The sequence below is a fragment of the Heloderma suspectum genome, chromosome 2 (genome assembly GCF_057233095.1).
Source record: "Heloderma suspectum isolate Gila_16-S chromosome 2, 16-S_ref, whole genome shotgun sequence".
Classification (NCBI taxonomy): Eukaryota; Metazoa; Chordata; class Lepidosauria; order Squamata; family Helodermatidae; genus Heloderma; species Heloderma suspectum.
The window spans coordinates 236,616,149-236,904,506 of NC_139459.1; positions in this window are offsets into that span (position 1 = coordinate 236,616,149).

Genomic DNA, 288,358 nt, shown 5'->3' on the forward strand with positions numbered 1-288,358 from the left:
TATCACTCTGGTTGGCTTCTGTAGGTGGAATGAGAAGGGGAAACCATTTTATACTTTGCCTCAGGCAGGAAAATGCCTTGGGCCAGCCTTGACTGCTCCCAATAATGTCTGTAATGTCTGCCCACATGCGAGGGGCAGATTGCATAGTTTTTTCCCCTCTTTTGCCCACAGTGGGCTGCATTGTTAGTATGGCAGAGAATCATACGGCAGTATCTTAATGTTGCCACAAGGGTAGCTGTGTTCTTATATGTTCTTATACAAATTTCTGGAGCATACATGCTACCTCCAGTATCAGAGGCAGTGCGCCTATTTATAGGGAGACTGGAGGAATCTGCTGTGGACTCCAGTGAGTCCCAAGAATCCAGCCTGTGGAGTCTGCAGCAGACCGGCTGGCCCCACTCACATGCACATCCTCCGGATTTCACACAGGCGTCTTTCCAGCTTTAAACAAGGCCAAATACGCCTATCTTGGGAAAATTGCCGCCATAATTACAGCATTTGCAACTGTAAAGCACTTAGTTCTACGCAAGTTGCGTCTGTAAAGCATTTGCAGCCTCAATTGATGTAGAAGTAAGTGCTTTATGGCTGCAATTTACACTGAAGTAAGCACTTTATGGCCTTATGGCTGCAAAATCCAGGGGGACACACCAGGGCGCTGGGGAAATCTGGTAAGTCTCAAGTGGCCTGGATTTCCCTGCAGCGGACCACCGCTCCCAGGGCCAGGCATTGAGGGGGGTGCCTATCCTTACCAGTTGCTGGGGAACTCAAGGGGGAGGGCGCTATTGCACCCATGTCCTACTTTCGAGTTTCCCATAGACAGCTGTTTGGCCACTGTGTGAACAGAATGCTAGATTAGATGGACCCTCAGGGTAAGATCCAACATAAGTCCTACTTAGAGTAGACCCACTGAAATGAATGGGACTTATGTTAGTCATGTCTGATCCAGCACGGCTCTTATGTTCTTAGTGTTAATGACCTTGTCCTAGTGTAAATCAATGCTAGTGCAACATCATTAGTGCTTGCTAGGCAAAGGGGAAAAGCAGTGATATGCTACTAAAATTCAGCAGCAAACCTCACCACCAAAATATCATGGCAAATCACTGCTTTTTCCCTTTGCCTGGCAAGCACTAATGATGTTGCACTAGTGTTGGTTTACACTAGCACAACATCACTCACACGAGTGCTATGGCAGAACTGGATACTTCCCATATGGTCTGTGCTAGCCAGATAGTGGAAATTGCAGAGATGACCGAGAGTGGCTTAGAAGAAACACAACAGCACAATCAGTACTGATTCAATATATACATGCACATTTGATGTGATGATGACAGGTGCTATTGGATAGTGTCCATGCTGTGTTAATATACTGATTTCCCTTATAATGCCCAGAGCATTTTGGAAACATTTTGTACAACATTAAGCATCACACTTAATTGTTAGTACTGCCTTTAAAACAAGAAAAAGGGAGAGTATCCTTTAGGAGTGACTGTAATTCAACCAGCAGATCTTTACATGATCTGGTTTCGTCAATTTCACACCTTCTTTAAAATCTATGGGTCTAGCAAGAGTGGTTGTACTTAGACATCAGGAGAACAGAAACAGAACAAATGGGTTCTACTCAGCTTTCAAGCTGCTAATACTGGGTCAGAGCTAGATGGTAGTGCTAATGAGGAAGTGACACTTGCTTCTTCAGGGAAACAATCATATGTACACAGCATGTGTATCATATCTGAAAATATCCCTGGTATCTCATTATAATAAAGGACACTTTCTACTGCATCACTCTGCACTGTTGTGGGTAGTTGCAGAAGGTTTCACTTTTACATCTTGCCAAATGTTTTACTTTCCTTAATGAAAGGGAATTACCAAACCAAAGTCTTCACAAGGAAATCTGCCTGCTTTGTGGCTCTCTCTAATTGGCAAGTTCCTCATTCAGTCATCAGGCTTCTGGCAAACTAGGACAAAACATTTATATCAAACATTGTCAAAACTCGTATGTGCAATACTAAACAAAGACTTTAAGCTTGTGCTCTTGTTAACATGGCTACATTTCCAGTATACAAATCAAAGTTGTATCTTCTCTGGCAGATTCCTAAACAGGGTGCTGGCGCATGATAACTTTACAAAACTGATTGTGGTTACAGCTTCAGTGTAATAGGGTTACTCTGGTATTATTAAACTAATAGACCCCTTCAGTGCATAAATGCAATATGCATTCTTGCAGGACTACAACTCCTGTATTCCACTATTGCTTGTTACATATTTGACATTAATGGTTAATACTTAGGTCTCAGTGTAGCAATTTGCATTACCTACCCTTTCCCCCTCCCCCCAAAAGCAAACAAACCTCAGCCTCCTGTCTTGTTCATTAATGTTTTTCTTTAGGATAAAAGCCAAAGACTTAATTGTCAGTTTCCAGTACATGCTCAATTAAATAACAAATGCAAATTGTTTTCTTAAATGTAAACAAAGGGCTTATTTGACCCATATTATTACACTATTTGTTAAACTAGCTTTGATGTTGTATGGTTGTTTGCTTTCCAGGAGGTTCTAGCAGTTCTCTCCTCTGGCAAATCAGTTAATCAGATCTTATTAAGAGATGATTTTTGCTCTTGTGCCCGGCATAATTTTGTACTGTTTGACATTAATTTTTGACCTCTCGGAGTCTCACAATCCCATTCAGCTAGTCTTGAGCTAGTAACATGGAGATTGTTTGTTGGATCTGCTTCTCCATTGACTTTACCTTGGCAGCAACTCCTTCCTGATTGCCTGATGGAATTTTTAGAATTCTCTCTCTGTCCCATGCGCGTGCCATGCACCCCCCCCCCCCCGGTGTCTATTTTCATTTATTCTTGATTTGATGACCTCTGCTGGCTTCTCCTCAGTATTGCACTACTTATTATGCAGTTCCTTGAATCTGACTTCACAAACACTAGCACATGCATGCTCATTCTCATTCCATGATCTTACTATGATGGATTCCTCCAGTGGGAGGCCAGTTCTTTCTATATATCATAAACAATTTGCCCAATTGCAGGACTTTATGCTCACTCAGTCAATGTGTCCGTTAAAATTCTATGTGGCTAATTTATGAAGAACAAATGTTCTAATAAACGTTTCTGGCTATATAGTATTTTTTAGGTAGCTTGGTGAGAAGGCTATTATTTGTATTTGAAATTTTTAGTGTTTTCTTAATGTTGTTTTGTTATGTTTAATGTTAAGCTAATACAAGAAGACTGCATTGGGTTAGCTGTTGGGATATTCATGTTGTAAAGAAACAATATCAAGCCTACTTTACTATGCCAAATCCATTTGTTTTCTATAGGCTTGCAATTTGCTACTCTGTAACACATTAATGAGCATTTCCACTTCAGCTATTTATGTGTGTTGAATGCAAAACAAATAGCATGTCCTAGTAAAGCACACCGACAACGACACTTTGTAGGGCTATGTTGTTTGTATGTTGACTGTTTTCACTACCTTTTCCAGATGTGCAACTAGGTATAATATAAGTAACTCTTGTGCAATGTGCACAGTTTTAAAGATATAAATATGATTAGGGATTTGCATCTTTTATTTGTTTAAAGATAACTGAATTCTTATCTTACTACCTGTTAATGAAGACCCTAGTATGAGGGATTCTGATATAATGTAGGACAGTCCAACCAATTGGCCATGATCCAATAAGGAAGTTCTTGTGTAAAAAGGAGTTTCCCCTTTACCTTTCTATGGAAAGGGAAAGAGCCATGTATAATTAGATGTGTGCACCAACCATAAGATTTGACTTGGATTCCAATTTTGTGCTTCGTAAAATGGCCCGATTCTGTTCTGACCAATTCAGAGGTTGTCTATTTCAACTCGGGTACTGAACTCGAGTCAAGAGTTGGCAATCTGAGGTTTCATGCCACCCATTGACTACCCTTGTAAATCTAAAAATTGCTAAAACTTTTTTTTCTTCATCAGATGTGGATGAAATGTACAGGCATCATAGCCCTTTAGGAGGGAATTATGTCTGCCAAATGTCAGAAAAACAGGTGCAGTGGATTTTGTGCTACAGAGCGTTATATTTTGATTTTTAAAAGGAAACTGCTGACACCATTTTTATTTCTTGGCAGAATGTGATGAAATTTGCAGGGAAGGTAAGTGCCAAGTTTCAGATTTTTTTCTTTTGCAAGAGCAACACTTACAGTCAGGGCCAGAAATATTGGAACAAAGATAACTGTTTTGGCAGTTGGCCTCTGTACACCACCACATTGAAGTTGAAAGGAAACACACCCAGATGGGTGCAAAATCAGAACTTTCAGCTGTAATACAAGGGGTTTGACAAAAGTGGGGCACTAACCATTCAGGAAGTGCAGCCAGTGGCATACCCACACACCCATTGTTGGTGGCTCATAAGTAATGGAACAAACCAACATCATTTCAAACTTAAGGATCACCTTTAATACCTGGATGAAAATCATTTGCAGTTTGCAGTCAATGACTGCCTGAAGTCTGGAACCCATGGACATGACCAAATGCTGAGTTCCCTCCCTCGAGATGCTTTGCCAGGCCTTTACTGCAGCTGCCTTCAGCTGCTGCTTGTTTGTGGGTCTTTCTGCCTTCAGTCTTGTCTTCAGTAAGTGAAAAGCATGCTCTATTGGGTTGAGAGCACGTGACTGACTTGGCCATTGAAGAACATCCCACTTCTTTGCCTGGAGAAACTCTTGGGTAGCTTTTGCTGTATGTTTCGGGTCATTATCCATCTGCAATACAAAGTGGCGTCCTATCAGTTTGGCAGCATTTGGCTGAATCTGAGCAGAAAGTATAGCCCTATACACTTCAGAATTTATCCTGCTGCTTTGATCAGCGGTCAGGTCATCAATAAACACCAGTGACCCAGTTCCATTGGCAGCCATACATGCCCATGCTATAACACTGCCTCCACCATGTTTGACAGATGATGTGGTATGCTTTGGATCATGAGCTGTTCCTTTCCTTCTCCATACTTTTCTCTTCCCATCATTCTGGTACAAATTCATCTTGGTTTCATCAGTCCAAAGAATCTTATTCCAGAACTGGGCAGGCTTTTTTAGGTGTTTGCTGGCAAAGGCTAATCTGGCCTTGTCTGTTCTTGACTGTTACCAGTGGTTTGCACCTTGTTGTGAAGCCTCTGTATTTACATTCATAAAGCCGTCTCTTGACTGTAGATGTTGACAATGACATGCCTACCTCCTCAAGAGCATTCTTGACCTGGCTAGATGTTGTGAAAGGGTTCCTCTTCACCATGAGCAGAATTCTGTGGTCATCCACTTTAGTTGTCTTCCGTGGTCTTCCAGGCCTTTTGCTGTTGCTGAGCTTGCCAGTTAATTCCTTCTTTTTCAGGATGTTCCAAACTGTTGTATTGGTCACTCCCACTGTTTTTGCTATCTCTCTGATGGGTTTATTTTGTTTCCTCAGCCTAATGATGGCCTCCTTCACTCGCATGGACACCTCTTTGGGCCTCATGTTGGGAGTTCCAGTGAACAGCTACCAAATGCAAATGTAACACTCAGAACCCCCTCCAGGCGTTTTATCTGCTTGATTGGTCATGAGGTACCCAGGAAACAGGCTTCACCTGGCCATGCAGCTGCTTGCCAGCCATTCATTCCATTATTTATGAGCCACCAGCAATGGGTGTGTGTATATGCCACTGGCTGTACTTCCTGAATGGTTAGTGCCCCACTTTTGTCAAATCCCTTGAATTATAGCTGTAATTCAAAGTCCTGTCCTGACTTTGCTCCCATCTGGGTGTGTTTCCTTTCAACTTCAATGTGGTGGTGTGCAGAGGCCAACTGCCAAAACAGTTATCCTTGTTCCAATAATTCTGGACCTGACTGTACATTTTGGGGGCATCCAAAAAAGGATGTGCTTATCCCCCTTTGTTCCTTGTGGGCCATTCTTTTAAAAATGATAGACATCATAAAGGTATCTCCAGGCCATAAATCTCAAAAGTTTCAGAAGGACAGGTGTAGAGACTAGGAAGTTATGATGACTGAAAGCCAGTTTAGGACTGTTTTTCATGGTGAAGTCTGGTGGCATTGGAAAAATAGTCATCTCATGGTCCCATCCTTGCCTTCCCCCAAAGCAATAATTGGAGAGCTCCTGGTAAAACATGCCTTATCATTAGAAGGTAGACCTGTCAGTCATGCAGTCCCGGTCCTTCCCTCCCTCTCTCCCCTTTAAGAAATGAAAGCAAAAGATGCTATTTTTGGAGACACATTGCCTGCCTTTCTGAAGCAAATAGTGAATGAAGCTCATTGAGGGTCCAGCTTTGGTTCTGGTCATATCATAGGGAAGCCCACTTCTCCTAGGGAAACATCAGAAACAGTCCAAATGGGCTCAATTTTGCTTGTGTTTTGCCCTTCATCTTAATCTGATGCACATTCCGGGTAATTACATATATACATCTGTCTTAACGAGTACTGGAATTCTTGATCAGGACCCAAAGAAGTCCGTGTTCAGGTGTGAAGAGCTTTTTCTCTGGGTGCATGGTTGGTTAGTGATTTTCCATTCTAGCGGTAGTTTCCTGTACCTAGAGATTCCTGTGAAACCTGTACTTCTGGGGGTCAGATATAATTTTAGGGGGAAAGTTCATAATACTCACCTCAGTAAAGAAGGAAACATGACAAGCCCAACAGAGACCCCAACCCCCCTTTCTCCCATCAAGCCACCCCTCCCTTCCTTCCCTTTAACCACATTTACCTGGCTAGTGGAGCCAGGAGCAGCAAGCAGCTGTAAGGAGAGGGAAAGGGAGAGGTCTGTTCCTCCCTCCCCTCTCTTGCACCTGGATCACTGCTATATGCTCAAGTACTGAAGATGTGTGGGGGCATCAGAGCCAGTTAATAGCAGTCTGAAAAGATCTCTCCTATCTACAGGGAGCCTTCTCACCACAGGTTTCTCTGAGCCCTTCATGTGAGGGCATTTTCTCAGGAAGGAATATTAACAGCTGTAGCTGTGGACTCCATTATGAGTCAGGCCTTTATTTGGAGGGGTGTCACCCCAGTTCATAATGAGGGATGGTCTTCTAAATTGTGGAGTTTGTATTCCACCACCACCCCTTCTGAAATTCACCACCATCACTGATTAGTTCCTTCAACTGTGAAGAACGTTGAAGTAGGGATGGTGGAGAATTCCGTCACGGATTCCAATGAGGCCAGATTCTAAAGAATCCGCCCCCCTGGAGTCCATGATGGAATGGAAGACTTACCCCCACCTCCACGCAGAATCCTCTTCGGATGGATCCTCCGGCTCTGGATTGCCAGCAATATGGCCACCATGCCATATCGCAGGCTGAAGGGGACTGAATGTGGATGCAAATGGCACCCGGGATGCCATTTGCATCCATAAAGGCCTTAGTTTCAGGTAAATGCAGCCGTAAATGGTTGCATTTACCTTAAACTAAGGCCTTTACATCTGCAAATGGTGCCCGGGACACCATTTGCATCCGTGCTTTTCATTAACGCGATAGGCTACGCAAATGGCATCCATGCTTTTCATTAATGTGATAGGCGTCCATGCTTTTCATTAACGCAATAGGCATCCGTGCTTTTCATTAACGCTGTAGGCTACACAAATATTTACAGCTGCATTTACCTTAAACTGAGGCCTTTACGACCGCAAATGGCATCCTGGACACCACTTGCGGCTGCAGTCAGTAGTCCCCTTCAGCCAGTAGTCCCCTTCAGCGACCCTTCAGTGTGGCAGCTCCCTTTCTTTGAAACTCCCTGCCCCTGGAAGTCAGGCAGGCACCAATTGTTGCTTCCAGCACCTCCTGAAAACTGTTCTGTTGCAGCAGGAAGCATTCCTTAAATGACCAGCCAGTTTTTATTGGCATTCTGTTTTTAATAATTTCAATATGGTGTTTTAATCTTTTATCTTTTTTACTATTGTACCTCTTATGTTCACTGCTCTGGAATCTGTTTTAGATGGGGAGCAGTATACAAATGTTGTAAATATATAATATAATATAATATAATATAATATAATTCAGTAATGGATGAGCTGTGAGCAATAACACACACTCACGTGCGCATGTGTACACACACACACGCACACCCCAATCACTTTCTCTCTGTGTAGACCACTGCCTCTCTCTCATGTGCTTTCTCTACATATACATATATAAGCTATAGGCTGCCACTGTGCCAGGATGACATCCATCTGACTTTGGCATCACACACCACAGTTTAATGCACTTGAGAATTGACAGCAAAACTAGTCAAGTTACCTTTTAAAGACTCTGGGTCAGGGCACAACTTGTTTCTCTCTTTGCCTGACTTGGAACTGTGGAATGTTATACTGAAGTCTCTCATGTACACACATCTGCTGTATGTCTATTAACATATGGTGTTTCACTAATTAATTGCTAGCTATCAGCCAGCTCCCTACTGTTCACATCAAATGGGAAATGTTTTGGAGGGTACTCATGGTAATGAGCATTGCGTAATTTACGTAAGATATGTTTTCAGCAATGGACTTTCTGCAGGCACGTGCCTCTGGTTTATGAAAGGGTTTGGCGTGTCCTGGACATCTTATCTCCATTTGTTTCTTACAACCTCTTTGAAGCATCTGGCCAAAACTAGTTCTGGAAAGATTCATGCACACAAAACACAGCCGGGATCCTCATGCATTCAAGTTATGTCTAGCTTTATTTTAGAGATTCTTCCCTTTGTCCAAGAACAAAAAAATGTATTGGGCATCTGTTTGACCCGAAATAGATAACATCAGCCTAGCATAAAGCAGGGAAGCTTTACCTACCACATTATACCCATGCAAGGAAAAGCTTTGCAAATTTTATTTCTGCATCTTAGGAATGGTGACAAAGAAGCAGAGCCAGAAAAAGAGACAGTCCCCTCAGCAACACAAAAGCAACTCAGAGAGGATCTGCAACTGTGTGGGAAGGGATATTTGGCAGCATGCATTAGCTCCAGTCATGCCTCCTTCACCACCATGGGGAGCCATTGGCCAGGAAAGATGGGGACTCTTCTCGTCTTCTCCACTCAGATGCAATGCCCCACTTGAAATAAGCCCTAATTTTCAGCACTGTATGGGCTGCTTCTCCCCCATGCGTACATATGTGAGGAGGAGTTGCTAATGACTGGTTTCCTCTCATTTTGTTTAATTTTTTCTTTCTACTTCTAAAAAGAAAATTAAACAGAGTGGGGAATAAGAATTACAAGTTGAATTTCATGTTAGTCCTACTTAGAATAGACCCACCAAAATGAATGGAACCATTTAGACTAGTACTGGATACCAAGCCCATATATCAACACACCCATGGAAAAAGAAACTGACATGGGGCAATTCACAGAGAGGCTGTTCAAGGGTAAATTGCTCATTAATCCCCAAGCTGGGTTTAAAACAGGAATTAGTAGGAATACTGTCAGAACCTGCAATTTGAAGTTGACAGGGGCCTTTGCAGAATGGAACTTCCTTGTGAATAGACATTACAGGAGGATCTTGTCCATGGGGAAGGGCATGGTTAGTTCATAATGTACCGTATTAAATGCTATGTGAGTTGTTGTTGTTGTTGTTGTTGTTGTTCAGTCGTTCAGTCGTGTCCGACTCTTCGTGACCCCATGGACCATAGAACGCCAGGCCTTCCTGTCCTGCGCTCTCTCCCGGAGCGTGCTCAAGTTCATATTCATTGCATCCGTGATGCTATCTAGCCATCTCATCCTCTGCCGTCCCCTTCTCCTTTTGCCTTCAGTCTTTCCCAGCATCAGGGTCTTTTCCAGGGAGTTTTCTCTTCGCATTAGGTGGCCAAAATATTGAAGCTTCAGCTTCATTATCTGTCCTTCCAATGAGCACTCAGGGTTGATTTCCTTTAGGATGGACTGATTTGACCTCCTTGCAGTCCAGGGGACTCGTAAGAGTCTTCTCCAGCACCACAGTTCGAAAGCATCAATTCTTCGGCACTCAGCCTTCCTTATAGTCCAGCTCTCACAGCCATACATTACTACTGGGAAAACCATAGCTTTGATTAGACGGACCTTTGTCGGCAAGCTGATGTCTCTGCTTCTTACTATGCTGTCTAGGTTGGCCATAGCTTTCCTCCCAAGGAGCAAGCGTCTTTTAATTTCATGGCTACAGTCACCGTCTGCGGTGATCTTGGAGCCCAAGAAAGTAAAATCTGTCACTGCTTCCATTTCTTCCCCTTCTATATGCCAGGAAGTGATGGGGCCAGATGCCATGATCTTAGTTTTGTTAATGTTGAGTTTCAAACCAGCTTTTGCACTCTCCTCTTTCACCCTCAACAAGAGGCTCTTGAGATCCTCTTCGCTTTCTGCCATTAGGGTGGTATCGTCTGCATATCGGAGGTTGTGGATAATTCTCCCAGCAATCTTAATTCCGACCTCTGATTCATCCAACCCGGCATTTCTCATGATGCACTCTGCATATAAGTTAAATAAGCAGGGTGACAATATGCAGCCTTGTCGTACTCCTTTCCCAATTTTGAACCACTCGGTTGTTCCATGTCTGGTTCTGACTGTTGCTTCTTGACCCTCGTACAGGTTTCTCAGGAGACAGGTAAGGTGGTCTGGTACTCCCATCACTTTCAGAATTTGCCACAGTTTGTTGTGATCCACACAATCAAAGGCTTTAGCGTAGTCAATGAAGCAGAAATAGACGTTTTTCTGGAATTCTCTTGCTTTCTCCATGATGCAGCGAATGTTGGCGATTTGATCTCTAGTTCCTCTGCCTCTTCGAAACCCAGCTTGTACTTCCAGTAGTTCTCGGTTCACATACTGCTGAACCCTAGCTTGCAGGATTTTGAGCATCACCTTGCTGGCATGTGAAATGAGCGCAATGGTGCGGTAGTTTGAACACTCTTTGGCGTTGCCCTTCTTTGGAATTGGAATGTAAACTGACCTTTTCCAGTCTTGTGGCCACTGTTGAGTGTTCCAGATTTGTTAGCATATTGAATGCAGCACTTTAACAGCATCATCTTTTAGGATTTTAAATAGCTCAGCTGGAATACTGTCATCTCCGCTAGCTTTGTTGTTACTAATGCTTCCTAAGGCCCACTTGACTTCACTCTCTAGGATGTCCAGCTCAAGTTCAGTGACCACACTATCATGGCTATCAGGGACATTCAGATCTTTCCTGTATAGTTCTTCTGTGTATTCTTGCCACCTCTTCTTAATCTCATCTGCTTCTGTTAGGTCCCTGCCTTCTTTGTCCTTTATCATGCCCGTCTTTGCACAAAACATTCCCTTGAGATCTCCAATTTTCTTGAAGAGATCTCTAGTCTTTCCCATTCTGTTGTTTTCCTCGATTTCTTTGCATTGTTCATTTAAGAAGGCCTTCTTGTCTCTCCTTGCTATTCTCTGGAACTCTGCATTCAGTTGGGTATATCTTCCCCTTTCTCCCTTGCTTTTCGCTTCCCTTCTTTCATGAGCTACTTGTAAAGCCTCATCAGACAGCCACTTGGCTTTCTTGCATTTCTTTTTCTTTGGGATGGATTGAGTTGCTGCCTCCTGAACAATGTTACAGACCTCCGTCCATAGTTCCTCAGGCACTCTGTCTATCAGGTCTAATCCCTGAAATCTATTCCTCACCTCCACTGTATATTCATCAGGGATATGATTGAGGTCATACCTGAACGGTTTAGTGGTTTTCCCGACGTTCTTCAATTTAAGCCGAAATTTTGCAAGAAGCAGCTCATGATCTGAGCCACAGTCAGCTCCAGGTCTTGTTTTTACTGACTGTATGGAGCTTCTCCATCTTTGGCTGCAAAGGACATAATCAATCTGATTTCGATATTGACCATCTGGTGACGTCCATGTGTAGAGTCGCCTCTTGTGCTGTTGGAAAAGAGTGTTTGCTATGATCAGCATGTTCTCTTGGCAAAACTCTATTAGCTTTTGTCCTGCTTCATATTGTACACCAAGGCCATGCCTGCCTGTTATCCCAGTGATTTCTTGACTTCCTACTTTAGCATTCCAATCCCCTATGATGAAGAGGACATCTTTTTTTGGTGTTAGTTCTAGAAGGTGTTGTAGGTCTTCATAGAACCGATCAACCTCAGCTTCTTCGGCCTCAGTGGTTGGGGCATAGACTTGAATTACTGTGATGTTGAATGGTTGGCCTTGGATTCGTACTGAGATCATTCTATCATTTTTAAGATTGTACCCCAGTACTGCTTTTCCCACCCTTTTGTTGACTATGAGTGCTACTCCATTTCTTCTAAGGGATTCTTGCCCACAATAGTAGATATGATGGTCACCTGAATTAAATTCGCCCATGCCTGTCCATTTTAGTTCGCTGATTCCCAAGATGTCGATGTTCAATCTTGCCATCTCATGTTTGACCACCTCCAGCTTACCTTGATTCATTGATCTGACATTCCAGGTTCCTAAACAATATTGTTCTTTACAGCATCGGATTTTCTTTTCACCACCAGACACATCCACAGCTGAGTGTCCTTTCGGGTTTGGCCCAGCCGCTTCACTCTTTCTGGCGCTACTTGGAAATACCCTCTGCTCTTCCCCAGTAGTATATTGGACACCTTCCGACCTGAGGGGCTCATCTTCCGGCGTCATATCTTTTAGCCTTGTGATACGTTCCATGGGGTTTTCTTGGCAAGAATACTGGAGTGGGTTGCCATTTCCTTCTCCAGTGGACCACATTTTGTCAGAACTCTCTGCCATGACCTGTCCATCTTGGGTGGCCCTGCATGGCATAGCTTATGGCTTCACTGAGTTATGCAAGCCCCTTCGCCACAACAAGGCAGTGATCCATGAAGGGGCTATGTGAGATCTCCTTTTTAATCCATGAGGGAGAGAGCCTTTCTGCAGTGGCCCCATGTTTGTGGAATGTATTAGCAGCTGGGGTCCATCAGGCCCCATCATTACAGGCCTTTCAAAAAAAAACCTTAAAGACCCATTTGTTTTTGATTTCTTTCTCATGTTTTACATGCTGATTATTTCTAGCTAAAATTATTTTGGGTTGGATTGAGATTTAAGAAGGATCAAGTATGCTGGCAGAAGACTTCCCTGCCCCCTCCTTCCCTAGTTGCCTCTCCAGCCCTCTTAAAATGCTACACAGAGAGTCGGGAGACCCTGTGTTGTGCATGTGTGCATGGGGGGGAGCGGGGATCCCCCAAAACAAAGTGGAGAGACCTTCCATGAGTAGACCCCTTCCTCTTATGGAAGACACCTTCCTCTCGTGAAGGGCAGATTCTAGATCCAAACCTTGGAATGCATTGTTATCTGTCATCTTATCTGGAAACTTCCTTGAAGGTTTTTTGTTTTACCCTTAAAGGTGGACTAAAATTCTTTAAATAAAATAAAAATAATCCTGCATCGAGTTAGGAGATGGGAGGCACTGATATTTGAGAATATCTGTGAAATGTTAGAAGGAATATTTGGAGCCACCAGAACCTTGAGAGTGGCACCTACAGTATATGCTGCAGTCATGTCGGCAACAACACCTCCTTGGATGCCAATAACACTGGCTGAAAATATATGGACTGGAAAGACAGAGATAACATAGAGAAGTCTAGCTGGAGACCCAAGTGGCAGAGTTGGCCAAATGTTGTGTCTAGAGCGTAGTTTGATAAGATTCCATTCCCATTGTAGATAGGCACCCTGATGCCCTCCAGATGTTTTGGATTACACATCCCATAATCCCTGACTATTGACCATGCTGCCTGGGGGTGATGGGAGGCTGTAGTCCCAAACACCTGGATAGCAACTAAGCAAGAAAGGAACTGCTGCCTTAGAAATGAAACATACTCTGAGCACCAATTACCCATTTTGCATATGTAGCTAAATCCCAGCCCCTTTTGGTCTGAAGCATAAGATCTAGTTAATGGAACCATTAACATGGCTTTAACTGCATGGGTGAGAGGAACAGCCCCTTTGTAAATTGCCATTGCATTAGCCATGAGACTTCTCCTGCTAGATAACAAGATACCTTGTGCATGTGTGTGCATTTATTTAATGAACTGACCCTGAAAACAAAAGAAATTCCTTTAAAATTGAAATGTAGTAAATGAGTTTGATTAGAAAACCTCAGCAGTCTCATTACAACTTTAACATTTCATTGTTGTCATTTAAATTAAATAAATTCCTTAGAATCTAAGCAAAAGAGCACTAACCTAAGAAAGAAAGGCACAAGGAATAGTCACCTTGAGAAAGACTCTGAAAATTGAACAGAGGTGCTGCTTTGACTGGAAAGAAGGTAAATGCACTTTTATTTTTTTGCTCGAAATGAAATGCCACATTCTGTTTCAATGGAGCTGCTTTACTGATAAGGTTAAAGAAACTGCAGTGCAGAGGTACAGAGTAACAGAGCACAGTACTGTGTTGGGGGACTTACATTCTTGTTTTCTGGAGCAGGAAAAGCAGGCTTGTACCCAATCCAATCCAGTCTCTGCAATGAGCCCTAATGGTGGCATAAATGAGCTTTAAAACATTGGGACATGTAAAACACCTTAATGTTCTGGGTTTTAGTATATGTTTTGAAATGTGATCCGAATTAATGCAGTTATTAAAATATTTAACCTGGAGGAGGACAAGACCAAGGACCGGTTAAGTGATAGCACCCTGGCCACTGTGGTTGCCACCAAAACCGCAATTCCCCAATCCAAATCATCCACCCTTGAAGTTGCTATTAGCTGTGTGGGAGAGGGTCATGGGCAAAATTTATACCCATATATTTACCCTCTGTGGCTAATAACAGCTGGAGTGGGGGCAATTTGTATTGGTATAAGAAAAACGGCTTGCACAAGATTTGGAGAGGCAAATGTAACAAGGGATACTTGTGTACTAGGGAAATACCAGTTGGGCAATACCTTTACTAGGAGCAACCAAAATTCCACAAAGTCATGTAAATTTTTGAGTTCCCCAGAACTCTTCACCCATCAGGCAAAAGATCCAAGGATAGGGGAAGAAACTTAGTCCAAAAATTGTCCAAATGTTATGGCCATGACATGACATGATGTTATGGCAGTTCAGGTAGACCCAGTCTCAAAATGGAGTTTTGCAGTCTGAAAGAATGTGGCAGTGGCTGATTTCCATTTCTGAAAATACAAAGATTGGCTGTTTTCAGAAATGGAGATCAGGCAGCTGTTGCTACTGCTACTGCTTCCCAAAATGCATTGCTAGGTGTAAGCTGATACCTGCAACACCTAGCACTAGTTAGTTCATTCAGACTGCAAATCTCCATTTTGAGACTGGGTCTATCTAAACTGCAGACCTCATGGCCATAACATTAATTTTTTTGGACTTCGTTTCCTCCCCTATCCCCTGCTTTTTGCCTGATGAAGAGTTCTGGGGAACATGAAAGCTTGTATGATTCTGTGGAATTTTGGTTGGTTCTAATAAAGGTCTTGCCCAACTGTGGATTTTGGATGTATTTTTCATGGGCCAAAACAGCGAGTTTTGCGAGGGGAGTGGGGGATACTAGGAGAGGGTCAGCCAAGTTTATACTTGACCTAAGCATGGCTGGCTGGGGAATGCTGGGAAGTGTAGGACTTCTTTCTGTCTAAATATGCATAGGATTGTGCCCTTAATCCCCTTCTTTATTGTTTCAAGAATCTACACCCTATGATTAAACACTTATAAACTACAAAAGCACTTCTCCCTGAGGACAGCTTTAAGAGTTAATCAAGCCTCATAAGATTAGCTCCCAGCACATCAGAGCCGTAACTGTGAATGTTATGTGAATACCCAGAAACAGGCTCTGGGAATATCAATAATGATTTTCTTGAAGTATAATTAGAAAACAACAGGTATCCATCCAATGACAGCTAAAAATCACAATGCAGATTAAAGTCACAGATTGAGACATTGTAACCAGCTGGACAGTCATTGACAGAGACACAGGCATGTCAAATTCTGATCTCTTGAGGCCATTCTCTCAGATCTGACACGTTTCAGTCAGTCCTGTCTCCCTTGCCAAGCAATAAATAATAAGGCTCAGGACAAGCATACTGTTTGCTCCCCCATGACCTTCTCCAGACCCAATCCCTAAGATTATCTTCCGAGATAATGTTCTGAGGAAAGGTGTGAATGGCATGCAATTCCATTCCATCCTTCTTTATCATCATTCATCATCCCCTATCACATGGGAAGGTAACAATGTCATTACCCTCTCAAACAACTATCATCCTCTTATGTGCTGTGTGTGGGGATGCCTTTGAAGATGGTTTAGAAACTTCAGGTAGTGAAAATGTGGTGGCTAGAGTGATGACAGGGACCAGAAGGTCCAAGCATATAACACTGATTCTGGCTCACTTGCACCAAGCCGATTAAAGATGCTGATTTTGACTTATAATGTCATAAGACTCAGGACTGCAATGCCACTCCCAGCATCAGGGGCATTTGTAATAGATGCCCACCTGGGCATGGGCCCCAGATCTTTTTTGAGCTGTGCCCCAGATCTTTTGAGCTGTCCTAATTGCTTTTTTTTTTTTTACATTTTCCCATTGACTTGCATTGGAAAACAGAAATGGCCATTACTTTTTGTGTTTGTAGGATAAATTCATGCAATTTGGAGACCTTGTAGCCTCTATGGAGCTGATTGAACCTGCCATATTTCGGGTTGTTTAGTCAAGGGGCTTTTGTGCTAGTCACAGGTAAAATTTGCTATTTTCAAGAAAATGGACAAAGTAAAAAGCTATATTTTTTTTGTGCTTCCACATATGTGCATGGAATTTGTGGACCTGGAAGCTCCTATGGAGCTGACTGAACCTGCCAAATTTCAGGCAGTTAGGTCCAGTGGCTTTTGTGCTAGCCACTAGGGTTATCAGAGAAATCCGTTGCAGGTTCAAATGAGGCCGGATTCTTTGGAATCCGGCCTCAGGAATCTGTAGCAGATCGGGACCACTTATCTCTGCTCCAGGAGGACTGGAGGCTGAATGGCACTCAGCTGCTTCTTGCTAGCCAGAGCCGTTCACCTCCTTCCTGTCCCTGCCGATCTCCATGTCTTTTCTTAAAAAAAAAAAAAAAAGGCGATTGGCAGGATGTGCCCATAGACTTATACCAAAATAGAGCCGTGACTCTTGCATATAATGGCTCCATTTAGCTTAAACTAAGACCTTTACGGCCGCAGATGGCGTAGTGGATGCCATTTGCGTCCGCAGTCAATCCGCCCAGCCAGCGATACAGCAATAGCGGCCGTATTGCTGGCACTTTGGAGCCGGCTGGCAGGGAGGATCCGGCTGGCAAGGATTCCTCCAGGATGTGGAGGTAAGTCCTTCAATCCTCCACGGACTCCGGAGGCCGAATTCTTTTAAATCTGGCCTCACTGGGGTCCATGGAGGATTTCTCCTAGGGATGTCGGAGAAATCCTCCACGGACCCCCGGAAGTCCGTTGAGGATCGGATCTCCTATCTCCGCCTCCCCTGTGAAGTCCTTGCTGGCAGATCCTACCTGCTGCTGTCTCCAAAGCCCCAGCGATATGGCCGCCATTGCCATATCGCTGGCTGGACTGATGAACTGGGGACGCAAATGGCATCCAGCATAGTGGATGCCATTTACGTCCCTGCTCTTTGACGTGATAGGCTACATAAACCTTTACATAGCTTATCGCGTGAAGGAACAGGGATGCAAATGGAGTATTTGTGTCCCTGTTCCTTCATGCAATAGGCTACGTAAAGGTTTATGTAGTCTATCAGGTCAAAGAGCAGGGGCGCAAACGGCGTCTGCTATGCCAGATGCCATTTGCGTCCCCAGTTCATCAGTCCAGCCAGTGATATGGCAATGGAGGCCGTATCGCTGGGGCTTTGGAGCTGGCTGGTGGCTCCATGGAATTGCCGTGGAGTGGAGCCAGCTGATGAGGATTCCCCCCCCCCCCGCGGACCACCCTGCCGGAACGGCAGGTAAGTAATTCGTACATCCCTAATTTCTCCCCCATCCCTACATACCCTCAGGAAAGCATGCACAGGATTCCAGCACAAGTTACTTTTGCAGGGAGGTTTGCACCCTGATATTCTGCATGTTTACTCAGAAATAAGTCCTGAGTTGTGAGCATGGTACTGCTGGCTTAATATAGTGCCTACCCAATTCCGTCTAATGAATTGACTATCCTATCAGCTCAGTCCTATGCATGTTTTGTCATGTGGGTTCCCCCCCCCCCTTAATTTTGCATGAACTGTAGCTTCAGTGGTGTGGGAAAGGAACTTAGTCCTGAGTTGTTAGCATGGTACTGCTGGCTTAATATAGTGCCTACCCAATTCCGTCTAATGAATTGACTACAATTTCAGCTCAGTCCTATGTATGTTTTGTTTTGTCATGTGTGGGGTTTTTTTTCTTCTTAATTTTGCATGAACTGTAGTTTCAGTGGTGTGGGAAAGGCACTTAGTACATGCTCAGAGTTTCACCATAACTTAACCCTAGTTTTGAAAATAGACTCTTGGCTGAATTCTGGTGAAATCTTGGCACAAATGAAGTTATGGGGAGGAAGATACAATGAGAGCTTGTGCATAATGAGGAGGTAGAGGAGAGCTGCACAAAACAATACATCTCTTTTTATGAAAAGTTGCTGGAGGATGGTAGAATGAGGAGGGATGGTTGCATGGAGGGGAATAGAATTGGTATGGGGAGAATGTAAGTGCTCAATGGTGAAAGAAAAGCATTCTGCATATGCTCAGAGGCACTCTCTATTTAAGAACATAAGAGAAGCTGTGCTGCATCAGAACAAGGTCCATCTAGTCCGGCATTCTGTTCACACAGTGGCCAACCAGATACCCATGGGAAACCCACAAGCAGGACATGAGTGCAATAGCACCTTCCCACCCATGTTCCCCAGCTGCTAATGTTGGTGAAATGTAAACATATTATAGTAATTCTGAATGTCCATGGGTGTATATCCTTCAGGAACTTTGCAGGTTTCTTGCCTGGGGGACACCTCTAATGACCTCTGCATTTTCATACAGACTTATCCAAAAACTATTGGGGAAGGGGGAAAGGGAAGGGAAAGCAAATCACTCCCTCCTCCAAATTGGAGAACTCCCCTTCCACATGAACTGCTGCACCTATCCTTCTGAAAATTACTTAGGATAGTTTCTTACTTAGGGACAACTCTAGACTGTCTGTAATTAGGGATCGTGGAGAATTCCACCATGGACTCCAATGAGGCCGGATTCTAAAGAATCCCTGGAATCTGTGGCAGAATGGAACACTCCCCTCTGCCATCCCATGAAATTCTCCCCGGATGGACCCTACCTGCCACCGGCCGGTCAGGTCCATCTGCTGCCCCAGTCTGTGGCTGCAAATGGCGTCCAGAGTAGAAGACGCCATTTGTGTCCCTGCTTTAGCTGTGATACGCTTCGTATTTTTTAGGCTATGTAAATATTTTTTCCGTTACACTGCACACCATTTGCGGATGCAGACCTGCAGTGGACAGAAGTCCAGCTGTGGATGGGCCTGGCTGGCAGCTCTTAGGACTTGCTGCAGAGCGGAGCTGGCCAGGGAGGATTCCGGGGGGAGGGAGGGATTGCCTCCCCCCCACTGCGGACGCCCCGAACTGGAATGGTGAGTGGGGTTCGTACACCCCTATCTGTAATTTTCAGAACAATGATCCACAAGGAACATAGGGAGATAAGTATGTCCTCTTTTGGAGACCTCAAAATGCCAAGGCCATCCTTGCACAAAACCCCTTGTGGCGATCATTCTGAAATTTGGAGACATGATCTCCTCTGATGGGGCAATGAATCCTGAAAATGTTATCGAATTCTTCCAAGTAATAAAATGATATTGGCAGTTTCCTTTAAAAGAAAATCAAAATACAACTTATTTTTCTGACATCGGGCAGGTATAACCCCCTTCTAGGGGGCTACTATGCTTGAAATTATCATCCAGTCTCTGAGCAGGAGAAAAAAGTTGTATTTTTTCTCCCTCAATTTCCTGCAGTAGTCAGCAGGAAGCATAAAGACTCATTTTTCCAACCCTTGGCACAGGTTTGGTGCTGAGCCGAAGTGGTCTTACTATAAATTGGCCAGACCGGAGCAGAAGCAGGATGTTTTCCAAAACGCTGAATTGGGGTCTGAGTTGAAGTGAGGTGGGGAGTCAGTGCACATTTCTTATGTATGTATGTAATCAACCCTGAGTGCTCATTGGAAGGACAGATAATGAAGCTGAAGCTCCAATATTTTGGCCACCTAATGCGAAGAGAAAACTCCCTGGAAAAGACCCTGATGCTGGGAAAGACTGAAGGCAAAAGGAGAAGGGGACGGCAGAGGATGAGATGGCTAGATAGCATCACGGATGCAATGAATATGAACTTGAGCACGCTCCGGGAGAGAGCGCAGGACAGGAAGGCCTGGCGTGCTATGGTCCATGGGGTCACGAAGAGTCGGACACGACTGAACGACTGAACAACAACAACAATCTATACACACATGCAAGCACACTACATGCACACACCACACACACATGCGTGCACACACACATATATATGAAGTGTGCTTAGACTTGTGTGTGTGTATATGTTTGTGTATTTGTGTGTGTGTGTGTGTGTGTGTATGTGTGTGTGTGTGTGTCTATATATATATATATATATATGCACATTTGTGTTATGGGCCTGTGCCCTGGATCTTTTAAGAACCTAGCAATGCTTCTCCCTGGCATTAACCTACCTGTATGCTATAATCAACATCTGAGGCCCTCCTCAGAGAGCCTCCTCCATGGGAGGTTGGGATGATGGCAACAAGGGACTTTCAGTGGACTGTGGAATGCTCTTCCCAGTGAGGCCCACCTGGCAGCAACATTGTCATTTTTTCGATGCCAGGTCAAGAGATGTTGATGATGATGATGATAATGTGATCTCACAGTGACCCGGTTGACATGGAACAGAATGAGGCTGAATCCTGTGAAAGTAGAATGGAATGTACCACTTCAGGTTTGTGTGGAGGGAAAGCCATCTTCAATACTCCCTATGTAAAATAATAATAATAATAATAATAATAATAATAATAATAATAATAATAATAATAATATAAATCTCCCTGCACTTAACAAAATAAATAAACAAGCATGCCAGGGGGTTCTAGGCCCAGCCTGCTCCCTGCTATGCTTGTTTTTCTACTTGCAGGGAGGTTATTTGGCTCACATGAGAGACCATTAAAAATGGGAAACCCTGCCCCCTCCACACCTTTAGTTGGAAGTTGTAGAATCTATTCAGCACCTCAGAATTCTATAAGGATGGGTGGAATGCTTACCTGCTGTTCCGGGGCGGGGGGTCCACGGTGGGGGAGGTGATCCATTCCTCGCCCCCCGGAATCCTCTTCGGCCGGCTCCAAAGTGCCAGCGATATGGCCTCTATGCCATATCGCTGGCTGAAGGGGACTACTGCCTGCAGATGCAAATGGTGTCCGGGATACCATTTGCGGCCGTGAAGGCCTTAGTTTAAGGTAAATGCAGCCATTTACAGCTGCATTTACCTTAAACTAAGGCCTTTACGGCTGCAAATGGCATCCTGGACATCATTTGTGTCCTCAGTCAATCTGCCCAGCCACCGATATGGCAATGGCGGCCGTATCGCTGGTGCTTCGGAGCCGGCCAGTGGGGAGGATCCGGTCGGCGAGGATTCCTCCTGGAGGTGCAGGTAGGAGATCCGATCCTCTGCAGGCTTCGGGGGACTGGATTCAATAGAATCCAGCCTCATTGGGGTCTGTGGAGGATTTCTCCAACATCCCTAGAATTCTACCACTTGAATTCCATTGCACCTCATTCTGCTGCACATGCAGACCAGTGTTGTCCTAACATTTCCAAAGAGGAGTGGGATGTGACTAGGGGGATGTAATCCACACTATTCTTATGATGTAAGAGCCAATCCTTAGTAATTAAGGACTGGCTCTTACATTAGTATATGACATTATATCCTGTAATATAGCAATACTGATGTTACATCCATTGCTTTGGTACATCCTTGTTTTAGAGCTCATTCATTCACTAGACGCCATTCTTAGTAAATCTACCTCCAGACTAATTCTATAAATCCTCCACTGAAACAGAGCAGTAATTTCAGAATTACGTCCTCTGTTATATTCCTAGAATTGTGACGAACAATATAGGCAGTGGCTTGACTCCTTTCTTGTAAACATGGTTGAATTCAATGATGAAGATATATTCAGATCTTTTATCTATATGGTGACTTTCTGTATTTTATCTTCCTCTCCCTCTCTCCCATTATTTCTCTCTTTCTTCCTTTTATCTCATAAAATTATCCATCCCCCTTCATCTTCCCAAATATGCTTAGCTGTATTTCGCCTCACTCTTTCAAAGAAAGGGAAAGCCACTGTGATCTCACAAAAAATATGCCAAAGAAAGAATAGAAACTCCAAAGCCTTCAGTTCCTTTCTTTAACACCATAAGGTCCAATCTCAGGCAGTGAATTTCAGAATTTGACAAAATATGCCAATCCTGGGCTGAACCTTGTTGGCTGCTATATCTGGTGGTAGCAGGAGTACAAATTCCCAAGACCTCTTGCTTTAGAATAGACTTTCCTAACTTTGTACCCCACAGATGTTTTGGACCCAAACTCCCATCAGCTCCAACCAGCAATTCTGGGAGTTTTAGTCCAAAACATTTGGAGGCACCAGTTGGGAATGGCTGCTCTAGCATGGTGTCATCTTCTCACAATCATGCCCCCAGGTGATAGATATCAGCAAGCTCCAAAAACTTGAATGGATGCATTAGTTACCAATTATCTATGAAGGGATGATGTTATGGGGACATAACTGAATTCAACAAAATCTTACTTTGCCTCTGAATTAGCTGGATATGAGCCTTCAGACACACCAATATCCAGAAATCTGGGTGGGAGATATTTGTAGCAAATATTATATCAGACAATAAGAACATAAGAAGAGCCATGATGGATCAGACCAAGGGTCCATCTAGTCCAGCATTCTGTTCACACAGTGGCCAACCAGCTGTCGACCAGGAAACCACAAGCAGGACAAGACTGCAACAGTACCTTCCCACCCATGTTCCCCAGCACCTGGTGTAGATAGGCTCACTGCCTCTGGTACTGGAGGCAGCATATAGCCATCAGGACTATAGTAGTCACATAGTAGCCACTGATAGCCTTCTCCTCCTCAGAACTAGTATAGTAAAATTAGGGAAAAGCAAACCAAAAAAGGTACATATGTTATAATGTTATATAACATAATGTTATAAATTAGTGGCCAAGTGGGTAGCATCACAGTTTTGGATGTCAAGATGTTTACCAATTTCACAGAGCAGTGAATTGAAGACTTTTTAGTATGATCTACTAAACAATAAATTGGCTGGGATAACTTGATATAAGATGTGAACCTAAAAAGAAAAAAGAGCAAAATCATGACACAGATTTGGTGGGAGTTTAGGAGTATTTTTTTTTTAAGGGGGTGTTATTAGAACTGAAGTATAATATAGAGAAAAGGTGGGGTAGGTGCAAATAGATGTTTACAGTGCTAGTTGCATTACTGAATAAAACCTAAAGCTGTGTTAAAGAAAGAATACAGAATTACTAATAAGTACATTCAGAAGTGACAAGCACTTTTATCACTAGGAGCTGGAAAAGTATAAACATGCGATCTGTTTATGACAGGTAATGTTGATGTGCAAAATGATTGCTTTGCATTCTGGAAAAGTTAATGCCATGTGGTTATTTGTGAAAAGATGAGAGCTTTTTATTGGGAAAGAAAAAATGTGTTCAACAGCATTTTTGCCAAATATTGTTGATGTTGTTATTTAAATGATAGGTCTAATGTAATGAAGAACAAAAGTTGTAAAATAGAATTAGGAGGAAAGAAGCGGGCAACCCCCCCCCCAAAAAAAAAACAGAAAAGGGGGGATCAGAAAGAGAAGAAACCCCATTTTTGTTTTGTATAATGGCCAAGAAATATGATGATAAATTTATCTTCTTTCATTTTTGTTACATAAATTGTGATATTCTGCATTTTATAATGACTGTACTTGAATGATTTTTTTTTTAAGAAATGCCTATAATAGGAGGGGTATGGGTGTATGTATACTTTAAAATGTAATAAATTGTGAACAATGAAGAATAGACAAAGCAACCAAAACAGAATCTAATTTTGATAGCATCACTGATTGAGGTGAGTTTAAATCTTAATCATATCTTAATACTTTTGTACATACATACATCTGAAAATGTCATATGCTTGAGGGGAAAAATGCAAACACATATTTCAGAATACAAACTATTCATAACTTGCTTTTCCAAGGATAGTGACTTCATTTAGGAAGGATCATAAGCAGAGGAGTGGAATTTGTCTTTGATGAAGTCTATTTAAAAGTAGGTCACTTTTCAACAATCCAGAGTTGATGTTCCTAGTTGTCCTGCTTTCTGGAGTTTTAAAAAGCTGCTTTCTGTCTCAGTAAGTATAAATTAAGGAAGACGCACTGGCAGGAGGTGAGAGATTAGTCATGCTTCTTTATTTAGTGTGAAATGCCAATAAAAATGCACATTTCCAATCAGAGCAAAATTGAACTTTGGTTAGCTATGTTGCTAGACTGACTAGCTTATGCCACAGTGACCTCTGTCTGTCCTTCGCAGATGCTGAATTGTTTATGGCCAATTGATTCAGAAACAAGGAGGGCAATAGCCTTTTACCAGACTGTTCCAAGCAGTTATCTTCACTGTGTTCAGTGACATTTAGTCTTGGATTTTGTCTATAAAAGCTGGTATGATAGTGACTAGGTGGAAGTGTTGCTGTCTTAAATGATGTTTTGTTTTTCTTATTTGAATGAGCTGTGTAATTGGCGGGGGGGAGGAAGATGCGTTGAAGTGAAGTCTTTTGGAGGCCACACTCAAAGAAGACTTGATCCATATAGCCACCATGTATGTAGTATGTACATGGTGGCTACACGGTGGTGAAATAATAAGGCAATTACTCTGACTGCAAAGGCTAAGTACAGTCTTGTCTAACTGTAATTCATCTGAAGGAAAGATAGCTGTTGAGGCTACAGTATAATATGGGAGATACGTAAAGTGACCTTACATCCATGGGCCTCACCTGATTTCTTAGTTCTTCATCACCCAGGGCTGGATCTAGACATCTGCCCCCAGAAGGGGCAGGTGGAAACTTTCATCACCCCACCAACCCCCAGAGCTCCCTGAAAATATACCTCAAAGGATCAGGGGACCCAGGGGAGTGAGGTGGGAGGGGGAGATCACACAAAATCGGACAGAGGCACTTTGTGCTTCACTCACAGAAGGTGCCTCCCCCCAGTTTTCTGCAATTTCCCCCTTCCTGCCCCCCCAACATCACAGCCCTGTCCAATTTGCAGGGCCCCCAACCCTTGAGGGAGCATTTGGGGGGAGGTGGAGAGTTCTGGGGGCTGGCAGGGAGAGAAGAGGGTAGGAAAGTCAGTTTCGACCTGCCCCCTTCTGTGTGCGGATATCTGGATACAACCCTCAGTGTTGAATTTAATTAAGTAATTAATTTTAAATGATTTTAGGCTGCCTTTCAGAACACCCTCAAGACAGTGTACAAGATAAAATAGGGGTGTACGAAACCCCGCTTACCTGGCTCCGCCGGGTTCCGCTGGGGGGGGGAGGCGTTCCGTCCCTCACCCCGGAATCCTCGCCGGGGGGGAGGCGCTCTGCGCCTCTCCCCGGAATCCTGGCCGGCTGGCTCTGCTCCGTGGGGATTCTGCGGAGCTGCCGGCTGGCTCCGCCCGGAGCTGGACATCCGGCCGCTGGCTAGCAGGGATGCAAATGGCGTTAGCTGTAGCTGCCGTCATTTGTGTCCCTGAATTCAGCCGTGATAGCCTATGTAAAGACTTACATAGCCTATCATGTCTGGGTAAAAAAAAAAAGCGTACGCAAATGGCGGCAGCTACGGCCGCCGCCACTTGCGTTCCTTATTTTTGGCCGTCTTAGTCTATGTAAATATTTACGTAGACTAAGACGGTGAAAATAAGGGGGAACGCAAATAGTGTCCGCTACGCTATTTGCGTTCCCCCTTATTTTCGCCGTCTTAGTCTACGTAAATATTTACGTAGACTAAGATGGCCAAAAATAAGGAATGCAAATGGCGGTGGCCGTAGCTGCCACCATTTGTGTATGCTTTTTTTTTTTTAACCCAGATGTGATAGGCTACGTAAGTCTTTATGTAGCCTATCATGAATGGGGGGGGGGGAAAGACTGCAAATGGTGGTGGCAGCAGCCAGTCGGAAGACCAGCCACCACTGCCGCAGCCACCGCTGGAGCCGCCGTCGTCCGGAACATCCGCCCCAGGTAAGTCTCATCCCGGGGGGGGGGTATCCGCGGGGGGATGGGGGGGTGGCAGGCCATTCTGCCATGGAGTTCGGGGGGCCGAATGCACTGGCATTTGGCCTCACTGAGATCCGTGGTGGAATTCTCTGACATCCCTAAGATAAAAACAGTGCAAAACAATACAATCAGCTCAAATGCTTACCAGAGAATATCAAAGAAACTCAAAAGGTGTTTTTATTTTTTGAGCCAGTCCAAGGGCTCAGAAAAAAGGCCCCTGCCCATTTGCACCAGCCTTCACTGTTCCCCAAAGGATTTTTCAGAATCCCTCAGAATCCTCCAAGGGACACTTTCCCCAGCCCTTTCCCTTCACGTACCTGGCAAGTAAGGGCTTGCAGCATCCCTCTGGAGAACTACTTATCCCATAGTTCCCTGGACTTCCTGCCATGCTACTACCCATTGTGTCAGGGAAATGGAAAGGGAGGAAAGACAGGGATATGCTTTCTCCTCTCTTAACTCCATGTGTCTACTGATGCTCCCACTGCTAATTGCCAGCTGAGGGGGGTGGGGGTGGGACAAGGAAGGCTGGTGGTGATGGGGGGGAAGCTGAGAATTTTTCTCAGACTCAGATAGGGATTTCAGCCAAAGAAAAGTCCCAGGGCTTTAAAAACTCACTTCTCATATGATCCTTACTTGTGGGCAGAGAAATTTGGGAGACAATATCACCGAATTTCTTCATGAGGAGGGCTCCCCATTGGCAGGGCTTGTAGCACAGCTTCTTTCTTTTTCTTCCTAATGGTTTTGGGGGGTTTTGTGCTGCAACAGCATCAACTGTCTTGGCAGGCTGGCCCCGTTTTCATCCACTGCAATGCAGGTGGGGGCAGTGTTGTGTGTAGCTCCAGGGATGAGGTGGAGTTAGTGCTCTGCCACAATCTGTCCTCCAATGCCCTGAAAGTTTTCTCCCCCCATGAAAGAGGCTTCCATGCTTCTGCCTCATTCAGGATGTTTTTTAATTTGTTTTTTTAGTGCTTTTGAGCTTACCTAATCACAGCTAGCCTCCCAGTCTGCCTGCACATCCTGATCTGAAAAAGTCCTATGGGGGAAATTACCTCATGGTGCCTTAAACTGGGCTTTAATTGAAGTGTAGGTTCAACGCTATTTGCATTGCCCTTATTTTCGCCGTAGTCTACGTAAAGATTTACGTAGACTACAGCGACCAAATAAGGAACGCGAATGGCGGCTCCCTATGGGGGCCGCCATTTGCGTACGCGCTTTTTTTTTTTAAGTCACCCGTGATAGGCTACGTGACGATTTACATAGCCTATCACGGCTGACTTTGCAGATCTAGCCATGATAGGCTACGTTAATCGTCACGTAGCCTATCACGGGGGCGTTGTTTTTTTAAAAAAAACTTTTAATTTCGCGGCCGGGCGAGGCGAGGCGCCTCCCCCCCAGCCTGAATTTCGGCCGGGCGAGGCGGGAAGCCTCCCCTCCCCGGCCTGAACTTCGCGGGGGGAGCAGCGAAGCGCCTCCCCCCCACCGCGAAAAGCTGCGAGACCAGGTAAGTGACTTTCGTGCACCCCTAAAAGGTCTTCTGAAGCCTGATTTTAATTCAGCTCTGCATTAAGGGCCCATAAAAAACATATCACACCAATAGTCCTGAGTTTCATGCAATCGTCTCACCAGTTATATCACTGTTATTATACTTGTGGATTTGTTTTCTCTTCGCTCTGTGTGTAATGCTTGATATTTGTTTGTGTTGAAATGCATTTTATTGTTCTCAGCTGTCCAATTCAATTAAAAATTAAAATCTTTGCTCTGTTTCAATAGAAAATGTAGGGGTGGCAGCGGTTGTTCTTGATGTTGCTTTTCTTTACCAGTTCAAAGTTTCGGTTTTTTCTTTCTATGAAATGTCACAATATTTGGATGTCAAATTACAACTTGGAACAGAATCTAATTACTGCATGTCAACATTTCTTCCAGAACTAGCATTTTATTTTCCATAGACTTCTACCCACCCATTTTAAGATGTTTGGTATAGTATTCTAAAGACAACAGGAAGTTTACAGTTCTCACTTAACTGGAAGACCAATTCATAATCTCCCTCTCATAAGCAATGCCCATATTTCAATTTAACTTCCTTCTTTTTCTGTGCTACACCCACTGCAAACAGCCACAATGGTGGCTTTAGTTATCTACTTTCATGAAAATATGTAGATTTGGAATCCTCTAGAGCTGAGGGGTTATGGAAGGCATATTTTTCTCAGTGTCTTCTCTGTCACTTTCCACTTATTACCCCAATGGTGCTACTAGAGAGCTCTTTCCTATCATACCAAGAAGCTACCTATTTTTTTTAAAAAAAACATTTGAACTAATAACACTGGTGGAACTAATAACACTTACATTATGGATATGAGGAAGAAGGCTGATGGCTCTCCTCTGAGGAGGAGAAATACTCGACTTCAGGCCCTCCATATAACTTGCTCAAACAGCTTTTGACAATGCTTCCATAAAAATTTGTACCAAGCTTGTTTTTCTTCCATTTCATGCTCCTTCATAGAAAATGGCCAGCTGCTGCACTTTCTCTAAAACTTTCCTAAGCGCAAACACAAGTCAAGGTCAGCCAGACAAAGTCAGTTGTCTGAAGCAATGTGATAAAAGAAAGCATGGATGTTCTTGGTGACAGGCTGTCAGATTTTATGTAGATATATGTTCTTGGAATCTAGTAGATTTACAACTGTCAAGTGAAAGAATATACACACAGAGATCACTGATGAAAACAGGATCTGGATTTAGAGGCTAACATGTGCTGTGGTTGCTAGGCAAGTACATGTCTTTGATAACTGCTTAATATTTTTCTCTGGGTTAGCATCATAGAAGACAGCTTATGCCAAAATGTTTTCTTGCTCAAAATAGTAACCTTGCAATTTCTGAAAGCCTTCTTCATAAGGTACAAATATGTCTATCTACATGAGACCTGGACAGCTCATGATCCAAACCAAAGGCTGCCTTCCTACCATGTATAATGGCCTATTACCAGCAGGTCATCATGTCTTCCAGAGACCAGAAACAAGCTATCAATAATCTAGTAGGCTACAACAGGTCTACTAGAATCCAATAGACTACAATATATGCTGATGGGTTGTGTTGATCTTTGTGAGTGGGTCACAAATGGTGAAGGCCTGATTTACCCATTAAAGCAGCACTGCACCATTCCTTATGATGGAATTTACAGTTTGTTAGGCCTGGATGTGGGAAGCTTCAATTCAATTTAAAAATCCTAGTTTATAAAGTTGCATTAGTTATGCAACTATGAACCCCATTCATTCGTCACTCCTTTTTCCTCCCCCTGCATTCTAGCCCAGTGACCTTACCGCCCTCTCAAGGTCACCCCACAGATCTCTTCGCCAGCTCCCAGACACACCACAGTCCTCCCTACCAGCTATCAGGGTGACCCTCTCCAACCATCTCCCAACCCATCCAGGTTACTCCATGGTCCTCTCTGCCCTGGCATTGTCCTGGAGCCCTTCCCCAAGCTTACCAGGCAGACTGACAGCAGTAAGGGCCCTTCCCCCCCTCTCATTTTTAGTGGGTGGCATGGTGTGGTGCAAAGACAAGAACCTGGCTTTCAGACTTTGCCATTTTCAGTCCCTCAGGAAAGGAAAGGTAGGTGGAGGGCAGCCACAATCCAGGTAGGGCTGTGCAACACTTTGGTGCCGAATCTGAATACAGAAGCAAATCACGCTGCTTTGGGGGTGCGTCACTGAGATCCGAACCAGATCAACCAGCACCAAGGGAGTCCAAAGCGAGATGGGTCACTGCCGAAGTGCCTCGGCCTGGCTCGGAGATTCGTTGTTATTCTGAAGCCTCCTGAAGCCCAGACAGCCTGTCACTAAATGTATCAACTTGCAAAAAGATCAGGGAGGGGGCAAGGAGTAGGGGTGAGTAGGGGAGAGGAGGAGGAGGAGGAGGCAAGGAGGGGAAATGGTGAGCTTTAGCAAATGGCAACTGTAGTTGCCATATTAGGGCTGAATTTAACAGTCTCCAACCAGTGACAGTGGTAGAGGATGGGGGGAATACTGTATATATTGGGGATCAGCCTGCATTTGTTTCACTGTGTGAGAGAGAGCTGGTTAGAGTTGGTTAGTTGGCTAGATGTGTGTGTGTGTGTGTGTGTGTGTGTTGTACTGAAGCTCTGTTGTTCTTCTTTCCTACCCAGCCCTTCTCAATTCAACTATTCCCTTTCTTTCTTTTTCAGATTTGTATTTAAAAAAACCAAAACATTTAAGAAGTACTTTAGTTTCCTCCTTTCCTTTCCTTGTTCTTTGGCTCCCCCCACCTTCTCAATTCCTGTATTCCTTCCCTTCCCATTTCTGAACTCTATATCTTTTTAGGGATGGTGGAGAATTCCGCCATGGATTTCAGTGAGCCCCTGAAATCCGTGGCGGAACGGCCTGCCCCCTGCCCCCCCGCGGATTCCCCCCCGGACAAAGCTTACCTGGGGCAGATGTTCTGGACAGCGGCGGCTCCAGCGGCGGCTTCGGCGATAGCAGCTGGTCTTTTGACCAGCTGCCACGGCCGCCATTTGCATTCTGGTCTTTGCCGTGATAGGCTATGTAAGTATTTACATAGCCTATTATGGCAAGCCAAGAAAAAACAACAACAACGGTGTATGCAAATGGCAGCGGCTACGGCGGCCGCCATTTGCGTTCCCTATTTTTCGCCATTTTATCCTACATAAATATTTATGTAGGCTTTTACGGCGAAAAAAAAGGGAACAACAAATAGCGTAGTGGGCACTATTTGCGTTCTTTTTTTTTGCCGTTTTATCCTACATAAATATTTACGTAGGCTTTTACAGCGAAAAAAAAAGAAACGCAAATAGGGCCCACTATGCTATTTGTGGTTCCCTTTTTTTTCCGCTGTAATTGCCTACGTAAATATTTACGTAGGATAAAATGGCGAAAAATAGGGAATGCAAATGGTGGCCGCCGTAGCTGCCGCCATTTGCGTACGCCTTTTGGGGGGGGCATGTCGTGATAGGCTACATAAATACTTACGTAGCCTATCACAGCAGCCTGGAAGGACGCAAATGGTGGCCGCTACGGCGGCTGCCATTTGTATCTGCAGCAGCCTGTCCGCGGCTGGAGGTCCGGCTGCGGATGGCCCTGGCTGACTGCTCTGCGGAGCCGCCGTGGAGCAGAGCCAGCCGGGCAGGATTCCAGGGAGGAGGACTGGATTGCCTCCCCCGCTTGTCGAGGATTCCGGGGGGAGGGGCGGAGCACCTCCCCCCCACCCAGCGGATGCCCCTACCGGAACCAGATAAGGGATTTGTACATCCCTATATCTTTTACACACACACACACACACACACACATTTCTTTGGTTGTAGGTAGTTCTGTATTTGCTTTTCTTTAGCTTTTGTGTGCGTGCGTGTGCACACACACGCTTGTGTTGTGGTCAAGCAAACAGTGCATGGCAAAGCACTACATACAAGTCCACATTTTAAAATACAGTGGGCAAAGTAGTACACACACTAACATATATTATTTAAATGTAATACTACACTGTGTGGCAAAGCAAGCCCAATATGAGGCATCCAAGCAGTTTGGGCAGGGGCAGAGGTGGGAGAGGTGCTGGTAGGACTCTTCTGTGCAACCAGTGAAAAGTTATAGATCTTTGCTTTGAGAGTTTTTGTTGAAAAAATCAAAGTTTACCTGCACCTATCACAAAAACGACTGGTCCAAATTGCCTGAAATTTGGCAGGTCGAATCCAAATTTCATGCATTTATCATGAACTGAAAATGTTATGGCTGTTTCTGTTTTCCAATCCAAGTCAATGGGAAAATGTCAGATCTGAATAGTTTGGATAACTGAATGTCGCTTTTGATCTGAATCTGAAGTGAAGTGGATTGGGTCTAAACTGGTCCAAAGTGAAGCGAGGCTGGTTCCGAAGGTCTGAATTGGCATCCGAAGCAAAGCAGGGGTTCCAGCACAGCCCTACTTTATTGTGCAGCCAGGCAAGAAAAAGATAATAATAAGAATACCTATTTATTTGTCCTCAGTTGTAGGTGGTTCTTTTAATGCTGTGGGTGGGGGTCTCTATTGCAGCCACGGGCACTTCATTGTGAACTGAGGCATCACTAGATCTCTTAATATTTTCATGCAAGCCAAAAGCACAAGAGCTTAGAGCATTATTATTTATGGAATGACACAAAGGACACTGTTAACTAAGACGGTATGACAATGAAATCATCAACAGATATTAGATGAATATTTGCCATCCTTATGAAGAGTCTTATATAGAGATGAGTGAGGTTCCCAAAGCTGTCATCAGAAGAACTCAGGAAATTTTTCTGTGCCAGTCAGAGGGCTTGTTCCTATCCCCATATGAGGTAATGCAACCATCAGTTCCTGTGAAGAATGAAGATGGGGAGAAGATGGTGCAGGGGCCAAATTGGAGGTTGGGGGCCAAAGAAGGCCCCTGTGAGGGTCCTCCTAGGGGTGATGGTGGCTCCCATTCTTCAATTTGGCAGCCCAGGTTCTTTTTCCTGCCCCATTAGAACTACTGGCTCCTATAGGGTGCCTGGAAAGAAGATGTTGTAGGGCCCAGATTAGAAGGTTGGAATGAAAGACCACCCTGCTGTGGATGACCAATAGGGGATGGCATTTGATCCCACTTTCCGATTTCACACCTGCAAGCTTATTTTTCCTGCTGCAGGTTATTTTTCCTGCTGCAGATTTCCTGGTGGGGGTAGGGAAAAGATCCTGCAGGTGCAAAACTGGAGAGTAGATAGCTCACTCTCTGATTTTCCTAGTGGAGCAAGAACATAGAAGATGCTTCGTTAATGACTGAAAACCCTCCAGTTCTACCCTCCAGTTTTACCCCTGCAACTTTTGAAATAGGCCCTATATAATGTAATGGAGCAACTTAGCTCTATTGTATTGCATAGGGTCTGTTTTAAGAGGCCTGTACAGACTTTGGCAGCCAAAGCAATCTGGCTTTCACTACCAAAGTTCCTGTGATCCCTGACTGACAAAGGCTTTGCTCAGGCCATGCAAGCTATGTGTCAGTCAGGGAAGCCAGCAATCTCTGTCCTGTTCAGAGATTTCCATCTGGGAAGAATCTGGAGGTTTAAAAGCTGGCCTTTCCTCTGAGGAAGGCTTTGTTGAGCCCCACTGAAGTTCTTTTCCAAGCCTGGCTTGGGAGAACTTCACTGGCAAAGCTTGAATAAAGTGTGACTGCAGTGAGAGACCCTCCAGCCTTCATAGGTGGAAACAGAAGCCCTCCTGTAAGTATGTAGTGGGTGTGACTCAGTAGCCCAAGGGGAAAAGGGCAACAATTTGGATACTCTGTGCACATCAGTAGGGCTTTATTCTGGTACATTTCTGTAGCCTTTTTCTTTCTAAAATGCGCACTGTTTTACAACTTTGGCATCTGGGCACCATTCCCAGACTGGAGGAAGGTTTTACAAAGGAACTTATAAACAAGATGGTAACTTGTATCATCCAAAGCAAATACATGGTTGATCAGATCTCCAGAAACACACACACACATTATAATGGTAGCAAGACAAGAAAGGGGAAAGCTGCTCAGGGGAGGCAAGAACACTGAAAAGGGAAATCATCCATTTCATTTTTTAAATTTTTTTTGGTTAAAGGAATTAGAACAAGGGCAGTGTAGGGATGGGCGGAAGGCTTACCTCTGGGTCTGGGGGGGGGTCTGCAGGGGGGGTGATCCATCCCTCCCCCCCAGAACCCTATCCAGCAGGCTACACTGCAATTCCGTGGAGCTGCCGGCTGGCTCCGGAGCGCCAGCGATACAGCCGCCATTGATTGCCATATTGCTGGCTCAGCCTTGCTGGGTGGATTGACTCCAGATGCAAATGGCATCCACTGCACCATTTGTGGCTGTGAAGGTCTTAGTTTAAGGTAAATGCAGCTGAAAATGGCTGCATTTGAGTCCGCAGTCAATCCGCCCACCCAGCAATACGGCAATGGCGGCCGTATTGCTGGTGCTCCGGAGACAAACATGCTTTAATCAATGAGGGAAATGTGTACATTTTAAAAATGTGCACATTTGAGGCATACATTTGGAAAGATATGCATGAAAATATGCATGAATTTTCATGCAAAAAAGGGGGAAAACGTCCCTTTTTGATTCGCCGTTTTAGCCTATGTAAATATTTACGTAGGCTAAAACGGTGAATCAAAAAGGGACGCAAATAGCGCCCACTACACTATTTGCAGTCCTCTTTATTTTCGCTGTCATAGTCTACGTAAATATTTACGTAGACTAAGACGGCCAAAAATAAGGAACGCAAATGGCAGCGGCCATAGCCGCCGCCATTTGCTTACGTGTTTTTTTGTTGTTTCTTTTACCCAGAGCCCTCTGTGGCCGGAAATCCGGCTGCGCTCTGGCCTGGGCCTGGCCGGCTGCTCCGCGGAGCTGCCGTGGAACACAGCCAGCCATGGAGGATTCCGGTGGGGAGGAATGGATCGCCTCCCCCCTCATCCCCCCCATCAACATAATCCGCGGAAAGGTAAGTGACTTTCGTACATCCCTAGAGGTAATGGGGGACCAGAGATGTTTACATGCATCCCCCAAGTCCTCAGATGTTCTAATAGTGTTGGCCTTGACCAGTTGACAAATGATTCAATAGGACACAATTTTAGAAGGGCTTTTTGATCTTGGCAGCCAACAAAAGTGAGCAATTCAATAGTTAAACATCAATTGCCTGCTGGATAAGATGAAAGCATCTGAAATCTCCTGGTTGCTGTCTCTCCCTCCTCTCTGCCTGCCCTAATCAAGGAAGAGTCTGTGGCAAGATAAGGAAGTTCTCCAATCTCTGGCTCAGTCTGAACACTGGTTCAGATCCCCACTCAGCAGTCACTCTGCTCTGCATAGCAACTCTGCTCAGCAGTCACTCAAGCTAAGGCCACAAACACAGAGGATCTGTGATCAGATCTCAGACTTATTCAATTTAAAGTAGCCAAAAGAAATTCTGATTTTCACTAGAGTAGTATCTCTGGAGAGAGGTTATTTTATCCCTTTCTCCTTGTCCCATTTTCCCAATCTGAGTTGCCTACCAGGAAGCTGCCATTAGCCTAGCTGGGGAAAAAAACACAGGTACATCATAGGTATCTACCTGAACAGGACCGATAGCAGTTTGCAGGATGATTATTAGTAGAATGATGGACAGAAGTGTTAAATACCCTCTATTCCAGCATCACTGACCCAATCAAAATCCCCACACACACATACACATTGGCCCCATCTACATGAGCCTTTTACTCCAGGGTGGCTGAGAGTCGAGGTCCCTCGGGACAGATGACGCAGTTGCCACTTCGCAGCCATCCACTGTTTTCTCCTGGAAAATGCAGATTTCCACTGAGGCATTTTGCTGCAATGTTTTTCTTTTGCTGTGGGTTTCCCCGTGGTTGCAAGCCATCTGTCCCTTCCCCAAACCGACTTCGCATTTTGCGGTAGGCGTGCGTAGTGCTCTGTGACGCCCTTTTACTCCCCCCATCCCTTTGCAGCTGTGCAGTTACAGAGGCACAGAAGGGCATTTTCATTTATTTAATCACATTTTCGCACAGTTTTGAAGCTTCCTATCTTCACAATGGTAGCTTTTGGACTCAGTGCCCAAGGGCTGGGGCAGGGGGAGTCTTGGGGGAGGACCAACTTCACTCCAGTCACAATTTCAGAACGATGGGTAGGCACATACCGCTCATGCGAACCATTGCGAGAGTCTCAGGCTGGGGAACTGACGAACAGATGGCATGGAAGTGAAGGAGCACAGAACACCCATCTGTTTGTCAGAGAGCTTCGGCTATTGGGCGGTATAGAAATGAAATGAAATGAAATGAAATGAAATGAAAAAATAAATAAATAAATAAATAAATAAATAAAATTTTACCTAATGAGGGATGGGAAGACACAACAGAACCCCTATGATACAAAACTGCCACTGAAGTGTTGCACCCCCACGCTCATGGGACTGCACAGCTGTGCATTAAAGTATAATGGCAAAAAAAGAGAGAAAAGGGCACGGCAGAGTCTGTTAGGGAAGCCCACAGTAAATCGCAAGTGTATCCCAGCAGAAGCAAATTCGAAGCTGAAAAGCTGTGCAGCTGCGATGGGGTGAAGGGTGAAAGCAGTGCCATGTAGATGGGGCCTCTGTCACACGGAGCTGCTTTTACATATTTAACAAAGTTGGGAAAACCAGTCAAGGATTTCCTGGGTTACATCTGTTTTGTCCCTCATGTTGAGATAAGCCCTCAGAAGGGGATCGTGTTTGTTGTGTAAGTAATGGAAGGATGGGAGGAGGAATCTCTCACTGTTGTTGTCCCATGCCAATGATATTAACACACATGCAATATCTCCCTCTCATTTTCTTTCAATCTGAACAGCTTCAGAACTAAAGGGAAATGTTGAGAAATATACAGTCTGTCTCAAAGTGAAGGCCAAACTGGATGAGACTCTGGGGGTCTAATCACAGAGAGAGGGTGGTTATTTATCATTTATTAAAATATTTTTGACGTTTTAACAAGAAAAGTCCGCCAACGCACGCGCACACACACACACATCCCAGTTACAGAGCTGATGATACAAGAGATAAAGCAATGCCACCCTCACCCCACCACCTTTCAGGTGACTGACATATGTGAAGTTCTGTGCTTTCTATATTCAAGCATACATGTTTCACTTTTACATTATTATCTATTTTTTTTTAAAAAAAGGAAAATGGGGAAAGGGGGAAAAAAAAACACCCTACACAGGTCATTCTTTCAAAGGGAAGAAAAGATAAGGAAATAAAGAAACCCAGGAGCATGGCACTGATGGTACACAGGTGTTTTTGACAGTTTTAAAGACTACTTTCTGAGCCAAACTAAAGCAGAAGTTGGAAATCCATGATCAGATTCCCAAATTCTCATCAAGTTTGGGGCCGGCCTTCACTTTGAACAAAATGGCGGTTTGTTTTTGTTTTTTCTTTTCTTTTTGTGCTGTGATTAACCCAGGATGTAGAGGAGAAAACTCATGGCTGTTCTGGCTATAGTGGGAAAGCTGGATCATTTCCACCAGCCACCAATCCTGGCATATCTCCCTGCTGTATGGTAATATTATAACATTTCCCAGCCTTCTGATACCCAAAGCACTGAGCCTCCTCTGTGGCCAGGTAATTCTGCCATGGTGTTTGCAGTGAAAGAGGTCAAGTGATCCAATTGCACCCAATTTAGGAGCCTGGGGAAATGACCTTCCCCTAACAGAGGCTTATTGAATGAAGTCAAGGTTGGAGCTCTGTGAATCGGGCAGCGTTGCAGTGGTTCACCTCCTACGGAGAGACCATCCCTCAGTGGCAGAGCACATGGCTTGCATGTTGAGAGTCCTGTAGGTTCACATCCCGGCATTCACAAATGGAGAGATGGAAGAGAAATGTGATACATAAGTAAACAATACAAATTAAACACCCTTCCGGTTCCATATAGCCCACCAATTGTAGACATTGGGCGGTATTCAGTACTAAAATAAATTACATTGTGCTAGCATAAGGGATCTCTAGCTCAATGCCATCAGCAGCGGCTGGCATGATGGGATTCCCCAGAAAACCCGTCATGCCAGCTCATGCTATTGGCATTCCACTAGAGGACCTTGATGCTGGCGCAACATAATTTCTGAGCCGAGATAAAACCAGAAGTTGAAAATCCATGATCAAATTTCCAAAGTCTCATCTAATTTGGCCTTCACTTCGAACAAAACTAGGGATGTACGAAAGTCACTTACCTTTTCGATGGGGTGATCCGTGGGGGGGGGGGAGGCGCTCCGCACCTCCCCCCAAAATCCTAATCTGGCCGGCTCCGCTTTGCGGAGATTCCGCGGAGCCACCAGCTGGGGCCGCCTGCAGCCGGCCGCTGGGCAGCCTGCAGGTAAACAAACAAACAAAAAAACTGCGTACGCAAATGGCGGCGGCTATGGCAGCTGCCATTTGCATTCCCTTTTTTTCGCCATTTTAGCCTACGTAAAATATTTACGTAAGCTATTATGGGGGGGAGGAACGCAAATAGCGCCCACTATGCTATTTGCATTCCCCTTTTTTTCGCCATTAATAGCTTATGTGAATATTTATGTAGGCTAAAACAGCAGAAAAAAGGGAACACAAATGGCGGCCGCCGTAACCGCCGCCATTTGCGTATGCTGTTGTTGTTTTTTTTAGCTTGCCGTGATAGGCTACGTAAATACTTATGTAGCCTATCACGGCAAAGAGCAGGACGCAAATGGTAGCTACAGCAGCCGGTCGAAAGACCAGCCACTGCCGCCGGAGCCCCAGGTAAGTTTCGTTCCGGGGCTATTCTGCGAGGTGGCAGGGGATGGGGGGCTGTTCTGCCACGAGTTTTGGGGGACTGAGTGCCAGTGCATTCAGCCTCACTGAAATCCATGGCGGAATTCTCTGCCATCCCTAAACAAAACTGAGATTTTCCTTTGTCTGTTGTGATTAACCCAGAATAAAAAGGTTGTTCCACTTATAGTGGGTCAGCTCAGCTGGAGCATTCGCAACAGCCACCAATCCTATCTTAAGACTCGCATATCTCCCTGCCATATACCAGCATTTCACAACATTCTGATACCCAAAGCTCACATATTAGCCTGAATTAAAATTGGAGGCATATTTCATTCTTATGTCTCAAAAGATGTACATTGAGAGTGCATCATTATGGTTACCCAGCTTGAGAGAAGCCCTACCCCACTATGCTTCTGTATGAATTACTGATCTGGGTGTGCCTCCTGACTGGAAAGAGGCTACCCAAGAGCTTTAATATGCTCAGAGACACAATAGGCAGCCTCCTCTGTGGCCAGGTATTTCTTCATGGTGTTTGCAATGAAAGTGATCCAATTGCACCGATCGTAGAGGCTTGGGGAAATGACCTGCCCCTAACAGAGGCTTATTGAATGGAAGGCAAGGTTGGTAGTCTGTGAATCAGGCAGAGTTGAAGTTGCCAAGCTCCCAAGGAGGGACCATAACTCAGTGGCAGAGCGCATGACTTACACAAAGAAGGTCCCAAGTTCAGTCCCTGGCATCGGCCGTTTTTTTAAAAGAAGAATCAGGTAACAGGTCATGGGAAAGACCTTTACCTGAGATTGTGTTACCAGCCGGAGTAGACTGTATTGGGTACAGGGACAAACAGTCTGGCTGGTAGAAGGCAGCTTCCTATGTTTCTCCATGGATGAGTGGTTTAGGCTCATGGGAGTTTTAATTTAATTAATGTAGTTCTGTTCTCTCACATCACCCTAGTGTACCCTCATACACAGTGCAGGAATTATTACTGCATTGAAATGACACAGCAGTGGCAGTGTAAGAGCCCTGATGTTGAACAGCACATAGTAAACACCCTGCATCATAGGCAGTAAGGACTGGATAATAAATCTGCAAATCACTAGCCTGAAAAACAATGCCAGAAGAATTTGGAGGTATCTCTGGTAATCCTATGAGAACGGTCATGCTAAAATAAGAAAGAGGAGACACACAGAGAGAGAGAGAGAGAGAGAGAGGTGAATTGCATGGGGAAAATTGGCATGAAAATTGCATGAGTCTAACATGCTTATGAAAATAAATAAATGCACCAGGCTGGCATCCCTCTATGACAATTTGTTCACAAAGGGTTTGCTAAACAAAAACAGGATGAATACATCTTGGAGGCTTCAAACCTTGATGGATACCTGAAGGGAGCACTCTCTTTGTACACTTCATCAGGAAATGTATATCTTGTCATGCTAATGCAAGTATAATCTGTTTGAACTGAACTGCATTTGAATTGTGCACAGTCAACAGAACTTTTGAATATTTTAACTCAAATGCAGCAATGGGTTAGTTTACAGCTTCTCTCCCCATCGCTACTGTAGCAATTCCTAGTCCTTCTTTGAATTTAAATATTGCCAGAGGAAACTTCAAACTAGAATTGAAATATGCCATTGCCTGGGGGCGGGGGGGAACAGTTTAAGCTTTTGCAAGCACTTTATGGCTATTCTTAGAAGTACTTCCAGTAATACAAGCAGAAATCGTTGTTCTCCGGGGCAGGGTGTTGTGTTTGAAGTTGACCCATAATAGTTTCCCCCCCCTCACTTCAGCACAAATATACACATCTGCTATGGTAGAAATGGCAACATCTATGGACAGACTTATCTAATGAAGTGAACCAGAATCAACTTTCAATAGAAATCAGCATTATTTTCATCCCACTTTCCCCATCTAGCCTTTGTAGGGAAGAATTGGATTGTGAATCTTTTGGGGAACAAATTCTTCCCCAAAAATCTTTCGGGGAAAAGATTCTTCTTTTCTTTTTATCATTCATATATTCATGGCCTGCATTCTGTCCATCTGTCACCTACGGCCCTCAGAAGCCATGCACTGTAATGCTATGGCCCCCCAGCTAGGGATGGTGCGGGTGCCCGATTCCGTCCAGTAATCTGGCAGAACTCCCCTGCCTGCACCCCGAGCCCCTCTTGCTGAGTCCCTCCCCCAGCTCGCCCCTTGCCCATGCTTGTTGAGTGGCCCACACTCACCCCGGTAGCCTTGTCGAGCTCCGTAGTCCCCATTTTTTGAAAAATAAAATGGCAACCACAAAAATGTGTTTAGTTATGTATGCAGAAATGAGCATTTTTGCAAATGCGCCTATTTGTGTCTGTGCAAAAATGCACATTTTAAGCAAAAACACACATTTTCACACATGTACAAATATGCACATTTTTGTGATCGCCATTATATATTTTTTAAAACGGCAACTCCAGAGCTTGATGAAGCCACCGGGGTGAGTGCAGACTGCTCACCGAGCATGGGAGGGGCTCAAGAACTGTCTGGAGACTGGCGAGCAAGGGCAGGGGCTGGGTGAGCGCTTAGAGAACCTGGACAGGGGTGGGTTCACACATCCCTACTTCCACCACATCCCAAGTAGGAAAGGATGTGTGATGAGGAGGAGACCAAAGGATGCACCACAAGCAAACACGCAGGGGCAAATGTATGTCAAAAGAGCAAAACACAAAGGAAAATGCCTTAGAAAAGAGGTAGGTATACAGCACTCGTGACATGTGCCGAAATTTGAAAATACATATTGGTCTGATCATTGGTCAAAACACATTTCTTTGTAATGCTCACCTTCGTAGTAAGCCTGAATCTATGTATTACGAATTCACTCTTATGTTCAGAATTGATTGCGAGCTTTGGAGCATGCACGGTATGCATCTAAACAACACCTCTTCTGTGCATGCACTGAGCTGGTCTCTTGAATGATCTAGTGTGTCCACCACTGCTTTTCTTGTCATCACTCCTGCCACAGCTCTCACTTTGGGAGGAGGAGGAGGAGGAGGAGGAGCGTCCATCTCTTTCCTCCATGTACCAGCAATCAGCAAGTAAACATCACATGACATCATCACGCAGGCAGACCAGGTGAAAACAACTAATCAGGAAGGGAGCACATGGCATGGCGACAAATGGTGTCATGCTGTACTATATGATTCCAAACTACAGCTCCCAAGATTCACTTTGATATTATGCACGTGCAAAAACTTAAATACACAAAACAAGTTCTTGTATTGACGGAGAACTCATGTGGATGAATTCATTACTTTCCGAGTAAATAATGACTTCACTCAGGGTCACTCAGGGCCATCATTATACAGCACACACCCCAACTTCCTTTGACAGCCAGCACTCCTACTTTCCCCTTGTTGAAAGGGTCCAAATGATCCTTGGCTTGAATACTGACTAGAATAAGGGAAGATGTATCCACTTTAACTTTCCAGGCAAAACAAATGTGGATGCCTGAATTATTAGTTAAATCATGGTTGGAATCAATAACAGACAACTAATTTCCAGAAGGGTAGCCATGTTATTCTATTTCAGCAAAAACAAACGAGTCCTGTGGTACCTTAAATACCAACACATTTATTCTGTACCTGTCCCACATCCCAAAGCCCTGAGTGGCAAGAATCCCCCATCACTTCAAAGGTGCTTCAGAATGCTCACTGATGTTCTTACTTGTCTGCCTTACTTTCCTGCTCAGCCCTGCAATTATGACAGCATAACTTGTCTAAATAACGGCTAAATTCCTCAGGCTCTATGTGTTATCCCTGTTAGGTGGACGGTGTAGAGTGGGCACAAACCCCCCTATCATCCTTTGCCAATCTGGAGACAAGCAAAACATTTCAACTAATCTCATCAGCAACCAGCTAATCCTAACTCTAACCCAAAGGTTGGTGGGATACAGAAACCAAGCAAAAGAGGACTAGCTGTGAGCAGAGCAGACTTCAATGTCCTGCCTAACCTGCACCCACAGCCAAAGTCAGGAAGAAATCTTATACATGTGCCTCATTCCAATCCAAAATTGTCTCATCTTAAACCCATTTGGGTTAGGCAGAGGAGTAGGTGCAGGATAAGCAAGGGCAGAATTTGAAGTAGGGCTTAATTCTAGAGATGTGCCCAAATGACCGCTTGAAATTCTCCACCTTACTCATGGGCAGAGAAATTTGGGAGACAATTTCGCCAAATTTCTCCAGGGGGAGAGAAGAAATTCTCCACAGTTTCTCCCAGGTAGGGCGCCCATTGGCAGGGCTTGTAGCACAGCTTCTTTCTTTTTCTTCCTAATGGTTTTTTTTTGGGGGGGGGTTGTGCTGCAACAGCATAAATTGTCTTGGCAGGCTGGCCCCGTTTTCATCCACTGCAATGCAGGTGGGGGCAGTGTTGTGTGTAGCTCCAGGGATGAGGTGGAGTTAGTGCTCTGCCAAAATCTGTCCTCCAATTCCCTGAAAGTTTTCTCCCCCCATGAAAGAGGCTTCCATGCTTCTGCTTCATTCAGGATTTTTATAATTTGTTTTTGTAGTGTTTTTGAGCTTACCTAATCACAGCTAGCCTCCCAGGCTGCCTGCACATCTTGATCTGAAAAAGCCCCATGGAGGAATTACCACATGGTGCCTTAAACTGGGCTTTAATTGAAGTGTAGGAAGCTGAGGAGGCTACAGGCGGCCAGAGAGATGATTGCACAATGAAAAACAGGACACTGGTGCTCACTCCTCAGCCACCTCCTAAATTAGGCAAGCCCAAGATACTCAAACCCAACCCATGAGAATTTCTTAGGGATGTACAAAACACTTACCTGGCTCCATGCTGGGGCATGCATGGGGGGGGAGGTGCTCCGTCCCTCCCCCCAAAATCCTCCCCGGCTGGCTCTGCTCTGCTGCGGCTCCGTGGAGCCGCTGGCCAGGGCTGGCTGCAGCCGGAATAGCGGCCACCATTTGCATCCTTGCCGGCAGCTGTGATAGGCTATGTAAGTATTTATGTAGCCTATCACAGCAAAGAGCAGGGATGCAAATGGCAGATGCTACGCCATTTGTGCCCCTGCTCTTTCCATGATAGGCTACATAAGTATTTATGTAGCCTATCACAGTAAAGGCAGCCACGCAAATGGTGGCCGCTACGCCATTTGCGTGGCTACCTTTACCGTGATAGGCTACGTAAATACTTACGTAGCCTATCATGGCTGCCTGCAAGGATGCAAATGGCGGCCACTACGACAGCTGCCATTTGCAGCCGCAGCAGCCCGGTAGTGGCCAGTCAGGAGACCAGCTGGAGCTGCTGCCGCTGCTGCCACCGGAGCCGCCACAGCATCCGCCCCAGGTAGGCTCCATCCCAGGGGGATTCCACGGGGTGGCCGGGGGCAGGAGGCCGTTCCGCCACAGATTCCGGGGGGCTGGATTCTAAAGAATCTGGCCTAACTGAAGTCCGTGGAGGAATTTTCTGACATCCCTAGAATTTCTCCAAAATTTTGTCACCATTGAATTTCTTTTCAAAAGCAGTTTCTCTTCTATCAAAAAGAATGAGAATGGCTGAAAAAATGTGGGAGAAATTTTCAGCACAGCACTATTTAATTCCAGAGCCTGTTTCAGTGCCAGTCCTGGCAGGACTACACTGAGCATGTACAGAGTGTCCTCATGCACCATTACATGAAAAGAGCCCACATACATCAGGGATTAAGAGTGTGGCTCACACTTCAGAGCTCTGCCACCTCTTATTTTAGAAATTAAGCACCTGGTTGAACTATCAAGGTTGTCAGGATTGATGTGCTAAAAGGGGTGCTAAAAAGCTGTGTTCTCAGTGGTATATGCAAACAGGCTCTAAGTAGTAAATGCCATTTGATACAGCATCAACTTTTTGAATTTTGTGGGGAGAGATACAGATACAAATGAAGTTATAGCTGTCTTCAAGATTGCGTTTAATCTCTGCAACCTCTCACCAGAACTCATTGTTGGTTTACAAATCATTAACGGCTTAGTTATTCAGCCTATGCTGACATATATAAACTATTGGTTTTGCAATGCCAATATGCTTGTAGGATGTAATTTTCAGTTTAGTGTACAGGTTTGGACAGTGCAACATGTGAAGCCTCATTTCTCTGCATACAAAGAACTCTCCCCTATCTCCCTACTCTGAAAAAGCTTCTCTCTGACCCCTCTCTTCAGCAGGAATTACTCAAACTCAGAGCCATCAAAGAAAGTTCAGCTCTTGAGGTTCAGCATACAAATCATGGGGATTTCCCAATAGTTTCCATGGTTAAAACTGCAGCTGCTCATCAATGGTTGGAAGTATTTCTTAATTGGTTTCTTTCTTCTCCTGTCTATTATGTTTCTCCTGACTGATATGATATTCATATTTGTGGTGCTACTAGAGAATGGCTTGCTAACATTGCTTGGATGGATGAAGCAGAAGACATGAAGATTCCATGATCTAGAGTTGGGGTGGGCAGGCTTCTGCCTTGGAGGGTCTACTTGGTTACTTACAAGAACCCTGAGATCCACCAACTGGAGCCAGGTGCAAAGGACATACACTTAGAATTGAAGTATTTTTCTGAACCCAAATAAATGGGCTATTTATGCCTGTAATCTTGTGTATATGGGTGATTCACAACACCATTTTGCATATAGCTCTGTAGCCCTTCATGCTATACCAAAATATAAACCAAAACATGCCACAAAATATAATGTGGACATATTCACTATTACCATGTTTTTTCATAAAATGGTGATCATGACGCCAGAGGACGGAGCCTGGGTGAGTGCGGGCGGCTCGGCAAGCACAGAGTGGGGGTCGAGTGGGGGCAGGCCTTGGCAAGAATGGCTCAGGTGGTGTGTGCAGGCAGGGGAAACCCGCCAGAATCCTGGACCGAACTGGGCTCCCATGCCATCCCTACTTGGTTCACTGTGTTTTGAATTAAAGGTGCTAGCTTGGTCCAGCTTTACCAGACAGACAGACAGCAGCTTTATTCTGGCAGAATAAAGCTGGAGTCACATTGGACAACAGTTCCACTACTATACCTTTTTGCTAAATCCCCCATTTCTGGGTCCTTGAATGACTCATCCTATGCTCTGAACAGGGAGAAGTAGTATGCAGACATTTTTATATACATGTGTTCTGAGCAACCATGGTAACAGTGACCTTGCTTTTATCCTTAGTGGAAACAAACACTTGAAGTTATTTTCATGATGCAGTTTGGTTTTATAATCACTCATTAGAACTTAGTTTCAGCAATTCACCCACTTTTCTTAGTGTTAAATGGCAGGTCTTAGGTGCATAGGAAGATATGGGAAAACAGAAAAAAGTAATGTCATATGAAAATAATAATCTCTAGAATGTAGATGACTTATTCCTCTTCCCCATAGCAGAAACAGCAAACAGGATTGTGCATACAACTGGTCAAAACAAATGAAATGAAAACAGTCTAATGCAGTACACAGCTTCTGATTTCCCTAAGAATAATGAATATAGAATATTACTCTTAATGTTGGCATTATGCTTTTGGTTAACTTATTTTTTAAAGTATCCTGCACAGACTTAGAATATGCCATTCAGCCTTTCAAGTTGTGCAACACTATTTTTTAAAAACACTATTCTTTATAGCAGGCACTACCATTGCCAAAGGAGCAATGACAAATGACATATTTTTAAGATCAATTACTTTATATGGGGCCAATAGTTGTTTTGCCATCAAAATATAAATCAAACTCATGGTGAGTAATACAGCTGTGATGCTCTTCTAGATAGTGCCATGATCTGTAACAAATTGGTATCATCGGCTCTAATTGAAAGAGACCAGTAAAAATATTTGACAGATGATAACTGGGACTGTGGTCATAAAACATGAGACATCCCTGGCATTTCATGAGCCAGGTGCTCCACAGGCATCCGGGGGGGGGGGGGTGTTAGTCCTTCTGTTCCCCTTTTTGTGGTAGACTTTTGTCTAGATTGCACAGACAAGGTGATAGAAAGCAGCTCATGGGTTATACTTTCATTTCTTTCTTTATTAGAAGCATTTTAACCCGCCCTTCATGCTTTACCAAAATATAAACTAAAACATGCCACAAAATATAATAAAAACATAAAACAATAAAAACAGTAAGAACAGATCAGAGGTGATGGCCTAGATGCTTTTTATCCTTCTCCAAATGGTATGTTACCATTTCATTCAGTTCAATTTTTGATAAGAATTTTCCAAAATCCCGCATTTCTTCATAAAGAACTTGAGAATTAAAACATGTGTAGGAAAGTGAAAATGACAGATTCATCCATTCCTACATTTAGCAGCTGCATATTCATGATTATTATCTTGGTAATTATTCTGGTAATAACAATAATATTGCATGTCCATGATAGGGTTGTGGCTTACCTGTTCCTTCAATGTGGTATTTGCTTCGTGTGACTGTGTGTGTGTGTGTGTGTGTGTTGTATGGATACGTGTGTAGAGAGGAGTCAATCATGAGAAGTTCTCCACTGCCTCCACCAGATTATATGTCACTGCAATATGAGTGTCATCCTGGTTGATGGGTTGGTTGCCTCTCTGCCCAACCACTGCCTTCAAAGCTCTGACTGTACCACAACCACAACCCCAGCAGCAATGTGCTGCTCTCAGAGAGGGGCCTGGGTTGCTGGGCAGAGTTCCACCACTGCTGGTAGTGCTGGGAATGCTGCTGCTCTGTGAAGTAGCAGGCCTCTCTTCTTCCTCCCCTCTTGGCACCTGCCTCGTTGCCTGGGTCTTCCTTTCTTTCTCCACCAACATGGTCTCCCATGTCATGCTGGTGTTGGTGCAGCAAAGGCTGTCCTGGACCCTAGGGTTGCATGTGATGTCCAACATGTATGCCCTTTCCTGGCAGAATGGTTCCACCCATGCTGTTATGCCATTCCTCAGTCATTGGGATACTTCCAGAACCTTGGGAAGCTTTTAGGAACTCACCCATCTGTCTTCCCAGATGCTTGACCACATGGATCACCTGACTGAGGAGGGCAGTGCTGGAGATGAGGGTTTGGGTGGCCTCCAGGAAAGGTGTCAGGACCACCACCAGCACCATATTGCTGCCTGACCAGTGGGATTTGCACACTGAAATCCCCGAGCCAGTCACATGGATGGCTCTCTCTAGCTCTTCCAGGCACTCCAGCATCAGGTATATGGAGTTCCATTTTGTCCCTGCATCCTATGCTGTAAGATGCCCAACTATTCCTGATTGTCTCCCAGCAGCCTACTGCCCTTGATGCTATGGTGGAAGTAGCCTGCAAACTTCGGCCAGGTGTCCGTCGTAAACTAGGGATGTACGAAAGTGACTTACCTGTTCATGGATTATGTTTATGGTGGGGGGGGAGGAGTTCCGTCCTTCCCCCCGGAATCCTCACCGGGGGGGAGGCACTCCGTTCCTCCCCCCGGAATCCTCGAATGGCCGGCTGTGCTTCGCGGCAGCTCCGCGGAGCAACCGGCCAGGCCCAGCCAGGCCAGAGCCATCCGCAGCCGGATTTCTGGCCGCAGAGGGCTCTGGGTAAAAAACAACAACAACAACCGTGTACGCAAATGGCAGCAGTTATGGCCGCCGCCATTTGCGTTCCTTCTTTTTGGCCGTCTTAATCTACGTAAATATTTATGTAGACTATGACGGCAAAAATAAAGGGGAACGCAAATAGCATAGCGGGCGCTATTTGCGTCCCTTTTTCATTCACCGTTTTAGCCTACGTAAATATTTACGTAGGCTAAAACGGCGAATCAAAAGGGGACGCAAATAGAGCCCACTACGCTATTTGCGTTCCCCTTTATTTTCGCTGTCATAGTCTACATAAATGTTTATGTAGATTAAGATGGTAAAAAGAAGGAACGCAAATGGCGGCAGCCGTAGCCGCCGCCATTTGCGTACGCAGTTTTTTTTTTTAAACCCACCCAACCATGATAGGCTACTTAAAGATTTACATAGCCTATCACGTCGTTTTTTTAAAAAACCTAGCCATGATAGTCTACATAAATCTTTACATAGCCTATCACGTCTTTTTTTTTTTTTTTACACAAGCCTGGAAATGGTGATGGTGGCAGCCGGTCGGAAGACCAGCCACCGCAGCCGCCGCCAGAGCCGCCGCCACCCGGAAGATCCGCCACAGGTAAGTCTTGTCCCGGGGGGGATCCGCGGGGTGGCGGGGGGGTGGCAGTCCATTCTGCCACGGAGTTCGGGGGGCTGAATGCACTGGCATTCGGCCTCACCGAGATCCGTGGCGGAATTCTCTGACATCCCTATTGTAAACCCACAATGGGTTCTGATGCAAATGCTTCCTTCCCCACTGAACACAACTGTAGAACTTTACATAAAGTTTGACTCTGCTTTGAAATCTGCATTTCTTAATGTCGTACCTAAACCAATTCTGAACACTCTTTGATGTTCACAGGTACTCCTGTGATAATACAAAATACATACCCTCCTGGTAAGGATGTTGCTTATTTCACTTAGCCACCTCTTTCCCCTCTCCCTCTCCCTCTCCCTCTCACACACACAGCCTGCCTGCCCAGTGCCAGGCTGAAGAATCTTGGTTTGGTAGGTGTCACACTGTGCCAACCCATTGGCCTATGCCATAATTGCATCTGTCACTCATTCCACCTCAGACTGACTGCCTCCACCAGCACCTGCCACTTCTTACTGCCCAGCCCACTTAGCTGCTTCCTCAGTGCAGCAACCCAAAGTACCTCTTTGCTCCCAGGTCCAATTCAAGGTGCTGGTAGTTACTTTTAAAGCCCTAATGGCTTGGGACCCAAATACCCAAGGGAGTTCCTCTTCCCATATCAACTGCCCTGTGCATGAAGGCATTGCTCCAGATACCTCCTTTTCAGAGATATGCTATACAAAGGAGGAGGCCTAGGCAGTGGCATCCTGGTTGTGCCTTCCCCAAAGAGGCCCCACCTGGTGCCTATATTACAATCTTTTTGGTGCCCAGCAAAAACGGTTTTATTTACTCAGGTATTTTGAACTGTTGTGAATGTCAGGGCTTTTTAAAAAGGATTTTATCTGTGTTTTATTGTTATTAATTATGTTGTGACTGAGGAACATGAGAAGATCCCTGCTGGATCAGACCAAGTGTCCATCTAGTCCACCATTCTGTTCACATAGTGGCCAATCAGCTGTTGACTGCGAACCCACAAGCAGGACATGAGCACAACAGCACCCTCCCACCCATGTTCCACAGCAACTGGTGTACATAGGCTCACTGCCTCTGGTATTGGAGGTAGCACATCGCCATTCAGGACTAGTAGCCATCGACAGCCTTCTCCTCCAGGAATTTGTCTAACCCCCTTTTAAAGCCATTCAAATTGGTGGCCAGCCCATCACTACATCCTGTGGTAGCGAATTCCATAGTTTAAGTAACATAAATGGTTGTATACTACCCTGAAATTCTAATAGAGGGAAGAGGGACCTCTTCCACCCCAAGGGTAGGATTCCATTCTGGAGAAGCTCTCAGTGAGTGTGTTCCTGTGGAGGGTAGAGTTGAAGGTGAAAGGGATGGTGCCAGCAATACAAACCGTACCAGCCTGTTCTAGCTTAAAGCTGTTGCTGCCAGTAACTATGCCTTAGGAGAGGCATTTCCACCTTTTAGAATGGGGAAAACACTGTGCAAAAGCCTGGAAACCACCAAACACTTAGTGGTTGGGGGGAATGGGGTGGGGCCAGGGGAAGGGAAGTGACCATTTGGGGAATCCCAGGCAGACCAGGTTTGTCCTTCATGCCTAAGTTTCCCTACCCCTAATACAATGACTGGTGATAGATAGAGGTTTTAAATAAAGAAATACAGAAATAAATTCTCTTCATAGATATTACTACACTTCCACTCTACCTTGTTGAACTTTTGATGTATAAACCCCCCGGTAAACTTCATAGAATGTGATGTATCACTCACTCCTCTTACAACTCATTATTTATATTTTGAATTCAATGAGATAATGGGATGGATTTGCTCCTTTTATAACATGGCAATTAATATTCCAGGTCAACATTCCTGATGAAGATTTATTCATCTTCCTCACTAACTTTAATAAACCCTGTAAATGAATCCACGAGTTTGAAGTGCCTGTTGCCTCACTTTCACACCTCACTAGGCAGTAGGCACATTTTCATTTGGCACTGCTGTTTGTATTTTCTGATGTGCCAGAAAATCCACAGTGTGATCTTCATGCTGAGCAGGGCTCTAAGTGATGTTTCCATGGATTAACTGGATGGTTTCCTTTTGGTCTCTATTAGAAATTAAAGAATACTATGTATTCACATTTGCATGCATTTGTGGCAATGCTGGGTGTATTTGCAATGCATTTACAATTGCCTAAAGTTGGTTTTTCTGTTTCAGAGAGGGGAAAGAATGGAACCCAGATGGACTGCACAAAAAATGTTCCAGAAAAGGGGTGCATAATCATGCATTGTCTACTACTGCACTTTCAGATCTCATCAGGAACAAATGGGCCCCATCGACACGGAGATGCTTTCTGAGGTGATTCCATTTAAAACTGGATTCTCATTAGTTTTGATTTGCTCCACCCCTGGCACACATACTGCCAGCTAATGCAGCGTATGCCTGGGAAAAAACCACTGTTGCCAGGCTAACATCAGGAGAAACTGCATTGTTTCTTTCCTTCCCTCCAGCCTTCCAAGGTTGACCCAGCCTATACCAAGCCCCAAAGCACCATGGCACACCTTAGAAATGGCAGTCATCCACAATCAACATAACATGCAGCTTCTGGTTGCCACTACTGGCCACCACCACCCAGCCTAGGGCTCTCCGAGGGACCAGCCCCACACTGGGAAGCAGCTGCCAGCCCTGGCATCATCTAGCCAAAACTCTTGAGGCAGTGTGTGTGTGTGTGTGTGTGTGTGAGTGAGTGAGAGAGAGAGAGAGAGAGAGAGAGAGAGAGAGAAAGAGAGAGAATTAGGAGACAGCAGGAAAAGGCAAAGAGATCTTCCTCCCCCTTTCTCAACTGCTGCCCCACCAATTGCAAAATAGCTGAGATCAGCACAGAGAAGCCATATTAAAACTCAGAAGAACAGCATCTCTGTTGTTCCTTCCCACCCTGCCCTCAGCACCCAAACTCCATGGCAAGAGGCACAAAATATACCTCTCTGTGTCAGGAACAGAGATAAGTGGCTGATGGGGGTGCTTCCTTCTTTTTTAAAGTCATTAAACTTAGGCGCAGGTCCACAGCAGCAGAGAAGTGGAAATTTAAAACAAAAGGCAAAGCAATTCCCAATCCCCCCACCCCTTTCTCCCCTCTCGTGCTGAGTAAGTGCAATTGAAGTCCATGTGATTTACTTTTGAGTAGACATGTTTATCCAGGCTGTTTTCAGCTAGTTGTTCTTTGAGGCCATTAATCTTATGTGAATAGGTGTACCTCTGCAGAAGGGGCGATTTAAAAAAAAGTAAAGAAAAGCCAGCAGTGTGCTGACTTTCTCAAAAGTAAGGCTCATTTGGGCAAAAGCAAAACACCATCAGTGGAGGGTGAAGCCAACTCCTCTCCTAGGGTCCACCCTTTTCTGATGCAACTTTCCCTTCCTCCTCACAGTGCTACTCCCCCCAGCCACGGAAGCCAGTATCGCAAGGTGAGGTTACATAGACTCCCAAACTGCGCTGAAGCCGGAGTAACAGGAAATCTGTTACAAAATGACTTTGCAGAAATGAGAAATGTGGTTTTTATAGCATGGGATTGATGCAGATTGGGGTTATGTCATGTGTCGCACTGGTATGTGAGGCATAGTAGCAGCACCAGAGTAAATCTCTCGTGTAGCTCCACCCATGGAATCACTCTAGAGTGGTCCCTGACTACCTATACGTTCCTTCTGTTACATTACTCACATGATTAACGGTTTCAAAGGCGAAATAAAAAATGATACAGGACTGGTAGGGTGCAAATTGGAATCACACACAAAGGCCATAAGCCACAGTATCTGCATCATATCCTGACCAAAGTCTAGAGTGTAGTGGCCTGTAAAGCTAATGGGTATCCAGGTGAGTCTAGAGTTAGAAAGGAGATACTAGCTCTAGCATCTTTTCCAAGAAAGGAAAAGCTGGAAAGAGGGCAGTAACAGGCTGGAGAATGTATAGGCGACTTAAAGTTTACGAACAGGGGCTAAACAATCACAGATGTTAGGCAGCTTGGCAGCCTGCCTCTTCTGAATGATACACAAATAACCCTAATAAAGAGAAGATTAAGGGGAAACATGATAGCAGTCTTCAAATACCTGAAAGGCTGTCATGGAGAAAATGGAGCAGACCTTACTCCCGAGGGCAGGACTAGAACCAATAGGTGGAAATTGCAGGGAAGCAGATTTTGACTTAACATTAGGAGACATTTCCTAACAGTGAGAGCTGTTCAGCAATCAGCAGTGGAAGAGATTGCCTCGGGAGGTGGTGGGTTCTCCTTTGCAGGAGGTATTTAAGCAGAGGCTGGATGGCCACCTGTCAGGGATGCTGTAGTTGCACTCTGCAGTCCAGAGCCTGCATTGAGCAGCAAGTTGGACTAGATGATGATGATGATTTATATTTCTATACCACACCATAGCCGATGCTCTCTGAGATGATCTCAGAGGCATCTTCCAAGTCTATGAGTCTATGTTTATAGCAAGGAAATGACCCAATTCCTCCTGACCTGCCTTCAGCAGGCACTGTGTGGCCTGCCACTGTTTTATTGCCTCTCTTAAAGAAAAAAGGAAAAAAAAAAATCATGCCAATTTTTGGATGCCATCAAAAAATTGTGTGTGGGGGAGAGGGCAGGCGGGGAGCAGACTATGTTATGGTCACTTTTCTCTATCAGGTTGACCCTGTTGATGTTATAAGATAATGTTGTTGTAGTCAGTGCTATTTAAGACAGTTTTTCACGCATGTTTAGCATTTAAAGGGCCTTCCAAACAGACTGGTTTTCTCCTTACACTCAGAAAGAACATTCTTCTTCTAATCATGCTCTGTATGTTCAAAATATTTAGATGATTTCTTACCCAGCAGTTTTCTGCTGGTTTTGTGCTCACATCTGTGAAACAATAACAGCGATTTGGAGAAAAAAGCAACATATTTTTATCATGAATGGGAGTCCTCGACAGGTAACTGCACAATTTCCAGACATTAATGTATTGTTGCTTTGCATCGGGTCCATCACTTATTTGCATAATTTAAGACCCTGATCAAATATTGTCGATAGTCTCTAAAAACAAATAGTTATTGTATTATTTATTTATTCATTAATTTCATTTCTGTACTGCCCAGTAGCTGAGGCTCTCTGGGAGGTTCACAACTCACCAAAAAATATGAACCACAACATTATAAACACTACACAACATCACATAATACAACATTACAATAACACATAGTCTAAAAAAAATTAACATAACAATTTTTTAAAAAAATAGCTTAAAGTATAACCATTTGAAACTTCAAGGCATTTTCTCCTACTTATTCATGGCCAAGCTTTCTCATGAACCTTTGCAAACCATGTACATAGTTTCAAGAAAGAAAAAAGTTGTTATTGTAGGAAACTAAGATTATGTTGTAAAGAAAATAAGTATAGTTAACTTGCTATCTCATAAAGCCTGTGCAACTTTGTTTCAGAAAGCCTGTGCAACTTACATGACATATTCTATAAACAGGAAAACAGTTCAATTTAATATGTTGTGTTAAGGACTTTCCACATTCACGCAAGCTTCAAAATGCTGGGAAATCACACCTGTTAAGGACCATGCCCTTTTCAGATGCATTACTTAGGCAATCTGCATATGGTATGGAATCCTGCTGAGGCTAGTTCCAGCTTCACCACTATCTTGGAGTTGGATGGCTGTCAGTGGCAGAATGGTGGACCTAAATCCCAGATTTGTCTGTTCACTGGAATAGACACATGCAGTCTATTCAACTGAAGCTATCATGCAACTGAAGCTAGCATTCCATGTTACAAGTACCCATCTGTGACCCCCTTCTCCAGAAGCTGAACTGTCTTTCTGATATGGAAGCCAATGCTAGGGTTGTTGATGACCTTCTCACCTGCCCCATCATACTAGTGCATTGTCAGGAATGAATCTGAGCATGTGGAGATGTCTAGCAGCTCAGATTCAGAATGGGGACAGACAGAACAGGGGGAGGCTCCCTCCCTACTGAGCTCAGATATGGCAAGGCCTTCTTCCCAAGACCTTGACACATTGATGGCTCAGCCTGAACGCCTCCCTTTCCTCCTCCATGAGAACCCAGGTTTTAGGGGAGGAGGAGAGTGAGAGGTGTGATTTGAGGGATGCTAGGGTCTGTCGCAGAGTGAAGTGGGAAAAGTTGGAGGCGGAGCTCAGATGCTCCACCAGGTTAGCTATGCATGAAAGCCTACATAGGAAGAAGCCACCTTAAGAGACGGGCATCCCTCCTAAGCTAATCTGGCCGAGAAGTTCTTGCTGAGACTGCTGGCAACTTCTCTAACTTCCACTTCAGCTCCTCTATTGATATTCCTACATGTGTGGATTAGCTGTTTTCATTACAGTCTGAAAGTTTCCTCAAATTTGCATTTGTAAGGAAGCTAGTTGTTAACTAATAAAGTAGTGAGCCTGAAGCCTGGTATCCTGGAGTGTGTTGATTGTGAAGGGAGAGGACGAAGATCGAAGGATCATGATATGCATAACCAAAAGGCTAAGCTAGCATTCCCCTCCCTCCCTCTCTATCTTATGCATCTTGAAAACTTTTTTAAAAATTTGTGATATTTATATACCACTGAGCACGAGTGCGCGCGCGCGCGCACACACACACACACACACACACACACACACAACATCCCTAAGTGGTTTGAGCCATATGAGGTAATTCTCCATGTGTGGTCACTAATCCAATTTTCTGCCTGGGACACAGTGCTAGACCCATCTGAGAAAAGCAGTAGGAGCCAGCATTCCCGGTACTGCTACCATCCCTAGGTGAAGCCTTCTTTGTGCAGTGCTGTCTTTTGCTATCTGGGGTGCTGATGATCACTTTGCTATATGGGAGGTGGCTTCCTGAGTGAAGTATCATTTCCTGTTTACCTTCTCAGCAAGGTTCCTACTAATTGCCTGTTTGTGCTGATCCCCTTTCTGAAACACTTCTCCAAACTTAAGAATGTCAAAAGCAAAAACAAAACAAAACCCCCCACCCCGTTTCCTTGGTAACTGTATCAATTTTGCTGCACTGGCAACACCTTCCAGTTGCCTAACTAGCTTCAGTGCTACAGTTTTCCCAACTCTATCAACATAGAGGGGTTTAAAATGGCTTAAAATAGTAGGCTAGTCAGAAAATATTGCAGCAGTGTCTAAAACACTGCTGTGATATAAGTGTGCATGTGTGTGTGTGTGTCTGTCTGTCACTCAGCCCTCCTATGGACACATTCCGAAGGGGGTTAATCCCCCCGCCCCCAAACATTTATAAATAGACCAATGCAGCAAGTACCATCATCATCTAGCAGGTGCACTGTAATTTGGAGAAAGTTTAAAAATCATCAAGAAGCATTTGAAAAGTGCTGCTATGTAAATTACCATTCAGGAGCCATTTTAAATGTATAGTGCATGCATGCACATTATACTGGAAACGTGAGAGGCAAAGGGTGAGAGATGACAGCAGAGTGATACATGTGAAGTCAGAGGAGTGGGAGATATTGAACAAGACAGGGGTGGGAAGATAGGGGGGATGTGTACAGAGACAGGAAGTTGCTTTCATTTAATGGTCCCCTCCCCAAGACCTGAACCTTCCTTAACAGGTAAACCCAAATTAACTCACTCCCTGCACAGCCTTAATAGCCCCACCTTGTGTGCAAGGAGAGTTGGGGTCATCCTTGGAACATGGGAGCCATGTCTACTCATCTAATAATTCTCTTCTCAAGCAGAAAGCTGAAGGCCAGCTGGGAAGCTTTCAGTTGCTCAGATGGGATATACAGTTAATACTGTGCAGGACCCTGCCCACCAATTTCACAACACCTACCCACCACCCCTTCCACAAACCAGGTGGCTGTTTTTCTGCCTCTTTCGGGAGGGAGAATTTCGGAGATATTATCAGGTTGGTACGTTTATCGTAATAATTTACTCCACAAGATGCCCAGCTGGTGTTCTTCCTGGAATGCCCATGGAAGGATGTTGCATCATGATGTCCTCCCATGTGGCCCACGGGCATTCCAGGAAGTGTGTTGGCCAGAGGGGCTGCTGGCTGCAGACCACTGGCAAATTTTTAAATGATTTTTTTTTTTTGGCGGGGGGAACCCTTGTGCCACTCTCTGGTGCCCTGCAGTTAGGTTCCCTGGCCAGTGCACTTCCCAGAATGCCCATGGGACACATGGGAGGACACCATGGTGTAATGTCCTTTAACGGGTATCCCTTCTCTCCCTCCCACCACCAGTTTTGGGGCAATGCCTTATTTTAGTTTTGCTTACTCCCACATTTGATTATTCTATTAATCTCAAGTTCTTTCTGTCCTATTTAGGAAGAACTTTGCAACCCACAAAGTTATCAGACAATGAACCAAATGAAATTCTCACCCATCTGCACTGGCCAAATTCAAGAGGTGCAAATATTCCCAGTATGGAAAGGACCATGTTGTACCTGCCTACCATGTATCTGTTAAAGATGAGGAGCTGTCAGAAAAAAAAGAGGCACCACAAACATGGCTGAATAGAAAGGGATTCAAACCCAGACTTTTAAGAGCTAAGCACTCAATGCACTGGGCCGGGGTGGATCTATCAGTTTTACTTTCTCCCACATTTGAATTCTTGTTAAAGCTCAAGTTCTTTCTATCCAGTTTATGGAGAAATGTGTGAATTTTGGTAAGTTCTTACCATCAAATGAACCAAACCATTTTTTTTACCTATCCCTAACTACATGGCACTTGTGGTTCCACTTAATATCTTTGTCTCACTGCCTAGTGAAGGCAACAGGGAAAAGGTGAGAAAAACTGGAAACTTGTCCATTCCTAAGCAATTATAACTTTGCTGTTTGGCACTTAGGCTGCAATCCTATGCACACCTAGTTGGAAGCAAGCCCCATTAAAGTTGGCAAGACTTAGAAGTAAGTGTACAGGATTGCACTGCTAATGTACAGGAACCCAATCTGGCAATGCTGTATTTGCCAAAATAACAACAACAACAACAACAACAACAACAACCTTTAGTGAATATGTCAAACTGTGTAAATATAAGCAAAAAAAAAGTATATAGATATACAGATTTGAGTCCATTTTCATTTCACAAGGCAACTAAGTCCTTGTTGAAAGGATTGCTGACTTTCACCCCTTGGGAAAGGGAGGTGTTCAGTTAACATCCCCAGTTTTGTAAATGGGCATTACTCTGACACCTTCCTACCATGGATCAACAAATCTATCAATTAATTCTAGCATGGCAGCATTCCAACTGGGTAAGCGCAAAGGGAATTTTACTGGGAGTTAAGGGTAAATTAAGTTATAATTGGCTCTAATTAGTGTTGCCATAAGCTTCCCTTGGTGAAAACAAAATGGCTAGAGACAACTTGCAGTGAAAGCTGATTTAAGAAGTAAGAAGAAAGAGGAACATGCCCACAGCAACACACAGTTCTACCAGCTTTCATCAGAAATATGATTAACACAAAAAACATATGGCAAAAATACCAGCTTGATGTCATGTATTCTTTGGAAATCAATTGGAACTTGAATTCAAAATGGATTCTTTGAGTCTAACTTTTTGCCATTTTCTAAAATTGTTCCAGCATCTAAAATATGGAACATAAACAGCAAAGCTGAATCTGCACAGGAGCCCAAACTGCTGGCTAGGTGAAGTGCAATGAAGCATATAGCTATCTGGCTGCAATGTAACCCATTTCCCCAATGTTGTGCCAATTCAAGTGAATGGGTAGAATAGATTTGTAGGTGTCTGAAAGTGTCTGTCTGTGGAAAGAAGGGTATATGTATGAGCAGGGATGCTGGAGAAATTTGAGATCGACTAAAATCCGACCTGTGGAATCTGCTGCGGAGTGATGCCCTCAGGCTGTGCAGAGTCTGTGGACTTTCGGATAATTTTTTTTTTTTTTACTTTCCTGAAATTTATGCATATAAATTCATAGGAAAATATGTACATTTCTGCTGAGGAAACATTAAATGGAATGGAGGACAATACACTAAATCTTATGTACTAAGGGAAATTATACTTACCTTATAAATTATACTTACCTTATAAATTATAAATACTTACATAAATCCTTATGCAATTATTTGCATATTTTTCTGCATGACAAAAAAAATTCACATCCGTCTGTGGATGGACGATGGAACAAAAGCACCTGACAATCCGCGAAACACAGACAGAGCGGATTTTACACAGTCTGTACATCCCTATGTATGAGGGAGAAGGGTGCACAAAGATGAGAATGAAAGGATGTCAAAGAAAAAGTTTGACTATGTAGAAAGAAACATAACATGAGATGCTGGTTCATTCTAGAAGCACACAACATTTTGTTTATAGGAATTATTTTCTCTCTAGGGTCAAGGTCAGGCAAAACCAGTTCTTCAAGAATGTAGCAGAAGCTGTTGGTGCTAGCACCATGCAAAATTTGTCTATCTGTTTATTTTCAACCATTCATTGTAAGGGGGGGGGGGCATGTGTGAAAAAAATCGCGTCCAAAAATTGTGGGAAGGGATGAGAATTTTGAAGAATTACTTAGTGTGCAGGGCTTCAGGGCTTACCTTACTGTAAGGACATGGCTGAGGGATTTGTGTGTGATCTTTGTTTTACAAGTTTTATCCCATTGTGTGCTTCATAGCCTCCTTGGCTTGTGAGAGGGAGTGATCCTGTGCTGTCTGAAAGAGGGGGTGGTAAGATCTAGGGGTGCACGAAAGCCACTTACCTGGTCTCGCAGCTTGCTTCACGGTGGGGGGGAGGTGCTTCGCTGCTCCCCCCGAAGTTCAGGCCGGGGAGGGGGAGGCTTCCTGCCTCGCCCGGCCGAAATTCAGGCCAGGGGGGAGGCTTCCCGCCTCGCCTGGCCAAAATTCAGGCCGGGGAGGAGGCGCCTTGCCTCTCCCGGCCGTGAAATAAAAAGTTAAAAAAAAAACATGCCCCCGTGATAGGCTACGTGACGATAAACATAGCTTATCACAGCTAGATTTGCAAAGTCAGCTGTGATAGGCTACGTTAATCGTCATGTAGCCTATCACGGGTGACTTTGCAAATCTAGCCGTGATAGGCTACGTTAATCGTCACGTAGCCTATCACGGGGGCATTTTTTTTTTTTTACTTTTATTGGAATGGCGGCGGCGGCAGCCGGTCGAAAGACCGGCTGCCGCCCCCACCCCTGACGAAGACCTGCCGAACCGCCGCCGGGACCCGCCGCCGGGAGGGACATTCGGGAAAGGTAAGTCCCATCCCGGGGGGGGGCAGGGGGCAGGGGGTGGGGGGCGGAGAATTTCTCCCCGAAACTACTTCGGGGGGCTGAATACGTTGGCACTCGGCCCCCTGAAGTTTCGGGGAGAAATTCTCCCCCATCCCTAGTAAGATCACTCCTGAAGACCCAGGATTGATCTCTCTGGATCCAGAAGATCTTAACAACTTTAGGCTAGTGCCAAATGTTCCTTTCCTGGGCCAGGTCCTTGCGCAGGTGGTGGCCAACCAGCTCCAAGCACTCTTGGATGAGGCCAATCGTCTGGATCCATTTCAGTCAGAATTCAGCCTGAGTTCTCACACAGAAACAGCTTTGGTCACCCTGTATGATGACCTATGTTGGGAAAGAGACGGGGTGTGTGTGTGTGACCCTTTTGATACTCCTGGATGTCTCACCGGGTGGCTTTCGATACCATCAACCATGGTTTCCTTCTGGGGCAACAGTCTGAGCTGGGAGTGGGGGCTACTGTGTTGCAGTGGTTCTGCTCCTACTTGGATGAATGGGTCCATAAGGTGGTGCTTGGGGAATATTGTTCGGCCCCATGGATTCTCCAGTATGGGGTTCCTCGGGGGTTAGTTTTGTCCCCCTTGCTATTCAACTTCTACATGAAACTGCTGAGTGGGGTCATCTGGAGTTTTGAAGTATGGTGATTACATGCAGCTCTACTTCTCCTTTTCATCTTCATCAAGTGAGGCTGTGGATCTGCTAAACCAGTGCCTGGCTGTGACAATTGTTGTTGTTCAGTCGTTCAGTCGTGTCCGACTCTTCGTGACCCCATGGACCATAGCACGCCAGGCCTTCCTGTCCTGCGCTCTCTCCCGGAGCGTGCTCAAGTTCATATTCATTGCATCCGTGATGCTATCTAGCCATCTCATCCTCTGCCGTCCCCTTCTCCTTTTGCCTTCAGTCTTTCCCAGCATCAGGGTCTTTTCCAGGGAGTTTTCTCTTCGCATTAGGTGGCCAAAATATTGGAGCTTCAGCTTCATTATCTGTCCTTCCAATGAGCACTCAGGGTTGATTTCCTTTAGGATGGACTGATTTGACCTCCTTGCAGTCCAGGGGACTCGTAAGAGTCTTCTCCAGCACCACAGTTCGAAAGCATCAATTCTTCGGCGCTCAGCCTTCCTTATAGTCCAGCTCTCACAGCCATACATTACTACTGGGAAAACCATAGCTTTGATTAGACGGACCTTTGTCGGCAAGGTGATGTCTCTGCTTCTTACTATGCTGTCTAGGTTTGCCATAGCTTTCCTCCCAAGGAGCAAGCGTCTTTTAATTTCATGGCTACAGTCACCATCTGCGGTGATCTTGGAGCCCAAGAAAGTAAAATCTGTCACTGCTTCCATTTCTTCCCCTTCTATATGCCAGGAAGTGATAGGGCCAGATGACATGATCTTAGTTTTTTTAATGTTGAGTTTCAAACCAGCTTTTGCACTCTCCTCTTTCACCCTCAACAAGAGGCTCTTGAGATCCTCTTCGCTTTCTGCCATTAGGGTGGTGTCATCTGCATATCGGAGGTTGTTGATAATTCTCCCGGCAATCTTAATTCCGACCTCTGATTCATAAACTGAGGCTTTGTTCTGGATCAGGGTGCACTCCCCTTGAAGGGGCAGTTTCACAGCTTGGGGATTCTACTGGAGCCATCACTGTCACTTGAGGCTCAGGTGGCCACAGTGGCACAGAGTGTCTTCTACCAGCTTTGGCTGGTAGTCCAGCTATGCCCCTATCTGGACAGGGATAGCCTCGTTTCGGTAATCTATGCTCTGGTAATTTCCAAGTTAGATTACTGCAATGCACTCTACATGGGGCTGTACTTAAAGACTGTCCAGAAGCTTCAGCTTGTGCAAAATGTGGCAGACAGATTAATACCTGGGACCAGAAAGTCTGAGCATATAACACCAATTCTGGCCCACTTGCATTGGCTGCCTGTATGTTTCTGAGACCGATTTTTAACCTATAAAGGCTGACATGGCTTAGGACTGCAATACCTGACAGAGCACCTCTCCCAACCTGAACATACCTGGACCCTACGATCAACATCTGAGGCCTCCCTCCGAGTGCCACCTTCAAGGGAGGCTCAATCCAGGCAAGACTGAGATGATGTTGGTAGGTGACGACAAGGGAGAGGGCCTTTTCAAAGGTGGCCCCCTGACTGTGGAATAATCTCCCCACTGAGGTCTGCCTGGCACCAACACTGTCATCTTTTCAGTGCCACATTAAGACTGGCCTCTGCTCCCAGGCATTTAATGGCATATGATGGAGCATGCCAGCTGTTTGAGCAGGTCTAGTATTTTATTGAAATTGTTTTTAGCTGTTTAAATTGTTTTTGTATATTTAAATATTTATGCTGTACGTGTATCTTGTGAATTGGTCTGCCCAGAGAGCATTAGCTATTAGGCAATATAGAAATGAAAGAAAGGAATAAAAAAAATAAACAAGAAGAAAGGGAACAACAGTAACTCCTTGCTGAGCTTTCAGGCACTCAGCACAGCAGTCAGCAGCACTGGAAAGCCTCAAACGAGGAAATCCTGGTTAAGTCCTCTAGGGTGCAATCCTATGGCCACTAGACAGCAGCTAGATGGCCTCAGGATTGTTTGGTTTTGGGGAACTGACCTCAGAGTCAGCGCTCTGAGGTCGGATCTCTGAAAACTGCCTCCCTGCTCCCTCCCCCTCTGCCTTGTAGGTGGGGTGGATCATCCACAGGCTCTGCACTCAGAAGAGCAGCATGAAGCAGGGGAAAGGGGGCATTCCCAGGGGTGGAGAGGGGCAGGGAGTGTGGAAGTGCCAGTACGACATTTCCTACATGTCGCCCAGCCCCCCCGCTCCAGCTCCAAAGTCCCATGTCTAGACAGCCGAAATCATCCATCTAGCCTCACATGCAAGGCAGCTGGACTGCGAAGGAGAAGATCCCCTCTGCGCTCCACCCGGTCTGCATTGGATAGGCGGTCACTTCCGAATGTGGAGGCAGCCTCCTATCCCCATAGGATTGCTCCCCTAGGCGTTTTTTCCAGGAAGCACAAGTGTGAGAGCACAGGAGAATGAGATAAAAGTTGAAAAATAAAGAGAACACACAAACGCCTCAGACGCCTTCTTACAGTGCGGTAAGCTCTGAAGCCCTGTGTACTGAGAAATTCCTCTGAAATTCTCAAAAACCCTGCAAAAGAGGCAGAAAAACAGAGAAACAAAGAGATGGTGAAAGTGCAGGTGGGGTTTTGGCACAGCGCTGGTTTGTGCACACCAGTGGCTGGCAGGCACCTGTCCCCTTGGGAAGTTGCTTTCACCATCTCTGGAGCAGTTCTGCAACCTTACAAAACCACACAAATTAATTATGACGTTATTTAAAGAAATAATATGAACAGACATTAATTGTGTAAACGTTACGTAACATAGATGTCACATGGGGCATTTTAACATACAGGAGGAGAGACAGACGGACAGACAGACAGACAGACTCCCTGAAGAGGCAAGACTGATGATGGAATAATTATTCAGATCATTATAATTTTAAGGTTTAAGATGTTGGCATTAATGTAGAAAGCTCTAAACAACTTGGGACCAGGATAGCTGAGAGAACGCCTTCTTCTATATAGATTGGCCCAACTGCTGTCGCCATCATTACAGGCCCTCCTGTTGTCCCACATCCTGCAGATGTCCATCTGCTGACAACCAGAAAGAAAATGGAAATAAAGCCCTGCCACAGTTTGGGTGCACATGGAAGACTTTCTTATTCACTTCCTATTAGCTGGCTTGCGACGCCTGTCACGTGATTTTTACTTCACAGCTGCTGGTTTTATTGCACAGGGATTGTTGTAGCCTAATTGATATTCGTACTGTAGTTTTATTCAAACCTCCTGGATATGTTGGACATGATACGGTTGTGTGTGTGTGCAAAATAAATATTTTAAATAAAATAAAAGCATACAAGAATAATGTGAAGATGGAAGGACAGCTCACCCCTTTGGAGAAAAATCCTCTCTAATGTTTTGTTTGCATATAGTCTTCACTCGTTTTCTAGAGTTTTATGCACCACATTCCTGCCTCTGCCAGACAATACAAAAACAACGCACCAGAATAAAAATCCCTGTACTTACATAAACCAGAAACCACGTCATAGTCATTATGTAATGACTGTGCATGATTGGGCTATGACTGCATTGAGGAGAGCATGCATGCCATCTGTCTGTCATACACAGGAACAAGAAACCACATCCAACATATGTTTGACGGAAAGAAAAGAACACAGAAGAAATGCAGAGGGTCTCAACGGTCTCATGCCCCTGTCTTCAAATAAAAGAATAATATTTAGATATGGATAATTATATATTATCCTTAGAAAAAGAAAACTCCAAGCAAAAATAGCATTTGCAAGGAGATGAGAGACTAGGCACTGCTAGCTAAAAGAAAATGTGCCTCTATTTCTACTCCTTGTTATGCATAGCAATGCATCTCTCTCTCTCTCTCCCCCCGCCCCCCATTCAAGGTTGTCACTGGAGAGGAGATTGTCAGCATATATCAAAAAGAATATTTTTCTCATTCAAAATCTGATTAAAAGGAAAATTAAAGGTAGGTTTAAAAGGCCAACACATTACAGCCAATTACAAACTCAATAACAAGGAAATGGGTGAGTGATGGATTATGCAATGGACTGTTTGTCCCCCACACCCTGGCATGAAGACACAAGATGGTAAGTGGGTTAGAGGGCCATACATATATTAAAACTCTAACTCAAGGACCGGAGATAAGCTGTCTTGACTAACTGATAGCTCAGGCTCTGTCTAGGCAGGGTGGATGGATTTATCAAGGCAATTTAAATCATGATCTAAATCAGCAAGAAAAAAGGTTTATTTAAATCACTAACTTAAATCAAATTTCCCATTATTTTTTTCATATTTTTCCTGAACAATGGTGCAAATCTGACCACAAAGCCATGTTAAATAACAACTGAACAGTGTATTAAAGAATAAAATTTGGAGCAAATTTTGAATTGTGTCATTCACTGTCCCATCACCACGAAGGTACCTCCAGGTACTTACCAGAACAGCAATCCTAATATTTTCCTGCCAGCCGCCCAGCCCACACTGCCGGCCTTCTGTGCTCAAATAATATGGAACAATGAATCAGCCAAATTAAACAAACATCATAACCCTGAATATGAGCAGTATGGAGTAGGTGAAAAAAGTGAACCTTTAGCTGATTGTAACACCCACAAAATTCCTACTTAGCCCCTGGCTGGGCAACTGGCTAACTGCACACTCTCCCTATGGATTGGGTGGTCAGGGTGCTGAGTGGACTCAAACAGTCTGGATCCTGGGGCAGGGCCACCTGATAAGATGAGCAATGCTGTAACCCCATTGATCAGAGCCAAGTGAGACTGCCAAACTTCCTGTGTCTTCATCCTAGCTTGGAGGGTAGGGCAAATACACACACACCCTGAGTAATGCCAGATGAAAAAACCTTATATGATGATATGCATTTTTCCATTTGCAGCTGAGTGTAGTGCCTCAACCTTCAGTGATGGCCTTGTCTCAAAGCACCACTTGCTCCTCTATGGAGCAAGAAAGGGGGGGAACCCTACACACCAGCCCCAAACCTCACCATGAGGATAGTATGCAGATAGTATGCAGCCCCCAAACCTCACCATGAGGATTTGTTGTTGTTTATTTGTTCAGTTGCTTCCGACTCTTCGTGACTTCATGGACCAGCCCACGCCAGAGCTTCCTGTTGGCTGTCGCCACCCCCAGCTCCTCCAAGGTCGAGTCCGTCACCTCCAGAATATCATCCATCCATCTTGCCCTTGGTCAGCCCCTCTTCCTTTTGCCTTCCACTTTCCCTAGCATCAGCATCTTCTCCAGGGTATCCTGTCTTCTCATGATGTGGCCAAAGTACTTCAGTTTTGCTTTTAATATCATTCCCTCAAGTGAGCAGTCTGGCTTTATTTCCTGGAGTGTGGACTGGTTTGATCTTCTTGCAGTCTAAGGCACTCTCAGAATTTTCCTCCAGCACCACAGTTCAAAAGCATCTATCTTCCTTCACTCAGCCTTCCTTATGGTCCAGCTCTCGCAGCCATAGGTTACTACGGGCAATACCATTGCTTTAACTATGCCAACGTTTGTTGTCAGTGTAGGGATGGACGAAAGTCCCTTACCTGTCCTCGAAGCTTGCTTCGTGGTGGGGGGGAGGCGCTTCGCTTCTCCCCCCGAAGTTCATGCGAGGGGGGGAGGCGCCCTGCCTCGCCCGGCCGAAATTCAGGCCGGGTGGGAGGCGCCCCATCCTTTGCCGGCGAAATTCAGGCCGGGTAGAAGTGCCCCGTCTACCCGGCTGCAAAAAAAAAAACAAACCACCCCCGTGATAGGCTACGTAATGATTAACATAGCCTATCACGGCTAGATTTCCAAAGTTAGCCATGATAGGCTACGTAAATCGTCACGTAGCCTATCATGGGTGACTTTGGGGGGAAAAAAAAGCACGTACGCAAATGGCGGCCCCCATAGGGAGCCGCCATTTGCGTTCCTTATTTGGTCCCTGTAGTCTACGTAAAGATTTACGTAGACTACGGCGAAAATAAGGGCAACGCAAATAGCATTGTCCTTATTTTCGCTGTAGTGTACGTAAATCTTTACATAGACTACAGGGACCAAATAAGGAACGCAAATGGCGGCTCCCTATGGGGGCTGCCATTTGCGTACGCGCTTTTTTTTTTTCAAAGTCACCCGTGATAGGCTACGTGACGATTAACGTAGCCTATCACGGCTGACTTTGGAGATCTATCCGTGATAGGCTACGTTAATCGTTACGTAGCCTATCACAGGGTTTTTTTGTTTTTTTTTTACTGCACTTGTAATGGCGGCAGCGGTAGCTGGTCGAAGGACTGGCTGCCGCCCCTGCCCCTGATGAAGACCCGACGAACCACCGCCGGGACTCGCCGCCGGGAGGGACATTCGTGAAAGGTAAGTCCCATCCCGGGGGGGGGGCAGGGGGCGGAGAATTTCACCGCCGATTTCGGGGGGCTGAATGCATTGGCACTCGGCTCCCCGAAGTTTCGGGGAGAAATTCTCTCCCATCCCTATGTCAGTGTGATGTCTCTGCTCTTCACTATTTTATCAAGATCATTTGTCATTGCTCTCCTCCCAAGAAGTAAACGTCTTCTGATTTCCTGGCTGCAGTCAGCATGTGCAGTAACCTTTGTGCCTAGAAAGACAAAGTCTGTCACTGCCTCCACGTTTTCTCCCTCTATTTGCCAGTTCTCAATCAAGCTGGTTGCCATAATCTTGGTTTTTTTGAGGTTTAACTGCAACCCAGCTTTTGCACTTTCTTCTTTCACCTTCGTCATGAGGTTCCTCAGCTCCTCCTTGCTTTCAGCCATCAAAGTGGTATCATCTGCATATCGGAGATTGTTAATGTTTCTCCCAGCGATTTTAACTCCAGCCTTGGCTTCATCAAGCCCAGCACATCGCATGATGTGTTCTGCGTACAGGTTGAATAGGTAGGGTGAGAGTATACAACCCTACCGTACTCCTTTCCCAATCTTAAACCAGTCTGTTGATCCGTGGTCTGTTCTTACCGTTGCTACTTGGTCGTTATACAGATTCCTCAGGAGGGCAGACAAGATGACTTGGTATCCCCATACCACCAAGAACTTGCCACAATTTGTGATGATCCACACAGTCAAAGGCTTTAGAATAGTCAATAAAACAGAAATAGAAGTTTTTCTGAAACTCCCTGGCTTTCTCCATTATCCAGCAGATATTGGCAATTTGGTCTCTTGTTCCTCTGCCTTTTCGAAACCCAGCTTGTACATCTGGCAATTCTCATTCCATGAATTGCTGGAGTCTACCTTGCAAGATCTTGAGCATTACCTTACTGGCATGTGAAATAAGTGCCACTGTTCGATAGTTTGAACATTCTTTGGTGCTTCCCTTTTTTGGTATGGGGATATAAGTTGATCTTTTCCAATCTGATGGCCATTCTTGTGTTTTCCAAATTTGCTGGCATATGGCATGCATCACCTTGACAGCATCATCTTGCAAGATTGTAAACAGTTCAGCTGGGATACCGTCATCTCCTGCTGCCTTGTTATTAGCAATGCTTCTTAAGGCCCATTCAACCTCACTTTTCAGGATGTCTGGCTCTAGCTCACTGACCACACCGTCAAATCTATCCCCGATATTATTATCCTTCCTATACAGCTCTTCTGTATATTCTTGCCACCTTTTCTTGATCTCTTCTGCTTCTGTTAGGTCCTTGCCATCTTTGTTTTTGATCATACCCATTTTTGCCTGGAATTTACTTCCGATGTTTCTAATTTTCTGGAAGAGGTCTCTTGTCCTTCCTAGTCTATTCTCTTCTTCCGCTTCCGTGCATTGCTTGTTTAAAAATAATTCCTTATCTCTTCTGGCTAACCTCTGGAATTTTGCATTTAATTGGGCATATCTCCCCCTATCACTGTTGCCTTTTGCTTTCCTTCTTTCTTGAGCTGCTTCCAGTGTCTCAGCAGACAGCCATCTTGCCTTCTTGGTTTTCTTTTTCTTTGGTACGTTTTTTGTTGCCGCCTCCTGAACAATGTTGCAAACTTCTGTCCATAGTTCTTCCGGGACCCTATCTACTAAAACTAGTCCCTTAAATCTATTCTTCACCTCCACTGCATATTCATGAGGAATATTAGTAAGCTCATATCTAACTGATCTGTGTGGGTCTTCCCTATTCTCTTTAGTCTGATTCTAAATTGTGCAATAAGAAGTTCGTGATCTGAACTACAATCAGCTCCGGATCTTGTTTTTCCCAACTGTATAGATGTCCGCCACCTTTGGCTACAAAGGATGTAGTCAATCTGATTTCAATGTCGACTGTCTGGTGAAGTCCATGTATAAAGTTGTCTCTTAGGTTGTTGGAAGAGAGTGTTTGTTATGCACAGTGAGTTGTCTTGGCAAAATTCTATCAGCCTATGTCCTGCTTCATTTTGTTCTCCCAGACCATGCTTGCCTGTAATTCCAGGTGTCGTTTGACTACCCACCTTAGCATTCCAGTCTCCTATAATGAAAATAACATTTTTTTTTGCGTACTATCCAGTAGGTGCTGCAGATCCTCATAGAACTGATCTACTTCTGCTTCTTCAGCATCTGTGGTTGGGGCGTATATTTGGATCACTGTGATGTTAAATGGCTTACCCTGAATTCGAATTGAGATCAAGCTGTCATTTTTTGGATTGTATCCAAGCACTGCTTTAGCCACTTTATTATTAATTATGAAGGCTACTCCATTTCTTCTGTGGTCCTCTTGTCACAGTAGTAGATCTGGTGGTCATTTGATGTGAAATGGCCCATTCCAGTCCATTTCAGTTCACTGACACCCAAAATGTCTATATTTAATCTTGACATCTCCCCAGTAACCACATCCAATTTGCCCTGGCTCATAGATCTTACATTCCAGGTTCCTATGGTGTGTTGAACTTTAGAACATCAGATTCGTCGTTCAGCACCAGCACCATCGGCTGCTAGCCGTCGTTTCGGCTTTGAGCTAGCTGCGTCATCACATCTGGGGCTAGTTGAACTTATCCTCTGTTCCTCCCCAGTAGCATTTTGACCATCATGAGGATAGTATGCAGAAAATGCAGATGAAATCAAAGGCCTGGCTCAGACATTTGGAGTGGCAATGTGGATGGATGGAGCTATGTGGAGGAAAGTAACATCTGATTCACAAATATTGGTGCCATTTAATGGTGACCGTTTACATGAATGTGGTGGCCTGTTTTTGGTTACATCTCTCAAACAAATCACTACCAAAAAGTGGAGACCATATCTGAGGATGTTTCATGTCAGACTTGTGTGTGTATGTTTACATAGGTGCATCTACTAGACTGCTCTGCAGGGAGAGGTTTCAAATGTCTGAAACAGCCCACGCTCATGATGTGTTGAGTTGAGACGGGGACACTACATTAATGACAGGAGGATCAATTAAAACAATTAAACGAAAGAGTTATTTATAATATTTGTTCTAACCCAGCCTAGTGCTATAAGTGCAAATCCACCCCCACTCATAACTACAGAGGAATTATCTCATTAATACATGGGGATTAATCAATATTCATCTTAGCTCCACACAGAAAACTTACAGGTTCATTTGCTCCTTCTGCTTGGATCTGGACCAGACACTGCCTTTTCATGTCCTGCATTGAGCAGGAAGCTATATTACATGACCTACAAGTCTCCCTCCAACAATATGATTCTCACTGGATTTCAAAGTCTGGCAAGTCAGTTTATTTGAAACCACTTCTGCAGAATTAAATAACCCTATTCAGGCATTCTGAAAGTGATAAAAGCATGTGTGTGTGTGTGCGCGTGCGTGCGCATTAGCCCTGTTTCCCTCCATCATCATTTCTGAAGGGCAACATGTTTTGAACACTGATCTTTCAGTGTTTATTTTAAATCTCATGGAGAGCCCCCATGGCTACAGGAGGCTCTCCTTTTCATTTTTTTTGGTAGAAAGATGGGGTACAAATTAATTAAATAAATAAAGTTGTGCCCCACATGAAGAGGGTGACAGAAATATATGAGGAGGGGGTGGGGCTAGCACAGTTCCCCTCCTCAGAACTTTACTTTTAGAACATTATCCCTGAATAGGGCTAATATGCTGATGTTATGTTTATGTCACCCACAGCAGGTAGTTAACCTGAAGCCTTTCTTACGCCAAAACTAACTATTAGAAACAACAATAAGCACACACATTTTTGATTTTTTAAAACATTTTGTGATAGAAAGCTTATTGCCTCACACAAAAGCAGAAATGCCTTTTGAATGTATGAATATCTTACTTTATTCACATACATCTTTAGAATATGCTAAAGGATGCTGCAGAATGAACGCTGAAGAAACCCCTTACAGAATCCAAGGGGCTTAATTTTTTAAAATATAAAAATACCAGTTGAATGGACTGAATCTGGATGTGTCTCTAGCTGACGAGATACGATTACTACAGGGGTAAGGAAACCTTTTGGATCCATGGGCATATTTAGCAATGTGTCCTGTGGGTGCACCTAATTTTGGCCACCTAATGCGAAGAGAAAACTCTCTGGAAAAGACCCTGATGCTGGGAAAGACTGAAGGCAAAAGGAGAAGGGGACAACAGAGGATGAGATGGCTAGATAGCATCACTGATGCAATGAATATGAACATGAGCACACTCCGGGAGAAAGCGCAGGAGAGGAAGGCCTGGCATGCTATGGTCCATGGGGTCACGAAGAGTCGGACACGACTGAATGACTGAACAACAACAACAACCTGCAGGTGCCACCAAAAAAATGGCTTCCATGGGAGGCATGGCAAGTCACGAAGGGCAAGTAGCCTGCCTAAAGGACTGAGTACAAGGCTGAAGTGGGATCTGAACCCCCAAACACCAAACAACTCCTTTGAACCCAGTCACAGTTTTCAGTGCCAACAGAAACTAATTTACAGACCAAACTCTTTTTCTCTTCTGCCTCTGCCAGCCACCTCATTCCCCTTATCTTTAGATAGATCACCACTCTAGATCACCACCCATTCTCTCTCTCTCTCTCTCTCTCTCTCTTTCTCTCTCTCTCTCTCTCTCTCTCTCACACACACACACATCATTCTTTCCTCCTCATTGCAAGCACACCTTTTCCCTTTTTCAGGATCCCTCAAAATTTCCTCCAGACCATTTTGCTCCTTCTCTATTTATCACACAAATCCAGCTCCCATCCATTCAGACATACAGGCACACAACCCTACCCAACACCCAGGTTTCTCCCAGCTGGGTTCTCTGACCCCCAGCTAGCTTACCTCTCCCCTCCCTAGCCCCCCTGCTGCTCTCCCCCACCTCAGTTTACCAGACAGAAGTGATAGAAATTCCTCCTCCCGCCTTTTAATGGTGGTTGGGTGTCCTGCAGAGAAAAGCCTCAGCCTGCAGCAGCCTGCTATTTTAATATAAGAATGTCTCTGAGCCCTGTGTCTGGCTCAGAGGCACTCATGAGAAATGAAGAAGCAGTGCCTGGTGGCCCTCACTTTGCTTTGAAGCAATCCCAGATGCCAGTAAGAAAAATTGTTATTTTTTTTTTTAAAGGTGGGATGGGTGGCCACCAAGAAAAATGTCCAGGGGTGCACTGGTGCCTGTGGGCACTATGTTGCTTACCCCCAGTTTAGTAGGTGGCACATTTTTCAGTTATAATCCACAGTACTTCTAACCCAGAAAATGTTGTCTGTATTGTCTTGTAACACTGTATATCTCAAACTACTGAATGGAAATTGAAACTACTTTCTGCCAAATATCCAGCTTTGTGAAGAGATGAGCTAGTGTCCCGCACTCTTCCTGAATCGATAAACTTGTGTTGGCTTGTGGTTAAGGAAAGTGAAATATATCTGTGTAGCAATTGTTCTAACAACAGTTTGATGACTCACAAAGTTTATGAAAACAGCTGTCAATTGCAATTTTGTGTTCTTTTACATCTTCCACAGCACTAAATTGAAGTGCCTTTATCCCAAATATATACTTTTTTTTATTGTCCAAAACTGTATTCATAGACTGAATGTGCTTTTTTCTTGGTGGGCATGATAAAGCTGATTTGTGGGCCTGATAAAGCCAGTGTTAATCACTTTTAAGTTTCATTCATTTCAATGGGTGGGTTAAATCTGTGGTTAAGACCACAACACTGCACCCACTTCTTAGGGGTAAGCCCCACTGAATATTTTGGTACTTGCTTCTGAACAAGTGTGTGTAATACACTGGCATATTTTTCTTTAAGAATTCTATTGCCCCAGTCCAAATAGTGTTTGATGATATGCATTCAAAATCAAAACAGTTCAAATCAGATTAAGAGATGGATGGGAATGTGTGCCTTCTTCTGCCTTCTTCTGCACCATATAAAGAGGAATACGATATGTATCGGAAGATACATCTCCAAATGTATATCCTCAATCCCCCAGTCTACGTCTAGGAGGTGAAATGGTTGCTGGATTGTGTAAGGCTTATGTCCACTTCCCTTCAGCCAACACAAGGAACCACTTGGCTGGACATGGGACACTCATTACAGAAAGGCTAATGCCTCTTAAATGAGTCCATGGCTAAGGACACTTCCATGAAGAGATGGTTATGAGTGTCCGTTATGCTGAAACAGTGTGCTTGGCACCTACAAGCCCCGTGAGGGCTGTGCGGACCCTCGTGTTGATTGCTCTTACTCCAGAAAGAAAAGGAAAAAAAGTAGGATTGTCATGGACAACCCAGTGACTGAAATGCCACACCAGCCACCATCTTCTTTGTCATTCTTCCCATTCATCATCCTCTGCTGATCAGTGGCCATTGGAGAAGCTGTGGTCTGGAAGTATCCTAATTTTCATGCAGAGAAATCAGCCTAGTCTTTATAACAAGGCCTCTAGGCCTACAACAACCCAGCCAACCTAGTCTCACACTCATCAACTTCTTTTCTGATAACCCCTAATGCAGTTACAGTATTATAGTAACAGTGTGAATCAGTCCTCATTGTCACTGTTATGTCTGTGTGTCCCATTGATAACTCCTGGATACAGCACTGTAGTAACATCTTTATTAGGCATTCATGTTGCTTGCTTGCCTGCTTGATTCATTCTGGAATGATATATACTGAGAAAGCAGAAGCACCCTAGAAGCTTGACATGAAACACACACAATAGTCAGAGGGCTGCTTTGAAATTCACCCCCACTCTTGCCAAGACAGGCACACCTGGGAACAAGAGAGGATTTTAGATCTGGATGGAAGCCACATAAAATATTTGCGATGAAACAAATGGGAGAATTGGCCCAGGTAGATGCTCATGAACAAAAGGTTGCTTGAACTGGTGGTCTTTAGTTCTGAGTAATCAATGAGAGTTTTTTCAGAGTAAGTGGTTAAACATTTAGGGATCAGCCAAAAAGACAATGCCTTGTTTTGCTGCCCTATCCATATGCAGGAAATGGTGACCTATCCATATGCAGGGGTGTATAGAGTGGGGGCCACCACAGAGAAGGCCCTTTTCCTCATCCTCACCAGCCTAGCTGTCCTGGCTGATGGGACAGAGAGAAGGCCATCCGAGGCTGATCTTGTTAAGTGGCCTGTCTGGTGTTGCTGGAGGTGCTGCTTGAGATAGGCTGGGCCAGAACCATATAGGGTTTTAAAGGTCAAAACCAACGCCTTGAAATTGGCCAGGAAAACAACTGGTAACCAGTGCAACTCCTTTAATCAGGCGAGCCACTGTGTTCTGCACCAGCTGCAGCTTCCGAACCATCTTCAAGGGTAACCCCATGTAGAGCGCATTACAGTAGTCTAGCTGAGAGGAGACCAGGGTATGTACTACCGATGGGAGCAGATGGTCGGGAAGGTAGGGGCACAGCCGATGTATCAGATGGAGTTGGTACAATGCTGTCCGGGTCACGGCTGACACCTGAGCCTCCATGGACAGCTGGGAGTCTAAAATGACCCCCAGGCTGCAGACCTGGTCTTTCAAGGGTAGCTTTACCCCATTCAACACCAGGTCAACATCCCCCAACCTATTCTTATCTCCCACCAAAAGTACCTCGGTCTTGTCAGGGTTCAGTTTCAGCTTATTCCTCCCCATCCAACCACTCACCATCTCCAGACATTTAGATTGGGATTCCATGGCCAACCCTGGTGAAGATTTGAATGAGAGTCAGAGTTGCGTGTCATCTGCATATTGATGACACCGCACTGCAAACCTCCTGATGATAGCCCCCAGTGGCTTCACATGGATGTTAAATAGCATTGGGGAGAAGATGGAACCCTGTGGCACCCTATACGTGAGCAGCCACAGGTCCGACACCTCCTTTCCCAGTGCTACCCTCTGGTACTTGCCAGAGAGGAAGGACAGGAACCACCATAATACAATGTCTCCAATGCCCATCCTTTCCAGGTGGTCCAGGAGGATACCATGGTCAATGGTATTGAAAGGCTGACGGGTTGATGAGAACAAGGAAGGGGCATTCGCCCCTATCCAAAGCCCTCCTCATATCATCCACCAAAGTGACCAAGGCCATTTCTGTCCGATGCCCAGGCCTGAAGCCTGACTGAAATGGATCTAGATAATTGGCTTCTTCCAAGTGTGCCTTCAACTACATAACCACCACCTGCTCAATCACCTTGCCCCAAAATGGCAGATTCAAGACTGGGAGAAAGTTGTTCAAAACTTGGGGACCCAAGGAGGACTTCTTTAAGAGTGGTCTTATCACTGCCTCCTTGAGGGCTGATGGCATCACTCCCTCCTCAAGGGAGGCATTCACCACTACCTTGATCCCCTCATCCAGTCTCTCTCTGCAGCTCATAATGAGCCAAGATGGGCAAGGATCAAGTAAGCAGGTGGTTGGCTTTACAGATGAAAGCACCTTGTCTACTTCATCAGAAGGAGGAAGCTGGAACCAATCCCACAAAACCTGTTTGCCACTGGCCACCTCTCGTTCGCTAACTGTATCCACGGTGCATGGAATAACACTCCTGATCCGATCAATATTATCCACAAAGTGCCTTGCCAAGGCCTCACAGAAGGCCTTAAATTGCTTCAGTGGTTCCAGAGCAACTGGACCAACCACGGTCTGGATAGGGATGTCAGAGAATTCCTCCATGGATCTCAGTGAGGCCAAATGCCAGTGCATTTGGCCCCCTGAAATCCATGGCAGAACAAAGCCCCTCCGCCTCCCCCCACACCATGAAAGGTACGCAAAACAGGACACCTACCTGCTGCTGTTCGCGCTGCTTTGTGAATGGTGGCCGTGTCCGCCATTTGCTTCTTCATTATAGCTGTGATAGGCTATGTAAATACTTACGTAGCCTATCACGGCTAATGCAGGGTTGCCATTTGCGTCCCTGCGGAAGCTGTGATAGGCTGCATAAGTATTTACATAGCCTATCACGGCAAAAAAAGGGAACGCAAATGGCGGCGGCTATGGCAGCCACCATTCGCATTCTCTTTTTTTTTGGCCGGGATAGCCTACGTAAATATTTACGTAGCCTATTCCGGCAAAAGAGGGGTTCAAATGGTGTAGTGGCTGCCATTTGCACCCATCTCTTTTGCCGTAATAGGCTACGTAAATATTTATGCAGCCTATCACAGCCAAAAAAAAAAGGAATGCAAATGGTGGCCGCCATAGCCGCCGCCATTTGTATTTGCTGTTGTTGTTTTTTTGCTGTGATAAGCTATGTAAATATTTACGTAGCCACCATTTGCGTCCCTGTGCAGGCTGCCCAGCAGCAGGATGTCCGACTGCAGGAGGCCCCGGCTGGCAGCTCTGCAGAATCGCCGCAGAGTGAGGAACCACTGTTTTTCCTTGCCAATGATAACACACATGCAGTGCCTCCTCTTCATTTCCTCTCAGTTTGAATAGCTTCAGAATGAAACGGAAATGAAGATAAATACACAGTCTGTCTCAAAGTGAAGGCCAAACTGGATAAGACTTTGGGGATCTAATCTAATCACAGAGAGGAAACAGAGTGTGTGTGTGTGTGTGTGTGTGTGTAAATACTTACGTAGCCTATCATGGCAAAGACCAGAATGGAAATGGCGGCCGCGGCAGCTGGTTGAAAGACCAGTTGCCACCGTCCGGAACATCCGCCCCAGGTAAGCTTCATCCCGGGGGGAATCCGCGGGGGGGTGGCAGGCTGTTCCACCACGGATTTCGGGGGGCTGAATGCCAGTGCATTCGGCCTCACTGAAATCCTTGGCGGAATTCTCCACCATCCCTAAGCACAGTATTCCTTTTTTGCTGCCTTCATCACCATGTGATAGGCTGAAGTTACAGCTCTAGCCTGTGTCCAATCATCTTCGGAGCAAGCCTTCCACCCCCAGTGCTCTAGCCATCTCACCTCCTGTTTCAGGGCTTGTAACCACGGATTGAACCATGGTGCAGTTCGAACCCTGTTCAGGGGGAGAGGGCGTTTTGGAGCCACCTGATCTAATGCCCCAGTGATTGTAGCATTCCAGCCACCCACAAGGGTCTCAACTGAGTGGCCATTTGCATGCTCCAGAGAATCCCCAAGCACATTCAGGAATCCATTCAGACCCATAAGACTCCTGGGGCGGACCATTTTAATGGGTCCTCCACTCCCGCAGAGGGGTTGTGGAACCGAGAAGTGTAACGTCACCAGATAGTGATCTGACCATGACAAGGGGGTGGTGGATATACCCCTGACTTCCAGATCACTCCCCGCTTCTCCAGAAACAAACACAAGGTCTAGTGCATGACTGGCTACATGGGTGGGCCCAGTTAGAATAGGGTACAGCTCCCAGGAAGTCATGGTCTCCATTTAGTCCCAAGGTGCCCCTGTGAGGATGGTCTCTGAATGAAGTCCCCCAACACCAATAAGTTAGGGGACTGCACACATACATCAGAGACCACCTCAAGCACCTTGGCCAGGGAGTCAGTCATGCAGCGGGGTGGACGGTACACAAGCAGAATCCCCAGACTGCCCTTCGGGTCCAACCTCCAGTACATGCACTCAGCAACCTTGGTCTCCTGGAGAGGGGGTCTGGTGAAGACCAAGGACTCCTGGTAGATAACAGCCACTCCCTCTCCCCGATCCCCAGCTCTCGGCTGCTGTGCATATGAAAATCTGGCTGTGCACATGGCTGCCAGAGTTGGAGCAGTGGCCTCAGCCAGCCAGGTCTCCGTAATACATGCCAGGTCTGCACCCTCATCCAGGATCATGTCATGAATGAGGAACGTTTTCTGGGTAACAGAACTGGCATTGCAGAGCAGCAAACGAAGGCCAGAAGATGGAGTCATGCCTCCCCCAGCCATTCTTTGGCTCTGGACAGGCCCAGAACAAGGGACAGATATTAAACATCTCTCCCTTGTTCCTCTTACCTGGCATGGCCTGCCCCTAGTGCTCTGCCAGTGCCTGCCGCCCAGCCTCGGTATGTTCTAGCCCCCACCACTCCCTCCACTGCCTCCATCAGGTGGACACATGCCCCCTCACTCCCGCCTATCAGGCAGGCTACCCACCCCTAAAAACACAACACACCCCCAACAGTTAAACAAAACATTCCCTTTATCAATACTAGCTCTCCCAGGCCACCTCAGCCAGCCAGCTTATATGGTCCCTCCAGGAGGAACAGGTGGCAACAGTCAGCAGCAGCTGGCTCAGTACCTGGGGGTCTGGTCCTGCAGGGAGTGGCAGTCTGCCAGGCAGAAGCCCACAGGAAGAGTGGTGGTGGTGGTGGTGGTGGCGGTGGCGGTGGCAGCCACAGCAGCAACAAGCAGCAGGCACTCCCGCTTCCTGGATGGTGGCTCTCCTACAGGTTAACAATGCCCAAGGATGGGTGTGCACAAATTGGAAAGAGTGTCCTGGCATTATCTGGGCCACCCCTAATGGTAGTTATTGGATCTGTGGGGAAAAAAGCGTGGCTGTGGTTGCTCCCAGGGAAGATAGGAAGATGCTCCCTGGGACTGCTGTGGGATCCGCATGGGTCTGTGAATACCTTAGAGAGCCCTGCAGTAGGTAATTACAGGGCTTGAAAGGTGAGATGGCAATGAGACATCTTCAGTTTGGCTGATTATGCCTGGAGCTTACTTGGGGGTGGAGTAGCCACTGTAATGTACAAAGTGAATATTTTTGGAAGGGCAATAGAAATGGTATTGAACATTGCTGAGGCACTACAAGCCATTAGGATAGAGATGACAAGCATGAGAACTGCTGTTTTGCAGAACTGCCTGGACTCAGACATGATTACAGTGGCCCAGGGCGGTGTTTGTGCCATGCTGCAGCAGGAATGCTGCGTGTACATTCCTGACAAGCAAAATGTGATAAATCACAGCGTGAGGGCTTTGTATATGCAAAGGGAGAAGATACATCACCTAGAAGGGGAGTCCCTCTTCGACCCGATTTCAGACTGGTTTCAAAGAATTGGGTGGTGGTGGAAGCAAGTGGTTGCAATAATTCTGACTGTTATTGGCAGCTTTCTAGCTTTGCGTGCTTGCTCATATGGCTATCATATTTTAAAGTATACAGTAAAGTAGATATCAATCCCCTGGTGATCAAATGGCAGGGCAAAGAAGATCCGGCCCTCTGGGTAAGAAGAGATTGTAACGTGTAGACTGCTATCGTTCTTTGATCATCTAAGGGTGGAATGTATTGGCCCCAGGAATGTAACCATGTCACCTGTAGTATTAGAGGGGCCTAGAGATCCATAATGCTGAGCTTAGGTTCATTATTAGTGCAATTCCCTTGCTAGTGGGCCTCTGAGCATGTGAGATGAGTCAAAGGTCAATAGTAGCAGCCTCAGCACATCCCATACTAACAAGCTAGAGGATCTAATCAAGATCTGCCTGGAAAGTGAAGTTTGTTTGTCTTAAAGCTGCAGGTAGCTGCGCTGGGAAAGCTCTGATTGTTTTCCTTCTGATCAAGCACTGTGAGTCTATGATGGGAAAGTTGTAGATGAAGGATAATTAACGCTTGCTTCTGTCATGCTGCCTCACTGCTGACATGTATGGTATAAAACCGATTTTAGCCCAGGGCTCTGGGTTCAGAGAAGCTGTCTGATCCAACCATTGGGTACGCCTGCATGCTGATTGTACTCAATAAAGTATCTCCTTGTAAGTAAACCTGGATCTGATTTATCACTATCTTGGCACCTCTAAATTAAGAGTTCAAAGCCTACTACAGGGGCAATACAAGGGGGTGGGGATTCAGTAATTTTTCAGGGGTGGGAGGGAAATTGACTGTGGGGGCTGAAATACACTGTAGCAGCAGGAGAAATAGCAGCTGTCCACCCTGAGGCTACCAGCTCACATTTGCTGTTTCCCTGAGCAGAATACCTGTATGAGTGATGCTGCTTCAGGAATGAGGCATTCATCACTCATTTTTTTTTAAAAAAAAACACGCTCATATGCAAATGGCGGCGGCCATGGCCGCCGCCATTTGTGTTCCTTATTTTGGCACGTCTTAGTCTACGTCAAGATTTACGTAGACTAAGACGGTGAAAATAAGGGGAACGCAAATAGCGTAGCGGACACTACGCTATTTGTGTTCCCCTTTTTTTCACCGTCTTAGTCTACGTAAATCTTGACGTAGACTAAGACGTGCCAAAATAAGGAACACAAATGGCGGCGGCCATGGGCGCCGCCATTTGCGTACGCGCGTTGTTTTTCTTTTTTTTTAAGTCAGCCGTGATAGGCTACGTAAACATTTACATAGCCTATCACGGCTGACTGCAGGGATGCAAACGGCGGCGGCTATGGCCACCACCATTTGCGTCCCTGCTAGCCAGCGGCCGGATGTCCAGCTGCTGGCGGAGCCAGCTGGCAGCTCCACAGAATCCCTGCGGAGCACAGCCGGCCGGCCAGGATTCCAGGGGGAGGAAGGGATGGAGCACCATCAATATAATCCGTGAAAGGTAAGTGACTTTCATACATCCCTATTGTTGATCCTCCTCAGAATCAGAACTGCTCTGGGGTTCTATCGGCTCAGTTTCCATCCTGACACAATCAACCTAAAGAGTTTCTGAACATGCACTCCAAAGCAGCGTGAAAGCTGAGCATGCATGCCCATGATGTGTTATTTAATTATTTTACATTCCAAGCCAGAAGAGAACTTGTGGGGGAAATGGTGCTCAATTCATAATACTGAACATTACAAGCTGGACAAACTCATGTTTTGAGCCAGGGAATCACAACCTACGATGGCCTTTCTAATTGTAATAGGAGAGAGAAGCTGAAAACAGCAGGACTTTAAAATGCTTCTGTTGGATTGTCCTGAGTTGCTCCTGGAATGCTTGCACCACCACATCTACCTGTTATCTATTATTTCTGCACACCCAATGTACTGCTGACCCACACACATGAGCCAGCGCATGCCACAGTCCACTGTGGCTGAAATAAGTCATGGTGGGCTATGGCACATGCTGATGCAGCACAGTGATAAGGGTGGCATTTTGAAGATGGCTTCAATAAACCATGGTGGCTTATCTGATCATGAGAACTGGAGTCAGATAAGAAAATGACTATACCATCACTCTCATTTCTTCATAATATATTACAGAAAATAGAATGAAGATTGAGAGTTGGGGCTGGATCATGCCCATTAAAAATCCTATTTCCGTAACAAGGTAAAGCGCTGCAGGATTTCATTTCCCCCCCTGGTCCTTTCCTTGGGAGTTATGATAAGGGGCTGTGTATGTGTGTGTGTGTGTGTGTGTGTGTGTATATATATATATAAATTTCCCTGTAGAAGAGGCAGGTTTTTTTCAGAGTTATCTGCACTTCATGGTTTTTATTTTCTGACACCAGCATTTTGTTGATTTTTCCTCCCCTACATTTCACACTATATGACATTTCTGACTGAAATACAAACTTAACTCAGCAGATAGCTTTGGACATGGCTAGGAAACAGATTGGTAACAGTGACAAGAGGGGGAAAACATAATGGGAAACGACTTCCAATGGCTCACAAAATAAAATATGTTTTACGTGGACAAAATGGACAGGAGACTGAAAATACTGGAGTGATGGTGAGACTTCCCCAGGCCTATAGAAACAAGGTCTGTATGCTTGCTCATCTCTGTCTGAATGGTAATGTTTATAGGGGGGAAATACCATAGTCAGTGTGCTAGTTTCACATGGGACTACACACCTCATTTTTTGGTATGATCCAAAACCCATTTAAACCAAAACTAAGACATAAGCAGCTTTCATCAAACTGACTCATTTCAAACAATAACGGTATTCATCATTCATTCATTCATTCATTCATTCATTTATACAGCACCATTAGACTTCACTGTGGTTGGGGACAAACTTCAGCTTAAGTTATTCAGTACATCCAATGTAGATGCTTCCACACCCTACTTTAGTGGCTGGTTTTCCGTTAGTAATTTTCTCTGCTGCTGAGCATCCATCTCAGCTTGTCATGCTGGTAGTTGCTGCAGAACCCTGCAGGTCTGGAGGGTAGAGATACATTTGTCCTAAATGTCATACCTGGATTTCATGGAATGCACATAGCTGTGTTAGGGGAGTAATGGAACGACATGATAACACAATGATTTATGCTGATAGGACTACGCTTGTGCCTTGGGACCTTAACAATGTGCTTTCTTCCCACATAGATCATATTAGCAATACAAAAATGACATCACTGAGTAATCAGGGTCTGGAGATTTTCTGAGGCTTTGCTGAGGAATGGAGAGTGTGTGCAATTCGGCCCACAGGCAACATTTACAAACAAATATGAGGTTTCTGTTATTGATGTACAATGATTTTTAGCCCGCCTTTTTAGGGTAGAACTCTCTTTAAGGGCAGAACCCTTTCTATCACAAGGCTTTGGTAGTCTAAGATCCTCTAGTACATATGTAAGCTAATAAAGGCACCAAGCTGACCTTGGCCCCCAACTGAAAGGAAGCACGAAAGACCTTCATCTCTGGCATTTGTGCTCATGCTGGGCAACAGCAACTCCTGATGTGAAGAGAGCACATTGAATGTGTCTGCTGAGGTAAGTGTATGATGAATATTGTGCCTCTGATTTTACAGCTGCCTTGCTCTGGACCTAGTGTTTGATCGTTCCAGCAGAGCTCAGTATCATACAGAAAAAAATATTAGAGAGCGCCAATCGTTGGTTCTGGCTGCATTTCTTCTCTCTCTGCATTGTGTACAGAATGGCTGCTTAAATGACATCTAGCGGCTTCTCTTTGACAAGCAGGATGTGATATATGGTCACACAGGGCCACCCTGTCACCCGAGGTACCTCCCAAGCCCAAACAAACAAGCGGCCAGTGCCCTTTTACAGAGAGCTTCACACTAGCATCTTTTTTATGCATCATGTTTCAATGTGGCCAAGAGATATGTAATCAAGCTGACAGAACAACAAGGAGGGAATACATGTCACTCAGGTGCAATGCCAAATGGGGTGTTACTTATGTATTATGATAACTGACATGTGCTGAACATTGGAGCAAGCACTACCATGGGTTGTTATGCCATGAGCTTTGGCCTCAGTCGAAGTGATCTTGCAAAAAGCATCACTTTGTGTCATGTGGGGCTGGGAGAACTCTTTTTTTTTTTTTAATCTCCCACATGACACGCTGCCCCAGTTACATTGTCTGACTCTGCAGCAGAGCTAATGAGATAGCTTGCAACTTCTCATCATTATTCTTTGTGGAGTTAATTGTTCTGTTATTTCTTCATCGCTGCACAATATGTATTTAAATGCATATGTACAATGAGTAGTATTCAGCGCGACATGAGTGCTAATGTAAATTACTTTGTGCCAGCAAAAGGTACCTCTGGTGCAACACCAATGGCATGAGCTGGCATGATGGGTTTTCCGGGGAATCCCATCATGCCAGCCACTGCTGGTGGCATTGAGCTAGAGATCCCTTACACTAGCACAATGTAATTTATTTTAGTACTGAATACCACCCAACGTCTACAATTGGCATGCTATATGGAACCGGAAGGGTGTTTAATTTGTATTGTTTACTTATATATCACATTTTTTTTTATCTTCCATCTCTCCATTTGTAAATGCCGGGATGTGAACCTACAGGACTCTCAACATGCAAGCCATGTGCTCTGCCACTGAGGGACGGTCCCTCCCTAGGAGGCGAACCAGTGCAACGCTGCCCGATTCACAGAGGTCCAACCTTCCCTTCATTCAATAACCTTCGGTCAGGGGCAGGTCACTTCCTCAGGCTCCTAAATTGGGTGCAGTTGGATCACTTTCACTGCAAACACCCAGAAGAATTACCTGGCCAGAGAGGAGGCTGCCTATTGTGTCACTGAGCAGGTTAAAAGCTCTTGGCTCACCTCCTTCCAGTCAGGAGGCACACCCAGACCAGTGACTCATACAGAAACAGGGTACAGGAAAGACTTTTCTCAAGGTGGGTAATTATAACTATACACTCTCAAAGTATAAGGCATAACAATGAAGTATGCCTCCAGTTTCAATTCCGGCTAATATGTGTGCTTTGGGTATCAAAAGGCTGGGGAATGGAAGGTTATTGCTTTATCTCTTGCATCATCAGCTGTATCATTAGGAGAGGGGTGTGTGTGTGTGGGGAGGGCTTTTGTTGTTGCTAAAAATAGTCTAAAAATATTCAGTAAGCAATCACACACACACACACACACACACACACACACACACACACTGTTTACTCTCTGTGATTAGATTAGATCCCCGAAGTCTCATCCAGTTTGACCTTCACTTTGAGACAGAGACAGACTGTGTATTTATCTTCATTTCCCTTTCATTCTGAAGCTATTCGAACTGAGAGGAAATGAAGAGGAGGCACTGCATGTGTGTTATCATTGGCAAGGAACAACAACAGTGGAAGAGTGGTCCCTCCTACCCTCCATTGCTTACACAACAAACACAGTCCTCTTCTAAGGACTTCTCTGAACATGAGGACCCAAGCAGATACAACCCAGGAAATCCTTGACGGGTTCTTCCAAATTTAAAACCAACTGTGTGAGAGAGGGGTTAATTTTGATTGGGTCAGCTGGGCTACGTGATCCTTCTTAACCTGAAATACCAGGGACCGTCTTCATCCATTATCTGAACTCTACCACTGAGCTGGCTATGAACCTACAGTGGAACAGTAGGTTTCTGCCAAGCAGTCAAATACTTTGGTTGAATCTTTGGGTCAATCTGCACATTGTACAGAATTCTGTGTTTCTTTTTTCTTACTTTCTTTTTGTTTAACTCAAAACAACATCAGCAGACTATGTTTCAGCAGAAGATGGGCAGTTGTAGAGAGGCTCTTAAGTCTTACCCCTCTGCTCCTGTTGCAGTTTAAAATTACCCTCTCCAACCTGCTTTTTCACCCACAGGGGAAAAGATACAGGCAGACAGATGGAGGAGATCAGGAAGCCTGTATCTTCCCAGTGTGGATGAAAAAAGCAGTTTGGAGGTATGATTTTGAGCTGAAATAGGTCTAGAGAGGAAATGCTTAAGCAGCCTCTCCCCACCCACCTCTTTTCCTCCCCTGCTCGACACTTCCCCTGTCTTTTATAACATCTGGCCTGATGAAGACATCCGGTGATCTCAAAAACTTGCAGATTTTTTGTGATCTTTTGGTAAGCATAATAAAGGTATTTCAGCAATATGGATTTTGGAATTTTTGTTATGATCAACAGGGCTACCTTTGCTTTTCCTGTCTGGCTGTGTGTGTGAGTGACAGGGAGAATGGGATTTGTGTGTGCCTATTTGTGTGAATAGGTGAGTGTGTGAGGTCAGATTTACGGATAAGCTCTGTGTGTCCCCTTTTGCCCCTCCTGTTGGGATACAAAGACTGCTTTTCTGTGTGGCTCTGAGAATATCATCATCATCAATATTATCTTATATTGTGTGGCTATGTTGATTCCACCCACTGTTTTGTATTCCTGAGCTCAAAGTCACTTGATTCTCTGTGCAATGGCATTGCTCCTGGAACAGGAGAATGAAATACAAAGGAATGCTTTTGTGTGGCTGTGTGAATTCCCACCCCAACTTTGCGCTCGTGATTTTAAAGTCCATGTACCTCAGTTTCCCCTTTCTGTGGCATGGGTTGCTGCCTGTTGGAGATTCAAAAGTTTGCTATGACTCTGGTGACCCCTTGGCTCCACCCCTTGGCTCCACCCTGGTGGCCCACCTTCTGCCCCACTAGCTGCAGTGACCACCAGCTAGGAATGTACAGAAGTCACTTACCTTTCCACGGATTATGTTGATGGTGGAGGGGAGGTGTTCCGTCCCTCCCCCTAGAATCCTCGATGGGGGGGGAGGCGATCCGTTCCTCCCCCCCGGAATCCTCCACGGCCGGCTATGCTCCACGGCAGCTCTGCGGAGCAGCTGGCCAGGCCCAGGCCAGAGCCATCTGCAGCCGGATTTCCGGCCATGGAGGGCTCTGGGTAAAAGAAAAACAAAAACTGCGTATGCAAATGGCGGCGGCTACGGCTGCCGCCATTTGCGTTCCTTATTTTTGGCTGTCTTAATCTACGTAAATATTTAAGTAGACTATGACGGTGAAAATAAAGGGGAATGCAAATAGCGTAGTGGGCGCTATTTGCTTCCCTTTTTGATTCACCGCTTTAGCCTACATAAATATTTATGTAGGCTAAAATGGCGGATCAAAAAGGGACGCAAATAGCGCCCGCTATGCTATTTGCATTCCCCTTTATTTTCGCCGTCATAGTCTACGTAAATATTTATGTAGACTAAGGTGGTCAAAAATAAGGAACGCAAATGGCGGCGGCCGTAGCCGCTGCCATTTGCGTGCGCGGTTGTTGTTGTTTTTTTTTACCCAGCCATGATAAGCTACATAAATCTTTATGCAGCCTATCACGTCTTGTAAAAAAAAAAAAGACAAGACTGCAAATGGCGGTGGTGGCAGCCAGTCGGAAGACCAGCTGCCGCAGGTAAGTCTCATCCCGGGGGGGATCCGCGGGGGGGCAGGCCATTCCACCACGGAGTTCAGGGGGCTGAATGCACTGGCATTTGGCCTCACCAAGATCCATGGCAGAATTCTCTGACATCCCTACCACCAGCCACCACTGACGGCTTCTGCACAGTATTTTCTGTGCAGAAGTGATCTGTGCTCTTCTTCTCCAGCTGAAACTCGCCCTTCAACCCATGCAAAAGATCTGCAGTGGAATATGAACTGTCTCGAGGAAAACACATTCCCTACCCCAGCATAATCATTTGTTTTACTTGTTTGCGTGTTAAATATTTGTACAAGGATATTTATATTATTACCAGGAATCAATAAGAGGAGAAAGAAGGGCGGCAAGGGGGAAATAAGCAAACCGCCATTGCTAAGCCCTTCTTTTGTGATGCAGCAGATTTCAACCTTTAGTGATGTAAGTTTTCTATAAAGGGGCCAGCCCTTCTGAAAATGAAGATGGGAAGGAAAAGCCTCTGTGATTGCTCTGGAGGGCCCAGGGGACAGTGCGAGACCATTATGCTCTCTGATAGCTGGCTGTTTGATTCTGACTGATTCTGTTCTTTTCCCCGTGGAGGCAAATTTGACAGCTCAGCTGTTCCTATCAGCAGGGGGGAAAGGCTCCGAAGGGGGGGAAAACCCATAACCATATACAATTATCTTCTCTTTAGTCCTTGTTCATCTCTTGCTCTAGTTTATACAAGTTTTATTAAGCCCCTGACTATTTTCTGAAATGATTATTTTACTATTTTTTGTGCAGAAGTTATCTGTGTTCTTCTCCTCCAGGTGAAACTCTCCTTCCAGCCCATGCAAAAGATCTGCAGTGGAACTGTTCATGTATACTCCATTACAAAAAGATTTGACCAGCATATCAAATAGCTTTGCTTGGTAGAATGTAGATCGGAATACCCTAGGAGTTCAAATGCTGGAGAATATGCATCATGTACCTCATCTTTCATTTTTTTTTAAATTGTGGTCTGCTCTCTTCATTTCCTCAGAGGCAAGCTCTTAAATGTAGCTAACTAGGACACTACTCTAGTTAGGTACAGGCTGAATTCTTGACTAGGCCTAATTGCATTTATTCTGAAGAAGGGTCTCATTCACTCAACACTAGAACTGCATCAGGCCTTGTCTGCATGGAGTAGATCTGAAGCAAGGACATGATGAACAGGAAAGGTAGCCTGACCAAAGTTAGGGCAGGAGACAATAGGCACAGCATTACCCTGACCTCTGTCATTATATAGGAGCAAGGAATTCTCAAGGCAGATTATTCTTGCCCAGCCAAAACATGCAGATTTTATTTATTTATTTATTTATTTATTTCATTTATACCCTGCCTTTTCCCTCCTTAAGGAACCCAAGGTGGTGTACATAATCCTCCTCCTCTCCATTTTTTATTCACAACAACAACCCTGCGACTGCGAGGTAGGCTGGGCTGAGAGTCTGTGACTAGCCCAAAGTCACCCAGTGAGCTTCTGTGGCCAAGCGGGGACTAGAAGTCAGATCTCCCGACTACCAGTCCAACCCTCTAGGCACTACACCACACTGGCTATTTGCTACTGGCGTATTTTCATTAACATTTAGAATCCTCTCTGTGACTAATCTGCTTCCATATGGCAAGGATTAAAGGGTCATCGGATGCAATACAAATGGTCTCTGACGCATCCCAATTAATCTTTTATAAACGTTTCACTGCGTTTAAAGATCTGCATAAGGTTGGGTAATTTTTAGTGTTTTGCAGGTAGACTAGTAATGCTGTAAAATGTAGGTCATCCTCTTAATTTGTCTTACTGGATCAGCAAAACCTTTCTTTTATTTTTCTTCCACAAAAGCAAATCTATGGGATTTTACAGGCAATGATCTTCTAACATTGATTTTTTTTAAAAAAAGAGAAAGGATGAAATATGATTGAGACATTGACTAATAATTTCATGAGATCAAGCTTGTATAATTTCTTATTGGAGCCCAGTGGCTTAAACCTTAATTCTACAGAAAGTGGTGGCAGCATAAGCGACCCACTCTGATGCGTTCTTCTATAAATATTGTAAGAGCAGGTGTGACTAAACATTTTGCTCTTACGTTATTTCTTCAACAGGCAAGCAAGTATTATTTTTTCCCCCTGGAGGCTTCACATTGATTACCTAGTTGAAAACTGAAGACCGAATTCACAAATAAAATATTCTGACCTCTCTATTGATTGCTTGACTGCTGTGCCAGAGTCATTGATGATTTTGACAGTAAAATTAATACTGGAATTCCCTTCATATCACATAAATGAGGTGCCATTTACATGTTACACTAGTGTCATGAACCATCAGAAAACTGTCTCTCACTGTAAATTTTAAAGGGTACCTAAGACAGCTGGCTTTTCAGTTAAGACTGAATGGAGCATTCATCACCAGTTTCACTGCTCTTTAGGGATGTTGTGGGAGCCCCAACTGGGTCCAGGAGTCCATCACCCCCTGCCCCGTGACTCCTGGACTGCACCTGCCGAGACTCTGTCTTCGCTCAACCCCTGCTCATGCCCACTCGCATTCTCCAGGACTCACCACGACTCACTTCGCCCCTGCCCAAACAAGGAACGCAAATGGTGGCGCCCATGGGCGTCACCATTTGCGTACACGCTTTTTTTTTTTCAAAGTCACCCGTGATAGGCTACGTAAAGATTTACGTAGCCTATCACGGCTGACTTTGAAAATCTAGCCGTGATAGGCTACGTAAATCGTTACGTAGCCTATCACGTGTTTTTTTTTTTTTACTTAACTTTGAAATGGGGGCGGCAGCAGCCGGTCGGAAGACTGGCCGCTGCCCCCGCTGAACCGCCGCTGGGACCCGCCGCCGAGAGGGACATTCGAAGGAGGTAAGTCCCATCCCGGGGGGTGGCGGGGGGTGGCGGGGGGGTGGCGGAGAATTTCACCACCAATTTCAGGGGGCCGAATGTGTTGGCATTCGGCCTCCCGGAGAGTCATGGAGAAAATCTCCGCCATCCCTAAGTTGAAGGCACACTTGGAAGAAGCCAATTATCTAGATCCATTTCAGTTGGGCTTCAGGCCTGGGCATGGGTAGGGATGTATGAAAGTTCCGCCATGGATCTTGGGGAGGCCAAATGCCAGCACATTCGGCCCCCCGAAATCGGTGGTGGAATGGCCCGCCCCCGCCACCCCCCGGGACAGGACTTACCTGGGGCGTATCTTCCTGGCGGCGGTGGCTCTGGCCATTTCCAGTTAAAAAAAACAAAAACAAAAAAACATGATAGGCTACATAAAGATTCACGTAGCCTATCACAGCTAGATTTTAAAAAAACACCATGATACCACGGCTGACTTTAAAAAAAAACACAACAACGTGCGTACGCAAATGGCGGCAGCCATGGCCGCCACCATTTTCGTTCCTTATTTTGGCACGTCTTAGTCTACGTTATTTGTGTTCCCCTCATTTTCACCGTCTTAGTCTATGTAAATGTCTACGTAGACTAAGATTTGGCAAAATAAAGAACGCAAATGGCGGTGGCCATGTCCACCGCCATTTGCGTACACGCGTGTTTTTTGGTTTTTGTTTAAATCAGCCGTGATAGGCTACATAAACATTTATGTAGCCTATCACGGCTGACTGCAGGGATGCAAATGGCGGCGGCTATGACCGCCGCCATTTGCGTCCCTGCTAGCCAGTGGCCGGATGTCCGGCTGCTGGCGGAGCCGGCCGGCGGCTCCGCAGAATCACTGCAGAGCACAGCCGGCCAGCCAGGATTCCGGGGGGGAGGAACAGAGCGCCTCCCCCCTCAGCCAAGATTCTGGGGGGAGGGACAGAATGCCTCCCCCCCACCATCAACATAATCCGCGAAAGGTAAGTCACTTTCGTACATCCCTAGGCATGGGACAGAAACGGCCTTGGTCACCTTGGTGGATGTTATGAGGAGGGCTCTGGATAGGGGTGAATGCTCCTTCCTTGTTCTCCTCAACCTCTCAGCGGCTTTTGATACCATTGAGCACGGTACCCTCCTGGACCACCTGGAGGGGTTGAGCATTGGAGACACCGTATTACGGTGGTTCCGGTCCTTCCTCTCTGGCAGGTAGCAGAGGGTAGCACTGGGAGAGGAGGTTTCGGACCTGTGGCCGCTCACTTGTGGGTGCCACAGGGTTCCATCCTCTCCTTGATGCTATTTAACATCTATGTGAAGCTGCTGGGGGCTATCATCAGGAGGTTTGGGGTGCAGCATCATCAGTATGCGGATGATACGCAGCTCTACTTCTCGTTCAAATCTTCACCAAGGTTGGCCATAGAATCCCTGTCCAAATGTCTGGAGATGCCCCGGTGAGTGGCTGGATGGGGAGGACCAAGCTGAAGCTGAACCCCGACAAGACCGAGGTACTTTTAGTGAGAGACAAGAGGAGGTTGGGGGATGTTGACCTGGTGTTGAATGGGGTACAGTTACCCTTGAAAGACCAGGTCCACAGCTTGGGGGTCATCTTAGAGGCTCAGGTGTCATGGAGGTTCAGGTGTCAGCTGTGAGCCAGACAGCGCTGTACCAACTCCATGTGATACGGCAGCTGTGCCCCTACCTTCCTGACCATCTGCTGCCATCGGTAGTATATGCCCTGGTCTCCTCTCATTTAGACTACTGTAATGCGCTCTACGTGGGGTTACCCTTGAAGACAGTTTGGAAGCTGCAGCTGGTACAGAACACGGCGGCTCGCCTGATTAAAGGCAGCTGCCGGTGATACCACATCACTCCAGTGCTGATGGAACTGCACTGGCTACCAGTTGTTTTCTGGGCCAAATTCAAGGCGTTGGTTTTGACCTTTAAAACCCTATATGGTTCCGGCCCAGCCTATCTCAAGGAGCGCCTCCAGCAAGACCAGATAGGCCACTCAACATGATCAGCCTCAGATGGCCTTCTCTCTGTCCCATCAGCCAGGACAATTAGGCTGGTGAGGACAAGGGAGGGGGCCTTCTCTGTGGTGGCCCCCACTCTGTGGAACTCCCTCCCTAGGGACTTCCGCCACTCTGCCTCATTAATGAGCTTCTGCCACGCATTAAAAAAGTGGTTGTTCAGGCAGGCATTTGGGGTGGGCTAGGGTAATTTTAGAAATGTGATGTTTTTAATGTTGAATTTTATTGTATCAACTGTTTTTATTGTTGTACATCACCCAGAGTGGCTGGGTGACCGGCCAGATGGGCGATTAATAAATTTAATTAATAATAAATAAATAAATAAATAAATAAATAAATGGCCTTCCTTCTGTCCCATCAGTCAGGACAGCTAAACTGGTGGGGACGAGGGAGAGGGCCTTCTCTGTGGTGGCCCCCACTCTGTGGAACTCCCTCCCTAGGGAACTCCACCATGCCCCCTCTTTAATGAGCTACCGCTGCGCATTAAAAACATGGTTGTTCAGGCAGGCATTTGGGGTGGGTTAGGGTATTTTTAGAGATATCGTGTTTTTACTGTAGAATTTTATTGTTTTAAACTGTTCTATTATATACTTTGTACATCGCCCAGAGTGGCTGGGTGACTGGCCAGATGGGCGATTAATAAATGTAATAAATAAAATAAAAATAAATAAAATAATACTAATTCCTTTTTATTAGCAGTTCTAAAAGTTCCTAAAAGCGAATAGGCATCTCTTAGCTAGAATAATAACCCCTACCTACTTTGGCCCACCAAGAAGAAGAAGCAGCCCTCCCATTGCAACTCCATGACCTGCTTGAATTTGTTTTCTTCCTCCTTCCTTCCCATCTCCTTTCCTTTTGTGTGTAGATTATAAGCCTGTGGGCAGGGACTGCCTTATTTCTGATCATGGTAAGGAAGTCTGGGAGCCTTGGTTGAAGGATGGGATAGAAATAGGGATGGCGGAGAATTTCTCCCCGAAACTTCGGGGGGCCGAGCGCCAACGTGTTCGGCCCCCCGAACAAGTTTTGGGGAGAAATCCTCCGGACCCCCCCGCCCCCCCCGGGACGGGACTTACCTTCGCTGAATGTCCCTCCTGGCGGTGGGTCCGGCCAGCGGTTCGGCGGGTGTTCGAGTGGGGTGGGAGTGGCAGCCGGTCTTTTGACCGGCTGCCGCCCCCGCCATTCCAATAAAAGAAAAAAAAAAACATCCCCGTGATAGGCTACGTGACGATTAACATAGCCTATCACGGCTAGATTTGCAAAGTCAGCCGTGATAGGCTACATTAATCGTCACGTAGCCTATCACAGGTGACTTAAAAAAAAAAAAAAAAAGCGCGTACGGATAATGGCGGCCCCCATAGGGAGCCGCCATTCCCATTCCTTATTTGGTCGCTGTAGTCTACGTAAAGATTTACGTAGACTACGGCGAAAATAAGGGCAATGCTATTTGCGTTGCCCTTATTTTCTCAGTAGTCTACGTAAACATTTACGTAGACTACAGCGACTAAATAAGGAACGTGAATGGCGGCTCCCTATGGGGGCCGCCATTAGCGTACGCGCTTTTTTTTTTTTTTTAAAGTCACCCGTGATAGGCTACGTGACGATTAACGTAGCCTATCATGGCTGACTTTGCAGATCTAGCCATGATAGGCTACGTTAATCGTCACGTAGCCTATCACGGGGGCGTTAAAAAAAAAAAAAACAATGGCGTTCGCGGCCGGGCGAGGCGGGAAGCCTCCCCACCGGCCTGAATTTCAGCCGGGGCGAGGCGGGAAGCCTCCCCCCCCGGCCTGAACTTTGCGGGGGGAGGCGCGAAGCGCCTCCCCCCCACCGCGAACAAGCTTCGACGAAAGGTAAGTGCCTTTCGTCCACCCCTAGATAGAAATGCCTTTAATAGATAAATAATGCAGAAATGATGTATCTGCTTCACTTTCATTCTTCAGTATTCATTTAATAAAAATGTAAGCGAATACATCTCAATAAACAAATAAATCTTTAAATAAAAAATGAATAAATAAATGAATAAATAAATAAATATAAATGAATAAATAAATATAAACAAACAAACAAAATAAATCTTCAAATAAATGAATAAAACTGAATAAACTAATAAATCTTTATCTGTTTCACTTCTTTAACATTCACTTTAATAGATGAATAATGCAGAAATGATTTATCTGCTTCACTTTCATTCTTCAACATTCACTTAATAAAGATGTAAACAAATAAATGATTTAAATTATTCATAAAATAATAAATAAATGATTTATAAATAAATGATTTATAATAAATTTATAAATAAATAAATGATTTATAATAAATTTATAAATAAATAAATTATTTATAAATAAATTTATAAATAAATTTATAAATAAGTGACTTCTCTGCTGCACTTTCGTTCTTCAACACCCACTTAATAAACCAGGCCTGCGGAAGCTGGGTTCATCACATGGAGCACCAGGGCTTGACAAGCTACCTGCAGAGGACTTGAAGAAATGGAGAGGGGTCTTGTCTAACACTAGGGATGTATGAACCCCACACTGTCCAGTCCGGAGTGGGGGTCTGCTGTAGGGTAATTCAGGTTGCTTGGAGCCCCATGTGGTCCTCTGGAGCCCTGCTGCTGCTGTGTCCACCAGAGTTGGCAGAGTGTCTCTCTGGCTTTGTAAAAAACATGATAATGCTAAGGGTAGCTGCCATTAGCCTATTGCAGGGAAATTATTTTTACCTAAATTGCAGCTGTTTACGACTATATTTAGGTAAAAGTAAGTGCTTTACAGCTGCAAATAGCATACAACATTCCATTTATGGCTGTAAACTTCCTGCGTATTGTGTTTCTTAGGAAGCTGGAGAGCTGTCCCACAGGAACTCCTCCAGACCCAGAGCTAAGCGCAGCCAGTCCACCATGGACTCTGGAGGTTGGATTCTTTGGACTCCGGCCTCATTTGAGTCTGTGGTGGATTTCTCCAGCACCCCTATCTAACATGCTAGCTGAGGTATGCTGGGAGCTGTAGGACTTGCATGCATAGACTAGTACCCTAAGGGTGCAATCCTATGTACGTTTAGACAGCAAAAAGTCCTACAACTCCCAGCATTCCCCAGCCATCCATGCTGGCTTGGGAATGCTGAGAGTTGTAGGACAGTTTTCAGTAGAAACATGCATGGGGTTGTACCCTAAATCTATTTAATCTCCAAGTGCCTTTCTACCTTGTATCTCCTCTCTGTTTCTGGCACACAGAGATTTAGATTGTGTAGGTTGGTGGTCTGTTAAAGACTGATGAATAGCTGGTACTGCCTCACACAAGGGTTTTGAATTAGATACAGTTTTGAACCTTCCAGCTCTATGATTCTATAAAGAACAAGGCAGCAGTAAATAAGCATGGTGCAATTGCTGTGTCAGTTTCCACCAGCAGCACCACAGAAAAATTGTTTTCGTGTTTGAAAAAGCTTCAGTCTTTAACTTGACCTCCCTAGTCCCTACCATTAAAAACTAGGGATGGGTGAATGTCTATTTCTGGACTATGTCAGTGTCTACGTATTCAATCCTAAACCTGTTCTATCCAATTTCCACATCAGTCTGCAATTGTTTGTTTGCTTGTTTTCAAGCACAAAAATCCACCTTTATTTTCATATGCAGTTTCCCCAAATGAACTTCCCTCCCGTTTCTATTCAAAAGTAAGGATGATTGAAGTGCATACAGTGTATATATTTAACGTAACTACAGTCCATATTTCGGTTTGCATCAATGATCCAAGTATGCCTTGGGAAGAGTAGCTGAGTGTTGTGAGAGATCCTTTGGGTGCAACCCAGATCCATTTGAGCCAGTGGGAGTTTTGCCGCTGTTCAAGAACCAGTAAGGTTGAAACTGGTTCATTTTGACAAGAAATGGCAACTGAAAAGTGAAGCTGATTTTAGTAGCAATTTCATGTAGTTGGCAAGTTCACAATCTTTTATATTCATGATTAAATACCTTTGCACACACAAGTCCATTAAATATGTATGTCTATGGATGTGTGTGTGTGTGTGTGTGTGTGTATATATATATATATATATATATATATATGGATATATGGTAATATCAGGGAGACAAGGAAAACGTAAGAAGAAAAATACATTGCCTGAGATACGATACGATATGATATGTATATACAAATATATGTGACTGTACATTGCCTGAGAAAAATATTGTAAAAGAAGATAGATGGTTCTCTCTCCTCTTTTGGACATAGTGACACTTCTACAGACAGGTTGGATAAAAACCAATTATTATATTTTTTACACAAAAATTTAAAATGGATTTTTGTTTTATTAACTTATTTTAAGTTACGTTTCTTTTGAAATGAACCTGGTTTAAAATGAAATCTTAATGCAAACAATCATGGCAAAGTCTCTCATAATTTCTTGAAATCAAATGACCCTCAGCTCTATTAAACACTTGGGCTTGGATCCCATCTGCTCATGTGATGCTCTCACTGTCAAAGAGAAAGTGCTCCTGACCTCCTGTGCCCTCCAAAATCTGCTCCAGACTGTTGGGGACCCTCTGGAACACCATGGAAGGTGGCACTGGGGAGAAGGCGGAATTGGTGAAAATTAGAAATTTATGAGAATTTCGTTCCTGTTTGCCATTCCTGTGAACAAGTCCCGTTTGCAACCTCGAACACGAACGTGAGCAGGAACATGATTCTTGGGAAATTTTCACAATTTCCCAAACTTGCATTCACGTTTGAAAGTGTGCACTTGCACAAATGTGCACTTCCAAGAATGTGCATATGTGCACTTTTGCAAATCCCGACCCCCCATGCAGATTTTCACACTTTAGCCTATGGGGAAAATGCACATTTTTAATTGGGGAAAATAAGCATTTTTAAAATTGCAAATTTTTACAACTGGGAAAAACTGTGCACTTTTAAAAATGCACATTTTTCCTGAAGGAAAAAAAGACACATGCATTTTTGAACACAAACAAGGTGAAATGAGCTTCAAAGAAGAATTTGGGGAACTTTGGGAAACTGGAACATTGCATGTTCACCCATCCCTACTGAAAATCCCTTCCTCTCCCCCTTCTACCAGCAGGAGCCTCCATTGGATCTGAGGCTCTGCATAAATGGAAGGACCCATTTCATGCACAGAAGGGTAACTCAAGATCTAAGCTATTGACTTAAAAGCCCAGGAGTAAATCCCATTGAATTCAATAGGACTTACTTCTGAGTAGACATATAATGAAATGTAAGAGAACAAATGGGAAGCAAAATATGACACCAATAAATATAAATGATATAATAAGTTGTGTATATTGGGTTGGATCCAGGTTCTGCCTTCCTCAAGAAGAAGGGGCATTCCATGAGAAGAAGGTCTTTGCTTTCAGAAGATCCCTATAACCAATTGTGGGGGATTCTCCCTTCCCCCAAGCCAAAGCTCACCTATGAAGCAGGGTCTCCTCTTAGTGTAGCATTTTCAGGGGACTGAAGGGGATGCCATGGGAAGGAGGGGATGAGGACGTTCACTTCCACCAGCTTAGTTGATCCAAGTTAAATCTTGACCCTATCCACTATATTTACATTTGAGGAAACTATGAATATTTAGCTAAATAGCATGGACATTTATTTTCCATCTCATGGAGGAACATGGTCCTATGCAGAAACTACCAGCCCTTGGTTCTGGAAACTTCCAGGCATTTTGTCTTCAAGTAGATGCTCTTGCTTAAGGCCAAAACAGACATAATGCTAGACATCTAACATCAGATCTCCTGACCTTTTTTGGTTACTTTAAAACAGTAGGGAGGGGGTCTTATTTTAATTGGAGCAGGGATCCTCCCTGATGATTTTCCCAGTCTAAATTGCTGCTTCAAAACTGCTATTAGCCTCACTGCAGGGGGGCGGGGGAATCATGCATGATACAGATACCTGAATGTTTTCCCAGTGGGGCTAATATCAGCTGCAGGGATGAGAACTGTGATTGGCAAAATGGTACAAGTGGAAAAGGGTTTAACACCACTTCTTCCAGCACTACTGCTTAGATCAACATTTCTTCTTAGTGATGTAAATCATGATTTGATTTGAATCAATTCACATGAATTAAAAATAATGACATTGTTTGTGCAAGACACCTAGGAAAAGCTATAAAGAGTAGCAGAAATCCATTTGGGGATATTTACAATTAAGCTTTCAAACAAGTACTCAGTTCTTATTTTTATGATGACAGTACTGAAATTATACAGTTTATACTAGTGCCAAAATGTCATTAATGGTGATTTCTACAAAGTCACCGTACCTGACAGTTCAAATATTATGGACAATTTAGGAAAGGAAGCAATGCTTGATTCCAGGAATGCCTCTTACAAGCTTCAGCAGTGGTCCATTGTCTCTGACAAGGTTGGCCACAGTTAACCATGCCTTGGTAAGTTCCTGGTTGAACCACTGCAATGCATTATATGTGAGGCTGCCTTCAAGGACTGTCTGAGAGATGCTACTGATGGAGAATTCTGCATATAGTCTCCAACAGGAATGAGATTCAAGGAGTATATAATACCAACTTTGGCCCGATTACATTGGCAGGTTCGTTTCTTAGCCCTATTCAAAGTGCTGGCATGGACTTTTAAATAAAGCCCCAATAGTCTGAGTGCTGCATAACTTTATGGGATAGTTTCTTCTGTATCTTCCTTCCTGTCCCCTTAGACCTACAGTGGACCCTATTCTATACCCTGCTTTTCATAGGCCAATTTTGGATGATTTCCCCTCTTGCCCGAGCAGCCCTCTGCCACCATTTCATATTGCTCAGGAGAGTTCCCCAACTCTCTAGAGATGCTTTTGAGGGGCACTGGTGGCCATGAGCTGGAAGAAGGGACTGGCAACTTTTCTTCCAAGAAGGTAAGGTAACTTATCTTAGGATCCAAACAAGCCATTAAAACTAAAGCTATAGAGGAGGCAATTTTCTGCTAATCTGCTGTCAGGCATCCTAACCTTAAGGGATGAATTAAGGGATGATATATGTATATCATACATATGGCAAGAACTGAGGGCAGCACTATCACATTATGACTATAGTGGGAATCTTAGATGTTACACATTCTGCTGTAAGTACATAAAGTCAGGAAGTAAAATACGTGTGTTTTTACACAATACACAACATATGTGTACACATATCTGGGAAACCTGGGCCAATCACAGGGGTTTAAAATATGTACAAATATAGGTTATTTCACACTTTCTGGTGTGGCAAACACAAGGGTAATACCACTGTTTCCCACAAGAATCCTGAAGTGAAGCAATGTCTTATGCTGAATAAGTACATCTGATTAAAACAACAACAACAACAACAACCAAATCTCTGTGGACAACTCCACAGAACTTTTTTTTTCTATATCAGCCTTCTCCCACCTGGTGCATTCCAGTTGTGATCATCCTGGCTAGGGATGATGGGAGATGCAGAAATGTTTTTCAGGGACACAGGCGGCTGCACAGTGGAAGAAGGGACTGGCAACTTTCCTTCTATGAACTTCCTTAAATTAACATCTTGATCTAAGCAAGACCACCAGGAGGTACACCATCTGGAGGGCATCAGACTGAAAGGGCCGGTCTGTGTGGAGAGTGTAGAACCTTCCATTTTTCTATGAACTTGTTAGCTTCCTCATAAGAAAAGCTGGCAAAGGCAACAGGTCCTTGATTCCCCCAATCCCCCAAGATGTCATTAAAACATACTTTTTTAAAGGTTACAGAATTTGCCATGAATTCCTTCTTTAATAATCAAGTCACCAGATCAATTGCTGTTCATTCTTAGAAACATTTATAATGCTAGAAAACAAAATGTCCAAGTCTGTTGTTTGAGCAACACTTTTTTTTATTTTATTTTTTTGAAGGGGATTGTGGAGTTTTGAGAATATGTTCCCCTGACTTGGTGTCTGGGTCTATTGCACTGTTGTCGGGTATAGAATATTGATGTACTAAATTTACCCCTATGACAACAAAGTCTACCATTTAAGGTTTGTGATAGCCAGGAGCATTTAGAACAATCTATTTATCATCTCTATCATTCCTTTAAAGCAACTTTGCAAGGGTTGGTAAGTTACCACAGGAGAGGCCGATAGAAACCGCATGAGTCCAGATGCTTTGAATGATAAACATTGAAACCAATTCCTGAAGTAGAAGGGATGTGTATTCACACACGCTCCCTATCAGCTCAAGGTTTCATTCTGAGTGATTACCAATGCAATTCGTTCTGGACTGAAGAGTTTAAGGCCAGAAGCAAATGCCTTTTAAATTTCATCTGATTAATGTCCCTTGCAAAAGTATTTGTCACCTCCATGGGCATCCACATGTTCTTCTTGTAGGCACAATTTCTCTATAGTGTATTTGGAAAGAGCTAGCACCAGACAAACCCTTTTCCATAAATGCTATTAGACCTTAATGTGCTACCATTCAGTAATCTACTTTGCTTAACTGCAGTTAGACTTCCAGATAATGTAGGTTTTGTTTTGAATTTAGAATCTAACTAGCTGTGATATATTGAAGCAGGGAGTCCTAGTTTAATCGCACCACCTCTCCCCCCAAACACCCCTACCTGCACACACAGAAAGCCATTTTCCTTTTTTTTTTTTTAATTAACAAGGTCATTCCAGAGTTTTCATAATTGACTTACTATCTCCTCCTCCACCTCCATTTAGATTTATAGTCTGCGTTTCAGGGTAAAAGCCCCACCAAGCACATTACAACTTAATAAAAATATGAAATACATAATCAGACCCTAAAAACAACACCCGATACAAAAATAATTAAAATTAAAAAAAGATACAACAAATATAACAGCAACAGCAGATAACGCCTTAGTTAAAAGCACTGTGCAGTAAAAATAACCAAATGCAGACTGGAATAAATAAATATTTAAAATCCTCCTAAATACCAGGAAAGAGGGGGCCATATGCACATCCCAGGGTAGAGTATTCCAAAGATGTGGATCCATCACAGACAAGGCCCTGTCCTTGGTACTGGTCAATAACACAGCTCTTACTTTTGGACCAGAGAGCAGGGCTTCAGATGCTGATCTTAAAGCTCAGGTCTGTACAGGTGCAAGCATTACTCCAGATGACCTGTTCCTAAACCATTTTGGTCCTTAAAGCACCTTAAATTGTGCCTAGAAACAAATAGGCAGCCAGTGTTGCTGGTGCGACATGTGACATGATCCAAACATCTAGCTCCTATAAATGTTCTCATTGCTGCGGTCAGCATCAATGCAATATCCAGACCATCTTTAAGGCCAGCTTCATATAAAGTACATTATAGTACTCACCCTGGCATGTGTTACTGAAGTGAGGTCAGCTTTCTGTAGATAAGGCAGGCTGCAGCTGGAAAACCAGCCAAAGCCGGTAAAAATAAATAAATCCTGACCACCAATGCCACCTATGCAAACTTCGTAAGTGTCGAGTCTAGAAATCCAGGTTCTGGTATTATATGAGAGAGAGAGAGAGAGAGAGAGATGTTTGGTTATCTACTTTATTCCCACAATGCATAATTTTATTAGGGCTGTGCACCTCTTCGGTTGTTGTTGTTTATTCGGTCAGTCACTTCCAACTTTTCGTGACTTCATGGACCAGCCCACGCCAGAGCTTCCTGTCAGCCATCACCACCCCCAGCTCCTCCAAGGTCGAGTCCATCACCTCCAGAACATCATCTATCCATCTTGCCCTTGGTCAGCCCCTCTTCCTTTTGCTTTCCACTTTCCCTAGCATCAACACCTTCTCCAGGGTATCCTGTCTTCTCATGATGTGGCCACTTCAGTTTTGCCTTTAATAGCATTCCCTCAAGTGAGCCGTCTGGCTTTATTTCCTGGAGTATGGACTGGTTTGATCTTCTTGCAGTCCAAGGCACTCTCAGAATTTTCCTACAGCACCACAGTTCAAAAGCATCTATCTTCCTTCACTCAGCCTTCCATATGGTCCAGCTCTCGCAGCCATAGGTTACTATGGGGAATACCATTGCTTTAACTATGCGGACCTTTGTTGTCAGTGTGTTGTCTCTGCTGTTCACTATTTCATCAAGATTTGTCATTGCTCTCCTCCCAAGAAATAGATGTCTTCTGTTTTCCTGGCTGCAGTCAGCATCTGCAGTAAACTTTGCGCCTAGAAATACAAAGTCTGTCACTGCCTCCATGTTTTCTCCCTCTATTTGCCAGTTCTCAATCAAGCTGGTTGCCATAATCTTGTTTTTTTTTTGAGGTTTAACTGCAACCCAGCTTTTGCACTTTCTTCTTTCACCTTCGTCAGAAGGTTCCTCAGCTCCTCCTTGCTTTCAGCCATCAAAGTGGTATCATCTGCATATCGGAGATTGTTAATGTTTCTTCCAGCGATTTTAACTCCAGCCTTGGCTTCATCAAGCCCAGCACGTCGCATGATGTGTTCTGCGTACAGGTTGAATAGGTAGGGTGAGAGTATACAACCCTGCCGTACTCCTTTCCCAATCTTAAACCAGTCTGTTGTTCTGTGGTCTGTTCTTACCGTTGCTACTTGGTCGTTATACAGATTCCTCAGGTGGCGACAATATGACTTGGTATCCCCATACCACCAAGAACTTGCCACAATTTGTGATGATCCACACAGTCAAAGGCTTTAGAATAGTCAATAAAACAGAAATAGATGTTTTTCTGAAACTCCCTGGCTTTCTCCATTATCCAGCGGATATTGGCAATTTGGTCTCTAGTTCCTCTGCCTTTTCGAAACCCAGCTTGTACATCTGGCAATTCTCATTCCATGAATTGCTGGAGTCTACCTTGCAAGACCTTGAGCATTACCTTACTGGCATGTGAAATAAGTGCCACTGTTTGATAGTTTGAACATTCTTTAGTGTTTCCCTTTTTTCGTATGGGGATATAAGTTCATCTTTTCCATTCTGATGGCCATTCTTGTGTTTTCCAAATTTGCTGGCATATGGCATGCATCACCTTGACAGCATCATCGTGCAAGATTTTGTTTAGGCCTGCTGAGAAGGACTCCATCCTCCAGCATCCTGTGTGTACTGTAGGCTTGTGTTTTTCAGGCCGCATGGATGGACTACATCCTCCAAACTGGGCTTTTCAGCCTAATCTGCTGTACAACATGCCCCTATTTAGTTAGCAATTGATGGATGGATTGGTGGGGAACTACTTTTGCACTGCACTATATCTGTGATTGTAGGCTGTTCATGTGATTGCAGCCGGAGCCACCACCACATCCACCCCAGGTAAGTTCCATCCCAGGGGGATTCCACAGGGGGGCGGCGGGCGGGAGGCCATTCCACCACGGATTCTGGGGGGCTGTATTCTAAAGAATCTGGCCTCACTGGAATCTGTGGTGGAATTCTCTGACACCCCAAATCATGGAGCACATCTGCCTCCGTGCACTGAACCAGAAAAATCACTGATCCACTACTCGTGGATGCAGCCAAGGTGCAAAAATATGGATCCTTGGCATGGATCCTCTTGATTTCATATGTTTTTTGCAGAGCAAATCCCACAAACACCCATCATGTCACAGAGCACATCTGGCTCTGTGGACTGAACCAGAAAAATCATGGATCTGCCACTCGCAGGCACAGCCACAGTGCAAAATCAAGGAAAAATGGCTCCCCCCCCATTCCCTGAACAAGATGGCTGGCGGTGCATGTAGTGATGCTGGAGAAATTCAAGATGGACTAAAATGAGTTTGGATTTCTGAGAATCCGACCTGTGGAATCTGCTGCACAGTGACCCCCACAGGCTGCGCGGAGTCCGTGGACTTTCGGATATGTGTTTTTGTTTTACTTTCCTGAAATTTACACATATCAATTTGTAGGAAAATATGCAAGTTTCCGCTGAGGAATTGTTGATGGGAGACAATACGCTAAATGTTACATATTGAGGTAAATTATGTAAATACTTACCTAAATTGTTGTTGTTGTTAAGTCGTTCAGTCATGTCTGACTCTTCGTGACCCCATGGTAGGGATGGATGAAAGTCCCTTACCTGGTCCCGCAGCTGTTTTTTTGGGGGGAGGCACTCCGTTTTTCCCCCCAAAATTCTTGGCGGGTGGGGAGGCGCCCCGTCCCTCCCTGCCGAAATTCTGGCCGGGGGGGAGGCGCCCCATCCCTCCCCGCCAAAATTCTGGCTCGGGGGGAACGCCCTGCCTCTCCGGCCACGAAAGAAAAAAGTTACGTAAAAAAAAAAAAAAAAGTGATAGGCTGCGTAAAGATTTACGTAGCCTATCACGGCTAGATTTTCAAAGTCAGCCGTGATAGGCTACGTAAATCTTTACGTAGCCTATCATGTTTGTTTTTTTTACTTTACTTGGAAATGGTGGCGGCAGCAGCCCGTCGGAAGACAGGCCGCCACCGCTGCCGAACCGCCGCCGAACCGCCACTGGGACCCACCGCCGAGAGGGACATTCGCACGAGGTAAGTCCCATCCTGGCGGGTGCTGGGGGGGTGTCGGAGAATTTCCCCACCAATTTCAGGGGGCCAAATGTGTTGGCATTCGGCCTCCCAGAGATTCGTGGAGAAATTCTCCAACATCCCTACCCCATGGACCATAGCACACCAGGCCTTCCTGTCCTGCGCTCTCTCCCGGAGTGTGCTCAAGTTCATATTCATTGCATCGGTGATGCTATCTAGCCATCTCATCCTCTGCCATCCCCTTCTCCTTTTGCCTTCAGTCTTTCCCAGCATCAGGGTCTACTTACGTAAATACTTAGGTAATTATTGGAAGATTTTTTCTTCATGACAAAAAAAAAAATATTCACATCTGTCTGTGGGCAGATGATGGAACACAAGGCACATGACAATTGACGAAACACAGATGGAGTGGATGTACACAATCCGTACATCCCTAGGTGCACTTATAAAAGGCCTAGGAGCTGGTGGCAGCAGCAGTGGCAGCCCACCCTCATTGTGAGCTGCCACTGCTGGCCTCACTCAAGCCTTCATGGGCTCCTTACAAGCAAGGAATCCATGAAAGCTTGAGCGGAGGCAGGAGTCAGCCTCCAACCGGGTGCCCTCCCCTCCTTCAAGGAAAGGAGAGAGCACAGGTGGAGGGTGACTCCTGCCCTCGTGCCTGTCGGTGGCTGGCGGGCTGTGACAGGCAGTGCCTTCCCTGGCAGTACTGGCAGCGGTTCCCCAGGCGGCACCAGCAGAAGCGGTAGCGGCAGCTCCCCTGATGGCGCCCCCCCCCATGGAACAAGGGCCTAGGTATGGAGCCTAGGCAGCATGTTGGGGAGGGTGGAGCAGGATTCGGATGTCCAACTGTTTTCATGATTGCTTCATTTATTGCTATACGCCAGAGTTAAGCAACTAGTGGCCCTCCAGGTGTTTTGGCCTACAACTCCCATCATCCCTCACCATTGGCTATGCTAGCTAAGGCTCATGGGCCACATATTGCCCAACCATGCTATACATGGAGTTCAGGTACCCAATATAAAAAAATGGCAGTGTTCCATGTGGCAAGTAATGTACGAAGCAGTCCTGAGGTCTCTATATGGCAGCATTTCCTGCTGATGGAAGGACAGCAGAAAGGGAGTGAATATTTTTACTCTGCCTTCCCTTGTACAACCCAGGATGGCTAACAGAAGAATAATGAAATACAATAAATGCCAACAAAAGAAAACCATGAAGAATAATGAGCCAGCAGGTTAAAAAAAACACCCCAATTTTTAAAAACCAGCAGCAATAAAAATAATTGAGATCTGTGGGAGTGATACAAGTATAATAATGCCCAAGTAGTACAATTTAGCCTTTAAGGGCCAGAAGGTTTTGCCAGTGCTGCTGACACGTTCCCTCAGATTGGACAGGCTCATGCTGCTTTTTATTCAAGCAGGCCTTTGGTGTGTAAGCAGGCCTGTTGGGTTGGATGTTGTGTGTATTCTGTTATTGTTGTGTTGTTAACTGTGTTTTAATGGGTTTATTTCATTATTGTTTTATTAAAGTTTTATATATGACTGTAAACCACCTTGCATGCCACTTTTTCTTGGTAAAAAGGCAGGGTACAAATCAAATCAAATCAATCAATATCGGCTGCTACCTGGCACTTTAGTTGCAACCATGGAGATGTTCTGTATGGTTGGACTTACTCACGTGGTAGGAAGAATACAGATACCGTGCCATGTGGAGTCTAAACACATGCAGACATTTTTGGTGCCTCTATATCAAGGATGGGCAACACCTGGCCCATGGGCCATATTTGCCCCCATTGCCCCACCACCCTTATTTTTTTTCCCTTTTATTTATGAGAGAAAAAGTCATGGTTTGATACTGAAATTCAGTGACAATCCACTATGGAAGCTTAGAATGGCAAAATGTAGCTTGTTTTCATTGTAAACTTCAAGGGCAGCTACTGCCCCAAGTTGGTCCCTCAGCTGCCTAGAGTTGCTCACGCTTGCTCCATATGGAGTAATATTTGAATCATCTTTTATCTGCTGACCTTCAAGAGGCTATGATAGAAACTGTTCTGCGTGTAGATAGCCATGGATTATAGGCAATTCTCATTCTTGATATCAGCACTTCTAAGTAAGAACAAATGTCATTCTGTAAAAGGTATACAGCAAAAGTACAGCCCCATGGTTGAGCATGAGCACATACTTTCAATATAGAAAGTAGGGATGTTAGAGAAATCCACCGCAGATTCAAATGAGGCCAGTTTCTTTGGAATCTGGCCTCCAGAATCCGTGGCGGATCGGCCCCACTCACCTCCGCTCCAGGAGGATTCCACATGGAACGGCTCCAGCTGCTTGCTCCTGGACCTGTCCCGTTCACCTACGCACTGATTGCCATTTTAAAAAGAAAAAAATGGAGATCAGAAGGATGTGCCCATAGACTTTTACACAAACTAGAGCCGTGAATCTTGTGTATAAGTCTATGTGTCCATAGACTTATATGCAAGATTCACGGCTCTATTTTGTGTATAAGTCTATGGACACATAGGCTTATATGCAAGATTCACAGCTCTAGTTTACGTTAAAGTCTATGGGCACATCCTGCCTATCGCGATTATTATTATTATTATTTTTAATGGCCATCCGCGTGGAGGAGAACAGGACAGGTCCAGCAGGTAAGCAGCCCTCAAGCCTTGTGGAGCAGATCCATTCCGGAGGATTTGGCAGGGGGGGAGAACGGATTGCCTCCCCCCCTGGGCAGATTCCCCACTGGAATGGATGGTGGGGAATCTGTACATCCCTAGAACGTCCTACAGCAATTTGTTGACATCTCCATTTAAAATTATGTCATGAAGCAGGTAAAGATTGACAAATCTGACAATTTCAGGTTTTCTCTATTTCTCATTTTTCCAAACGCAAGTTTCCTTCATCCTGAACTTTGAGCATTTTTAAAGTTTGCATGAAAATTCATATGCATTTTTGCATGCATTTCTCCTAATGCATAAAGTTTTGTACACAACTTTGCCCAATATTTTTTTTGCAAGCATTCCACCTAATATAATGCATTTAACCTTATTTCCACTAATATACACATTTTTGTGTGCACTTGCCTGTAATATATGCATGCATGCATTTTTTTTGATTGGATAACTCTATTGCATATTTTGGAAAGGTGTGAATTTTGAAGGAGAACTGGGTTTTGGTTTGCAGATTGGTTCAAGAGTATGAAATTACACAAGTTTGCATTAGGAAGTGAACTGAATGAATGTCTGCCCCATCTGTAGTTGCGCAGGGCTGGCAGTGACCTCTGCCTCAGGCCTTGGAGAGTCAGTATCAGTCAGAGTAGGCAGTAGTGGGCTGGACGGTCATAGGTAGGGATGTTGGAGAAATCTGCAATGGAATCAAATGAGTTCAGATTTCTATGAATCTGACCTACGCATTCCACAGCAGACCGGCTTTTCCCAAGTTGCACAGATTTCATGGACTTGCAAACCATCGTCCCCCCCACCCCCCAGAATTGTTCACAAATTGAGTCATAGAAAAATATGTAAAAACAAAACAAAAACACCAGACAAAAATGCAGATTTCCCCCAGAGGCTAGAGTATGAATTGTGCATGGAGGGGGATGTGTACATTTTAGGGAGGATTTGCCCATTTGGGGGAAGATCTGCGCATTTGTGGTGATGTCTGCATTTTTGCAAATGCAAATCTGCACAAATGCAAATTTTTGCAAGTATGAATTCAGGAAATTGGGAGGAATCTGATTCTGCCAATGAGGGAACAACAGAACAAAGACACCTGAAAATCCACAAAATGCAGAAAGAACAGATTTTATGAAATCTGTACATCCCTAGTCAAGGAATACATGAATCAGGCCATTAGTTTATCTAGCCCAATACTGTCTAATCAAAATGGAAGCAGTTCTCCAAGATTTCAGGCAGTGGCCTTTCTTAGCTCTAATACCAGTAGGGGTGGCATGGATGCCCAACTCAGTCCAGGAGTCCATTGGGCTCCCGCCCTGCTCACACACCCAGAACATGCCCACCGAGCCTCTGGCCTCACTTGCCCCTGCTCTCACCCTTCCAGACATTCTCCACACACACCCAGATCCCTCCACGAGCACCCACCATTTTCCCAAGCTTATTTTTAGGGGGTAAAGGAGGTCATTAAAAATGCGCATATTTTAATATATACAAATTTGGACTGGGAAAGGCTGATCTATGGATTATTAGAAGCAGACTTGGCCCATTTACATCTCTAATATTGCGTATATCAAGCTTTCCCAGCCTAAATTTGCACATATTTAAATATGCAGATTTTAATGACCTCCTTTCCCCCCATAAAAATAAGCTTGGCAAAATGGTGGGTTTTCGCGGATGAGATCCAGGGTGAGTGTGGGAGGGCTTGAGAGGGGGCAGTGCTTCTGCGGGCACCCGCCAATACTCGACGGGGGTGGGTTCGTCAATCCCTTGATACTGCGGATCCTTTAAGTGAGATGCTGTGTATTGTGTACCTGCTACCTTGTCTGTGCAAAGCATGTGCTCCACCACTGAGCTCTTTCCATTCCCAATATATTTACACATAAGGCAGCATCACTCACATGTTCATAAAAATCATTCGCATACATTATGCATAAGCTTTATGCATCACTATTCCATCTCCCTTCTGCCAGAGTAAATCTAGGTTTATCAACCTGGATTATCACTGCGAAATAAATATTAAAAGTATCCCTCTGCATTTGTGGATTACTGTTGGAGAAGACATGAAGTGGAAAAGCTTGGTAAAATCTTCTGGCTCCATTTGCCATTAACAAAGAAAGATGCTCTCACCAATAGGTCTCCATTATTCATGTCCACAGTAATTGAGGTGCTGTTTATTTATTTAACATTTGCTTTGTGGAAATGAAATTAAAATTGTATTACTGAGAGCTAGTTAGAAAGAAAAGAGAGAAATGTAAATTGAGGTTTTAAAAGGGTGTTATTTTACCTACCCTGCCCCTCCAATATTATTTGAATGTATTTTTTTAAACTGCCATGGACTATTTTTCTGTACTCTTGAGCTAATGAATAGGGAGCACTAAGGAAGATCAAGCTCTGCCATAAAATAATGAGGTTGTTTCATCCAAGAAGACACCTTCCCCCCGTGTGTCCCCCCCCCCCAAGGAACTGCTGTCTACCTCCTGCTAAGTGATGTATGGAGCAAAGCTGTCACTGGAGCTATGCTGAGGAACAGGAGAAATGAAATTGTTTTACTCTCATGGACTATTCCTTTTAATCATCTCCCCATCTCTGTCCTTTTTGTCAGACAGGACTTATACTGAGGCTAATTCATTTGGTTTGCTTATCTGCAGTGTACACTAACCCAGAGCAGGACAAATTTCCCGTGAAACTACCAGCCTATGATTCATCTTGCTTTTAAAGATGATATCTGCATTTTATTGCTGTAATGCAATTTGGCTGTTAAGTAAAACTTTCATCACCCCCACCGCTAACTTCGTTTAGGGACTGGGTGAAACACTGCTCACATAAAATGAAATGCTTCCTTGTGTGGCATTTCATATAGTTTATATCACACCATTTAATAAAATCCAGTATACTCATATCCAGTGGAATTTATTTTGCACTAGAGACAGATAAATGTAGTTCGCTCTCCCCCACCCCCAATACGGATGTGCAAACTCACCACTGTCCGAGTCCTCTGGACTCCTGCCTAGCCCCTGCCCCTGCTCGCCGGTCCCTGAACTGCGCTCGAGCCCCTCCCACTCTCAGCAAGCAGCCTGCACTCACCTCAGCAGCCTTGTTGAGCTCTGTGGTCACCATTTCTAAAACAAATAAAATGGCAATCACAAAAATGCGCATGTTTTTGTATGCGCGCAAATACGCATTTTGCAAATGTGCATAATCTCATGTGTGAAATGCACATTTTGGGGAAGGCACACATTAGTGTGTGCATGCAAATGTGCATTTTTCATAAAATAGCATTTTTGTGCACACAGAAATATGTGCATTCACAAAATGTGGATTTTTGCATGTGTGCAAATTTGCGCATTTTTGCTATCACTGTTTTATTTCTCAGAAAATGGCAACCGCAAAGCTCAACAACGCTGCCGGGGTGAGTGCAGGCCATTTGCTGAGCATGGGCAGGGGATGAGCAGGGGCAGGGGCTCAGTGAGAGGGGCTTGGGGGTGCGGGCAGGAGTCGGTCCGCCAGCCATCCCTACTCTCTATATCATGATTCCTGATGGCAGGTCAAACAGCCTTTTTCATTCTTATTTCTAACATGGCATTGGAAATGTTATAGATCCAACAACTATCTTGCTTCCTTTCCACCTGGCAAGCCTTATTTTTGAGACTTGCAAGCAGAACTGGTGCAATATTAGGGATGTCAGAGGAATCTGGTTGTGGGGTGGAGCTTGATGAGTGTTTGTCAGCTCAGCCCCTTGGACTGTGTTCTGCCTTCCTCTAGCTGGCCCAACTTGGCCTGCAGCGAGCTGGGCCAGCTAGTGGATTTTGGGTGGTTTTGAATTTGCATAAATTATAGCAATTTGTACGATCAGCACAAATCACACAAATTGCAGCAATAATTTGTGCATGCTATGCAAATTGCAGCTGTAATTTGCACAGTTTGTGGTCATAATCTTTATTTGTGCAAATTATGGCCTAGACAAAAACATTTGCATAAAAATTCCCCAGAATTTGGGGAAACTGTATGGCTTGGCTTGCAAAAGCAAGCCAAGTTGGGTGCACGCACCCCAGAAGTTGAGTGAGCCTCAAAATGGCTGGATTTCCTGGCAATTGTCATCCTTACCCAAGACATTTTGCTGCCTTGGGTAAAGAACAAGATGGCACCATCCTATTCCATGGCAGGTGAATTTAACTGCAAGACTAGGGAGGGACCACTGCCGTCCACTATATCTAGGATAAAAATTTCACTTTGGGGGCACAGGGCAGGCCATGTGGTACAAAAAGCTCTTCCTCCAACAGCACACTACCCCCACAACATCTGTTGCTTGATGTAGCCACCTCTCTCTGCTTAATGATAGGAGCATCCCTGCTTGCAACTATCTAATGATGATGGAGTCAAACATGCACTGAATTTATTGAAGACTGCTCTTTGTATGCAGATCTCAAAATTAATTCTGAAAAAAGTGCCTCTGTGACTTCACTAAAGAGAACTGGGCTTGCTAAGACTTGGAGGAGGAGGTGCGGGGAATGCTGATCAAATTTGCAGATGACACAAAATTGGGCGGGATAGCTATTACTTTGGAAGACAGAAACAAAATTCAAAGTGATCTGGATAGACTGGAGCGCTGGGCAGAAAACAACAGAATGACATTTAATAGGGATAAATGCCAAGTTCTGCACCTAGGAAAAAGAAACCAGATGCACAGTTACAAGATGGGGGATACGTGACTCAACCACATGACAAGCGAGAAGGATCTTGGAATTGTTGTCCATCACAAGCTGAATATGAGCCAACAATGTGATGCGGCTGCAAAAAGGGCCAATGCTATTTTGGGCTACATTAATAGAAGCATAGCTTCCAAATCCCAGGAAGTACTAGTTCTCCTCTACTCAGCACTGGTTAGGCCTCATCTGGAGTACTGTGTCCAGTTCTGGGCACCACATTTTAAGAAGGATGCAGACAAACTGGAGAGGGTTCAGAGGTGGGCAACAAAGATAATCAGGGGACTGGAAACAAAGCCCTATGAAGAGAGACTGAAAGAACTGGTCATGTTTAGCCTGGAGAAGAGAAGACTGAGGGGAGATAGGATAGCACTCTTCAAGTACTTGAAAGGTTGTCACAGAGAGAAAGGCCAGGATCTCTTCTCGATCATCCCGGAGTGCAGGACATGGAATAATGGGCTCAAGTGACAGGAAGCCAGATTCTAGCTGAACATCAGGAAAAACTTCCTGACTGACTGTTAGAGCAATACGACAATGGAACCAATTGCCTAGGGAGGTGGTGGGCTCTCCCACACTGGAGGCGTTCAAGACGAGGCTGGACAGCCATCTCTCAGGGATACTCTGACTTGGATTCCTGCACTGAGCAGGGGGTTGGACTCATTGGTCTTGTAGGCCCCTTCCAACCCTACTATTCTATGATTCTATGATTAAGGGTCCTATAGTAACTAGGGATGGCAGAGAATTTCTCCCCGAAACTTCAGGGGGCCGAGCGCCAAGGTGTTCAGCCCCCCGAACAAGTTTCGGGGAGAAATCCTCCGCACCCCCCCGCACCCCGCACCCCCCCCCCGGGACGGGACTTACCTTCCCTGAATGTCCCTCCCGGCGGCGGGTCCGGCTGGCGGTTCGTCCGGTGTTCGAGCGGGGTGGGAGCGGCAGCCGGTCTTTCAACCGGCTGCCGCCCCCGCCATTGCAATGAAAGAAAAAAAAAAAAAACCGTCCCCTGATAGGCTACGTGACGATTAACGTAGCCTATCACTGCTAGATTTGCAAAGTCAGCCGTGATAGGCTACGTGAATCGTCACGTAGCCTATCACGGGTGACTTTAAAAAAAAAAAGTGTGTACGGATAATGGCGGCCCCCATAGGGAGCCACCATTCTCCTTCCTTATTTGGTCGCTGTAGTCTACGTAAATGTTTACGTAGACTACGGCGAAAATAAGGGCAACGCTATTTGCGTTGCCCTTATTTTCGCCATAGTCTACGTAAACATTTACGTAGACTACAGCAACTAAATAAGGAACGCGAATGGCGGCTCCCTATGGGGGCCGCCATTCGCGTACGCGCTTTTTTTTTTTTTAAAGTCACCCGTGATAGGCTACGTGACGATTCACGTAGCCTATCACGGCTGACTTTCCAGATCTAGCCGTGATAGGCTACGTGAATCGTCACGTAGCCTATCAGGGGACGTTGTTGTTGTGTTTTTTTTACTTTCGTGTTCGCGGCCGGGCGAGGCGGGAAGCCTCCTCCCCGGCCTGAATTTCGGCCGGGCGAGGCGGGAAGCCTCCCCCCCCGGCCTGAATTTCGGCCGGGCGAGGCGGGAAGCCTCCCTCCCCTGGCCTGAACTTCGTGGGGGGAGCAGCGAAGCGCTCCCCCCCACCGCGAACAAGCTGCGAGAAAAGGTAAGTGACTTTCGTCCACCCCTAATAGTAACATATCTACAAATTTGTATGCATGTACATGATAGACTGCTCATTGGAAGGACAGATACTGAAGCTGAAGCTCAAATATTTTGGCCACCTAATGTGAAGAGAAAACTCTCTGGAAAAGACCCTGATGCTGGGAAAGACTGAAGGCAAAAGGAGAAGAGGACGGCAGAGGATGAGATGGCTAGATAGCATCACCGATGCAATGAATATGGACTTGAGCACGCTCCGGGAGAGAGCGCAGGACAGGAAGGCCTGGCGTGCTATGGTCCATGGGGTCATGAAGAGTCGGACATGACTGAATGACTGAACAACAACATATACTAGCACTGGGCTGTATTTTTCAATGTATTTATTTTCAACTACTCATTGAGGGGATAGGAAAAAAGAAATAGGACCCCAAAATTGTAGGAAGGGATGAGAATTGCAGAGAATGTAGAGGACTTAGCAAGGACTTTCTCCCTTGGGGCTTTCCAGGGCTGCTGCCTGCTGAGTGCCCGAAAGGTGAGAGAGGACTTCTTTTCCAAGGACTTTAACAACAACAAAACCAAAGTACCTTGTTCAGCTTTCAGGCACTGAGCAGGCAGAAGTATAGGGAAAGCCCTATGGGAGGAACTCCTGGTTAAGTCCTCTAGGGGCTTTTCAGAAAGGTCAAGCAGCAGGGCAGGCTGAAAGGACAGAATAAACATTGTAAAAGAAAGAGCACACACACACACGCACACACACACACACACACACACACACCCTCAGCCAGCTCCTTACAATAAGGTAGGCACTGAAGTCCTGCACACTGAGACATTTCTCTGAAATTCTGCAAAAGAGGCAGGAAAACGGCTGCCTCTTTGGAAGGGAAATGAAGAGATTGAGAAATGGCAGGTGGGGTCTGGGCCGTCTGGCACAGCACTTACATGTACCCATCCTGTTCCAAGGTTCAGGGCTGTCAATAGCAATTGTATATTTGAGGCAGGCAGGCTGACATAAATGTGATACTGATGTTGTTTCAGATGTTGGATATCAGTTTGTTTTAGTTGGCATTTAAATTTTGTAACTGTGGATTTATAGGGTGTGTGTGTGTGTGTGTGTGTGTAGAGAGAGAGAGGGTGGTGGTGGTCAGAATTTACATAATCTCCCACATGTCTTAATTGTGAGGAAGAGGATTGGTTCTGGATTTAGGCACATGATGCAACTGTGCTGGCTGAAGCAGACTTCCCCATCTCAACCTCCCCATGGCAGCCCCTCAAGAGACCCCTAAAAACCCTTCACAGATGGTCAAGGGAACCTGCTGAATAGGGTGAGCTATGATGTGGGAATGGGAGAGGGGATCCCCAAAAGCCAGGCAGAGGCACCTTCCATGAGAAGAGCTCTTCTGTCCACAGAAGGCATTGCCTGGATCCAGCCCATGTTCTGTAGAAGATGTTAGATCAGTGAGGAGTTAGACATCCTAGGCTACGAAGCATTTGAATATATATCTTGATGTTTCTCTCATATACCTAAGAAATTTCACTCCTTAACCAAAATCTTTAGGTTTTGAACACACTAGCCACCTGAAGAAAGCCAAACAATGTTGTGTGGATATACAAGAGTCATAAAATTATCTGAATATTTTATTGTTATAGTATAAAACCTTCAGGCTGAGGTAGAAGAGACTGATATATTTATTAATCTTTCATTAAGATGCAAGTCATAGAGATGAAATCCCCAGGGAATGGTAAATATTTTCTGATATGAATATGGTGCTCATTAGATATTTCTGCTCCACTGGGCACAAAGTTCCAGTCTCTCACCACAGCTTCTCCAGTGCCAAGAAACTACAACCGAAGAAAAAGAATATGTAATTTTGGTCCGTGTGAGTTCACAGATCCAATTATAGTTTTGCAACCATCTTAAACACCTGGACATTTTTTAATCTTCTTTTAGAAATGAAGGAAGACAAAAAGAATTCAGAATAGATAGAAGAGTTTCCATAATATTCATATTTCAAGACTCTATGATCTTGTACCAGATCTGATGTTTTGCTGCTTCAAGAAGGAGAGTCTGTGAAAGAACACATTCTTTGCACATTTCTTCAAAGGGTTTCAAATATCCAGTTGCCTTGGTTTCACAGGAATTTCCATTATAGCATATATAAATGTGTGTGTGTGTGTGTGTGATGGGCATTACTAATGTCAAATGGACTGACAGATTCCAGGTTGGGGAGCATTCAGAGATTAACAGAAAATGAAATAAATACTAGTCTAGAGCTAATGGCCCTAAATATGGTCTTTCTTGATAAGTGTGTGTGTGTGTGTGTGTGTGTTTCTGTTCACAAAAGTCCACTATGGGTGTCTATGCTTTCCAGTGGTTTACTGGATGTCACCTAATGGTGTAGCTACCCATCTATTCAGTGTCTCTATGATACATACCAGGTCTACAAGGGATGCACCACTACCGAATTTCTGGCAAAATGTTGTACCAGCAGTACTATGTCTGGAGGTGCCTGGAATTTCTTCATGCAAGGCTTGAAAACTAGGGCTACAAAATTTTAAAAAGTTGAATAACACCAGTAACTACTTACCATTTCCAGGTCCAGGTAGGAGCTCAGCTGCAAAAACACGTGAAGTAGAGAAGCAAAAGTCCAACAAAAAATGTGTAAATATATATGTCTCACTACAAGGCTATACTGCTGTAAATATTTGCAGTGCCTATGTCCGGAGTCTAGTTCCAGCACTCTCCAGTGGTACACTGCCAGTGGATGGTTAATCCACAATTACAGCAGAGTAAAAATAAAAATAAATGGCAGAAATCAACTGAGCTCTGTTCCGACTGGCCAAGATGGCGGACGGCCCGCTCGGTGCAGTCCCAGGTGGCGTTTCCACCTGTGTGTTACTTTGGCCTGGCCGCGCGGCAGCACAGTGCAGAAGTCCGCAAAGGGCTTCTGACTTGGGAGACATTTTGGGGCTTCCAAGGTGAGCCTGATTTGGCTCGGGCTGATTCGAGGGGGTCCTGACCCACCTCAACCTATGAAGCTGAACTGGGATTCAGACATCCAAATACCGCTTCACCCCCCTAACTTGGCCCCCAGCCCCCCAGCTCCTTACCTGGACCCTTGTTCCATGGGGGTTGCTGCCACTAGGGGAGCTGCCACTGCCACTGCCACTGCCACTGCTGCTGATGCCTCTGGAGGAGCTGCTGTCAGCGCTGCCAGGGAAAATGGGGCCAGGGAAAATGCTTCCCGTCACAGCCTGCCAACTGCCAACAGGCATGAGGCCAGGAGTCACCCTCCAACTGCACTCTCTCCCTTCTCTGGAAGCAGGGCAGGGTGTCCGGTTAGAGGCCAACTCCTATGAAGGAGGGTGGGCTGCCGTCTCAGCGGACACCAGCTCCTAGGCCCTCTGGATGTGCACTGGCAGCTGTCTTTTTCCAGGGAATGCAGGGAGCCGTTTCCCCCTGTTTTTGTGCTGTGGCTGCGCCCGTGAGTGGCAGGCCCATGATTTTTGTAGTTCAGTCCATGGAGGCAGATGTCCTCTGTGATATGGTGGTGGTTTGTGGGATTTGCTCTGCAAAAATCAAATGAAATCAAGAGGATCCGTGCCAAGGATCCATATTTTTGCATCTTGGCTGCGCCCACGAGTGGCGAATCAGTGGTTTTTTTTGTTCAGTCCACGGAGGCAGATGTGCTCCATGATTGGATAGTAGTTTGGGGGGATTTGCTCTGCAAAGATCATATGAAATCATGAGGATCCCTTTTTGATTTTATGGATTCACGTTTTACCCAGTCCCCATAGCACGCGCTTTCTTCTTGGACTCGTTCTGCCAAAGGATTGTGGGAAGGGTTCCGGCTTCCTCTGCCATGCCTGGCAGAGACTGGGGCAATTGCTCCCAGTGGCTAGGACTGAAGCAGAGAGAGGAATGCCACGGCACTTCCCTCTCAGCTCCTGTCCCATCCTGTTGCTGCTTCCGCCACCGCTGCCACCATCGTTGCACACAATGGCAGCTCGTCAGGGCAGCAGGAACCTGCACCCCAATGGATCATCTTGCAACGTCCCAGGGTGTGTGCACCCCACTTCGGAGACCATGGCTCTAGCCAGATAATGTTCAGACAGTCCTCTCCTCTCCAGTAACACCACCTCTGTCACAAAGAGCAAACGGAGGCTGACTCACAGCAAAGCTCCCTCCCTCCTCCCCCTCCCTCTCCTCTCCCCTTCCCCCCACCTCTCCTGGTGGCTGGACCTGTCTTAAATTGATACTTTGGGCGCCTCCACGCCCTCTCTCCTTCCCCCCCTCCATTCTCCTCCTGCTCCTGCCCCTCTGTGTGATCTTTCAAGAAGTTGATACATTTTGGAGACAGCCTGTCTGGGCTGTTCAGAAGGCATAAGAACAGCTCCAAATATACAAGGTGGATGAGGCGCTTTGTGGAGGATCCACTTCGGGGTGCCTCGGTGCTGGCCTGATCTGTTTTGTATGACAATGAGGCACCTCTGAATCAGCCGTTTCACCTCAATATTAGGGCTTCGTACTGAGGTGGTGCACAGCCCTATTGAAAACTATTATTTCAGAGCATCTCTTTTGAGCCACCTGAGAGTGCCAGAGAGCAGGTGTCCCACTAAGTCTCCTCTCCTTTGATGCTAAGGACTCTTTTTAATTTATCCAATGGATCCTATGCATGCAGTAGTATCCAGTGGACCTTATATGCACAGTGGTACAAGTATGATTGTGCATAGTTGTATCGCCCCAGCCGTGGGTGTTGAACTCTTAGATTAGAGGTGCCAAGGTAGGGATAAATCAGATGCAAAGGTTTACTTACAAGGAGACTTTATTGGGTAACTTACAGCACACAGATATGCCCAGTGGTTGGATCAGACAGCTTCTCTGAACCCTGAGCTTTTGGGTCAAATGGGTTTTTAAAAATACATGCTGAGCAATAAAGTAGCAAGCACCCCCTAGCGTTCATTCCCAGCATAGACTAACAGCACTTGGTTCTCAGCACAGCCACCACCTGTAAACAAACTTTGCTTCCCAGGCAGAGTGCTTGATAACACTCTCGCTCATTAGTATGGAATGTGCTAGGCTGCGCCATCGGCCCTTTGAATCATCTTGACATGCTCAGAGGCTTACTAGCAAGGGAACTGCAACAATAATGAACTTAAGCAAGCGTTGTGGATCTCTAGGCCCCTCTAACACTACAAATGACTTGGCTACGCTCCTGGGGCCAATACAGTAGTGCACTGTACCTCCGCTGTCCCAGTTTGGCTTCTGATACTGCTAATGTAACATCACAGTCTCTGATGTAGGGCAGAATCCTCACTTCTACTGTGCTCTCAGTGTTTCAGCTGCATTAGCAGGACCCAGCGCAAGTGCAACAAGAAGTAGTGCTTCTGATAGCAACCCTGGAAATGAGTGGAAACCCTCGTTTCTGGGATGGGACAGGTCAGTGGAGCTTCCTTCTGCAAGCTCTGCTGACCCGCCTTGTTCAGGAAACAAATGTTTCTGCTCATTCCCAATTGCTGCAGGATTTGCTAGCTTCCCGTGGTGCTCATGGCGGTGGGCCCCACTAGTGCGTGGGCAGCATTGCATACCGCTCTCAGTGCTGAACACATTCATCCACATCAGCTTGTTGATGCAACAGTTAGACCACTTCCTCTACCTTACTCCGCCTAAACCGATTCTACCTAATGCTGCCTAGAAGCACTTGCCATTTCCAGATTCTGTAATCTGCTACTAGAGAGAGATAGTTCTTCACATATCATATCTACAGTTTTTCACATGAGACCTAAACTGGTGATACGGAGTACACAGCAAAGAAGTGTGTTTTTTTCCCCCCAGAAGTCACCAAGATGCTTACAGTAGATAAATGTGAGTGAAAATGCAGGACTCTGTGGCATTGGGAATTAATTCAGCTTTATTGGTGGTTTTATCATTACACACAGACATCCGTTCATCTCTTAAAGCAGAAATCTCTTACCCTTACTGTCTTGTGTTGATACTTCTTTAAAAAAAAAAACGCGACTGCACCATATCTATGAAACTGTATTTTTTCCCCTTTCTGCTCCCCTCCCTCCCTGCCACACCCCTCTCTACTATGATTCTAGTCAGCACAAATACAATGAAGTCCATTGTACTAAGCACTGTTCGGGTGAGCTTGCTGAGCTGTATAGATAATATTTGCTCAATAGAACACTCCCCTCTCCAAATAACAAGGGGAAATGGACTTTTGTGGTTAAGACTCAGGGCAAGGATTGTAAAAAAAAATCTTATCTGCTAGCCAGTCTTGTCAGTAGCTTATGGTGCAATCTTATGCAAGGCTTTTAAACCTCAGCTGAGCCACAGAAGGATCCATTCTCAGGCTAACTAGAAATAACTTTCAAAAACATGTCAAGCCATTAACATTTACTGTATAAACTTAACTAAACTTAGATCAAGCCAAAACTTTCCCTTATATTGGGCTAGCAAGCAAACAAGCAAAAAAACAACACAATGACCTGGTTCACACATAACAACAACCCACAGTACAGGTTGAGTATGGGTTGCTGTTGAATTATGGGTTGTTGTGGAATTGTGGGTTGTCATTACATGCAAACCCTGCACTATGGTTTAACGATAGGCTTCTCTTTTTTGCTAAGGAGAGGAGTATAGTACAAAATGTGTAAATAAATAAAATAAAGAGAGTTCATAGATACTTCTAGCAAGGAGTTCAAGGGAGATGTCAATGGATGCCTTGTAGAGAAGGAAGAAATATAGAATATGAAAAGAAGCACAAAGGCCTGCAGATAACAAGGAAGATTATCACCCTTAATTCTTTTTCACAGTAGGAAAGTAAGAGAAAGAGAAACTTTCCCTTTCTCTTCTTAAAATGCACCTGCCATTTGTATTAAGATACATTTTTAATGAGGCATGAAAATACATCTTCCTGGAGCTTTTCCTCTGTTTATATATACGCAGGAATGCTTTCTCAGCGCTTTCCTGGCTATGCATAAAACATGGACATGAGAACACACTAGGTATACATTTTCAAACAATGAAGAAATGTCTTTGGGCCCACTTGGGCAATTTCATTTTGTACTACAAGTTGTTTTTGAAAATATTGACACATTAGCCTGGAACTGGCAATGTGAAAGATTATCTGTGGCACCAAGAGGAAGAAAAACAAACTGCAAATACTGGGGCTGAAGGTGGCACTAACAGCATTGGCCTGAAAATGGTGTTGGGATGAAGGGAGGCACGTAGAGATGTCGGAGAATTTCTCCATGAATCTCGGGGAGGCTGAATGCCAACACATTCAGCCCCCCAAAATTGGCGGTGAAATTCTCCACCCCCCCGCCCCCCCCGGGATGGGACTTACCTCCCTCGAATGTCCTTCTCAGTGGCTGGTCCCGGCGGCGTTTCGGCGGGGGCGGCGGTCGGTCTTCCAACTGGCCGCCGCCGCCATTACAAAGTGAATGTTAAAAAAAAACACCACACACACACACATGATAGGCTACGTAACAATTTACGTAGCCTATCACGGCTAGATTTCCAAAGTCAGCCATGATAGGCTACGTAAATCGTTACGTAGCCTATCACGGGTGACTTTGGAAAAAAAAAGCACGTACGCAAATGGCGGCGCCCATGGGCGCCGCCATTTGCGTACGCGCTTTTGTTTTTTTCAAAGTGACCCGTGATAGGCTACGTAAAGATTTATGTAGCCTATCACGGCTGACTTTGGAAATCTAGCTGTGATAGGCTACGTAAATCGTTATGTAGCCTATCACGTGTGTGTGTTTTTTTTACTTTACTTTGTAATGGCGGCGGTGGCAGCCGGTTGAAAGACCGGCTGCCGCCCCCGCCAAAATGCCGCCGAAACGCTGCCGGTACCCGCCGCTGAGAGGGACATTCGAAGGAGGTAAGTCCCATCCCGAGGGGGTGGCGGGGGGGGTGGTGGAGAATTTCACCACCTATTTCGGGGGGCTGAATGCGTTGGCATTCGGCCTCCCAGAGATTTGTGGAGAAATTCTCCGCCATCCCTACTATTGGCAGGTGTTATAGCTAGGGATGGCAGACAATTCTGCCGCGGATTCAAATGAGGCTGGATTCTTTGGAATCCGGCCTCCAGAATCCGTGGCAGAATGGCACCACTCACCTCTGCCTCCTGAGGATCCCCCGCCGACCAGCACACCTGCTCTGCATCCTCAGCGATATGGCAATGGCGGCCACAATTGCCGTATCGGCTGTGGTATGGAGCTGGAGCGTGGGTCCACAGAATCCAGCGGACATGGAGCCACTCCTGAGGATTTTGAGGGGGAGGAACTGATTGCCTCCCCCCCATGGACCCCCCCCGGAATGAAAGGTAGGGGTTCCGTACATCCCTAGTTGTAGCACAGTTCTTTCTTTTTTCCTAAGGGTTTTTGGTTTACTGCACTGATTCTGCAAGTGGTAACAGCATCAACTGTGTTGAGGCTTCCACTTTTCTGAGGCAGAATTTTGAATTTTTTTTGGTGTTTGAGCTTCCCTAATCACTGCGAGGTGGCCGAGGGTGCTGTGTGTGTTTTTTCTCTCCATTACACATCTTTCCATTGCTCTGTGACCACCTGCACATTCTGAACTGGAAAAGCCCCATGGGAGGAATTGCCCATGATGTCTTCCTCATGCTGGCTTTAACTGAAGTGCAGGAAGTGGAGGAGGCTACAGGCTGCCACAGAGATTGTTGTACAATGAATCTCTGTACACTCCATGGCCACCCTATAAGTAAATTAAGCTCCATGTAGGGATGTTAGAGAATTCTGCCATGGATCCCAGGGAGGCCGAATACCAGTGAATTCAGCCCCCCAGAATCCATGGCGGAATGGAGCAACCCACCCCACCACCCTGCGAAAGCCCCGCAAAACCTGGCTGCGGCTCCAGTGGCAGCGGCGGCTCCGGCAGTGGCTCCAGCGGTGAATGAAGCAGCGGTGGCAGCGACAGCGGCAGCTCCAGCTGCTGCTGGGCTGCTGTGGCCGCAAATGGCAGCAGTTGTAGTGGCCGCCATTTGCGTCCCTATGCCTGCCCGTGATAGGCTATGTAAATATTTATGTAGCCTATCACGGCTAAAGCGGGAATGCAAATGGTGTAGGGGATGCCATTTGTGTCCCTGCTTTAGCCATGATAGGCTATGTAAATATATACATAGCCTATCACAGGCCGGCATAGGGACGCAAATGGCATCTCCTACGCAGGACGCCATTTGTGTCTGCAGCAGCCCAGCAGTGGCTGGAGGCCCCTCTGCAGGTTGGCCCAGCCAGCAGCTCCACGGACTGGCTGTGGAGCAGAGCCGGCCAGGCAGGATTCCAGGGGAGAGGAATGGATCGCCTCCCCCACCCCCGTCGAGGATTCCAGGAAGAGGAACGGATTGCCTCCCCCCACCTGCAGACCCCAGTGGAGCCAGGTAAGTGGGGTTTCGTACACTCCTAGCTCCGTGGCCACCTGTTAAGTAAAGTAAGCAGAAGAACCCCAAACCCAACCCATGAGAATTTCTCCTAAATTTCTTCTCCTTTGAATTTATTTTCAAAAGCAATTTCTTTTCTATCACATTGAATGAGAGTGGTAAAAAAATAAAGTTGGGAGAATTTTTCAGCACAGCACTATTATAAATATTATACACACTCCCCCATGTCCTTAGAAGTAGGGATGTCAGAAAATTCCGCGACGGATCTTGGTGAGGCCGAATCCCAGTGCATTCAGCCCCCTGAAATCCATCGCGGAACGAAGCACCCGCCCCCCCAACCCATGAAAGGCGTGTGAAATAGAGCACTTTCCTGCTCCCATCCACGCTGCTTTGCGAATGGCGGCCGTCCTGTGGCCACCATTCGCTTCCTCCTCTTCAAGCCATGATAGGCTACGTAAATACTTACGTAGCCTATCATGACTAACGCAGGGATGCCATTTGCGTCTCTGCAGAAGCTGTGATAGGCTACGTACGTATTTACGTAGCCTATCACGGTGGGGGGGGGAACCCCAGCGTACGCAAATGGCGGCTACCGCCATTTGTGTATGCTGGTTTTTCCCCCCCCGCCATGAAGGCTATGTACGTATTTACGTAGCCTATCATGGCAGGGGGAAAAAAATTTGTAGCCACCGCCATTTGTGTACGCTGGGGTTTTTCCCCCTGCCGTGATAGGCTACGTAAATATTTACGTAGCCTATCATGGCTCAATACAAGGACGCAAATGGCAGTGGCTACGACAGCCACCATTTGCGTCCCTGCAGGGCTGCCCAGCGGCTGGATGTCCGGCTGCGGGTGGCCGGAGCCGGCCAGTGGCTCCGCGGCTTGGCCGCGGAGCGGAGCTGACCGGGCAGGATTCTGGGGGGAGGGACGGAGTGCCTCCCCCCCCGTCGAGGATTCCTTGGGGAGGGACGGAGCGCCTCCCCCCCATCGAGGATGCCCCTCAGCGGAGCAAGGTAAGGGATTCGTACATCCCTACTTAGAAGAGGGAATACAATTCCTCTAAGATCCCATCTGTCTCCCACTAGCATTGCATAACAGAACACACATGTGTCGTTGTCAGGACAATATTATAAAAGCTTACTGAAAATATTCCTTGTCCTTCGTGGTGCACCTTGATCCCTTCTGCTTTCTCCCTGTGGGCTATTCTACATCAGGCAGTTAATCCAATGTATCCACTTTCAGTTTGGTCACAGAATTATGATAAATCCACTATGCAAAGAATATTTCCTTTCCTCCTTTTTGACTACATAATGTCTAGATTGCACTGTGGTATAGTATAATAGTGCAAATACACAAGTGGAAAGCACATTTGCTTTCGCTTTCACAAATAATACTGCATTTTCCCTGCTCAGAAAAACAAACAAAACCCTCACTAAAACTGCTCTTTAAAAACAGGAGCCCAACTGGAGGGTCATGTTGTCACCTAAAGAACCTGTAAACAACCACAAGCAGGGAATGACAACCACATGATAAATGCCTTGTGTAGAAAAGCTCTGTGTTCCAACTGACAGATACAGAAAGCATCTTCCTCTCCCATAATTGGCTTTATTTTCTCTCAGAGATATTGCCACATAGCCCAGTCTGGTTGGCTATATAGCACCACGAATTTGTGAAGGCCTTCTGTTCACTATGTGATCCCCAATAGACTTGGGTCACCCACAGTTAGGGATTTAGGGACTGTGTAAAATCCACTCTGTCTGTGTTCCCTGGATTGTCAGGCACGTTTTGTTCCATTGTCTGCTCACAAATGGTTGCAAATTTTTTCATCATGTGGAAAAATACACAAATAATTACGTAAGTATTTACATATGTATTTACATAAGTATTTTGTAATTTGCCTAATTTGCAACATTTAGCATATTGTCCCCCATTCCATTTAATGTTTCCTTAGCAGAAACGTATGTATTTTTCTACAAATTTATATGGGTAAATTTGGGGAAAGTAAAAAAAAAATCATCTGAAATCCCACAGCCTGATGAGGTCACTCTCAAGCAGATTCTGCAGGTCATATTCTTAGAAATCTGAGCTCATTTAAGTCTGTCTGAAATTTCTCCAGCCACAGGAGAACCCACAGGAGTACCCACAGGAACAACAATCATCATGGAAAATGGCACTGAAGCAACTGAACAGATTGTAGGGATGTAGGAAAGTGACTTACCTTTTTGCGGATTCTGTTCATGGGGGGGAGGCATTCCGTCCCTCCCCCTGGAATCCTCGATGGGGGAAGGCGATCCAGTCCTCCCCCCTGGAATCCTCGACAGCCGGCTGTGCCTGGAGCAGCAGGCCAGGCACAGGCCAGGGCCGTCCGCAGCTGGATTTCCAGCCGCGGAGGGCTCTGGGTAAAAAACAACAAAAAATGCGTATGCAAATGGCGGCGGCTATGGCTGCCACCATTTGCATTCCTTATTTTTCACCATCTTAGTCTACGTCAATATTTATGTAGACTAAGACGAAGAAAAGAAAGGGGAACGAAAATAGCATAGTAGGCGCTATTTGCGTTCCCCTTTCTTTTCTTCGTCTTAGTCTACGTAAATATTGATGTAGACTAAGACGGCGAAAAATAAGGAACGCAAATGGCAGCAGCCGTAGCCTCCACCATTTCCTCCCCCCCCTTTTTTTTTAAAACCCAGACGTGATAGGCTACGTAAGTCTTTACGTAGCCTATCACATCTATGGGGGGAAAAAAAGAAAAAAACACAGACTGCAAATGGCATGGCAGCAGCTGGTTGGAAGACCAGCCACTGCCGCTGCCGCTGCTGAAGCCACAGCTGGAGCCGCCGCTGTCCGGAACATCCACCCCAGGTAAGTCTCATCCCGGGGGGGATCCGCGGGTGGCGGGGGGGTGGCAGGCTGTTCCTCGATGGATTTCAGGGGGCCGAATGCACTGGCATTCGGCCTCACTGAGATCCGTCGTGGAATTCTCTGTCGTCCCTAGCAGATAGAGAAAACAATACTGCTGAACGGAACTGAAGAAAGGTGGATATTCTCACAATTAAGGTTTTGAAAAGAAACAGTTTTCCCTCTCTCCCAGCAAGCATTTTCAGCTCAAAAAGGACAATATGGTGTAATTCAATGCAGTCTGAATCTCTTGCTCTTTTGCTCAAGCAAATGTGTTCCCCTTTTGAACCCAATGACATTCAACTGCCAGTCTGGTCAGCTTCTGTACATGGAGAGTTGGTGGTGGGGTGACCATCTTGTCCTTTGTTTCAGGGTGCAAAATATCTTGCACCAGCCCTAGGGATGTACGAATCCCTTACCTGGTTCTGGTCCGGGGCTTCGGCAGTGGGGGGGAAGTGATCTGTCCCTCTCCCTGGAATCCTCCCCAGCCGGCTCTGCTCCATGGCAAGGCTGCGGAGCCGCTGGCCGGGGCCAGCCACAGCCGGACTTCCAGCCGTTGCCGGGCTGCTGTGGCCGCAAATGGTGGCCATCGTAGCGGCCGTCACTTGCTTCCTTGCATTAAGCCATGATAGGCTACATAAGTATTTACATGGCCTATCACAGCAAAAGGGAGGGATGCAAATGGAAGCCGCTACGGTATTTGCATCTGCCCCCGCATCCACCGACGGGTAGGTCCGTTCCGGGGAGGGGATTGCGGGGGGTGGAGGGGGGGAGGCCATTCTGCCACAGATTCCAGGGGGGCAGATTCTAAAGAATCTGGCCTCACTGGAGTCCATGATGAAATTCTCCAACATCGCTAGCTGGCCTTGGGCTTCCAACATTCTGAATTTCAACATGTAGAGGCAATTGACATGTTACACCAGGTATATTTGGCATCTGAGAGAGAGGGGGGGGGGAGGGAGAGAGAGAGGGAGAGAGAGATGTCAGTATAAAAATATGGCTTTATTCAGAACCTCTCTCCCCTTTCCCTCCCTTTAACTACCCAGGTCTTCCTCAGTAAGGGAATTTTAGATCAAAAGGATTTAGTAAATGTTTGTGTCTACTCATATAATATCACTGTGCTTAAAGTGGAATGGGTTGTTCCCATGGGATACATTAGAAAAGATGAATATTACATGAACAATGTGGAAAAGACAACACGTTTTATATTGAAAGGGGTGGGGCTGATTCATGGTGGTTGAATTCTTAACTCTGTTTCTTCTAGATATCTAATATAGAGATGTACAAAAGGTACTTACCTTTTGGGGATTATGCTGACGGTTGGGGGGGAGGTGTTCCATCCCTCCCCCCCCGGAATCCTCGCCGGGGGGGCGGCGCTCCGTTCCTCCCCCCCAGAATCCTGGCTGGCCGGCTGTGCTCCACAGTGATTCTGCGGAGCCGCCAGCTGGCTCCGCCAGCAGCCGGACATCCGGCCGCTGGCTAGCAGGGACGCAAATGGCGGCGGCCATAGCCGCCGCCGTTTGCGTCCCTGCAGTCAGCCGTGATAGGCTACGTAAATGTTTACCTAGCCTATCACAGCTGATTAAAAACAAAAAAACCCACGCGTACGCAAATGGCGGCGCCCATGGGTGCCGCCATTTGTGTTCCTTATTTTGGCATGTCTTAGTCTACATAAACATTTACGTAGACTAAGACAGCAAAAATAAGGGGAACGCAAATAGCGTATGCGCGTTTTTGTTTTTAATCAGCCATGATAGGCTACGTAAACATTTACGTAGCCTATCATGGTGTTTTTTTTTAAATTTAGCCGTGATAGGCTACGTAAATCTTTACGTAGCCTCTCACTTTTTTTTGTTTTTGTTTTTGTTTTAAACTTGGAAATGGCGGCGGCAGCAGCCAGTCGGAAGACCGGCCGCTGCCGCCATACCGCCACCGGAGCCGCCGCCGGAGCCCCCGCCGCCAGGAAGATCTGCCCCAGTTAAGTCCCATCCCGGGAAAGGGTGGCGGGGGGGTGGCGGGCCGTTCTGCCACCGATATCGGGGGGCTGAATGCGCTGGCATTCGGCCTCCCCGAGATCCGTGGTGGAACTTTCGTATATCCCTAATCTAATACATGTTGAAATGCAGGATGTTGGAAGCCCAGGGCTTGCCCAAGCCATTTTCTTGCCTGAGGCGAAGGACAAGATGGTCACACACACACACACACACACACACACACACACACTCCACATGCAGAAACCAACCTGACTGGCAGTTGAATCTTACTTTATCACTGATGATAAGACTGTGTCCTCCACTGCCCCTAAGGGTGGTAGGCTTGCTTAGCAGGTGCAGGGTACTGGATAGGTTGCTTGGCATAGAGCTCTGTCCTCCAACAGAGGGAAACAGCCAGCAAGCTCAGGAGCAAAGACTGCAAGGGCAGCCACTGTGCCCACATCTCATAGCCCAGCATCTTCTGCCTAAGATGTCAGTGGATTTGTGAGACAGACCACTGTTGAGACAGATTCTCCCTTTCACTGCTTTACTTTACTTCTGTTCTCCCATTTGTGGGTTATGTAGTGTTTGTACCACACATAGTAGATTGTAAGCACTTCATTAAGAATGAGAAATTATGTGGATGACTGGGTAGCAGGCAAATTCAAGGAAATCTTTCCAAGCTTCAGTTGAGTCATGCCTTTGAATGAATCTTCTGTCGTGCCAAAAGAAACATGTTTTTTTTAGAAGTCTGGGGACACAAGCAATGAGGCTGGTCAGTTCAAACACAGCTTAGCTGGCTCTTCCTGTTCAGTAAGAAATGAATATGCCAAGTCTCTCTGTGTGTGCATGCACGTGCACAGACATGCATTATTTATGTAACTTGGACTGAATTACTTGGCATCTGTACAAATCAATTTGCAATCAATTCTTCTTGTTAATTAAACAATATTAGGTTAAGAGATATTTTGTTGAGGTTCATTTTAGACAGCTCTCCTTTGCCTGTGTGAAAGGCATGCTTCAGACTATTCAACATATGGAAATAGTCACGTTAACACCATCAACCAGCCCAGCAACAGCACTCAGCATACTCATGCACCTGCCAGGGCTCATGCACCCTGGGAGGGCCCACTGGAACTGGGCCCTCCCAGGGAACTGGTGGGCCCACTGGAACTGTGGCCCCACCACCATCAGGCCCCTGCCCAACATGGCTGCCAGTGTCTGCCACCACTTGGGTCCCAAGTGATGCTGCAGCTGTGGAGCTGAGAGTCACTCTTCACTTCCCCCGATGTGCTTATCCCACAGTACCAGTTCTTCTGGCATGGGAGGCAATTGACATCAGACATTCCATTTTGGGAGATACAGCATGGCAGCTACTCACAGGATTTGGAGAAGGAAAAGAAATGAGAAATTATGATGAATAAATATTAATCATAGTAGAACATATTCCTAACCATTTAGAACAGAAGATGTGGACAAATGGAACTAACAAAATGGTTCCATCAATGCCAGAGGATACATCTTATGAAAGCTGAGTGGTTCTTTGTTTGGAATTATACATCGTATCAGGTTTTTTTACTGACATTAGGGATGTCAGAGAATTTCGCCACAGATCTCGGTGAGGCTGAATGCCAGTGCATTCAGCTCCCTGAAATCCGTGGCGGAACGGCCTGCCCCCCCCCCGCGGATCCCCCCTGGGACAAGACTTACCTGGGGCAGATGTTCTGGATGGCGGCAGCTCCAGCGGCTGGTCTTCCAACTGGCTGCCGCTGCCACCATTTGCAGTCTCCCCCCCCCATTTGTGATAGGCTACGTAAAGACTTATGTAGCCTATCACGTCTGGGTTTTTTTAAAAAAAAAACGCGTATGGAAATGGCGGCGGCTACGGCGGCTGCCATTTGCATTCCCTATTTTTGGTTGTCTTAGTCTACGTAAATATTTATGTAGACTAAGATGGCGAAACTAAGGGGGAACGCAAATAGCGTAGAGGACGCTATTTGTGTTCCCCCTTATTTCATTAGGGATGGCATGGGCATCCAATTTGGTCCAGGAGTCCAGCTGAGACTCTGCCCCTGCTCGACTCCCCCCCTCCCCGCACTCGCTGAGCCATCTGCACTCACCCAGGCCCTGTCCTACAGCATAAATCGGCATATGCATAAATAGCCCATTTGCACCTGTGATCTTGTGTATGTGGGAGATTCACGGCACCATTTTGCGTATAGCTCTACATGCTCATATTCGCGATTGCCTTTTTTTTTTTCAAACTGGCGATCAAGTCACTGGAAGACAGAGCCTGGGGGAATGTGGGTGGCTCAGCAAGTACAGTGGGGGAATTGAACGTGGGTCTGGGGGTGTGCAAGCAGGGGCAAAGCTGAGCTGGTGCCCGGAGAACCCGAACGGGGGAGGAGTAGGGGTGGACGAAAGTGACTTACCTGTCCTCGAAGTTTGTTCGCGGTGGGGGGGAGGCGCTTTGCTGCTCCCCCCACGAAATTCAGGCCGGGGGGAGGCTTCCCGCCTCGCCCCGGCCGAAATTCAGGCCGGGGGGGAGGCTTCCCGCCTCGCCCGGCCTAAATTCAGGCCGGGGAGGAGGCTCCCCGCCTCGCCCGGCCGCAAACTCGAAAGTTAAAAAAAAACAAAAAAAAACACCCCCGTGATAGGCTACGTGACGATTGATGTAGCCTATCACGGCTAGATCTGCAAAGTCAGCTGTGATAGGCTACGTCAATCGTCATGTAGCCTATCATGGGTGACTTTAAAAAAAAAAAGCGCGTACGCTAATGGTGGCCCCCATTGGGAGCCGCCATTCGCGTTCCTTATTTGGTTGCTGTAGTCTACGTAAATCTTTACGTAGACTACAGCAACCAAATAAGGAACGGGAATGGCGGCTCCCTATGGGGGCCGCCATTATCCGTACGCGCTTTTTTTTTTTAAGTCACCCGTGATAGACTATGTGACGATTGACGTAGCCTATCACAGCTGACTTTGCAGATCTAGCCGTGATAGGCTACGTCAATCGTCACGTAGCCTATCACGGGGGCGTTTTTTTTTTTTCTTTTATTGCAATGGCGGTGGCGGCAGCCGGTCAAAAGATCGGCTGCCGCCCCCGCCCCGCACGAGCACCCGCTGAACTGCCGGCCGGACCCGCCGCCGGGAGGGACACTCGGCAAAGGTAAGTCCCGTCCCGGGGGGGTGCGGGGGGCGGAGGGGTGCAGAGAATTTCTCCCTGAAACTTGTTCGGGGGGCCGAACATGTTGGCGCTCGGCCCCCCGAAGTTTCGGGGAGAAATTCTCCGCCATCCCTAGGGCGGAGGTGCCCGTCTATCCCTAAGTTTCATACATATTTTAAGTTTTGATGGGATGTTTGATAGACCTAGGCATACAATACACGCTCCGTAGGGATGTCAGAAAAATCTGCTGCAGATTCATATGAGGCCGGATTCTTTGGAATCCGGCCTCAGGAATCCGCAGTGGATCGGGACCACTTACCTCCACTCCAGGAAGACTGGAGGTAGGGATGGCAGAGAATTCCGCCACGGATCTCGGTGAGGCCGAATGCCAGTGAACAGTGAATGCCAGGAAGCCTCCCCCCCCCCTGGCCTGAACTTCGCGGGGGGTGCAGCGAAGCGCCTCCCGCCCACTGCGAACATCCTTCGAGGACAGGTAAGGGACTTTCGTCTACCCCTAAGAACTTCATGCAAAGGGCTTCTAATGTAAAAGGCTGCTTCTGTGGGTAAACGTTGATGAATACTTTTTGATACTCAAATAAGAACTACATTCTGAGATACTCTTACAGTGCAATCCTAATCAGCTGTATTCAGAAGTAATCCCCCTTGAGTTTAATGGGATTTACTTATGTGCAGGATTGAAGCCCTAATTTGCAAATTATGCTTATAAGGGTGCAATCCTATGCATGTTTAGACAGAAAAAAAAGTCCTGTAGCTTCCAGCATTCTCCAGCCAGCTGGAGAATGCTAGCTGGGGAATGCTGGGAGTTGAAGATCTTTTTTGTTTTGTCTAAACATGCATAGGATTGCACCCTAATGATACTTGCCTGGAATCTTAGTGCAGCTTCTACTTTTATTAAGAGTTAGGGAGCACCTTTAACTCAAAATTGCTTGAGCTACTGCTTTAAACAATCCATTTAGAAAATCAATTAGTTCAATAACAGCCCAGGAACAAAATTCAAGATCAACTGTCTTGATAATGAAGTTCTGATTGTGTGCCGAATACAAGTAGGCTTTGAGAAGGAAACACTAATTTCAGGTTGACCTCGGTCTTGCTTGGAAAATCATTCTCTGGACTTTAAATATTCCCTAGTCAGTTTAATTGCCAGCTTGCTAACCGCTGTCATCAAATAAAGTGAATTTGCCCAAAGGCTCAGTTGAGTTTCCTCAATGACACAGCTCAGATCACTTGCAAACCCTAACTTTTGCAGCTCATTTTAAATGTGTGTGTGTGTGTGTGCGCACGCGTGTCTGCATGCACACACGTGTTAATTAGGAATGGGCGAACTCACCATGTTCTGGGTTGCACGCTGCTTGCTGCTCGCTGGACCCCCACTGGCTGCCTGCCCCTGATCACTGCGTGCAGTGAGTCTCTGGGCAATCTGTGAGCGCCCGGCAAGTGGTGGGCAGCCACTTGATCCCTTGCTGCTGACCCACCATTTTGCATAAAATTTCATCATGCAAATGGTGGCCATGAAGCAGCCATTTACACAAGATTACAGGCCTAAATGGCCCTTTACGCTTGTAATCTTGCATAAATGGCCACTTTACGACTACCACTTGCGTGAAATAGGCCTTTATGAAAGAGGCTGAGCCACCATTTTGTGGCTTGGTAAGGGATTGGGGATCTCCACGCTTGCCTGATTTGGCACGCACTGGGCCTCAAGCCCCAGCCAGATGGCTGCAACATCCCTAGTGTTAAAATGAAGATTAAAGAACAAATTAATGGTTGTACCCAATGGTTGGCAGCTGGATATGGTTGGTAGCTGGTTGGTAAGTGCAGTGGCTTTGGCTCTAGCTCCACCAGTCTCTGGCTTTGGCTCCACCCATCATTGGTATGTGGCCCCTCACCCCTTTCCCTGGAAGGAATTTGGCCCTCACCTTCAATAACATGCTCACTACTGCATTAAAACATGCTAAAAAAGCCAGCAACTCCACAAAATCAGTATCTAAATAAAACAGATCAAAAAGCATTACAGAGCACATTAAAAGGTCTCTACCTGAGCATATAAAAAGGTCTGCACCTGGCCCAGAAAAGACATCAGAGTGGGGTCCAGGTGACCTTCTCTGGAAGAGCAAATTGATGAGGGGCTTTAACAGTCAATACCAGTACTCTTAATTAGGCCTGAAAATGGACTGGGAGCCAGTACAGTTGGTGAAGCACTGGCATAATATACTCATAATGCCTGGTCCCAGTTGATGGTTCAACAGCTGCATTCTGAACTAAGTACAGTTTTGGAACCATCTTCAGTTCAGAGCCAGCCCACATATAAAGCATAACATGGAGGTTACTAGCACATGGATCATTGAGGTCAGGTTATTTATGTCCAGATAAGGACAGAACTGGTAAATAAGACTAAGCTGGTAAAAGGCAGTCTCTGCCACTGAGCAAACCAATGTTTCCAGTAACAGAGATGGTTCAAGGACCACCCTCAAATTGCAAACCTGTTGCTCCAGAGGGAGCGCAACACTAAAGAAATCAAGGTGAATACACTCACCTAAGTTAAAGACTGGGGAAAAGCAACCCTATGATCCCTGGGAGAGAGTCCCAGCCAGGGACCACAGATATGGCGGATGCCCCCTCCCGAGGCCATGAACACTGCTACAACCTCAGGAGGGGGAATCTGAGATTGGACCATTCCCCCACCCCCTCACAGTCACTGTGGAAAGCTGCAGCATGGAGTTGCTCTTCTGAGGTTGCAACAGCAACATCGGGAAAGTTTGGGGAAAGGGAAAAGGGCACAAGATGGTAGGGGAGGCAGAGAATGAGCAGGAGAGGCCAGGATCCACAGGATCCTAAAGCATCTCTGTTGGCTGTTCCAGCCACAACAAGGTAACTAAAACTGTAAAGAAAAGGAGGAACGGGAGCCCTTTTTGCCTCCATCCTCCTCCTGCCTTTTCTGGTTCCTGCCATTAGGGCATAGGAAAGACTGAACATTCTGATCTCAGAACCTTTGGTCTATTGAGAGCCAATCCCTTAGGACTGCACTCCTGGTCAGTCTCAAATACACACATTCAATACATGAAAATGAAATCCCTAAATGGTATATAGCTTGCAAATGTATTATAAAAGCATTTATGATCTATCTAGCAAAATTGGTAACTGAAACCCCGTTAACAGTGCACATGAGAAACAGCCTTATATCTGTGCACACTTTTTTTAGGAACAAAGAGAGAGATTTTCTTTTTTTTTTAAAGAAAGGGGTGGCTAATCTTCAATTAGCCTTTTTTCCCCTGGGCATAGTTGTTAATATGGATGTGCTCAACTCGGTTCCAAATATAAAAGTGTATGCATGTTTAGGCAGCATGTTCTTTATTTTATGTGAGCCCATAGATCTGATGAAATGAACTAGGGCAAATTCCAACTGGCTTATATTTACAGCAATATCAGAAAAATGAAGACTTTTTTAGTATTATTTAAAGGATCTCATTTTAAAGAGCATCCGTTCCAGAGCAATTCTCTAACTGAAAGATGTGCAGCTGTAATTTCCATGCCACTCATTGCAAATGCTATTTGAACCAGATAGACAGGCAGTTTGTTCACATTACTTAGCCAGCTGGTGCAGGTATGGTGGCAAGAAAAGTTTGCAGAAGATATGAATGGCAAATAAGAAGAAAAGCCCATGTTTCTAAATGGGATATTCTGAGTTTTAATTATTCCACTAAGAAACAACCATCAGCCAACAAAACAGATGGTGGTCTCACTGCCCACTAGATTTAAAAATATCTCTGGGGATTTGAAACAATGAGCAGGCTTTCTGCAATTAATCTAGCAACTAAGGATTGTATCTGGAGCACTAATTAAAAGCCTAGCTTTGAATAAATGGGTTTTCTAAAAAAAATAAAAAATAAAATAAACCTAAGTTCTGAAATTGTGTAAACTTTTCGGCTCCTAATAGAGATAATATTATAAACAACTTCCCAGAGAAAGAGGTGAATATCTGTTCTGTTGTTGTTGTTCAGTCGTTAAGTCATGTCCAACTCTTCGTGACCCCATGGACCATAGCACACCAGGCCTTCCTGTCCTCCACTCTCTCCGGAGTGTGCTCAAGTTCATATTCATTGCATCGGTGATGCCATCTAGCCATCTCATCCTCTGCCGTCCCCTTCTCCTTTTGCCTTCGATCTTTCCCAGCATCAGGGTCTTTTCCAGTGAGTGTTCTCTTCGCATTACGTGGCCAAAATATTTCAGCTTCTGCTTCAGTATCTGTCCTTCCAGTGAGCACTCAGGGTTGATTTCCTTTAGGATGGACTGATTTGACCTCCTTGCAGTCCAGGGCACCCGTAAGAGTCTCCTCCAGCACCACAATTCAAAAGCATCAATTCTTCGGCGCTCAGCCTTCCTACCTTTTCAACAATCTTTAATGAGTGATATAACAACTTTTGAGAATTTTATCTCTTGGGATTTAACTAGTGCTTATCAAATGTTCATGATTCCACAACACACATTTAACAAATAGTGTTAAGACATAAGTTAGTACAAGTCGCTCAGTAGCTTATTTCTGGTTCTGCCAATGTCCAAGACCTCCCATAGATGTACCAGTATTTCCTACAGACCCACTCAAATTGTGTCCTATTCAGCCTAACATAGATCACCAGCCATACATGTTAGCTCACCAGGTCTTCAATATACTTTCTGAGTTTGCTCTCTTCCTGGGCATGCAACAGCTAGGGTTGGTTTTGGCCCCTGTAGTGGTGAGGAGAATATTTGTGACTTTTAGGGATGGGTGAAAGTTCTGCTTCAAATTTGGGCAGGGGAGGGGTGGGCATACAGAACGGGGGGATGCAGGGAAGAAGGGAAATCCATTTCGCCCCTAGTTTCCATTCCGCTGGTGGATAGCCACTGTTGGATCCAACGATGACGATGATGATGGAATTATTATTAAATGGATTTCTAGCCCACCTTTTAAGGTCCATACCCTCTAAAAGCAGGTCACATCAAATCAATACAAAGAAGTGGAACTGCTAATTAATTTTGATTACAGAAATATTTTGTAAAACAGTCAAATGCTTTAGTTACAGTCTTTGGAATGTTCATCACTACTGTTCATAGAAATCTGCTATCAGAGCTGGGTGTCATTTTGCTGAAAATGTTTTGACAACCTCTACCTCTGCTATATTTTTTTTTCCAATATTGCAGTAATGTAGAGTGTATTTACAAAGCTACATTCTTTTGACTGATATGTAATTTGTTTGTGACTTATTGTTGCCAAAATGAGCTTAAACCCAATGCTTATATAATCATCAGATTCTTCTGCTGCATGTATTACACTTCGTTCCCCGCCCTTCTACCTTCCCAGGCAGGCTGGCTGTCTTAAATAAGTAAGAAGTAGTCAATTTAGACCATGTACAAAAATAATTACATGTAACCATTTCAGAAACGTTTTTTTCAAGGCATTTACAAGAAATATTATGTTTGTTTTTGTAATGGCAGATGGTCAATTCATGTTCTCTTTAACCGCCCACTGAGAATAGAGACATTCTTTATTTTAACAGCCATACATTTTCATGGCCAGCAGTTGGGCATATGCATCTTTTTTGTCATCTGTTTCAAATAGCTAATTTACAAAAATCTTTCATCTCCTAGTAAAGACTAGAGTCTGCTTTATCTTTAGTGCAACACATGAAAAATCAATAAGCTCAAGGGAAAACACTTCCAATGAAAGAAGCTTTTAGGGAAAATGATGGGTAATCATAATAGGTGTCACTGAAATGCATGGAAAGAGAAACAGGTAGTAATTAATACTCCAATATAAAGCAAGAAAAGGTGATATTAAAATAAAGTTGAACATTTCAGTGCTGTTGAGCCAAGAAAGAATGATATGCTGAATACAATGAAAACTTGTCAGATGTTGAGTAGGGTAGCAGCAATTTGATAAACATCCTCCTTTATTCTATTTAGCAGTCCTGCTTGGTGGCTTTTTTACCCTTTGGCTCTTACCCTTTGGCTTGCAGCAAAGACTCATGCCTCCAGCAAGTATGCGGAGGTGGATCAGACAAACACACTCAGAGGCTCAGCTATACAGTGCCACTCCTTTTCTATTACAGTTCATAATTTTAATAATACAGCTTATAGCCTATGGTTGTCCCATCTGGAGAATATCTGCACATATGTAGGTATGTATGTAGAACCCCTTCTCATGTGTACCGAAGGCATGGACGGAAGAGAGCAGTCCACTAGGTGTGTTGGTGCCCCCCCCACACACACACATGCCTTGAGTACATGGAGGGTCAACTGAATCCCTCTCAAGTGCCAAAAAGTTGACAAGACTGCTGGAGCATGTTTTGAATTTCTGTGTTTGAACAGAGGAGTGCTTTGTGGTTCAGGTGATGAAATGAGCAGTACGGTAACTAGCATAGACTTTCTCTCATTCACGCGCACATACACACATGCAAGCACATATTAAACAAACTCCCATCAACTTCGGTGGAAAGTACTCTCTGTGTGCAAGAGTTCTACTGACTACTGCATGGGGCATATTTCAAGAAAGCAGGCATTTCTAGTACGGTTACAAAAAAGGCAGAAAGCTCCTAACCATTAGTTCTCATCAGTGGACCACTCTAGACAGTTAATCAGCAATCTGCCTAGCAAGGGAATGGTTGGGTAGTCACCCTAACATTACACTCTGATAAAAACAGATGAGAGTACAAAATCCTATCCTCACCCAGAATTCCAGAAAATATTCCAGAAATATGGCAGTTCCCCTAAAGAAATTCAATGAAAGTGAAATTCAGTTACATAGTCAGCAATGACATACAGTCAGGGCCAGAAATATTGGAACAAGGATAACTGTTTTGGCAGCTGGCCTCTGTACACCACCACATTGAAGTTGAAAGGAAACACACTAGGGATGTACGAAACCCCCCTTACCTGGCTCCGCCGGGTTCCGCTGGGGGGGGAAGGTGCTCCGTCCCTCCCCCCGGAATCCTGGCCAGCTGGCTGCACTCCACAGGGATTCTGCGGAGCTGCCAGCCGGCTCCGACAGCAGCCAGACATCCAGCCGCTGGCTAGCAGGGACGCAAACGGCGGCGGCTGTAGCCACCGCCGTTTGTGTCCCTGTATTCAGCTGTGATAGGTTACATAAAGACTTACGTAGCCTATCACGTCTGGGTTAAAAAAAAAATGTGTACGCAAATGGCGGCGGCTATGGCCGCTGCCATTTGCGTTCCCTATTTTTGGTTGTCTTAGTCTACGTAAATATTTACGTAGACTAAGACGGCGAAACTAAGGGGGAACGCAAATAGCGTATGCGTATTTGCGTATGCGTGTTTGTTTGTTTTTTTAACCCAGACGTGATAGGCTACGTAAGTGTTTACGTCGCCTATCACGAATGGGAGGGGGGGAAGACTGCAAATGGCGGTGGCGGCAGCCAGTCAAAAGACCAGCTGCCGCCGCTGCCTCCACCAAAGCCGCCACTGGAGCCACCGCCATCCAGAACATCCGCCCCAGGTAAGTCTCATCCCAGGGGGGATCCATGGGGGGCGGGGGTGTGGCAGGCCATTCTGCCACGGAGTTCAGGGGGCCGAATGCACTGGCATTTGGCCTCACCGAGATCCATGACGGAATTCTCTGACATCCCTAAAACACACCCAGATGGGAGTGAAGCCAGGACTTTCAGCTGTAATTCAAGGGATTTGTCAAAAGTGGGGCACGAACCGTTCAGGAAGTACAGCCAGTGGCATACACACACACGCATCGTGGGTGACTCATAAGTAATGGAATGAATGGCTGACAAGCAGCTGCATGGCCAGGTGTGGCCTCTTTCCTGGGTGCCCCATGACCAATCAAGCAGATAAAAGGCCTGGAGGTGGTTCTGAGTGTTACATTTGCATTTGGTAGCTGTTCACTGGAACTCCCAACATGAGGTCCAAAGAGGTGAAGGAGGCCATCATTAGGCTGAGGAAACAACATAAAACCATCAGAGACATAGCAAAAACAGTGGGAGTGGCCAATACAACAGTTTGGAACATCCTGAAAAAGAAGGAATTAACTGGCAAGCTCAGCAACAGCAAAAGGCCTGGAAGACCACGGAAGACAACTAAAGTGGATGACCACAGAATTCTGCTCATGGTGAAGAAGAACCCTTTCACAACATCAGCCAGGTCAAGAACGCTCTTGAGGAGGTAGGCATGTCATTGTCAACATCTACAGTCAAGAGAAGGCTTTATGAATGTAAATACAGAGGCTTCACAACAAGGTGCAAACCACTGGTAACAGTCAAGAACAGACAAGGCCAGATTAGCCTTTGCCAGCAAACACCTAAAAAAGCCTGCCCAGTCTGGAATAAGACTCTTTGGACGGAGGAAACCAAGATTAACTTGTACCAGAATGAGGGGAAGAGAAAAGTATGGAGAAGGAAAGGAACAGCTCATGATCCAAAGCATACCACTTCACCTGTCAAACATGGTGGAGGCAGTGTTATGTCATGGGCATGTATGGCTGCCAATGGAACTGGGTCACTGGTGTTTATTGATAACCTGACTGCTGATAAAAGCAGCAGGATGAATTCTGGAGTGTATAGGGCTATACTTTCTGCTCAGATTCAGCCTAATGCTGCCAAACTGATAGGACACCGCTTTGTACTGCAGATGGATAATGACCCAAAACATACAGCAAAAGCTACCCAAGAGTTTCTGAAGGCAAAGAAGTGGGATGTTCTTCAATGGCCAAGTCAGTCACGTGCTCTCAACCTAATAGAGCATGCTTTTCACTTACTGAAGACAAGACTGAAGGCAGAAAGACCCACAAACAAGCAGCAGCTGAAGGCCTGGCAAAGCATCTTGAGGAAGGAAACTCAGCACTGGGTCATGCCCACGAGTTCCAGACTTCAGGCAGTCATTGACTGCAAAGGATTTTCATCCAGGTATTAAAGGCGATCCTTAAGTTTGAAATGATGTTGGTTTGTTCCATTACTTCTGAGCCACCAAAGATGTGTGTGTGTGTATGTCACTGGCTGTACTTCCTGAATGGTTCGTGGCCCACTTTTGTCAAACCCCTTGAATTACAGCTGAAAGTCCTGACTTTGCTCCCATCTGGGTGTGTTTCCTTTCAACTTCAATGTGGTGGTTTACAGAGGCCAACTGCCAAAATAGTTATCCTTGTTCCAATATTTCTGGCCCTGACTGTATAATACCTACCATACTACGTAACCGGTTGCAGGTAGTGTGCTGGCATGCATATATATATATATACATACATACATACACACACACACACACACACACATGCTGTGTGCAATTGGCCTATTGAAATTCTCCACTTTACTTGTGGGCAGAGAAATCTGGAAGTCAATTTCACTGAATTTCTCCAGGAGGAAGAGAGATTCTCCTCAGTTTCTGGCAGGTAGGGCTCCCCGTTTTTGTTTTTGTTTTTAGTAAGGGTGTTGAGGGGTTTCGTGCTGCAATAGCATCAACTGGCTTGGCAGGCTGGTCCCCCATTTGCATCCACTGCAATGCAGGTGGGGGCAGTGTCTTGTCTAGTTCCAGGGATGAGGTGGGGTTAGTGCTCTGTCAAAATCTGTCCTCCATTTTCCTGTAAGTTTTCTCCCCCCATGAAAGAGGCTTCCATTGTTCTGCCTCATTCAGGATGTTTTATCATTTATTTTTGTAGAGTTTTTGAGCTTACCTAATCACAGCTAGCCTCCCAGGCTGCCTGCACTTCCTGATCTGAAAAAGCTCCATGGGAGGAATTACCTCATGGTGCTTTAAACTGGGCTTTAATTGAAGCTGAGGAGGCTACAGGTGGCCAGAGAGATGATTGTGCAATGAAAAACAGGTCACTTGTACTCACTCTTCAGCTACCTCCTAAGTAAGGTAAGCCCAAGAAACCGAAACCCAACCCAGGAGAGTTTCTATGAAATTTCTTCACCATTCAATTTCTTTTCAAAAGCAATTTCTGTTCTATCAAATTGAATGAGAATGGTCAAAAAATGTGGGAGAAATTTTCAGCACAGCACATGATATATATATATATATATATATATATATATTATATTCATTGTGAAATGCCTGAAAATAGTTTTTGCTTTCCTGAATAAATCTGTTTAACTGCTATAATTAAATAGTTTTTGTTATAAATAACTGCAAGGGGCGGGGTGGGGGGAGAGAAAAGGGAAAAGAAAAGGCATGCTTCCTGCCATCAAAGACTTATTATAGAAGAACTTGCAGTATTAGTCACTGCCAGTCTGAAATAACAAGCTTAACAAGGAGAGAAAGTCATCTATTTTAAAGTAGTCTGCTGATAATATTCTAGGGATGTACGAAAGTCACTTACCTTTCACAGATTATGTTGATGGTGGGGGGGGAGGCGGTCCGTCCCTCCCCCTGGAATCCTCAATGGGGGGGAGGCGCTCCGTTCCTCCCCCCGGAATCCTCCGCAGTTGGCTGTGCTCTGTGGCAGCTCCGTGGAGCAGCTGGCCAGGCCCAGCCAGGCCAGAGCCGTCCGCAGCCAGATTTCCGGTCACCGAGGGCTCTGGGAAAAAACATACAAAAAACTGCAAACTCAAATGGCGGCGGCTACAGCCACCAACATTTGCGTTCCTTATTTTTGCCATCTTAATCTATGTAAATATTTACGTAGACTAAGATGGCGAAAATAAGGGGAACGCAAATAGCGTAGCGGACGCTATTTGCATTGCCTTTATTTTTGCCGTCTTAGTCTACGTAAATATTTACGTAGACTGAGACAGCCCAAAATAAGGAACGCAAATGGCAGCGGCCGTAGCTGCCGCCATTTGCGTATGTGTTCTTTTTTTTTAAACCCACCCAGCCATGATAGGCTCCATAAAGATTTACGTAAAAGGATTTATGTAGCCTATCACGTCATTTTTTTTTTAAACCTAGCCATGATAGGCTACGTAAATCTTTATGTAGCCTATCATGTCTTTTTTTTTTTTTTAACAAGACTGGAAATGGCGGCAGCAGCAGCTAGTCGGAAGACCAGCCGCTGCAGCTGCTGCACCAGAGCCGCTGCCGGAGCTGCCACCGCCCGGAACATCTGCCCCAGGTAAGTCTCATCCCAGGGGGGATCTGTGGGGGGGTAGGGGGGATCTGTGGGGGGGTGGGGGGGCAGGCCGTTCCGCCACGGAGTTTGGGGGGCCGAATGCACTGGTATTCGGCCTCGCCGAGTTCCGTGGTGGAATTCTCTCCCATCCCTAGAATATTCTACCTTATCCAGCCATCCCTTGTGTGGCGATCATTAGGACTGTGACAGGCCTGAATGAAAGCAACTTAAATCTCCTAAGATAAAGGTTTGTTGTTGTTGTTGTTGTTTATTCGGTCAGTAGCTTCCGACTCTTCGTGACTTCATGGACCAGCCCACGCCAGAGCTTCCTGTCGGCTGTCGCCACCCCCAGCTCCTCCAAGGTCGAGTCCGTCACCTCCAGAATATCATCCATCCATCTTGCCCTTGGTTGGACCCTCTTCCTTTTGCCTTCCACTTTCCCTAGCATCAGCATCTTCTCCAGGTTATCCTGTCTTCTCATGATGTGGCCAATGTACTTCATTTTTGCCTTTAATATCATTCCCTCAAGTGAGCAGTCTGGCTTTATTTCCTGGAGTATGGACTGGTTTGATCTTCTTGCAGTCCAAGGCACTCTCAGAATTTTCTTCCAGCACCACAGTTCAAAAGCATCTATCTTCCTTCGCTCAGCCTTCCTTATGGTCCAGCTCTCGCAGCCATCGGTTACTACGGGGAATACCATTGCTTTAACTATGCGGACCTTTGTTGTCAGTGTGATGTCTCTGCTCTTCCCTCTTTTATCAAGATTCGTCATTGCTGTCCTCCCAAGAAGTAAACGTCTTCTGATTTCCTGGCTGCAGTCAGTGTCTGCAGTAATCTTTGCGCATAGAAAGACAAAGTCTGTCACTGCCTCCACATTTTCTCCTTCTATTTGCCAGTTCTCAATCAAGCTGGTTGCCATAATCTTGGTTTTTTTGAGGTTTAATTGCAACCCAGCTTTTGCACTTTCTTCTTTCACCTTCATCATAAGGTTCCTCAGCTCCTCCTTGCATTCAGCCATCAAAGTGGTATCATCCGCATATCTGAGAATGTTTATGTTTCTCCCAGCGATTTTAACTCCAGCCTTGGCTTCATCAAGCCCAGCACCTTGCATGATGTGTTCTGCGTACAGGTTGAATAGGTAGGGTGAGAGTTAGTAATTATAGTCCAGGTGTCCCAGAAAGAATAGCTCCCTCTGATTTATATCAAGAACACCTTAAAAGATGTTACTGCATGATATAGTGAAGTGACGTTAATAAACTACACACTTCTGTGAGTTAGATTATGCTCTCATTTCACAGTTTGATCCGCCCAGAGAACACTTGTTAAAACTAATTGGATTAAAAACTAATTAACTAAATACATATAATTGGCAGGGAAGAGGAGTTGTACCTGGCATCTTTGGCCCTCAGCCACCAATGCATGCTCCCCTGCAATTGACCACACTTTCCATCGGTGTGTGAAGTGGCCCTACGCACATACTGGCCTAAGCCCAAGGGCTCAGGATTCCTCTTTATAGACTCTATGCACATTTGCCATGTAAAAGTGCACACTTCACATGCTGGCCAGCAGGACTGCTGGCAGTGGGGAATGTGTCCACCAGAAAACAACAACAACAACAACAACATTCCACACATCTACGCGTCAAAGCAGAAATTACTTCAAAGATGAAGCTAGAAACTATATCTTCTTTCTTTCTTTCTTTCTTTCTTTCTTTTTCTTTTTACTCTAGTCACTAGAATCTATTGTAAACACAGGGGCCCAATTTTTAACCCTTCCCCTCCACGTGTGCACACACACATTGTGGTTCTGGTCTAGATCACCCCTTAGAGCTTGCAATTTATAGCGCCAAATGGTGAGCTGTTAAAGCAAATGCCCATACGTGTGAGGGGGCTAACACTAAAGAATGGACCCAAGAAAGTTAGAGGATGGGAGATATTGGTACTAAAGAAAAGTGGCTTGCTCAGCGCCAGAGATAGGCGAGTAGTAATAGAATGCAAGAAAACCCCAAATAGTGTTTTCTTATCCAGATTATCTCTTTTGTATATAGAGTAATTTACCGAGGTTAAAAAAGATTATTAAAATAATATATAATTACAAAACAGACATAGAAAAATATGTTTCTCTTATTCATAAAAACAACCTGTGTTTCACTTAAATGAGTTTGATTTTCTCTTTTATGTTGTTCCCAATAATGAGTAAATGGTGCCCAGCCCAGATGAAAAACAACAACAACAAACTTATGTAATCATTTATGCCCTGTTTTCCAAATATCATCCAAAGTGGCTTAAGAAACAAAATGAGTAACTCTTCAAAGTTCAGTACAAGATGTCTAGAGAAAAACTATTTTGAAATTATACATTACTTAGCTCCTACAAATTAATAGGGGGTGGGGTAAGAGAAACACAGGGAAAAATATTTGTTTTACATTTTCTCCATTTAAATAAAATGTTAATTTGTATCTATTTGCAAACAACAGCAGTCTGAATAGCGCTGACAAAGTCAGCACTATCGCCAAATGGAAATGATTGTAGCATGTACAGCTCTGTGCAAGCTATTACAAATTTAATAGGTTTTCAACTAAAAAAAAAGTCAACCAATACTCACTGAACAAAACTGAAATTATGCATCTGTATTTCTGGTATTCTTCAAACAGCATCCCCTTCACACACACCAAAAGCCCCTTCCCAAGATTTTTTTTGGGGGGATCCTTTGGATCATCATCCCATGAGGCATGAGAGGCTTCCACCAGGAGAAAAAAAATGCTTTTTCCTTTGTGTACGAAAGAAAAACTTTCCAGATGCGGTGGGGGATGGGAAGCACATCTCACTCAGTCTGTATAATTATTAGTTTCAGTACACTGATATTAAGTAATTTATCTGCAAACTCTTGGGCAAGAATAGTGTTATATTTAGCAGAAACTGCAGTATAGCTTCCTTTCTACTTTAGTAGATATCACTGACAGTCTGTGCATTTAAGCATTTAAATTCAGGGTGCTATGTCAACAAAAGCTTAAGTCCATTAAACTGTTTGCTTCCAGAAATGTAACTGGATTTTAAAGAGTCACTAGCCCTAAGTAGGCCTTCAGCCAGCACACTTTAAGGTCAAAAGGGTGGTGGGAGCTGTATGTGTGTATGCTTCCACACGATTCGGAACCCCGATTATGCAGGGCCCTGAATTGCATGGAAGCCTATGCACATACAGCGGAACATGTGAAGGCCTCCCTGCTGCAGGCACTCACACTATACGCATGGACGCCTATGTGTGGAGCTATATCATGATGCGCTGTTGTGGGCCAGAGCCACTTGTTGTAGCCCTTGATTCCTGCTCAAGTGGTGAGCGAAACCACTTATCATAATGCCTGAATAAGACTACAGAAAATATTGAAAGACAGAATAATGATGTTGTCATGATTGTATTCTTTGTTGCTGGTTTTATCTCGGTTTTATTCTCTGCTTTTTTTTTTTTTTTTAATATACTGTACACTGCCCAGAGAATTTTGGTCATTAGGCAGTTTAAAAGTACAGTGCATAAAATAAACAAACGAACAAAGGAATAATAACGTAACCTATTGCACCTGATGTACACACTCAGTTCCCAAGAAGAATCTCTTGCAGGTGAACACCGGCAATTGCAAAATGTGTTTTGACTCTATAGTCTTCTTCAGTGGCACATCAAAGCACTTAAAATATCTCCTTTGGAGTGAATCCAAAAGGCACAGTACCCAAGCTGATGTATATCAGGCACATCCATGCTCATAACATAAAATAATAGTGGCACTTACATTGCCCCTTTGCTTTAGAAAAAGGGCTTTCTGTCAACCTTCCTATAACTGGAGCTCACCATGGGTTGCTTGCATCCAACCGTGAGAGTCTGTCAGGGAAACAGAAACCTCTCCCCTGCAGCCTCAAATTTGGAAGGCATGCAGAGGGGTGCAGGGGTAGGAGAGCAAGGGGAATTCTGCTCATGTAACACTGGCTTGCCTTTATGCCTATAGCATTAAAGGGAATACTGGGAAAGACTGTTTTGCTCAGACTTGAAGGGTCTAAATAAATACTATTCTGACTAGGATGTCCAAGCAGCAATTACAGATAGATAGATAGATAGATAGATAGATAGACAGACAGACAGACAGACAGACATTGTAAAAGCACCATTTGCTGCTAAGTTTACCTCATATATGCAGAAGTCTTACTGAAATACCCTCAAGTATAAAACCCACCATACAAATATCCAAAGAAGTATCCAACCATTTATATATATGCTGTGAAATGCCCAGAGAATCTCGGCTACTGGACAGTTTAGAAATGAAATAAATTGTCTGTCTGTCTGTCTGTCTGTCTGTCTACCTACCTCCCTTACCTATCTATCTCCATGCTTATTCTACTGTCCTTCTGGATGTAGTTTTTGTACTGAATGCTTTACATTGCTGTTTGATTTTTAGTGGTTGGAAATTGTTCCTCTTGCTTTGACTCAACCTCCGGGTTTGGAAATCATGAGCTTTTTATTACCTGAGCCACCCCCCCCCCCCAAAAAAAAAAACCTTTTGAGTTTGGGCTCAGTAGTATCAGGTACTGGCAATGCTCAGACTCCAGATCTTATAAGACCTTCTCTAAATAATAGAACCCTGCAGCAACCCCCAGGTTGGCAGACTTTGCTTCCTCTGTTTATTTGTTTTGTTGGCAAAGTCAAAAAGGTTTAATTTTAGAAAGGCTAAAACTCAGTTTTCAATTTTAACCGTTGCTGTTGCTGATTTTAGGGTGTATTTCCTTTTTATAATGTATGGAAAAGTATGCTTTATGAATTGCAGATTGTGTCAAGTTTCTTTTAAAAAAAATAAATACAGAAGCAGAGATGTGGTTTTTCAAAAAAATTGAATTGGAAAATTTTTCAGGGCATTTTCCAATGCAAATTAGGTTAATTTGCATAGGAAAAATGCAGTTTGTATCACAATATGCTCCAATACAAATTGACCTAATAGGGTCATTTACATAGGAAAAAATTCTGCTTTCATTGGAAAATGTGCTGATGCCCCACACAGCCAGGCTGGGTATCTTGTGGCCTTCTGGTTGTTTTGGCTTTCATTTCCCATCATCCCTCCTCATTGGCTATGCTGAGTAGAGCTGATGGGAACCATACGCCAAAACATCTGGAGGGCCACAAGTTGCCTACGTCTGCCCTAGAGAGATCTATTTAGCATGTTTATTTACTTGTACTTAGTAAACAACAAGCTAAAACTGTTAAGTTTTTGTCCTAATACACCACAATTATTTGACCTGAAATATTTGAGGGGAAAAATTACTTTTTCCAGTTAATGTAATTTAAATATTATATTATGTAGAAATATTTACAGGTATACTTGTAAAAATGTAAAGACCCTTGCATGTAATTCCCTTACATCGTTTCAATTTAAGAAGAAGTAAAGGTACTGAAAACTGCTGTGCTAACACACTAATTAATTTTAGCAACCCAAAGGAATGTGCATTATATGTTGACAAGTTCTCATCTTTTTCTTCCAATGAGGTTGTTGGGGCACCTTCAGTTTTGCTGTCACTAAATATTAGTTCCATTTCATTCTGAGACATATATGTATTTCAATGACTTATATGTATTCTCGCACATACTTGCTAGGGAAACTCACCTGAAAAACATTAATTGCAACACTGAAACTGCCAAACTTTCCTAATATTGTATTTGCAATTGGCACAGATTCATTTTTACCAATAAGCTAATGAAACATTCTTTTCATGGAAAAATTAAGCACTGGAGAAATTTCTTTCCCACATCACTGTTGAGAAACAATTCACCTAGAAATAAGTAAAAGCTCATGAGGACAAATGAATCAAGCTTAAGTTTTAAATCTGAGAATTGTGCAGCAGAAAGTAGCAATCACAATGCAGCAGAGCTAGACTGCAAAAGGAGAATACCAGAGAATACCAGAAGAATAACGAATGGGAAAGGGCAATCAATTACACTGTGACAGGAGCCAATCCAGTGTGATGGCTGAACAGTCAGCCTGCTAAAATGGCAGAAGACAGTACCACTAAGTGCATAAATGTCCTATCCTGTGTCTGGCTTGTCGTGTGTGGGGGGGATTAGGGGGGAAGAGACATGGGCTATCACCATTGGTGGTTGCTGCATGGTGCCACCGACAGGGGAAGGGGCCTGATAAGTGTTTTAGCTCTCCAGGCCTCTCCCTCCCACCTCTTTGAAGTGTGGCTCCCTCCCCCCAACCCTGTATGCAGTGTGGGTTCTGATGGTCACCCTTTGGGGGGCCAAGTAGGAACTTTTGGCTCATGGTCTGATTGGCTGAGGGCTGTGAGTCTTTTTGCCTGCATCACACTGTAAGTAGGGTGGGGGTGTCCATTAGGCAAATTGATGATTCTGCATACATTCTGATGGTTAGGTTAATTTGGTTACATTTTGTTCCAGGCTGGCTGCTAGAGAACACAGCTGGCTGCTGTGGAGAACAGGGATGGTGATCATTCTGAGGCACTGTTTTGGTGACAGGTGATACCTGAGGCCTCCTGTTCAGGCTTTTGCGGCCTCAGTGGGGAGATAAGGGTTACCTGTGAGGCCAACTCACCTCACCCACCCCATGTTTTGCAGCTCAGAGGGGGTGACAGGGGAAGGCTTCCCTTTTCCAAAAGGCGTAGTCCTGGGGGTGGCAATCTCTTAGATGCCACTCAGCAGGCAGATAACTTTTCACCCATTACATTGCCTAGCTAGTTGCTAGCATAGTTTAATGGCCCATCCCAGTATCTCCCCTTTGCAGATTTTCAATAAATGTGGCCCAAATTTGATACCAAACACTTGTGTCCTATCTCTTTATTCCCTCTCCCCTCCTTTTACCCATAAACAACTTATCTGAAAGTGACAGGTGGAGCAGCTGGTTGCACAATGTTAACAATGAATTCATAAATCGAACAGCTGATTAGATATTAGTTGATGGACATTGTCTGATGAGAAGAAAAGAATATAAGGGCCCAGTGGCTGAGGTAGCATGCTATGACCATGAACAAAGACACTCAGAGACTAGCATGACCGGAGCCACCAGCTCAGTTTGTCAGGACAGCAAAAGGATTTTTTGAAATCGAACAGAACAAAAGTCTACCTAGAGAGCTTCATCTGGTGCCTACATTGTGCTCCTTCCAGCACCAGGTGAAGATCTTTTGATTCTCCCAGCATTGTAGCATTTTAGCATTCTAGTCTTTTAGCTCTGGTGTTTTACATCTTTATTTTAAATCTCTGCATTGCTGCTAGGTTTAGTCTGGTTGCATGGTTATATTGTGGTTTTAAGCTTTCATATTTTATAATGTTTGATGCTGCACTTTGTGCTTGCAATTTTTGTGAACTGTCCAGAGAGCTTCGGCTGCTGGGCAGTATAGAAGTGAAACAAACAAACAAACCCCTCAGATTGATAGTATCACCTAAACTAGCCTTCCCCTCTCCCAACCTGGTGTCCTCCAGATGTTTTGGAGTTCAAGCCCCAGCCAGCATGGCCAATGGTCAGGAATCCTGGGAGTTGTAGTCAAAAACACCTGTAGGAAACCAAGTTGGAGAATGCTGGTCTAATTTATAAACCACAGGAGTATTGTTGTATGTGCACAACAAATCATGATCTGATGTGACATGAGTAGTTAGGTTGTAGTTAGTTATTTACACTGGCCATACTGACTTGAAAATGGTAGCAGACATTTCAAATGTGTTTCTGATAATTTGTCAGTGAAATAAGAATTATATAACATTGCAGAAATAATAGATGTAGAAAGAGATATAAATGTAAAACCACGAGCCCCTTAGGGCTTTCAATGCATGATGTTTGATTTTAGTGGCACAATGCACGAGTTGCTACCCATTTTGTAATTTTAGCACCATCATAATTCAGTAAGAGTACAATGATACCAGAAGAAACAGGACAGGTGAAGATTCCTATTCAAAACAAGAGGTGCAGTGTAATCCTATCCCATTAAGTTCAATGGGTTTAACTCCCAGGTAAGTGTGCACAGCATTGCAGCCTTAGTCATTTCACCCTGAAATTTACATCTGAGGGGCAAACTCATAGATGATGAGAGTTGGCTCAGATAAATAAATGTCACTCAGAGTTCCCAGGAGGTTTTTGTTTTGTTTTTGGCATGGTTGGAATCTTAGGACTAAAAAGCCTCCCATTACAGCTGCAAAGTCAAGATGGATAAGTAGCTCTCTATAGCATGAGAGTTCTTTCTATACATACATTCTAGGACATTGAACAGCAGCCACATTCGAATACATTTTGGTCCTTGAGGTGGAAAATCCTAATTCCCACCCCTGCCCACACAAACACCCTGTCAAATAACTTTATAAATAACTGGCAGTTCACTTGTTAGTGGTGCCCAAAATCTGATGCCTAGGGCATCCCACTTCAATCTGCATAACAATAAGGCCTATCCTGTCATATCCAGTTGAATAAAATAATGACATCCTTAAATCTTAATTTGATTATGTATTTGGCAGGAGGCAGTTCTTTGGGAATGACTTCATCCAGAGAGAAGACATAATTTAGCAGAGAAGTATAAACCCAGGAGGTCCATATTAGGGATGGATAGATGCAACTCCATCCACTCCCTTTGGGTGGTTGACGATCCATCCTCATTGCCCACCTGCAGGAGCTGCATGGCGGGAGCTGCAGGATGGCTCGGGAATTGCCTGAATATCACTGTGGGGCCATCCGTCCCCTTACAGTTGTGTGCAGAGATCATGGTTCAGATTGAGCCTACAGCTGCTCTAAAGGGGCAATGACTCATGATTACAGACATAAAGGACACTTTACGCTTGCTCCTTTAAGGCAGCCATAGACTCAACTTTAAATATGCAGAAGTAACCAAGCCATGATAGTGCACACAATCACAGCTTGGTAAGGGGATGGACAGCTCTGCAGTGCTTCCTGCCAGTCGCCAAACATGGAAGTGAGCCACCTGAAGCCTGGCAAGTAGGGTCCAGGAGGCTGGACGGGGGGAGTCCTCGGACTCCCACACCATCCCTATCCATATAGAATACCACTTTTTTTGCCTTAGTTGTTCAGAAAGGCACAAAGAGAACAGCAGTCTAGTAGAGTCCATATAGAACTGTTTGAGATACCACTAAATGCGAGAAAGGATGCTCTTCTATCTACACATCTATCATTAGGTCCAGGTCGAGCAAAATAATGCAGGAGCCAAAAAAGTTAGCTGTTGCGACTACATAGCAATCTATTTGGATCCACTTAAATACAATTAATTTTGTCTGGGCACCCTTTGTAACCCCTTAAATGTAACACTTCATCCCCTTAAATTTGCTAATGTTAGATGGAAGTGTCTGTACTGCAAAAGCAACCACTGTTGTCCCCTATCTGTTCGAAAATTCTGAATGACTATGCTAAGCCTAATTATTGGCGCATTGTGTTAGCTAAAAAGCTGCATGCCTAAAATGTTGCACTTGTGAATCAGTTCTCCATTGCTCTAGATTCCTCAAGACTATGATCCAGATTGGATGATACTCCCCCTCCCCTAATCTGGCTCATCATGTAGAGGAGAACATAAATACGTCTGCCCTCTCCTCCCACCCAGCATACTCATCTCCCACCCATTAGACCAGAATTGATGAGGGGGAGTATATAATCCAATCCAGCCCAATGTATGACCCAGAATGTTACAACCCTGCCTTTGAAATGCTTAGCATTACACTGAAGTCATTCATCTATTTACATAACGTGTCAGGCTTGAGAGCATTTGTATTGTTTAAACTTATTAATGTGTTTACCGTAGCTTAAGAAAATGGAACTTTGGGGAATGAACATTAGCTTAATTCAAACATAGCTGATAGAACTGAAGTTTGATTTTCTAGAACATAAAGTTCCACTGCTGGGCTGTTTTATGTAGTTTGTCAAGCTCAGTCTCTTGCCAGGCACCGTCTTTTACAGATGCGGCGAAAAGAGCCATGTTTGGCTTGAACTCAGTATGAGCTCAGTATCAAACCTCTGGAAGTTGAGGCAGCTCCTGCAGATGTAGCACATCTTGAGAATGGGAACTTCTCAGCTGGGTGCTCATTTACACCCTATGATTAGAAAATCTACTTATCAGTTTCACTTTCATTGAAGTTCTTGCAAGAACAGGGAGATACGGACATTAACAATGCACATTGAGTATTTTTAGCCACTTATTCTCACACCGCACAAGAACATTCTTGACAAGTAGCACCTACATGGCCGGCCCCCATGGGAATAAAGTACAATTAATTTCACATTGTGTCACGTGTGTTGCATTAGCTCCAGCGGTAGTGTCGATAGGAGAAGGAAGGCTTGTGACACACATCACTGAAGGCAAGCATTTCCTATTTATCACATCTATATCTGTCCTCCCTCCAAGAAGATTAGGCAGCATACATAGGAATTATCTCATTGTATCCTCAGAGCAACCCTGCAAGGCAGGCAAGGCTGAGAGCTACATTTCTAGTTGTATTGTTATATTGTGGCTTTAATGTTTTTTTTTATATTTAATTTTATATTGTTTCACTGTGTGCTTTTTGGTTTTAATTTTTGTGAACCGCCCAGAGAGCTTCAGCTATTGGGTGGTATAGAAATGAAAACAAACAAACAAATTAATAAAAGCTATTGACTGGCAAATGGCTACCCCATTTGTTTCATAGCTCAGCAGGGATTTCAACCCAAGTCCACTTGGTCCAATACTTTCCTCCACTATTCTACGCTGGCTCATTACTATGGGCATCCAGTTGGTGCCCATGACACTCACACAGCTAGCAATCACAATTAAAATATATGTGCTAGTGGATGCCTGTAGTTGGAGTGGAGTGAGGCTCACATATTTTTGACATGAACAAGTACTCTGAATTAGGCAAATGCTCTGGCTACTATTCCATGTAATAGAGTACAGCAAGCTGGCTCACTGGCCACTGCCATCTGTACCCCCACTTCCCATTTTAGAGATGAAAGGGGTGTGGAGATTAAAGGAGACATGCTAGTGTCTCCTTTGTTAAGGCCCATCAGTAAAAAGAAAAGCATTCCACCACGTAAGAAGGCAATTGGGGTGGTGGAGTCATTCTACTCTTCACAAAATTGAAACCACTTCACCCATCTTTCCAAAATTGGCAGGTGCCACATGCCAGTAAGACGTGTTGGTTTTACATACACTGAAAATGTCAGAATGATTGGTGAAGTAGTGAGAGAGAGAAAGCAGTTTAAGGAGAGAGAGAAAAGCTTAAAAAAACCCTCCCTCTGTCAAAAGCGACTTGGAGAGTTTGTATTGGCAACCTTTTTGCCCAGTATCTGTAAAAGAAATGAAGGGTTTTTAAAATCCTATTCCTCATGTATTGGGGTTGGTGGAATACTTTTTTTAAAATTTTATTTTTTAAATAAGGTTTTTAACAAAGAATGCGAGTCAACGAAAGTAACAATAAGCTGATGCAGATGCTTCCCAGGTTCCTATCAGCTGTTGATTTAGACTGTTGAAGGGGAAGAGAAAAAAAAAAAGCCCTGCACACTTTGCAGACCTTCATGCCATGTTTTCTGGTGTTTGAGGCAGAATCAAAATGGCTGCCACCATAAAATAAATGGCTGCCTCCTTTGCCAGGGCTATCTTCTGGGGGAAAAATTCTGCTGGGAAGTTTAATGGGTATGTACTGAGCAAGCAAAGGCCAGATAGGTAGACTGGGATATTTAAAATTAAGTAAATGCTTTAAAGGCATGCTGTATAGATGTTTTATTATGTGTATGTCTGCTTTTTCCTGCCTGTATAATTCTATGTAGTGCAAGTGATTTTACTTCTGGTGTGAGTTTAGCGTCACTCTCCTTTTCCCCAAATTATCTTTAAATGAATTACCTTTTAGCTTAGCAAAGATGTGTTACTGGATATCAGCCACAGAGGTTTAAAGGTCTCGTGCTGCAGTTTGAGGATAGGGGCAGTGGTGGTTATAGATTAACAGTACATTCCTATGCATGTATTTTCAGAATTTCTGTTTCACTCCCAGTTAAGAGGGTATAAGATTGCAGCCTTTATCTTTAGCCAATAAACTTGTTGGCTTAGCGGAAAATATAGAAGGGGAAGGGGAGGACAACATTAATTTTTCCCTTGAAAAGGTGCAAACCCCCTCTATGTTCATTGCCAACATCTGGGGGAGAGGTTTGCTCATTCCAGTAACTCCATCCTCCCCATCTGAATTTGGGCCTGAAAGACCAAGGAAAAGCATGAATCCATGGAGGGTATGTTGTAAGCAAGCACAATTTCTGACATTGCACAACATCATCATCTGATCACAGGGCACATCTGTTAAAACACCAGGCTTAGATTCCCATTTCATGGCTTTTTAGAGTTTGACCCAACCTGAGATAGCCTTAACTCTGGTCTTTTAAACCAGCAGGAGTTTTTGTTATTGGAATATGGCTAGGGATGTTGGAGAAATCCATTTGTGGGGTGGAATTCAAGTGACTTCATTTCACTTCCTGCTGTGGTGCCTGACTTGATCTGCCAGTTTGCAGATTTTTTGGGAATTTTGCACATTTTTGTTTGGAGTGTTCTGCAATTTGTGCATATTTCTGGGAAGTTTGCACAAATTACAGCTGAATTTTCACAAATTATGACCAGATTTGTGCAAATCATACAAATCACAAATGGATTTGCATAATTTTTGCAAATTCAGCCATAATTTGCACAAATTTGGCTGTGATTTGTGCTAATTGCTCAGAAATTTTCACAAATTGCAGAACCTTCCCCCAAAATGCACAACAAATTTCCTGGAGTTTGGGGAACAGCTGCAGATGCAAAGCGAGTCATACATGCCATGGAACTCCATCGAGCCGAAAAATAACTGGATTTCCCAGCAATGGACATCCCTAAATATGGCATATGTGGCAACAGAACTTGCTAGTAGACACTTTGTGGGGTGAGGTTGAGGCACTTGCAAGTTCTTCAGATCTGAAGCTGCAGCAGTGCTGTCTCCTTGTCTTCTGGCTCTTTGCTGCAGTCTTGTGGCTGTGAAGAAGAAGAAGAAATTAAAGGTAGGCTTGTGGTATTGGGTGGGGAAAAACATTGTATTCCATAATCCCCCATTTCACCTCGAGATATCAACTTAGTGATAGTTTGGCTTTGTTGTAGACACAATGTCACTGAAAGCAAATGAAATGAAATCAATTCAGAGTGAGCAATGCATCCTGAATAGACAAACAGTTTCAAAGCAACCATCAACAAATTGTTAGGGGATCCTTTTCGGTGAGGCTGGAAAAAAATGTTCATGAAACAGCTTAGCTCTACCATTATCATTCACTCAGTGACAAAATAAGAATGGGTAGAGCACAATCAGTTAGACTGAAATGAATATTTGGCCGATAATTCTATCCATACTTCCCTGGGCGTGAATTCCACTGACCTGCCCCTTCCAGAAATGAGTGTTTTCACCCATTTTGGGACTTGCCTCAGAAGCACTATATTGCATCATGCAAGTGGTATGGGCTGCTTGCAGACTGGCACCAGCAGGGCTGGCCGCACATGGACTTGAGCCCGCAGGGCTGGCTGCACATGGAATGGCCCACTTGGATACTGCCCATGCTTCTGACTAGTCCTCCATAAGATTGTACTGTTAAATTCTTGTTGTTGTTGTTCTTCAGTCGTTAAGTCGTGTCCGACTCTTCATGACCCCATGGACCATAGCACGCCAGGCCTTCCTGTCCTCCACTCTCTCCTGGAGTGTGCTCAAGTTCATATTCATTGCATCAGTGATGCTATCTAGCCATCTCATCCTCTGCCGTCCCCTTCTCCTTTTGCGTTCAATCTTTCCCAGTATCAGGGTCTTTTCCAGGGAGTTTTCTCTTTGCATTAGGTGGCCAAAATATTTGAGCTTCAGCTTCAGTATCTGTCCTTCCAATGAGCAGTCAGGGTTGATTTCCTTTAGCATGGACTGATTTGACCTCCTTGCAGTCCAGGGGACTCATAAGAGTCTTCCCCAGCACCACAGTTCGAAAGCATCGATTCTTCGGCGCTCAGCCTTCCTTATAGTCCAGCTCTCACAGCCATACGTTGCTACTGGGAAAACCATAGCTTTGATTAGACAGACCTTTGTCGGCAAGGTGATGTCTCTGCTTCTGACTATGCTGTCTAGGTTTGCCATAGCTTTCCTCCCAAGGAGCAAGTGTCTTTTAATTTCATGGCTACAGTCACCGTCTGCGGTGATCTTGGAGCCCAAGAAAATAAAATCTGTCACTACTTCCATTTCTTCCCCTTCTATATGCCAGGAAGTGATGGGGCCAGATGCCATGATCTTAGTTTTGTTAATGTTGAGTTTCAAACCAGCTTTTGCACTCTCCACTTTCACCCTCAATAAGAGGCTGTTTACAACCTCTTTGCTTTCTGCCATTAGGGTGGTATCGTCGGCGTATCTGAGGCTGTTGATAATTATCCCGGCAATCTTAATTCCGACCTGTGATTCATCCAACCCGGCATTTCTCATGATGTACTCTGCATATAAGTTAAATAAGCAGGGTGACAATATGCAGCTTTGTCGTACTCCTTTCCCAATTTTGAACCAATCAGTTGTTCCATGTCCGGTTCTTACTGTTGCTTCTTGACCCTTGTACAGGTTTCTCAGGAGACAGATATGGTGGTCTGGCATTCCCATCTCTTTAAGAATTTGCCACAGTTTGTTGTGATCCACACAATCAAAGGCTTTAGCGTAGTCAATGAAGCAGAAATAGACGTTTTTCTGGAATTCTCTTGCTTTCTCCATGATGCAGCGAATGTTGGCGATTTGATCTCTAGTTTCTCTGCCTCTTCGAAACCCAGCTTGTACTTCCGGTAGTTCTCGGTTCGCATACTGCTGAAGCCTAGCTTGTAGGATTTTGAGCATCACCTTGCTGGCATGTGAAATGAGTGTAATTGACTTTGTACGGTAGTTTGAATACTCTTTGGCATTGCCCTTCTTTGGAATTCGAATGTAAACTGACCTTTTCCAGTCTTGTGGCCACTGTTGAGTGTTCCAAATTTGTTGGCATATTGAGTGCAGCACTTTAACAGCATCATCTTTTAGGATTTTAAATAGCTCAGCTGGAATACTGTCATCTCCACTAGCTTTGTTGTTAGTAATGCTTCCTAAGGCCCACTTGACTTCACTCTCGAGGATGTCCGGCTCAAGTTCAGTGACCGCACTATCTTGGCTATCGGGGACATTCAGATCTTTCCTGTATAGTTCTCCTGTGTGTTCTTTCCACCTCTTCTTAATCTCATCTGCTTCTGTTAGGTCCCTGACTTTTGTGTCCTTTATCATGCCTGTCTTTGCACAAAACATTCCCTTGAGATCTCTGATTTTCTTGAAGAGATCTCTAGTCTTTCCCACTCTATTGTTTTCTTTGATTTCTTTGCATTGTTCATTTAAGAAGGCCTTCTTGTCTCTCCTTGCTCTTCTCTGGAACTCTGCATTCAGTTGGGTATATCTTCCCCTTTCTCCCTTGCTTTTTGCTTCCCTTCTTTCCTCAGCTACTTGTAAAGCCTCATCATCAGACAGCCACTTTGCTTTCTTGCATTTCTTTTTCTTTGGGATGGATTGAGTTGCTGCCTCCTGAACAATGTTACGGACCTCCGTCCATAGTTCCTCAGGCACTCTGTCTATCAGGTCTAATCCCTTAAATCTTTTCCTCACCTCCACTGTATATTCATAAGGGATATGATTAGGCCATACCTGAATGGTTTAGTGGTTTTCTCTACGTTCTTCAATTTAAGCCAAAATTTTGCAATAAGAAGCTCATGATCTGAGCCACAGTCAGCTCCAGGTCTTGTTTTTACTGACTGTATAGAGCTTTTCCATCTTTGGCTGCAAAGGACATAATCAATCTGATTTCAATATTGACCATCTGGTGATGTCCATGTGTAGAGTCGCCTCTTGTGCTGTTGGAAAAGAGTGTTTGCTATGATCAGCGTGTTCTCTTGGCAAAACTCGATTAGCCTTTGTCCTGCTTCATTTTGTACACCAAGGCCATGCTTGCCTGTTGTCCCGGTGATTTCTTGACTTCCTACTTTAGCATTCCAATCCCCTATGATGAAGAGGACATCTTTTTTTGGTGTTAGTTCAATGCTTGTCCATTTTAGTTCGCTGATTCCCATGATGTCGATGTTCAGTCTTGCCATCTCATGTTTGACCACCTCCAGCTTACCTTGATTCATTGATCTTACATTCCAGGTTCCTAAACAATATTGTTCTTTACAGCATCGGACTTTCTTTTCACCACCAGACACATCCACAGCTGAGTGTCCTTTCGGCTTTGGCCCAGCCGCTTCACTCTTTCTGGCGCTACTTGGAAATACCCTCTGCTCTTCCCCAGTAGTATATTGGACACCTTCCGACCTGGGGGGCTCATCTTCCGGCGTCACATCTTTTAGCCTTGTGATACATTCCATGGGGTTTTCTTGGCAAGAATACTGGAGTGGGTTGCCATTTCCTTCTCCAGTGGACCACATTTTGTCAGAACTCTCCGCCATGACCTGTCCGTCTTGGGTGGCCCTGCACGGCATAGCTTATGGCTTCACTGAGTTACGCAAGCCCCTTTGCCACAACAAGGCAGTGGTCCATGAAGGGGCAGTGATGCTCCACTAATATTTACTCACATAACTAATCTTCACTGGATTGCACTCAGTGTGGCTTCTGATCTAGAGATTTATACATCCTCTGAAAATATTATGTTTCTGAGCATCTTTTTTTAAAAAAATCAGAGCTATTTCCCTGAAGTACTGTTTTATTAATTCTCCAGCAAAGAAATGCCTTTCATTTTAACTTTTCCAAGTTATAAGATACATCTCCATGCTGAACACATCATTCCCATAATGCTACTTTGAAGGAGAGTGTTTGTACGTCACTCATCTGCATTGTTGTGTGATTAATGAATGAATAAAGAAAGAAATGGTGCCTCTTAAGAAAAATGGTAAGCTTCATTATGTCTCTGAGCATTTGAGAACTGAAGGAGTACAGTTCCCATCTGTATTGTGGCCAGCAGCACACATGTTTTAAAAATGCATTCCCTTAGCTCTCTTGAATAGACATTTTTCTGTTGGCAAATCTTTCATTTTCTTCACAGACATTCATCACTGCTTTTTGAAGGAGCTTTTTTTTTTTTTTAAGAACCTGCATTAGTCTGCAAGTGATTAGTATGATTTCTACTGTGCTTGCTTACAGATCTATAAATTTCTTCTGCACACTTTCCCTGGTCAGATAGCTGCAGCCAGGGTGTATGTGTGTGTGCGGAATAGCAGTCTCAGCTAGTAACAAATAAGCAAAAAGCGAACTCAGCTTGAAGCATACAGCAGGATTATCAAACCTATAACGTCCCTACCAATACGTGCCTGCAATATCCAACTCCTTCAAGCCTCTCTCTTCCCGTGCACCACATCTCCATGACAGTGGCAAAACTGCTTTCCCCAGCTGTGGGGACTAGGGGCTCCACATTTTTTACACATCATGCAATGATTTGCAATGTCTGTGAGATAATAGGTTTGTTCACTACCTGCATTTAGCAGCCTAATTGATTTCATAAAATAACTCTAGTACCAGGGTCACAAACTTAGTTTTCCTGGAGAAGCACTGAGCAATGTTTTAGAAACAAAATGTGTCTTTCAAAGTGACATTGGCTGTCACTAGGAATATGTGGATGAGGATCTGAATATTTCTATTTTGATATGTAACTTCTTGTATTTTATGTGGTTTTATTTTGTAAAACAAAATCACCAGGAATACCGTGCCGTTCTCTTGTGAAGTAAGTATTACATATGTTTGTCTTCTATTTTTCCTTCTATTAAAACCACTAAGGCCATAGGCCTATGCACATTTATATGTGAGTAAGATCCATGGCCAACCTAGCAGTTCGAAAGCAAGAAATTGCAAGTAGATAAATAGGTACTGCCTCGGTGGGAAAGGTAACAGCGTTCCGTGCACCTCGGTGTTCAGTCATGCTGGCCACATGACCACGGAAGCGTCTTCAGACAGCGCTGGCTCTTCGGCTTAGAAACGGGGATGAGCACCGCACCCTAGAGTCAGACACGACTGGTTGGGGACACCTTTACCTTCACCTTAAGGTCCATGGTCCTTGGTGGGACTTCCTTCTAAGTAAATATGCATAGGTATTTAACAACAGACCACACAAAATCTGGTGAAATATAAAGGAAGGCGTAAGGCTACAGGTAGCGATGCTGGAGAATTCTGCCGTAGACTCAAATGAGGCCGGATTCCAAATAATCTGACAACTACAGTCCATGGCAGAGCAACCAGACTAACCTCTGGGTCTGGAGGAGTTCCTGCAGAGCAGCTCTCCAGCTCCCTATATGACACAATACTCCAATGGCGGCCGCCATTAGCCTATTGTGGAAAAAAGTACAGCCGTAAATGGCATATTGTACGCCATTTGCGTCTGTAAAGTACTGACTTTGACCTAAATTGCAGCTGTTTACAGCTGTATATAGGTCAAAGTCAGTGCTTTACAGCCGCAAATGGCGTACAATATGCCATTTACGGCTGTACTTTTTCCCACGATAGGCTAATAGCAGCTGCCATTGGAGTATCGTGTCATATAGGGAGCTGGAGAACCACTCTGCCAGCTCCAGCAGACAAGGGTGGGCTCTGCAGGATTCCATGGGGCCTCAAGTGACCCAAATTGCCCCACTCCAGGACCCCCCCCCCCGGACCAGATAGTGTGTGGGGGTGTTCATACATCCCTAGCTACAGGTGGAAATACCCGGATATATGAGTATCAAAGGATCTACACTACGAGTAGGCAACTCATGGCCCTACAGATGTTGTTGGACATAGCATAGTATAGCTAATGGTGAGGGATGAAGGAAGTTATTGTCCAGTAACACCCAGAGGGCCAAAAATTGCCCAGCCCTGTTCTACACAGATCTTGTCAAACAAAGTAAGTTTAACTTTTACTTGCAAAGTGCAAGGTACTCCATTTGCTAATCAAATTAAAGTTTCTCATTCTTTAAACAGTAGTTTATAATGGTTAGAACAAAGTAGAAATTATTTCAGTGAAGTTAATACCCAAATGAGTTGGCTATTGGCATATCAAATTCAAGCTGTTTACTGACAGCTGGGTGACATTTGTATTTCAAATGTCACTTCTCTTTCACTTCCCATAGAATGGCGTCCCATAGGAAACCATTTCATTGTGATCAGCTTGGTTTCTGCACAGGTTTGTTCATGTATAAAGATGAGTTCCCTTTACTTTGATAATATTAGGCTCTGTTCAGATGCACATTGGGTAAGGGTGGTTAGGCTAACCCTGGTGCATGATGGTTACCGCTAACCACTGAGGATGCTACTGCCACATGTGCAGGTAACCATGTTCCATAACGTGGTTAGACCAACCATTCTCTAACCACCCTCCCTCCTGCAGGAATCCACAGTCCTCCAGATGGGTGGCCATGCGTCCCAGTGGCCTTTACACTGTCAGCCATTTTGGTGCTCGGTGGCTACTCCTTTTTGGCCGCTCTCGCCACCAATTTGGAGCTCTATGGCAGCTGTCAGTTAACCACAGAGGCTATTCAGACATTTTGCTAAACAATGGTAGAGCCTACTAACCATCTTTCAGCAAGTAGCTAGTGAACGTGGCTAGTCCGTGGTTAATAAACCATCATGGTTGGGACAGATGCCTATTCAGACACCGCACAAAGCCAACATGGTTAGCGTAAAACTCTTAACCATGATGGGTTAGTGTGATGTCTGAACAGGACCTTAGTGTCTGTGTTGCCTACAGGGCTGGCCCTAGGATAAATAGCACCCTGGGCAAAGAGTACCTTTGGTTGCTCCCCACCCCCCTAGTCAGTTTTGCAGGACCACCCAGAGGATTTATGGGGCCTGGTGCAGGTGTGATGTCCACCAAGAATGACATTGCTCAAAACTTGATCTCTCAGCCACTGTGCTACATTTTGCACAAGTCGAAGTTCAAAAAGCCACATTCTGAGCAGTGGCAGTGCACTATGCAGCACAGCAGAACTGTCACACCTTTTACTTTTAATATTTTTTTTGTTTTGTAGCAGTTGCTATCTTTTGATAAACATTTTTTGTTTTGGAATATCCATCATTTTCATCTTTAAAAATATTAAAGAAAAGTTATAAATAAAATGGTATCCAGCTGATCTCTTAGAGCTTTATTTTATGTGTATTATTTATATAGGGCTTATAGTGTTTATAGTATTTGAAATACTAAGTACTTGGTAACATTGCCTCAAAGTAAAGCTGTGCTCCACTGATTTTTACCTAGTGCAAATGACATCAAAGTGGACATTGAAAAAGAAAATACTTTAAAGCTAACTGAAGGAAGATCATTTTTGTAGTTCGCACCCAAACAACCTGTAGAACCTTGAAAAAAAGGTTACAGACACTTGCTTTTTGCCACCCTAGCCCACTGCAGACAGTAGTTTAAAAAAACACAGCCACTGAGCTCAGTTTGGTGCCCTTCTCAGCACAGCACCCTCCTCAGTTCAGCACCCCAGGCAACCGCCCATCCCTAAGGCCAGCCCTGGTTGCCTATAGGAGGATATCACATTTATTGTCCTATTTAAGTCAATATTTTGTTGAGAGCAGATTGTCACTCAGCAGAGCAGAGTCTCTGATTGGCTGGGAAATGGGACTATATGATGGGTTAACTCCAATTTCCATTTATCCACAGCAGGAATTTCTGTCATAGGTACTTATCTTCAAACATGATAACAATTCAGGAAATAAACGTGTTCTGAAATGTCTAAATACATAGCTTGAAGCTTGTTGTCACCATTTGAAAAGTCTGTTCCTATAAAATAGCTCTGGCTGACATAGGCCTGGCCTACCGTTATTCTACTATGTAGAGGTGAGGCCTGGAAGGCAGTTAAATATTTGTGTGTTTTGCATCATGAATGTGAAAACACTGATATTTTACGTTGTTGTTGTTGCTATTAAGAAAATATTTGCTATATATACGCATGCAACATATTTGTGTTGTGCTCAGTTTCGAGCTCCTAATTCCTTCTGTGTTTCCTGCAAAGGAGTTTTGAAAGATTTTTTTAAGAGACTGCCTTGTGAAACCCCATTTACTTGGGGACATGCTTTGTTATGTCCTAACAACTGTAACCAAACTAATTAATAATGAGGCATACACTTTCCTCATATATTTTCCTGGTCACAATGGGAATAACTGGATGAGGAAATGTTTAATGAAGTTTGTTAATTCCCAATTAATAGGCCATTTAAAGTTTTGATATGTGTGATATTCCTTCTTCTGTGAATTTGCAAAAGTGGATGCAGAAGAATGACAATAAATATATCCTTTTACTTAGAGTAGGGGTGGGCAACCTGTGGCTCAGCAGATGTTGTTGGACACCAACTCCCAGCAGCAAGGGTCAGAATGGCCAGTGGTCAGGAATTATGGGAGTTGTAGTTCAACGACATCAGGAGGGCCACAGGCTCCCCACCACTGATATAAAGAGTCGCGTCTAAATAGTAGCAAGTCCTGCTTCAGGAGTTGCATCAGAACAGGGGTTCCCAATGTGGCACCCGCAGGGACGATAGCGCCCATGGGTACCTCCAATTATGCCCACAAAGCTCTCTGCTCTGACTGACCCCCTTCAAAAATTTTCTTTAGAAATAACAACCTTTGAAAATGTTAGGGTAGTCTTCTTTCTCTCCCTTTAGCCTTGCTCTCTCTTTCCCCTCTACCTTGCTATTTCCCCCTCCCTTCCAGCCTCTAGTCTTGCTCTTTCTTTCTCTCCCCTCTGACCCCTTTGCTTTGCTATTTTCCCCTTCCTGCCTCTAGCCTCACTATTTCTCTCCCCTCTCCATCTCTTTAGCTCACTTTTGACTAGCCAGGGCCCCACGACAGCCATTATGTAGCTAGCTGCATCCTCTATTGGGGCCATTTTGTGATGGTGCCCACAGTTGTTTCTCAAATTCCCAAATATGCCCATGGGTCCAAAAAGGTTGGGGACCCCTGCATTAGGACAACATTAAAGGAGTCTCTGTTTGAAGGGTGCTGAACCCATTTCAGCATTTGGGATCAGCACCTTGGACAGCTCCTTTAGAGTTCTGGCTGGTTCTATCTAAAATCCAGAATGGATTCACAGCCCCACCGAAATGAGAGCCACCAGCATCCACTGATGTTGACTTTACTCCCGTTGCACGGGGGTATAATTCCATCAAATGCAGTTAGGAGGATGTTGGGCACACCTAATTCCCATTGATATCAATAACCAGCAATATAAACATTAGTCAGAAGAAGTCCATCGTAACAAAGAATTGCAGCCTGGCACAAGTAAGGAGTGGTTTTTCACTGATTTCAATGGGATTTAGGCATACCTGACTTTCTCTCGATTATGCCCATGGACTTTATTGTCAGTGGCTCTAATTAGAGCTTATCTGAAGAGCACCTTCCCACATTCTCTGTTTGGCAATTCAGGTGCAGGAATAAATATGCAGGGAGCAGCATATGAATAAGAAGTAGAAGAAAAGAGGAGGTACTAATTGTGAGGTGCTATTTCCCTCCTGTGAAAGATGTGCCAATAATGCTGATAGCCCTGTTCTTTCCTTGGACTCCCAAGTTGAATCAAAGTAGTGATGTCACTGGCATATGCCCAGTCATTTAAAAACTTGCATTTGAGGACTGAAAATTCATAGCTGCACAGGATTTTCACACCACATATAATTTGGGGGTGGTGAGGCAGAGTCCCAGATGGAACAAACTGACAGAAGGGATGCTAAACCAGGCTGGGAACTCACAGCACCTGCACCAAATGCTTTTGAAAACTATTTAAAAAAATGTGGTTGTCCTTTGTATGAACCCTATATACAGCACAATCTGACAGAAACAGACATGGGAGATGAGACTTTGGGGCCTGTTCTTGACTGTTTGGGTTTTGTTCTATAGAGTCCTGTGTTTCTGGACTTGTTCTGGTATGCTGTAGCAGTAAATTGATGTAGCTGTAATCTAAAACCCAAATGTGACAGACGCACTGTAGGTTATCCCACCCCTGCCAGCAGATGCAACAGAACAGCATGTGGATTCTCCCGCCAATGTTTCTTTTTTTAAAAATTAACTTTGTGGCTTGGGTCCTTAGTACTCACTGCCACCATTTTTAATAAAGTTATCAATTAGATCTCACCACTAGCGAATGCTGCCTCAGCTTTAAAACATTTTAACTGCTGCCACTAAAATAAACACTCTCTACCTAAAAGAAACTCAGTAGCCTGGTTCCTATGGCATAGGCACAGGATTGACTCCACCACTAGAAATAACCTTTCAAAATGAAGAAAAAAAAATGTTCATTAAGAGAAATTATTTACAGAACTGAATAAAATGTCACCTTCAAATACGTTGAGATTGCTTAAAGAACCTTTAAGCAATCTCAACGTATTTGAAGGTGACATTTTATTCAGTTCTGTAAATAATTTCTCTTAATGAACATTTTTTTTTCAGTTCTTCAGTTAAAGATGATTCCTAAACTGAGACTTTCCCAGCTAAATAAAATCTCAGTAGCTTTTCTTTCAGGCTAGATTTCCCTAAACTTCAGCCCACAAACAGAAACCGATTTATAGTTTCCGTAAACTTCCTTAAAGACAGGAAGAGATGCTGTACAGCAGTTCTCCTCTGCCTCCAGTTCTGGCTTCCAGGATGATTCAGATGTTTCAGGGACTACTTGCTGAAGTTCCCTCTGGTCAGACATAAAATAGGAACCTAAAATGTGTTATGTATAACTTGTTTTGGTCAAAACATGATCATGCTTGGTATATTAAATGTAAAAGTATAGTTTCTTCAGAGAATAACTACACATTTACTACTTTTAAAAGTGTTTAATTTTAATATAATTTATATAATTTTGGCAGTGCAGTGGCGGGGGGGTCCTTTAATTTTCATTTATTCGATTTCTATACTGCTCGATAGCCAAAGCTCTCTGGGTGGTTTACAAAGATTTTAAACCTTAAAAATACAGTATTATGCATAATATAAAAACAGTTTAGCTATAAACATATAAACAGAGCAGACACCTGCACGCACATATATCCAAACAATATCCCATGACCTGTTTAAAACCTCATTATGTGCTGCCAAATACCTGGGAGTAGCAGAAGGTCTTAACCTGATGACGTAAAGATAACCATGTTGATGCCAGGCGGGCCTTGCTGGGGAATTCATTCCATAATTGAGGGACTACCACCAAAAATGCCCTCACCCGGCGCCAGCTTGTCTGGCTAAAAGGGGGGGGCCATTGCGGACAGGCGGGGTGACATGACGCAGGGGCCTTTGATTGGTGCACCCCAGTGGCGCCACCATGCAAGGAGGGGCAGGCTGAGTTGCCTTAAACTCAGCCCCCTTCTCAAACTCAGCTCTCTGGCTCAACGCAGCTAGAGAGAACTACAGCTCCGCCAGAAACGACGAAGGACACCGGCCTGCTGGAGACCGGTGTCGTCGCGCACGCTGAGGGCCCTGGCTCTTGAGGCTGCAGTGCGCCCGCCCCCTCCTTTCTCCTCAGTCACGCCAAGGGACTTTGGCCTGCTGGAGAACGGCTTCGTCCTCGTTCCAGCCGCCTGGACCCAGCGTGCTTCTGCGCACCAAAATCTTCGCTTGGTGATATTGTTCGCCTCCCTCCCTCCTTCGCCGGCTCCTTTCCTCTCGCCTGCCCATCCGCTCGGTCTCCTCGTGTACTCGCTCTCCTGCCCGCACGCCCACCCGCCCGCCTGCCCGCTCACTCGCCCTGCCCGCACGCCCGCCCGCACGCTCGCTCAGCCCGCCCGCCCGCTCGCTCGCTTGCTTGCTTGCTCACCCTGCCTGCACGCACACTTGCCTGACGGGCGTGCCGGCCGCCGGGCCTGCTCACGGCCCGCCTGCCGGCCTGTCTACCCGGCCGCCGGCCTTGCCGGCCTCTTCCTCCTCGCCTTGCCGGCCTCCCTGAGGTGTTGCTCCCGGCGGGAGGCGTCGGCGGGCAGGTGAGCGCAGCGCCGGTGTTTGCCAGCGGCAGCGCTCCAAGCTACGGTCTGACTGCCCCCCCCCCACTGGTCAGCCGAGCCTGCCTGTTGGAGGGGCGCCTGGCTGCTGAGTCGAGTCGGGGCATGTATATCACAGCCCGATTGGTCGCCTCCCTCGGGCTTGGGACGTCTCCCCCTCCCACCCAATCAATCAATCAATCAATCAATCAATAAAATAGGAAGAGCTGCGGCTCAGTGGTAGAGCACATGCTTGGCATGCGGAAGGCCCCAGGTTTAATCCCCAGCGTCTCCAGGTAGGGCTACGAAAGAATCCTGCCTGAAACTTTGGAGATCTGCTGCTGCCAGTCTGTGTCAACAATTCTGTGCTAGATGGACCCAGGGTCTGACTCAGTATAAGGCAGCTTCCTATGTTTGTATGAAAAGAAAGCTTTAATTAAATAAATAATAATAATATTAATAATAATAATAATAATAATAATAATAATAATAATAAAAAAAATAAAAATTCATTAAATTACGATTATTAAATTTTTAATTAATAAAATTGCGTAACAGCGGCGACTGCCTGTTTGGCGCCTCCCATGACAGGGTGCTCTCGGCTGTGGGCGCCCGTGCTCAAACGCAGCTCCATCACCTTTGGCCCCTGGCTGCGCCTCTTGAAAATCTGATTTTCTATCTAAACTGTAGTGCAGCGCTCCCATCTTCATCCCCAGGCCTCTCTGTCTCTGTCTGGAACTCATACCCACAGATCTTAAGACTGTGGGGTGGCTGCCTATTGTCTGGGGTGCCCAGCGGCTTTATTAATTCTTTGATGGTGTCAAGAGCTCCTTAGAGGGCTCCCTCAGTCTAATCCAGTAGCCAAGTCCAGACATAGACAAAGGGATTCTTTTCAAAAATTTATCCTTCCTTTGCAACTTAACAACTCTACAGATATCAGCTAGATCTGAGCAGCAGCATCCCTATGCCCTAAGTTGGAACAGTTGGTCCCCGTTTGAAAAGCAATTACTGGCAGACCCCTGAATATAAGGACTAGGGAGAATCCCTCCCCTTTCCCCTTGGATCCTCGGGGCGCAGCCGTTGAGTGCGCACCTTCACTACGTCTGCTATCTGTGCTCGGTCACTCCCTTGACTGCTAACTAAAACTAGGAATGTGGGGGGGAGGAAACTCCGTCAGCTGTTGGTCCTGGGAAAGAGGAGCGCGCTCCTCTCCCAGGAGCGACTGCTCTTCCTCAGCATTAGAACTACTCTGGGATTCTATGGGCTCAGTGTCCACCCTGACAGATTGCTTGCTTAATTCACCTCCTGCATCATGCCTCCTAAGAAGGGCCAGGGTGGTAAGAAAGGGAATGGGAGGGCCCCGCCCCCCCCTCCCCAAAGTCCGCTGCCAAGGCCCGATTCTGACTCTGATGTGGACGCAGACCCGGTACTGGCATCAATTTTTTCTCGTTTGGAAGCTGCTGAGCGTTCCTCGGGGATCCCTCCTCCCCTGGCCAGGCACAAAAATCCTCAGTGGTCCAGCACAAGCGAACACGACAGCAGACCCAACGCTCGTTGCTCCTTTCTATTTCAGATCGCCTGGATGCTATTGAGGCATCCACCTCCTCTTCATCAGCCTTTCCAGAAGGCTCACTGCCTTCAGTGGAGCTCCTCCCTTCTGCTGCCTCATGTTCCCTGGGCGCACAAGCAACAACCTCGGTTTTTTCCGGCTGGGGATCAGAGTGTGCCCACGATTGGTACAGCTCGTCTCTGGGTTCAGGGCACCCAGACGCCATTGAGGCCTCCATCTCGCCTTCGCAGGTTCACCACGGCAGCACCCCACCACTGTAGGCAGTCCACCTTCCTGCGGCATCTCCGTCAGCAGTGATCCAAGCAACATCCTCCTCCTTGGGGTTTCGCCCAGGCGACTCAGCACACCTGAAGGCGGTCCGCCCTCATGGGGCATCTCCATCAGGAGCAATGCAAGTGGTATCACCTCCCTTGCTCCCGGGGACCCAGACACGGCTGCCCTGGATATGGGTGAGATGACTGCACCTCACCCCAGTTGTTCAGACGGGTGACCCTTAGGGCTGTGGGGTTGCTGCCTTAGCTTACCTACCTGGGGGCGGCTGTCCCTCCCAATGTCATCTCCCTATATGACGCTCGGGCCGCCTGCAGCTCCGTCAGTCACACCCCAGTAACCCCAGCCGCTTAATGCATCATCTTACAGGGTTGTTTTTTTTTCCTGGATTAATTAGGATCCCTCGCCTGCCCCCGCCCGTTTTGGACATCCATGTAAGGGGCATATCAGATCCCTACGCTAATCTGGCGAGTTGTATTGTCACCAGGGCTACTCCTTCTCGTAATGTCTTTCACCCGAGGAGGTGTGCGAATGGCTTGTTGAGGCCTCTCGCAGGAGGGCCGCCATTGCCCTTCGCTGCGTAAGGACCTGTTTGACCAGGACCTTTCACTCCAATTTTGACTCCTTCCCAGCTGGGGTCGGCAACAGATCTGGCAGTGGCCACATTCACCGGGTGGTCTCCCGCACTGGCCCTCGGCCTCTGGCGGGTCCGCTACTTCAGCACTGCTATCTGTGCTGGGAGTAAAGCCCCAGTGGGCACATGCTCCCAGGACACGTGCAGCTTTCATCGTGAGTGCTCCCTTGTAGCAGTCAGCACTCTTGCACCTCTTGTCCAATGCTTGGGGAGGGGAGGGTCCCCTTGGAAAATCCAAGGCAGTAGGAAGCTCTGGATGGCCAATGCCTAGTAAGGTTGGCGCTGATACTCGGGCTTTAGGACACTACCCAACTGGGGGAACGCATCTTAACTTGGAACACGGTTTATGCTGGGTTCTAGGGCCCCCTAGCATTTTTCTTTAGGTCAACGTAGACCATCCCTACCTCGTAAGCAACATTTCTCCTCGCTAGGCGTCGACAGGTTCAGGAGAGGTTAACAATGCAGTACTGGCAGAAGGGTTTTAGCCCCCCCCCTTTTTTCCACACCCCGTTAGCTATTCTAGGGATCTCCCTTCTCGAAATGGTGCCCAGGAAATCCTCTAGGGAGTTTATCCTGATTCGTAACCTCTCTTTCCTGAGGGCCAGTCAATTATCACGAGATCCCTGATCATCTCTGCTCAGTGTGTCACACCTCTTCGATGAGGCAGCTGTCTTTGTCTGGGATCCCGGCCACGGGTCCCTGATGGACATGTGCTACATGGAGTCCAAAGATGGTGGTCATTGTTCTGACCTAACGCAAGTATTGCTTCCCCTTTTCTGTTACTTCGGTGCCCCTTAGCTCACAAAGGCTGAGGGCCTGTCTCCCACAGCAACATTCGGTGAAGCGGAATCCAATCCGATACCCTTAGGTGTTATTCTCACCTCCCTCAGGACAGTTTTCAGGTCCGTTAGGCACAGCTCCAAGTAGTTATACATCAGGCATGGCTTCAACTTAGTAGGGCTTTAATGGCACCTCCTTTCGGAAGCGTGAGCCTCTCCTCAAAGCCGGACTGCGGACTCACATGGTTCCGCCCCTACCCCAAGGGGTTTCAGATTCTTAGGGCAGGTCCAATCGTGCAGTGGGTAAAGGCCTGTAGAGTGGAGGCTGCTGCCCCCGCCAAGCACATTGAGGGATAACCTTATAGCCAAGTCAGTAACGCCCCCCTTCGCTATGACAACATGACCACGTTATTCATTCTCTGTCCTCCCAAAATTGGAGGGTCATGTCATGTGTCAGTGTGTTCGCGCTCCAGAGTCAGTATTACAACATCTGGTTCTGGGTCCACCATGTGCTGGGTTAGGCAAACCCAATTGTTGATGCCTTGTCATGAAATTAGGTCAACATCTTCCAGGCCTTAGCCCCGTGGGTGCTCCATTCCCAGATCCCATCCTTGCAGTACTATGGGAGATCGGGATACTGAAGCCAGGCATGCCAGCCTGCATTCCATGGCTTTCCGTACAGGAGCCGCCTGCGACAGAGCAGGGTGTGTGTGCCGCGCATTAGGCAGAACCTCAGAGATAGGATTCATGGCCCTTATCTATAGATCATTGGCCACAATTTCATGCCTCCATAAGGAACAACAGACTATTTGGGACCATAAGTCGCAAGCTGGCCATTTAGCTTTCCAGCCCATAAAGGTGGGTTTCACTGACTCCATGTCAGAATTTAGGTTTCGGCGTGCAAGGTAGTGTTGGGCACAGATGTTTGCCTGCATTAGTAAATTAACCACCCTCTCTCTCCGGATACCCCTTTCGGGCTCCGGGGGTCATGGCCCTCCATTGGAGCTTTCCAATAAGACTTTTCCCTGTTCCACGTAGCAGCCCTAACGGAATGCAGGGTTGGTCTGAGCTCACAAGGCCGACTTGTCCCGGAGGGCCTTGATTTGCTGCAAGGTACAGGTCTGGCCCAAAGTAATCCATTTACATATTTGGTGATCAAATTGATCGGCATGGCAAGGGCACGGCAGTGGCCCACAGCCAAACGCAAGTCAACGGATTATGCTCTGGCAGCACCTTATTGGTTTTATGGCATGCCACGGGTCTGAGGAGGGGCCTCTGTTTTTATCACTTCAACGGTTTGCTGTTGACTTAAGGGCAATTGTGTAGTTTCCCTTAATGTGCTTCTTCCTTAGACCAGCACCCATTGTACGCCGGTACGGGTGCTCTTACATGGGCACGTTTTGATGTCTGGAGCTTCATGAAGAGCTTGTATGTCTTCTTCAGAATTCAGCTTATGTCACCCTGTCACATTAAGATCTAGTGGCTCCATAGACGTGGCATACGGTGGGAGTCCCCTCCTCACTCCATCCCACCAAGTTTGTCAGTCGTCCTCCACAGGTCCAGGTGCTGCACATTGGAGGGAATGACTTTGGCTGTAAGCCAGGCGAGGACCTGATGGAACAGGCCTTGGTTGAGATACAGGTGGTCCGGCATACCTGGCCGGAAGTAGCCTATTGCAGCCCTCACTGCTCCCATGGATCAATGGGAAGGAATGGAATGACATTGCCAGTGGCAGGGCACGTTGGAAAGTGCACAGAGAAATGGCTTATTGCCAGATGAATGAGGTGATGGATGCACCACCCGCCAGGGAATTCTGTGGACATGGAGGGGGCGTTACAGGTAGGACGGTGTCTGCCTATCTCATTTAGTGAATAACGTATGTCTGTCTGATCTGCAAAGGGCCCTGCGGGAAGTTCTTCTGCGCAGGTGGGGGGAGTTTCACAAGCTCTAGGCTTGTGACTCCTGTGGCGGCTAGGACGGGCAAAACAGGAAAGTAGGGATGGTGTGCATGCAGAGGCACCTTATGGTGACAGATGACGCCTGAGGGCCCCCCGAACGGGTTGTGCGGCTCGGCGGGGGGATAAGGGTTGCCTGGGAGACCAACCCTACTCACTCACCCAGGTGTTGTGCGGCACCGGGTTGGGGGTGACACCGGAAGGTCTACCTCCCCCAGAAGGGGCAGTCCGGAGGGATGGCGAGATCACCGCCACCCCTCAGGCAGGGTATGTTTTCGCCCAAGAAGTGCCAGCTAGCTGCTGACACAGTTAGATGCCCGTCCTAGTTACCCCTTTGCAGCTATTTCAATAAATGTGGCCCAATTTTCAACCCAAGCTTGTTGTCTGCGTCTTCTTTAAACCATCTCCGCTCGCAAAGGCCCTCTCCCTTTTTTCTACCCTTCAAACCACACTTGGTGGAGGCACTTGGACAAAGGCCTTAGATGATGAGCGTAATGATCAGGTAGGTTCATGCTGGGAGAGGTGCTCCATCCGGTATTGTGGTCCCAATCCATGCCAGGCAAGATTGCCATGTTCAAACAGTTCATGTTTTGTTAACTTAGAACAAGACTATAGTTTATTGAGTAGCATTAGTTGCATTAGTTGCAGCTACAACTCATCTACAGTTTATTAAGAATGTTCTGATAATCTTGAGGCTTATTTGTTTTAATTATATTTTACTGTTGAAATGTTATGTAAATAACATATATTGTGTACATACATTAACATGTTACTGGTCTGTTATTAATAACCATGAATATATATTTTATTTTGTATTTAACCTGTTACATTTGTATGTATATATGTCTATGCTTTTGAGATGAGTGTTTCTAATCAGCTTTTAATTTTTTTTAAAAAAATACACTAAAATATATTTGTATAAAGGTATTTTACTTTTGCTTTTTGGCAGAAGAAAAAGGGCTTATACCTGTATGTTGCTGTTGAATGATACCTCTTAAATACTGCTTCAAGTAGTTGTAAATTTGATATATTTTACTTAAGTAATTTTGTGGGTGATTGTATGGTTTGTAGTGGCCTATGAACAGTTTGCAAGATAACTTCAGGCAAAGAACTAAAACTGCAATCCTATACATGTCTACTCAATGGGGCTTACTCAAAGGTAACTATGTGTATAGGTCTATTGCAGTCTTAGAAACAAAGTGCTGGGGAAATTGTCTTTGCCAGAAAGCTGCAATTGGCTGTCACAAAGCCAAAGCATTTTAAAATCCCCTTATCTTTCAGAGAGTGAGGAGTATTATCAGAACCTGTGAGGTACTTGCTACTTTATTTCTGATTGTACATGAAACTCCTGCTGAACGGTGTACTTGGCTCTGTGTTATCTTCCTTATTAATACCAAGATGTGTACAATGCATTGCAGCACATTCCAGTTAACATGGTCTCATGACAGAAATGCCCTACCTGACACCAGCTTGTCTGGCAGAAAGGGGGGGGCCATTGCGGGCGGGTGGGGTGACAAGACGTAGGGGCCTCTGATTGGTGCATCCCAGTGGCACTACCATGCAAGGAGGGGTAGGCTGAGTTGCTCCCAATCTCAGTTCTCAGGCTCAACGCAACTAGAGAGAACTACAGGTTTGCTGAGAAACAACGAAGGACACCTGCCTGCTGGAGACCGGCTCCTTCGCCTTCCCAGCCACATGAACTCGGCGTGCAATCTGCGCGCCCAAAGCCTCGCTGACGTTGAGGCCTAACCAGTGCTGAGTAGAGGGGAACTAGTACTTCGCGGCGGGGCGCGCATGCTCCTGCGTGGCTTTACCATGGCCGGCACCTCCCCTGCTGGCAGAGGCGCCGGCATCGGTGACGGAGCACGTTCGGGCACTGTGCCTACGGGCCTCGTCGGTTCAGGCTGCAGCGCACCTGCCCCTCCCTCCTTCCCGGCCGGCGCTTGCCGCCCCGGTCGGAGCGCCTGCGGCTGTGCCGGTGCGTGTCTTGGAGGGGCGCCGTCGTTCCTCACTTCTGCAGGGGTGGAGGCGCTCGCGGAGGCTGAGTGCCTGCCCCTCCTCGCCGGTTGCGACAGGCCCATGCCGCCGCGGCCCCTGGGTTGCCAGCCCTCGCGGTGGGGTGCATGTGTGTGGGCGCCGCCCTCCGTCAAACGGCGCTTGCCCTCGGCGGGTACGCCTGGGTTCCGCGCCTCCCCTGCAGGGGTGCCAGCGTTCGCAGAGGCCAAGCGCCCTCCCCTCCCTCTCCCCGGCCGCGGCGTGCCTGCGCCGCCGTGGCCCCAGGATTGCAGGCCCTCGCGGCGGGGTGCTTGTATGTGTGCGCCGCCCCCCCTCAACCGGCGCTTGCCGCCTGGGCTGGCGCGCCGGCGGCTGTACAGGTGCATGCCCAGGTGCCGCGCCGTCCTTCCCTCCCCTGCTGGGCCGTCGGCGCTCGGCGCTTGCGGAGGCCAAGCGCCCGCCCCTCCCTCGCCAGCTGCAGCGTACCTGCGCCGCCGCGGCCCCAAGATTGCTGGCCCTCACGGCGGAGCGCTTGTATGGGGGCGCCGCCCCACCCAGCCGGCGCTTGCCGCCCTGGCGGTGGCACGGGCAGCTGTGCCAGCGTGCGCTCGGGTGTGGCGCCGGTTGGCCTGTTCCCCCGCGTGGCGCCGGCGATTGCGGTGGCTGGGTGCCCCCCCTTACCGCGGCCCCGGGTCTCCGGCGCTCTCGGGGGGCGTGTGTCTCCGTGCGTTGGGCTGGTGTGAGCGCCGCGCGGCACGAGCGTGCGCGCAGCGCTGGGGGGTGCCGGCGCTTTGAGCGGCGGTGTGCTCGCCCCGCTTCCTTTCTTGCAAGCACTCGTCTGCCCCCACTACCACCAAAAAAAAAAAAACCATGCCCCCCCCACACAATTATAATAAAATAATAATAATAATTTAAAAAAAAATGAAAAGGAAAGGAAATAAAATAAAATAAAAGAAGAATAAATAAATAGTTATTAAAAATAATGATGACGATGATGATGATAATATTAATAATAAATAAAAATAATAGAATGATTGGAAAACTCACACAGACACCCCCAGCAGCCGCTGCTCCTCGTTGCATGCCCACTGTGACTTCTGGGTCGCAGGAGCTTTGGCATGGGGAGCCTGTGCCCAGGCACGGCTTCCGTGGCCATCGGCCCTGGCCACGCCTCTTGGGCGCCGGGCTTGCAGCAGGCGGCAACCCTTTAAAGCCACTGTGGCCTAGTGGTTGCAGTGTTGAACCGGGGCTTGAGAGACCCTTGTTATAGTCTCCTTTTCGGGGGTTTAGTTCATTGCTAGTCCCCTGCTGGACATGCAGAAGGTGCCAGGTCCTGTCCCTGGCATCTCCAGGTAGGGCAAAAAAAACAACAACTCTACCTGAACCCCTGGCAGAGTCATTGGGGGGGGGGGCACAGATTCTTCACGCCTGCCCTATAAACGAATAAAAGTTAAGGGCTAGACACACGGTGTCTTAAATGTGAACACACAGAGCCATACAGGAAGAGGATGAACGTTGTGCGCTCACCTATCTAACCGCTGCCTGACGCGGAGGGTCCCCCTCCTGTCTAGCGGTAATGGAGGCGCTGCTGCCTGTTGTCCTGGGTGCCCTGCGAGTAGCCCACTGGAACCTCCTGCTGGGTGCTCCGATCCCTGCCACTTTACTGTTAAGGGTGATGGTTTGAGTGTTGGACTGGGTCCAGGGACCTGGGCCCTTCCTTTTTTTCTTGCCAATATCGTGCCAACCTTATCTCACTTTGTACTGCATGCCCCCCCCAAGAATGGCCAAGGTTGAAAGAACAGGAAGGGTAGGGCTCTGCCTCCCCTCCCCAATAGATTGCGGCCTAGGCCGGAGTCCGAGTCTGATGAAGAAGCAGACCTGGTAGAGGTGTCAATTCTTCTCATTTGGAAACTGCTGAGCGTTCTCCAGGGATCCCTTCCCCCTCCCCTGGCCAGGCCTAAGAAACCCTCAGTGGTCCAGTTTAAGTGATCGCGACAGCTGACCCAACGCTCACTACTTATTTCTATTTACAGCTCGTCTGGACCCTGTTGAAGCCTCCATCTCCTCTTCCTCGGCTTCCGAATGGCTCACCGCCTCCGGTAGAGCTCCTCCATTCTTCGGCCTCCCCTTCCCCAAGTGCACAAGCAACATCCGTTTTCCAGTCGGGGTTCAGAGCACGGCCACAATGGATTCAGTCCCGCCTGCTCGGGCATCCACGTAAGTGGCATATCAGATCCCTTCGCTAATGGGGCGAGTTGCAAGGCCACTGGCGCTACTCCTTCTTGTAATGGCTTTCACTTGAGGAGGTGTGCGGCTGGCTTATATTGAGGCCTTCCATAGGAGGGCCGCCATTGACCCTTCTCTGTGCAGGGACCTGATGGACCTGGACTTTTCACTCTAATTTGACTCCTCCCCGGCTGTGTTTCGGCGACAGATCTGACAGTGGCCACATTCCCCAGGCTGTCTCCCGCACTGGCCCTCAGCCTATAGCAGGTCCGCTGCTTCAGCACCACTGTCTGTAATGGGAATACAGCCCCCGGGCACATACTCCCAGAACCTGTGCCCTTTTGTCATGAGTGCTGCCTTGTTGCAGTCAGCACTCATGCACCTCTTGTCCAATGCCTGGGGACTGTAGGGTCCCCCTTGGAAAGGCCGAGGCAGTAGAAAGCCGGGGGGGCGGGCTACAGCTCCCTCCGGTGGGCCCAGGCCTGGTTAGGTTGGCCCTGCTACTCCGGCTTTAAGATGCTACCCCAACTAGGGGAACACGTTTAACTTGGAACACAATTTCATTCTAGGTTTTAGGACCCCTCCCCCTTTTTTCTAGGTCAGTATAAGCCATCCTTACTTAGTACGCAACATTTCCCCTCGCCAGGTGTCGACATGTTTGTGAGAGGTTTCAAGGCAATACTGGCAGAAGGATTATAGCCCCCCCCTTTTTTCCACACCCCGATATCTACGCTAGGGATTTCCCTTCTCCAAACGGTGCTCAGGAAATCCTCTAAGGGGTTTATCCTGATTTGTACCCTATCTTCCCTGAGGGCCAGTCTGTTAAGCACAAGATCCTGGATCATCTGTGTTCAGTGCGATACACCTCGTCGATGCGGCAGTTGTCTTGGTTTGGGATCCCGGCCACGGGTTCCTGTTGGCATATGCTACATGGAGTCCAAAGATGGTGGTCAATGTTCTGACCTAATGCAAACATTGCTTCCCCTTCCTTGTACCTCGGGGTCCCTTAACTCACAAAAGGTTGAGGGCCCATCTCCCACATCAACATTCAGTGAAGCCAATCTGATACCCTGAGGCATTATTCTCGCCTCCCTCAGGACAACATTCAGGTCTTTTGGGCACAGCTCCAAGCAGTTATACATCTTCCTAGGGTTTCCCGTGGTGGGCCATGAAAGATACAGTTGGGCATCTTCTTTTCACAGAGTAGCGGCCCCTGGCCATGCCTTCTCGTGCCGGCTCAGTTTGGGCAGTGCAGGGACTGCGGCTGCCGCATCATTGACCCAGGGTCACTTCTGCTCTGCGCACATATCCATGGGCAGGGATTCAACTTAATAGGGCTTCAATGGCACCTCCTTCCGGAGGCGTGAGCTGCCCCTCAAAGCCGGCCTGCAGATTCACGGGGTTCCGCCGCTACTCCGGTGGGGGGGGGTTCAGACTCATGGGGCAGGTCCGATCGTGCTGTGGGTATTGCCCTGTAGAGTGGAGGTGGCCGCCACCAAGCACATTCTGATTTGACCTCATAGCCAAATCAGTAACACCTCCCCTTTGGTATGACAATGTGATGACATTATTCATTCCCCATCCTCCTGAAATCAGAGGGTCATGTCAGTCGTCAGTATGTTCGCGCTCCAGTGTCGGTGTTACAACATCTGGTTCTGGGTCCGCCATGTGCTGGGTTAGACAAACCCAATTGTCGATACTTTGTCACGAAATTAGGTCAACGATTTCTAGGCCTTAGCCCCGCTGGTGTGTACATTCCCAGATCCCATACTACAGTACCATGGGAGACTGGGATACCGAAGCCAAGCATGCCATCCTGCATTCCATGGCTCTCAGTACACGAGCCGCCTGAGACAGAGCAGGTATGGCGTGCCGCGCAATAGGAAAAGCTTCGGCAACAGGAATCATGGCCCTTACCTATAGTTCATTGGCCACAATTTCGCGCCTCCTTAAGGAACAACAGAATATCTGGGACCATAAGTCGCAAGATGGCCATTTAGCCTTCTGGCCCACAACGCTGGGAATTACTGTCTCCCATGTCAGATTTAGGGTTCGGAGTGCAATAGGGTTGGGCACAGTTGTCACCTGTTTTAGTGAATTTAGCCACCCTATCTCCCCGGATACCTCCCTTTTGGGCTCCGGGGGTAATGGCCCTCCATTTGTCCTGTTCAGTAAGACGTTTCCCTGTTCCACACAGCAACCTTAATGGCCGTCTACAAGCCCCCCCCCCCAGGAATTCAGGGTTGGACTGGGATCTCAAGTCCGATTTGTTCCGGAGGGCCTTGAGATACTTCACGATCTCAAGTCCGATTTGTTCCGGAGGGCCTTGAGATACTTCACGGTACAGGTCTGGCCCAATGTAACCCACTTACGTATTTGGTGATCAAACTGATCGGTATGGCAAGGGCACGGCAGGGGCCCACGGCCAAGCAGAAGTCAATGGGTTATGCCAGTGGAGGTTTCTCTCACAGGCACGTTATGGCAGTTTGAAAATGGGGCTTCACAGCGTTCCGGCCTGTGTTCGTGTGTTATCTGCTTCTTCCTGACACGATTCTCGCTTTGCTTGCCCTAATGTGTTTACTCCTTAGACTAGCAGACTTGTCGTACTCCGGAACGGGTGCTCTTACATGGGCACGTTATGATGTCTTGAGCTGCACAAAGGGCTTGTAGGTCGTCTTCGGACTTCAGCTTCTGTCACTCCGACACATTGGGATCCAGTGGCTTCTCAGACGAGGCATATGGTGGGAGTCCCGTCCTCACTCTGTTCCACCAAAGTTTGTTAAGTCTTCCTCCGCAGGTACAGGTGCTGCACATTGAGAGGAATGACTTCGGCTGTAAGCCAGACAAGGACCTGATCGAACAGGCCTTGGTTGAGATGCAGGTGGTCCGGCATACCTGGCCGGAAGTAGCCTATTGCAGTCCTCACCGCTCCCATGGATCAATGGGAAGGCATGGAATGACGTTGCCAGTGGCAGGGCACGTTGGAAAGCGCATAGAGAAATGGCTTATGGCCTATGCAAATGTGGCGATGGACGCACCATCTGCCAGGAAATTCTGTGGACATGGAGGGAGCGTTACAGGTAGGACGGTGTCCGCCTGTCTCATGTAGTAAATAACATATTTCTGTCTGATCTGCAAAGGGCCCTGCGGGAAGTTCTTCTGCGCAGGTGGGGGGAGTTTCACAAGCTCTAGGCTTGTGACTCCTGTGGCGGCTAGGACAGGCAAAACAGGAAAGTAGGGATTGTGTGCATGCAGAAGCACCTTATGGTGACAGGTGACGCCTGAGGCCCCCCGAACGGGTTGTGAGGCTTGGTGGGGGGATAAGGGTTGCCTGGGAGACCAACCCTACTCACTCACCCAGGTGTCGTGCGGCACCGGGTTGGGGGTGACACCGGAAGGTCTACCTCCCCCAGAAGGGGCAGTCCAGAGGGATGGCGAGATCACCGCCACCCCTCAGGCTGGGTGTGTTTTCGCCCAAGAAGTGCCAGCTAGCTGCTGTCACAGTTAGATGCTCGTCCTAGTTACCCCTTTGCAAGTATTTCAATAAATGTGGCCCAATTTTCAACCCAAGCTTGTTGTCTGCGTCTTCTTTAACCCATCTCCGCTCGCAAATGCCCTACCTGAGACCAGCTTGTCTGGCAGAAAGGGGGGGGCCATTGCGGGCAGGTGGGGTGACAAGACGTAGGGGCCTCTGATTGGTGCATCCCAGTGGCACCACCACGCAAGGAGGGGCAGGCTGAGTTGCCTTAAACTCAGCCCTCCTCCCAATCTCAGTTCTCTGGCTCAACGCAGCTCCCTCCCACCCTCCCCTAAGCAGTGTGGGTTTCTTGCTGGCTACCCTTTGGGAGCCATGTAGAAATTTTTTGGCTCACAGTTCGATTGGCCTATTACTGTGAGTCTTTTTTGCCTACGTCACACTGTTTTGTGCGGGTCGAGTGTGTCCTGTAAGGGAATACAGTCTATATCATCGGTCACATTCCAGTTGGCAGCTAGGACGGGCAAAACCGGAGAGTAGGGATGGTGTGCATGCAGAGGCACCTTATGGTGACAGGTGATGCCTGAGGCCCCCTGAACGGGTTGTGCGGCTCGGCGGGGGGATAAGGGTTGCCTGGGAGACCAACCCTACTCACTCACCCAGGTGTTGTGCAGCACCGGGTTGGGGGTGACACCGGAAGGTCTACCTCCCCCAGAAGGGGCAGTCCGGAGCCCCTCAGGCTGGGTGTGTTTTCGCCCAAGAAGTGCCAGCTAGCTGCTGTCACAGTTAGATGCCCGTCCTAGTTACCCCTTTGCAAGTATTTCAATAAAATGTGGCCCAATTTTCAACCCAAGCTTGTTGTCTGCGTCTTCTTTAACCCATCTCCGCTCGCAAAGTGACAAACCAATGCATCCCTTAGTTTCCACAAACTCTGTGACCTCTTGACATGAATGGAAAGTTGCCCTTTGAAATTTTCCAAAGTAGCAGTTTACTCTTCCGTTTGCAAGACTGTCCGATGAGCTCTCGATTTTGTTCCACCCTTTTCTGAGTTAAAGCCAGAAATCTCCAATGCATATAAAAGCATATTCAAATATATGATTTGCACACTTGGCTAGACATGATTACTTCTATTGTTATTGCTTATCAATTGTTGACAGCATGGACAGCAATATATGGAAGATGACAGTGAAGCAGTTCTTCAAAACCCCACTCATATAGAGAAGACTTGTGTTAGGAAATATTTGGATTTGTTCTCTGGTGGTTCCATCCATAATTTTTATGATGAGCTGTTGGTAGAAGTATTTTCACACAAATATCAGGGAAAGCAGGCAGCCAGTTCCATGCAGTTGTCACTCTCAGTATGAGCTCACCCCAAATCTAAAGAGTGTATTTGTCTTACACAATTATATCTACGGTGACCAGATGGGAGAGAAGATAAGAGTCCTACCCCACAGTATCCTACATCCCCTAGGACACCCTCCCAGGGATCATAGGGTTGTGCTCTAGCTACTGCTGTGTGCAAATGGTCCCTCTACCCTATTGGTGGGCAGAGAAATGTCACTGAATTTCTCCAGTGGGAGGAGAAATTCTCCAACAATTTCTCACAGGTAGGGTTCACCATTGGCAAGGGTTTCAGCACAGGTTCTTTCTTCCTAAGGATTTTCTGTTTGGGGGCACTGCCAATGCAAGTGGCAACAGCATCAAATGTCTTGGCTGTCTTGGCAGCCTGGACCCCGTTTTGCATCCTCCACAATACCCCATACTTAGCATCATTCCAGTGCGCGCTCTCTCTCTCTCTCTCTCTCTCTGTGTGTGTGTGTGTGTGTGGAATGTAGCCATGACAAAAAATAATCATGAAGAAAATTTGGAGAAATTCTGAAAAGTGGCCTTTATAAAAGTAGTCGCAATCACTGGGGCATTAGATCAGGTGGCTCCGAAGCGCCCTCTCCCCCCCTGAACAGGCCTCGGACTGCACCATGGTTCAATCCGTGGTAACGAGCTCTGAAACAGGAGGTGAGACGGCTAGAGCGCCGGTGGCAGAAGTCTCGCTCCAAAGACGATCAGACACGGGCTAGAGCTGTATCTTCAGCCTATCACGTGGCGGTGAAGGCAGCAAAAAAGGAATATTATGCTGCCTCTATCGTGTCTGCAGAGTGCTGTCCCAGGAGGCTGTTCCAAGTGGTCCGGAGCTAGGGATGGCAGAGAATTTCTCCCCAAATCTTCGGGAGGCCGAGTGCCAACGCATTCGGCCCCCCGAAGTTGGTTGGGAAATTCTCCAATGGCCCCCTGCCCCCCCTGGGACGGGACTTAACTTCGGCGAATGTCCCTCTTGGTGGCGGGTCCCAGCGGCAGTTCGGCGGTGTTTCGGCGCGGGCGGGGGCGGCGGCCGGTCTCCCGACCAGCTGCCGCCGCCGCCATTGCAAAAAAACCAAAAACTAAAGTAAAAAAAAAAAACGTGATAGGCTACGTAACAATTTATGTAGCCTATCACGGCTAGATTTCCAAAGTCAGCTGTGATAGGCTACATAAATCGTCACGTAGCCTATCACGGCTGACTTTGGGGAAAAAAAAGCGCGTACGCAAATGGCGGCGCCCATGGCGCCCAGCGCTATTTGCGTTGCCCTTATTTTCGCCGTAGTGTACATAAATCTTTATGTAGACTAGACGTGCCAAAATAAGGAACGCAAATGGCAGCACAAATGGTGCTTTTTTTTCCCCCCCAAAGTCACCTGTGATAGGCTACGTGACAATTTACGTAGCCTATCATGGCTGACTTTGGAAATCTAGCCGTGATAGGATACGTAAATCGTCACGTAGCCTATCACGGGGTCTTTTTTTTTTTTACTTTTTGTTTTGCGGCTGGGGAGATGGGGCGCTTCTCCCCGGCCTGAATTTTGGCTGGGCAAGGCGGGGCGCCTCCCCCCCTGGCCTGAATTTCGGCTAGGCGAGGCGGGATGCCTCCCCCCCCCTTGCCTGAACTTCGGGGGGAGAAGCGAAGCGCCTCCCCTCCACCGCGAAGCCAAACTGCGAAAAGGTAAGTGACTTTCGTACATCCCTATCCGGAGCGTGGTCGGTCCTGTGGCTCCTGAACCACTGGAGCCTTCTAAGGCCTCCTGTGAGGCTTTGGCAAGGCACTTTGCAGATAAAATTGATCAGATTACAAGTGTTACTCCGTGCGCTGTGGATACAGTTAGTGAGCAAGAGGTGGCCTGTGGCAAACTGGTTTTGTGGGATCGGTTCCAGCTTCTTCCTCCTGATGAAGTGGACAAGGTGCTTTCATCTGTAAGGCCGACCACCTGCTTATTTGATCCTTGCCCATCTTGGCTCATTATGGGCTTCAGAGAGAGACTGGGTGAGGGGATCAGGGCGGTGGTGAATGCCTCCCTTGAGGAGGGAGTGATGCCGTCAGCCCTCAAGGAGGCAGTGATAAGACCACTCTCAAATAAGCCCTCCTTGGATCCTCAAGTTCTGAACAACTTTCGCCCAGTCTCAAATCTGCCATTTGGGGGCAAGGTGATTGAGCGGGTGGTGGCGATGCAGTTGAAGGCACACTTGGAAAAAACTGATTATCTAGACCCATTTCAGTCAGGCTTCAGGCTGGGGCATGGCATGGGACAGAAACGGCCTTGGTCGCCTTGGTGGATGATATGAGGAGGACTCTGGATGGGGGTGAATGCTCCTTCCTTGTTCTCCTCGACGTCTCAGCGACTTTTGATACCGTTGACCACGGTATCCTCCTGGACCACCTGGAGGGGTTGGGCATTGGAAACACCGTATTGCGGTGGTTCCGGTCCTTCCTTTCTGGCAGGTACCAGAGGGTAGCACTGGGAGAGGAGGTTTCGAACCCGTGGCCACTTGTGGGGTGCCACAGGGTTCCATCCTCTCCCCGATGCTATTTAACATCTATGTGAAGCTGCTGGGGGCTATCATCAGGAGGTTTGGGGTGCGGTGTCATCAATATGCGGATGACACGCAGCTCTACCTCTCATTCAAATCTTCACCAAGGTTGGCTGTAGAATCCCTGTCCAAATGTCTGGAGACGGTGAGTGGCTGGATGGGGACGAATATAAGCTGAAGCTGAACCCTGACAAGACTGAGGTACTTTTGGTGGGAGACCTGAGGAGGCTGGGGGATGTTGACCTGGTGTTGAATGGGGTACGGCTACCCAGGTCCATAGCCAGGGGGTCTTTTCGGACTCCCAGCTGTCCATGGAGGCTCAGGTGTCAGCTGTGAGCTGGACAGCGCTGTATCAACTCCATCTGATATGGCAGCTGCGCCCCTTCCTTCCCGACCATCTGCTCCCATCGGTAGTACATGCCCTGGTCTCCTCTCGTCTAGACTACTGTAATGCACTCTACGTGGGGTTACCATTGAAGATGGTTCGGAAGCTGAAGCTGGTACAGAACGCGGTAGCTCGCCTGATTAAGGCAGCCGCCGGCGAGATCACATCACTCAAGTGCTGAAGGAGTTGCACTAGTTACCAGAAGGGATGGCGGAGAATTTCTCCCCGAAACTTCGGGGGGCCGAGCGCCAACGTGTTCGGCCCCCCGAACAAGTTTCGGGGAGAAATCCTCCGCACCCCCCCGTCCCCCGCACCCCCCCCGGGATGGGACTTACCTTTGCCGAATGTCCCTCGCGGCGGCGGGTCCGGCCGGCGGTTCGGTGGGTGTTCGTGCGGGGCGGGACCAGCTGCCGGTCTTTCGACCGGCTGCCGCCGCTGCCACTCCAATAAAAGAAAAAAAAAACGCCCCCGTGATAGGCTACGTGACGATTAACGTAGCCTATCACGGCTAGATTTGCAAAGTCAGCCGTGACAGGCTACGTAAATCGTCACGTAGCCTATCATGGGTGACTTTAAAAAAAAAAAAAAGCACGTACGGATAATGGTGGCCCCCATAGGGAGCCGCCATTCCCCTTCCTTATTTGGTCGCTGTAGTCTACGTAAAGATTTACGTAGACTATGGCGAAAATAAGGGAAACGCTATTTGCGTTGCCCTTATTTTCGCCTTAGTCTACGTAAAGATTTACGTAGACTACAGCGACCAAATAAGGAACGCGAATGGCGGCTCCCTATAGGGGCCGCCATTAGCGTATGCGCTTTTTTTTTTTAAGTCACCCGTGATAGGCTACGTGATGATTAACGTAGCCTATCACAGCTGACTTTGCAGATCTAGCCGTGATAGGCTACATTCATCGTCACGTAGCCTATCACGGGGGCGTTTTTTTTTTTTTTAAACTTTCGAGTTCGCGGCCGGGCGAGGCGGGAAGCCTCCTCCCCGGCCTGAATTTCGGCCGGGGCGAGGCGGGAAGCCTCCCCCCCCGGCCTGAACTTCACGGGGGGAGCAGCAAAGCACCTCCCCCCCACCACGAACAAGCTTCGACGACAGGTAAGTGACTTTCGTCTACCCCTAGTTACCAGTTGTTTTCCGGGCCAAATTTAAGGTGTTGGTTTTGACCTTTAAAACCCTATATGGTTCTGGCCCAGCCTATCTTAAGGAGCGCTTCCAGCAACACCAGACAGGCTGCTTAACAAGATCAGCCTTGGATGGCCTTCTCTCTGCCCCATCAGCCAGGACAGCTAGACTGGTGGCGACGAGGGAGAGGGCCTTTTCTGTGGTGGCCCCCACTCTGTGGAGCTCCCTCCCTAGGGAACTCCACCATGCCCCCTCTTTAATGAGCTTCTGCCGTGCATTAAAAATGTGGTTGTTCAGGCAGGCATTTGGGGTGGGTTAGGGTATTTTAGAAAATGTTTTTATTGTAGAATTTTATTGTTTTAAACTGTTTTATTATACACTGTACATCACCCAGAGTGGCTGGGTGACCAACCAGATGGGCGATTAATAAATTTAATAATAAATAAATAAATTTCTAGGGGAGTGAGAAAAGAAAAATCTTAAGTGTTTTCTGAGAAGAATGCCTTCTGAGAAATTTTGGCACAGCTCTAGTTATTTTTCCGGGTTCCGCACCTTCCCCAGGGCCCATCAAACATTAAATTCTTGAGGGATGATTGTGAATACATCTTGCCTCTAATGCAGGTGCTGATTCCACTTCTTCGCTGCAAGCCCTGTAGTTGGTGAGGGGCAGTGTTGCGCCGAGCTCCAGGGAAGCTCCAAGGGGGCAGTGCTTCCAGCCCCTGGGGGCAGTGTTGTATCCAGCCCCAGGGAAGAGGTAGAGCTAGCGCTGTGCCAAAACCTGACCTCCAATTTCCCGAAAGATTTCTTCCCCCATGCATGCCATGAAAGAGGCTGCCATTTTTCTGCCTCGTTCTCAGGACATTTTATAATTTATTTTGAATTCATTTTGGTGGTGTTTTGAACTTTACCTAATCACTGTGAGGTTGCTGACAGTTCTCTCTCTCTCTCTGTGTGTGTGTGTGTGTGTGTGTGTGTTTTCCTTTCTGTTACACATCTCTCCATTGTTTTGAAGCCTTCCAGCCTGCCTGTGCCTCCTGATTTGAAAAAGTCCTATGGGAAGAATTACCTCATGATGTCTTCACCTGCGTGGGAAGTGCGGGGAGCCAACAAGGCTACAGGCTGCCGGAGAGATGATTGTACAATGAAAGTCAGGACACCCACAGACACTCCTCGGCCACCTCATAAGTAAGGTAACTGCAAGAACCCTGAACCAAAACCACGAGAATTTCTCCAAAATGTCTTCTCATTCAAAATTCTTTTCAAAAGCAATGTCTTTCCTACCAAATTCCTATCGAATGTCTTCCCTATCAGATTGTTTTTCAAAATTTATTTCCTATTAGAATGGTCAAAAATATGTGGGAGAAATTTTCAGCATAGTACTAGTTGTAACTCTTTAGTCAACTTGACTGTTCTGAAAATGTGGAAGTTTGCAGGGCTTGGCCCCTGCTATTCAGATTGTTGCAGTAGCACCTTCACTAGTGGGCATGCGGGCCCCCTGCCCTAGTAGAAGGTGGATACATTTCTGTCTACTACATTTTATCCCACCATTCCTTCAAGGATCTCAGCATAGCATGCATGTTCACCCCCTTTATTCTCACAACTTGGATAGGCTGACGGAAAATGACTGGCCCAAGGTGCTTGATAGCTAAGAGGGGATTTGAATCAACCCCTCTCTCATCTTAGTGTGACACTCTAACCACTATGACACACAGCCTCTCAGTTTCCCTCTACTCCCTCTTCCTAAGGTGATCAATGTCTCCTAGTGCTGATGGCTATATGCTGCCTGTTTCCTGTCTCAGAGTCAGTATGCCTATGTACACCAGTTGCTGGGGAACATGAGCAGGAGGGTGCTGTTGCACTCATGTCCTGCTTGTGGACTTCCCATGGGCAGCTGGTTGGCCACTGTGTGAGCAGAATGCTGGACTAGCTGGAGCCTTGGTTTGATCCAGCAAGGAGCTTCTTATGTTCTTAAGCTCCCTTAAATGTTAAATTCTATTTTGCTCTTCAGAAAATTCACAACATCCATCTTGATGGAATCCCTGCAGACCCAACTGTATGCAATGCTAGTGAAGGCATAAAGTGTAGCTATGCCATGCTTTAGATCCTGCTGATAGAATGCCACAAGGCACTTGCACAGAGAGAGGCATTCAAAGAAAAAGAAAAATAATTGGAGCAGCCCATAACTCAGTCTAAACAGCGTTCCACTGCATGGGAGATGGCTATTACAAACAAGCAAATACAATCAATTATTCTCCATTTTTGTACTTTGTAAGATACTCTCAGCAGTGATTGTATTGTGGAATTACAATAGGGATGCAAGAATCAGTGAGGTTTTGAGCTCTTCGAGTTTCTCCTACTGTCACCTCAGTTCATCCCATTTCCAAATACAAGGTTTTTTTTTTTTAACCAAAAAAGTGCACTTTTTGGTCCACATTTTTTAAAGTGTGCACCCAAAATGTGCACTCCTGCCCCATAGACTAAAGTGTGAAACTAACTGCGCATTTTAAAAAAAGAGCACTTTTTGAATATAACTGCAAGTTCGGGAACTTGAGATCTTTTCTGGAAAATTGTGCTCTCATTCATATTCACAACTGAGGTTGCAAATGGGACAAATCTGAAGTAAAAAATTAGCCCAAAGAAAATCCTTGTACATCCCTAAATGGTAACCTACTGGCTGTTGAGAATGTTGTTGCTCTGAGGAAGAGGAGGTGCTGAGTGCTATAATGAGAGGCCTTGTGATTACCACACAGTGGCTGACATCTGTATAGGGCAGTGATCCCTAAATTGTATTCTGAAGAGAATCCTCAGCATTAGCTTTAGGGATGGACTTGCACTGAAAATCAATTGTGCCTTTCATGCAATCCTGTCAAACACTCCAAGGGCCCAGCTGATGCCAGCCATGGCCAAAAGAATCCTCACATGAGGTTAGGGATGTCCAGATTTTGTGAAATCCATCCCACGTGTGTTTTGGGGATTGTGCAGTGTCATTCGTTCCGGCGTTCGTTCACAGATGGATTCAATCCCCCCCCCCCGTTATTTGGAAAAATACACAAATAATCCCATAAGAGGGTTCACAGCAATTTACATTATTTATGTTAGTACATAACATTTAGCATATTGTCCCCTATTCCATTCAATTTTTCCCTGTGTGTATTCCCCAGGATGGCATATGTCTCGGCAGAAATGTGCGCATTTTCCTATGAATAAATCTGCGTAAATTTGGGGAAAGTAAAAAAAAAAAAAAAAATTAAAAATCCAAAAGTCTATGACCTCTGCACAGCCTGCAGAATCCGTCTGCAGCAGATTCTGCTGGTCAGATTCTTAGCAACGCAGACTCATTTTAGTCAGTCTCAGATTTCTTCAGCATCCCTACGTGGGGTAAGAGAACTGGGTAGTAAGCAGTGGAAAGCTCTGATGAAGATGGGAAAGGACCAGCAGGCCTCTTGTCCCTCTGGGATGTGACACTTGCAGCATCTTTGGCACCAGGGATCATAGGGTTCAAATACAGTGACCTGCGAACAGCAGGTGTACAGAACCTCAGGTCAAATCTGAACCACCAAGGGCCCTAATCTGTACATTTGGGGTTCCCCAGATGGCTACACCCCCTTCCCTGGCTCCACCCATACCCTCCAACCACCAGTTGTTGGGTGGTTTCTTGCCTTTTGTGCAGGCTTCCCCCCATTTTAAAAGGTTGAAAATGCCCTCCTAAGATATTACTTACTGTAAGTAAGAGCTTTAAGCTAAAATATACTGGTATTTTTGTCTGACCTTTTGTCCTTGGCTCACCACTGGAATGTTGCCCCCAAGCCTCTCCAAAGCGGAATTGGCCCTTGGTCTGAAAGAGATTCAACATCCCTGATTTGCAGCCAGTGACACATCCATCAGTGGAGGGGGGTATTCCATGGGGGATAGGACAGGATAGTGGTTAGCAGAAGGCTGGGGCCATGAGTAGAATCAAGGTGGAGAAATGGACTGTGCGTGCCTCAGTTCTGTTCATGACAATTTGAGCAGGGGTGCTTGCGTTGCCAAGCATTGGCTCTTGTTGTTGTTGTTGTTCAGTCGTTCAGTCGTGTCCGACTCTTCGTGACCCCATGGACCATAGCACGCCAGGCCTTCCTGTCCTGCGCTCTCTCCCGGAGCGTGCTCAAGTTCATATTCATTGCATCCGTGATGCTATCTAGCCATCTCATCCTCTGCCGTCCCCTTCTCCTTTTGCCTTCAGTCTTTCCCAGCATCAGGGTCTTTTCCAGAGAGTTTTCTCTTCGCATTAGGTGGCCAAAATATTGGAGCTTCAGCTTCATTATCTGTCCTTCCAATGAGCACTCAGGGTTGATTTCCTTTAGGATGGACTGATTTGACCTCCTTGCAGTCCAGGGGACTCGTAAGAGTCTTCTCCAGCACCACAGTTCGAAAGCATCAATTCTTCGGCGCTCAGCCTTCCTTATAGTCCAGCTCTCACAGCCATACATTACTACTGGGAAAACCATAGCTTTGATTAGACGGACCTTTGTCGGCAAGGTGATGTCTCTGCTTCTTACTATGCTGTCTAGGTTGGCCATAGCTTTCCTCCCAAGGAGCAAGCGTCTTTTAATTTCATGGCTACAGTCACCGTCTGCGGTGATCTTGGAGCCCAAGAAAGTAAAATCTGGCACTGCTTCCATTTCTTCCCCTTCTATATGCCAGGAAGTGATGGGGCCAGATGCCATGATCTTAGTTTTTTTAATGTTGAGTTTCAAACCAGCTTTTGCACTCTCCTCTTTCACCCTCAACAAGAGGCTCTTTAGATCCTCTTCGCTTTCTGCCATTAGGGTGGTATCGTCTGCATATCGGAGGTTGTTGATAATTCTCCCAGCAATCTTAATTCCGACCTCTGATTCATCCAACCCGGCATTTCTCATGATGTACTCTGCATATAAGTTAAATAAGCAGGGTGACAATATGCAGCCTTGTCGTACTCCTTTCCCAATTTTGAACCAATCGGTTGTTCCATGTCTGGTTCTTACTGTTGCTTCTTGACCCTCGTACAGGTTTCTCAGGAGACAGGTAAGGTGGTCTGGTACTCCCATCACTTTAAGAATTTGCCACAGTTTGTTGTGATCCACACAATCAAAGGCTTTAGCGTAGTCAATGAAGCAGAAATAGACGTTTTTCTGGAATTCTCTTGCTTTCTCCATGATGCAGCGAATGTTGGCGATTTGATCTCTAGTTCCTCTGCCTCTTCTAAACCCAGCTTGTACTTCCGGTAGTTCTCGGTTCGCATACTGCTGAAGCCTAGCTTGTAGGATTTTGAGCATCACCTTGCTGGCATGTGAAATGAGCGCAATTGTGCGGTAGTTTGAACACTCTTTGGCATTGCCCTTCTTTGGAATTGGAATGTAAACTGACCTTTTCCAGTCTTGTGGCCACTGTTGAGTGTTCCAGATTTGTTGGCATATTGAATGCAGCACTTTAACAGCATCATCTTTTAGGATTTTAAATAGCTCGGCTGGAATACTGTCATCTCCGCTAGCTTTGTTGTTACTAATGCTTCCTAAGGCCCACTTGACTTCACTCTCGAGGATGTCCGGCTCAAGTTCAGTGACCGCACTATCATGGCTATCAGGGACATTCAGATCTTTCCTGTATAGTTCTTCTGTGTATTCTTGCCACCTCTTCTTAATCTCATCTGCTTCTGTTAGGTCCCTGCCTTCTTTGTCCTTTATCATGCCCGTCTTTGCACAAAACGTTCCCTTGAGATCTCCAATTTTCTTGAAGAGATCTCTAGTCTTTCCCATTCTGTTGTTTTCCTCGATTTCTTTGCATTGTTCATTTAAGAAGGCCTTCTTGTCTCTCCTTGCTATTCTCTGGAACTCTGCATTCAGTTGGGTATGTCTTCCCTTTTCTCCCTTGCTTTTCGCTTCCCTTCTTTCCTCAGCTACTTGTAAAGCCTCATCAGACAGCCACTTTGCTTTCTTGCATTTCTTTTTCTTTGGGATGGATTTCGTTGCTGCCTCCTGAACAATGTTACGGACCTCCGTCCATAGTTCCTCAGGCACTCTGTCTATCAGGTCTAATCCCTGAAATCTATTCCTCACCTCCACTGTATATTCATCAGGGATATGATTTAGGTCATACCTGAACGGTTTAGTGGTTTTCCCGACGTTCTTCAATTTAAGCCGAAATTTTGCAAGAAGCAGCTCATGATCTGAGCCACAGTCAGCTCCAGGTCTTGTTTTGACTGACTGTATGGAGCTTCTCCATCTTTGGCTGCAAAGGACATAATCAATCTGATTTCGATATTGACCATCTGGTGATGTCCATGTGTAGAGTCGCCTCTTGTGCTTTTGGAAAAGAGTGTTTGCTATGATCAGCATGTTCTCTTGGCAAAACTCTATTAGCATTTGTCCTGCTTCATTTTGTACACCAAGGCCATGCCTGCCTGTTATCCCGGTGATTTCTTGACTTCCTACTTTAGCATTCCAATCCCCTATGATGAAGAGGACATCTTTTTTTGGTGTTATTTCTAGAAGGTGTTGTAGGTCTTCATAGAACCGATCAACCTCAGCTTCTTCGGCCTCCGTGGTTGGGGCATAGACTTGAATTCCTGTGATGTTGAATGGTTTGCCTTGGATTCGTACTGAGATCATTCTATCATTTTTAAGATTGTACCCCAGTACTGCTTTTCTCACCCTTTTGTTGACTATGAGTGCTACTCCATTTCTTCTAAGGGATTCTTGCCCACAATAGTAGATATGATAGTCACCTGAATTAAATTCGCCCATGCCTGTCCATTTTAATTCGCTGATTCCCAAGATGTCGATGTTCAATCTTGCCATGGCTCTTGCCAGTTCCTAATTATTTTGCTTCTGTTAGGGACTGATTTCCATCTCTGACCTGAATGTGGCTCTTCCCCACCAGCCATAACTCCCTGTTGCAGCACCAACTGGAGTAACTAACTACCACCTTCCTACAGCAAACATGAAGAATAATTTTGTTGCACACAACTCTAGTCCTTGGGATTGTGTGACTAATTCTCAAATGGATTTTCTGCTGTGCTATCCAACATTGGTAAGATCTCATTTGGTGGAAGGACATTCTAGAACTGGGAAGCAGCAACTGAGAATGGATAGATGTAACGAGTCAAGTGTAGGAGAAGCAGTTGAATCCATGTTTGCTCCAGTCTGAGGTATATCTTTTCAGGACAGTGAATGGGTCTCCAAACCACTATTCGCAAACTGAGATTGTCATCTCTGTCTTTACTCTGAGAACACCTCTCCCTGTGTCCTTCAGTATTTTAACTTGATACTTGGAAGGTGTTATCAAGAGGCTAATTGTAACAGAAGCAATGACAAGAAAATCCATCTTGTTCCTTGCAGCTAGGAAAATTAGTTCCAAGTTAATTGCTTAAAGTTTAATGTAAGGAAAGGCAGTGCATCTGCCCCATGTCCCCAAGGGTTGCCATTTCTTTCTGGCAGGGCTCCTAAGTCTTTAAGAGCTGCCAAATAAACAGAAATTCAGAAGCTGGCATTATCCCCAACACTGTGTTACCATGCCAGGGAGAATCAACATTTGTCAAATGACAAGCTAGACCTGCTGAACTGCCCTTTTCTACACAACTTTTAAAGGTACCGAAAGCCTCTTTTGCATCTGCCCACCCTACTATTGTGGAGTTAAACTAAGTGCTTTTTATATTTTGTTACCCTACCACCATCACCACACAACACACACACACACACACACACACACACCACCACCACCACCAGCAGCAGCACTCGAAGTCCCATCAGAATCCCTTGTTGCAGCAAATGTATCATACATTTTAAAGAAGTGAGACAATAATCCTGAAATGTGTTGTCCAATTGGTGACCAGTCTTAAATGTTGGTTTGGTTTCATCTGATTCAAGCAGCAGTTTAAGGCACCTCAGTGTATTCTGGGCCTTTGGAAACTTTGGGTGTGTGTTCATATCTGTCTTTGTGTGTGGTGGGGGTGCGCACACACACATGTTTAGAAGGTGGGAGAGGTAATTATCTTTACCTTTCTTTGTCTTTCTTAGGAGTGTGGTGTGTGCCTGTGTTAGTTAGTGCTAGTGGCTCTCTCATAGTTTTATTTATTGCATTCCTACCCTGCCATCTCATAAAATGCCTTCAAGGAGGCTTACAATTATAAAAATTGGGCTGGAACCCAGAGCTACTTGACCTCAGCTGAGAGGCAAGAGAATTTATCTTTGCCTCAGGGGGCATGCCTAGGGCCAAACTAAATGTTTATCAGATCATGCAGAGCTATGCATGAATGGATTATTTACTTCAGTCCAAGCACAGTTCCAATTCGGATTGGGACCGTGGCTCTCCCTTCTAATTTCCTCCTGAAATTCCACCCCCACAATGCAGGAGGGTTAAAAAAAGAAGTGTTTCCTTTGGATTCATTGATCTGATGAACATTTAGTTTGGCCCCTAGAATTTCTCAAGATGGAGGTGGAGGCTCCCATATAGATGACTGAAGTGGGGAAGATCCACACTTCCCTAAAAGACAACTCCAATAATTTCTACAACTATCTATTTACCATTCCATGATGGATTTAGTATTGGTCTTCATGGTTTTTTTAAAAATAAATATTACTGTATCTTTTCATAAATCCTTCAGCATTTCATAAATCCTCAGGATGATCTCATTATAAGGTTTAATTGAATTGAATACCAAAGTATGTTCTCTCACTTGCATCAAAAACTTTGGATCTCCAACAAGCATTTCTTTTGTCCAAATAGTTCCAGAGATAAGTCATGTTAAAAAACAAACCCAGAAAGTCATAAATCAATGTGGAATGGAGCAGAGAGTATCTTTTCATGAGGAGTAATTTGTGTGCTATATATAAAGGGCAAAGAAAGGGTAATTTATTTTCCCTGGGTAAAACATGTGCATGCCCCTAATTTCAAACAAAGTGATCTTTGAGTTTTATCAAGTAGCTATCTCTCTTTAATCTATTTCTAGTGGCAGTTAATACTGTAGAGATGAAATGTACTAAATTAACTTGAGTTGTGTTGATTATTCCATAGCGCATGGAGCAACCTGGTGCAAAGAGTCACCAGATGCCCTCTAGATGTTTTGGATTATAATTACCATTTGGATAATAGTTACCCAGCCATTATGGGCAATGGTCAGGAATTCTGGGAGTTGTAGTTCAAAACATCTGGAGGACACCTGTTTGCCTATTCCTGCCATAGAGCCATACTTAATTGGAGGATAGGGGAGTATAAAACAAGTGGGTGTTTTTAGCATAGGAAGTAGTTTGGAGAAAATACTCTTGAGATTCCTTCTTTGTTGCTGGCACTGTTCAGGATTAGATTACTTAACTTCACTATCATTTTGAAATAAAACAAGAGTTGGAACTGGCACATGTTCATTTTTTCCCCTCTTTCCAAATTTCTCATTAATAAAATTATTAAAATAGCCTGTCCCAGTGAGACACTCAAGGCAGCTAACAACAATATAGTTTTAAAACAATCATACTATCAGCTAAAAGTATGAAACAAACATGGGTATTTTTTAGACTGCACTCTGTGTTCGAAGGTGGGTGTAAGAACTGTGTGTGTGTGTGTGTGTGTGTGTGTGTGTAGATAAAGAAACATGTTGCAGCCTGGAATCTAAGCTATGAAGAAATGGAGCAGTTTTATCTCTTGAGGCAGAGAGTTCCACAGCCTCAGAACCATGATGAAGAACAACCTGCCCCATGTCCGTATCATCAGTACCTCTGATGGTCCTGTAATGAAGACAAACATATCTTTGTTTATCTGCACTGTAAGCTCTTTCATATAGTGAAGCACATGTGATTATTGAGGCAGTGCCATTCACTTGTGAACATTTCAGGGCAAAATGTGAACTTTCGAGGGAGTAGAACTGACCCTGAAAAATGTTTACCTGTCCAAACTGTGTGGCAAGAAAGGGAACACTGGCCCAGCTGCCTTAGCAATGGGGACATCTTTCCTTCCCCTGCCACCCACTGCTCCAACAGCATGGACAGTAGGGATGGGTGAACGAGCGCGGTTCAAGATCACTAGGATCCTCTGCACATCCTCTCACCACTTGTCTCTTGCTTCATTCCCATTCATGTGGGGAACGCTCACATGTTTTGCAAGCAAAAAGGAAATTCTCATACATCCCTATATTTCAGCCCTATGTGAAGCATCTGTGAAAAATTGCCTTCTCACAAGCATGATGTTTGGGGTGGGGTGTGGGGTTGTTCACAAAGAGTATCCCTGCATGACTCAGCCCTTTACTAGGGATGAAGAAGAATTTTGGAAAGGGAAGGTCCTTTCCAAAATTAACCTCCTTTCCACACGCACCCCCGCCATTTTGAAAACAGCAAGCTAATTGCAATCTGAGGCAAAACTCCTTTGAATGTCACTTTAGTCAATAAATACGCGCAGCCCCATTCCCAACCTTACTTGTCTTTCTCCAAAATTTACCTTACAGCAGCAACAAACGAAAGGTCAAGGGCTGGTGTTCAGGCTTTCATTAGGCTCAAAAGTCTTTCCAAAAGGCATTTCCAGTGAAAAGTTCTCTGGGACCTGTAGTTTGCCAGGAGTCTTTGGGACTTTAGTGGAAGTCCTGGCAAACTATAAATCCCGGGAATCTTTGCATTGAGACGTTCCTGTTGGAAAGAGCCTAATGAAGGCCAAGAGGAAGCCATTCCACTTGTTCTTTGTTTTCTTTTTCTGTTGTTGGAAGATATGTTTGGGGGAGGTGAAGGGGGGTAAGTGGCCTGCAAGGGGATTTTCTTTATTGTTTGTTTGTATTTATGGGATGGCTATAAAACAGGCTCTATAGCCCTCACCATCCTGATAGCATCATCAAGAGCATGCTGAGGCCTGAAGCTCAGAATGATGATTGCTTTGAGTTGAATTCATGGATGATCTGACCTGGGCCCAACTTAGGTCATTTCAGGAGAATTGAGACAAGGGACTTTCATCCATCCATGATTATTACCATCCTTCTGAAACACTGGGATAACTATATGTTCCCAGTGTGCTGCGGGTCATGGCAACAGATAGGGGAGAGAGGAGAGTGAAGGTTTGGAGAAAAAGCTCTCCTTTTGCCACATGTCTCCACTACTGCTACTGATGTCATCACTACTTGGCAGGTAAGGAAGGAGTAAACTGTTTTGGGAGTTGGGGACTGGCAGGGAGAACATTTAGGTAGAGATGATGTGGACGCCCGACTGGTCTGAGAGTCCATTGGTCTCCCCCCTGCCTATACCCCAGACCATGCCAGCCAAGCCACTGGCCTCACTCACCCCCGCACATGCCCTCCCATGCATTCCCTGCTCTCACCCAGACCCATACATAAGCACCTGCCATTTTTGCCAAGAATATATTTTTCTTATAGTTACAGAAAAAATGGAGGTAATTGAAAATGCACATATTTAAATATGTGCTAATTCAGGCTGGGAAGGTTGATCTATGCAATATTAGAGGCATAAATGGCCCAAAAGCTTTCCTAGCCCAAATTTGTGCATATTTAAATATGCACATTTTTAATGACCCCCATTTTTTCCGTAAAACTAAGCTCGGCAAAATGGTGGGTGCTTGAGGACAGGATCCAGGGTGAGTGAGGGTGGCATGGAGAGCTCATGGGAGCCTGAGTACAGGTTTTGGGGGGGCGTCCTCAAGCAGGGGCAGTGTTTCAGCAGGTGCCTACCAATACTGGGTGGGTGCCTACCAATACTGGGTGGTGGTTCATCCATCCCTACTTTGAGGGTTGGTGGACATGGATGAAGTGGAAAGGGGCAATTGCTTTCCAGTTTAAATTTTGATCTGAAATCTTATCCAAGGTTGGTTCAGGAGGACTTCACCAACAACTTTACTTCTTTTAGAAGCCATGGCTGTTGGAAATATCCAAAAGGCTCCTGTGGAAGTTGGTATCTGGACCCTGGCGGTGTGTTTGGTAGGGATGTATGAGAATTCTGTTTTGGGGTGAAATCTTGGCAGGTTTTACTGGTTCAGACCTGGTGGATTTCTTTGTTTTCTCTCACTGGTGGCAATTTGCACAAATGGGTTCAGAGCGGTGGTGGTGGTGGTTAATATTATTTCTCATGAAAGTCCTGTTCACTTAATTTTTCTCACTTTACTGAGACGGTAATGAATGGGCTTCTTATGTGTGCCTCTGATTTCATTTGCCAATTTAAAATGGTAACTCCATTTGGTTGTTTAGAGATGCTTAAAATTAATTTTTTAATTTGTGTTCATGCTCATTTCCCTTTGAAAATTTGATGGTTAGTGATCAGAAAATAAAAAGAGCTAAACTCTTGACTACTTCTGCAGTTCAATCCCCAATTACACCTACCCAACTCTTTTTTCCACATGCATCAGTGGTAAAAATATACCTATTTATTGGAAGAAAGACTTGAGGCAATGATAGCTCCACATTGGCCCAGGAGGCCCTGTTTTTTTTTTTACTTGATAGATCTCGATGTGAGCTCTCCAATTTCTTGTTTGATCTTGTGGCAAGGAGGTTGAGAACAGGGACACCTCACTGTTAGGCTATGAGATGGAATATCTGTGGATGTGACACCCACTTGTTTGGAAATGTGTAACGACCTTCTCTCTGCTCAGCCAATGTGCCTGTATGAAGGCTATGCAGGCCCACATATTCAACCATATAAGATCCACCCTTTTGTAACCAATGTGGATCCCTTTCCTGATGTGCCCAATTGGTCTCAGGAGAGACTGGAGTTGGTATAAGTGGTTGCATGGCCATGCCACACTTTGGATTTCTGCTATAAAGTGCTCCTTCACTTAATGATAAAGGTTCTGAAAATGCTTGCTTCTAGCTCTTTCCGAAATGTAAATCAACATTTGTTTTTATAGTACTTATTTTCTTTTCCTGTAGTTTCTTTAGCATCTCCCTAACTTACTGATTTTGCCTTAATTTTGAAAATTGCTTACAAAAAGCTACTTCACCCAGTCTTAGGAGTATGAACAGCCTTTAGTCATTAGTACAGAAGAGAGAGGCGGCCTACTTAGGGGTGATAAGTGAGGCTGATTAAGCACCCAAATGTGAATATCTTTTGTTTAGAATGTTTATTGATTAAAACCAACTATTCTTCAGAATCAAATGGTTGCATGCCTCTAATATTGTGCATATAAAGCTTTCCCGGCCCCAAACTGTACATATTTAAATATGCACATTTTTAAAGCTCCCTTTTTCTGTAAAAATAAATAAATAAAAATGTGGCAAAATGGCGGGAGCTCACTGGACAGGTTGGGGTAAGTCCAGGAGGGTGCGAATGGGGGCAAGTGAGGGCAGGGGCTCAGTGGGCATGGTCCAGGGTTGTGGGGTGGGGGGGATGGATTCCTGGACCCAGTTGGGCATCCACGACATCCCTAACTATGGGTTACTCAGACTGTAGTCCACAAATTATATGATATACTTAATCCTTTGTAAGTCAGTGGACCTGCTCCAGAAATCAAGAATGATGTAAAACACCCCACATTTCCATGACACTGGAAATTAGTTTTTAGAAAATGCTCATAGCATTATTGTAGAGCTATCAATACTAAGGTTATGATCTACAAAGCAAGATATTAGTATGCCAAGGGCTTTAGTTCTATATGTGTGAGATGTTGGGGTGGTGGTGGAGACACGGTGTGTTACAAAATGGGAGCTGTGAATATATAAAGAACCCAAAAATGTTAGAGGAGGGTTCTATAAGGCCTTGTAGGTAGGGATGTATGAAACACTTACCTGGTTTCATCCAGGGACATCCGCGGTGGGGGGGAGGTGCTCCGTCCCTCCCCCTGAAATCCTCCCCAGCCAGCTCCACTCCACAGCGACACCACAGAGCCGCCGGCTGGGGTTGCCCACAGCCAGACATCTGGCCACTGCTGGGCTGCGCAGGGACGCAAATGGCGGCCGCCATAGCCGCCGCCATTTGCGTCCCTATCAAGATTTTTTTTGTGGCAAATCTCACAGTAAAAGCTTATTGGTTACTCTCCTCAGAAATCTTACAACTTTATGGCAGTTATAGGCCCAAGGCTTGGTTCAAGAAACAGTTGAAAGCCTTTTAACTGCAACCTTGTCAGAGATCAATTTAAGAATTATTTCCACGTCATAATCTCTGCATTGCAGGATACAAGGCAAAGTCAAGGACCACAATAAATCCAACCAGGATAACATTCCAGGCAATCCAAAACATGGTTCAGAAAGAAGTTACAACTAGAATACACACACCCACAGGCAGTAATCAGTCCAGCAATAGAGTTTCTGTCAGAATCTCCATGGGATGTGTATGCAGTAAAGATGAAAGTGTCCCTAGCAAAGATCAAGGGACGTGATAAGTCCAGGCTAGAGAGAATGGGGGTACCAGCAGAAGAGAAGATCTTTTTCAGGCCCTCTCTGGTCCATTCTTTGAGACAGACTAAGTCCAGGTTTTGAGTTAAGAGCAGGCACGTAGAAGTCCTGAGCAGTAGAGCTATTCCCCCTTGGGGCTTGTACAACACTAGATCCCAGGCAGGCTAAAGACCCAGGTGTTGTGATTATTTCAGGCACTAAAGAAAGTTTAAGTCCAAACAAGAAAGAGGACCAGGCGATAGAGATGTTGTTCCCATAATTATATTCCACGTGAGGTTCTTAATGATACAAGGTACAAGCAGACAAGGGTACAGATTGGAAGGACAGACCAGGTGAAGAGTGCTTCAAGCACTTAAACAATGGTAGATGCAAACAGCAAGGATTTGGGGCAGTAAAGAGTGTTCCTAACAAAACACTGTAGCCTCGGCATCTGCTTAAACGCAAGGGTTGAGGCTGCAAGAGCCTTCCTTCTTGATGAATCTAACTGACAGGCAGACCTGGCCAACAAACCAGCACTACATTAAAGAAGGTATTTTTAGTCTGCTCTCTAAAGACACTTCTGTTCTGAGAAACTGAAACAGTTGGAAACCCCTTCCTCCTTTACTGAATCTTCCCCAGACTGTCTGGTTTCCACAGAGAGGCCATCAACTTTCTTAGCTGTAGGCATATCATTCAAGGTCAAACTTTAAAGCTGGTCAGGAGTGATTCAACACCCTTCCCTGCAAAAGCCAGGCAGAGTGAAGCTCCCACCATTCTGACATTCCACAGCCTGAGCAAACTCAACCTGACCACCCCTGCCATCAGATAAGAAACCAGGCTGAGCTAAATGCTCTCAGGCCCCAGGCTTTCAATGACTGAATTGGATCTTTAAACCATCCCAGACCACTTCTGATTTAGATTCTGAATTCAAAACTCCAGGGCCCATAGCAGTGCTTTGGCCGGTCCAGACAGCCGTGATGGTCATTCCATGACCAACAGCATGTCATCATGTAATGGCATGTAAGCAGGGCCTTCTCCGTAGTGGCATCCACCCTCTTGAATGTTTTCTGACATGTAGTTCAGGAGATGGGAACTGTGGGGAACTTTAGATGCCTCTTGAAGTCATATCTATTTACTCAAACATTTCCTGACTTGTAATTGTGCTGCTCTGTTTTACTGTTTGTGTAATGTTTTATTGTATTTAATTTTTATACTGCTTTTATATTGGCTTTTATATTGTATTTTATGTATTTTTATTAGGGATGGGTGAAAGTCCCTTACCTGTCCTCGAACCTTGCTTCGCGGTGGGGGGGAGGCACTTTTGTTCTCCCCCTGAAGTTCAGGCAAGGGGGGGAGGCGCCCCGCCTTGCCTGGCCGAAATTCAGGACAGGGGAGAGGCGCCCCATCCCTCGCCGGCGAAATTCAGGCTGGGTAGAAGTGCCCCGTCTACCCGGCTGCGAAAAAAAAAGTAAAAAACAAACAAACAAAAACACACACCCGTGATAGGCTACGTAACGATTTACGTAGCCTATCACGGCTAGATTTCCAAAGTCAGCCATGATAGGCTATGTAAATCGTCACGTAGCCTATCACGGGTGACTTTGAAAAAAAAAAAAGCACGTACGCAAATGGCAGCTCCCATGGGGACCGCCATTTGCGTTCCTTATTTTGGCACGTCTAGTCTATGTAAAGATTTACGTAGACTACGGCAAAAATAAGGGCAACGCAAATAGCGTTGCCCTTATTTTCGCCGTAGTCTACGTAAATCTTTATGTAGACTAGACGTGCCAAAATAAGGAACGCAAATGGTGGTGCCCATGGGCCGCCACCATTTGCGTATGCATTTTTTCCCCCAAAGTCGGCCGTGATAGGCTACGTGACGATTTACGTAGCCTATCACGACTGACTTTGGAAATCTAGCCGTGATAGGCTACGTAAATCGTTACGTAGCCTATCACGGGTGTGTGTGTTTGTTTTTTTACCGCACTTTTTTTTTTTGCAATGGCGGCGGTGGCAGCCGGTCGGGAGACCAGCCGCCGCCCCCGCCCCCGATGAAACGCTGCCGATCCGCCGCTGGGACCCGCCGCCGAGAGGGACATTTAGCCACGGTAAGTCCCATCCTGGGGAGGGCGGGGGGCTGGCGGAGAATTTCCCCAACACTTTCGGGGGGCCGAATGCCTCGGCGCTCGGCCTCCCGAAAATTCAGGGAGAAATTCTCCGCCATCCCTAATTTTTATGTCAACTGCTTAGAGCTCTTAGGATATCAAGCAGTATACAAATAGTTAAAAAAAATATAATATGACACTTACCTATCCTAGAATTTGGTACCTATTGTTTGAAAGTTAACGCATTTCTGCAATCATCGATGGTATTCCTCCTTTTTGTCAGCCATCATTAGGGATGGACGAAAGTCCCTTACCTGATCCCGAAGCTTGCTTCGCAGTGGGGGGGAGGCGCTCCGTCCCTCCCCCTGAAATTCTGGCTAGGGGGGAGGTGCCCCATCCCTCCCTGTCGAAATTCTGGCCGGGGGGGAGGTACCCCGTCCCTCCCCGCCAAAATCCTGGCCGGGGGGGAGGCGCCCTGTCCCTCCGGCCGCGAAACCTCGTCTCCTGCCGGGACGCAAATGGCGGCGGCCATAGTCACCGCCGTTTGCGTCCCTGCAATCAGCCGTGATAGGCTATGTAAATGTTTACGTAGCCTATCACGTTTGTTCGTTTGTTTGTTTGTTTTACTTGGAAATGGCAGCGGCAGCCGGTCGGAAGACTGGCCGCCGCCACTGCCGAACCGCCGCCACACCGCCGCCAGAGCTGCCGCCGCCAGGGACATTCGAGCAAGGTAAGTCCCGTTCCGGGGGCGGGGGGGCAGACCGTTTCTCCACCAATTTTGGGGGGCCGAATGCACTGGCATTTAGCCTCCCCGAGATTCGTGGAGAAATTCTCTGACATCATGGAAACTCTGCCTTAGAGCCAACCCTCCCCGCCATTGCAGACTATGGATACACATCTATGGGTGCAATCCTATGCATGTTTAGACGGGAAAAAAAATCCTACAACTCCTACGACTCATGCTGGCTGGGGCATGCTGGGAGTCGTAGGACTTTTTTTTCTGTCTAAACATGCATAGGATTGCACCCTAAACGTATAGCTCACCAACTGTGTAATACATGGCTGTTTATACCATGAAACTCAAAATGTGTAAGGCATTTCAGTGAAGCAGTATACCATTCTAACTTATTAAAAGATAAAAAGCAGTCTGTATCAGTCTGCATTGTCTGTCTTTGCAATTGCTTTCCCGAATGCCGCTATAGAATGCAAACTATCGTATCTGCTCTCTTTTAGTGCTATCTCCCATTTTGGGGGGAAAACAATTTCAGGAGGAATAGTTGTTATTAAATTTTGCTGTCCTTCTATTGCCACAGAGGTAGTTGTAAAACAAGTCAGGTATCTCTAGAAAATAAAACCTTGACAATATAATAATTTTATATATATATATATATATATATATATATATATAATGTTCAGTCGTTCAGTCGTGTCCGACTCTACGTGACCCCATGTACCATAGCACGCCAGGCCTTCCTGTCCTGCGTTCTCTCCCGGAGCGTGCTCAAGTCCATATATATATATATATATATATATATATATATATATATTCATTATTATATTGTCAAGGCGCAAATGGTACCACACACACACACTTTATTAACGTTTTTGTACATGGGCGTCTCTAGCTATACCTTCAGCAGGTCTATATACTTCCTCACTATGAAACCTGGAATGACTTACCACATTTCAAAATCCTCTATTTAGGATAGAATGCTTGCAAGGCAAGCACAGGATTCCCAATGCAAAGTGTAGAGTGTATTAGTGTTACAGGTCAGCTGCAACTCAATCCACTGGGACAGAAAGTTTCTCAAAGTGAGCCCCTGTATTGCTGTGTAGGGATTAGGTAGCTTTGGGAACAGCTGCAACTCAGTGGTAAAGCAAATGCTTTGTATGCAAAAAGTCCCAGTCAATTCCTGACATCTCCAGTTGGGCCTGGGAAAGACCCCTGTCTGCAGTCCTGGAGACTTGCCGGAAGTCAGTGTAGACAGTGCTGAGCTAGATGGACCAGTGGTTTGACTTTGTGTAAGGCAGCTTCCTATGTAATATAGGGATGTTAGAGAATTTCGCCACAGATCCCAGGGAGGCCGAATTCCAGTGAATTCGCCCCCCCCAAATCCATGGCAGAACGGAGCAACCCGCCCCACCACCCCGCGAAAGCCCCGCGAAACGGAGCCTACCTGAGTGCAGCTCCGGCAGCGGCTCCGGCAGCAGCTCTGGTGGCTCCAGCTGCTGCCAGGCTGTGACCGCCATTTGCGTCCCTGTCGAGCCATGATAGGCTACGTAAGTATCTACTTAGCCTATCACGGCTCAGAGCAGGGATGCAAATGGTGTAGCAGCCGCCATTTGCATCCCCGCTTTTGCCATGATAGGCTACGTAAATATTTACATAGCCTATCACGGCTCAGAGCAGGGATGCAAATGGTGTAGCAGCCGCCATTTGCGTCCCCACTTTTGCCGTGATAGGCTACGTAAATATTTACATAGCCTATCACGGCTCAGAGCAGGGACGCAAATGGCGGCCGCTACAGCATTTGCGTCCCTTCGCTGAGCCGTGATAGGCTATGTAAATATTTACGTAGCCTATCACGGCAAAAGCGGGGACGCAAATGACGTAGTGGCCGCCATTTGCATCCCTGCTTTTGCTGTGATAGGCTACGTAAATATTTACGTAGCCTATCACGGCTCAGCGAAGGGACACAAATGGCGGCTGCTACGCCGGCTGCCATTTGCGTCCGCAGACCTGCTGTGTGGATGCACCTGGCTGGTGGTTCCGCGGAGCAGAGCTGGCCGGGGTAGGATTTCGGGGAGAGGTACGGAGGACCTCCCCCCCACTGCGAATGTCACCCTTCGAAAAGGTAAGTGACTTTCGTACATCCCTAATATAATGTCCTACCAACATTCTAGCCAGTGGAGGCTGGTGGTGGGTCTGATTTCAGCTGGGCTGTGAATCCATTCTGAGTTTCGGTCAGAACCAGCCAGACCTCTAAATGAGCTATCCAAGGTTCTGGAACTATTTTGGGGATGGGGTTCAGCACCTCGGATAGCTCCTTTAGAGGTCTAGCTGGTTCTGACTGAAACCCAAAATGGATTCATGGCCACACCAAAATCAAAGCCACCAATCTCCACTGGTTCTAGTGTTCGGGTAGCAGTGGTCTATCAGTTAGCTGTATCACTTAGATTTATCCTGGCTTAGAGCTGAGTTTCTTCTCTCACCCCATTCCAGCCTGGATTTTCAAATCTGCTGCAATATCTATCCTTTCATGGGAATAACTACAGAAAGCACTCCTTCAGAGGGGATTATTGTCCCTCCTGTGCAAGTCAGAGAAGTCAGATGGCCACCTTTGCCTATGCTGAATGACAGCCAGCACTTACAGATATGGTTATGTTAATTTGCCTATAACTGCCACAGGGAAGACAATACACCCCTAGCCATTGTTCAGTCGAACTAACAGTTGTATATTACTGAATGCAAGCAAAGTAGTTTTATCTGCACTGATAAATGTAAACTAGAAGACCCAGTTGATTAAGGTGAAATTGCTAAGAGGACATTTGCAAATGAATGTAACATTAACAGATATTTAAATGTCAATAGTTTACCTATTCTTCTGCCTCAGTCCAACAAGTACATGTTTTGCTCCACATAGCTCAGTCTCTAGCTGCTTAATATTGTGATTCCAATCTCAAATGTTCTAAAGCCATAAACTAAGCTTCAGTAATCCTGAGATAAAAGGAAAAAAAAAATCTTTTCTTTTCTTTTCCTCCCAATTTCTTTACGAAATATTTAAGCACAAAGGTCCCTGGGAAGGCCCACAGGGCAATTGTTTAGGATTAGATTCATGGGTATATATTAAATATCATGAACAAGTTCCAAAAGAGCAGCCCTATTAGACAGTAGCCACACACACAAAAATGCTTGAATAGCCTTCAGCCCAAGGAACTGTTCTGTAAAGGACACAGGTTGTCTCTCCTTACTTATTCAGGGGTCAAACAGAACTGTGTGCAGTGGTATAGTGGAACCAGGTGTTACGAAGTAGCTCTCTTTTGAGTGTACAGTACTGACTCCACTTTCAGACAAAGCTAATAAGCCAGGCGTCTATATCCCCAGCTTCAGAAAGGGGTAGGGATGTCAGAGAATTCCACCATGGATCTCGGTGAAGCCGAATGCCAGTGCATTCGGCCCACCGAAATCCGTAGCGGAACGAAGCCCTCCCCAACCCACAAAAGGCACGCGAAACGGAGCACTTACCTGCTGCCATCCGCGCTAACTTGTGAATGGCGGCCGCCCTGCAGCCGCCATTCACTTCCTGATCATAGCCGTGATAGGCTCCGTAAATACTTTTATATTTGGGGGCCTTTTGCGTCCCTGCGGAGGCCGTGATAGGCTATGTAAGTATTTACATAGCCTATCATGGCAAGCCCCCCCCCCAAAAAAAAACAGCGTATGCAAATGGCGGCGGCTGTGGCTGCCGCCATTTGCATTCCCTATTTTGAGCCATTTTAGCCTACGTAAATATTTACGTAGGCTAAAACGGAGGGGGGGAAAGGAACGCAAATGGCGCCCACTATGCTATTTCTGTTCCCTTTTTTACGCCGTAATAGCCTACATAAATATTTACGTAGGCTAAAATGGCTCAAAATAGGGAACGCAAATGGCGGCCGCTGCCATTTGCATAAGCTGTTGTTGTTGTTTTTTGGCTTGCCGTGATAGGCTACGTAAATGCTTACGTAGCCTATCATGGCAGCTTCACAGGATGCAAATGGTGGCCGCTACGGCGGCTGCCATTTTCATCCGCAGCAGCCCGTCCGCGGCCAGAACTCCGGCTGTGGCCGGCCCTGGCTGGCGGCTCTGCAGAGCTGCCATGGAGCAGAGCTGGATGGTTTAGGATTTCGGGGGGAGGTGCGGAGCGCCTCCCCCCCACCGCAAATCACCCCGTCGAAAAGGTAAGTGACTTTCGTACATCCCTAGAAAGGGGGAAGAAAGGCACAGGAATGGGGCTGAGAGCAATCACAATCACGGAAGCCTAGATTAAGCAATTCTGTTTCTAATGGACTTCCTAAAATGCATGCCCCAAAGGGAAAGGTGGAGGTAGAAGTTAAGCAGAACATGGTAGGGATGGGCGGATTCCCTAACTGCTGGTCCGTGGGGAATCTAGGGATGGCGGAGAATTTCTCCCCGAATCTTCGGGAGGCCGAGCACTGATGCATTTGGCCCCCCGAAGTTGGTTGGGAAATTCTCCGCCGGCCCCCCGCCCCCCCCCGGGACAGGACTTACCTTCGGCGAATGTCCCTCGGCGGCGGGTCCCGGCGGCGGTTCGGCGGCGGTTCATCACGGGCGGGGGCAGCGGCCAGTCTCCTAACCGGCTGCCGCCGCCGCCATTGCAAAAAAAAAAAAACTAAAGTAAAAAAACCCCAAAAACACCCATGATAGGCTACGTAACGATTTACGTCGCCTATCCCGGCTAGATTTCCAAAGTCAGCAGTGATAGGCTACGTAAATCGTCACGTAGCCTATCACGGGTGACTTTGAAAAAAAAAAAAGCACGTACGCAAATGGCGGCGCCCATGAGGTGCCGCCATTTGCATTCCTTATTTTGGCACGTCTAGTCTACGTAAAGATTTACGTAGACTACGGCGAAAATAAGGGCAATGCTATTTGCATTGCCCTTATTTTCAACGTAGTCTACGTAAATCTTTACATAGACTACAGGGACCAAATAAGGAACGCGAATGGTGGCTCCCTATGGGGGCCGCCATTAGCGTACGCGCTTTTTTTTTTCTTTCAAAGTCACCCGTGATAGGCTACGTGACGATTAACGTAGCCTATCACGGCTGACTTTGCAGATCTAGCCATGATAGGCTACGTTAATCGTTACGTAGCCTATCACAGGGGCGTTGTTTTTTTTTACTTTTCTTGTAATGGCGGTGGCGGCAGCCGGTCGAAAGACCGGCTGCCGCCCCTGACGAAGACCTGCCGAACTGCCACCAGGACCCGCAGCCGGGAGGGACATTCGTGAAAGGTAAGTCCCATCCCGGAGGGAGGTGAGGGGTGGGGGAGTGGCGGAGAATTTCTCCCCGAACAACCTTCGGAGGACCGAATGCGTTGGCACTCGGCCCCCCGAAGTTTCGGGGAGAAATTCTCCCCCATCCCTATCTAAAGGACTAGTCTCCTTCCCACTGAAATCAGCTAGGCTTCTTCCTGAGCAAGACACCATCATTGGATGCCTTGCCTCCCATAGTCAAGGCAACCTGCTTTCTTTGCTCTTCACTTGACACCAGAAGTTGCAATGCTCACTGGTTCCTGTCTGCAGGAAGGGCTTCAGGCCCAGGGAAAGGTATATTGTTCTTGAAGGTTCTTAGTACAAAGTGTAGCCTCCACTCCCTCTTTCCTCTCTCTGTCTCTGTGTGTATGCTTCAAGCCTCAGGAAGACTCATTCCCATGGTCCTGAAACCTACTTTTAGGCCTGAAGCTCAACTTCACCAAGAATGCAGCTAATTTCCCCATCAAGTGATAACTTAGTGAAGGCTGGAGCACCCAGTTGGTATAAATGTTCACAATTCCATTTGCTCAGCTAATTCCCCCCAAATCAGGTTGTGCATTTGAATCTCTTTACACCTCAGTAAATGTTCCCTTCTGGCCTTATCCTCTTCAACAGTGTCTGAGTGTGTGGATCTCTTTAGGGATGTACGAAACCACTTACCTGTTTCATAAGTGGCATCCGCAGTGGGGAGGGGAGGCGCTCCGTCCCTCCCCCCGAAATCCTCCCCGGCCAGCTCCACTCCGTGGCGACTCCACAGAGCCACTGGCTGGGTGCATTTGCAGATGGACATCTGGCTGTGGCAAGTCTGCGGACTTACATGGTGGCTGCGCCCCTTTGCTGAGTCGTGATAGGCTATGTAAATATTTACATAGCCTATCACGGCAAAAGCAGGGACGCAAATGGTAGCTGCTATGCCATTTGCATCCCCGCTTTTGCCGTGATAGGCTAGGTAAATATTTACATAGCCTATCACGGCTCAGCGAAGGGACGCAAATGGTGGCCGGTGTAGCAGCTGCCGCCGGTGGAGCTGCCACCGCCAGAGCTGCCACTGCCGGAGCTGCCACCACCGGAGCTGCCGCCGCTGGAGCTGCCAGAGCCGCAGCCAGATAGGCTCCGTTCCGGGGGGCTTCTGCAGGGTGGTGGGGCAGGTTGCTCCGTTCCACCACGGATTCCGGGGGGCTGAATTCACTGGAATTCAGCCTCCCTGGGATCCGTGGCAGAATTCTCAGACATCCCTAGATCTCCTTGGGTGGGCATTGCCTCCTTAGCCATATGTGATCTATTTGCCAATGTCTAAAGATTCCTTGTGAGCATGTGTGCAGGCCTTGTTGGAATGTGGGCAAGCTCCTACATGGGTCCCACATGAGCACATCACGTAGCACAGGGCTCGCAGGCATGGCAGGTTGTTTTTTAATTGGCAGGGATGCTGACATCATCTGCCACCCCTCCTTAGACTCCCCAGTTCCCTCTGAGCTTAGCTGCAATTCTCACAGTAGCTGGAGGGAGGAGAAAAATAATTTCCCCAACAACAATATATTCCTTGGTGTAATCCAAAGTATTTCAGGGGCAGCTTGATCTTGAATGAGCATTTAAGACCCATTAACTCTACAAAAGACCTCCTGGTGGAGATGCAACTGCTACAATGGATCAACACAGCTGCCAGGATTTTTGGACTTTCCTTGTGGCCGTGGCTATAGTCACTGTCATGGAGAATGCCCGCACTTCAAAATTTCCACCATACTACTCACTGTGTGTAACATTATGATTCCTTTTTCAGCCCTTTCTTTTAGAATTGGGCCAAAGCTTTCTGCCAAGCTTTATTTGGACATTTGTGGGATGGGGGAAGGTGAACTTCAGTGAAATTTTCATCGAGTGGAGAATTTGGTGCTTATTTAACTTTATAAGGTGGCTGACTTTTTGTTTTCCTTTGCTTTAAACTAACCTAACAACAACAACAAAACTCTTCATAACCACTCTTACTGGTACATGGCTTTCCTCTCTTCAGCTCCCTGGATGGCCATGCATTCTGACATATGCCCATGATAGGAGAAGACACCATGTCACGATTTGGTGCCTTTCCCTCCTATGAGCATTCCAGGAAGTGTGGCCATCCAGAAGATTGTGGAGAGGAAAGGCTCTAACCACTGTGTGTAGTTGTGAAGGTTCAAAATAAAAGAAGTTTAAAGTAGGGCGGCTCATGGACCCCCACTTGTCTTCAGATGGTGCTTTGGACCCTCAGAATAAGTCCCGCTTCAACTCAGACCAATTCAGAACCCCTCCGCTTCGATTCGGTTCCAGATCCGAAGTGAGATTCGGATATCTGAAAAACTTGTTTTGGGTGTTTTCCTATTGACTATTTTAAGGCTATTTGCGTTGCCCTTATTTTCGCCGTAGTCTATGTAAACATTTACGTAGACTACAGCAACTAAATAAGGAACGCGAATGGCGGCTCCCTATGGGGGCCACCATTCGCGTACGCGCTTTTTTTTTTTTTTTAAAGTCACCCGTGATAGGCTATGTGACGATTGACGTAGCCTATCACGGCTGACTTTGCAAATCTAGCCGTGATAGGCTACGTGAATCGTCACGTAGCCTATCAGGGGACTTTTTTTTTTTTTTTAACTTTCGTGTTCGCGGCCAGGCGAGGCGGGAAGCCTCCTCCCCGGCCTGAATTTCGGCCGGGCGAGGCGGGAAGCCTCCCCCTCGGCCTGAATTTCGGCCGGGCGAGGCGGGAAGCCTCCCCCCCCGGCCTGAACTTCGCGGGGGGAGCAGCGAAGCGCTCCCCCCCACCGCGAACAAGCTGCGAGAAAAGGTAAGTGACTTTCGTCCACCCCTAGATAGGCTACATAAGGATTTACGTAGCCTATCACAGGTGACTGCAGGGACACAAATGGTGGCGGCTACGGCCGCTGCCATTTGCGTCCCAGCAGGACAGGAGGATTCGCGGCCGGAGGGATGGGGCGCCTCCCCCCCGGCCAGAATTTCGGAGGGGAGGGACGGGGCGCCTCCCCCCCACCGCGAATCAAGCTTTGGGATCAGGTAAGGGACTTTCGTACATCCCTACGATGCACTCTTTGGTTAAAGCAACACTGTTGGAAAGAAATGTGGAAATATGAAGGATGTGGATATGGAAATACAAAGCTGAGCTGGGGGTAAGTGGGGTGCTGACATGTGTAGGAGTAAGTTGCATTAAACTCAGTAAGACTTACTTCTGAGTAGACATGCACAGAGTTGATTCTCCTCTCTGCTCAGCTTTGTATTTCCACATCCAGTTCATTATCAGACCTCCTGTTAGTTATCTCAGAAGACCCTTGGGGGAATGGGGGGGGGGTTTCCAGGGAACAGCTGGATTGAGTGAGATCCCCCCCATACACACACACATAATGGAAGAATATAGTTCTTCATATTCCCTGGTACGTTTATTCCTCATTTTGTCCATTCCCTGAGCATGTGCGGAGTGTGCTTTTTATTCAAACAAAGAGAAGGTTGCTGATCTTTCCCTTCATGCTGCATTTGTACAAGTGAAGTGTGACTGCTTCAGAAAGAACTTTCCATTATACTGTCTCTTTTTCTTCATGAGTTTCATAAAAGAAGTATGATCTAGTGGTTAGAGGCCAGCCCAAAGTCACCCAGTGAGATAATAGGTTGCTAATGAGCTGGATATGGAAATACAAAGGTGAGCTGGGGGCAAGTAGGAGTAAGTTGCATTGAACTCAGTAAGACTTACTTCTCAGTAGACATGCACAGAGTTGGTTCTCCTCTCCATTTTAGCCTCACAACGTCACCAACAAGGCTGGATGTGGAAATAGAAAGCCTAGCAGGGGGAATAATACTCGTGCAGGGCTCCAGACCTGCATGGTCATTTTAAAAGGTTTTTTCTTTCTTTCTTTTGAACAGCGTTGCTTTAAACAAAGAGTGCATCAGTCAGGCACACCTGGGGCAGCCTTGTTTTGGGAAGCCCTGAGGAGGTGAAGTGTTTTGGCTGAAAGTAATTACTGCACGTCTCAGGGCAGGGGAAAAAATACTAGGGATGGACGAAAGTCCCTTACCTGTTCTCGAAGCTTGCTTCGCGGTGGGGGGGAGGCACTTCGGTTCTCCCCCTGAAGTTCAGGCGAGGGGGAGGAGGCGCCCCGCCTCGCCCAGCCAAAATTCAGGCTGGGGGGGAGGCGCCTCATCCCTCGCCGGCGAAATTCAGGCCGGGTAGGAGCGCCCCGTCTACCTGGCCACAAAAAAAAAAGTAAAAACACACACACACACAAACACCCGTGATAGGCTAAGTAACAATTTACGTACCCTATCACGGCTAGATTTCCAAAGTCAGCCATATTAGGCTATGTAAATCATCACGTAGCCTATCACAGGTGACTTTGGAAAAAAAAAAAAAGCGCGTACGCAAATGGCGGCTCCCATGGGGACCGCCATTTGCGTTCCTTTTTTTGACACGTCTAGTCTACGTAGAGATTTACGCAGACTACGGCAAAAATAAGGGCAACGCAAATAGCGTTCCCTTATTTTCGCCGTAGTCTACGTAAATGTTTACGTAGACTAGACGTGCCAAAATAAGGAACACAAATGGCGGCGCCCATGGGAGCCGCCATTTGCGTACGCGCTTTTTTTTTTCAAAGTCACCCGTGATAGGCTACGTGATGATTTACGTAGTCTATCATGGCTGACTTTGGAAATCTAGCTGTGATAGGCTACGTAAATCGTTACGTAGCCTATCACGGGTGTGTGTGTTTTTTTTTAATTTCCTTTTTTTTTTTGCAATGGCAGCGGCGGCAGCCGGTCGGGAGACCGGCCACCGCCCCCGCCGAACCGCCGCCGGGACCCGCCGCCGCGAGGGACATTTGGCCACAGTAAGTCCCATCCTGGGGGCGGGCGGGGGGCCTGCGGAGAATTTCCCCACCAATTTCGGGGGGCCGAATGCGTTGGCATTTGGCCTCCCGAAGATTCGTGGAGAAATTCTTCGCCATCCCTAAAAACTACGTAAATATCGATGAAAAATAGCCTTTCTTACAGAAGTTATGCAGAATTATGACTGTTGGTATGGATTTATCTTTGTAATTTTCGGAGCGGAAAAAAAAGAGAATTCTGGGGGCTTGCGAATGATGGTACAGAGCACTGGCCACAAACTGCGGAAGTCAAGCAGCATGGAAGGTACACAATTCGTACATCCCTAATGCCTCCTCCTCCTGCTGCCTGCTCAACTGTCAAGGACTGCTTGCCATCTCCTGTTCATGAGGAGGAGACAGCTAGCGAGTGACGGGGATGTGTCCTGCACTTCCTCCTCCTGCCTGGGTGATTCACAGTGCTTTTTGCATATAAGTCTATGTGCACAGAGACTTCCAGTCGCCATGTTTTTTAAAAAAATATGGTGGTCGCAGCAGAGGGACCAGCGATCAGAGCAGGGGCTGAGGGGGGACGTCTAGAGAACCCGGATGGGGGTGGGTTCTCACATCCCTAAGTAACACCACCAGAATGATCTCTGTCTCTGAAACACAGCCGTTTCTAGGGATGTTGGAGAATTTCAACATCCCTAGAAGGGATGAGACGTAGGGATGTAAGAAAGTCCCTTACCTGATCCCGAAGCTTGATTCGCGGTGGGGGGGAGGCGGTCTGTCCCTCCCCCCAAAATTCTGGCCGGGGGAAGGCGTCCCGTCCCTCCAGCCTTGAATCCTTCTGTCCTGCCGGGATGCAAATGGCGGCAGCCGTAGCTGCCGCCGTTTGCGTCCCTGCAGTCAGCCATGATAGGCTACGTAAATGTTTACGTAGCCTATCACGGCTGAGTGAAAAAAAAAAACTGGGCGTACGCAAATGGCGGCACCCATGGGTGCCACCATTTGCGTTCCTTATTTTGGCAAGTGTAGTCTACGTAAACATTTATGTAGACTACGGCGAAAATAAGGGGAACGCTATTTGCGTACGTGCGGTTTTGTTTTTTGTTTTTTCACTCAGCCGTGACAGGCTACGTAAATCTTTACGTAGCCACTCACGTTTGTTGTTGTTTTTTAACTTGGAAATGGCAGCGGCGGCAGCCGGTCAGAAGACCAGCCGCCGCAGCTGTCGCCGCCGAACTGCCACCGGAGCCGCTGCCGCCAGGGACATTCGCACAAGTTAAGTCCTGTCCTGGAGGGGTGGAGGAGCAGACCGTTTCTCCACCAATTTCGGGGGGCCAAATGCGCTGGCATTCGGCTTCCCCAAGATTCATGGAGAAATTCTCTGACATCCCTGGATGAGAGCCACTGTGGTGTAGTGGCAAGAGTGTTGGACTGGGAGCTGGGAGATCTGGGTTCTAGTCTCCATTCTGGCATGGAAGCTCACTGGGTGACTTTGGGCCAGTCACACACTCTCAGCCCAACCTACCTCACAGGGTGGTTGCTGTGAGGATAAAATGGAGAGGAGGAGGATAATGTAAGCTGCCTTGGGTTCTTTGCAAGAGGAAAAAAGGCAGGATATAAATGCAATAAATAAATAAATAAATTTTGCCATGGATTCCAGTGCATTCACCCCCCCAGAATCCATGGCGGAATGAAGCCACCCACCCCACCACCCCATGAATGGGCCCGGAACGGAGCCTACATTTGTCGGCCGTTCTGGTGCTCCATGACCTCCTTTTGAATGGCCGTGATAGGCTACGTAAGTATATATGTACCCTATCACGGCAATAGGCAGGAACGCAAATGGCGGCCGCCGTAGCCGCCACCATTTGCGTCCCTGTCTTTTGCCGTGATAGGCTATGTATAGATGTATATATTTACGTAGCCTATCACGGCAAAAGACGGGTGCAAATGGCAGTGGCTACGGCGGCCGCCATTTGTGTCCCTGCGCAGCCCAGTAGCCGGATGTCTGGCTGCGGGCAGCCCCAGCCGGCGGCTCCCCAGAGTCGCCGTGGAGCTGGCCGGGGAGAATTTTGGTGGGAGGAACAGAACACCTCCCCCTCACCGCGAATGACCCCGGACGAAATGGTAAGTCAATTTCGTACATCCCTAGCTGTTTCCCCCCAGTAATTCAGTCTTCCCCCCTCCTCCACCACTGTCACTGAATGGAGATTGCTGGGTTACCTTCAGCCCTGATTTGGCAACTAGAGTTTCCATTTGCCAAAGCTCCCTCCCTCCCTCCTCCTCAACCCCTCACTGAACATTCCCAAGTTGATACTTTTGGCACCAGGCTGTCTTGGTTATTCAGAATAAATCACCAAGTTGGACAAGATGCTTCGTATATGAGCCACTTCGCTCTGGGGCTCCTCATTGCTATTCTGCTCTGCCTTATATCATGCAGAGGCACCTCTGAATCAGCCTACTTTGACTTGTTATTCGGGCTTTGGACTGAAGCAGTGTGCAGCCCTAATTTAAAGTAAGAAGACAAACTGACCACCTTGTTTGTAAGGTAAGCACCAACACCCGCCCCCCAAAGTCACTGAAGTTTGACCGCCTCCAGAAAGCAGCAGAAAATTGTCCCTCCCTGATCTTCAATGGATTTAGAGAACTTCAATGGTTTCATGAAAGGATGAGGGAGTGAGCTTTTCATCCCACCTCTGCTAAACAATGTAGCTGTTGAGGCTGCAATCTGAATTGGTAATTTGGTGCAAAGGAAAAGGGTTCCTTTCTCCTCAGCCATATTTCCGTTAAAATTGTTCCTGGTGCTGCATTTATCTCTGTTGGGGAAAATATATCTCCACTGGGTACTTTTATCTTTCCCCAACAGTGAAAGCCCCTGGGGGGAGGGGATTTTCTGTGGGAAAATTAGGGGTGGCAGAGAATTTCTCCACGAATCTCCGGGAGGCCGAATGCCAATGCATTTGGCCCCCCGAAATTGGTGGGGAAATTCTCCGACACCCCCCCGCCCCAGGATGGGACTTACCTCTGTCGAATGTCCCTCTCGGGGGCGGGTCCCGGCAGTGTTTCGGTGGCGTTTTGGTGGGGGCAGGGGCGGGGGCCGGTCTTCCGATAGGCTGCTGCCGCCGCCATTTCCCCATAAAGTTAAAAAAAAAAGTGATAGGCTACGTAAATCTTTATGTAGCCTATCACAACTGACTTTGAAAATCTAGCCGTGATAGGCTACGTAAATCGTTACGTAGCCTATCACGTTGTGTTTTTTTTTTTCAATTTACTTTTTTATTTCGTGGCCGGGGAGACGGGGTGCTCCCCCCTGGCCTGAATTCTGGCCAGTAGGGGCGGGGTGCCTTGCCCCCGCCAAGAATTTTGGGGGGAGAAACGGAGCGCCTCCCCCCCACCGCGAAGCAAGCTGCGGGACAAGGTAAGGGACTTTCGTCCATCCTTAGGGAAAATGTGCCAAAGAGAATGGGATTAAGAAGTCTTTTTTCTCCTGAGCCAGTTTAAAAAAAATCACAGAACTACCCTAATGTGCAACTCTCCCTTCATCTTAGTCTCCAAATACATACAGATTTCAAAAGTTATGCCTGATGTGTATGTGTGTGTGTGTGTTTTTTAAACTGAGTAAAGAAGCTCCATTACAGTAAGAGAATAGAAACATCTGTGGGCCAAAACAGACATTACTTTAAATCCACATCCAGCAGCTACATCTTCTTATTCCTTTTTACTATAGAGTAGGTGAATGGGCAATCTGGATCAGGACCCTAGCATGCAGGTTAGAGGGGCTTAAAAGATCCAGTTCAGGCCTCTGCATTTACTCTAGAGTAAAAAAAAAAAAAAGGAGCTGCTTTAAGCCTAATATGTGGAAATGCCCTTACACTAAGACTCATGACCAAATTTTGAAAGCTATTGCATTTCACTCCCTGGCTTGCTTGGAAGAGAACATTATGAACCTTGACGAGAAGATGTGAAAGGAATATGAATGAATGAAAAATATGCTGAAGGTGAAGAGGCCCTTTCAAAAGGTATTAACCAACAGCTGAGCCACAATATATATCCAGCAGTTTTTAAGAGTCTTCAGGTTCAAATCCCTTTTTCAGCAGCGAAGCTTACTGGTCGCTTAGGGAAAGGCATTGTTTTTCAACCTAATCTATATCAGAGTTGCTGTGGGAATCAGAGAAATAAGCATTTGAAGAATTTTGTACAACTAAAAGCAACACAGAAATGGACAATAATGACAAAATAGTAATTTATTTATCTCTCAGTTGTATCCCATGGGCTTATTTCATTCTTGTGTGAGATGGCTTCAATGGAGAGACAACATGTCATAGCCACATTTGGTCATCCAGCATGGCTACGCTACCCACAATGTCCAAACTAGTACTGTGCCGATTCTTCCATTTTCGGTGTTTCGTGGCCAGGGGGTGGTGGTGGTGGTAGCGATGAAATAAAAACTCTGGCTTAAGAGGCTGGGAGGGGTGACAATTTCGATCAACTTTCTCTTTGGGGAGGGGGATAGGGTTTCCACATACCTTTTTTTAAGTGTAGGCAATTCTTGAGGGGTCTTCTTTCTATTTTTTTATTTAAAACAGAACACACACACCCTGCACTGGCAGGAGTCCAGGACTCTTCTCCAGCCCAGCAGCATTTTCTGAACACCCAGGAGACCACATGACCTCTCCCTCTCCAATAAGCATTCAGTAAAGACTCCGGGGCTGCAGAAGCTGCTGTGCTTTAGCAGTCAGGGATTTTAGCATTTTAAAAATCAGCAACACACACCTACCAAACTGAAAAAGGTATATGGAAACCCAGTCTGTGTACCCACGGAGGAAATTCCCTGAAATTCTTCCCCTCCCTGTGAAAGAGGCAGAAAAAAACAATGCCTCTTTCGTGGGGAGAGAAAGAAATCCCCCAAATAGGGCCCGGGATTCGGCACAGCACTAGTCCAGAAATTGTTGTCATGTTTTCATAATGGCCTGTATGCACAGACCCAAGTCAAAATTTCTCAGAATGCATTTTTATTGGGAAATTACTCGTTGGTTTGTTTTTTTCTTTTCTCCCCCCCCCCCACCGGATAAAGAAAGCCACTCTGCAGAATTTTCTCGATTATCTACAGTTTTTTTGTGGCAACCACCATTTATGCCCCACAATGTCCTGAAACAACACTAGGTCTGGGCATTATGGAGGATGGGAAATGGTGGCCAGGATGCCAACACAGTTGCTGTTGCTATTGCCACTTGCAGTGGCAGAGAAAAAGTCCTGTACTACTGCCATTGCTAACAGTGAGATCACCCATGAGAAACTGTTGAAGAATTTCTCTGCTCACTGGAAAAAATTCACTGAAATAATGCCCCCTCTCTCAATTCCTCAGTCCATAAATAGGGTAAAGAATTTTGAGAGGCCATTTGTTCAGAGTTCTAGCCCAATGTGTATAAGGGTGATCTATACACAGTACAAATGAAGTGAATAGATTGTTAGGTTGAGACCTACATGTATTGTGCCCTATGTATGTAGACTGTTATAAAAAATGTGCCATCTAACACATTAATATTGGGGGAAGAGCAGGTGACCATGCTGGGTGGGATATAGGGGTGGACGAAAGTCACTTACCTTTTCTCGCAGCTTGTTCGCGGTGGGGGGGAGCGCTTCGCTGCTCCCCCCGCGAAGTTCAGGCCAGGGGGGGGAGGCTTCCCGCCTCGCCCGGCCGAAATTCAGGCCGGGGGGGAGGCTTGCCGCCTCGCCCGGCCGCGAACACGAAAGTAAAAAAAAAAGTCCCCTGATAGGCTACGTGACGATTCACGTAGCCTATCATGGCTAGATCTGCAAAGTCAGCCGTGATAGGCTACGTGAATCGTCACGTAGCCTATCACGGGTGACTTAAAAAAAAAAAGCGCGTACGCGAATGGCGGCCCCCATAGGGAGCCGCCATTCGCGTTCCTTATTTAGTTGCTGTAGTCTACGTAAATGTTTACGTAGACTATGGCGAAAATAAGGGCAACGCAAATAGCGTTGCCCTTATTTTCGCGGTAGTCTACGTAAACATTTACGTAGACTACAGCGACCAAATAAGGAACGGGAATGGCGGCTCCCTATGGGGGCCGCCATTATCTGTACACACTTTTTTTTTTTTTTTCAAAGTCACCCGTGATAGGCTACGTGACGATTCACGTAGCCTATCACGGCTGACTTTGCAAATCTAGCCGTGATAGGCTACGTGAATCGTCACGTAGCCTATCAGGGGACTTTTTTTTTTCTTTTATTGCAGTGGTGGCGGCGGCAGCCAGTCGAAAGACTGGCTGCCGCTCCCGCCCTGCTCGAACACCCGACGAACCACCAGCCGGACCCGCCGCCGGGAGGGACATTCAGGGAAGGTAAGTCCCGTCCCGGGGGGGGTGCGGGGTGTGGGGGGGGTGCGGAGGATTTCTCCCCGAAACTTGTTCGGGGGGCCGAACACGTTGGCGCTCGGCCCCCCGAAGTTTCGGGGAGAAATTCTCCACCATCCCTAGGTGGGAACAGGTTGGGCGAACATAATTGCAGTCCTTTCTCCACATTGGTATTAGAGAGATGGAGGAAGAAATACTAGAAAACAAGAAAATTAGAAACTATCAGTGGTGTCACTAGGACCAGACTACAGGGCATAGGTCTGTGGCCCCATGGCCCATGACCCCTCCCCCAACAACACCACAAACAGGCAGCAGTGGTGGCAGGGCAAGCCATGGTGTACAGTAAAGGAAAGTGCTGTGCTGGTTGATCAAGGCTGTGGCTGTGCGCTATTTTCAATCAAAGTATTTTCTCAAGTCTGAGCATAGCAGTGAGCTGAACCAACCAGCTCAGTGCCTTTAGGGACACATAGCTGTATTGGCCCCAGGAGCATAACCAAGTAGTCACCTGTAGCGTTAGAGGGGCCTAGAGATCCATAATGCTTGGCTTAAGTTCATTATTGGTGCCATTTCCTTGCTAGTAGGCCTCTGAGCATGTTGAGATGAGTCAAAGGCCAATATCAAGATGTGCCTGGGAAGCGAAGTTTGTTTGTCTTAAAGCTGCAGGTGGCTGTGCTGAGAACCAAACACTTCTAGTCTATGCTGGGAATGAACACTAGGTGGCGCTTGCTGCTGTCATGCTGCCTCATTGCTAATATTTATGGTATAAAACCCATTATACCCCATGGCTCTGGGTTCAGAAAAGCTGTCTGATCCAACCATTGGGTATGCCTGTGTGCTGTAAGTTACTCAGTAAAGTACTCCTTGTAAGTAAACCTGGGTCTGATTTATCACTACCTTGGCACCTCTAAATTAAGATGTCAAAAGCCATGGCCGGGGCAATACAATGGCCAGTGAGTGTGCCTGAGCAGCAAGAGGCCTGCCCCCTCACTGCTCCAGTTCCTTCATTGGCCATGCACCCATAAAGCAGCATCAGACTGGTTCAGCTTACTGCCTCTCTCACACTGAGAAAAATACTTTGATTTAAAGCCGTGCATGTGTTCGGCTTTGATCAGCTTGCTCAGCGTTTTCCTTTATTGTAGGCCACGGCTTGCTCCATTGCCATTGGCACCTGTCTGTGGGGTGTTTGGGTGACTCCCAGCCATCGCTACCCGCTCCTGCTGCTGGTAACAGATGAGGGAGAAGAGACTGCGGAGAAAGGAAGGAAACAGGTGCCTTTTCCTATTTCCCCCTCCCCCAAAACACTTTTTACAGAGGTTGTTGGGCATGTTGGAGCTTTGCTCCAACAACCCCTATAAAATGTTTTGAAAAAAGAGAGGAGAAGCACCCTGTTCATCCCCTTCCCGCTGCCACCTGATAAGCAGTGGAGGCTGGTGACTCTGATGTCAGTGGGGCTGTAAATCCGCTCTGGGTTTCAGTCAGAACCAGCTCTAAAGGGGCTATCCAAGGTGGTGAGCCCAAGCCCCAACATAGCTGCTGCCTCCACTACTGATAAGCAGGAAGGAGCAAGTAAGCAGGTAGGGGAGACAGAGAATACAGGGCAGCAAAAGAGCCTCGGGGTCGGGTGAGGTCCCCAAGAGCGTCTTGTTCAGGGCCTCCTGCAACTTGGCAGTGGCCCTGGAATCCACTAATGAGATGGGTCAGAATGTATTAGGGCTATGCTGAAAATTTCTCCCACATTTTTTTCGACCGTTATTATTCCATTTGATAGAAAAGAAATTGCTTTTGAAAGGAAATTCAAAGGAGGAGAAATTTCTGAGAAATTTTCATGGGTTGGGTTTAGGGTTCTTGTGCTTACTGTACTTATGAGGTGGCTGAGGAGTGTGCATGACTGCCCTGTCTGCCATTGCACAATAATCTCTGCAGCAGCCTGTAGCCTCTTCTGCTTCCCGAGCTTCAATTAAAGCCATCATGAGGAAGACAACATATGAGGCAATTCCTCCCAAGGGGCTTTTCCAGTTCAGGAAGTGTGCAGGTAGCCTGGGCAGCTGCAGGGCCATGGAAAGATGGGTAAGAGAGAGAGAAAACACACACACAGCACCTTCGCAGTGAGTAGGTAACCTCAAAAATACCACCAAAATAAATTCAAAATTCCGACTCAAAAAAGTAGGGATGTACGAAAGGCACTTACCTGGTCCCACAGCTTGCTTCGCGGTGGGGGGGAGGCACTTCGGTTCTCCCCCCGAAGTTCAGGCCAGGGGTGAGGCGCCCCGCCTCACCCGGCTGAAATTCAGGCCGGGGGGGAGGCGCCCCACCTCACCCGGCCGAAATTCAGGCCGGGGTGAAGCGCCCCGTCTCCCTGGCCGTGAAATACAAAAGTAGGGGGGGGAACCCACCCGTGATAGGCTACGTAACGATTTACGTAGCCTATCACGGCTAGATTTCCAAAGTCAGCCATGATAGGCTACGTAAATCGTTACGTAGCCTATCATGGGTGACTTTGGAAAAAAAAAAGCGTACGCAAATGGCGGCGCCCATGGGCACCGCCATTTGCATTCCTTATTTGGGCCCGGGTAGTCTACGTAAAGATTTATGTAGACTACGGTGAAAATAAGGGCAGCGCAAATAGCATTGCCCTTATTTTCGCCATAGTCCATGTAAATTTTTACGTAGACTACCCGGGCCCAAATAAGGAACACAAATGGCGGCGCCCATGGGCGCCGCCATTTGCGTACGCGCTTTTTTTTTTTCAAAGTCACCCGTGATAAGCTACATAACGATTTACGTAGCCTATCATGGCTGACTTTGGAAATCTAGCCGTGATAGGCTACGTAAATCGTTACATAGCCTATCACGTGTTTGTTTGTTTTTTTACTTTATTTTGTAATGGCGGTGGCAGCGGCCGGTCAGGAGACCGGCCGCCGCCCCCGCCGAACCGCCACCGAACCGCCGCCGGGACCCACCGCCGAGAGGGACATTCGCAGGAGGTAAGTCCCATCCCGGGGGGGGGGCGGGGGGGCGGAGAATTTCACCGCCAATTTCAGGGGGCCGAATGCATTGGCATTCGGCCTCCCTGAGATTCGTGGAGAAATTCTCCGCCATCCCTACGAAAAAGTAGAAGCCTCAACACAGTTGATGCTGTTGCCACCTAGAGAAGCAGTGCAATAAACCAAAAACCCTTAGGAAACAAAAGAGCCTGTGTGACAAGTGACAACACATGCCATTAGTGAGCCCTATCTGTGAGAAACTTGGAGAATTTCTCCTCAGAGAAATTCAGTGAAATTGTCCCCCCAATTTCTCTGCCAACAAATAGGCTGGAGAATTTTGAGAGGCCATTTGTGCACAGCTCTAGAATGTTTAGGGCTCAATGTTCAGAGTTTTGAAACTCATGCATGCTGAATTTTTGAACCCAGTTCTGCATTTGAAAACAGATGTATTTCATGAAGGATAAGCCAAAGCTTTCCCCCTGCCCCCTGCTTTTTTTGGTAATTGCTTATGGAGCAAGAGCATTCTTAATCATATCTGAATGTGACCAAAATAAAAGCAAAGCAGCTGGCTGTTCATGGATGTGGACAAAACAACTTTGTCACAATCTACTGGGAATCTAGTCTTTAGAGGGCAAGAGCTGTTCTCCTCACTCTTGCCAAGAGAATTCTGCCAGCAAGAGAAGGCTCTGATGTGAGCTCTTTGCACAGGCTCATGACCATTTGCCCTCATATAACTGAAAACAATTGGAGCAGATGGAAAGAGAGCCACATCTTCTCTGTACTGCTCATTCCTGGAATGTTCAACCTTTCCTTCCATCCAATCAGAATTGGAATAGTTTTTGGAATCACTATGGCTGTTTTCAGAACGCGTCATTAGAATGGGGCATGTGTGCTCTGCAGTATAGAATACCACAGGAATGGCCTCCTTGCACACTTCTTGTGCAAAAGACATTTTGTTGAATGAATGGCTATGAATAGAAGGAGATATTTACTGTGCATGTTTTTCCCTCCCCTCTCCTCTGTGTGAAAATGCCAAATGGAAAACAAAGGAAAGAAGACAAAGGAAAACGAGGACACATTCAGATACGATTGAGTCAAAACTGCACCTGGCCTATGGGGCTCTAGTAGGGATAGCACGGGCACCCGGTTGGGGCTTGAAGCCCAGCAAGAAGTCACCCCCCCCCCAAGCACCAGTCCACGTCGAGCCCCAGCCCTGGCTCGGCATGTGCCGAGCTGTGCAAGCACAGGGGCATCTGCTCCTATTTGCCTCGCAAATGGCTGCTCATTATTTCCCATAGGATCCTCATCTATGCAAATGGGGGCCTTAAAAGGGCAATGTCCACAACAGTACAGGCACAGATGCCTAATGTTGAGGGCATTGCCCTTTAAGGACCCCATTTGTGTAGATGGGAATCCTGTGGGAAAGAACAAGCAGCCCTTTGAGTGGCAAATGGCACTTGACAAGGGAGAGGACACCTGCACACCACTGCCAAGCACTCCACGAAGCACCCTGCGGCTTGCACTACATCACTGGTCTGGGCCGAGTAAGTGCTGGGGGTTCAGCAAGTGCTGCACAAAGCAGACACAGGGTCCATCCATCCCCACTGTGTAGTTCACCATTCTATCTCTAGCAGCAGTTGGTCAGGTGTTTCTGGGCGCTCACAAGCAGAGTGCGAAAGTGACGGTCTCCTTCCCCCGTTAGTGGTCCCCAAGGCTCCAGCATCCAGAGCAATACTACCTTGGCATATGGGACTTTAACTGTGCTATCATGGCGCTTAGATGAATGAGGAGGAAAGCCATCAGTATTGCTGAATACACACACACACACACGAATTGCATCTCCCTTCTAAAGCTGCTGGGAAAGAACTCTCAATCATTCATTTTGGATTTCTGTCTCTCTTTCCCTGTATAAAAATAAGCTTACTGGTTTAGTGCCAATATGGAAGGCTTATGGTACACTTCAGCCAAGACAGACAGAGAGAAAATGCTTCTGTAATGTATTCTGTCACCTGTTTAAGAAGGAAAATGGTTTGCCAAATATTCATTGATTCCTGTCTATATTTTATGCTTTTTAGTTCTGTGCTATTGCTTTTTATTGGGATCATCACGTTACCTTCTTTTGTCAAAGCACTCATCTACATCAGCGTTCTGTGCACACTGCTCTTGGAATATTATCTATGTGGATTTGCACATAACATGATTTTTTTTTTGTCACAATGTTCTTATTCTTGAAAGCAGTTCATCAGCTGTGACAATAACAGAGCATATTTCAATGAACTTTTCAGACACAAGAGAGCGGAAATGGCAGTGATCGAGTAATAATAAAGAAAATTTATATTGGGGCCTGATTTCAGTAATGTACTGGATGAGGGCTAATAAACTGAAGGTCAATATAAATAAGACAGAGGTACTTTGGGTAGGTCATTCATCTGTCCAAGGGAGCTGGTGTTCATCCTGTCGCTAGACAGGGTTCCACTCTCCTGAAGGAATGAGTTGACACTTTGAGGGTGCTCCTTGTTCTATCATTGTCATTAGAAGCTACAAGTTCCTTCTGTGGCACGGGGTGTATTTTACTAACTTAGGCTAGTACATCAGCTGTGGCTCTCCCTGGACAGAGATAGCCTAGCCTCCAGGTTAGACTACTACATGTGGGCTGCCTTTGAAGACTGTTCAGAAATTACAGTTAGTGCAGAATGCAGTTGTGAGGCTGTTGACTGGGACAAGGCATTATGATCTCATTACAACTGAGCTATACCTGCTGCATTGGCTCCCAGTCCATGTCCTGGCCCAATTACAGTGCTGTTTTGGACCTTTAAAGCCCTCTGCAACATAGAGTCAGAGTACATAAAGGACTGCCTGTCTCCACTTGATCTTCCACAGCATTTAAGGTATTCAATGGAATTCCAGGTGACCCCAGCATCTGAGGTGAAAGAGAGCAACCAGAGTCTTCTCTGTGGTAGTGTCTCAGTTGTGGAACACTCACTCCAGAGAGGTTCACCTGGCACCTACTTTATCCTTTTGGCTCCAGGTAAAGAACTTTTTATGTTCCCAAGCTTTTTAGATGCAATGTTAATCCATCTGATTGTTTTGTGCTGCTGTTAGCAAATTTTGTGACATTTTAGGCTATTTTATTTTTGTATTTATATTCTAATTGCTTTATTCCTTTTGTAAATTACCCTGGGGATATGATTGAATTATACCCTTGGGATAGAATTGCTTTATTCCTTTTGTAAATTACCCTGGGGATAAGTATACTGTATCCTTATACTTATAACAAATAAATACAGTATTCTGCCCAGGCTTCAGCCTTTGTCCAAACCTGATGCCCATCCATACTTCATTTCTTTAGGGTTTTATATACTCCCCACAGGGAGCATATGCTGTACCAGGTCAAGCTCTTCATCTGACTAACCATCCCAATGGCTGTTGGGGTCAGACATGACATAGGATGGTTTATAAATGTTCAAAATAAATCAATATTAGTCCAGAAAGTCCAGATCATTTTGGTTCATTTTGCAATTTGCAAAGCTCAAATTGATGAAGTATCCCTAGGCAAGAGCACAGTTACTTATGAGCAGTGGGTTAGAATATTGCTGGTTCCTTTTCCTTTTGTCTCTCAATAAATATAAGGGCCAGTGTTGTGTAACAGTTAGAACAATGGATTAGAACTGAGAGATACAAGTTCAAATCCCCCCTCAACCATGAAGCTCATTGAATAGCATTAAAGCCAGCTACAATTTCCCAGCCTCACTTATTTCACAGAACTGTTATGACAATAAAATGAGAGGGACAACCTGAGCTCTTGAATTAAAGGAAGGATAAACATGTAAGTTGTTGTTGTTGTTGCTGAAAGCTGAACACTCAGGAAAATGACCTGGGAAATTCATGGGTGTGTACCCTATGGCTACCTATAGTCCTGTATGGGTTCCACAATGTAAAAGGAACTTGACCTGGGAAACTTCAGACAGAAGGTTACTATCTTTAATACAATCTCTCTGCTAAAGTTATGTGCATCTTTTGCCAGGTTTGTCTGACATTATTTGTAGAAATCATATACAGCAGAACTGGATGCACAAATCTCCCAAAGCTTAAAATGCCATTTTTGCAAGTGCCTCATCCATCTGACAGTGTCACATCTGGGAAGAGCAGCACAGTCAACATAGCAATTTGTGGCATAAAAATGGCTGTCTCTGACACATATAAAATATGAATGGGAAAAAATATTAATGAAATCAGCTTTGTGAACAAAATATCTGAAAACTGGATACACATTCTTGGCAAGTAACTGATGGGGATTGTAGAAGGGTGTTTTTTTAATGTCTTCCATTTTAGAGGTTATATTGCAATAATATTTAATATGTATTATAATAGAACTGCATTTATAGCACAATCATATGCATGTCTACTCAGAAGTAAGTTCCATTGCACTCAATGGGACTTACTCCCAAACAAGTGTGTATATTTTGCAGTCTTAAGAACATACTGGATAATTTTTGTGTCAACTGTGTGTGTGTGTGCGTATGCGCACACGCTGAAGAAACATTAATAGGAAAAAGAAGAAATATGCTGTTTTAGAGCCATTCTGCACAGAACATAGTATGAGGTGGTAGATGTAGGTAGCAGAATTCTAGACTGTAGCTCATCAGACTACAGCTAGATGGGAATTTTGAATGCTTCCCAACATTAAAAATATCACTGCATGTAGAAAACTAGCAGGTTAGTCATACACCAAACATTTCTCTCTAATATACTGGCCTACAACATGGTGGATATTTTTGTTTGTTTTGCTTTTTGTTTAATATGCAGGAGCATTCAAAAATATGCCATCACCTACAGCCTGAACCTCCTCATTCTGTATAATGTGCAGCAAGTTGGTAGAATACTGAGCTGGTAGAATGGTTGGGAGTATTAAAAAATGTGATTCCTCCACCTACTGTATGACATGGCAAACTCTCAGATCTCCCACCATGAGTAGTAACCTGGCCTCAGCCAAAGAGGGGACTACCAAATCTGTTGGATAACTGACCCCAGACACAGTGGTGCTGATAACTGACACAACCCACAGCATCATGGCCAAGCCTGAGTGAGAGCTTGAATCCATTGGTTCAGGGGCACTTGAGCTGAGGACCCTTGAATCACAGCCTCTAGAGCATGCACTCTGCACCCCATCTCCCCTCCACACTAGAGACCCTATGAATCGGGTTTCGTTTTCTCCCACATTCATTTTTTTTAATCTCACATTCTTTTTCTCCCAAATATGAAGAACTCCATGAATTTTGGCAAATTTTTATCAAAAATAAACTGAAACAAAATTCACACCCAACTGCATCAGCCAACTTCAATAGCTATTCTGACATTGAGAGGATCATGTACCTGTCTCCCATATAGCTGTTAAAGACAAGGAGCCCGTCAGAAAAAAAGAGGTGGCAACCTTAATTCAGCACCACAAACATGATTGACTACACAGGGATCCAAACCCAGACTTTTAAGAGCTAAGCACTCAAAAGCCCTAGGCTGGATGGATGAATCCATCAGTTTGGGTTTCTCCCACATTTTTATATTTTAAATTTGAATATTTGAATATTTTAAATCTCAAGTTCTTTTTGTGTCAGATATGGAGAATGTTGGTAAATTCTTATCAAAGCCAAACTTAAATGAAATTCCCATCCATACCCATCCCTATATCACCCCATCAGCACAGACAATGACTTGGGACGGAACAGTCAGAGATTTCAAAGTGGTTTGTTTCAAATAAACCATAGTTAACTTCAATCACAATTTGTTGGATAGCAAGCTTTGGTTGAGTAAGAATGGAACTAAAATATACCAAACTCCTCTTCACAGTTGCACTGGAGAAAGACAGAGGAAGGGGGAGTTGACAAGGAGGTTAATTCATGTCACACATCCGGATATGACATCCAAATGCAGTCCATTTGTTAAAGGTGTGTTTGGCCTTGCCCCAGCACCACTATGGGCCCTATAGCTTATGGGCCCTATAGCTTTAGAACCAGAATCTGATTCAGACTTAGAGCAGGATGACTGGAAGCCCAGTTCAATCACACAAAGTTCAGGCCAGGCCTGGGAGCTTAGTTCTGCACAGCTTCCCATCTGATTGCTAGCTGAAGGAGGATGATACTCTCTATCAGCCACATCTTCAAGATGAAGCTTTGAAGAAGGCCTCTGATTTACAGCCTGGGCATGGGAGAACTGTACAGGAGGAAGACTCCTCAGAGGGGGCGGAGTCAAGTGTCATCTAAGTTATGCCAACTGAAAAGGGAGGAACAGAGATGCCTCCACAGATGTAGTGCTCATTTAGGAGCCAGATTGCCCTGTCAGGAGAGAATGTCAGGAGGAGAGCTTTAGCAGCCCCTCCCCTGTATTTGGTGCTCAGGCCAAAGAGCCATTGCTGAGAACAATGTCATCTTAATTGCTCGGAATACTTTCTTGCCTGGATTTATCATGAATTTTGAACCCTTGTCTGCCTTGAATCTTGTATTGTTAAGACTCTGATTTGCAGTATTTTTCTGGGACTCTGACTCTGTATGAATTCCAGCCTTGGGGCTGTCTCTTGAACAAAGAAATGTGCCAATAGCCTCTGCCTAGGCTATTTTATTTCTTGGGGATTATAAATGCTGTAAGCACTGCCACAAGCTTTGGAAAGCTGATCTATGTAACCTGATCTCCTGCAATAAAGAGCTTCAGTGTTATCTGTGATCTGTGCTGATTTGCCAGAGAGTATCAGAAAGCCAGGCCTGACAAGGTGGCATCCCTGTTTCACCTATAATGCGTGACCTGGCTCTTTCAGGCTGAAAGTTTATCAGTGGTGAGGAAGCTTAAAGAAGTACAGCAGACCATCATATAATGTCCACATATGTTGGACAGTAGCAGAAGCCAGCTACTACAATAGTCATGGCAATCTGTGCCAAGAAAACCACCATGCATGTCTATGGCACTGTATGTGCTGTTTCAGTAATTATTTAGGGTGCAATCCCATGCATGTTTAGACAGAGACAAGGCCTACAACTCCCTGCATGCCTCACCCAGCATGGTGGGGCATGCTGGGAGTTGTATAGGGATGTCAGAGAATTCCGCCACGGATCTTGGTGAGGCTGAATGCCAGTGCATTCGCCCCCCACAAATCCATGGTGGAACGAAGCCCCCCACCCACCCACCCCGTAAAATGGGCCCGGAACAGAGCACCTACCTGCTGCCGTCCATGCTGCATTGTGAATGGTGGCCGCGTCTGCAGCCGCCATTCACTTCTTCCATATAGCCATGATAGGCTATGTAAATACTTATGTAGCCTATCACGGCTAATGCAAGGACGCCATTTACGTCCTTGCAGAAGCCATGATAGGCTGCGTAAGTATTTACTAGGGATGTTAGAGAATTCTGCCACAGATCTCAGGGGGGCCGAATTCCAGTGAATTCGGCCCCCTGGAATCCGTGGCGGAACAGAGCAACCTGCCCCACCGCCCTGCGAAAGCCCTGCGAAATGAAACCTAGCTGGCTGCGGCTCCAGCTCTGGCGGCAGCTCCGGCGGCGGCAGGTCCAGCTGCTGCTGGGCTGCTGCGGACACAAATGGTGTCCTGAGTAGGGGACACCATTTGCGTCCCTATGGTAGCCCGTGATAGGCTACATAAATATTTACGTAGCCTATCATGGCTAAAGCAGGGACGCAAATGGCATCCTATGCCATTTGCGTTCCCATTTTCTCCGTGATAGGCTACGTAAATATTTACGTAGCCTATCACGGAGAAAACAAGAATGCAAATGGTGCAGGGGATGCCATTTGCGTTCCCGCTTTAGCCGTGATAGGCTACGTAAATATTTATGTAGCCTATCACGGGCTACCATAGGGACGCAAATGGTGTCCCCTACTCAGGACACCATTTGTGTCCGCAGCAGCCTGGCAGTGGGTGGAGGCCCCACTGCAGGTTGGTTTGGGCAGTGGCTCTGAGGCCTGGCTGCGGAGCAGAGCCGGCCGTGCAGGATTCTGGGGGGGGGAGGAATGGATCGCCTCCCCTCCATCAAAGATTTCAGGGGGGAGGGACAGAGTGCCTCCCCCCACCACAGATGTCCCTGGACAAACCCAGATAAGTGTTTCATACATCCCTAGTATTTACGTAGCCTATCACGGAAAAAAAAAGGAACGCAAATGGTAGCGGCTACGGTGGCCACTATTTGCGTTCCCTTTTTTTTGCCATCATAGCCTACGTAAATATTTATGTAACCTATCAGGGCAAAAAAAAAGGGAATGCAAATGGCAGCCACCGTAGCCGTTGCCATTTCCATAGGGATGGCGGAGAATTCCACCATGGATTTCAGTGAGGCCAAATGCACTTGCATTCGGCTCCCCGAAACCCGTGGCGGAATACCTCCCACCCCCGCCCCCCTGCGGAATCCCAACAGGGTGAAGCTTACCTGGGGTGGATGTTCCGGCAGTGGCGGCTCCAGCAGCGGCTCCGGCGGCGGTGGCGGTGGCAGCTGGTCTTTTGACTGGCTGCCACGGCTGCCATTGTCATCTTGCTCTTTGCCATGATAGGCTATGTAAATATTTACATAGCCTATCACGGCAAGCCAAAAAAACCACAATGTACGCAAATGGTGGCGGCTTTGGCAGCCACCATTTGCGTTCCCTATTTTTCGCTGTTTTATCCTATGTAAATATTTACGTAGGCTATTATGGCGGGAAAAAAAGGGGAACACAAATAGCGTAGTGGGTGCTATTTACGTTCCCCTTTTTTATCGCGGTAATAGCCTACGTAAATATTTACATAAGATAAAACGGTGAAAAATAGGGAACGCAAATGGCGGCCGCCGTAGCCGCCGCCATTTGCGTGTGCTGTTTTTTGTTTTGGGGGGGAGGCTTGCCATGATTCCGCTACAGCTGCCACCATTTGCGTCCACAGCAGTCCATCCATGGCCGGAACTCCAGCTTAGGGATGTCAGAGAATTCCGCCACGGATCTCACATTCGGCCCCCGAAATTGGTGGCAGAACAGCCTGCCCCCCCCCACCCCCCCAGGACGAGACTTACCTGGGGCGGATCTTCCGGGTGGTGGTGGCTCCGCCGGCAGTTCCGGAGGCAGTTCAGCGGTGGTGGCTGCGGCGGCTGGTCTTCTGACCAGCTGCCACTGCCACCATTTTCAGTTGTTGTTTTTTTTTATAGACGTGATAGGCTACGTAAAGATTTACGTAGCGTATCACGGCTAGGTTTTTTAAAAAAAACTGTGATAGGCTACATAAATGTTTACGTAACCTATCACGTCTGACTTTTTTTTAAAAAAAAAAACCCGTACATACGCAAATGGCGGCGGCTATGGCCGCCGCCATTTGCGTTCCTTATTTTGGCATGTCTTAGTCTACGTCAAGATTTACATAGACTAAGACGGTGAAAATAAGGGGAACGCAAATAGCGTAGCGTCCGCTACGCTATTTGCGTTCCCCTTATTTTCGCTGTCTTAGTCTACGTAAATCTTGATGTATACTAAGACGTGCCAAAATAAGGTACACAAATGGCGGCAGCCATAGCCGCCGCCATTTGCGTACACGCGTTATTGTTGTTTTTTAAGTCAGACGTGATAGCCTATGTAAACATTTACATAGCCTATCACGGCTGACTGCAGGGATGCAAACGGTGGCGGCTACGGCCATCACCATTTGCGTCCCTGCTAGCCAGTGGCCGGATGTCCGGCTGCTGGCGGAGCCGGCCGGTGGCTCCGCAGAATCCCTGCGGAGCAGAGCCGGCCGGCCAGGATTCCGGAGGGAGGGATGGAACGCCTCCCCCCCACCATCAACATAATCCGCGAACAGGTAAGTGACTTTCGTACATCCCTACTCCAGCTGCGGACGGCCCTGGCTGGCTGTTCCGCAGAGCTGCCACAGAGCAGAGCCATCCAGGCAGGATTCCGGGGGGAGGACCAGATTGCCTCCCCCCATCGAGGATTCTGGAGGGAGGGACGGAGCACCTCCCCACCACCGCGAATCACATCCACGAAAAGGTAAATGACTTTCATACATCCCTACATTTGTGTTCGCTGTTTTTGTTTTTTTTTTGCCGTGATAGGCTACGTAAAAATTTACGTAGCCTATCATGGCAAAATACAGGGATGCAAATGGCGGTGGCTACGGCAGCCGCCATTTGCGTCCCTGCAGGCTGCCCAGTGGCTGGATGTCTGCCTGCGGCCAGAGAGAATTTCAGGGGGAGGGACAGAGTGCCTCCTCCCCACCGCGTGTGTCACCCTTCGAAAAGGTATGTGACTTTCGTACATCTCTAGAGTTGTAGGCCTTTTCTCTGTCTAAGCATGCATGGGATTGCACCCTAAATATCAAATTGCCTGTGGAAGCAATAAGGATGGTGGTACAGGCCCCCCAGGTATGGAGAATGAAGGTTCTTCAGTAAAAGTTCATCTCCATGAGTATATTAACAACAGACTATCTTGCTTTTTTAAACAAATTGTAATGATGATTTCTATTACAGAAACATACTGCTATAACAAAAGCAATTACATAGCTAAAGTGATTAGAACTGTGTATTTTGTTTTTTTCTTCAGCCTTCCAGATTCCTTCATTATAATTGTTCAATATTCAGACATAATTCTGTAACTGATTTATTGTATTTTCTTCTTTATTTTTTTCCATGGAGAAGATTTATTTCTCTTTCAATTTACTCCTTTTTTTCTACTAAGGGTGACTCTCCTGTATTCTCATTACCTTTGTAAGTAAATGAGTTTCCTCCTGTGCCAAGACAGTCCTGTAAACATTCCACACAGCTATTACATGCCTTCAGCACTTAGGGATGGTGGAGAATTTCTCCACGAATCTCCGGGAGGCCGAATGCCAATGCATTCGGCCCCCCGAAATTGCTGGAGAAATTCTCCGCCACCCACCCCGGAATGGGACTTACCTCTGTCGAATGTCTCTGGCGCTGGCAGCTCCCGGCAGCAGGACGGCGGCGGGGCGGCGGCGGCGGGGCGGCGGCGGCCAGTCTTCCGACTGGCTGCCGCCACCATTTCCCAGTAAAAAAAAACAACGACAAACGTGATAGGCTACGTAAAGATTTACGTAGCCTATCACGGCTAAATTTTCCAAAAACACCGTGATAGTCTGCGTAAATCCTTACGTAGCCTATCACGGCTGACTTTGGGGGGGGGAAAAAGTGCATACGCAAATGGCGGCGCCCATGGTCACCGCCATTTGCGTTCCTTATTTGGGCACATGTAGTCTACGTAAACATTTACGTAGACTACGGCGAAAATAAGGGCAACGCTATTTGTCCTTATTATGTGCTTTTTTTCCCCCCAAAGTCAGCCGTGATAGGCTACGTGAGGATTTACATAGCCTATCACGTGGTTGACTGCAGGGACACAAACGGCAGTGGCTACGGCCGCCGCCATTTCCATCCCGGCCGGCCAGGAGGATTCGCGGCCGGAGGGACGGGGCGCCTCCCCCCCGGCCAGAATTTTGGCTGGAGGGACGGGGCGCCTCCCCCCCACCGCGAAGCAAGCTGAGGGACCAGGTAAGTGACTTTCATCCATCCCTATCAGCACTAGGTTAGAAAATGAAGTGACTAGGAAGAAACTCCCCCCCCTTTTTTTATATACCAAATATTGGTTAAGTTAATGGAAAATTTGACAAGTGTGTTTTTTGATGGCATTAAATCCATTAACATCTATTTTAACAGGCTGAGGACATATGTGTGCTTTGGATAATAATTAAAAGGTGTTTCTTTCTATTTCCAAGATATCCTGATGAAAAATGTAGTAGAACTGGATTCATCTAAACTTTAGATGAGTTGTAAAGCAGCAGTTCTTTCTGAAATCTCAGGAGAACATGTGACTTCTCCCTCTCCAATAGGCATTCAGGAAGAACTCCCAGCTGGAGAAGAGTCCGGGGCTTCTGCAAGTGCAGGGGGAGCTTAAAAAAAAAAAAAAAAATAGAAGACCCATCAAGAATCACCTACACTTAAAAAAGGTATGTGGATAGCCTGTCCCCTTCGTCAAGGAGAAAATTCTCTGAAATTCTCACCTCTCCCAGCCTCTTTCACCAAACGTTACATTTTGCCCCCACCCACCCCACAAAATGCTGAAAATGGAAGAATCAAAATTTTCAGCACAGCACTAGTTTAAACGCAAAAGTGTCTTTATAAGGAATTAAACATATCCCTGGATGATGATCAGTGTATCAATGCCCATTGGCAATTTTAGCAAAATGGAACCTCCATAGGAAATAGACTCCACCACCCTCCTCCTCCTCCTTATGAGCTTCTGGGACAGGCTGCTGATTTAAAAAAAAGCAGGTCATAGAATCATAGAATAGTAGGGTTGGAAGGGGCCTACAAGGCCATCGAGTCCAACCCCCTGCTCAATGCAGGAATCCAAGTCAGAGCATCCCTGACAAATGGCTGTCCAGCCTCGTCTTAAAGGCCTCCAGTGTGGGAGAGCCCACCACCTCCCCAGGTAATTGGTTCCATTGCCGTATTGCTCTGACACTCAGGAAGTTTTTCCTGATGTTCAGCCGGAATCTGGCTTCCTGTAACTTGAGCCCATTATTCCGTGTCCTGCACTCTGGGATGATCAAGAAGAGATCCTGGCCTTCTTCTCTGTGACAACCTTTCAAGTACTTGAAGAGTGCTATCATATCTCCCCTCACTCTTCTCTTCTCAAGGCTAAACATGCCCAGTTCTTTCAGTCTCTCTTCATAGGGCTTTGTTTCCAGTCCCCTGATCATCTTTGTTGCCCTCCTTTGAAGGTCTTGCTTTCCACTGAGAATCTTCTTTGCCACTTGGTGATTCTATATTTTCATGTCACTTTCGACAAGAAGTTGACTCCTAAGATTGTGCACATGGCTCTCAAGGCTAATGTAGGGATGGCAGAGAATTCCACCATGGATTCCAGTGAGTACAGAATCTGGCCTTCCGGAATCCATGGCGGAATGGCCTCCTGCCTCCCACCCCCCCACGGCATCCCCCTGGATGGCACTTACCTGGTGAAGATGTGGCGGGTGTGGCGGCAGGTGCGGTGGCAGCGGCTGGGCTCCTGGCTGGCCACAGTCAGGCACAGCGTACACAAATGGTGGCGGCTACGGCGGCCGCCATTTGCGTTCGCTATTTTTCGCTGTTCTAGCCTATGTTAATATTTACGTAGGCTAGAACGGCGAAAAATTAGGGATGGCAGAGAATTCCACCACGGATCTCGGTGAGGCCGAATGCCAGTGCATTCGCCCCCCCTAACTCCGTGGCGGAATGGCCTGCCACCCCCCCGCGGATCCCCCCCGGGATGAGACTTACCTGGGGCGGATCTTCTGGGTGGTGGCAGCTGCGGCAGCGGCGGCAGCTGCGGCGGCTGCGGCGGCTGGTCTTCCGACCGGCTGCCGCCGCCGCCATTTCCAGTCTTGTTAAAAAAAAAAAAAAGACATGATAGGCTATGTAAAGATTTACGTAGCCTATCATGGCTGGGTTTAAAAAAAACAACAACCCAAGACATGATAGGCTACGTAAATCTTTACGTAGCCTATCATGGCTGGCTGGGTTTAAAAAAAACCAAAACTGCGTACGCAAATGGCGGCGGCTACGGCCGCCACCATTTGCGTTCCTTATTTTTGGCCGTCTGAATCTACTTAAATATATATGTAGACTATGACGGCGAAAATAAAGGGGAATGCAAATAGCGTAGCAGGCGCTATTTGCATCCCTTTTTGATTCGCCATTTTAGCCTACATAAAGATTTAAGTAGGCTAAAATGGTGAATCAAAAAGGCACGCAAATAGCGCCCGCTACGCTACTTGCATTCCCCTTTATTTTTGCCATCATAGTCTACGTAAATATTTACGTAGATTCAGACGGCCAAAAATAAGGAACACAAATGGCGGTGGCCATAGTCGCCACCATTTGCGTACGCGGTTCCCCCCCACCAAGCCCTCCACGGCCGGAAATCCAGCTGCGGACTGCTCTGGGCTGGGCTGGGCCTGGCCGGCTGCTCCGCGGAGCTGCTGCAGAGCACAGCTGGCCATCAAGGATTCTGGGGGGGAGGAACGGAACGCATCCCCCCCACCATCAACATAATCCGCGAAAGGTAAGTCACTTTCGTACATCCCTATGAAAAATAGCAAACGCAAATGGCGGCCACCGTAGCCACCGCCATTTGCGTACACATTTTTTTTTTACTGTGCCGTGATAGGCTATGTAAATATTTACGCAGCCTATCACGGTTAAGTACAGAGACGCAAATGGCGGCAGATACGGCCACTGCCATTTGCGTTTGCTATTTTTCGCTGTGGACCGGAGCCCGCCGGGCAGGACTCCGGGGGGAGGGACGGAGCTCCTCCCCCCCATTGAGGATTCCGGGGGGAGGGACGGCGTGCCTCCCCCCCCACCGTGAAGCAGATCCGCGAAATGGTAAGTGACTTTTTGTACATCCTTAGCTAACGTCAGAGGCATCCCCTATGGCAGAACCTTAATAACACAAAGCAACAGGGGCATAGATCCATTGCCCTGGATGCCAAATTGAAAGAGAGAGAGAAAGAGAGAGAGAGAGGTATTGCATTGCAATAATTCTAATTTCATAATTAATTATTACAAATAAGTGAAGGCTTGGACACAATCCAGCAGGGAGTTCCCCAGTGCAAAACTCATTGTCAGTGATGGGAGTAGTGCAAAGAAATAATATCGTAGTGCTCTTGTTCAGCTCCCATTCTTATTCATTAATAAGATATGAAGAGGAGAATCCCCTTTCCTCTTAGAATCGTGCCCTTTATTTCAATTGAAGAGCGATTGAAGAAAAGAAGCAGAAAATATAAAACAGCTATTCCAGATTTTGCAAAGATAACCATTATTCCAAATAATCTCTAAACAGCTGCTTAGTTAACTTTAACTTTAGCTTGATGAAAAGATCCTGCCCATGTAACACAACATTATCTGTTATTAATGTACCCAATAACATGAGTTTCTTTCATCTGTTTCATTGTGTACCTTTAGTGCACAAAGCTATTGCCCCCAAACTGAGTTGTCTATAATATAGCACTCTCCCCAAATCTCATTGCATACCTCTCCTGATATTGCTGTCCTTATCAATGAGTCCCTGATAAACTGTAGCAAGGTAAATTGAGTTTGTATCATATTTAATTTGATTTTGAGATAATTCCTTTTATCCGCTTACTTTATCTTGATAGAACACTTCTTTATCAAGTGGAGCAGAACAATTATAGTCTATCTCCTTAGCTAATCGGGCAACCAGGAACTTCAGAAAACCTCAGGTAATTTAAAATCCATGGTTCTATGACGGTGGTATTGTTATTATATCAGGGCCCTGACTTCAGTTCCAGTTTGTATGTAAATAACACGGTGATGGTAATCTTTAGGAACTGCAGATCTATGGTTGCTGGATCTATTTCAGTTCATTTTTTCATACAGTGTATTCTTACTAATATTTAACATTGATTTTGTGCCAGCAATACCCAGATGGTGTGTACTATATCTACATTTACCATAAAATGAAAACAGCATCCCTCTCATATTAATGGCATCCACTGTGTTCTAGCCCTGTAAGTACCTGTAGTGCCATAGTTAAGGAAGTAGTGCCGGTCCATAGAATCTGAGAATCCAGTTACTTCTTACATACAAACACATGTAACAAAAATAACAAAATCACTTTTTAAAAAAGCAGATGGTGAGGGGATTTTGAGCAGAAAAGCAGCTGGGGAGGGGGAGTTCTTAATGCTTTTCCAGCCTGCTGTGTCCACATTAACCTCTCCCCTACATAGCTCCCCCACCCCACCGCCCTAGGAGTTCGAATGCAGGCAAACATAAATTTTGAATCTCAGGGTGCGGGGAGCCATATGATGGGGCAATTTGGTGTAAAGAAATTGCAGACAGAGAAAGCGTTGTGTCCTCTCTCTTCCCACTACTCTGCTCAGTGAAAGTTTCATTAAGAATAAAGAGATAGCAATAACTTAATAATAATAATAATCCTTCTGCAATCTGCACACACAGCTACAAAGTCTTTGTGTACCTGCTCTGCTGAACACTGAGCATGCCCTGAACCTAGGGATGTACGCACTGTGTAAAATCCGCTCCATCTGTGTTTTGCAGATTGTCAGGCACCTTTCATTCTGTCATCTGCCCACAGCCAGATGTAGGGATGGCGGAGAATTTCTCCCCGAATCTTCGAGGGGCCGAGCGCCAATGCATTCGGCCCCCTGAAATCGGCGGTGAAATTCTCCGCCACCCCCCGGGATGGGACTTACCTTTGGCGAATGTCCCTCCTGGCAGCGGGTCCCGGCAGCGGTTCAGCGCAGGCAGGGGCGGCGGCCGGTCTCCCGACTGGCTGCCGCCGCCGCCATTGCAAAAAAAAAAAAATAAAGTAAAAAAAAAAAACACACCCATGATAGGCTACGTTATTATTTACGTAGCCTATCACAGCTAGATTTCCAAAGACAGGCGTGATAGCATACTTAAATCGTCACGTAGCCTATCACGGGTGACTTTGAAAAAAAAAAGCGCGTACGCAAATGGCGGTGGCCCGTGGGCGCCGCCATTTGCGTTCCTTATTTTAGCACGTCTAGTCTACGTAAAGATTTACGTAGACTACGGCTAAAATAAGGGCACGCTATTTGCGTTGCCCTTATTTTCGCCGTAGTCTACGTAAATCTTTACGTAGACTAGATGTGCTAAAATAAGGAACGCAAATGGCGGCGCCCATGGGCCGCCGCCATTTGCGTACGCGCTTATTTTTTTTTTCAAAGTCACCCGTGATAGGCTACGTGACGATTTACATAGCCTATCACGGCTGACTTTGGAAATCTAGCCGTGATAGGCTACGTAAATCGTTACGTAGCCTATCACGGGGTCTTTTTTTTTTTTTACTTTTTGTTTCGTGGCCGGGGAGATGGGGCACTTCTCCCCGGCCTGAATTTCAGCCAGGCGAGGCGGGAAGCCTCCCTGCCTTCGCCTGAACTTCGGGGGGGAAAGCGAAGCGCCTCCCCCCCATCGCGAAGCCAAGCTGCGAAAAGGTAAGTGACTTTCGTACATCCCTAGCCAGATGTGAATTTTTTTTTGTCATGTGAAAAAATACAGAAATATTTATGTAAATGTTTATGTAAGTATTTATGTAAGTATTTACCTAATTTACCTCAGTGCATAACATTTATTGTATTGTCCCCCATTCCATTCAATGTTTCTGCAGCAGAAACGTACGTATTTTTCTACGGATTTATATGTGTAAATTTCGGGAAAGTAAAAAAATCATCCAAAAATCCACGGACTCCGCACAGCCTGAGGGGGGCGCTCCACAGTAGATTCCGCAGGTCAGATTCTTAGAAATCCGAGCTCATTTTAATCCATCTCGAATTTCTCCAGCATCTCTACCTGAACCTAATTTCACACTAGGGGTGGTCAAACGACTGCCCTCCTACATTTACCAAATGCATAATAAGGGGATTGTGCCTGCTGGCCAATGTCCACAAACACCAATCCGCCCATCAGATATGCCCCCTGCAGGTGATGCATTCAGTGGAAGTGTGAAGGAGCCTTTCATACTTCTGTAGGGCCCCTCACACCACTGAACACATGGCCGATGGGCTGTATGGCTAGCAGGCACAGCAGTGGGAAGCATGGCTTGTAGGCATGTGTAAGGCACCAGGGTGGGTCTCAAACTGGGTCTCCAGCAGCCAGTCTCCAGTGCCTCACATCCTGAACCATCAGTATTGCTGCCACTTGCTTGGTTGACAGGCAGAGAACTAGTGAGCAAGTAGGCAGTGACATCTGCTGCTTCTCCTTTCCACCACCACCATTGTCTGGGCCAAAGCAAGAGGCAGGTGAACAAGCAGGTTGCCATGGTGAAGAGGAGGAGCAAGTCCAAGGGGCTCTTTTCAGTAGGCCCCTGCTAGGATGTGGGCTTCCAGCAGGTGCCCAACCATGGCTAACCTTTAAAACACAGTACATCACATACACAACATTATCATGACTCTAGATTAGATAGAGACAGAGACAGATATATACACATACAGTCTTTGACTTGTTTTTGCCTCTGACCCTTCTGATTCCCATCAGCCTCCTCTGGATCCTGACCCTTACCCTGACTTTGTCCCATAACTTCTGCCTCTGGCCCTTTGACCTGGACAAAGCAGGATTTTTCTAAGCTGTGGCCTGTTGTAGTGTAGAGACAATCATGACAGTGTGATACTCCTAAATCCTCATGTGTTCAATAAACGTGTGTGTGTCTGTGTTCTCTGAGGGGAACACAGATTGTAGGGGAGGCTACAATCTGTAGTGACTAGTGAGACCTTCTAAAAGCTATTATACCTTTCCCTGGGCTGAAGCCCATTCCTGCAGACAGGAACTAGTGCGCGTTGCAATTCCTGGTCTGAGGTGAAGAGGAAGGAAAGCAGGAAGCCTTGACTATGGGAGGCAAGGCACCCACTGTTGGCACCTTGCTCTGGCAAGCAAGGAGCTTAGTGATTTCAGCGATTTCAAGCATGGAGCCTTTCCTCTGGGAGGAGAGACTCGGTGATTTCACCAGCCATGTGGCACTAGGGATGTCAGAGAATTCCACCACGGATCTCGGGGAGGCCGAAAGCCAACGCATTTGGCCCCCAAAAATTGGTGGCGGAACGGTCTGCCCCCCCCTGGGACGGGACTTACCTTGGGCAGATCTTCCTGGCGGCGGCGGCTCCAGCGGTGGCTGTGGCGGTGGTTCGGCTGCGGAAGCTGCGGCGGCCGGTCTTCCAACCGGCTGCCGACGCCACCATTTCCAGTTAAAAAAACAAACAAACAAAAAAGTGATAGGCTACGTAAAGATTTACGTAGCCTATCATGGCTAGATTTTTAAAAAACACCGTGATAGGCTATGTAAATGTTTACATAGCCTATCACGGCTGATTTAAAAAACAACAACAACGCGTGTACGCAAATGGCGGCACCCATGGGCGCTGCCATTGGCATTCCTTATTTTGGCATGTCTGAGTCGACGTAAACATTTACGTAGACTAAGACGGCGAAAATAAGGGGAATGCAAATAGCGTAGACGCTACGCTATTTGCGTTCCCCTTATTTTCGCCGTCTTAGTCTACGTAAATGTTTACGTCGACTCAGACGTGCCAAAATAAGGAACGCAAATGGCGGCGCCCATGGGTGCCGCCATTTGCGTACGCGCGTTTTTTTTTCTTTTAAATTAGCTGTGATAGGCTACGTAAACATTTACATAGCCTATCACGGCTGACTGCAGGGACGCAAACGGCGGCGGCTACGGCCGCTGCCATTTGCATCCCTGCTAGCCAGTGGCTGGATGTCCGGCCGCTGGCGGAGCCAGCCAGTGGCTCCACCGAATCCCTGCATAGTGGAGCCGGCCGGCCAGGATTCCAGAGGGGGGGGAATGGAGCGCCTCCCCCCCCCCGGCGAGGATTCCAGTGGGAGGGACGGAACGCCTCCTCCCCAACCATTAGCATAATCTCTGAAAGGTCAGTGATTTTCGTACATCCCTATGTGGCACCTTACTATCTCTTATTCTTTTAACAAATAAAAATGGCCCGACATGTAGGGATGTCAGAGAATTCCGCGACGAATCTCGGTGAGGCCGAATGCCAGGGCATTCGCCCCCCCGAAATCCATCGCAGAATGAAGCCCCCACCCCCCCACCCCACGAAAGGCACATGGGACTAAGTCCCTGCCACCCCCACCCCATGGAAGGCATGCAAAATGGAGCACTTACCTCATCCCATCCGCGCTGCTTTGCAAATGGAGGCCGTCCTGCGGCCACCATTCGCTTTCTCTTCAGAGCCATGATAGGCTATGTAAATACTTACATAGCCTATCACGGATAATGCAGGTATGCCATTTGCATCCCTGCAGAGGCCGTGATGAGCTATGTAAATATTCACGTAGCCTATCATGGCGGGGGGGGGGACCCAGTGTACACAAATGGTGGTGGCGACCGCCATTTGCGTACGCTGGGGGTTTTCCCCCTGCCATGATAGGCTACGTAAATATTTACATAACCTATCATGGCTCAATACAGGGACGCAAATGGTGGCAGCTACAACAGCTGCCATTTGCGTCCCTGCAGGGCTGCCCAGCGGCTGGATGTCTGGCTGCGGGCAGCTGGATGTCCAGCTGCGGGCAGCCGGAGCCGGCTGGCGGCTCCGTGGCTTGGCCGTGGGGCTGAGCCGGCTGGGCAGAATTCCAGGGGGAGGGACGAAGCACCTCCCCCCCATCGAGAATTACCCAGCATGGAGCCAGGTAGGTGTTTTATACATCCCTACTTACATGTTAATGACTGTCTTAAAGAAAGGTGTGAAGGCTGAAGTTCAACAATAGGAGTATATTCTAGGTAACTTACCATATATCACTCTTGCTATCCAACACATTCATGTTTTGCAGAATTTTTACCCCCACCTTTGCTTCTGGGGAATGCATTTTAAGAAGTCCATCAGAAACAGAATTGCTTGGTCTAGCATTGCATGATGCTTTCTCAACCCCATTTCTGTGCCTTTCTCCCACCTTTGCTGTGGCTGGGGATGAAGATGCCTGGCTTTTTGGCTGCATCTCAAAATGGAGTCAGTACTGGTCACTCAAAAGAGAGCTACTTCCCTGTATTGAGTCCCAGTATTGGGAAAAAGGCGGGATATAGATAAATATAATAAATAATAAATAAATAATACTTCGTAACCAGAGAGAACGGTTCTTCCTATTTTTAATTAAGGAACTTATACTGGATCATTCACAGAACATTTATTTTGATATGCCAGGAATGAAAATCAACTCTTTCAGATGGTTAGTTGACAATATTCTTACTAATTGCTAGCTTTTTATTATAGTCTTAATTAGGCATTTATAAGTGTGCACATGCGCGCGCACACACACACACACAGACACAACCCAGAGGTGAATTTGTTTCCAACCAACTAAACAAAATGTTATTGCTTCATATTAACATTAACTCTAATGTTCCTGGAAGAATCTTTTTAAAATCCTGTAACAATAAAAATAAAATATGCCAGTGATGTGAAGAGAGAGCTCTGAGAGGCATAGCTATAGCTCAAGCTACTGTTCTGTGGTCCCTTTATAGACAATTAAGATAATATGCACATAAACAAGAAGGAAACACAAACTAAGGCAAGGCTGCTGTCATTGATTGGCCTTTGATAGAATGGTGTAATTGTGTGGAGGGAATATGAGCCAACCCCTACCTGGTGGAAGAGGGAAACCACAGGGGATCCTGCGTTTCCAGAGAAGCTTGCCATGATGGCTTTATGTATGACACATGCAGTTTGCATTCTATATTTTTGTTGTTTATATCACCTCACCACAGCCTTCCCCAATCTAGCATCCTCTAGATGGCTTGAACTGCAATTCCCAAAATCTCCAGTAGCTATGCTGGCTGAGGATGCTAGGAGTTGTAGTCCAGCCCATTTGGAGGCCACTGGTCTTGGGGAAGACTGCCCTAGTACCTTGGCTGAAGCATCCATTTTGTTCTGAGAAAGGCAGCAAGACCAGGAGGTTTGAAGGCTGCCAGGAACAAGAGAGAACCTTGGGTGTTAGCAGGGACACTAGTACCTAGTTTGCTATGCATGTCCTCTAATAATTAAATTAGAAAGAGTTGCCACTATGGGAAATCTGGATACAGGTGAATGCCTTCCTGACGACCAAGTCACCACTTCAGCCAGACAACCCATGAGGATACCTATCAATTGGCCAATCCTGAAGGTGCCTCACTCCAAGATAGATCAGCAGGTTAAACTACACCTGGGACACCCTCTTGGTATGCTTTTTTCTGTATATCTCTACCTGAGTGTCTCACAGAAGCATGGCTTTTATAATGTTCAGTTAGCTAGTTTTAATTCAGTTCAGTAGCCAGGAGCCTCCTTGAGGCTCCCTTTCATTCCCCATCCCCAGAGTCAAGCTATTGATGCCTTTGTTCTACCCCATCCTGAATCCATCCCAGAAAGAGCCATTGATCCCTTTGTATTCTTTGTTTTGAAGCCTATCACTGTCTTTGACCCAGCTGCATTCTTTGATCATGGGACTCACTATGGTGAGGCACTAATTATTTTTTTTTTGGCTCTCTAGCTAGCTTCCATTCATGGCACAGCCTCAAAGATCCTATCACTTCTTAGGAGTCCTGACTCTAAAACTAGTGGCATATTCATTTGGTAAACAAACAGGAGTCTAAGTTGTTGTTCTGAGGTTTTTCAGGGTCTCAAGTCAAGTACAACCACCTACATACCCATACTCTTAGCTAGTTTTCTTCCCATGCCTCATTTCCCAAGTCCTCTGTTATCTCTCCATGTCTGTTATTTTTCTTGGAGTAGTCAGGGTCAGGGTTCAAGGAGAGACCTCATTTTTAGGCTCTCCATTCCAAATTCTATTTTTGAAATTATTCTGTACCTTTTTTCGGGGGTGGGGTTCTGAGGTCCCTAATAACAGCTTAGCCTGCTATTTGGTTTCCCCCCATCATCAACTGTGCTTCTATGACTAAGAGTCTAACCATACTGGCCCTGGTTGGAGTCATCTCAGATCCACCTTTGGATATATCAGGTCTTGGCAAATGTGTCACCTGTAGATCAGAGGGCAGATTGTACCTGCTATGAGTTTTGAGATATCTGTAATCAAGAAGCAAATAAGATCCTTGCTGACTCTGAAACAAGGTAAATATAACCACTTTATTTATTTTTGTTTTATTTTAAATATACAGAGTAGCCCAAAAGTAGGTATACACAGTTGTTTAGAATGTTGATGGGAGGGGGAGAGAATGTGTGAGTGAGTAGAATCATAGAATAGTAGGGTTGGAAGGGGCCTACAAGGCCATCGAGTCCAACCCCCTGCTCAGTGCAGGAATCCAAGTCAGAGCATCCCCGACAGATGGCTGTCCAGCCTCGTCTTGAATGCCTCCAGTGTGGAAGAGCCCACTGTCCCCAGGTAATTGGTTCCATTGTCGTATTGCTCTAACAGTCAGGATGTTTTTCCTGATGTTCAGCTGGAATCTGGCTTCCTGGAACTTGAGCCCATTATTCTGTGTCCTGCACTCTGGGATGATCGAGAAGAGATCCTGGCCTTCCTCTTTGGGACAACCTTTCAAGTACTTGAAGAGCGCTGTCCTATCTCCCCTCTGTCTTCTCTTCCCAGTTCTTTCAGTCCCTCTTCATTAGGCATGGCGGAGAATTCCACCACGGATCTTGGTGAGGCCGAATGCCAGCACATTCGGGCCCCCGAAATCCATGGCGGAACGAAACCCCCCACCCCGCGAAATGGGCCCAGAACAGATCCTACTTTGGTCGGCCATTCTGGTGCTCCTTGAATGGCAGCTGCGTCTACAGCTGCCATTCGCGTCTTTGGAATGGCCATGATAGGCTACGTAAGTATTTGCAGGGACACCATTTGTATTTGCGGGGACACCTGTGGAGGCTGTGATAGGCTATGTAAATATTTACGTAGCCTATCACGGGCCAGCGTAGGGACGCAAATGGCGTCCCGTACACAGGACGCCATTTGTGTCCTCAGCAGCCCGGCAGCGGCTGGAGGCCCCGCTGTGGGTTGGCTTGGCTGGTGGCTCCATGGCCTGGCCGCGGAGCGGAGCCAGCCAGGCAGGATTCCGGGGGGGAGGAACGGATCACCTCCCCCCACCTGCGGAACCTGGTGGAGCCAGGTTAGCAGGCTTTTGTACACCCCTACTCTTCATAGGGCTTTGTTTCCAGTCCCCTGATCATCTTTGTTGCCCTGCTCTGAACCCTCTCCAGTTTGTCTGCATCCTTCTTAAAGTGTGGTGCCCAAAACTGGACACAGTACTCCAGATGAGGCCTAACCAGTGCTGAGTAGAGGGGAACTAGTACTTCATGGGATTTGGAAGCTATGCTTCTATTAATGCAGCCCAAAATAGCATTTGCCTTTTTTGCAGCCACATCACATTGTTGGATCATATTCAGCTTGTGATGGACAACAATTCCAAGATCCTTCTCGTTTGTAGTTTTGTTGAGCCATGTATCCCCCATCTTGTAACTGTGCATTTGGTTTCTTTTTCCTAGGTGCAGAACTTGGCATTTGTCCCTATTAAATGTCCTTCTGTTGTTTTCTGCCCAGCTCTCCAGTCTATCAAGATCACTTTGAATTTTGTTTCTGGCTTCCGAAGTATTAGGTAGCCCGCCCAATTTTGTGTCATCTGCAGATTTGATCAGCATTCCCTGCGCCTCCTGCTCCAAGTCATTAATAAAAATGTTGAAGAGCACTGGGCCCAGGACTGAGCCCTGCGGTACCCCACTCGTTACCTCTCTCCAGTTTGAGAAGGTCCCATTGATAAGCACTCTTTGAGTCCAATTCTGTAGCCAACTGTGGATCCACCGGATCGTTGTTTCATCTAGCCCACTTTGAGCTAGTTTGCTCATCAGGATATCATGGGGCACTTTGTCGAAAGCTTTGCTGAAGTCGAGGTATATTATGTCTACAGCATCCCCAAGGTCCACAAGGGAAGTGACTTGATCAAAACATGAGTAGAAGATGTGTGGGTGGAGTCAGAATGACAGTTGGGAAGAGTGAGTGACACGGAGTGACAGTTAAATCAGTTAAGTGTAGAGAGTGAGGGGAGTGAGGCCCTTCCTTAAGTAGGAATACAGTTGTTTAGTCTTTTAGTTATTATTTTTACTGATATTGTGAATTATGGCAGCGAACTTGAGTCAAGAACATACTGTATACCTACTTTTGGGCCACTCTGTATATTTGTACACACACACACGCTATGTCCTTATCTGGACAGAGATAGCCTAGCTACAGTTTTCCACGCTCTCATAAACTCTCATCTGGATTACTGCAATGCGTTATATGTGGGGCTGCCTTTGAAAATGGTCTGGAAACTCCAAAATAGAGCAACAAGATTGTTAATGGGGACTGGCCAACATGATCATATTGTGCCAGTACTTTTCCAACTGCAGTGGTTGCCGCTCTATGTCCAGGCCTGATTCAAAGTGCTGGTATTAACATTCAAAGCCCTACGTGGCTTGGGGCCAGGTTACCTGAAGGACCCTAGGATCATCTTCAGGGGCCTTTCTCCAGGAGGCCAAATGAAATGAAGCGGGTGGCTATTAAAGTGGCTTTTCAGTGGTGGCACCCCGGTTGTAGAATGCCCGTCCCAGAGATGCTTGCCTGGTGTCTATGTTGTGGTCTTTGGGGCACCAGGTGATGACCTTTTAATTTTCCCAGGCTTTTTAGCCCTTTAGTTTTAAAAATTGTGTTAGTACATGTTCAGATCTTTGAATTGCTGCTGGGTTTTATCTTGGTTACTACTTTGGTTTTATTCGGTTTTAAACAAATGGTTTTATATTATTGCTATATTACTGTAAGTTATGGATTTCACTTTTTGTCTGGTAAACCACCCAGCGAGCTTCAGCTAATGGGTGATATGGAAATGTAATGAATCAATAAAAATAAATAAACCACTTCCCATTTAAAAATCTAAAGCCATTTACAACAAATTATGAAACAATGCATCATTCGAAAAGCACAATAACATTAAGACAAGTTAATAGTTGGGAAAAGCCAAAGTAAACATGAAGGATTTTAATAATGGTCATAAGCACATCAGTGCCTAATGTATCACACAGATGGGAGCTCATTCCAAAGGGTGGGCAGCCTGTTCTCTGCAGAGAAGGCCTGTTGCTGCCAGATGCGACCTTGTGGGATGTGGCACCAACAACAAGGCCTCCCCTGAAGATTGTAGTGGTCTTTTATAGGGAAAGACAATCTTTCAGGTAACTTGGTTCTATGTTTTAGCTATGTCCAGTAGTTGCTTGTTTTGGGGAAGAGGTTATACTGTGGATACATTTTCTACTGGAACAGTCGTTAATATTTGCTGATGTACATGCTCTTTTAAATTATCTACCTACTTCTTGGAAATTAGTGTAAATAGATTCTCCATGCCCTCTTGACAGCTAAAAGACTGATATTACAACACTGGAAGGATAAACACTCATCTCCGATTATGCAATGGATTGAGGAGCTTACAACACTTTCAGCATTTGAAGGGCTGGCATATAGACACCACCTTCAAATGGATACTTATTTGGATATCTGGTCTGCTTTTGTTGAAGTCTATATATAATTGCTAGAAGGTTGTATTTTCATCTATATGCATTTCATATATATTCATTGCTGTGGATATATACAAATTCATGTCCTTATATCCAAAAACTCAAGGGAAAAAAAGGGTAACCTGGTCCTACATTGTTTAGGGCTGGATAATATATATCCTTCCTGCCTCCTGCTTGGCCCACTCTGTGTAATCAGCACTCAATTTCCCTTGCATATGGCCTCTCAAGCCCTGCTTTACCATTTCCTTAGCATCCTCCCTGCTCTTTATTTGGCAAACACTAATTCTCCGCCTCCGTCTTTCCCCATGTCTCTTAATGCTATTGTGCTGGTAGAAGTGGCAGGCAGTTGTTATATACTTCATAGTAAAATAAAACTTGTATTAATCAATCTTGACCATTGTTCTTGAGCTAATTCTTCTCATTTTAAGTAATTTACCCTGTTTTGTTGAAATACAGTGCCTGATCTACTGTGTGCACCAGTGGTAAAGATTGCTATGTTCCTGAGGTCATCGGACACAGACACGTGTGAGTTCACATACATGTGAACAAGGGCATGCAGTAACACCACATAGCAATTGTAGCTTGAATTGTACTTTGCTTGTTCTTTACTTGCTTTGGAGAAGGACTGTTGCTCAGTGGTTGAACATATGCTGCATATGTAAAAGATCCCAGGTTCAGTGTGACACTTCTTTCTACCCAAAAGGATCTCAGCAAGACTATATCTGAATCCTTGGAGGGCTGCTGTCAGACTGAACAATGTGTAGCTCAGATGGACCAATGGTCTGAGTGGGAATAAGGCAGGTTCATATGTTCAGTCAGGAAAGGAAAAGGCCAGATGGGAATACTCTACCACAAATACTCTGACAAAGCATCCACATTTGTGGTATGGGATTTTCAAGGCACGGTTGCCATTGTTGTTGTTGTTCAGTCGTTCAGTCGTGTCCGACTCTTCGTGACCCCATGGACCATAGCACGCCAGGCCTTCCTGTCCTGCGCTCTCTCCCGGAGCGTGCTCAAGTTCATATTCATTGCATCCGTGATGCTATCTAGCCATCTCATCCTCTGCCGTCCCCTTCTCCTTTTGCCTTCAGTCTTTCCCAGCATCAGGGTCTTTTCCAGGGAGTTTTCTCTTCGCATTAGGTGGCCAAAATATTGGAGCTTCAGCTTCATTATCTGTCCTTCCAATGAGCACTCAGGGTTGATTTCCTTTAGGATGGACTGATTTGACCTCCTTGCAGTCCAGGGGACTCGTAAGAGTCTTCTCCAGCACCACAGTTCGAAAGCATCAATTCTTCGGCGCACAGCCTTCCTTATAGTCCAGCTCTCACAGCCATACATTACTACTGGGACGGTTGCCATATGCCCTGATAAAAACATAGCTCAGTAGTGTAGGTTGAACATGTGCAGGACACTGAAATGCTACCATGCATAGAACCTCAAATGTGAACTGGAACCCATACACATCCTCCATGGGTATGCCCACTCATATCTACTGCAGAAAATAAAAACAAGCATAAGTGTGTGTGTGTGTGTGTGTGATTGAATGGGTAGAGCATCCTTTCATTATTTATTTCATTCCATTTCTATACCGCCCAACAGCCGAAGCTCTCTGAAATGAAATAAATAAATTATGGTTTCTATGTGTGATGGAAGTTGTGGCAGAAGTCCAAGGTTCCAGTCTGTAAACAGGCCATGTAATCAACTTACATTTCTAAAACAGAAATTTCTAAAACAAACTCGTCCTACAACAAAAACTTGGCCTAGTCCCATTTGAGTTGTGCTGGCTTTTTCATCTAGGTTAGTGCTGCCCTTTCTATATACCACACAAGGGAATGATTAACAGCTCTGAGATCCTTGATCTCTATGAGAGGCACTTTCATGTCAGCTTCTGTAGTCAGAAGGGGGATGCGCTGACCCTCGTGGGAGCTGTTTTCCCCTCTTAATGAAGCAAAGAGGCAGACTCCTGTGCTGCTGGACTGTCATTCTCCTGAGAGAATGATGTTGAAAGTTTGCTGTTCTTTGCCCATCATCACAGTCCCCCTTCTGGATTGTTACCAAATGTGGATGATGAGTCTGGGGGATTCATAGCTGCAGATTCTGCACCTGCTGCCTTGGAAGTGGGTGGTGGGTAATTTGTCATCTGTCCCCTGCATATACTTCCCAGTGGCCTCAGTTACATGTAAAGCACTCTAGTGAGTGAAATACTTATTTTTAAACAGATTGTTGTAAGCATCAGACATATTGGCAACAACAATATGGGGTTCCAGTTTACAACAGTATCAAACTGAATGAATAAAATGTGCTACTGCAGGGACTTCTTCACCCTGAGGGCCAAACTCCATTTCAGAGAAGCTCTCGTGGGCGGCATTCCAATGGTGGGCAGGGCTGAAGGCAAAAGGGGTGGAGCCAAAGGCAAAAGGGGTAAGGCCAAAAATACCAGCATAGTTTAGTTTAAAGCAGTCACTAAGCCTTAGAAGAGAAACTTCAATGGGGAAGGGGGGAGGAACTGCACAAAAGCCTGGAAACCACCAAACAATTGGGGATGGGGGCCAGGGGAAGGAAGCATGGCCTTCTGAGGAGCCCTGGAGGCCTAGATTGGGTGTGCCAGATTTGGCCCCCAGGCCTGAGGTTCTGCACCCCTATAATGGTAGCTAACAAAGATATGGTGCGGTTCTGGTCCACAGTGGGGTTGCAGGGACCCAAAATCCTTATAAAACAAGCTTGAACAACTGCCACCATATCTGACACTGAAAACCCTCTGTTAGGAGCACTAAATAATTCTGGGAGAATCCAAAAGTTTCATAAAAGTAGGGATGGGCAAACACACCCTCATCCGCGCTGCATGCCACTTGTCACTCACCAGACCTCTGCCAGACACTTGACCCTGCTGCCAGGTAATGATAACTAGGCCATTTATGCCTGTAGTGTTGCATAAATGGCTCCCCCTACAGAATGGGCTGAGCCACCATTTTGTGCAGAATGGCGGCTTGGTGGGGCAGCAGGGCCCGCCGCGCTTGACTGACTCGATGCATGCCGAGTTAGGCATGTGCAGCGATCCATGGACTCCAGTCCATGGGGCCGAGCTGGCAGCAATCCACTGATCTCGAGCTTCCAACCAGCCACCATCCCTAGTCTAGGGGTGGACGAAAGTCACTTACCTTTTCTCGCAGCTTGTTCGCGGTGGGGGGGAGCACTTCGCTGCTCCCCCCGCGAAGTTCAGGCCGGGGGGGGAGGCTTCCCGCCTCGCCCGGCCGAAATTCAGGCCGGGGGGGGGAGGTTTCCCGCCTCGCCCGGCCGAAATTCAGGCCGGGGAGGAGGCTTCCCGCCTCGCCCGGCCGCGAACACGAAAGTAAAAAAAAAAAAAAAATGTCCCCTGATAGGCTACGTGACGATTCACGTAGCCTATCACGGCTAGATCTGGAAAGTCAGCCGTGATAGGCTACGTGAATCGTCACGTAGCCTATCACGGGTGACTTTAAAAAAAAAAAAAAAAAGCGCGTACGCGAATGGCGGCCCCCATAGGGAGCCGCCATTCGCGTTCCTTATTTAGCTGCTGTAGTCTACGTAAATGTTTACGTAGACTACGGCGAAAATAAGGGCAACGCTTATTTTCGCCGTAGTCTACGTAAATATTGACATAGACTACAGCGACCAAATAAGGAAGGGGAATGGCGGCTCCCTATGGGGGCCGCCATTCGCATACGCGCTTTTTTTTTTTTTAAAGTCACCCGTGATAGGCTACGTGACGATTCACGTAGCCTATCACGGCTGACTTTGCAAATCTTGCCGTGATAGGCTACGTGAATCGTCACGTAGCCTATCAGGGGACGTGTTTTTTTTTTTTCTTTCATTGCAATGGCGGGGGCGGCAGCCGGTCGAAAGACCGGCTGCCGCTCCCGCCCCGCTCGAACACCGGACGAACCGCCAGCTGGACCCGCCGCCGGGAGGGACATTCAGGGAACGTAAGTCCCGTCCCGGGGGGGGTGCGGGGGGCGGGGGGGTGCGGAGGATTTCTCCCCGAAACTTGTTCGGGGGGCCGAACACGTTGGCGCTCAGCCCCCCGAAGTTTCGGGGAGAAATTCTCCGCCATCCCTACCCTACATAAAAGACACTCCCCACACACACTTGTGTAATGATAGTTCAAAACTTACAATAGCATCAGCCAAGCAGGAATGGGACCTTGGGTGTAAATTAAGCCCAGACACAGAAGCATAATAATATAAAAGTAAAAAAAAATATTTATTTAAGAAAATTGGAGTTTGCATGGCATTAAATAGTCAAGAGGAATGGAACTTCTGTTATTGGGTGGTTTAAAATATTATACGTTTTAACAAGAAATAAATATGGAGAAAAGTTCAAAAAGATAAACACATAAAAATGAAAATGCAAGCTTCTTACGCACTTGGCACATTATGCTTCTAGTGAGGTGAACATTCCGTTCTTAATTTAAAGAATGGAATCCTGTATTCAACCATCCTAAAGATGGATGCTAATCCAAGCCAAGGCATGAAGAAGGACAAAATCAGCTCATGATGACTTCCTGCATACTGTAGCCAAAAGGAAAGACTTCACCTTTTTCTGATGTTCCTTCGATGTGAGGCCATCCTTCCCATACCGCGTGCAGGTAAAATGGTGTGTATAAGCCCATCAGTGATAACATCATCATTCCAAGCTCCGCTTTACATGAAACTAAAATTAAGCACATGTGAACTATTAACCCTTTATATTCATTCACACACATGCACACACCTCAAAGGTAGACCAGTAGAAAGTCAAACATGTAATAATATTTACACTTGCTATTAGCAGAGACAGCATCAAGGGTAGGTATGGTTGGGCACCTGCCAAGGGCCCACACCCCAATGGGGACCCACTGGCAAGGGCTTACTGGACTTTCTCCTCTTCATCATTTTAACCTACTTATTCACCTGCTTCTTGCTCTGTCCCCAAGAATGATGGTGTTGAGAAGGAGAAGTAATAGGTGCCACTGCCTGCCTGTTCACTGGCTCTCTGCCTGCAACAAGCAAGTGATAGCAATGATGGGAATCAGGATGAGGAACAACAGCACCAGGTGATAATGGTGGTGAGAAGGCAGACTCACTGACGGAGGTGTTTTGCCCAAGGACCTTCAAAAATATGGAGCCAGCATGGGCTATTAGCATGTCTCCAAATGAATGAAGGGGGAGAGGCAAGAAGACAAGACCAGTTCACCATCATGACTACAGGAATAAAATGATGTTTGCTTTGGCTGCCCTGATGCACTAAACAGATCTACTTGGGAATAAGTGCAATTCTGTTATTGAAAAAGGAAAATATATTAAGTAAAAAATAATAGGAGCATCTATAACCAGCCCCTTCCCCACACGCACACACTATTCAATGTTGTGTTGTTGTTTTTAATGGGAAGAAAGAAAGGATTCTGCTTTGGTGAGCAGCCAGACACGTTGAGCCCCAGCCTGGTCATACCAGCCTAGGTGCTGATGCCACTGTCCCCATCATCTGCTGCTCTCTGGTTGGTCATTTGGATGCTGCCTTGGGCTGAGGGGCCTTGGACTTTAGCCCCAAGGTCCAGCCCATAAAGCACCACATTGCTTGTCCTCAAATGCCCTGCCACCACTCTCCACTGCTCAGCATCTGCTGCCTGCATCAGCTGCAGTTGTGAGGGAAAAACTGGAGGCTAAAATGTCAGGGTCCTTGGTATTGGATACCTAGGCACACCTAGTTTAAACAGCCTCAGTTTGGCCCTGATGTGATAGGTGGGGTTCCTTTGGGGACTAAGACCAGAGCGTTCACATTTACTCAGATTTACTTAAATTCTACAAATAAGGACTAAAACAATGACATAAGCTACATGCTTTTATTAAAGAAAGATAAAGAAAAGTTTAACAAGCACACAAACCTTCCATGCAGCAACAAACCAAAGATAAGATATACTCACAAAGCACTACTTACCATGAAGAGTAAAAGGACTCTCTCCCACTCCAAACCCTGGTTTCAACCATGGCCTATAATGTAGAACACAGTGTAGCAGGCTCGGCCCAGAGTAAAGAAAGAAGACCCAGATCTCTTCTGTGTATTCTATTTTATACCCTCTCAAACGTGGTGTCCTCCCTCTAAAACTTATTCCAAAATCTTTGCAGCTATTGGTCAATGTCATCCTATACATCCCATCTCATGACACATTTCCCAAATATTCCCTCCTACCTCTTGTTTACTGTGAAACAGGTCTAAGTTCTCCTTTTATGTGGTCAACAGCTCCTTTTATCTTCCCTTGCTGAGGAAGGGGAATCCCAAACCACAACATGTTCTTATCTATGACCCCTTACTTTTTGCCCAGTTTCCTTATAAGTAAGACACAGTTGATAAGGTTGGAAGGTTATCAAAACATCTATCAGCATCAGCATCTAGCATGCTTTAAATATAGTGAATCTTACTTCCCTACTTGCTGCATTGCCCATTAGCTTTAACCCCCTCCCCATACTGTACTCAAATATAAATTGCAAGGCCCAAGAAAATATTACACAGTCACTGCATGAACTATGAGAGTGAAGATTCAAAGCAGGCAGGACCAGAAGAAGAGCACAATCTCAGGATCAAGATGATTACTAGAGATAAGGATAGAAGTTCAGGACAAGGGATTTAGAGATGAGGGCATAGCCAGAGGGGTGAAACTGATGTTGCATCAGAACCCAAAGGACTGAGTGAAATAAAAAAATGGCTGCTTCTTGCAAAATTTCAGCTTAAATTGAAGAACATAGGGAAAACCACTAAACCATTCAGGTATGACCTCAATCATATCCCTTATGAATATACAGTGGAGGTGAGGAATAGATTTGAGGGATTAAACCTGATAGAGTGCCTGAGGAACTATGGACGGAGGTCCGTAACATTGTTCAGGAGGCAGCAACGCAAAAAAAAAGAAATGCAAGAAAGCAAAGTGGCTGTCTGATGAGGTTTACAAGTAGCTGAGGAAAGAAGGGAAGTGAAAAGCAAGGGAGAAAGGGGAAGATATATCCAACTGAATACAGAGTTCCAGAGAATAGCAAGGAGAGACAAGAAGGCCTTCTTAAATGAACAATGCGAAGAAATGGAGGAAAACATTAGAATGGGAAAGACTAGAGATCTCTTCAAGAAAATCGGAGATCTCAAGGGAACGTTTTGTGCAAAGATGGGCATGATCAAGGACAAAGAAGGCAGGGACCTAACAGATGCAGATGAGATTAAGAAGAGGTGGAAAGAATACACAGAAGAACTATACAGGAAAGATCTGAATGTCCCTGATAGCCAAGATAGTGCGGTCACTGAACTTGAGACAGACATCCTAGAGAGTGAAATCAAGTGGGCCTTAGGAAGCATTACCAACAACAAAGCTAGCAAAGGTGACAGTATTCCAGCTGAGCTTTCAAAATCCTAAAAGATGATGCTGTTGAAGTGCTGCACTCAATATGCCAACAAATTTGGAACACTCAACAGTGGCCACAAGACTGGAAAAGGTCAGTTTACATTCCAATTCCAAAGAAGGGCAATGCCAAAGAGTGTTCAAACTACTGTACAATTGCGCTCATTTCACATGCCAGCAAGGTGATGCTCAAAATCCTACAAGCTAGGCTTCAGCAGCATGTGAACCGAGAACTACTGGAAGTACAAGCTGGATTTTGAAGAGGCAGAGGAACTAGAGATCAAATCGCCAACATTCGCTGGATCATGGAGAAAGCAAGAGAATTCCAGAAAAACGTCTATTTCTGCTTCATTGACTATGCTAAAGCGTTTGATTGTGGATCACAACAAACTGTGGCAAATTCTGAAAGAGATGGGAGTACCAGACCACCTTGCCTTTCTCCTGAGAAACCTGTACGAGGGTCAAGAAGCAACAGTAAGAACCGGACATGGAACAACTGATTGGTTCAAAATTGGGAAAGGAGTATGACAACTCAAGGCTGCATATTGTCGCCCTGCTCATTTAATTTATATGCAGAGTACATCATGAGAAACGCCAGGTTGGATGAGTCACAGGTCGGAATTAAGAATTATCATCAGCCTCAGATACGCAGACGATACCACCCTAATGGCAGAAAGTGAAGAGGATCTAAAGAGCGTCTTGTTGAGGGTGAAAGTGGAGAGTGCAAAAGCTGGTTTGAAACTCAACATTAAAAAAACTACCATCATGGCATCTGTCCCCATCACTTCCTGGCATATAGAAGGGGAAGAAATGGAAGCAGTGACAGATTTTATTTTCTTGTGCTCCAAGATCATCGCAGATGGTGACTGTAGCCATGAAATTAAAAGACGCATGCTCCTTGGGAGGAAAGCTATGGCAAACCTAGACAGCATAGTAAGAAGCAGAGACATCACCTTGCCGACAAAGATTCGTCTAATCAATGCTATGGTTTTCCCAGTAGCAACATATGGCTGTGAGAGCTGGACTATAAGGAAGGCTGAGCACCGAAGAATTGATGCCTTCGAACTGTGGTGCTGGAGAAGACTCTTATGAGTCCCCTGGACTGCAAGGAGGTCAAATCAGTCCATCCTAAAGGAAATCAACCCTGAGTGCTCATTGGAAGGAGAGATCCTGAAGCTGAAGCTCAAATATTTTGGCCACCTAATGTGAAGAGAAAACTCCCTGGAAAAGACCCTGATGCTGGGAAAGATTGAAGGCAAAAGGAGAAGGGGAGGGCAGAGGATGAGATGGCTAGATAGCATCACCGATGCAATGAATATGAACTTGAGCACACTCTGGGAGACAGTGGAGGACAGGAAGGCCTGGCATGCTATGGTCCATGGGGTCACGAAGAGTCGGACATGACTTAACGTCTTAACAACAACAACAAATTTACACAAAACTCATGATATGATGAAAGAGTGAACCCACATGGAGGCAGGCCAAAGTAGAAATTAAGAGTAAAGGATTGTTGTAGGTAATGGGCTAAAAAACAATCCGTGCAACAGGGAAAGGACACTGGATGAAAGAGAAATGGTTCAATGCATGAATCATAAGCAATCTAAAGATTTATTTATTTATTGTATTTCTATACTGCCTTTCTGGAATGAACCCAGGTGGTTTACAATCATTCCAAGATCAAGAATGATAAACAAATACAAATGTAAAAAAACACTAAAAATGACTTTAAATATAAAACCATAACAACTTTAAAAGCCAAATGAAGATGCGTCTTGACCCCACCCCCCTCTTCCTGAACGCAGAGGGAATAGGGACCAGACACAATGCCAGAGGGAGCATGTTTGGGGGAACACAAGAGAAAGCCTGTAAGTGACAGATACTTTATGAACTAATGCATACTAGGCTCAATTTTATATATATCCAGTATTTCATGTTTTTTGTTCTCGAGAAAGCTGATTCAGCTCATACAATCAGCAGAAACTTTGAACTTTTTCCTAAATTATGCCCCTTCAGGCAGGTATGGGGGAAGAAGGACTACATCCTGAAATGTTCTCTCATGATGATGAAGAAGAAGAAAGCTCCTTGCACAAATAAAACTAGCATGTTGTGGAGAAGGTTTCAGCCTAACCCTTTCCCTGACCTGTTATTTTTCTAGGTGTAGGGAAGCTGGTGTAGCATGCAGACATACACTCAACCTGCAACCTAAAGTTCCAGAAACAGCATTACCATTTACTTGTGCTGAATTTATAAACTGGCCCCAAGGTAGAAACAAGTTAGCTTAAATAAGAGGCTTCTGCATGAATCCCATGACAGAAGACTGGAAAATATGAACCGCCATTTACCATCTGTGATTTTGGAAATGTAAGATTAACCTAATATATAGACTAGCCAAATGTAAGGACTGTGACAGATGACATTGCCATGGATGTAACATCTTTTGCATGTTTCACTTAGGAGAATAATTAACTTATCAGTCACAGAAACGTAGGTAGGGCTGCTGCTTTGGAGCTACAAGCTTGAGAAGGAAAATGCTTGTTCACTGTTTGCTGTATTCCAAATAACTTCATTTTCTAGCTTTACCTTTCAGGCTTATAGCGCCAGTTCAGCAGAGTATCAAGTCCTTCCATTTTACTCGAGCCCAGATTAATTTAGGGGTGAATCAGAATGCACGTTCTGAGTTGCTCGTTCAGACTGAACACTTACAGATAGCCAAAAAAGAAGAAATACATTCTCCTTCCCCCACCCCCTAAAAAACACAAAAGAGGGCACAGAGTTGCATAAAATGTACATATGCTGATTTATATAATAGCCATACTGGCTATGATTTGAATAGAAATACAATATATCACATCATAGTGGGAGAGATGGTGACCAGGTGAGCTGGGTGCCCACCCACCCAGCCAGCAGTCTAGGTGCTAAGTGTTGATGGGTGGCTTCAGGGCCCCTGCTGTGCTTTCTGATGGCTCTTGACCTGTAAACCAGACTTGGACTGGACAGCCCTTCAGACAATGGATGCCTTCAAATAATGGATTGTCCTCTGTAAAGTAGGGCACATGGCCACCCTATCACTCTATGTGTGGAGTAAGCAGACACTAGGATTAAGGCAAATATTCTCCTTCTGAAGCCATCTGATAGTCTAGGAAAGACAATTGGGCAGAGATTACTTGCAGCATTTGTTATGTAGATGTTAAATTTTGACAAGGGTATAGGAAAGAGACTTGGGGCAATATTTTGCACCCTCAGGATGGCTTCAGGGAGTGATTACCATGGATGCATGCCACTGAACATACATCATCATGAGGCATCTGTGCATCTTCTTCAAGATGATCCTGCAAATTGTCAACTGGAACTAATAAAAATCCAGTATCCACTCACAGGATTGTTCTTGAATCAATTGCAAAGGGAAAACATTAAAAAATGCTCACAGGCATTGGAAAACATGTACATATGTGCAGATTTAAATCTAGATTCCATGCAGCACAATCCCATGCAGCGCAGTGTCACTATCTTAGGCTGCTAGGGCTGGTGCAAGCTCTCCCACTGCCTGAGGTGGAAAAGCAGACATGCGCTCCCCCCCCCATTGCTGCCCCTGCCGTGTTGCCCATCCACCCCCTGTATCTCCCAGCCCTCCGCCACATCTCCCCCAACCCTGTTGTTGCACCTCCCACCCCACCCCCACCCCTGGCTCATCTCCCAACCCACTGTGTCTTCCACCACCACTGTGTCTCCCATGTACCTTCCCATCACTGCCACTGCTGCTCTCTGAAGAGCTGTGTTGGCCTTAAAAGTGGTGTGGGTGATCTCCAAGGTTCCTCCTCCCATACACACACACAATGCCTGGCTCTGAGGAAGGAACTGCCAGAGCCAGGCATTTGGGCCTGGCCAACACTCTGTAGAGCCATGTCAGCTGCTTTTTATGGCTGACACAATGAGAGAGAGAGAGAGAGAGAGAGAGAGAGAGAGAGAGAGATGACATCATCCCCCTGACATCATCCAGCCACAGAGTGCTAAGGAGGGAGGGAGTCATCTGTCCCCCTTCCAAGAAACAGTTCCTCACCCCTGGTTTAGGGGAAGGAAGGTGGCTTGGAGAGCAGGATTCATGTCTTCCCTTTCCATCCTTTTACCTGAATAGGTGATAGGTAGTATCTATTCAACACAATCTGACCAGGTCAGGTCCTGGAAAGCAGGCCAGTGAATTGCACGTAGAGGCCCTGTTTGCCAGTCTATTCCCTCCTATTGGATCAGGGCCTACAGTTTTAGTCTAATGTCTTTGTTAGAGTATTAGCAATAATAACGTGAGGAAGTGGCAACATGGAAAAAGCACAAAGCACCATTCATGCTTCATGCTTTATGCTTCATTGACACATCTTCAAGTAACATCATTCAAAAGACATTCTGAAAACTACAGACCTTCCTAGGGTGGCCAGATGCAAAATAGGACAGTGCCTTTAAGTTCCTCTCTCTATACATTCACAACTATACACAACTATTAAAGGTGCAGGAACCTTGTTCTCTTTTCCAGCTACCCTAATAAAAGCTTGTGAGTTTCTGTGTGTCGTATGAACAAATATTTTGGGATAGCTTAATTCACAGCCCTAACTGTGGGTGCCCTGAGTGACTGGACTTCTTAATTAGTCTTCTATAGTTCGACATATCCCATCATGTCCCTATAGCCTGACACTGACACATACAAAATATGTATTATATGTGCGCTTTCTTCTTGTTATTAAAAAATAATGACATCTCATATTTAGCCTAGACTCTTATTCATAACACTTCAGTCTGTTAACAGATTGCTAATCTAGTACCAGGATTACTGGCCTATTCTTAAAAAAATGCATTTGCCACCAGCTTTCCAAAAAACACTCAAATAATGTTGCTTTCCATTTGGGATTAACATTGTACACAATGCTCTAGTACCAGGATACTAAGATATAAAATTACTTGCTATTTACAAAACTACTTCAATTTGTAAAGTTCAGTGAGCTGGATTCATAACAAATGTGGCTGCAATTGTTTGATATATTTGTTATGATACAAGGCTCTGAAAAAGCAAAGAAAAACAGCAACTTTGAAATATATAATTTAGGCTTTGGAAGGAGCTTTTTTAAAAATATATATTCAATATTCTAGACTTTCCTTTAGGTCCATAATATCACAACCTATGCATTTTTTACTCAGAAGTAAACCCATCTCTATATAGTGGTGCTTACTTCCAGATAAGTATACATAGGACGTAAGCACACTGTTATGAATATTTAACAGATTTTTTATGCCATATGCACAGCTTGTGTCAGCCATTTGCCTCTTACCCTAAGAGCACAGGCCTACTTTCTAACCATTTGAAAAAGAGACAATGGCAAACAGAACTCAACTCTTGCAACCTTGTCATGAACAAAATTCGGGAAAAAAATCTGCTCAATCTGAAAAATAAGATTTATTCCATGCACGCAAATCATATTTTGGACTGTCTATTCTGCATCTTTTCCACGATTCTCCCTCCACACATTTTCTCATTATATTTCAAATCTCTTCCAATCTTTTCTAATCATTTGGGGCCCAAATGGGGCAAAAAGTGTGAGAGTTATAGCCCCAAATGGCCCAAAACATTTTGCTGCTGAGGTGAAGGACAAGTTGTCTCCTCCCAGCCCCCATTCCATATACAGAAGCTGCCTGGACTAGCAGAGGTATTTTACTCCAACACTGGTGATGGGACAGCATCCTCCACTTCAGCAGGCTAGCCAAGGGGGTGCAGGGCAGGCTACCTGGAAAGCACAGCTCCAGCAGAGAGGTACAACCAGGGGAATACTGCTGCTTCTGCCGCTGCCGCTGCCTTCTCCATACCACCCAATATCAGCCACCTGAGACTACCACCTCACTCTGCCTAATGGCACAGCCAGTGTGGTGTAGTGGTTAGAGTGTTGGACTGGGACTCGGGAGATCCAGGTTCTAGTCCCCACTCAGCCATGAAGCTCACTGGGTGACTTTGGACCAGTCACTGACTGTCAGCCTAACCTACCTCACAAGGATGTTTTGAGGATAAAATGGAGAGGAGGAAGATAATGTAAGCTGCCTTGGGGTCCTTGAAGGAAAACAGGTGGGATATAAAGATGATGATAATGATGATGATGACAGTGTGGCTGGCCCTGTCCCAAACTCTTACACCAACTGGGTACACAATTTCATTTTAGGACTCTTCCTTTAAATGTGCCCAAGTAAAAAACTGCAGGAAATGTTGTGGAAAACTTAACTCAAGGTACAGTGGATTGTTGCCTACAAAACGTTGTAGAGATTAGGAAGTTCCTAGGGGGTTGCCATGAAATTTGTTTCCCAAGTTATTTTTTTCCATTTCATCTGATCACCTACATGGGTAGGTCGGCAGGAATTAGCACAAGTCATGATGGGGCGGGGAGATAAAATGGAGCTGTTCTCATGTTCTATGCTGTAGTTTCCATAGAAGTTCCACATTGCAATGCCATATACGCTGTGTTGATCTATTAGGAGAATGAGGTGCTTTTTCAAGAGTCATCTCTGTGCTTGCAAAACTTTTGTAGACAATCTACAAATAAAACTGCAGTTAATCTAGGCCCGGTGTATAATGAAGTATGTGCTTGAGTGTTTATAATAGTCCTGCTTTGTCTTTTTAGTCCTATCCCTTGTCCTTGTGTTCTCTACCAAAACAATTTAGCTGATAAAATCAATAAAAAAGATGTACATATTTGCTGATAACACAATACTAAGCAGTTGATCAAATAACCTAGGATGACACCAAAAGGATTATACAGGATTTAGGCAGCCATTTAAAAATGCCAAGTGTCTGCTGGCATTCAGCTCAGAGACATACAAAATTAGTTAAGGCATTCTGAAGATCAGCTGAAGGACATAAAGGTCCAGGAGAATGCCTAAACATAATGCTAACTCTTAATAACAGCTAACTGTTATATAGAAAAACCAAAGGACTTGGAATTTGCTCCCTGCCCAGCTGATCATTTAGTAAATGTAAAATGGTTAGAGATGTGTGGCTTTTGAAGATATTAGACACTCCATTATCTCATAATGGGTACTATATTCAGGAGGACGTACTGTTTGAACTGAAATTTTTAATGCCCATGGGGAAAATGTAGTAAGGATCTGGTGTGGGGATGTTGCTCATTTGCTCCTAGCATCAGCTGTGAGCCTGTGATAAATGGTAAATCCACTAAGACGTGATCAGTGGTGGTGCCTACCTGCATGTATAGTAAATCACAGCTAAGCTGTGACTAGCTCTGTGTCATGAAGAAGCAAAAAAATACCAAAGGGACTTGCACCTCTTAGAGCCTGCACCTGTGAGCACCATAGAACAGAACTCTGCATTGTCATGGGGGCTAATGACTAGACTTTTTATCTATATCAGCTTTTAAAAGATATTGTTTAATGCTAGAGGCTGTCTTGTTCCTGAGAAGAATAATGAAGACCTTCACATAGAAAACATAATTGGAGCACAGTTCTCAGAAGGAAGCCAGTAAGGTGGTCATTTTGACATTAATTTATATGCAAACATATATAAGCTGATACCACAAGGTATTTACCACTACCACCCATTGTAATGATGGCCACCAGTTTGGTGGCTTAAAAAAAAAGGATTTCACAAATCCATGGGGCGGGGGGGGGATGTCAGTCAATCAATGGCTAGTTGGTCATAATAACTAGATAAAACCTCCACTGTTCAGACAGACAACATATTTCTGGATACCAGGTCCTGTGGGACAAACAATAGGAGAAGCTAGTGCATATAAACATTTCAGAGGCATCTGGAGTAGATGAACCTTTGGTCTGCTCCAGTAGGGCTTCTCTTATGTTCTCAGCTAAAAATTCCAGCAGTAAAAAGAAAAAATAATGTAGCAGGAACCTGACACATCCTTCCTACTCCAGTCAAGTCATAGTTTTGGTTACCTAATGAATTCTACCCACCCTCTATAAATCCAGGGGTGAAGGCACACTGATATGTCTGCCAACCATCTGCCATCTACTGATAGGGATGATTGTTTTTTTCATTTGGTCATACTCAAAATGCCTTAGTTCAACAACTGCTCTCTCTCATTCTCTCTCTCTCTCTCTTTTAAAACCTAAGTTATTTTGTGAGGAATAGAAGGCGCTTCAACACTTTTGTTGTTTACCGTGGTAACTGGAATAGGTTATCTCTTTCTGTAGCCATCAACTGTCAGGTAGCTTTACACACACACTCACACGCACACACACAGACTGCAGTGATTCATGCATCTATGTACCACATTGGTTTCCTCGGCTGTTACCATGTGGAAGATAGCTTTTGAAATCTGTCATAGTGACTTGCAGCAGCACCTAGACTTGCTGTATTTCAGTGGGTTATTGTCTCTCATAAGCAATGTTTTCTACAAAAGAAACATAGTACTGAGCATATTATTAATTCAGTCCATGATTAAATAAAGTCTAGCCTAGTTTCATTTGCATTTAAAATTCTTCATGATTCCGTAGCCCAACTGAGAGCATTTAAATTTCATCAGTATTTTATATACAGGCATGTGATGAGTGCTGATAAGACACAGTTGAGATGCATAGGATGCAATTGTGCATCGTAAGTGTTTCAAATTCTTGACTAATATAGGAGTTTTCTTTCTTGGCTGCAAACATTTAAAGAGAGATCAGACCAACCACGCTTTTGTGCTGTCTATATAAGACAAACAGGTCAGCAGAAATATACATAAATCTGACATTAAACAAATAACAATGTTCAGAAAAACCAGTGGGAGAACATTTCAGACTTTCAGGACCCTTGGCCACTGACCTGAATGTGACCATTATTCAACAACAGCAGCAACAACAGGGTTCAAAGGTAGACACCTGCATGGAACTGTTGATCCTATTTGTGTAAGGCTCAACTGAGAATATGGAGTACTCTTCTGCTATAGGTGTTCCATTAGCATAGAGAAGGTAAGAGAATTGTGATATCACCAATTACTCCTGTTCTGAATGGTTACTGAATTATATTTTGGACTAAAGAATTGTGACTAAAGAAGCAAGGCACTTGTCACTGAGTTAGCTTGTGCAGGCATGGGAAGAAAGTAGACTTCCAGATATCTTGGATGTCAACTCCCAGAATTCTTGACCATTGGCCATGCTGGCTGGGACTAATAGGAGTTGGTCCAAAACATCTAGAGATCTGCCTTCTGACCACCCTTGAACTAGGGCCATAACTTTATTTTATCTTTAACAACAAAAGAGATCTACAACAGATGCTAGTTATGCAGGCACATATGGCTACAGCAGGAGTTAGCTTATGACTGCCCCACCCCACCACTGCCTAGACCAGGGTGAAGCTGACCCTGCTCTGCCTGCTTCTGTCCCATCTGGCCAAGCTTCTGGTGTTGAAGGAGGTCCTCCTGAATCTAGGGATGTACGAAAGTGACTTACCTTTTTGCGGATTCTGTTCATGGTGGGCAGGGAGGCGTTCCGTCCCTCCCCCCAAAATCCTCGACGGGGGGGAGGCGATCCGGTCCTCCCCCCCGGAATCCTCGACGGCTGGCTGTGTTCTGCGGCGGCTCCATGGAGCAGCTGGCCAGGCCCAAGCCAGGGCCATCCGCAGTTGGATTTCTGGCCACGAAGGGCTCTGGGTAACAACCAAACAAAAACTCATACACAAATGGCGGTGGTTACGGCTGCCGCCATTTGCGTTCTTTATTTTTCGCCGTCTTAGTCTACGTCAATATTTACGTAGACTAATACAAAGAAAAGAAAGGGGAACACAAATAGCGTAGTAGGCGCTATTTGTGTTCCCCTTTCTTTTCTTCATCTTAGTCTACGTAAATATTGACGTAGACTAAGACAGCGAAAAATAAGGAAAACAAATGGCGGCAGCCGTAGCCGCTGCCATTTACGTACACATTTTTTTTTTTAACCCAGACATGATAGGCTATGTAAGTCTTTACATAGCCTATCACGTCTATGGGGGGGGGGGGAGACACAGACTGCAAATGGCGGCGGCAGCAGCCATTCGGAAGACCAGCTGCCGCTGCCGCCGAAGCTGCCACCAGAGCCGCCACCATCCGGAACATCCGCCCCAGGTACGTCCCGTCCCTGGGGGGATCCGCAGGGGGCGGGGGGGTGGCAGGCCATTCTGCGATGGATTTCGGGGGGCCGAATGCACTGGCATTCGGCCTCACCGAGATCCATCGCAGAATTCTCTGACATCCCTACCTGAATCACTATCTCTCCCCAAGCACCCAGATTTCCAAAGCTGTGAGGCAAGTCTAGAGAATCCCCCTTTACCTTTTTGGTGTCTCTGGATGCTTCTCAATGTCTAGGCCTCTCTGTTCCTTTTCCATTGTGACCAATTGATCTACACTATTTCTTGTACTGTGACCCAAGAGAGAGTGGGCAGGCTCCAAGGATCTCCTAATGTGCAAGCAAAAGATGGGCTTAAAAGCTAGGCATGTGTGAACCCACTCCCATCCGGGTTCTGTGGGCACCCGCCCAGCCCCTGCTCCCACTCGCCAATCCTCGGACCGTGCTTGAGCCCCTCCCACACTCAGCGGTCTTGTTGAGCTCTGCAGTCGCCATTTTTTGAAAAATAAAATGGCGATCAGAGAAATGCACAATTTTGTGACTGCATAATTGTGTATGCTCAAAAATGTGCATTTTTGCAAAGATGCACATTTTTGCACATAGGCAAATATGTGCATTTTTGTGATCGCCATTTTATTTTTCAAAAAATCACCACGGAGCTTACTGAGGCCACCTGGGTTAGTGCAGGCCACTCACCGAGCGCGGGTGAGCAGGGATAGGGGCTTGGTGAGTGGGTCTCAGGGGTGCAGCCGGGGGGGTTCCACTGGATTCCCGGATGGAATCAGACGCCTGCACCACCCTATTAAAAGCCTTGCCTAAGCCCTGCCCTGGTGCTTAAGCAGGGCTTAGGCAAGAGATGTGGCAAGCATAGAGATGTGGCAAGCATCTGCATGGAGGCATCTGCATGAAGGCATCCAGATGCCCTGCCTTATCTCCAGGGCTTTAGGGATGTCAGAGAATTCCGCCACAGACTGAAATGGGATCGAATTCCCTTCAGTCCGCGCCACGGAATCCTCTGCGGAACGGCACCACGAGGTCCTGCGGAGCCAGCAGTCATGCATAGGAGTGCTCAAAAGTCACTTACCTCGTCTCGCAGCTTGCTTCGCGGTGGGGGGGAGGCGCTTCGCTTCTCCCCCTGAAATTCAGGCTGGGGGGGAGGCGCCTCGCCTCGCCCGGCCGAAATTCAGGCCGGGGGGGAGGCGCCTCACCTTGCCCAGCCAAAATTCAGGCTGGGGAGGAGGCGCCTCGCCTGGCCGCGAAATAAAAAGTTTTAAAAAAAATGCCCCCGTAATAGGCTACGTGACGATTTACGTAGCCAATCACGGCTAGATCTGCAAAGTCAGCCGTGATAGGCTACATTAATCGTCATGTAGCCTATCACGGGTGACTTAAAAAAAAAAGCGCGTACGCAAATGGTGGCCCCCATAGGGAGCCGCCATTCGCGTTCCTTATTTGGTTGCTGTAGTCTACGTAAATCTTTACGTAGACTATGGCGAAAATAAGGACAACGCAAATAGCGTTGCCCTTATTTTCGCTGTAGTCTACGTAATCTTTACGTAGACTACAGCAACCAAATAAGGAACGCGAATGGTGGCTCCCTATGGGGGCCGCCATTAGCCGTACGTGCTTTTTTTTTTTTAAGTCACCCATGATAGGCTACGTGACAATTAACGTAGCCTATCACGGCTGACTTTGCAAATCTAGCCATGAAAGGCTACGTTAATCGTCACGTAGCCTATCATGGGGGCGTTTTTTTTGTTTTTTTTTACTTTTCTTGGAATGGCGGCAGTGGCAGCCGGTCAAAAGACCGGCTGCCGCCCCCACCCCTGTCGAAGCCCTGCTGAACCGCCGCTGCATCGCCACTGGGGTTGGCGGACAATTTCTCCCCGAAACTTCAGGGGGCCGAGCGCCAACGTGTTCGGCCCCCTGAACAAGTTTCGGGGAGAAATTCTCTGCCCCCCTGCCCCCCGCACCCCCCCTGGGATGGGACTTACCTTTGGCGAATGTCCCTCCCGGTGGCGGTTCCGGCCAGCGGTTCGGCGGGTGTTCGTCCGGGGCCGGAGCGGCAGCCGGTCTTTCGACCGGCTGCCGCTGCCGCCATTCCAATCAAAGAAAAAAAAATAAAAACGCCCCCATGATAGGCTACGTGATGATTAACGTAGCCTATCACGGCTAGATTTGCAAAGTCAGCCGTGATAGGCTACGTAAATCGTCATGTAGCCTATCACGGGTGACTTTAAAAAAAAAAAAAAGCGTGTACGGATAATGGCGGCCCCCATAGGGAGCCGCCATTCCCGTTCCTTATTTGGTCACTGTAGTCTACGTAAATCTTTATGTAGACTACGGCGAAAATAAGGGCAATGCAAATAGCGTTGCCCTTATTTTCGCCATAGTCTATGTAAATCTTTATGTAGACTACAAAGACCAAATAAAGAACGCGAATGGCGGCTCCCTATGTGGGCCGCCATTTGCATACGCGCTTTTTTTTTTTTTAAGTCACCCATGATAGGCTTCGTGACGATTAACGTAGCCTATCACGGCTGACTTTGCAGATCTAGCCGTGATAGGCTACGTTAATCGTCACGTAGCCTATCACGGGGGCGTTTTTTTTTAAAAAAAAAACTTTTGAGTTTGCGGCCGGGCGAGGCGAGGCGCCTCCCCCCCGGCCTGAATTTCGGCCGGGCGAGGCGGGAAGCCTCCCCCCCCGGCCTGAACTTCGCAGGGGGAGCAGCGAAGCGCCTCCCCCCCACCGCGAACAAGCTTCAAGGACAGGTAAGTGACTTTCGTCCACCCCTAGTCGCCACCGGGAACGACATTCGGGAAAGGTAAGTCCCATCCCGGGGGCGGTGCGGGGGGGTGCGGAGAATTTCTCCCCGAAACTACTTCGGGGGGCCGAATATGTTGGCACTGGCCCCCCCGAAGTTTCAGCGAGAAATTCTCTGACACCCCTAGTCATGCAGCTCTTTTTTTGTCATCCGCAGAGTCGCAAAATTTTCGTAAATAAAAACGCAAGGTAGTATATTCCGATAATAAATACGTAAGTTGTTTTTTTTTTAAATGAATTTTGCTCAACGCCTTGTTTATGGGTGTTCTTTTTCAATTGAAATCCTCCATCTCTGTTTACTTTCAGCCAAAACACTTCCTCCTCCTCGGGGCTTCCCAAAACAAGGCTGCCCTAGGTGTGCCTGAGCGATGCACTCTTTGCTTAAAGCAACGCTGTTCAAAAGAAAGAAAGAAAAAACCTTTTAAAATGACCATGCCAGTCTGGAGCCCTGCACGAGTATTATTCCCCCTGCTAGGCTTTCTATTTCCACATCCAGCCTTGTTGGTGACATGGTGAGGCTATGGAGAGGAGAACCAACTCCGTGCATGTCTACTCAGAAGTAAGTCTTACTGAGTTTAATGCAACTTACTCCTACACATGTCAGCACCCCACTTGCCCCCAGCTCAGCTTTGTATTTCCACATCCAGCTCATTAGCAAACCTGTTAGTTACCTCACTGGGTGACTTTGGGCTGGACTCTAACCTCTAGATCATACTTCTATTATATGAAATGAAACTCATGAAGAAAAAGAGACAGTATAATGGAAAGTTCTTTCTGAAGCAGTCACACTTACACAAATGCAGCATGAAGGGAAAGATCAGCAACCTTCTCTTTGTTTGAATAAAAAGCACACTCTGCACATGCTCAGGGAATGGGCAAAATGAGGAATAAACATACCAGGGAATATGAAGAACAATATTCTTCCATTGTGTGTGTGTGTGTGTGTGTGTGTGTGTGTGTGTGTGTGGACTCTCCCTCTATCCAGCTGTTCCCTGGAACCCCCCCCCCATTCACCCAAGGGCCTTCTGAGATAACTAACAGGAGGTTTGCTACACACACACACACACACACACACACACTGGAAGAATATAGTTCTTCATATTCCCTGGTATGTTTATTCCTCATTTTGTCCATTCCCTAAGCATGTGCAGAGTGTGCTTTTTATTCAAACAAAGAGAAGGTTGCTGATCTTTCCCTTCATGCTGCATTTAATTACTGCACATCTCAGGGCAGGGGAAAAAATATGTAAATATCTACGAAAAATAGCCTTTCTTACAGAAGTTGTGCAGAATTATGGCTGTCGGTACGGATTTATCTTCGTAATTTTCGGAGTGGAAAAAAAAGAGAATTCTGGGGGCTTGCGAATGACGGTACGGAGCACTGGCTGCAAATTGCGGAAGTCAAGCGGCACGGAAGTCAAGCTGTCCCCATATCCACTTCAGGGCTGAGAGGAAGGAAAAGAAATCTTTAACAACTAGGTTTTAGGGGGGGTTTTCCTCTCTTTTTTTGAGGCACTCATTTGTTACCATGTGTCCCTGTCCACACATGTAATGCTCTTGTCTACAGGAGGAACACATGTCAATATAGTTTTCTTTTGCTTAGAATCACAGCAGCAGGAATTGGGATGCCCAAGTAGGGAAAAGCAGAAGATTTGGCTGTCCAAAGTGGAGAATTAGCAATGGGTCCAGAGCTAGAAATTAGAATAATTGAATATAGTTTATTACAAACATAGGTGGCATTCAGATAGGACCAGCAACTATTTAATTAATTCTGTGGAGGAATTTCAGGGTGAACAGAAGGACTAGGAGAGATGGAGGAGCACATGGAAGTTTTCTGTGGGGGAAAGAGGAGGAGCAACTGCTCTAAGGAAGTAGATCCTTTATTGTGATATTTTTGTTAGGTTTATCTTAACCAGTAAACTGGTCCATATGCTAGTGAGTTGGTATACTCACTAAAGGTGCAATCCTATGCAAGTTGAGAGAGAGAAAAAAACCTGGTTGGGGCATGCTGGGAGTTATAGGCATTTTTCTGTCTAAACTTGCATAGGATTGCACCCATTTTTCTCTTTTGCAATGTGTGTGCATTAAAAATAAAGTCTATAACCTGGACCTGAATGATTATTTGAGCTATTTCATCCCACATCAGTAGTAGCTGTTCCCTGTTTTTTGAAACACAGTGCATAGATCTGCACATGGATGCCACACCTCCGGTAAAGATCCCTTGATCTCCACATTTGTTATGACACATGTACACGAGTGAGTCCTTGTATGCCTGTGAGTGGAGGACACACAACAACAGCAGTGAGTGAGCACAAAAGTGCAGAATGCAAAGGGGGAGGTCCATGTGCACATTCTGGGAGGAGGACCTTAGTTTTAACAAATGCTGATGAGTGAATGTGCTTACTGGTGGTAGCAGTACATGTATGGAGTGCTCTGTCTTCAGGGTTCTGAATGGCCAATCAGGAATGTGCTTTTGATGGCTTACACCAGGGGTGCAGAATCTTTCAGAGCGGGAGCCATATTCCATTTTGGAGAAGTTCTTGGGGGCTGCATTCCAGTGGTGGATGGGGCTGAAGTCAAGAGGGGCATAGCCAACACCCCCTCCAAATCCAAATCCAGCATTAAAAAAGGAAATTCTAAAGGCACAATTACAAACAATTCCAACAAGAAAGAAAGGTGGAAGACAACAGAAGAAGCTAATGTGGCTTCACAAGAAGCTTAGAAATGACCTGAAAACAAAAAAGCACACATATAGGAAGTGGAAGGAAGGACAAGCAACAAAGGAAGAGTACAGGCAGATAGCACAGAATTGCAGGGATGGCATCAGGAAGGCTAAAGCTGAGAATGAGCTGAGGTTAGCACGGGATGCTAAAAGCAACAAAAAGGCTTTCTTTAGATACATCCATAGTAAAAGACAGAGGAAAGAAATGGTGGTTCAACTATTAAATAAGGATGCAAAGTGATAACAGATGACAGGGAAAAGGCAGAAGTGCTCAATTCCTACTTTGGCTCAGTCTTCTCCCAAAAGAGGGTTTATGACCCCCCTGGCAAAGGTGAAGTACAGGCTGAAGGGGCAGGATTGCAGCTTGAGATCAATAGGCATATGGTCAAGGAACACCTAATTATTTTGAATGAGTTCAAATCTCCACAGCCAGACGAACTGCATCCTAGAGTAATAAAGGAACTGGCAGAAGAACTCTCAGAACCGCTGTCTATTCTCTTTGAGAAATCATGGAGGACGGGTGAAGTGCCAGATGATTGGAGGAGGGCTAATGTTGTCCCTATCTTCAAAAAAGGGCAAAAAGGAGGAACCTGGGAACTACAGACCAGTCAGTCTGACATCAGTCTAGGGATGTGTGACTAGGGATGTGTGAAAGTCACTTACCTTTTCGAAGGGGTGATTTGCGGTGGGGGGGAGGCGCTCCGCACTTCCCCCCGAAATCCTAACCCAGCTGGCTCTGCTCTGCAGCAACTCCGCAGAGCCGCCGGCCGGGCGCATTTGCAGGCGTGTGGAGCCTGCGGACACAAATGGCGGCAGCTACGGCGGCCGCCATTTGCATTCCTGTTTTTTTGCCATGATAGGCTATGTAAATATTTACGTAGCCTATCACGGCAAAAAAACAGGGGCGCAAAAGGTGGTGGCTACGGCGGCCACCATTTGCGTTCCCTTTTTTTGCCGTGATAGCCTACGTAAATATTTACATAGCCTATCACGACCTCCACAGGGACGTAGATGGCATCCCTGCATTAGTCGTGATAGGCTACATAAGTATTTATGTAGCCTATCATGGCAAAAATGGGGAAGCAAATGGCAGCTGCAGACGCGGCCGCCATTCGCAAAGCAGCGCGAATGGCACCAGGTAAGTGCTCTGTTTCGCGCGCCTTTCATGGGGGGTGGGCCTTCATTACACCATGGATTTCGGTGGGCTGAATGCACTGGCATTCAGCCTTACTGAGATCCATGGCGGAATCCTCTGAGTGACATCCCTACATCAGTCCCTGGGAAAATTCTGGAGCAGATGATAAAGCAATCCATCTGTAAGTACCTTGAAAACAATGCAGTGTAACACGAAGCCAACATGGTTTTGTCAAGAACAAATCCTGCTAGATGAATGAATCTGATCTCATTTTTTGATCTGGTAACCTCCCTTGTGGACTGTGAGAATGCTGTGTACATAATATACCTCGACTTCAGCAAAGCTTTTGACAAAGTGCCCCATGATATCCTAATGAGCAAACTAGCTCAAAGTGGGCTAGATGAAACAAGGATCCGGTGGATCCACAGTTGGCTACAGGATTGGACTCAAAGGGTGCTTATCAATGTGATCTCCTCAAACTGGGGAGTGGTAACGAGTGGGGTACCGCAGGGCTCAGTCCTGGGCCCAGTGCTCTTCAACATTTGTATTAATGACTTGGTTGGAGGAGGAGGTGCAGGGAATGCTGATCAAATTTGCAGATGACACAAAATTAGGCGGGATAGCTAATACCCTGGAAGACATAAAAAAAATTCAAAGTGTTCTTCATAGGCTGGAGTGCTGGGCAGAAGAATGACATTTAATAGGGATAAATGCCAAGTTCTGCACCTAGGAAAAAGAAACCAAATGCACAGTTACAAGATGGGGGATACTTGGCTCAAAAATACTACAAGCAAGAAGGATCTTGGAATTGTTGTCGATCACAAGCTGAATATGAGCCAACAATGTGATGTGGCTGCAAAAAAGGCAAATGCTATTTTGGGCTGCATTAATAGAAGTTTAGCTTCCAAATCCCATGAACTACTAGTTCCCCTCTACTCAGCCCTGGTTACGCCTCATCTGGAGTACTGTGTCCAGTTCTGGGCACCACACTTTAAGAAGGATGCAGACCAATTGGAGAGGGTTCAGAGGAGGGCAACAAAGATGATCAAGGGACTGGAAACAAAGCCCTATGAGGAGAGACTGAAAGAACTGGGCATGTTTAGCCTTGAGAAGACTGAGGGGAGATATGATAGTGCTCTTCAAGTACTTGAAAGGTTGTCCCAGAGAGGAAGGCCAGGATCTCTTCTCAATCACCCCAGAGTGCAGGACACGGAATAATGGGCTCAAGTTACAGGAAGCCACATTCCGGTTGAACATCAGGAAAAACTTCCTGACTGTTAGATAGGGACGTCAGAGAATTCCGCCACAGATCTCGGGGAGGCCGAATGCCAGCGCATTCGGCCCCTCGAAATCGGTGGCAGAATGGTCTGCCCCCCACCCCCCCTGGGACGGGACTTACCTTGGGCGGATCTTCCTGGCGGAAGTTCGGCGGCGGTGGCTGCGGCAGCCTGTCTTCTGACTGGCTGCCGCCGCCGCCATTTCCAGTTAAAAAAAAAAAAGAAAGTGATAGGCTACGTAAAGATTTACGTAGCCTATCACAACTAGATTTAAAAAAAAACACTGTTGATAGGCTACGTAAATGTTTACGTAGCCTATCACGGCTGACTTAAAAGAAAAAAAAACGCGCGTACGCTAGGGATGGCGGAGAATTTCTCCACGAATCTCCAGGAGGAATCTCCAGGAGGAATCTGCCAACGCATTTGGGCCCCCAAAATTGGTGGGGAAATTCTCCGCCCCCCCACCCCCCCGGGATGGGACTTACATCCTTCGAATGTCCCTCTCGGCGGCGGGTCCCGGCGGCGTTTTGGCAGGGGCAGGGGCGGCGGCCGGTCTCCTGACCGGCTGCCGCCACCGCCATTACAAAGTAATTTTTTTTAAAAAAAAAAAGACGTGATAGGCTACGTAACGATTTACATAGCCTATCATGGCTAGATTTCCAACGTCAGCCGTGATAGGCTACGTAAATCGTTACGTAGCCTATCACGGGTGACTTTGAAAAAAAAAAGCACGTATGCAAATGGCGGTGCCCATGGGCACCGCCATTTGCGTTCCTTATTTGGGCCCGGGTAGTCTACATAAAGATTTACGTAGACTCAGGCGAAAATAAGGGCAACGCTATTTGCATTGCCCTTATTTTCGCCATAGTCTATGTAAATCTTTATGTAGACTACACCTGCCCAAACAAGGAACACAAATGGCGGCGCCCATGGGAGCCACCATTTGCATACGCGCTTTTTTTTCCCCCCCGAAGTCAGCCGTGATAGGCTACGTAACGATTTACATAGCCTATCACGGCTGACTTTGGAAATCTAGCCGTGATAGGCTACATAAATCGTTACGTAGCCTATCACATGTTTTTTTTTAAAAAAATACTTTTTTATTTCGCGGCCGGGGAGACGGGGCGCTCCTCCCCGGCCTTAATTTCGGCAGCGAGGGATGGGACGCCTCCCCACCGGCCTGAATTTCATCTGGGTGGGGCGGGGCGCCTCCCCCCCTGGCCTGAACTTCGGGGGGAGAACCGAAGCGCCTCCCCCCCACCAAGAATCAAGCTGCAGGACCAGGTAAGGCACTTTCGTCCATCCTTAGTGTACGGAAATGGCGGTGCCCATGGGCTCCGCCATTTGCGTTCCTTATTTTGGCACGTCTTACTCTACGTAAACGTTTACGTAGACTAAGACGGCGAAAATAAGGGGAATGCAAATAGCGTAGACACGACGCTATTTGCGTTCCCCTTATTTTCACCATCTTAGTCTACGTAAATGTTAACGTAGACTAAGACGTCCCAAAATAAGGAATGCAAATGGCGGTGCCCATGGGTGCCACCATTTGCGTACACGCATTCGTTTGTTTTTCTTTTAAATCAGCCGTGATAAGCTACGTAAACATTTACGTAGCCTATCACGGCTGACTGCAGGGACGCAAACGGCGGCGGCTGTGGCTGCTGCCATTTACGTCCCTGATAGCCAGCGGCCGGATGACCAGCCGCTGGCGAATCCTGCCGGTAGCTCCGCAGAATCCCTGTGAAGCGGAGCTGGACGGCCAGGATTCGGGGGGGAGGGACGGAGCGCCTCCCCCCTGGCCAGAATTTTGGGGGGAGGGATGGAGCACCTCCCCCCCCCACGAATGTCACCCTTCGAAAAGGTGAGTGACTTTTGTACATCCCTACTGTTAGGGCAATATCACAATGGAACCAGTTACCTAGAAAGGTGGTGGGCTCTCCCCCACTGGAGGCATTCAAGGTGAAGCTGGACAGCCATCTGTCAGAGATAGGGATGTACGAAACTCCCCTTACCTGGCTCCACCAGGTTCCCCTGGGGGGAGAGGCGCTACATCCCTCCCCCGGAATCCTGGCCGTCCAGCTCTGCTCCACCAGCAGCCAGACATCCAGCCGCTGGCTAGCAGGGACGCAAATGGCGGCGGCTGTAGCCACCGCCGTTTGCATCCCTTTAGTCAGCTGTGATAAGCGTAAAGACTTATGTAGCCTATCACATCTGGCTTTAAAAACAAAAACCAAAAACGCGCATACGCAAATGGCGGCAGCTACGGCCACCGCCATTTGCATTCCTTATTTTTGGCCATCTTAGTCTACGTAAATATTTACATAGACTAAGACTGCGAAAATAAGGGGGAACGCAAATAGCGTCCGCTATGCTATTTGCGTTCCCCCTTATTTTCACCGTCTTAGTAAATATTTATGCAGACTAAGACGGCCAAAAATAAGGAATGCAAATGGCGGTGGCCGTAGCCGCCACCATTTGCGTACGCGTTTTTTTTTTTAAGCCAGACATAATAGGCTACGTAAGTCTTTACATAGCCTATCACATCTTGTAAAAAAAAAAAAAAATTACAAGACTGCAAATGGCGGTGGCAGCAGCCGGTCGGAAGACCAGCCACCGCCACCGCTGCCGCCGCCACCGAAACCACCGCTGGAGCTGCTCCCGCCCGGAAGATCCACCTCAGGTAAGTCTCATCCTGGGGGGGATCCGTGGGGGGGCGGGGGGTGGCAGGCCGTTCCGCCACAGATTTCGGGGGGCTGAATGTACTGGCATTCAGCCTCACTGAGATCCGAGGCAGAATTCTCTGCCATCCCTAGTCAGAGATGCTTTGACTTAGATTCTTACATTGAGCAGGGGGTTGGACTCGATGGTCTTATAGGCCCCTTCCAACCCTGCTTTTCTATGATTCTATATTTTAGCCTCAAGTGTTTACTGCCACTAACTAAGCCTTAGGAGAGGAATTTCAATATTTTGAAATATTTGGTGGGGGGGAGGTGCTCCGTCCCTCCCCCCGGAATCCTGGATGGGGGGGGAGATGCTCCGTTCCTCCCCCCCCCGGAATCCTGCCCTGCTGGCTGTGCTCCTCAGCAATTCTGCGGAGCCGCCGGCCGGTTCCGCCAGCAGCTGGACATCCGGCCGCTGGCTAGCAGGAACGCAAATGGCGGCGGCCATAGCCGCTGCCGTTTGCATCCCTGCAGTCAGCCCTGATAGGCTACATAAATGTTTACGTAGCCTATTACAGCTGACCTAAAAAAAAAAGAAGACGCGTACGGAAATGGCAGCGGCCATGGCCGCCGCCATTTGCGTTCCTTATTTTGGCACGTCTTAGTCTATGTAAACATTTACGTAGACTAAGACGGCAAAAATAAGGGGAACGCAAATAGTGTAGCGTCTACCATGGGCGCCGCCATTTGCATACGTGCATTGTTGTTGTTTTTTAAAGTCAGCCGTGATAGGCTACGTAAACATTTACGTAGCCTATTACGGTGTTTTTTCAAAATCTAGCCGTGATAGGCTATGTAAATCTTTACATAGTTTTTTATGTAATTTTTTTTTTTTTTAACTGGAAATGGTGGTGGCGGCAGCCGGTCGGAATACCGGCTGCTGCAGCCGCCTCCGCCGAACTGCCGCCGGAGCTGCCACCAGAGCTGCCGCTGCCGGGAAGATCCGCCCAAGGTAAGTCCCATCCTGGGAGGGGGCATGGGGGCGGGTCGTTCTGCCACCGATTTTGGGGGGCCGAATGCGCTGGCATTCGGCCTCCCCGAGATCCGTGGCGGAACTTTCGGACATCCCTGTGTTTCCCAACAAAAACCATTTAGCTTCAGTCCAGGTAATTTACTTTTTTTCCAAATGCATAGAAAGTGTTGGAGTATTTGGGAGAGAATGAGGATTGTTGAAGCTGAGAAATACACAGCCTCGGTAAGTGCATGAACCGGACTAAAAAGACAAAAGGGGCTGGAGATGCACATGGCCATGGTGGGCATGTCATTTGCATGCCGGTCAGGGTGGTGTGGAGTTTGTGAAGGCACTGATTGCGTGAACCAGCATCTCCGTATGGGTGCTACTGCATGCAGCTGCCATGATTCGCACTGATCTACAAACTGCAGTGTGAAATGCTACTTTGCAGTCCCAGCATGGAAACCGTTGAAAAATGCAAGTGTGTGGCAACAGCTCCACTCAGGGGCTGTAATGCTGGCAAGACATTCTCACTACATTATCTGTCCTGTTGACATGGGAGATTTCTATGCCTGTGCCTCCCAGTATCTGCCAGGACTGTATAGTGCTGCTGGTATAGCGACTCTTCATGTGATGCAGCTGAAGCACAAGGTAAGCAGCTTGAAAAGGTAACAGCCCCCATACGGAATGGTTGCCCCATGGGCACATTTTCAATGGCCTCCCCATGGGCCATAAAATTAGAATCAGTCCCTTACCTTAGACCAACATGCAGTATTTCATGAATGCTTTTATTCCTTTTACAGCGGCAGCAACGGGGAGGGGGTCTTTAGCATCTCAGTGCTCCACTGGAAATGTTTCCTCTTCAGTGAGGTGTGTGCGCAATATGCAATGACAACTCTGTGGAGCAGGCTGTGCAGCCAGCTGATGGAAAGCAGGGTTTCCTGGGGGAAGATGCCTGGGAGATGTCAACACATGGCATCATTTCTGTATCAGTCAGCAATGTTTGGGGAAGAAAAGTTGAAATAAGTAATCCTGAACATGCAATTAAATGCATGTTAATCTGTTTTCATGCTGCTTTTTCAGATGGTTTCCCATTGGTTTGGTTTGGTTTGGTTTTACTGATGGCTTTCAAGGGAATATATGCTAAATGGCACTTACAGAGATTTCTTTTTTTTTTAAGCAGTGTTATAGGCTTATTGAGAGTAATAGGGTGCTTGTCAAACATCAGCAAGAGAACAGGGCTACAATCCACTACCCTGTAGTGGAGATGTTGCATGGCACACATTTCCCCACCAGTTTGTACCAAGTCCATGCCCTGGCGAATGCCAAATATACTTGGAAGCTGAGATACCATGGCTCCGTGGTTCTATCACAACCCGTGCAGCTGCAACTAGGGATGTATGAAAATCACTTGCCTTTTCAAAGGGTGACATTCGTGGTGGGGGGGAGGCACTCCATCCCTCCCCCCGAAATTCTCTCCGGCCGGCTCCGCTCCATGGAGATTCCGCAGAGCTGCCAGCCGGGGCCATCTGCAGCCAGACATCCAGCCGCTGGGTAGCCTGCAGGGATGCAAATGGCGGCTGCCGTAGCTGCCGCCATTTGCGTCCCTGTACTTTGCCGTGATAGGCTACATAAATATTTACATAGCCTATCACGGCAAAAAAAAAAAAAACAGCGAATGCAAATGGCGGTGGCTATGGCAGCTGCCATTTGTGTTCCCTTTTTTTTCCATTTTAGCCTACGTAAATATTTACGTAGGCTAAAACGGCAAAAAAAAAAGGGAATACTAATGGCGGCCGCCGTATCCACCGCCATTTGTGTTCGCTGTGTTGTTGTTGTTGTTTTTGCCATGATAGGCTACGTAAATACTTACATAGCCTATCACAGCCTCCGCAGGGATGCCAGTGGCATCCCTGCGTTAGCCGTGATAGGCTACGTAATTATTTACGTAGCCTATGACGGCTATAATGAAGAAGCAAATGGCGGCCGCAGACAAAACAAAAAAGGCCAAAAATGTGCATTTCCCCCTTGGGATAAAGTCTGAAAATATGCATTCTGGGGAAATTTGCACATTTTTGCACATGTGCATTTCCGCACATTTGGAAACAAAAAAAATCTGATTCCATCGATGGGCAGATGATGAAAGGAAAGGCACCTGACAATCCACGAAACACAGAGAGTACAGATTTTACACAATCCGTACATCCCTAGTCATATCTGAGTCCTGGGAAAAGATGATGCAAGCAGGGATGGGCAAATCTGTCCATTATGCTTTCTCCCCCATTCAGTTCTTTTAAATCTCAAATTCTAAAAAAAATTATATTAAACATTTTAAATTTAAATTTTAAATTTTATTCTTTTAATCTTAATTAAATCCAAATCCTGGATTTATTTTTTTTAAATCTTAATTAAATATATATACTTTTTTACAATTTCAAATTCTTTCTTTCTCAACTATGAAGAACTTTGCAAATTTTGGGTTTTGTTTTTGTTTTAACCAAAAAATGAACTGAAACTATATTCTCACCAATTTGCACCATCCAAATTCAATAGGCACTCCAGCTATTCCCAGCACGGAGAGGACCATTATGTAGCTGTCTGCCATATAAGAGTTGAAGATGAGAAGCCTGTAAGAACAAAGAGAGGGCAACCCAAATTCAGCACCGCAAACATGGCTGAATACATAGCGATTCGATTCCAGACCTTTAAGGGGAAAAAACTCAATGCCCTGGGCCTAGCTGGATGAATCCGACAGTCTGGGTTTCTCTCACATTCAGATTCTTTCAATCTCATGTTCTTTCTCTCCCAAATATGGAGGACACTGTGATTTTTGGTAAATTGTTATCAAAACTGAATGGAAACGAAATTCTTCTCACCCATCCCTAGATGCAGCATGGGTTCGCCTAGCCCTCTCTTCCTTTGGTCCATGATCTACCATCCCCTCCCACCTGCTGTGGAACAAAGTAGAATGCCAATTGCTCCAGCAGGCAGGTGAGGATAGTGCATGAAGGACTGGAGGAGAAGTAATTAAGAAACCTATATTCTGCTACAACTAGAAGGGTGTTTGTATATTTAAGTGGCTTTATAAATAGCCTCCTTAGAAGGGTTGCTGCTTTTCCTCAGCCGTGCCTACATATTGTTCATTAAAACCTATTAGCATGATAACCTATTAGTGACCTATTAGCATAATAAATCCAATAAAGGAAGGAGTTTTAAAAATAGGTTTCTAGCAATTAAAGTGTCTTAGTTGGATAATAATTAATAGATAAAGAAAGAGAAAAGCTATCAGCTGTTATACATTATAGCATAATATAATTTATGCTGATTCCTTCGATGTTGTAATTGATGGGGGCAGGAGGTGGAGGGAGAGGAAACACGATGTGCCACTATAGCCTATCTTACAAGTTTAAATATTCTCAAAGGACTGTCATGTATATTGGCTTTGCATGCAGGCACTTTCAACGAGAAATGACCTAAAAGGACATATACTTCTTTGCATGATAATTGCTTTTGCACAGCAGTGATGAAGTTCCATTGACTGTTTGGCTAACACCGCACATAATTGACACATTTGACATCCAAAATGTTTCACAAAGAAAATGGCAAATTCTGTGTTTTGTTAACTTTCATGGCGGGGTGTGTGTTGGAAATAGCTGCATCTCACAGTTGTCAAAATGGATGCTGCTGGGGTCTCTTTGCCACACTAAAGCATTGTATGTGAGATTGCACACAAGCATAAGTGTTTTAAAGGAACTTCTTAATTGTAATATATAATCTGGACATTTGGTAGGACGCTTGAGAAAAAATAACAAATCTAATCCAAGTTGTAATTAGGTAATATTTTATCTGATATAGATTTGCAGAAAGTAGGGCTGTGCACCGACCCTCCACTTTGCTTCAGATGCTGTTTTCAACCTTCTCAATCAGTCCCATTTTGCTTTGGACCAATTCAGACCCAATCTACTTCACTTCGGATCCAAAGTGAGATTTGGATATCCGATTTATTCAGATTTTATGTTTTCCCATTGACTTACATTGGAAAACAGAAAGGGACATACATTTTTCAGTTTTCATGATAAATACATGATATCTGGGAATATGTCAGGCCCCACGGAGGTAATCCTACCTGCCAAATTTCAGACAGTTTGGCCCAGTGGTTTTTCTGCTAGATGGAGGTAAACTTTGGGGTTTAAAAAAAAAAAAAACTCTCAAGGCAAAGAGCTATAATTTTTCACTGGTTCTGAAGTGCATGAAATCTGGACACCTGGCAACCTGCTAAATCTCAGGCAGCTGGCCCAGTAGTTTTTGTGCTAGGCACAGGTAAAATGTGCTGTTGTCAAAAACTCAAACCAAAGGTCATAAAAGGATAATCAAAGGTGTTTAAACGGTGATTAGGAGGCAGTCCTCCTTCATGGATCACTGCCTTGTTGTGGCGAAGGGGCTTGCATAACTCAGTGAAGCCATAAGCTATGCCATGCAGGGCCACCCAAGACAGACAGGTCATGGCAGAGAGTTCTGACAAAATGTGGTCCACTGGAGAAGGAAATGGCAACCCACTCCAGTATTCTTGCCAAGAAAACCCCATGGAATGTATCACAAGGCTAAAAGATATGACACCGAAAGATGAGCCCCTCAGGTCGCAAGGTGTCCAATATACTACTGGGGAAGAGCAGAGGGTATTTCCAAGTAGCGCCAGAAAGAGTGAAGCGGCTGGGCCAAAGCCGAAAGGACACTCAGCTGTGGATGTGTCTGGTGGGGAAAAGAAAGTCTGATGCTGTAAAGAACAATATTGTTTAGGAACCTGGAATGTAAGATCAATGAATCAAGGTAAGCTGGAGGTGGTCAAACATGAGAAGGCAAGATTGAACATCGACATCTTGGGAATCAGCGAACTAAAATGGACAAGCATGGGCGAATTTAATTCAGGTGACCATCATATCTACTACTGTGGGCAAGAATCCCTTAGAAGAAATGGAGTAGCGCTCATAGTCAACAAAAGGGTGGGAAAAGCAGTACTGGGGTACAATCTTAAAAATGATAGAATGATCTCAGTATGAATCCAAGGCAAACCATTCAACTTCACAGTAATTCAAGTCTGTGCCCCAACCACTGATGCCGAAGAAGCTGAGGTTGATCGGTTCTATGAAGACCTACAACACCTTCTAGAACTAACACCAAAAAAAGATGTCCTCTTCATCATAGGGGATTGGAATGCTAAAGTAGGAAGTCAAGAAATCACCGGGATAACAGGCAGGCATGGCCTTGGTGTACAAAATGAAGCAGGACAAAGGCTAATGGAGTTTTGCCAAGAGAACATGCTGATCATAGCAAACACTCTTTTCCAACAGCACAAGAGGCCACTCTACACATGGATATCACCAGATGGTCAATATCGAAATCAGATTGATTATGCCCTTTGCAGCCAAAGATGGAGAAGCTCCATACAGTCACTAAAAACAAGACCTGGAGCTGACTGTGGCTCAGACTATGAGCTTCTTGTTTCAAAATTTTGGCTTAAATTGAAGGATGTAGGGAAAACCACTAAACCATTCAGGTATGACCTCAATCATATCCCTTATGAATATACAGTGGAGGTGAGGAATAGATTTAAGGGATTAGACCTGATAGACAGAGTGCCTGAGGAACTATGGACGGAGGTCCGTAACATTGTTCAGGAGGCAGCAACTCAATCCATCCCAAAGAAAAAGAAATGCAAGAAAGCAAAGTGGCTGTCTGAGGAGGCTTTACAAGCAGCTGAAGAAAGAAGGGAAGCAAAAAGCAAGGGAGAAAGGGGAACATATACCCAACTGAATGCAGAGTTCCAGAGAATAGCAAGGAGAGACAAGAAGGCCTTCTTAAATGAACAATGCAAAGAAAGCAAGGAAAATAATAGAATGGGAAAGACTAGAGATCTCTTCAAGAAAATCGGAGATCTCAAGGGAACGTTTTGTGCAAAGACGGGCATGATCAAGGACAAAGAAGGCAGGGACCTAACAGAAGCAGATGAGATTAAGAAGAGGTGGCAAGAATACACAGAAGAACTATACAGGAAAGATCTTAATGTCCTTGATAGCCATGATAGTGCGGTCACTGAACTTGAGCCGGACATCCTAGAGAGTGAAGTCAAGTGGGCCTTAGGAAGCATTACTAACAACAAAGCTAGCAGAGATGACAGTATTCCAGCTGAGCTATTTAAAATCCTAAACGATGATGTGGTTAAAGTGCTATATATACATATACATATTGATACATATATACATATGTATATACATATTGATATATAGATATATCAATATATAGATATATTGATATATATACATATTGATATATAGTCAATATGCCAACAAATTTGGAACACTCAATAGTGGCCACAAGACTGGAAAAGGTCAGTTTACATTCCAATTCCAAAGAAGGGCAACGCCAAAGAGTGTTCAAACTACCATACAGTTGCGCTCATTTCACATGCCAGCAAGGTTATGCTCAAAATCCTACAAGCTAGGCTTCACCAGTATGTGAACCAAGAACTACCGGAAGTACAAGCTGGGTTTCGAAGAGGCAGAGGAACTAGAGATCAAATCGCCAACTTTCACTGGATCATGGAGAAAGCAAGAGAATTCCAGAAAAACGTCTATTTCTGCTTCATTGACTATGCTAAAGCCTTTGATTGTGTGGATCACAACAAACTGTGGCAAATTCTGAAAGAGATGGGAGTACTAGACCACTTTATCTGTCTCCTGAGAAACCTGTACGAGGGTCAAGAAGCAACAGTAAGAACCAGACATGGAACAACCGATTGGTTCAAAATTGGGAAAGGAGTACGACAAGGCTGCATATTGTCACCCTGCTTATTTAACTTATATGCAGAGTACATCATGAGAAACGCCGGGTTGGATGAATCACAGGTCGGAATTAAGATTGCCGGGAGAATTATCAACAACCTCCGATACGCAGATGATACCCCCCTAATGGCAGAAGCGAAGAGGATCTAAAGAGCCTCTTGTTGAGGGTGAAAGAGGAGAGTGCAAAAGCTGGTTTGAAACTCAACATTAAAAAAATGAAGATCATGGCATCTGGCCCCATCACTTCCTGGCATATGGAAGGGGAAGAAATGGAAGCAGTGACAGATTTTATTTTCTTGGGCTCCAAGATCACCGCAGACGGTGACTGTAGCCATGAAATTAAAAGACGCTTGCTCCTTGGGAGGAAAGCTATGGCAAACCTAGACAGCATAGTAAGAAGCAGAGACATCACCTTGCCGACAAAGATTCGTATAATCAAAGCTATGGTTTTCCCAGTAGTAACGTATGGCTGTGAGAGCTGGAGTATAAGGAAGGCTGAGCGCCCAAGAATTGATGCTTTCGAACTGTGGTGCTGGAGAAGACTCTTACGAGTCCCCTGGACTGCGAGGAGGTCAAATCAGTCCATCCTAAAGGAAATCAACCCTGAGTGCTCATTGGAAGGACAGATCCTGAAACTGAAGCTCAAATATTTTGGCCACCTAATGCAAAGAGAAAACTCCCTGGAAAAGACCTTGATGCTGGGAAAGATTGAAGGCAAAAGGAGAAGGGGACGGCAGAGGATGAGATGGCTAGATAGCATCACCGATGCAATGAATATGAACTTGAGCACGCTCCGGGAGAGAGCGCAGGACAGGAAGGCCTGGCGTGCTATGGTCCATGGGGTCAGGAGGAGTCGGACATGACTGAATGACTGAACAACAACAGGAGGCAGCCAGTCACTATACCTAATCTCTGGTGTACGTTTCTCTGAAGTGCAAAATAACCCCTGTCTCCTAGTACTACTTTCCTATTCAGTTTCACAGTGGATGACCTCAGACTCTCTTTGGCTGAATGGAATGCACATTAAGTGGGAAAACAGATTTTGTGCTAAGCTGTGCTTTTTTCAACACAAAGTCTCAAAGGAAAGATGAATAACTTTTCACTGGTTGCACAGAAGTGCATGAAATATGGGCAATGGGTAGCCCCATGTCAATAAGACCCCGAAGATGCCTCAGATTGGGCTTGCTTTGCCACATGGTATAGTATTAAATGTAGAGAATATATGTTAATGTGTGTAGTGCTTTGCCCACTGTATTTTGAATTGTGTATTTGTGTGTAGTGCTTTTCCATACACTGTTTGCTTGACCACAACACAAGCACAGACATGCATATGCGCGCACACACGCTTGCGTGCACACACACACACAAACGAGCAAAAGAAAAGCAAATACAGAACTACCTAGAAGCAAGGGCAGTGGGGGAAGTACAGTTCACTATCTATAATCCTAAGAGAAGAGAAAAGGGGTTTTAGTTTTAGTTTTTAGGGGAAAGTTATAGAGTTCAAAAATGGCAAGGGAAGGAATACAGGAATGAGAAGGGTGGGGGGAACTAAGAACAAGGCAAGGAAAGTGTGTGTGTGTGTGTGTGTGTGTGTGTGTGTGTGTGTGTGTAGATTTAGATATATGATCAAGAAAGAAAGAAAAACTACTAAGAAACAGTTGAATTGAGAAGGGGGGAAGCCAAAGAACAAGGCAAGGAAACTAAAGTATTTTAAAGTATTTAAAATGTTTTTGTTTTTTGAATAAAGAAAGAAAGAAAGAAAGGGAAAACTAATAAGAATGGTTAAACTGAGAAGGGGCGGGGTGTGTGTGTACCAAAGAACAAGAGAAGGAAATGAGGAAACTAAGATACTTCTTAAATGTTTTTGGTTTTTAAAATAAAGAATCTAGAAAGGAAAGAAAGGGAATAGCTGAATTGAGAAGGGCTTGGTGGGAAAGAAGAACAACATAGCTGCAGTACACACACAGAGATCTAGCCAACTAACCAACTCTAACCACCAGCTCTCTCACACACAGTGAAACAAATGCGGGCTGATCTCCAATACACACAGTATTCCCCGCCCCCCTCCACCACTGTCACTGATTGATTGGAGACTGCTGGGTTACGTTCAGCCCTAATTTGACAACTAGAGTTGTCATTCCCCAAAGCTCACCATTTTCCCTCCTCCCGCCTCCCCCCTCCCCCCTCTTGCCTCCTCCTTCCCCCTCTCTGATCTTTTGCAAGTCAATACATTTAGAGACAGGCTGTTTGGGCTTCAGAATGGCTTCAGAATAGCGCCGAATCTCAGAGGCGGACCAAAGCGCTTCTTCGGCAGCAACCTGCTTCACTGTTCTGATCCACTTCAGATCTCAGTGAGGCACCCCCAAAGCAGCCTGATCCACTTTGATATTCAGATTCGGCACCAAAGCGATGCACAGCCATAGCAGAAAACATAACTGTAGAGAACAGTACAAATAATTTTGAGAACCTGAAGATCTAAGAGCTTCCTCCTTGCTGAGGATAACTCTAATTTCAGACCAGCTTGGGCATACATTTACCATCTTTCTGTTATGAGAAAGATTATTATTATTATTATTATTATTATTATTATTATTATTTTGTGCTACAAAGTGAGATATGGGGTTTCCAAGATATTTTAATTTTTAAACACTGTATATTCACACCTCGAGTGCATCACAGGTCTGTTATCAAAGACACATGTGTCATGCCCCCACTGGAGGAATCCTTCTCAGAGGAGGAGCTAGAGTTCCCAGAGATGGACGCCACAAAACAGCTCATGTCAGAAGTCCAGGAGATGCCTAGACCCTTGGGGGATATAGCCACAAATCCATTCCTGCAAAAGACAGAGGACTCCACCTCTGAGGCAGAGGCTGAGTAACCGTCTGGCCCCTGAGAGCATTGTCACCTCAAGAGGCAGGCCAATAGGGCTCCTCTGAGAAGAAGTGCTCAATTACAAAGGAGAACTCCCCAGGAAGAAAGGACTCTTGTGAAATAAGGTCCTCCTCCTGAGTAGGACTTCTACTAACAGGCCTGTAATGCACTGCGGCTGAGCCCTAGGTGAAGCTCAGAAAACTCTGGCTAAATAAACCTTCAGTTTCAGCCTAGTCAGCATTGGAAAAAACATTGGTCTAACAGCTACAGAGCCTTGTATTCCTGACCTTGTGATTGAATTACTGTGCCACTGACCCTTGGACTCCTGCTTGACTCTGCTTCTGGGACTACATATTGTATTTGACTGCTGTGTTTTGACCTTGGCTGCACCTCAGACCTCTGTTCTGGAAACCACATCCTGACCTGCTAATAGTGTGCTTAACCATTTGCCTGCTTAACTGATGCATATTGGATTTGTCCCTGTATTTGCCTAACATACAGACTTCCCCAGCTACAGCAGGGGAAATCCCAGGATTTCTAATGTGAAGGCAGTGCATTTGTAAGGAGCCACCAGGTCTGCTGCACCAGTCTCACCCTTCTCACGACAACTGAGGGTGGGGATGTGGAATCTAAGTTCTACCTTGAAGCTTGGTCTGACTCATGTCTGTATCATATTGTGAATGTTGAGAACTGCTGCTGGCAGTGGGATTGGAGGACAGGTGGAGATGGCCAAGAGCAAGCAACCTGCAGGGAAGGAGAAGAAGTGGAGGAAGGGTGGGAGGGAGACAAAATAAAGGGGTGGGTGAGGCAGAGATGGATGGTGGGGAAAGGAGGATGGATATATGGATGGAAGGAGGCAGAGAAAGGACCAGAGGTGTGTGTGGGGGGAGGGAGAAGCAGCAGAGGGGACAGATGGAGGCAGCAGAAAGAAGTGGGGTTGCCTCTGGCCCTAGCTGACCCCAGAAGAACCTGGGGAAACAACTCTATTTCTTGGGAAGGAAAGAGGGGTCAGAGAAAACCTTGCCCTGAGGGATCCTGGCAGCCCAACTTACTGGCTACTGCTGGGAGAACCTTCTTTGGAGACCGAAGACTAGACTGTAGACAAGTCTGAGGGCAATTAAGCAACCCCCCCTCCCAAAAATTCAGTCCTATCCTATTTACATCTCCACTAGATGGGAACAGGAAGCTACTGAAACTTTGGGGAACTTACCTCCAACGCATGAAGACCAAGAGGAGGCCGTTTAACTCTAGGCTGATGAGAGCAGAGGTGATGGCACTGGCAGCCTAGAAGGGACTGGCTGCTTGAAGAGAAACATAAGGTGGCACTCTTGGAGAAATAGTTAGCAGCCGACTCAAAGGGTGGCCAGAAATTGAAAACACCTTCTCATTAGAAGGCTCCTCGGGAAAGCAAAGATGGTGTTCCTTACCTTAGTCCTGATAGTGGAGAATAGACTTGGACTGGAGCTGTAATTAAGAAATGAATGTATTGGAGTAAGGGAGGGTCCAAGCCAGTGAACTAACTGGAGGTGGACTAATAAAGCTAGAAGTGAGAATTTACCTGTGGCTGCATTTTATATGGAACCACTGGAACAAGATTGCTTCAATGTCCCTCCCCCGGGCAGTACTGTACATGTATAAAAAGAAAATGCATGCTCAGAAAAGCGTTGGGCTAAAACAAGAAGCCACCCATTTTTTCAGTGTCACTCCTAAGTCTGCTACCATAACTTTTACATTTGACTGGAACACTCTCCTCTATGCACCAGATCAGGTCTGCTAGAGTATACAGAGCAGCATCCTTGGTGGCTCCCCCTGAACTTTGGGATTTTCTTCTTATGGAGACTTGTCAAAGCTCAAGACTGTGTATTGCCCTAAAATAGTAGGAAATATTATTAAAATTGACTTTTGGTGGTTAGAGGGGATATAATAGAATAATCAGATAGGATTGAGCTATTGGGCTGGGTTATTTAATTTTTTTATTGAAAAGTTGTAGATCCTGTCCTTCCAATACAAACACATTGCTCAGCATGGCTTACAACAGTTAAATACAATTAAAGTAAAATTCTCAGTAGACCATCCCACTTGTGCTCTTCTTGACATATTTTTCCTCCCAGATTACACATAATTCCTATTGAGTATCAGTGAAAATATCTCAGTTCTCTTTCTAGCTGACTTGGTTTTAGAAGGTAACTTCATTTCCAGGGATGCCACCTACATTTAGTGAAACAGAATGCAATGCAATTTTGTGCCAGTTCTCAATCTGCAAGCACCATCAGTTTGAAGAGGGCTGACTTGTGACTGATTTGCACAGGATTGCCCCATATTTTTACTGACCATGAAGTGTATAAGCAGCTAGCAATCCAATAAGCCCAGTTAAGACAAGTGCTTGGATTAAACTGATTTACAGTCCGATTCACACAGCCTAGGCAGACTGAATTATTTGAATTTATATGCTCCCATTCAT